The 207,809-nt window shown below is 38.0% G+C and overlaps 2 protein-coding genes across 2 annotated transcripts; both read right to left on the bottom strand.

The window, feature by feature from the left end:
* Positions 1-30,399: 30,399 nt before the first annotated feature.
* Positions 30,400-143,771, bottom strand: ITGA8 (integrin subunit alpha 8). Its single transcript, XM_054638490.2, has 30 exons — positions 143,407-143,771; positions 143,126-143,250; positions 131,963-132,063; positions 129,303-129,426; positions 127,812-127,873; positions 126,449-126,494; positions 125,364-125,489; positions 124,187-124,231; positions 122,705-122,748; positions 121,679-121,735; positions 121,504-121,556; positions 115,833-116,038; positions 113,536-113,727; positions 101,213-101,258; positions 99,222-99,329; positions 92,081-92,136; positions 91,382-91,536; positions 90,099-90,236; positions 89,577-89,644; positions 88,485-88,632; positions 81,784-81,876; positions 76,080-76,159; positions 73,021-73,101; positions 68,026-68,131; positions 66,095-66,253; positions 60,415-60,540; positions 57,507-57,620; positions 44,576-44,677; positions 35,509-35,631; positions 30,400-34,264 (listed from the first exon to the last, which is right to left on the bottom strand). Exons 1-30 carry the CDS (start codon positions 143,589-143,591, stop codon positions 34,178-34,180), a joined length of 3,156 nt encoding a protein of 1,051 aa, XP_054494465.2. The 5' UTR covers positions 143,592-143,771; the 3' UTR covers positions 30,400-34,177.
* A 5,528-nt stretch (positions 143,772-149,299) lies between these two features.
* Positions 149,300-195,397, bottom strand: MINDY3 (MINDY lysine 48 deubiquitinase 3). The gene is made up of 15 exons (XM_054649726.2): positions 195,207-195,397; positions 188,505-188,584; positions 187,303-187,360; positions 186,685-186,858; positions 183,094-183,145; positions 181,094-181,208; positions 180,606-180,679; positions 180,062-180,141; positions 175,340-175,410; positions 174,709-174,789; positions 160,736-160,808; positions 159,856-159,928; positions 154,804-154,891; positions 151,555-151,626; positions 149,300-150,314 (listed from the first exon to the last, which is right to left on the bottom strand). The coding sequence occupies exons 1-15, from the start codon at positions 195,301-195,303 to the stop codon at positions 150,165-150,167; spliced, it is 1,338 nt and encodes a 445-aa protein (XP_054505701.1). The 5' UTR covers positions 195,304-195,397; the 3' UTR covers positions 149,300-150,164.
* Between the last annotated feature and the right edge of the window lie 12,412 nt (positions 195,398-207,809).

Here is a 207,809-nt window from a genome sequence, read left to right as displayed (position 1 = left end):
ACTTTATTGAAGTCTAATTTAGACAATCTGGGTTTGCCCTTACCACTGCTGGTGAATCCCAACAATTTTGTCAAGCACCAGTTCCAGATTTTCCAGTTACAGTCACCTTGCCTTCATCTCATTCTGCTTGTTTTCAGGGACCCACGTTGAGTTTAAATCTGTAATTCATTGGAAAAGCTCTTCCTGCCTTCAGGAACTCTGTATTAGGACCCAAATGGTTCAACTAATCAGGCAGCTAACACCAACAAGTCTTGAGATAAGGATGAATAGATGGGAACCCAAGGGGACAGGAAAGAGGCAGAGGCCACAGTGGGCTGGAGAAAGAGCTCCTGGTTTAGGCAGTCTGCAGCTTTTCGTGCATGTGAAGAATTGCAGCTGCTGATATTGTCAATATGCCAGAAAAAAGAGCAGCTGCAAGAGAGGAAGGAAGGGAAGGACTGTGTAGGACCTCCTGATTTGACCCCACACTTCTGTAGTGTAAATTTTTCCTCCCTCTTTCCTGCCATTCTCCACCCATAAAAATTCGATTACTATGATTTCATGCAGGTGAAGTGAATTTCACTTTAAGGCTTGAAGGTTGTTTCATTTTTAAACTCTGAGGGTTTACAGTAAGAGAGTGGGAAATGAGCTGTGAGAGATCACAGGTGTGATTTTACATGTGGGGTTTTTGGCCACTCAGTTTCAGAAGCTGCCTTTTTAATACTGCTGAAAGAACTCCACACTGAGGATGGCAAACTATCAGGTGAATGCCATAAAATGAAATACCATCTCTGCAGGATGTGGTTTGTCTGTGTTAAATTTCACATCTGCCAGTCATAATAGCATCCTATAAACCTAAAATATTCAATGTTAATGTTATTCTGTATTTAAATAAAAACATTAATTAAAAACCTATTTTAAAGTCTGTCATTTCTTGATTCATGTCTTACAGAATAAGCTATGACTTTTCAGCATATAGAGTGACTATAAAAGAGAAACTGTAATTTCCTATGTAGTTAAATTTTTTCCTGAGCCCTTATTGCTTATCTAATATATTTCGGTCATATAATTATTACATGTCCAAGGGAATGTGTTGTTCCCATAACTGAGCTCTTTATTAGATATTTCTCTTGCAAAAAAAAAAAAAAAAAAAAAAAAATCACAACTTTCCATTCTATTTTTTCCCTACAATGAAAAACTGCAGAGATTGCACATTTACCATACATATTCATGTTGCAGATTTCAGTTTTTTCTTCAAAAATCAATGATTCTTTTTATTACTTAAAATATTTTAATATTTTGTAGACAACTTTTCAGCTGATTTAGACAGGTCTGTAAAAAGAACCATAGCCCTTCATGACAGCATTATGACCTGTGAGAAGCTGGGGAACAAGACCATGGGCTACTGGGAGCACAAGACTCCTCAGACAGACCTTGCTCTGACCTGGACTAAAGCATTGCCAAGTTTGTGAAAGGTTCTTTGACATAGGAAGCCTATGGGCTGTATGAGAGGAGCTTGGGTTTGGTACCTACAGTAGGATCCAAAGATAGACCAAGAGAGATGGATGTGTGTAGGATAAGTTCAAGAGTGAACTTGGCTGGTTGCTCTAATACAGACTTCAATTTTCCTCCCTGTAAAATACATTCTGTTGTGTGATAAGAAGAAGAGGACTGGTAGGACACACATCCACATCTCACACTGGTAAAAGACTTACCAGTCTGGGCACAGGAACGTTTTCAAATCTGACTGTTCATATGTTACCTATGGACTATAGAACCCTGCTCTTTCTTCCAAAAGAAAGATTTATTTTCTCTTCTATCAACTAATTCTAGTCCTTGAAAATATATGGTGGAGTCTTCCACCCCATGCCCTCCTTCCTGCAGCTCACAAGGGATGGCCACTGCTCTCTGGCTTACCAATTCCTTATCTAAAGGGAAGCTGTCCTGCAAGTGCTGCTAGATAAAAACACACTGTCTATCACACTTCATAAAAGAAGAAACACAAGGACATCAGACAGCAAACATAAACACTCCCACAGACCTCCTGCGGCCGTAAAGTAATTCGTGGGGTTGGAGCTAGAGTGGCATTCTGTCCCTGATAATGTTCCCAGCTGCCTTACCAGCGCCTATAGTTTCCCTGGCTGTTTGCAGAACAGTCCCAACTCCAGTTTCAGTTCAGTAACTTCATTTGTAACCTGCTGTTAAGGAAGTTGCAGATGTGATCAGGTCTCACTCACCAAGCAGAAAATTGTGTCAGGTATATCAGAACAGCCATCATTGAGCTCATTCTGAGCATTGTGGCTTTTCATATAATAGTCCCAAAAGAAAAAGTCTAACTGCCATAAACTCATTTTTCCTTTCTGAAATGTCTCTCACAAATCACTGCAAAAGGTCTATGAACAAAAATCTTAGACAAATAAGCCAAACAGAGCAAGTAAAAAAAAAAAGCATAAAAAATAGACTATGGACAACATTTATCATAATCCAATACTCTTCTGCCTTCAAAGCTGTAATTCTGTGAGATCATGTAGGAAACTACCAACATTTCCACTTTTTCTCCTACAGGTGCCACGTAATAGCACAGTGGGGGCCACATTTTTCTCACCTTATGAGATTTTCATAGCCTTCTTATCACTCTCCCATTCACAAGAATCTTTTTTTAAGAATGCTAATAATTGGTCTCTTAGAAAGTCAAGTCTGTAGGAGAAAACCTGAATGGAAAGTGCAAAAAGAGGGTTTTCATTACTGTGAAAGCCTTTTCTGAGAAATAGCTCTAAGTCCAAATGGGAGAGGCTCAGGCAATAAGTAGAGGAGTGAGCTTGCATGTACTAAGTCCTTTAAAAGATACAGCTAGATGTGGTGCCAAAGAAACACCTATTATTTTCTGCTAGGCATGGAAAAATTGATGACAAAGAATGAAAAAGAGAATGATATAGAAAGAACGTGCCAGTGGCAACCCGGGGCCCCTGCAGAATACTGCTACTGCAGTCAGGGATTCAGAGGCACACAGCAGCATAACAGCATTAACTCAGATGTTTCTGTCAAATCTCTTCTGTTTTTTGACATGATCATTGCAATAGTCTTTTTACTCCCATATCAAAATGTGAGAGCAACAGGTGAACTGAAAACATTTCTACGCTTGATTGATATGTGGCTTATGGTGAGACCCAACTGAAAAGGTAGTTCTCATATACAGCATAACATTGGGCTTTTATGATCATAAATCTATGGATACTCAATGAAAAATTCATTGCAAAGTTGGCATGAATTGAACGAGCTGCTTTTAATTGAATGCTATTTCCTTTTTCCCGTTATTTCTCTATTAAAGCTCATGGCTGCTCTGAGAATCTGTACTGCTAAAATGAGCTGCATGGTACATGACACTCACTGCTGTATCATCGCACATTTTTCCAGCACAAACAAAAGAACTAGAATAAGAGTCTGTAAAGAATTTTGTTCCATTATAAACTCAGAAACTTAGAAGCTTGATTATTTCTTCACTCATTGAAATCCATTGCAAAACTAGGGTTGGATTCAGTGTAGTTTGAATAGAGGGGAAATGCATTGCCTGCACATCATCAAATAGAGTGTTTGCTGCTCCAGAACAGCCTGAGCTGAGAGCTGAAAGCTACAGTAGGAAAAGGATTTAGGGAAAGGGAAGTATTTTATAGAAGTCAGGGAAGTTATGATCAGCAATCTGGATCCAAATCATAAAGGAACTATCTTCTCTGTAAAGCCTCCTGTAATTAAAATTGCCTAAGTTCAAAAGGGAAAAACAATGTCTTACTACATTCTTAGTGAAAGCCAGGATTTTGTCATTACCTGAAAAAAAGTAGGCTGAAATTTTGAAAGTCTCTGATGATAAATATAAAAGTCGGCTTGAAGGGAGCCAAGACCAGACTTTCTTGCTGATAATAAAGTTAAACCAAGTAATACTTATTTCATTAAGTGTGGCCTGGAATGTTTTCTGTTTTAATCTCTTGAGTCATATAAAAATACACTGTAGATTAAAAATCAGAATAATTAAAGTAATCGCTATATTTATAAATGCTGCTACTTCTTTTGCCAGGTCATTTGGAGTGTTCTGCAGCAAAATAAACAGATGTTGAAAATATTAACACACTAATATGAAAACAGCCTCTTAACATTTAAACAAGGACCATTTGAGAAAAACACCTGTAGTATATGGTAGAGATAATTCATGCTATTAATATATAAAATATTGTAAAATCCAAGCTATGTCTTTTGACCACCCCAGCCGGGAGTAGAGTCTTATTTTCATTTAATTAGTTCCCGGACAACATTAAGATGATATCAAGTTTGTTAACGTAAGAACGGAACCTTCCTGGGCCATGATCACTGACTTCCCTGGAATGTCTGGGACACTCAAGAGTGATCTGCACCTGAAGACTGCATCTACTACTGGTGCCACCCTTTACATGTGAATGCCGACTTCTCTGAGTGCTCTGACAACATCCAGACACCTGGAACTGGACTTTTGTCTAACCCTGCACATGTATGGCCCCAGTTCTGCATGTGAAGGGACACAAAGGAACATTCGGTCATTTCTGCCTCAGGCAGAATAAACTGTATATAAGCTCGCTGCAGTCGGGGGTGAACCAAAGGGGAGACTCTGACATTTTGGCGGTCAGATCCAGGTTCACCCAGCACCGATCCCGGGGTTGACGCTGCCTTGGCTGTGGTGTTTTTTTTCCTCAAAATTCTGTTTTGCTGACAATCTAATAAATCATTGCTAAATTTTCTTATAAATTTGGCTTCCGATTTGATAATTTATAACAACAGATGCACACACACACAAAAAAAAAGAATTAGGAGGAGGGGAAAAAAAGTGGATAGAGGTAAAAAATATAAACCATGGATGAAATGTGATATAACTGAACCCCTTCTGGTGCAGAATGCAGGGACAGCCAGAAATGCCCCTTAAGATGCTGTCTTCTGATAATGTGTAGGAGAGGGGTAAAGCCCTGGCACTAGTACAGACATCCTCCAACACTAAAACTCATAAGAAGCACCATGGACATGTCCTAGGAGTGTTCCCACTCTGCCACTGCAAAAAAAGAAGGAAATGAGAAAAGATGAATATTTTCTCCCTTACAAAGTAATCATTGGCACACTGCTCTGCAGGAGTGTGTTGTTCCAAAGCTCATGGGGAAGCAAACTTCACAGGACAAACCAGTCCCATCCATGCCCTATCTCCAAAGGGAAGAGACACTTCAAGAGGGGTGTCACTGTCTGCAGGGGACTGTCTGTGCCTTAGCCATCTCTGCCCCTTTCCCTGCCTTAACCAGGAAGCTGCAAAGCTGGAACAGGGCTAGTCTGATCCAGAAAATGTCTGCTAAGAATTCAGGACTACAAGGGATTTGGAGCAGGAGGCAACAGATCATAGTACCCTTGGCAGACAGGAAATCTCCACAACTCCTAAGGCTGCTGAGGCCCCTAAGAGGAGGTGAGCTGTTTAGCATTGTAAACAACTACAGAAAACCTCCTCTGATGGAGAGAGCTCCCAGCATCATGGGTCTGTCACCAGCCATGACAGTGCACAGGAGCAACCTCAAAACCACTCCACAAACCACTTGACATTTCCAGCTTCAGATTTTGGACTTAAGAACAGAAAAAAACCCCTCAAATCCAAATGAAACATGTACTTTTTCCACTTACAAAAGTCTTTGTTTTTTCCTCCTTAACTTTAAGGCTTCAAAATTAACCACAGAAATTTCCTGTCCAAGAATAAATAAGCCCTAAGAAATTTCATGACACTAAACACCCTCAGCATCATTCATTCACTTTTCTTTAAAAGAGAAACAACCCTTATATGTCTCTTCTGTAGTTCTGTGAGGCCTGAGGCTCCCACCTCACAAAATATTTAAGCAATTTAAGCCTAACTTTAGGCACTTAAACTCACGCAGGACCCAGAATAGTAACACAAAAATGAGAGTGCAGAGTGTAACTTAATACTTTGTGCAACAGATAAAAACAATGTATTGTTCGGGTAAAAATTCTGGCAAAGAATAAATTTTCCTTTTTAAAGGAAAGACCAATATTTTGAAATTAAATTAAATCCAAATCTGCACTTGGTTCTGTGTTCTGGTACATACACAAATCTCTTATGAAGTGAATAAATGTCATTAATGTGAGTGTAACACTGAAATTAAAGACTGTGTGGAGATATTTAACTGCCTCAGAAGAGAAATTGAGGAAATGCCTTCTGGTTTTGCTGCTCAGTGTGAGCATTGACTAACTATAAAGTTATCCTCATCACTGGTAACACCTAAGCACAATAGTGTTGAAAATCATGTCTGAGTTATGGATAGAAAACTTGATCAGTGGTATTTTTATAGAAGCCATTCAAACTTTCATGAGGAGGAATGGGTACCGAGTGTACTGAGGCCTGTATGGAGCCAGACTTTCTGGCTTCAGAAATTTAACTCTTCATAAAGAGTTAGCAACACTTTGCATTGGCAAGTACCTGAAGGAAACCTTGGGTAGCCTGGGGACACTCAGACCAGCATGCACTGTCAGAGACATCACCATACTTGTAAAAGGTCTTGCTAGTCTGGGCACACAAATTAGGTTTCCTTCCATTTATACAATGCCTAAAAGATACACTATTGAAATTTAACACAGTAAATGATCAATAAGGAGAGTTCTGGGAACATTTGGTGCTCCATATTCTTGACTGCCTTCATAACAGTTCTGCTTTCTAAGTCTTAATCCATCTTCCTGTCTTATGAAGACCTATTTGATCTCCCTACCCCTAGAACAACTGTGGTGCCACATCTGAAGTGGCTGAAGGGAATTGTCACACAATCTGCCTGTACTTTAGCCATGCTTTAGTCCTGGGGGAATACAGTATGGGGTTGCACATCCTCCTGTCAGCTACACGCCTCCTTCTTCTGTCCCTGGCTCATGCTGCCAGAAAAAACATTCTCAGCTGTAGAGCTCCAGGTCTGGAGAGGTACCTGACCTTGAGTTGTTTAATTTTAAATGGTCTTTGCTGAAGAATAGTTAGGGAAGGTGATTCCAAGATACTGGCCTTTTTATGGTTTGGCACAGGGATGTGGACTGGAGTCCCTGCACACAGAAATTTTAAAATCATGGGGCCAAATTTACTCTCAGTGTGGCTGTATTGGCACTAAGGAAGTTACATCTGGGATGAATTTGGCCCGTAGCTTGAGAAAATTGAAACCTTATGAAAATCTATTGCTGATTTAATGACAATGTTGAGCAGTAAGCAATTTTACAGTAGGTTCCAATACACAAGATAATGAATTGTTTTCCTTCTTTATTGGCAGCCAGCCTTGTTTAATCAAGTTTCTAGAAGGTGGGAAGTGTCCAGAAATCCTATTTGCTAATCCTATTATTGTTTGCTCCTTGAACACACTATCTTTTAGGGCTGACTGTATGTGCACCTGTGATGCACCAGCACAGCAGCTCCTCCTGACAGGTCTGCTTTGCCCCACAGCATCCAGACACATCCTCCACTGTTTCCAATGGGCTGGGGCTGGTGGAGAAAGCAAAACTGATGTCCTGCCAGAATGGTGGAGTGGGACAGCTCCCTAATGCACTAATTATTAACTTGAATGAGATACAGCTGGAGATCAACTCTCAGGAGAGATGGGGGGAAGTCTGTAAGAATAGAGTCCCACTGAAACACGGCCTCTGCCTGAGATTGTAAAGCTTGGATGAAAACCTCACCTAAGCAAGCAGAATAGGTGAAGAAATACCTGTTCCCAGTGCAGCTGTTTTACCCTGCACTCTTGAGAGCAATACCAAATGTACAACTGGCTCTCCAGAAGGCCTGCATGGGGCACAGGAATGTTCACTGTGAATTTATCTCCCTGTCCCAAATTCTCAGTTCTGGTTGGAAGGGGACATGTTGCCAACTCAGCAGATTTTGCCACTGAAAGAAGTTTTCCTCTGTCAGCAAGATACTAGGATTCATTTATTGTTGTAAAAAATACTGGAGAAGAATTAAACACTTATTTTAAAAATAATTTAATATAATGCTCCCAAATGTTCACAAAAATGGAATTTTGAAAAGAGAATTAAAAAAAAAAAATCCATAGAAGAAAGGTTTTCTAACAGCCTTTGGTTTTCAACCTCTTTCCTACCACTGAAAACAGTGGCCTCTGTCTAGCATTTAAATTTTCCTGCAGCTTCACAGAAACGTCAGCTGGAACATCAAAACCCCATAGGATGTGCTGTTGCTTCACACTAACCATGATCTCATTATTATGATACAAATGAATGTATCTTTCACAGCAGTCATTATACCTATAAAGAACTCAATGGCTGTAGTAGCTCTAAAGACCTCAAACAGCTAAATGAATTATAAACCATTCTTTAATCAGAGTGAACCTTTCCAGGTGTTTTTAAGCCAAATGACTTAAGCAGTGTCCAGTGTCTTATATACAAACAATGTTCCATTTGCTAGTTTATAGCTTCCTGTCCTTTACCCTCTTTAAAACGTGAGATTCAAATCTACTACTTCCTAATCTCCAGGAATCTCTTCTTGACTCTTGTGATCTTCTAGAAAATGTCAGTGAAAGGATTGCAGATGTGCCTTTCCTAAAAGCTTACATTATCTGGACTTCAGGCTCTGTTTGATTTTAGTGCATCTAGAGTTTTTACAGCTGATACTGCTGTTAACTCTAACACATGGGAGAATCTCACCCTCCCTTTCCTTTCTGCAGACAGCTACAAATGAGCTGCTCAACAAATGTTCTGTTTGCTATCATCCAATATCTATTCCTCACTATCATTTTTCATTGACCCCGTGATTATCCTTTGTCTGATGTGTGTGTATATATATAAGATCATATAACATTTATCACTCTAACCACATACAAATTCCAGAACTGGACAGTTGTAAGACATTATTTTATGTGGAACCAAAGTCACTTATCTGAATGATTTGCAGATGTAATCTCAGAGCTGCCTCCAAGTGCAGGGGGAGGAATGTTTACTGTGACCAAGAGCCTCCCACTCATGCTGGAGTGGGACCACTGTTTGCAGTGTCCGAGTCAGCCTCAGCCCCAGCTCCTAAGCAGTGAGATAATCAAATTATGCAAAGTGGGCAAAAACCCCTTTTGATGGCATAAACAGGAACACATTTTCAATTCCTTCAGGAAAAGCAAATGAACTAATGCTTGTGCTTGGATGACTATACTCAGAAGTACATGGGGGATTTGAAATGGTTCCACTGATGATGACTCTGTCCTGTCACTTTTCATTGGGGTTCTCCATATGATTTCTAGGGCATGTTGGAAGACCTGACAGTGCCCAATTGTCAGTAGCAATAGAGTTATTCTTTATTTGCTTTTGAAATTGTAATTTTTTATTTTCCTCAGTAGTTTCCCAGAATTCTTCAGTCTGTGTTTCTACACGAAATGTAGTGTTTTGTATTTACTAGCATCTTTTCTTGTTTATTTTCTACCTTTTGCCTGTTCCATCACTGTAATAACCTGTGATGTACAATGAGGATTAAGAATGTAAAAAGTGATTAGTAAGCCTATTGCCACTTAAAGTATTATTTATGTTGCTTAACAATTCACTCCCTAAAATTGTGTCTATTTTTTAAAGCTATCTTGAGGTATAGCAGATATATTTAGTATGCATTATAGGAACTAATTTAAAAACCATGACCAACAAGAAAAAAAATTCTACTCACTGTGACATCCTTTGTAGTAGCCAGCCTGAAGACATCCCCTGTAGCAGAAAAAAAAATCATTTTAGTTTCCAGGTAGGAATAAACACCACAAGCCAACTTAATTTATTTAAATAAATGCAATGAATGTATTTATTACTGTACCTTCAGCAATGGATGTTTATTTGTGCAGTAATAAAGTAGTGATTGGCAGTAAGAAATGGACCAATTGATGTGCATGTGCAGCACCCAGCAGACACTAAATAAATCACAGGGGAAATGTGATTCTCCTGAAAAGACTGACATTTACTAGGAGGATTTAGCCTTTAAATGTTGAGTAGGTGTATGGTGGGATGTCATCACATCTTTTCATTTTCCCCATTTTGTTCTGCATAGTTCCCTTTGAGCTCCCCTATACTGAGTTTGGATAACAATAAGAGTTACCATCTGATAAGCAATGTGCTTTATAGATTAAGGGAAAGTTTATTTCATAGAGATTAAAACATAGTAAAGTCAAGAGATTTTAAAAGAAGTTATCCTGCAGTCTCATTATTTGATTTTCTGCAATACATCAAATTTTATATCTCCATAGAAAACCGTGGCTTTTTCATAGAAAAAGAGAGGCAAAACTGGTCATAGCCTATCAGATAAATGTATTTTCCACCAGCAACACACACCAGCAACTTTGCTTAAAGCTGTCTGTTTCTCCCTGACAAGAGTCACGTTAACTTTTCAACTTCTCAGTAACCCTCAGTTTATCTATAACCACAAATACAAACTGTGCCTTACAGCTAACATTCAAGTACGAATATTTGACGTGGACTCGCTAGTCCGCGCTAGTTGCGGTGCAGGGACCGCACAGTTTTATTTTCATTATTTAAAGCTCCCGGGGGCCCTCGCCGCCGTAGAGGGACCGGGGCCGACACCGGGCCCAGGGCGCGGCCGCTCCCCTCAGGCGGGGCGGGGCGGCCGCCGGGAGGCGCTGCGGCACAGGCCACGGCCCGGCCCCGAGCGCTGAGGGCGGGCAGCGGCCGCGAGCGGGGCTGGGCTGAGCTGGGGCTGGGGCTGGGGCCGGGCCGGGGCCGGGGCCGGGCCGGGGCTGGGGCCGGGCCGGGGCCGGGCCGGGGCTGGGGCCGGGCCTGGGGCCGGGGCAGGTGCCCGAGGGCAGCGCGGCGCCCTCCTGTCCCCTTGCGCTCGTTGGACGCAGCTGTATGCCCGCGGGGCTCCCCGGTGCGGTGCAGGCTCTCGCCTCCCCGAGAGGGCACCTCTGCCCCGCCACTCCCGGCTGGGCACAGCCCGAGCCCGGTGACAAAATTCTGCAGGCAGAACCCCGCAGAGAGCCAAGGACAGCTCTTGGCCTCAGGCAGGCACCTGTTTTGTTGGTTCTGGTTTAAAGATAAAATCAAATTCTTTGGTGTCAATTTAAATATTATTTTTAAACTTATGTTCATTTTTTAACAATGTTCATAGAATCATAAAATTGGCAAGGTTGGGAGAGACGTTTAAGATCATCAAGTCCAAGTGTGAACTTGGCACTACCACTGGAAACCCCAAGCAACTAAACAACAGTACCCAATGCCAGCTCCAGCCACCCCTTAAACCCTTCCAGGCATGGTGATTCCACTCCCTTACTGGAAGGGGGGGTCAACTCTTAAGGCATTCAAATGAGCCTTAAAGATCTTCTAGTCCCAATCTCCCTGCTATGGGCAGGGACACCTCACACCAAACCAGGTTGCTCAAGGCCTTATCCAGCCTGGTTTTTAGCACCTGCGAGGGACGAGACACTCACAACCTCCCCAGGAAACATTCCAGTATCTCACCACCCTCACAGGAAAGAATACCTAAAAGCATATCCTAATATCTCACCTAAATTTTCCCTCTTTCAGTTTTTTACCCGTTGCTCCTTGTCCTGTCACTACAGTTCCTGATGGAAAGTCCCTCTCCAGCTTCCCTGTAGGGCCCCTTCATATACTGAAAAGTTGTTATGAGGTCTCCGCTCAACCTCTTCTCCAGACAGAACAGCTCCAACTTTCTCAGCCTGTCTTCTTTTCAACTTCATGGTCTTCATCTGGACTTGTTCCAGCTTGTTTCATGTCCTCCTTATGTTGAGGACACACTTCTCTGGCTTTTTTTTCTGTCTTCATTTTTATATCTCACTCCAACCTTTTTGCCTTTTTGCATTTTTTATTTCTAGTCTCAAAACAAACAGAAAAAGTGCTTTCTTCTGGTTTGTTTGCAGCCTCAGGATACCATTCCAAATATTTTAATTTACTTTTTTTAATCTGCATATTTATCTGTGTCTTATTCAGAGTGAAAACAAATACTTGAATGTTATGTCAGTTCCTCTCAATTCTTCTGCTTGACTGTGATTACACAGCACTATCCGAAACACCCTTGAGACAGTGAAGTGGTTCAGAAGTGCTGTTTACAGCCCCTGACAGAGGCCCTGTTCCTCTTCCAGCTCTGTCTCCGGAGCTGATTAAAGCAAGCACAGTATAAAATGAAAGTTGGGGTCATTTGTGCTGCCATCCTGGTCAAACTCTACTTGGTCCAGAATTAGAGAATTCTGACTTTCTGGAGGTTATATTCACCTCTGAGAGTCAGTTGAGAGACCCAGCAGTCCTGGGCAGCTGGCTACAGCTGCCAGCCTGATTTGTGGCCAAAGATGATGTATTCTATTTTAAACATAGTATTTAAATTAAAGAATTAAATTTTTTCCCCTTGAGACTTCATAAAATATCATAAACAGGTAAATTAGGCCACATATTCCTTGATATTTCTAATCTTTAGGGAGTTCTACAGTCTTTACTTTTAGTTGTGCCAAGAAAGCACTGACTGGCACATTCTGCCTAAAGCTGTCCCAGTGGAAGACAGTGTCACAGGGGAAGAAGGGGAGAACCGCAAACTTTCTGTATCTGAGATTAATTTTGTGGGGAAAAAAGAAAATAAAAGTAGTTAATACTATCTACTTGCCACGAATTACATGGTCAGGTGATGACATACTAAATCAGAGAAAACATTTAGAAATATCAAGATCTATTGGTTCAATTCTGATTTTTTCTCTCTTTCACAACAGTCATAGTATCAAATGGAATCATAAGTGCTCTTCCTTGAAAGAAATCTGAATTTCTTACAGCCATGGAAAATTTTCTTTCCTGCTTAAATCTTACATTGTAACACCAAGTTATATTTGCTTTCTTTTTTTGGGAACACTGTACAGGTGGCTGGAGAGCAAATAGGACTAAACCTTGAGAGGCAAGTTGAGAGCAGATGAGTCAAAAGAATTGCCTAGACGAGACAAAATTTTTATTTTAAAATATTATGTCCTTTGTTTTTCTAGGCTAATATGGGGCATATGATTAACCCAGCAATGTGTGATGCTCATTTATTGGATGACTTTACGAAGAAGTTGTATCCATTTCCCATGTATGAATGGAACAGGGGATGTTACAGTGACCAGTGAGGGACTGTGACACAGAGCAATGCTGAGAGGCAGTGTACATTAGGTTTGTCACAGTGCCACACCGCTGCGATGACACAGCTTCCACACAGGAGCTGGCTCCTCTCCTGCCAGCTCAGAGCTCAGGCACAATGAACATGTGTGTCTGCCTGCACCCATCTGCTCAAAGTCTCTCAGATTTCCCCAGGTAAGAAAATGCATTATGATGCAGAACATACAGATTGCTCTATGAGTCCTGGTTCACATTTGTGCAAACGTTACTGATTCCCATAAATTCCTGATTCATCTTTAAAACAACAAATCTTCAGTTAAGTAGCTGAAGCTCTGCTCCTAAAATACTGTTCTCCTACTGATTTTCTGGAATTCATGTGCAGTTTCCTTCTCCTGTAGAGTGTGGAGAACTTATACTTCTTGATTTGAAGAGGCTATTTAGGAATTGAGTAACAATTCTAGGATGATATGAAGCCATTTATGTCTTTCCTGCTGGGTGCTTGGCAGTGAGCATATGGGTTAGGCCATCTTGTGCAATGCACAACTGTGTATTAATATACACAGAAACAATCTGAGCTGGAATTCCAGTTCCCCACACTCCCCATCTAAGAAACATAAACGAATCCTAACAGAACACGATTTTGCCCTCCTGATTATACCAATAACCATCCCACATCCTCCACACTATTCTTTCAATGGGATAAATTTTCCCACTAAAAATCTGCAGGAACATTCTCTGTTCATCAAAATATGAAACCAAGTGGCTGCTGCTGCTGCTTGAAAAGCATGAAGGCTTTGTTGTGAACATTGCTTTAGTATTTACAGGGGAAAGGAAAAAATAGGAGCCTTTTAGAGAGGTTTAACTCAAATTCCCCTCTGCAACAGTGTTGCCTCCAGCCTAAAACCAATGTAGTTTTTGATCCTAAGCCTTGCAATCTGAAGTTATCCTGTGGTTCTGCAGTTGTGTTTATTTTGGAAGATACACAACAAATAACAAGAGGAAGGATATATGAGATAACACGGAGAGCTATAGGGAAAGGGGTTGCAGCTCCAAGGAGGGGGGAACTATTTGCATGTGGCCTCTGAAAACCAAAAAAATGTCTGTAGATAATATTTGCTTTTTCTGTGCTCCCTTGGGCAAACAAAAATAAAGGGCAGAGGGAAATGATGTTTTTTCTAAATTATAGCCCTGGGTTACTAAGGATCAGATAATGTTTTAATCAGTTGATCTACTGAGGAGGGGAGCAGAAAGTTTTAGCCTCAAACTCTGGAGAAGGTTGTAGAGCAGACAGGAAATCCACACACTGTAAATGAGAATCTGCTGTGAGCTGGGTGAAATGCTCAAGTTCTCTTCTGGGGGGAAAAAAATACCCACCATCTGAATTTGCTTTCATCTCAGTTGGAATGAAAAGTTAGAATTCATACTCCCCCATATACTAAGTATTCCCCAAAGTTGAGTTTTGGGAATACAAAAGTGGCCTTATCAGAACATTTAATTTGGGTGAAGTCATAGCATTTTGTCTTGATAAAGTCAACAGTCTTTTTTTCAGCTTTTGATCTGGAAGCTCTTTGACAGAGAAAATGATGGAAGCCTGTTCTCTGAAGGATGTATTCCTCCCTCAAAAATCTCATGGATTGTTTTTTCAAGCAAGCTGGGGCAGAAGTTAATTGGAATATAGCTCTGCAATGATGGCCAGCTTCACAGAAATCCAAAAGCCAGTAAAGCATTTTAGTAAAAGGCAGTGAGTGACAGAGTGAGAGCAGCTTGAAAATCCTTAGTGCCAGCAAGGATGCGACATTTTATACACATATATATATTTGTGCTACAGTAGAATGAAATTGATTGGAAAACTGCCATATTTTTGAATAACATTTTAAATGAGTGCAATTAAGCATATAAGGTAAAAGAAAAGGCTTGTTAGTACCTGAGCAGTTAATTGTGACTGGTGATTTGCTTTTAGTGGTAACTAGCATTTGTTCTCCGGAGGTCAGCTCCTCTAGAAGATGCCAGGATAGCCTTGCTTAGAAGCCAACACCCAGGAGTGAAAAAAAAAAGGATGGAAGCATTACAAGTAGATTAAATGTTCATCAGTGCGAACTGGGAAAGAAAGAGCAAGAGAAAATGTTATTCTCCTCAAGGGAATTATAAAGGCAGCAAGCTAAGGAACCTGTAAGCAAGGAAGAGCAGGGTTCTGACTAAGAACAACTGAAAACACATTATCTCAGCCCAAAAGGTCCACCACTGCTGATTTTCTTGAAAATGAAATCAGATGCAGATCCAAATATTCACTAATAATTAAAGAGATTATTAAAAAAAGTTGTGTGACTAAATGCAAGAAAAATTTCACAGGTGAGCGGGTAAAGAAGAGGGGACTATTGGCCACAGCTGATAGAAGTAAAGTGCGCAGAAAAAAGAAGAAAGAAGAGTGATGAAAACATTGATTAACTGTAATTGAGCTCTTAATGGAAACAGATTAATTTCAGGTTCTACAGGAGAAAGACATGAAATATCTACTCTATTATCTGGTCTGATACTGAGGAGGAAGGCAGTTATTTTAAAGGAGATTCATATGGCTGATAGGGAGGAAGGAAGTAAGGACAAGTTTAAATTAAGACATGGGAAACCAGGGAAGAACAAAACAACAAACACTGTCAAGGAGATGGACTAGGCGACCTAGCAGGTCTTCTCTATCGCATGCTTCCTCTTTATGAAGAGAGCAGGGTCTTGGTAGCAGATATGTAAGATGGCATGTTAATGGCAAACTTCAGCAGACTTGTCCTGCTGGAAAGAAATAGTCTTCTTCTCTGCAATCTCTTTAGAATAATGAAAAAACTAAAATGCAGCTCAGAGTTCAAGCAAATCAACTCTTTAAAATACTGGCAATGAGCAGAGGTGCAGCTTTTCTCCTCTTACTGTTTAAGTGTAGTGGTATCTGAGTTGAGAATTATTTTGGTGTTTTTCCAGCTGCTTTGTACTCTGCTGAGAATAACCAGAATAATTGTTTGGGCTGATCTGCAGTCACTTTGCACACAAGCCACACTGTCCATCATGGGGCTTGCATCCAGTTTGTCTTTGTGGGTCACACTCCAGTAGTTTGCTACAGAGCCTTACACTGGGAGGTACCTCAGTCCACCACTTTATGGAATCCTAGAACAGTTTGGTTGGAAGGAACCTTAAAGATCATTTAGTTCTAACATCTCTGGCATGGACAGGGACACCTTCTGCTAGATCAGGTTGCTTAAAGCCCTATCTAACATAGCCTTGAACACCTCCAGGGATGGGGCATCCACAACTTCTCTGGGCAACCAGTTCCAGTATCTCATCACCCCCACAGTAAAGAATTTCCTCCTAATATAAAAACAAAACCTACCCTCTTTCAGTTTAAAACCATTACTGCCTTGACCTATCACTGAACTCCTTGATTCAGAGTCAATCCCATCTTTCCTACGAGTCCCCTTTAAGTACTGGAAGGCCGCTATAAGGCCACTGGAGCTTGGCTAAAAACTCCAACTGTCTCAGTCTGTCTTCATAATAGAGGTGCTCCAGGACCCTGGCCATCTTTGTGGCCCTTCTCTGGACCCATTCCAGCAAATCCATGTCTTTCCTATGCTGGGGGACCCAGAGCAGAGTACAAGGGAAGAATCAGCTTTTTCAACCTGCTGGGCATGCTTCTATTGATGCTCAGTGTTTGTAAACTTCTCAGTCAGTTCCCCCAGGGTCTCTGAAAAGTGTGGAGCTGCCACAGCTCCCCGGTGGTGCAGCTGACACCCAGCTCCTCCAGTCTGTCCCTTGCTTGGACAAATCTCAGTAGCAAACTAATCTGAAACACCAGGATCTCCTACCAGAAAATTTGTGAGCAAGGTGGAGGCTCAGGCTAATCAGACTATCTGTTGCAGATAATTTGTCCAGCTTTAGCTTTATAAACAGTATGTAATCTGCCTTCTACCACTGTGTGAGGGTGTGGGACACAGTGAGTACAAACACAACTGGAAAAGCCTCGATACATACTGTCTTGTAATCGACTATGTCCTAGAGAGGGAAAGAATAAACATTAGCAAACAATTCTGACTTTCCCCTAACCTTTGCAATGAAATCATCCTATAATTTATGGTTTGATTTTTTTAAATGACTTTTTATTGGATGAAAAAGCTCATGTGTGCATAAAAGTTCATCAGTCAAGAACATGTATATACACACAACTCCTAAAGACTAGGCTCCTTTTAAATTTTTTCTCCATAAAAAAATAGAGAATCATGAAGAATGTCTTGTATATGAGTTGGAATCCAGACAAAAGTGGAAAAAAATGTGCCCTTTTTGCATTTTATGGCATTCTACTATCTTTTTAAAGTTATGGTTTTTTGTGTCAGCACTCAGCAGATTTTAGGTGAGATAAAGTGTCCATTCTTTTCTTTTTGCCTCCTTTTTTCCACCATAGCATCTGGGATCTTAAAACCTAAAAAACCCCTTATGATTTATCAACCCTGATTGTCTTGCAGTGGGGTTTCAGAGAGATCATTAGCACACTCAGACATAAAGCAGATGTTCCAGTGATGACAGGTCAGCAGAAGGGAGTGTGTTTCTTTTTACCTCCTCCTTCTTTCTTATTCCTTATCGAATCTCATTCCCCTCAACACATTTGTCATTTACAAGGGTGAGATGTTTGTTGGTGGCAGTGGAGGGGCAGGAGCAGCTCTTGCAGCATGTGCACTGTGAAGCCACCTGTGTTCTCTGCTGTGTCTGGCCGTGGCACAGGAACTGTGGGTCAGGATGGTTGGGAGCACACAAGGATTAGCAGCCCTGCCATGGATACACAGGTGAGTGGCTGTGTTTATGTGTCACACCTGAGAAAACCATCCCACCACAGTACCTGAGAAAAACATCTCAGCTTCTGTCCTGGCTTCATGTCCCAGCAATGAGGCCCTTTCCATGAGGCTGTTCATTCGCCAGCTGCCTGGGTGGAAAAGGCTCGTAACAATTCAGCTTCTGAAGCTTACTTTGCTTATTTAAGCAAAGTATTATTTATGAAGACTTTCCTATAAAAAATAGATGTCCTCTGGCCTGAGGTAAGCAATAAATGCTCTAAGTTATGTTCTCAATCAAGAATTAATCTGGATGACTGGACAAGGGAGTAAAGAAAGGAAGAAACAAAAGCTTCAATTTATAAAGAAACATTTTCTCCCCAGCTGCCTGGCAGTCTGTGTTGGGAAGCACAGAACATAGGGCACATCTGAGTCTGAAAAGGCAAAGAAAAGAATTGTGATTATATCTAGAATTTTAAAACATTTTCTCTAAGAAAAAACTCCAAGGAAAAGAAAAGATGAGAAATATCCCAGATAGCCATCTTGATAAGAAACATTTCCCAAAGAAAAACCAATGGAAATCCTGCCAAATCAGGATCCTTGGTGCCTGGTTATATATCAAATCCTTCTTCTTTTCCCCTTAAAACTGTGCTGTGTGCAAGGTTTATTTTATTCTTGTCATGGTAAATAAATCCATGGCTGTTTTCTATATTAGGAGTGAACACCAAACCTTAAGTACAGTTGCACCCATTTTAAGTTTCAGTATATCTGCACACATAATTTTAACAAGACATTTACAACAGAAATGTCACACAGAGGCATCATATCTCCCGCTACATTTTGTTTCTAATGTGAGGAAGCCAGAAATGAGCTAAGGTAGAATGCTTATCAGCTTCCAGCTTCCAATTTCCCTTTTCAGCTAAGAAAGATGTGGAAGACTTTGAGAAGAGCTGAAGAGCCCACAGCTGCTGTTCTCCCATGCCAGAGCCAAGATATCCACAGACACAATCACCCTCCCATCACTCTTTGTATGGAAGGAAGGGAGGTTTTGGTAGCAGCTCTCGCTTTGTGATGGCAATGGGATGGTCTTCCGTGCTCCCAAGTCTTTTATAGATGAGCATTGCCATTAAAATCAGAAACCCTTCAATCTGGAGTAAGTCCTGTGGTTTTGTGAGTAACCCTGTGTTCTTTATGGCTAATGATGTTGTCTACCTTTATCTTAAAAATGAAATTATAAATGTATTTGATGAAAGCTGCAGCACTGATAGAAGGCTAGGTTCTTGAAAACATTCAATTTTGTGAGGTTCTTTGACTACAAAGTAATTTCAGTGTGAATCAGAATTAATGTGGGTCACATTGAGTGAATTAACAACTAAACAGACAAGAAGTGATGACAAATTTTTCCTTGGAAACAGGAGAACATTGGCAATGGAGTCTCATTACTGAGCAGGTGTTTCTCAAGGTATGCAGTTCTACTCCCATATTATCTCATTTTTTAAATCAATAATTCCATAAACCCCACAAACATTCCTGTAATATTGAGATACAATAAATACTGATATAATAATGATAGAAAACTTCCTGTTCACAGACCAAGTGTAAGAAGATGAAGCAACAGCTGCAATTGAGACACAAATTTTGGAGAGTGATGATGGCTAAATAGCTAGCAAATCAAAATATCTCTCATATGAATTTAACATAGTGTGTAATTAATTCCTGCATAATTGGGTGCTCAGGAGAGGCAAATAAGCACTGAAGCATGAAGAATGGCAAAATCCAAGGACAGTATAATCTTTGGGTTCATCATGATGGACTGTCAGCCCAGTGCTTCCATAACTGTCTTGTTGGGACCACTGGATTTGTTTCAAGAGTGAGCAAGGAGAGGTCTCTGTCCAAGTTTTTCCAAAGTGTTTTTCACCATTTTCCAACATAACTTCTCCTCCACATCCATTCTGGTGACACATACAGCTACCAGGAATAGTTGCTGCAGATGGTGCAGGAACAAGTCAATCACACATGGGAATGTTTGAAAAGCCAGTTGCTAGATGGACTGCAGATGTTGTTTGTTTGGAACACTGGTAGCTCTTCTCCTCACAATTATTTCAAAAAATACACCAAACACTGATGTGAACAGCATAATTTTTTAAATCAATACTTTTGCTTTGCCATAGTTTTGTTCTATATTAGACATTTTAGAAAGGAACGAAAAAGTGACTGCAAAGAGAAGCTAGAGTATGTCAGGAAAAAAAGAGGAAGATCCACAATGGGGAAGGCTAGCTTTTGTTTTCCACATTTTTAAAAACAAGTAGAATTTATATTTCTCACAGAACCTTTCCTTTGTCTGGCATGCTTATGAGAAAAGAAAAACAAGAACAGTATGCACGAAATTGTACACTGCAAATACTCTATGCCTCACAAATGGAAAAAAACCAAACCTATCACTGTAGATGTTATTGTCTCATAGTTTGGTTTTTTTCTCTTCCCTGAATGTCATTGTTCCAAAATTAGTTTTTTTATGAACAAACAAACTTATAAAACGTGTAAATTTAGGAGATAATAGGTTTTTTTAGGAGATAATAATTTTACAGATAACACATTAATTTAAAATAAACTTGTAAATTTTGCTTTAATAAATATTAAACATTTGAAACATTGAGCTTTCTTTTCAGAAATAGGGTTGGTTTTAAGCAGTTAAGTTGAGTATCTTATCAAGAATCTGATCCAGATATAACTTGAATTTTAGAATCTGAAATCAACTTCTTGTTTAAAAATTTTTAATGACAAACTTATGCATTTGCTTGAACAGAGAGTGGTTTTGAACTGCATACCACTCACCTGCATGGGACAAATAAAAGTCAACCCCAACCCTTGAGAACTGTAGTCTGAGGGAAATTCTACACATGCAAGAGAAGTTGATTGGATTCTCTGTATGTGTATTTCCCCATCACTAATTTACACCAAAGAAGAGTATTTTCCTTTCCTCTCTCGCCATTCCTTAAAACTCACAGTTGAGCCTGAAGGTGGAAGATGTCACCCTCCAACATAATATCTGTCACAGGTGAATGAAGCTGTGAGGCTGTTGTGGTGCTGGTATCTCAGAGTCACCACCTACACAAAGAGTCTTTTCCTCTCCAAGCATCCCCAATGCCAGTGACTTCAGCAGTGACTACAAGCACTTGGCTTGCTGGAAGTCCATACCAAAAAGTATCAGAATTGGCCAGTTATAAAATTGGTTGCTACTATTATGGCTGTGGCTTTTGTAATTAGTTTCAGGACAGGCAGAGTTTCTGATGCCGAGTTGCTCCTGACAGTGTGCATGAGGCTGAGTGGGTAGCACCAATGTAAATCATCAACCCTGCTCTCAGCAGGGATGCTGTTGGTGTTCCTCACTGGAATGTGCACTGGGGCTGTGCTCTGTGAGCAGCAGCCTGTATCTGTTCTTCTCAAGTAGAGGAAAGAAATGGCTTTGTGGAAGAAGCTTCCGCATTACAGACATTCCAGTTGTTCCTTTGAGCCACAGCCATAACTCTCTCCAGATGTAACCCTTCACTTCTCCCTCTTTACAAGTTTATTTTCCTTGTAAGGAAGAAAAACATGGAAAAGATTTTTGGTGGGTGTAAACCAAACTGAGAAGTACTGAATGTAAAGAATGAAGAGGGCTTTATACAACATTTGGCAACAGCCAGACAGTTGAGCTGAGTCACAGACACAAAGCCATGGAAGGGCTAAACCCCATGAGATGCATCTGTCTAGGTGAAACTCATCTTCTTGCCTATTGCATGGGAGAGGAGTATGTGTGTGCTGGTGCAAACACAGAAAGGGAAATCTTTGCCTAAATTTATGGCTTGACCAAGGAACTCTGGCCTCTGTAGCTCCTGCTACAAATTTTGGGCCAGACTGAAATCTGGAGGTTTTGTACACATCCTGCCTGGGAGGGTTCAATCATAGCAAACATGTATGCACAAGGCTATGGCAGACCTATAGCTCTTATGCTTCTCTGTAGATGTTCTCTAGAGCAGGAAGGAGGTATGCAGTGAAAGCACTCAATTTTCATGTTTTTCAAGTGTTCTCCTGGTAAGGGTATGGTGATAATTCTGGATTTCAGTTTAAGTTTTGAGCATAGGCATGTACCTTTCCAGTTTTTGTATGAAGAATACTTCCTAGTTTTCAAGGCTGGAGAGTTCCTGCAGCTAAACCTATGTCCAGGCATGATAAGAAAGTAAAACACCTTTAGTTCCCCCACCTGGGAACTCTATCTCACACTATGACTTAAGAGCAGGGGTAAAGGGAACACAATCATGTGTGCTATTTTGACCTTTTGGTGAGTAACAGCATTGTGGTAAAAGCTGAAGTGCTGATTGAGCTGGGATACCTTTTACCAGAAACCCCCAAACTCTGCTCTGCTCCCAGAGGAGCTGTGGGTGCCCAAGCATGTTCACAGCTGTGCTGTTCTCCAGAGAACCAGCTGAGCAGAGAAAAGAGTTGCAAGAACAAAGTGTAGACCCCAGGAGAAATTTGGGGTTGTTTTGGACTTCGGTCTACTGGATGGAGAAATCATAATAGCAGTCTCAAAATAGTAATTGTATTGACTCTGCTGCTGTACTGTTGTTCTGTCTGGCCACATTAATGAATGGAAAAATGTGGGTTTATTTTCCCTGAAAAAATATAAAGCACAGCTTGTCAAGGGACCTCGAAGCAGATATTTAGCTTTTCCTGAGGTTGCAGGTAGGATGGTCATATTTGTACCTTTAATAACAAGCCCAATGACAAATTGTAAATTCAAAACAGATCAAGTAATTTCTGATGCCAGCAACCTTGGGCATCTCCTAGATACTGTCAAATGTGGCCTCATACCATTAACTTTTTCTTCCCCCAGAAATCCTCCTGAGGCTGTCAGTTTGCAGTGTGGGCCTGGTGCCCAGAGCTGCAGCCTTAGGGCAGAGGTCAGCTATGACAATAGCATAAGAGCAGAAAACACAGAAAACTTTACTCATCAGTGACACCAAAATTCATTTTTGAGAAGTCCCAGGAAGTTACCAGGGAGCAAATGAAGACCTGCTGCTGAGGTGTGGTGGGCACCTGAATGCCACTTCAAAACATCTCAGTGTAGAGCCTGCTGTCTTGGTATGTGTGAGATACAGTAGCTCTCTTCCAAGGACAGGCTGAACTACTGATTCAATGATTCACATTTGAAAGAAAACTCTGCACACACAGATGCAGTAGGCCAGGATTATTCCATATTTTATGTCAACACATAGATATCCTACAGAGCCTTGTTTTTCTTTCCTTCCCCCCACTTCTATATTTTTTGGTCTGGTTTATGTTTAGATTCTTATTGAAAACATGTGAGAGTATCACAAACATTAATTTGGCTGCCAAGACTTAGGTCCCTAAAGCCATATGTAGGTATCTAGGGTGGCTGATTTTCGGAGATCAGAGTTCTAAGCATGGCAGAGCAAAGCATTGATTTAGGTGCCTACATAAAAATGCAGTTGCTTGTTTTGAATGGTCAAGTTAGAAAAATTTTTCCCAGGATATTCAGGACATTGAACATGAAAATGGTGAAACTTTGAGCATTTGGCAAGTTAAATATTTAAATGATTAGCAGAACATGGCAAGGCTGTAAACTTTCCAAGACATTCATTGGGGATCTCAAACAACATAGCTGGAATTCCAGGCTTCTTCAAGTTAATTTATTGGCAAGGGATTACTTTTGGACTGATTGTTAGGAAACCTAGGGCTGATTTAAGAGAAATTTAGGATCTTAGTTCAACAGAGTAATTTGGACCACATACTATTTGGGGCAGCCAGCTCACAGAGGTATCCAGCCTTAACACTGCTGCTTCTACTGCTGCTGGCTGTAGATGCTCACGGGCTATTGCACAACCTCAGAAGTGTATCAGCAGGAGCACTTCATTGCCAGAGTTTTTACAACTGGTGCAGAATAACTCAAAGTCTGTGGGAGGCACAAGCCACTCAGCCTGTTTAGATGGTGCCACACACTGACAGGCTCAAGAAAGAATCAGAGGAGAATGGGACACTACATGTGTAACAGCCTCTTGGGCACTGTACTGCCAAAAAAAGCAAAGCCACTGTACCGCCAAAAAAAGCAAAGCAAGTGAATGCTGGGATTAATTCAACCTGTCAGGATGTGAACAACAATTTACTCCTCAGGAGAGGACAATAACTGGTGATGGGCATGTCTGGGGAGAGACATATGCATCATCTTTCCCACAGCACTATTGCCACAGGTGTAGAAAAGGACACTGGACACCTGGGAACTACAGGACAGCAAGCGCTGGCACTCAGAGAGAAGATATCTTCTTGAAGTTCTAAATACCCACGCTCTGAGCACTTTGTAATACAGAAGATGCAACCCACTCACTTCTATGAACTTTCTAGAACTTTACAGACCACAACTTTCCAGTCCCAGGAGATTGCTTTACTCAGTTGACTGCAGCCAGACCCTTCTATTCTCTCTGTAGTCTCTCTGCATTGTACCATGCTGTGAACCACAACACAGCACAGCCAGAGCAGAGCATGTAACATGCCTGACATGAGCTCCTGAGCACCACCTCTGCCTGCTTGTCTCCCCTCCCTTGCACACCAGTGCTCTTCTGAAAAGTGGCCTTGGGACAGGATATCCCAGTGGCACCCAGTTCCTCAGCCCCCAGCAAGGCAGGGAAAATAGCCCAAGCTGATGCCTACTGTTTCCTCCTTGGCACCAGGATTGAATGTTACCAGATGGGCTCAAGGGAGTTGCTGGAGAGTAAACCCACAGTGGTCATTTCCACTGGCTGTAACTAGGAGAGATGCCCTGGGTTGCCTTGATGGGCCAGATGACTTCTATTTAGGTATTACGATGCCCAATTTAGGAATCCAGAATAGGAAGTCTGCTTGTGGCCCTGGCATGCTATGTCCATTGCTCATTATGCTGCTCATAATCGTGTCATTGTTTCTGTATGGTTCTCTTTTATTACATCCATCTGCTGCTCCATATTTTATATTAAAAGTGCAAGCCTTCTGTGCCACAGATTTACTCTGTGTCTAGCACATAGTAAAGGCATGCCAACACCCAAATCCTGCACTTCCCCCACAGGTTGTGGTGGAAGCACTGAACAGTTGAACAAAATAGTTAAGACAGTAGATCATGTGGAAAAAGGCTTCATTCCTCCTTAGAGCACCAGCATTTGAGGGGTTGGTCAGCTATGTAGAGTGGCAAAAATACAGGACTTGGAGAGAGATTGGAGTAAGAGATTGTCTCTATTCAGCTTTTAAGCTGTAGACATCATTGGAGTACATGGAGAAGAAGAGACAGTTTTTACAAAAGCTTTACATGCCATCTTTACATCTGTGGCACAAGCTGGCCAAAACAAAGAATTGCATTGTTAACACACAGGCTCCACTGCCAGCCTCTTCCACTTTATGGCAGCTTTGGATGCTGATATGAAGTGATCTTGTTCTGTTTGACAAAATGCCATGCCTAGGCCAAGACTGTCAAGTGTTCTAATGTTTCTGACTGCTCACCTTCAGGCAGATCCTGATTTTTTGGAGGGCACCCAGGGTTTCAATGCCCCAGTCACTTCATCTGTAGCCACTCCTTATTTGAGTCAACACACCAGCTTGGCTGTTGCTCAGAGACACACATTTTCAATTCCTTTAAATCCTCTTCAGTGATCTGATTCATGGTTACTTGTGCATCTGTACTCCCATTCAGGGCTGTGCATCTCTTCTGTTACAGAAAGAAAAAATGCAATAACCTGGTGTGCAGTAGAGCAAAGACAAGACACTACATTTCTATCTCATTGACGAAAATCTCCAGAGTAATTCTAGAGAAGCCCTATATTTGACATGTAATTCCTATATAATTCTATGTTCAAAAGAAATACAAGGGGTTTTTTAGGGTTCATGGATCCAAAGCTGAAAAGATTTAATATTACTAGTTCTTCCCACCTAAATGGTTCTACACAGCAGCTTGGAAAACTATTATTTGTATTAGTTCAATAGCTTCATATATATTGGATTGATGAGAATGGAATAAGCAGGCTTTTTTCCCTGCAAGCCTAAGATGAATAGATAGCTCAAATCACAGTATCCATTACTACTTTTTTCATCAGCTTGGTTTTACTTTATTTTATCACTTATAAATGATGGGCCAAATAATGCAAGCATAAGCAGCTAAAAAATAATCCTATATGGTTTTATGGGTGTGTGGGGAAAGAAAGGGAGCAGTCACATGCTTCTCCAATAGAGGTACTGGAACTTGCAGCAGCTGGTCCCTGGAGGCTGATGTTACTCAGCACTGATATGGCCTTTTAAGCTTGCTTCAGCCGTAGAGAAATAGGAGAGTCCTGGCTTCCACCTGAGGAGTTTATTTGCAACACACATCCAGCACTGTTATTTGGTGGCCCTGCTGCAGATGAGGAAGCAAGGGATGAAGTGCTTTCCCAAAATTACATGAAGTTTGTGGGCAATCCCACTGCCCAAACTCAGCCCAGCAGCCAAGCACAAGGCCATCCCTTCCCTCCCATATCTCCAATGCATTATGGGAACAAACTGAAGGGCCTGGGGTGGTGATGAAGGAGATGTTATAAAGATCCAGGGTACATATTACATGGACAGCTCTGGGGATTGGGCCTGCCTTAGCAGCCAAGGGGAACAGGCAGAGCTCAACTAGTAAAAGGTTGTTTTGAGAGGTGGTCTGCAAAGAATGGGCAAGGACACTGTTCTGGGACATGGGGGATCAGTCCAGAAACAAAACTGGGGAAGAGATGGAGCAATAAGAGCAGACCAGAGAGATGCTTTATCTTTGGGGAGGCATATGTGCCTCCCTTTGTGTGAATCAGCAGGGTATGAATGATTTGGGGGTGCCATCCCATTCAGCAGCTGTGTGAGAAGTGCATGGTTCCTGTATCCACTCTGGCTGCACTGAGCTCTGCTCAAGCCCCCCTCAGAAGGGGGTAGGGGGTAGCCATGGACCTGCCTTCAGGTCTAGGGCCTCATCACATCACATCACAGGGCTGGGAAGCAGCTGGTGACATCCCAAGAGAGGAGATAGAGCTGGGAGCTGCTGCCACCATGTGTGGGGAGGCTGAGGGTAATTAAGGCTGGAAGCACAAGGAGGAGCTGTGAGGGGGCTGGGGGTAGGCAAGGGAGTGAGGGGAGGGAGCAAAGGGGCACAGACAAAGGAAGAGAGTGCTTCAGGAAAAAGGGACACCAAGCACAGAGCCTCTCAGTCCTTTGACAGCTGCAGAAGCACCTCTCCACGCCAGGTCTGGACAATGCTGTATGCTGGAGACAATCCACATCTTTCCAGGCACTGCTCCTCCTTGGTGGTGCTCACTCCCCATGCTGCCACTTCCCCTTCTCCTGCAGACCTGCTCAGGAGGGGCTGGTAGTTAAAAGTTCACCAGTTCTGAGTGTACTTGCAAAAGACAATCCGCATTTTTTCTTGCAGTTCATTCCCACTCTCCAGAGAAAGCATTTTTAGATAATAAAATCCCCTAACCATGATCTACATAAGATCAGTATACACTTGACACAACATAACAACTGTAGTGATGACAGTGAGGAGTCCACAATATGTTTTATGAGATTTCCTCTTAAAGACATTGCAGTGAGTCAATGGTTTCACACAGATGTTTGCTTAAAATGGCTGGGGGGCCAAGTTCAGGGTTTCTTTGTTCTGCTAAATTACAGAACAAAGACTTGGCTGGTTGCTTAGTGAAATAATCTGTAATAGATACTGCAGGACTGACTTTTTGTGTATATATGGGCATTAGAAAAGTGGGGTGGAGACTAAATACCCCTTTTCCCCCAAATCAAGTAGAATATATTCTCATCAATCACATGGGAATTACTGAAAAGCTGCAGATGTGTTCATGAGACAGGAGATATCCTCAGCATTTTAAACAAGAAGCAGATGCAGAGGAGATGGCATTGATTCTCCACCATCCAAACCAGTTGATGGAGGGGCCAATGAAGCAAATAATATTAATGAAGCAGCACTCAATAGAGCAGAGCAACATGCTTCAGAAATCTTTGAGGCAAAGCAAATATGTCAAAAGGACTGAAAACTGTTATGGTATTAGCATTTTCTTCTCTTGGGAGAGTAACTGCTTTGTTTGTCTGATCTGTTAGTGAGTATCTTACACTAAACACAAATGTCACTCTTAATATTGTCTAAGTGCTTCATTAGAACAATAATATATTAAATGTAGACTTAAAGAACTAGTATACCTTGAAAATATCAAGTATTCATCACAGCCAAAATTAAATAGGTGTCATCTTCACTACATCAATTAATTTTTCAATTCTGTTGCTGACTTAGTTGTGCCTCCTTCATCTGTTTGCAAAGAATTGCTTCAGTTTAACTACTTGAAACTGGATTTAAAGATCAAAGCTTTTTACATGTGTAGAGAAGCTTCTTAGTGCATGTAGCAACACTTGATAAATAAAACCATCCCACTTAAACACCACTTCACTCCTTGGGTTTCCTGGGTAAGCCAGGCACAGACAGAAAATTTCCACAAAAGATTTAGTTTTTACTGGTTTGAAAGAAAAGCCTTTCTATTACCTTTGGATAGCACAGTCTGTACCACTACAGTGAAATGTGTCACAGTGCCTCAGCAAATACTGAAGTCACTCTGAAACCGCAGTGAAGCCAAAAGCTGGAAAGACTTCAAGTGTCATGTCTTTATCACCTCCTTCCTTCTCTCCAAGTCAATGAATACAGCCCTTCATTCAGGAATGGGAGAGATTCACAGTTACTGCAAGAAGCCTTTCACAGCTGCAGATATTTTTCCTTTCCTTATCTAATTACAAGGGAAATAGTCTTCCTCAAACTTTGCATGAGCAATGAATCAGTTTGCCATAGTGGAAAAAAAAGTCAAATCACTGTAGTTGATTATTATTCTCATTATATTCTGGGGTTACAACTTCTCATCTCCTGTAGCTGAACCTTATTTCCAATCCATCCATTTTACTAATCATCCTTTGTGTTGCTTCTGATCTGTGATAACATCTATGTGTTAAAGGTTTGATTTCTCCTCTAGAGCCTCCTCCTCCTCTCTAAGTTGTTTAATGTAGTATCCTGCAGCCTCCTTAACTGCTTGATAGAAAGTCCCTTGTGTGCAGCTACCTTGTGTTTATTCTTGTACCCATAGTGCTCGAAGGGCAGGGCTTCCATGGGGTCCTGTTCTACTCAAGAAAAACAAATCTTTCCTAATTTTAGGCCATGAGAAAATTTAGTCTTGGTCCTTCTCCACAAGAAAGTTTCTTCTTGGTGTACTGAGTCAAATTGTGAATGTCTCCTACCCCTAATTTAACAGTGTCAGTTACCCATGCTGGGCCTGTTCTCATATACAGGGCACAGAGGAGAGCATGATAGACCTGGTTCTTTAAAACAAAATGTTGTGGTTTGCACATCAGTTGGCATGGGAGAATTTGTTACAACAAAGCCAGAATGCTCTCTACCCAAACTATCTCCTGATGCCTCTTCCAAGCCTAAAATGGAAAAAAATTAACCCAGATATAAGCCTGGGTGTCCTGTGAGACTTCACTGTTAGTTTAAATCTATTTTCTTTATCAGGTCATAATATGGTGACCTATCTTTTCTCAAATGCTATTAAAATATTAAAGACCCACAAAAAAAATCAGTAAGTCTATCTGAAGAGCCAAGAACTATCATATAAATTCAAAATGTAAAATTTCTACAAAGAATATGAAATCTATGGAAACTTTTTGAAACTTTTTGCAGCTTCAGAGATTATTTTCTGGTGCTGCAGGTCTGTGATAAATGGGCAGAGTGCTTTAGCAGGGAAAATGTTAACCTTCATGACCAGGAGAATATCACAAGAGAGATGGTTTTTGTGCTCTTGCCATACACTTGGTTTGGTTCTATACATTTGTCTGGTGCAAGTTTAAAACATGCCCTTCTCTCCCCAGCTTTGCTGTGAGAATTGCTTGGTATTTGGCTTTTGCAGCAATGACAAACAGGGCACACCCTGGCCCTCCTTGACAGGAGAAATGGAGAATCTAAGATTGATGTTTTGTTAATACAGTTCTAAACATTAACTTGGGTGAACTCCTGAAAAGCAAGCTAGCCCCTGTAATGCACTGACCATTTCACACAGCATCCTGAATTCTGCTCTGCTGCTGTTATCCTGAGTGGCTTCTGGAAAAGTAATACTGTCTGATACAGTCCACTTTTGGAAAGAGTTCCTGAAGTCTCCTTTACAAACCCTCACTGAAACAAAGAACAATATACAACCAAATGAAATGTAGTGCATTGGTGAAGTAGAATAACATGTTGAAAACAAATGAAACCATGTGAAAAGCAACTTGAACAATTACTTCCATTCTTTTCTAAAAGTCACTGTGTACAGTAGGATAGCATCTTGAATAGCTAAGTGCCTCTCCAATACAACACACAGGCAAAACAAGAACAGTCCTTCAATATTAAAAGCATTCCTGCTGTGTCACATCATGGTGCCTGCACGAGTTGAATTCAAGACTTTTTATTGTTAAGAGGCACTGCCATTACGCTACATTTTAATATGGATCTTTGCCAACAATCATAAATAAAACACTCACTCATAAACAGTTCCTAAAGGCAGTGTGTCAGATGGTATTTCATTAAAAAAAGGCTTGCTGCAGTGGAGTACCATAGGCCATGGCTGGCTGGGGCTTTCTTTCCCCTGTACATTTCTAGGTGTTTTGTTGGTTCCCAAAAGGCTTTTTAGTTAATGAAAACTATGCCTACCAGAAGATCCTTCATGCTAATGGAGGGAAAGTTCACAGCTAAAACATAGAGAAAATCAGTGTTGTTTTCAAGAGCTGTCTAATGTGGGAAACCTGTAAAAGCTGTGAGAAACAGAAAAACTCAAAATGAGTTACAGAATGGTGGCAAGAAAAAAATTAACCTGCGGTAAAATTAAAATTGTATTTGCTAAATATCTTTAAAGATTAAATCAGTAAGGGAAAATATATTCAAATATACTGATCCCTGGTATGCAAATTCTGAAAATTTCATGAAACAGAAAATATGATACAGTCTGCTGTATGGATAAAATAACTGCACAGCCTTTCTCAAATTCAGCAAGAAGCATGTGAAATAAAAGATGAATGTCTCTCTGTTTACTAGACTGCTGTGGTGGTCATAGCAATAAGGAGTTTTAATAGACTAATTTTTTAAGTAATCTTCTGTTTTTTCCTGCTCTCTGGACTCGTCCCATGTTCTCTGCAATTAGCAGCTCACCACACCACAAACATTGGGAAGAATAAGGCTGAATTACATTTACAGAAAGCTGGATTTAGTAACTCATTACAAAGCTGACATCACTGCAACAAAAGGTCAGTTGTGTAGGGATGTGGCAGAGGTTATCATGTAGCACAGTACTAATATACTGGGGGGAAAGATTATGTCAACTGCCTGCTAAGTGTCCACATCCAGGATGCAATCTCCCCAGGGAATAAACACTCTTGGCAAGCATTGAAACCCAGAAATCTTCACAAAGCTGTTTGCAATTTGCAGCCAAAACTATCCACAAATGCTGGGAATAGACTACAGTCCTTGACAACACACAACTCCAGACATTTCCAGGGGGGAAGTTTAATCTACAAGGATGTAGAAATATAAAACAAAGTATTGCTCAAAGTAACTGTTTGTCAGATCATGTGCCTCTAATTTGGTTTCCAGTGACATTACACAGCTGCAGCCAATGGATTCCAGCCAGGCCCAACAGTTACTGAAGTTCTTTTTTTGTTTAAATTTAGTATCTGAACATGTTTTGCCCATCATTAAAATGGAGAGTAATTTCTCAAAAGTGAATTGTAGAAGTTACAACTGCAAAGAACGTATTAGGTCACCTAGCCCCATCCTCAGAGCAATGTAGGATTGAAAACACATTGCAAGAAATACTGAACAGCACAGTGTTTGTTTTCCTTTTTTCCCCCCCATTCCTTTTTCCTTTATTGTAATCTTTATCAGTATATTCAAAAGTTTAAAAAACAACCAAAAATGCCAGTGTAAACATGCTTCAGGTATATAAGTAATATAAAGTATTGCACATACAGAAGTCCTATGTTCAGTATCTCCTTATGGTGCTATTTCGTCAGAGTTGTGCAGATGACATGATTACAATGAGCTGCTGATATTTCTGAAGCTGCTACACACAACAATTAAATATTTACAAAAGCTGGAAGCTCACTTTTTTTTCATGGAAGGATGATTTTGCCTGGAATGTATGGGATACAGAGGTGTGCAAATACAGGACAGGCTTGCTTTGTGATGGAATTTATCAGCTGATGTCTCTAATCTACAAGGGATCAGTTCAAAACCATCTGGGGGAAGGAGTCTGTTCATGGTTTTCTGGGGGACTGGGAAGTTGTCATGCCTCCCCATCCCTAGGAAACAGAGGTGCTTGATTGTGTGAAGCACACAGGTGCTTCACCTCCATGTTCAGAGGCACGTGTCTCCTTTTCCCTGTAAGTCTTGTGGGCACACTGCATCTGATAAGCTAAAGACTCCATAAAGGTCTTCTTGCAAATTTGCCTTTGATATGAAGATGTAACACAGCTCCTGCTTGGATTTCCCAGGTTAGTCTGCATACAAGAAATTATAAAACTGTAAAATCTCGTGTCAGACTGGCAGAAGTGACAATGTCTCATAACTACTTCTATCTTGAAGTATTAGGAAGCAGAAGGCTAGTTGTTTAAAAGGAGCCAAAATGTGGAGGAATGGATGAGGCCATTTACCAGTTGAGAAGCTGAGATGGATTGGAAAGAAAAGGAGAAGGCAAGTGGTGTGTATGTTTCACAAAATGAACAATCTCTCGTGAAGTTTATACAATATTGCTAATTTCACACTCCCAGGCAGCACTGAAAGACTCAAGCTTTCACATAAAAATTTGCACAGATCGGGGCTTAGAGCCCCTGCTGAGAGAAAGACATTGGCTGATAGAAGGGAAAGGATAGAAACATCCCTTCTTTGGAATCCTAAACCCAGAAAAAAAAACCCAAACCAAACTAAGTGTGTATTTTTACTCTTTACCTCAAAATCTCCTTTCTTTTTGTTCATGCTTGGCTGGCTGGCATCCTATTTTTCTGCATAAATACAAATCCCGTCACCCTTTCCTGCGAGACTTTAAAAATAATTTTATCAAGCCCTAAAATTTGCTAAAAGCATTGCTTTAAGATGCTGCCAGCTTGTAGATTGAAAAATGAAAAAGGAAAAGATTTCTTTAAGTGAAAAATTATGGCAGTAACTGTTCTATTTTAAGAGGGGATTTCAACAAAGTAACAGGGCAAAGACCAAGAAATTTTGCCCCAGCCCCAAACCCCCCCAAGCCTTTTCAATATCACCAGTGTGGCTGTGATAATTTAAAGCAGTGTTTCAGAAATGTCTGTATCCTGTGTCAGTGTACAGCTGCCAGCCATCAGCAAAGCAAGGACAGGGTAACTCATCCCTGCTCTATACTGTGCATGGATTTCGTTATCTGGGTGTGATACTGCCAGCTCTGGGCTGAAAGAGATACAACATGTACTTGCTTATCCTATGTCTCATCTTGCAAAGTGTTCCATAAATCTTCTGCTTTGCAAAACACCTCGTAGCCAAGGAGGTTGTGTTCTGGGTGTACAATGCATTTACTCCTCTATTTACATGCAAGGTAAGTACATGATTTCTATTATTTTTTCCTTCTCTCAAAATCTATGTTGATGATTATATCTGATACTTATTACAAAAAGGTGGAAAAATAAATAATTGTGCCCCATCTATAAAGGTATTTATAGATTACCTTTGTGTTTCAGAAGTACTTTCACAGTACTGATATATTGCCTGTCTCCCTGAGCCATAATTTCATAGAAGTTCTTAGGGAGGTTTCAAAGATACTCTGCATGATACAGTAGCATTCAGAAGGTTTGTCCTGCTTCATCTTCTAGCAATGAAGGCATTCTCTCCTTGAGAGATCTGGGCTTGTTCTGGAAGCATCTCAGCATACCACACGTGCTCAGAAGCATCTGCTGAAACGTAGACTGACTGGAATATGGGATAAACATTCTGTTCAGTGGAAAATATGTTTATAAGGCAGTGATAAGTTACTTTCTTTGGCAAGGATGGCCATCATGTGGCATGTTCTCAGAACACTGCATAGATCAGATTGACACCATGTCACTTGTAGGTACAAAGGAAGACTGGTTGGAAGGAATCTTTCATTTAATCCTCGTCATGTTTCTAGTCTCTCAGGCAGGATTCTGACCTGAACTGTCACTCTCTTCCTTTATGCATCAGTAGTCTTGTTATTTGTCAGCTGTTGCCTGTCAGCCATATCATCTTGAGGAGGTCTAGCTCTGTCAAAGAAGCCGCACTGCAGAATAAATCAACAGAAACAAAGATGTCATGGTAAGACAACCACAGGAAGACTCAGTTGCAGTTTGATTGTTCAACCTGAAATGCTGGGCACAATGTATGGCAGGCTGAGATACTGTGAAGACATTTTATTTCTATCCAAATCATTCCCTGTGAAAGTTTTAGATGCAAGGCATTGAGTTCCAAAGCACAGCTTTAAAAATCCAAATTATATGAAAGATGTCTTTGCAGGAGATGTAAAGTTGGCCTGATGCTGCTATGGACTGATGCTAATGAGAAATCTGCTCCTCTCAGTTCAGCAATGCACTCATTCAGAAAAGAGGTTTAGACTGACAAGCAGTAATCAAAAGAGAAGTGCAATATATGTTGGGAAATGTCCACAGGACAGTGTTGTGACCTAGTCTAAAAATCACTAAAGATGAGATGCTTCCCACCTTACTTAAACTGCCTAACATTCACTCTTTTAGTTGAAAGGTTGAAAGTTCAAAAGTGGTTAAAGTGCCACCAAAAGGTAATTTTTTTTCCTCCTTGCATGTTTAGACATAACTTTTTGCTGCTGCTACCTGACTAGGTGGAGTTGGGAAGTTAGCATAGACTGTACATCTAACCATAACCTTTAGGCAGCTGAAGACAGATGAACCATACCCTAATGTAAGGAATTATTTCAATCTCATTTTTAATGTGAACTTAGAGGATGGCAAAAGCTACACTGGCTCCTTGTAATATAGCAGTTTCCAGTAATTTGTCTTAAAACTTGTGAAAGGAATGTAACAACCAATATAAAATTAGAAAATTAAAAAAAAAAAAAAACAAAATACATGATATATTAATATAAAAGGAAATCTAAAAATTAATTCTCAGAAGTGTGAGTGTTGTTCCATGCTGACAAAAACTGGAAATTCCTGAATTATTCAGAGAAAACAAAGTTAGAGTAACATCTTTTTGAACCTAAACATCCTGAAATAGAGGATCAGAGGTCTTGGGAAATGGAGCCAAACTCTCTATGCCCATTTGTAACCAGGTTTCAATGATAAAGGAGGACTTTGAAAACAAGTTTCCTGCATCAAGGTCAATGACACTAGCATGTCAGAAATGCCAAAACAAAAAAGACACGTGTACTGTTGCTTTTGCTCCAAACTGTTAAAGATCACAAAATTCTAGTCTCTCTTTTTATCTGTTAGAATTTTTCAGTATTTTTGGTGTTTTTTTAGAGGTAGCAGTAACAGGAATAATGGAACATACCTTCCATAAAGCTAGGGTCAGCAGAGCTAGTACAAGTAGTCCAAGAAGTATGGCTAGTATTATAACCCATAAAGGGATCTCAAAGGACACATTTGGGGTGGACCAAATGACAGATGTTCTGATCTGCAATGAAAGGAGTACATTTAATGAACAAAAATGAAGCAAGTAAAGCAAGTTCAACAGTAGAATACAGAGGTTAGAAGCATTGATTTCAAGAGCATTTTGCAGATTAGAAATACACATTGACTGAAATTTTCCCATGTTGACTTGATTTATTGTAATTTCCTTTCCACTTGTTCATGATAATTACTAGAAATGGAATTCACACATATATAAAAGTCTTGTCATATCAGACATAGAAAGAGTTTTCCCATAATACAGATTGGCAAAAAAATTCCCTTCTGTGCAGATGCTTCACAAATATTCAAGGAGCAAAGTTCTGTGCACATGCTGGTACAGTTTAGGCCAGTACACTGAAATGCACTGAATTACTCATAAACAATGGTTGACTTTAGCCCAGACTCTTAATTCAAACCACAGTAGATACCAGCAACAATTTTCTTATTTTAATTTTTGCTGACATGGCAGTATACATTTTTTCCGATGATTTGCACTTCAGCTAAGCAGTCCAAAAATGAAACTCAAGCAGAGTGTATTGTCCTTGTGATAAAGCCTAACACACACTCTGATGCTATCTTCTTCAAAAGAAGCCAAGCATACAGACCATTACCTAAATGGGAAGCAAGCGTGAAACACGCTCTCTCATTGTCTGAGGCTCTACAAAGCACCAGAGGTTAACATCAGCTATCAAAGGTTTTAACTGACTTGGCAAACTTCTCTCTTTAGACTTTCATGTGGACAAAGAGTAATAACCCTTTTGTATTTCTCCTTCTGAGGACATCCACACTCTCCTCCATACTCCCCTTTCCATACCTTGTACAAAATGCACTATATGTTCTCAGGCTCTGCTTGGAAGGCTCCTCAGTCTCACTAAATATTTGCTCAGTCCCTGCTACTCCCAAGTGGGAAGGAAGGAGTTTGGGCTTTCCTAAGCTCTTTCAACATAATTATATCCCTTCAGTCTTAGTTTATTTTCTCAAACTTTTCTCTTTGTTGTCAGCCTAGGAAGTGATTTCTCTCTGGGGTTTTCTCTTAGACCTCTCTCATCTACTCCTAGTCTCCCTTAGGACAAGCATGTGACAGATGGAAGTTATTTGCTTTATGACATGATGAAATCAGTTTGCAAAGAAACTGAAGACACAAACTCTTAAATGAAATTCCTCTTCTGTACTCAAGATACATCTAGGAAATCTACTCTTTTTAATAAATTTCTTGGCTATGGTCCAGTCCCTAAGCTGCACTCATTGTAAATTTTCTTTCTATGTTTTTTCTTCCTCTATTACCTTAGTGATTGATGCACTAGGAATTTAACAAAATACTAATTTCTTATTTGTTCATTGAAGGAACAGCAGCCTAACTTTTAAGAATGGGCACAACTCTGTAGTTCAGCTCAAAACTGTTTCCATTCCCGTGCCTCTCATTTCTCTCCTTGAAGATGGCAAATTTAATCATTTAATCCTTTCTGCAACATCCAGTCCTTTCTTCTCTCACTTTTTCTTGTGATTAGCCTTCTTTCATAGATTTTCCTTCTGAAAGCACCAGTAGATCTGTCTTCCAGCTACTGTTTGGCTTAACTGGAAGACACTTCTGAACAGTCATTTTCACTTTATCTGTGCAGCCAACTGCTCCCTACTCTGACACAGCACTTACAGAGATGGCAGTCTGGTGAGCTCTACTGATGCAAGTATTTTTTATAGTATGACTCACCAGGAAACAAAATGTAGGGATAAACTTTCTATGTAGTTTGCTTTCTACCAAAGCTTACACTGAGAGCTACACAGAAAATTCCAAGATACTGCCCAGTCCTGGCGTTTGCACTTTAACATTGGCTCTGAAGATGAAGTACCTGCAGTGCTGGCCATACCATCATTATCTAACAAACACAGATAATATGCATCTTTAGAGCAGCTCTAAATAGTCATAAGTCTACAATATTTCTAAAAGATAACATCTAAAAGGAATAAATATGAGAGCAAATTAAAGCAGGAAAGAATTACTTTAAGGAAAACAGTATTAATAAAACAACCAATGAAATGTCCCCCTTATGTCCCAACAGATATCCTGATGGTCTCATCCAGTGATCAACCATGCCTTTGCAGGAATACCATTCCTTTGCCAGCCTCCTCTTTGGGTTGCTTTTTAACCACTGCAAAATTTCATAGGCTCTCTGCATCATAAGATTCAGCTAGAGCAGAGCTCATTTAGTAAGGATAAAATGTTCTTGAATGGCTCTGCTTGTGTCTCAGAGTGGCATTAAAATGTGAGGGCAGAGAAAATTAGAGAAGGGTCATTCTGAACTGTCTGCAGAGATTCTTCCCAAGAAGAGCCAAATAAGGAAAAAGATGAATTCAAGTGAAAGGTTAACTGACCAGGGAAAACAGAAAGGATGCAGTTACAAGGGGCTGCTTGAAGCCTGTAGAAAACAATGGGCTCAGCTGTCCAAGGAAGAAGCATCTTCATTCTGCAGCTAGAAAATCATGAACGCTGCCCTGAAGCAAGCCTGATCACATACAGCACAAGAGTTGGGAAGTGCTGATGAAAATTTATGGGCCCCAAGACAGCAAAAATGGACTGATTCAAATAACCCCAACTCATTCACAATGTGCACTTCCTCTGTTGGCAAACTCTGAGGTACTACACACATGATGCTTCAAATTTTAATTATTGTTTGGAAAGGACCTGACACTGTCAACATTGCACCATCAACAGATTACATATCTTTATCACCTAAGATTTGAGCTTCACTACAGTTTCTATTTGTCACACTATCACTTGCCTGAGTATGTTACTGTGGATCTGGAGCACTAATGTCAAAGACTACTTACTAAAACCATCTTAAAAGATATTTGTAAACAGCAGAAAAAGTAAAAGCCAAGCAGTGCTTTCTGTTGTGTCAAGTTTAATGAAATTACTGACTCCATTTTACAGCAAGACCAAACCACAGGGAAGACCCATTTACATGCCAAGACTTTATTTTGCCACTTCTGCTACATTTCTGCCATTTCTGATAGCTTCAGGCAAATTCTTAGGTTGGCATAATGTGACTGAGATAAATACAAGAGGAAATGGGAGCCAACATCGCTGGTTTAGAGTGGATTGTAGAACATCAGTAAAACAGCACAAGAAGATTCTGAGAAGCTGCTGGCTAGGTATGGACAGCTTGATAGATGGACAGTCATCCAGGGTCTGACCAGGAAAGGGTTAATTTTTGGAGTAGCCTGGAAGGGGCATGACCAGGACCTGGAGGTTACTCTATAACAGCTCACATTATTACCTGAGGCAGGGGAAGGGAGTCTCTTGTGAAGTTCCTCCCAGTTGAGTAAGACTGGCAGAGGGAGCTGTTGTGAGGGAGCTCCCTTGTCAATCTTTCCTTTCTTGTACCCTCTGTCTTTAGTACTGTCACTGTTACTGTTAATTTTCTTATCTCATTGCTGTTTCCTGTAAATTGCTCTTATCTCAACTTGGGATCTTTACATTTTGTACCTTCAATTCTTATTTCCATCCTGTTGCAGGTTGAGAGGGATGGGAAAGCAGGGAAGCAAGCAAGCAGTGCATGGTTTAGAGAGTCACTGTGGGAGAACTAAACTGGGGAGTACCACTCCTAAAGCATGACAACAGTCTACTGAAATTTTACAATCCTGAACATGGAAATTATCTGAGTGGGCAAATTCTTCTTGGAGTAGGAAGGAATTTTGGTTTACAGATTTCTTCAGATAGTATTTGACTGAACCACATCTAGTTCCTTGGGCACCAAGTCCAGTTTAACCCAATCTAAGGTAACTACTAAAGCACCACAGGTGCTGAGATGGGGGTGAAGTAAGCTGCTGTGTGGTGTTTAGGTCTGAATAGCTCATGGGGCAGCATATGATTGCACAGGAGCAGAGCAACAACTAGATTCTTAATGTGTGCCAATTCACTGTTCAAAATTAGGTAGGGTCAATCCAGACTTCAAAGCATGTTTGAGATCCTCCTGAAATCAGTGGAAACAGATTATTTTATTAAGGATGGTAGATTTCATTAGGTTTTGGATAAAGCTGACAGTAGTGTATGCAACTACAAGTACACATGTTGCCTTTCCATACCTTCTTTTATGTGCCACTTCTACACAGTTCCTGTGTTTGTGTGCTTTCTTTCCTCTTAGGCTATGAAAACAGTAACACAAGCTAGCTCTTATTCTGATATCTACAGAGCACCTATCAGCATGGATCCAGACAAGGACATGTGGATCTTCCTGAGGATGCTAAACAATTAGGAGTGGTGTAGCAGCACTCAGCCTTGCTTGTGCTGCCTGTGTTCAGAATCATTTCTCCCTTCCTCCTGTCATTCTGCCTTTACAGACCATCAAGTGCAACTTGTGGTTTAATTTCAGTAGCTCAGCTGGAGCTTGACAAATGTTGAAACATAAACAAGGAACTGTAATCTTATAAAAGAGCAGGGCATCATGTTCATAATCCTTAGACTATCAGCAATGAGCAAAACAGACAGCAGAAATTAGGTCTAACCTGTATCAAGCAGACACTGCTGCAAAGCTGGCACATTTCTCTTCTATTTTACCCTGAGTGCAGCCAATGCTAATGAAATATTTGACTGCTAAAATCTTTAAACCATCCTGTCGAACCCACACCCTTTTCCCATGATTTTTCTTTGTCTTAGCTTTTAAAAGCAAGGGGATGGTTGTGCTAAGTAATTGAGATTTATTTCCTGAGCAGGGAAATAAACCTCAATATGTAGGCATCAGTCTCACTCCTGCCTGTGTGCATTACCAGCAGGATACAATGCCCTGGGCTGCCCCCTTTATACTCTACAAAAAGCCTTGCAAGGCTACAAATGCAATTCTTGTGAACAGTTTGACACTGCACGTCCTGAACACCCACAGAGTTGAGGCAGAAGCTGGAGGGGAAGACACAAACAAAACATTCCTTCAGTTTTGTCTGCCTTGTTTCACCATTTTTATAGAGGACTGTCGCTTCTTCACCCCATGCTGTCCACCAACAGTTTTACATGTGATTTTGATTTAAAACAAGTTTGTGTTTTCAGCTTGGATTTCTGTTCTTCTCCATGTGGTAGGTTTAGTTCTGCAGGATCAGAGCCAGGGAATGTTTCCATCTGAGGTGGCCAATATGAAGTGGATTTTTTACAGAAGTGTTGCACGTTGACACTGCACTTTAGATGTGTGTTAGCTTTCCTCTCTGTTCAGGACAAGACTTTATGCTGAACACTGAAAACAATGCTTCTCTGTCAAGTGGGTGAAGAGCACATCTCACAGACTTGAGAGGAGCCATCTGACTTCTGACACTGCTGACCATCTCACACCTTTGTTATCCAAAGGGTGCCAGAGAATGCCATCTGCCTCAGGCACTGAGATGAGGGTGAAGTCAACCCAAGAGTTATGGACAGAGCCTTTGTTTGCTATTGGAAATAAAATCCACACTGGTCTTAGCACAGATGCTGTCAGACAGTCTTAAGTTCATAATCCCTTTTGCAGTTCCATGAAAGTCATTTGTTGCTTATGAAAGTGTTCTTCTGGGGAGGCTTTTAAAAATGTGCCTTTTAAAAAATATGCCATAGTTAAGCTCACTGTAAGTATATAAAATAATTATTAGGGCTTTTGCCACTGTATTTCATCCAGTTTGGATTTTGCTTCTGATTTTGGTGTTAGTGTGTCTTCAAAATAGTCTTTGATTCCTCTGGAAGGGAGCACAAAGCAGAGAGAAGCACATGAAATAATCTGCTGCTTCACTGGCACTCCCTTATGTAAAGATGGGAGTTAGGTTTGACTGGTGCAAACTTCCAGCATCTGTGGTCAAAATTTAGTGCATGCCAGTGGGATTCTCACAAAGTTATTTTTTTCTCCCTGGTTCTTTAAAGGACACATTAAAAAAAACAAAAACAAAAACAAAAAAAACCTTCTCCATAATTTATTCTGCTACTTTAAGAAAGAGCAACTGAATTAATTAGTGTTCTAGTACTACTGCTTTTGCTGCTCATGATGACCTTCCTTTAGTCTTCAGAAATTTTCTTTATAGAGGCTGAGAAACAGGAATTCTTTTGTACTCCTACATGTCCCCATCCAACCATTACAGCAGGATGTTCTTATATGTTCTCAAAAAATGCTCAAAATAGAATGTAAAAGCTCCCTCAAGCTTGAAGTCACATTTATAATTACACATTACAAATGTTTATGCAAATATATTTCATGAGGAATATAAGCTTGTTTAAAGTGTTATCAACATGTAATAACTAAAAAAAGTTATAGGCCTTAGTCTGAAACCAATGTTACTCACTGGAGGACACTGGTCAGACAGTTTAGACTAAAGGCATCCACAGTGAAAATCCTATCAAACGTTTAAGAAAAGCAACCATATTTTATTAAACTCTCAAACTGGCTTAAGAATCATACATTAAAATAAAGCAAATTTCTGCTTATTCTAACTTTGTACTTTTTGCAATGAAAAGTACTTTCATGTTGCACATGAAGTTCACCAAGTAAGACAGTATTATTTACCATAATAATAATACTTGTAGCAAAAAAAATAAAATTTTCTCTTGAATGAAATAGCTGTTAGCAAGGAAATTCAACAAGTTGTATAATATATGGTTGCAATTCTAAGACTATCAAAATAAATGGAAATACTATTATAGATGTCAGTGGATTCTGGTTTAAACTCCATGCTAATTTTCTGTTTGATGCATTTTCATTCTAATGTTTTACTATAAAAGATCCAGATTTTCTTACATTTACCTAATGTTTCACATACCTTTGTATTATGACCCTGTCTTAAAGATCTATGTGTCCAAGACCTATATTCCATGATGATAAAGTTCTTAGAGCTACAAATAGGACTATGTGGCTCTGAAGGTTATTGATGTGTATGGGATTACTCATGCCATTAAAACTTAAAGTAAATATCAGCCTGCCTAATTGGAATCCAGCCCTATATGAATTAAATGAAGGACATATGATCTATTCTTTAAAATATATTATCTTCATATAAACTTTGAAGTGCTAGCTGATTATTACATATATACTTTTGAAAATTGATTTTTAAAATATTTAAATATTTCTTCCACTTCCACCCTTTCATTGTCTGAAGGAAAATCATAAACCTTTAAATAAATCTTTGGAAGCTTTTAAAACACAACTAGTGATCATTTTCAGAAGGAGCAAAAATATTAAGCTTTGCCCAACTTCAAGGAAATATTTCTTCTTGCAAGTGGAACATCAAAGAACTGGTGCATATAACACATCAAGCTGTAGAGCTGGCAAGCATCCACTGCCATGTCCAGATATGAAAGGACATAAAAGTGTTATCATTTTTCAACATTTTACAGTTGCCATTACAGGCATTTTGCTGTAAATCATCTGCTGCAAATAACAAGCTCTATACTGGCTGGAGTAAGAGAATGAAATGCTTATCTGATCATTTGGTAGATCATCTGACACTTGTTGAGAACAGCAGGCTATCACCTGGGGTAAAGCACTCCAGCCCAGATGAAGGCCCCACTATCAACAGAACTCTGCACATGTGTTTCTGGTATGGAACACATGCTGCAAGAAAATAAAAAGAGCCCGAGTATATCTGTCAGCTTGGTGCCTTTGAACCTTTCTGGATGAATAGTGCATTAAGCACCAATCCTCTCTAGTGAAATCAGGGTTCTACTGATGATGGAGATGAGAGTCACTATGCACACAGAACCAAGATTTTACCTTGTGTCTTCCCAGAGCAAGTATCAGTCAACCATTCAATCGTGCATGTACAAAACAAAACTTTAAAGCCTGTATCCTCTAAAATATAATCAAAGTAAGCTCTAAAGTGTATTATTCTGTTTTCTAAGTAAGACAGTATTCTGTCCCTACTACTGCATCTCAACTGACTGATATGATGTATTTCCACCACAATTCAACTTGGCAAAGTTTGAACTGAGCTCACCTTTTAAAAGAAGGACTGTAACTGATGAATATTTATAAAGATGAGAACATTAAGCCTTAAAATTTCAGATTACTCTTATACTAGAATCAATTTTTGCCCTCATATTTTACTTATCTTTATCAGTGACAAAATAGACAAAATATCTTTATCTATGACAAAATAGAGTGAACTTTAACCATGTTAAACCATGTGAATTTTAACCATAAGAAACAAATAACTTTAAGGTGCTCCCCAAACCCAGTCCTTTGGCACAAGAAAACAATTAAATCAAATTTATGTCTCCAAAATTAATTTTTCATATAGTACTACAGAGCCATACAAATCTTGGTCTGCAAATAAGACAAGTGCTTTAGCATCTATCATCCAGCTATCATCTATCTATCTATCTATCTATCTATCTATCTATCTATCTATCTATCTATCTATCTATCTATCTATCTAATCTATCACTTCTGTAAGGATTACCAAGTAAATTTGTATGTTTGCACTTGTTGTGCTGTGAGGTGGCAATCCTAGAAAGGCATACACGCCTTCCTGAAAATCAGGTTATCAAAGAAGCTTAAAACAGATAGAGAGAAGTTGCTGCAGACAATACACAAGCTTGTGTGAGAGAACTGATGACTGGGAGAAGAGTGAGCTCTCTAAACCTGACAGGAACATGATTCTGGATTCTGCATAAAAATTTCCTCCAGATTTTTTTTACCCCAAACAAAGTAACTAGATACTTGCTTTCACAGTTCTGTTTTCTTTTGGGTGAAAAATCCATCCGGATTGCAATAAAGCACTCTGCATATTAGTTCAGCAAGAAATTATTTTAAAATATAATAAGAATCATGTATCATCAACTTCCACAGAAAGCAATGAAGTTATTTCCTTTAGGTATTACTTCAGGAATTTACACTAGAAACACAGGAAAGAACAATCTCAATATTTTCATCTATAAGAACTTTCACAGCTGTGATCAGAGTGACCAAATACATGTGCTTCACACAAAGATGTAATTTTCAGTTACTTACTGCTATGCTTCCCTCAGGGAGCTTTGCTGGTTGCACTTTATATGGCATGCTCTTAACTTCAAAGGAAACATTGGAAGAAAGACTGTAGAGATAATTTTTTCTCTGAAATGATAGAAAAAAAAGAAATTATTAAACCCCATGTTTATATTTAAAAGCATTATGAAAGATAAGCAGACAAAAAAACTCCAGAGCACTGATTTCATAAGTCAAAGATGGTTTCTTTTGGTGAAGAATGCAGGAATTGAAACCTGTATGTGTCCATGAGACAAATACAGCATAAAGCTGCAATACAAAGGCCACATGTTCAAAATGGGGAAGAAGGGTTAGATATGCAGAAAGATACATACAGTTGTTTCTCATATTTCTCTCTGAAATTGGTGAGTTAAAAGCATGGGTGAAGTTTATGGGGTGTCTATGTTTTAAACCCTCACTCTGCTGAATAAGCTCAACAACCAGCATTGGTGTATTGAGAACATTTAGAGGCCTATGTTGAGACCAGGCTGGTAGAGCTTCCTGATAGCATCAAAGAAATGGCTGTGCCTTCCCACCAAACAATAGAAGGAACAACCATCTTTGAACTTCATTTACACAGAATCACAGAATAGTTTGGGTTGGAAGGGCCCTCTGGAGATCAGCTATTCCAACCCCTCTGCCAAGACAGTCACCAAGACCAAGCTACACTTAGAACTGGATTGACTTCCTATTGCAGTGGAGCTCAAGAATCCTACCCACCTTGCTTGTTTACTAAGTTGTATCAATATGAGAGGAATGTACAGCAGCCATTGTTTAACTGGCCACCTAGTAAAATATTTATATAGCTGTTACTAAGCATTTCAACAAACTCAAATATTGTGTGCAGACAAAATATGCAATTGATTTGCTGGGTGACACTACATGGCAACTCATCTTGTATATCCCTTCCCATGTAAATCTGGGGTAGTGATACAGATCTTCTTTGAAAGTGCTTCAATATTCTCTGAGAAGCATTAGATTGTTAAGTGCTAATATGGTCAATGGAATTCAGAGGGCTAGGAGTTATGACTGTTATATCCTTTTTCTATATTATTATTATTATTATTATTATTATTATTATTATTATTATTACTATCATCATCATCATCATCATCATCATCCTATTTTTGCTACCTGTCTTAATCCTTTATGAAATATGATGACCAGATTTCATCACAATATTTGGCTGATGATTTACAGAAAGACAGAGCCTTGTAAGTAAAGCAGTCATTCCTTTTGTCACCAGCTTTTTCAGTCCAGCATATTTGGAACACCGTTGTCACTTTCTGAATCTCCTTCTGCAAAACCTTCTCATTCCTTCTATTCCTCACACATTTAGGAGTTCTTCTCCATTGACAAGATTTGGTTCCTGTGCGATTGTTCAACATCTTTTCCTTAGTTTTTCCCTGTAGTTTCCTGTTGCATCAAAAACATAAACCCTCTCAAAGAACTGCTTTTCCTCTTTCAGCTGTTTTGTTGAGCCAAGACTGAGGAAAAAGACCCCTCGATAATTCTGGCTATGATTTCTTTCCTTTGCTGATGGAGAAAGGTTTATTTGTGAAAATGACCTGAAATAAGTATAATATAAGCCTGGGAGCCAGCGTGGATGCATTTGAATGACCATGGCCCAAATCAAAGTTTTCACAGAACTGCTGTGGTTGGAGAGCATATTTGGAATTTGTTTCCTCCAAGCACAGGCACAGTAGAATCAACTAGAGCAGCATGCTCATGACCATGTCAAGTTAGGGTTTGAATATCTCCAAGAAAGAAAACTCCACAATCTCAAGAGGCAACCTATTCCAGTTTTTTACTACCTTCCAAGTAAAAAAGGGGCTTTTTAATGTTTAAATGGAATTTCCTGTATTTCAATTTGTGCTTTCTCCCTGTTCCTTGATATTAAGAAGTGCGTTCTTTACTCCCACCAATCAGGTGTTTACAACTGCTGATGAGATCCCTCCTGAGCTTTCTCTTCTCCAGAAGAGAGAACTGAACATTCTCATATCTCTCAGCCTCTCCTGGTATATCGAATGCTCCAAGCCCTTAATCATCATTGTGGCTTTTAGCTGGGCTTGTTCCAGTGTATCCACAATCGTCTCAGGGAGCCCAGGACTGAACTCCAGGTCTGTTTTATCAGTGCTGAGTACAGAGGAAGAATCAATTCCCTTGGCCTGCTGGGCCTGCTCTTCCTAATGCAGCCCAGGAGGTTGTTGACTTTCTTTCCTGCAAGGGCACACACAGTGGCTCATGTTCAACTTTGCATCCCACAGGACTCCAAAATCCTTTCCTAGAACACTGCCTTCCAGCTGACTGGTTGCACCATTACATAGGATTATTCCTCTTATGGTACAGCACTTTGCATTTCCCTTTGTCACCCTTTATGAAATTCCTGACAACTCACTTCTCCAGGCTGCTGAGGTTCCTCTGAAGGGCAGGACAAACAACTGGTCTATCAACCACTCCTTCCACTTCACTACCATCTGCAAATTATCAGGCTATCAGGTTGGTAAGCATGATATCCCTTTTGTAAATCCATCCTGACAGCTTCCAATCATCTTCCTGTCCTTGAGATGTTTGCAAAGGGCTTCCATATTTTTTTCTCCATCACCTTCTCTTCTCAAGGATTGAAATAATGCTGACTGACCTGTAGTTCTTTGAATCCTCCTTGAAGACAGGTGTTACCATATGCTTTCTTGCAGTTTTCAGGAACTCTCCCAAGTCACCATGAACTTTCAAAGATAATTGAGAAAGGTCTCACATTCTCATTGCCCCTCCCTCAGGACTTCTATGTGTATTCCATCAGGTTCTTTAGACTTTTGTACGTCCAATTTGTTTAAATGTTCCCCTATCCTTATATCCTTCCACTGAAGATAAATGTTGATAGCTGCAAGTTTCCTCTCTGGTTGCAGAGACCTTGGTTTACTGTATGCAGATTTTCTCCATGAAGGCAAAAGTGATGGAGGGAGGCCTTGGGTAACTCAGTCTTTTCTATGTCCCATTCAGCAGAAGTCCCATATTTTCCTTAGTCTTCTTTTGGCTGCTGATATACTTATAGAAGCCTCTTTAATGCCCTTTAAATCCCTTGCTAGGCTTAGGTGCTGGTGGGCTTCTGCTTTCCCATCTCTGTCCCTGCATTCTCAGACACTCTCTACATTCCTTATCCAACCCCTGCACAGGGTCAACTGACTCTGCTTCCACCTCTTTTATGTTTCACAGAATCATAAAGATTGGAAAAGACCTCCAAGATGATTGAGTCCAACTTTAACCTATCACCATCTTTGTACGTCTGAGCTGCATCAAGATGGCAAAACCACTTGTCAAGATGGACAGTTCTTGAGCTTAAAGGATGATGATCCTGGAGAATCAGTAGTTCTTCTGGACTGCTCTTTTTTTTCAGGACAATCTCCCATGGACTTCTTCCAAACAGATCCCTGTAAAGGGTGTTCTCCTGAGCTCCAGGGTTGTAGTTCTGGTATTTGCCTTGTCCATTCAGTCTCCTTTTAAAAAACTAATTTTCTCTGCAAATATAGGAGGGTGATAAAAAGCCAGCACATTTATTGCCTTCTGGAACTAATTTTGCTATGCCATAATTTTGTTCTTTTAAAATATTGAGAGCAGCTGAATGGTTAGTATCAGAAAATTCAACCTCTCCTTGGGGCCTATACTAGGAAAGAGCAATATTAAAAAATCTGTCTCAAACAACTACACAGGCATAGTCAAATCAGCTGCTTAACACAGATAGCATCAAATGAAAGGGAACTATCAGTATCTATCTATTTCTATCAATGGTGTTTGAAATGAAAAATTAGACTTGCTAAATAAGTAGTTTTATACACATTCACGGTGCTGATCATCTATGAAGTGATATTCAGAAAAATAACTTCTCCTTATCACATTAATTATTTTCCATTTCCAGACTCAAGACACTCTTCAGCACTAGATTCCTCCTCACACAAAATCTCAGCTTGTTTCTGTGACTCTGCATTCAGAAAAAACACCTGAAAAAAACCTTATATTTTCAATCCTAAGCAATTCATATCAAGCAGGATTCTGGATATGATTATATGATTTATAAACATAATCTGTAATGGATAGAGCAGAATATGTTATATTATTGAAGAAGTAGACATTAGACATTCAGCTGGATTGGCTAAGGTACAGTAAAGGCATTAACTCTGTTGAAACCTCCTATAAAGGAAACAGCAGTAATGGAAAAATAAAGCCTTTCATACATGGCTTATTTCATTTTCAGCTTATATCAGCAACAAGAACATCAGAGGAGGGTACTTCCTGTGGATTAATGCTTGGCTTGGGTTAATAAGCTCGGGTTGTGACCACAGCTATCAACTCGTGTCAACCCTTGATTAGCTCCTGGAAATGCTGGAAAACAGAAATGGAGAACTATAAAAGACTAGAGAGTATTTTCCTGCATTTACAGAATTATGTGTTTGTGGCAAAGGACTTAAAAACAATGACTGTGGTCAACATTGGCTGCAAACAGGATTCTTACTTGTACTAACACCTTTGAGATAGAAGCAGCTGTCTTTCCTACAGCCTTTTTAATAATTCTCAAGCCAATTGCAAGAAACAGCATTTCTTTACCATATCATTTTTTAAATAGCGTATGTTTAAATATTCAGTATTTACTGGAAGCTGCAGGACTTGTGGTTTGAAATTCAAGCTGAGGACTTAGTCATGGCTCAGAGGAGGGAGAAGAAATGATCTGGTATTTGTGTCAGTGCTTAATGATCAACAGTAGAGAGCCCAGCCTTAACTACACTGGTCTTTTGTGGTTCCCCTTGTGTTAGAACAAGCAGAACCTGATCCTGTGCTCGTTGCTGAGACAGTCGTTTGCAATATTCTGGGAAGCAGGCAAAACATGGCCATCCCCTGTGTGGCCTGGGTAGAAGATCCTGATGATTTACTTATTAAAGCTTCTCTCTCTACATGCTTTTGTTTCACAAATAGATTTTTGAATTGAAGCCTTTGTCTCCTTTAACACTTGCAAGACAAAAAAGCCTCCAGAAATGAAGGAAAGTGTTCCCAATAAATATTGAGTGCAGTGTTTTCCCTCATAAAATTGAGACCAAAATAATGTGAGAAGTGATGGAAAATCTTTGACAATTTGAAAGACTGTTCACCAGGCTCCAGTGGGATGCTGGTGCATTCTGCAGGAAGCTCAAGCACAGACCTACTGACCTTCACAAAGCATCTCTAAGGCATGCAGGCATCCTGGTCAGAGAGCACACTGAAATGCAGGGACAATTCTGGATCCCAGGGAGCTACACTGAGGCTAGGAGGAACAAAATCTTTAGCAGCTTAAAGACTGGCAGATCATTGCTGTTCTGCAGGTTTGAATAGTTCAGCTACTGGAGAGAGTCCCCAGAATGACTCTGCTCCATTGCCTCTATGGAGAATTGTTCAGGCTCTTGGAAATCTTTTTTTTTTTCTGCTTAGATGTAGCCCAGTGAAGTCTCCCTAGCTGAAATGCCCATACTTCCCCGATGGCAAGCTGCATGCTGTGGTGATATTTTCATCCCAAGAACGTACAACTTTTGCACATGGAGTTCAGTGCTGTTACAACAATTTTGGCACTGCTTGATTAACATTTGTTTCCCCTTGTATCTGCTGGAGTCTGGCACACTTTAAAGACAGGAGGGTAAGCAATACCTTTTAAATACATGCTTTGGGAATTCATTAGCTTGCTTTCTCTGACCAATACCTCCCAAAACCTGAAGTGCTGCCAAGAGAGTGTAGAGCTCATACAACTACTTCTTCTTAATAATTTGTTTAAAAATGTACATGTGACTCTGTACACATGGTAAATTGTATTTGTGCCATTTGTGGCAAGAGGATATCTCCACCCAAACATAGCTGTGACCAAAGAAAATACTCTGAAAAATCAACACATCCTTCTCTTTATCATTATATTCTTTCACTTCACATATTATATTTTTTACATTCATTTTGACAGCCTATTTTACGTTATAATGGAGGCAGCTATTTTGTTGTGATTCCAAAAGATTTCAATATAAAGATAATAATGGTTATCAATCTAAGATGTTTATTTCTTCATATACCTAACATTACCTATACTGTAACACATCTAGGAAGAGTCTCATGTTCTGCTCTTGCTAACACTGAAAATATTTTAAATAAAAATGAATTAAAACAAAACTAGCCCATACCCAAAAGACCTCCAGGCAGTTCAGCCCCATGCAGAGGTCTCTTTTTTTTCTAGCCTTCATTCCACATAAACAATCAAATCGAGTATAATATAATATTTTTGGCCACAACCAAAGTTTTTGGTTTTACTTATTTTGTTTTTTCAAATAGCAATAGTGTTTTGATGCAACTGAAAATTTTGTTGATGACTTCCTCCTTTTGTTATTATATGTGCCTTCAAGGGCAGCACATAAAATTTTTGGCTTTTAATTCTCAGTCTGGATTAAAATAATCTACTTAAACTTCCATATATAGCCTATAAATGGAAATGAATGAGGGCACAAGATGTCTCTCTCACTAATTTTTCTGTTTGACCACTTCCATCCACACATAGGGAATTTAGGTTGGCTGCAGAATTATTCTTTGAAAATACTAGGCAATCTTCCCTGGACTGAGATGTTTTCCACTGGGCATAGAAAGAGGTTCTGGGCTGGAGGATGCTGAGGATAGAAATTATTGTTCCTTGGGGTCATATTCCACTTACAGATCGAATAATTGCTCCCATAGTAAAGATGAGAGGAAGAAAAGTGAACAAATAAAGGACCTTGTACAAGAGGATCTCTCACCTGTCTCACACCACCTCCACCAGTTCACCTTTGTTTTGAGCTCCAAGCCTCTGCCAGCACACATGTGCTGCAGTCTGTGTGGCCCCACAGACCGTCTGCATTTTTCCTCTAATGGCCTTTGTGTAGCTGAACTGAATCCTTACCACAAAAGCATTACCTGGCCTAGAGAACTTCTACCACACTAAAGAGGCTCTGAGTTCATCAGTAATAAAATATGGAGATTCTTAACAAAATTTCTCATTAGAACGTGCACTCCAACAGTGGTGACAGCTCCAGGTTCCAGGCAATGAAGGCAAAGGTGGATGCCAGGACTAGGAGAACTTGTAGTTGATGGTACAAACCAAGGTGTTACATCATGGTCTTCCTCATTTTCTATACCCTTCCAGACCTCTCAATTTCTTTTTATATCCTTGGTGCAGCTTCAGCAGAAGGGAACACCATCATATTATAAAGCAGGGATGTGGGGCCTCTCAGGCTGAGTTTGAATTGAATTTGTGCCTTCCAGTCCTGAATTCTCTAATCATTGGACTGCCAGCTCTTGCTTCTGGGAATAAATATGGAATAAACCAAGTCCTCTTCAAGTCTTTCATCTAATTCTATAGGTGCCTTCTAAATAATTTTTGGATTTTGTGTTAATAAAGGGTGAACATATTCTTAAATCCTGATTTGGGTGCCTATCCTCCTGATAAGGAGTAGCCCTCATGCACCAACCTGATGGTTAATGCAAGTCACTTTGTCTGAGGTATCTCATTTTCTCCATGTGTTGAACATAGACCTTAGGTATTTAGTTTCAGGTTTCGGATACAAAAACAGGTATCCAAAACCTGTCAGGCAGTTAAGAGTGTTGCAGCACACATCACCATTAATATGCCAAGCATATATTTCCATTTTTAGGCATCTAAAAAGAAACAGGATCAGTGCACATTCAGAAACATTGAAATAATGAATATTTAACAGAGAAGCCAAAATATGACTTTGAGTACCAAGAGAGCACCAAAATGCAGTGGTGCTTCTCTTGCTTTTCAACTTTTTCTGATTAAAACTAGATTTTCCTCCCTTCTAACTATTAAAGTTCATGTGATCAGGAGTGCCAAATTCACATATCTGGAACTGCCAAAAAGTCAAGAGAGAAACAATACAATTATATTCAGTAATATTAAAAGAAAATACAATAAACTTCAAACTTCTTGGGAACCTTACACATCCTCTGTGGTTTTGTAGATTACTGCCTCCCCTACCTCTCCCAGAAGGAGATTTGTATCATTATGAGAGATTTTCAGTACAGGATGAAACAGTAGCTAAGAATGCACTGAGTTCCATATCCCACAATGCTATAACTTCCAAAGAGCTTGGAGCCTGAAGGTTGTTACAAATCAGACAGATTATACAGCTTCATCACTTAGAAATGCATTTTCAAAACAGATGTTTCACTAGCCAGCTCTGAGTCTTAGACTAAAAAGTACTCATCCATGCAAAGAATACTGGACCAGATCCCCTTGGGTCTCCCTCAGATGACTCAGAAATATGATCAGACAAATGGGGACATAATGGAGTCCCATCAGAACACAATATAACATAACCATGTAAGGTTGTTTCTGTTTTGAACAAATCAGGCTATTATGTGCCTGATCAGCAAGTCTGAATCCAAAAGTCAGCTTTACTAGAGAGTGCATATTTACAGACACACTTTGAAGTTACTCCAAAAACGTATGTGATTCTTCTTGGCCTTTGCACAATGTCTGTCTCTATCTTTGTTGGTTGGTTAGGAAATTTGGGCTGCTTTATTTATTCAAATGTGTCTAATCACTGCACGTCATTTAGCTGTTATTTGTTATGGGAGTTTGGGTTTTAAGGTTACAGGTTACAACTGTCAGGAGACAAAAGGGTCAGCTGTTGTCAGTTAAACTAAGTGGAAGAGGAAGGAGTCACTCAATACATGACAGGTCTTCTGTGGCAACAAAATACACATGTTTGCCCATATAACTTTGATTAAAAACATTAGTTATTTCACCCTAGCATAAATTAATCACTTCCAATAAAATCCTTCTCAGGTTTGCATTAGCATATCTATAAGAAGAAAAAACATAACATCCTGACACTGTCTTCTCGGCTTTAATGAGCACAAAAAATATCTTCTGCAAATCATCATGTCTTCATTTAAATTATAACACAGTTGAGGAATGTTGCATGTCACCATTATTCTGATTTCTTTGGCATATGAAAACTTTTACATTAACTTTTACATGAACTGCAATGCTTCTCTAGAGACTTTTACCCTAAGTTTCTTTACAAAAGCATGACAGTGGGGTTCAGTCTGGCCCTTGAACAGTCCTTCCTGAGTCACAATAATCTCATCCTGATTATTTTAACTGCATTTTAATCCTCAATTTGAATCTGCTGATTTCAGCCTAGTTAACAACAGTTGCAGACTTACTAAGAGCAGATTGTGCCCTTTTTAGGAAACTGTGTTCTACAGTCTTTCATGGTGATGGTTGTGTAACTGTTAATTTTAAAAGGGGCTGTGAAAAGGGAACTGTTTTGAGATGAGTGGAAGGAAGACAACCAGACCCTAGGACACTATTTACTGTCTCCAAGTTTGCATGTGAAATAAAGATCACGTTATTCTGGCATATAATTAGACATAAATGGGGCGATGCAACAGTTCTCTGGGAACCACCTTTTTCTACTTAGGAAAAATACTCTATTGCTTTGAGTGGAATTTTTCTGATTCTTAACAAGAATTGCAAATTACTACTGAAAGGACACAGAAATGTTTACAGGGAAAAGGTAAAATCACAGCCCATAAAAAGTCTTGTTTGATAGCAAGGGTATGTAAGGCCAGTGGAGTAATCTGGTAGGAGTGTTTCCCACGAGGTCTTTCCTCCCTGTGAATCTACAGGATGGCTCACCCTTGTCCCTGCCCACAGGCTGGTGTAACATTCCAGGAGCTCACTGAGTGAAGGGAGGTGCAGGCAGAGCAAGCAGGATTTATTGAGGAGCAAGGAGGAGCTAAAGGGACTGCAGCACCGGAATTGCCTGGGGTGTTTGCACACAGCCATGTCCCAAGGCCCAAGGTTTTGACCCTTCTCCCCATCCAGATCAGACAGAGAGATGTTTCAAATCAGCTGGATAATGGATCCTCTGAAGACACCTTTCTGTCTTGTCACTGTCTACAGAGTTAGCAACCAGCTTTGGCATCTAACTTTCAGATTACTAAAATTTCATAAAATGAGTTCCACTGCTCCTGCAATAAACATGCCACTGAATTTCATGCAGTTATACTTGTTCTGAACCTAAGTCAGTCCAACTAAGGTTAAACCCCAGAAAAAGATTATGTTTTCACTAAGAGTTATCCAAAAAAAGGAGATTTCATGTCTTCTGTAGCTAGTTTATTTCAATTGTTACACATCTTCTGTCACAGCCAAAAACTCAGAGAAATTACTTCTCATTAATTTTGTTTAACTTTAATCTCTTACAGATATTTATTGACATATACTAAACTAGGCTTAGTAAAATCCTAATGAGGCTAATTTCCACTGAAATAGCTGTAAATAGCCCAGAAACTTTATCTAAAGATCTGTGCACAGGATTTTTTCACCAGACCTACTTTTTGGCCCTTACAGAGTTAATTATATTTCACCAGCAGAATGATGAGGAGAAGGACTTGACTGGATCTGGAATACATCAGGCTCAGTTCCCAGTAAGGAAGGTAACTAAGGGAGCTTTATCTTTTGCTTGGTGAGGAAAATGATGAAGATTCTCTGTTATTGTTTGCCTACTGCAGTGCTCAAAATTGCCACACATTGTTCCAGTCAAGGATAATATCTCTGCTTCTCTCTGTGTGTTAGGAACAGAGAACAGAGAACCAGTGCAGTGAAGTTCTTACCTGAACTTAACAGGGACTAGCCTATGTGAGCTTGTCCAGCAGTCTCTTAATGGAATTTGGAAAAAATGGAATCAAATGTCCATTCTATTTCCCAATAGATATGTTTCTTCTAAAGCTGCAGGGATGGTTACATACTGGTACTTTCTGCCCTTTGCAAAAACTTGCACCAAATGATGTCCATCCCAATTCCCAGATTTGAAAGGACAAAGAGACATCCAAGCTGTCATACTTTTGGGCTTAAATTTGAACCAGACCTTGCCTTTTTTTGCACTAGCAGATGACTCACTCAGAAAACCTAAATGAGGCACAACCAGTCTAGAGTATCTAGACATAGCTAACATTTTTAAAATACGATTCCTCTTAAAAACATTTTATTTGTGTTAATCAAACTGAAGAAAGGACATGAAATTTTCTTGGGATGGATTGTTCATAGAAAGAAAATGCACTAACAAATCAGGAATTATTTCACTTAGTCTCTGAAAGGATGTCCTCTGTTACTGAGTGAGACAGAAATCTTTTTTCTTCAAGCAAGGCCAGATAGTGAGGACAGAACTTAAGTGCTCTTCAGTCACAGTGGTCCTACAACAGCTTTTGGAGAAGAAACACAGCATGTGACCTGGCCTCCTGATAGCTAGGTAGAAAAACCTTTCAAGTCACCCTTTCAAGTAACCACTGCCATAGTCCTGTACACCAAGAGAAACCAATGACCTCCCAAAAGTTTGCACCCATTATGGATTTGGTTAGCTACTGAGCTGGCATTCAACTTTCTGGAAATCTTATCCTATCTGCTCTCATTTCTCTAGGAAAGCAAGTGAGGATGAATTTCTTTGGTCTACTTTCATATTTGAGGGAAGGGAGAAATTAACTTCAAAGGCATGAGGAGCTTAATTTAAAGCTGTAAACTGAAGATCCTCAATTCTTCTCTTGCTAGGGTAAGAGGTACCCTGCATATAAAGAATTCTTCTCCCACAGCTGTAGGGAACACAGGAAAGGTTCTTACATTCCAGATAGAAAGACTGGGAAATCCTGAATTCCTTGAAAAACAAGCCAATAATAAATCAGCTTGATCAAGACAGGAGATGCAGGTATTTCTTAATAACAGCAAATGGAATTATAAATTTCTCACTGTATTTTCCATTGTTAAAAGTATGACAACTACACAGTAAATACAGACACAAGGCCAGCTATGAGGCAAAGCTAACAGTAAAATCCCTCTGCCTTACAAAATCATAGAATAATTTGGGTTGGAAGGGAACTTTAATTGAAGATGTCCAGGCTGCCATAAGCGTGGACATCTTCAATTAGTACAAACTGCTCAGAGTCCAATCTGACCTTGAATGTTTCCAGGCATGGGACATCTGCCACCTCTCTGGGCAACCTGTTCCAGCATTTCAGCACCCTCATTTTGAAACACTTCTTTCTTGCATCTAATCTAAATAGATTTTCAACTTGTAGTTGAAAACCATTACCCCTTGTTTTATTGCAACATGCCCTGCTAAAAGATTTGTTCCCATCTTTCTCAGAAGACCCTTTAGGTACTGGAAGGTGCTATAAGCTCTTCCTGCAGCCTTCCCTTCTCCAGGCTCAACAACCCCAGCTCTCTCAGCCTTTCCTCACAGGAGAAGTGTTTCATTCTTCCAGTCATCTTTGTGGCCCTCCTCTGCCCTCACTCCAACAGGTCCCTTTATGCAGTTCCTGAGAGCAGAAGTTGGAAATGCAAGAATTTGCAAAGAGAAGCTGTATTTTTTTCCATCATCTACACTGCCCCTTTCAGCAGTAAGACAGATGTCACTACATGAGTGTCGTGTATCATATGAGTTTGATGCATATTACTCTTCCCTGGATTAATAGAGAATGAATAACAATGAATGTTTGAGCTGGACATAGTGTACATGATACACTCTTTGGCTCCAAGAAAAACCTTCCACTGGAAAAGAGGTTATAAATGCAGGACATCTGGGTCAGTCCAGGAAAGCAGAAGCAAAACCAGGAGAGGTATTTAAAAATAATCTTGGCATCTTCAAGTAGGATTCAGGACATAAATTTGAGAAGGAGTGATAGCAAGAAAAAAAAAGTAAGCAGCATCCAAAAAACCTGGACAGGAACCAGTGAGATGTTATCTTCAAAGAAAATGGTAACAAGTATTTACATTTGCCCCACTTAATTTATTAATTTTTATTTTAAAATATCTGCTCAAATAAATTATTTTTATATGTGTATAGAAAGAGATGTTTGTTTGCATTACCTCCAGGAATGTTTGTGCCCAGAGCCGGGACCTGATTTTTAGTGCAGCACTCTTTCCTCTTTCCAGCTGTCCCACAGTGCACGAAATTAAGACACACTTCACATTTGTACAGTTCTGAGCAAAAAATAAAGGGAAGACATACTTATGTTTTGAAAACAAAATCATTTTCAAATGCTGTAAATAAGCAAAAACAAATAAACTTTTCCTTAAAGAGCTAAATAGTTTGAAATCAGTAATTTTATCTAATATATTGTGAGATACCCCATGAGTCATTGTGATAACTCTAAACCAAGGAGCAGATTCTTTTTGAATCACCAGTGAATACAAACACCTATAGTAAAGAAAATAAAAGTAATAATTTTCAAAAGTGTTTGCTCTGAAAAAGTCTTAAAATGTCCAGGCACTTACCAATCCTTTGAAGCATGTGCTTTTTCCTCAGCTATCAATCATTTTATGATTTCAACACTTTTTCTGTTCTCTATGCATTAAGTGTTTATTTATATTGCTAAATCTTTCCCCTTTTCTAACTCTCCTGGTTTTCCCACTGATATTTACATCATAGCAGCCAGAACATTTGCTGAGATTCATTAGTTGCTTTCCTTGAAGCTTACTGTCCATGAAGCATTCTTGATGAGCAGTGATTCTGGCCCATAGACAAGGCTGAAAGCAAAAGCCAAGCATTGCAACTCAAAACTATATACTCCTGAAGTCTGCCAAAAGAATGTCACACTAAAGGTTAAAAGCTGACTGGAAGCAACTGAAGGGAATGAGCAGAGTCTCATGGGGTAACCACAGGAATTATGTGGTTGTTTAGGGCATAAAAAGGAAAAACGATCCCATAAAAAATGATTAAATGTTTGTGGAAAAAATAAAAAATTTTGTATATACAAATGGGTTTTATCTGAAAAGTTTTGTTTGGCTCAGGGGAAGGCTGAAGTTTTAATTGATTCCTATTTTTATAACAAAGCAGAGAATCCCTCCCATGACAGAAGGCCTTGTGACCTCAAAAGCAAAGCTCAGTTTTGAAAAGTAAGTTTATTCCCTAGTGAGAATGCACTACCAATACCCAATCTGCAGGAAATGAGATGATGATGCATGGAACAGATCTGAAAACACTCATAAGGAATCCTGTATCTTTATAGACAGCTTTCCTCACAAATCTCTGTCTTATTGGAGGATAAGCAGAAGCTGTATGGCTAATTGCTGCTTTCTCTATCTGACTGAAAATTAAACTGTAAACCCTGGAACTTGCAACTATAAACTTTTTTTTTTAAATGAATATTTTAGAGTATCTGTTTATTTGGCTTTAAACATCCTCCAAACAGATTTATTTATTTTGCAGGAAGGAGAAGACTTGTTTTCATTAATCAAAGTGGTCAAAAACACACATTAGCAAAACAAATCATTAGTATGCAAAAAAGTCTACTTTTGGCTGACATTTTAGGACCTGAACACATATTTCTGTTTTTCTTAGTAATGCATTTAGCCTGTAGTGATTTCCAGAACAATATAACATTGGAACTAATGGAAAAGAAACCAAATATTTAATCAACAGCATAAGTAGAATAAGAGGTTCTCAGAACATTTTGTCTCTCTGTGAAAATGCTTTGATGAAAATGAAAATAACTTAAAATTTCTTTAAAAAAATTACAATTTTAAACACAGAATTATCTTTGGCCAATTAGTCTTTTCCAGAGCAACATTCATTTTACCATGTACACTTCTAATATGTCAAATAAAAAAAAAATTATGCATCAGCAGTAACTAATGCTGAAAGCATTAGTACTTGGACACCTTCTAACTGAACCAATGACATTGCTTTTCTACGCTCACTCTGGAATAGTCTTTCTATATATCCAGTGGTAAGCACTGCACCCAATCCTATTATTTTGTGCTGACCAAAAGCATATTTTACTAGAAGAATGCTCATCAAAGTGCCAATTTCTTATTACTGAGTACCCCACTAAATAAGTTTGCTCCATCTAGATCAAGCAGCAGAAAATTCCCTGCTTCATATTTTAAGTTACAAACAGAGTGCATGCTTCAGAACTTTGTTTACCACTTCTAGTTGCTGCAGTCATTTTTATGTTGGCAGCCCACAAGCCTAGTCACTCAGAAAGATGCCTGAAATTTAAGATATCACTGAAGAATGGATCTGAACACAGAACTGTTCTATGATATGGACTGGCATGTCTTTGAAAGTCCTGGCATTTTTCCTTCAGATCCAGTGGAATCAGATTCTTCCTAGGGTACTGGGTTGATGAAAGAATGGCACAGGAATCAACAGTGATTATTGCTTAAAATGGGTTAAACTGTGATTTTGTTCTTAATAACATTACAGTTTTCATTACTTTCAGATTCTATCTTCTTCCTGTTATAAAAATTGCCAAATTAACTTTCAGAAGCAATAATTATTCTCTTAGTCCAGAACACTTAAATTTGTGAGGTTCTTTGCTTCCAAATTTTAGTGAGGTCAAGGAATTCAAGCACGAGTTTGCAGTAAACAGCTTAATAAGAGACTGGGCAGCATGAAAGAAACTCTGCCCAAGGTTCATAAAAATAGAGGGAAAGCACTGACTGTGAATCCCTTGCCTGATCTCAAGGTCACTGTGTTCACACATTGCCTTTAGGCAAAGGCAGCTGACACCTACAGGGCTGAAGTATGCTAAGGATGGCACTTTGAATGCAGGAGTGGAAAAAAACTTCTGAAAATACAGCCAAGAACAAATACTCAGGTACCAGACTGTCCAATCAGAACTATTTCCCTAGGAGAGACAGCATTGCTATTGCTGCAGCATTGTCTGGACTGTTAAGAATACAGTGATGTGTCCCATTTGCCTGGCCTGTGGTACTGTAGAGTCTCACCTTTCCCTGCACACTCCCAGTACAAAACTTTTAGATAGCTCACCAATATTCTTGCAGAGTTTTTCCTGTGAGGTTCTGCTACTGCAACATCCCTTCTCCTGATGTAATGAGAAATTGTGGAATTATATAAAAAAGCAGCAAGTTCAGGAGTGTCTTCTGGAACAGCAAACTGCAAAGAGAGAAATGCGAATGGTAATGACATACACATACAACGACTCTAACAGATTTGTTCCTGTCTCAGAGGTCTTGAATTTTGGATTAACACTGTTTTTTCAATTGAACAGCACAACCATGAGAATACTTTGTCTTCAACTAGAAGCATGATGAGTAATAGCACAGCAAGATATTACCCAGTTATAGGAATCACAGCAGACAACATTTTTCTCTACTTTGTACCGGAGTCAATTTCATTGCTTTACTTAATTTTGTTAGATTCTCAGGGGCAAATTCTGATATATATAACAGGTCAAATTCAGAGTTGTTGCACAGTAGTTTATTCATTACTTCTGATCAGAATCTGCCTATTAAAATGTAAAGATTTTACCAGTTTTAGAAAAAAATGGAAGTCTGACTTCAAATAACACAATTTTTGATCATATAACAAATATGTTACAGATTTGTTTTGGTAACAGCTCAAATTTGTAAAATGCAACAGCTTCTTCATTTTTAATCTTGCATTAAGATGCATTCTCTTCAGCTTTATATTTACAGATTTTTGTTCTCCAATTAAAAACTACTTTTTGTAGGCAGTTTGTCTTTAATTTCTATACAGGGCATTTTATGGCTTCTTTCATGAAGCCTCATATAACTCCTGGAGCCAACTGCTAGAGAAGTAAAGATAAATTTTAATTCATGACAATCCAATCATGCAAAATCACAATAAAATATACATAGAAGTTTACAGTAAGATCTCAACAGGAACTCAACTAAATATAGCCAAAGCTATTGCTTAAGGACATCAGATTATAAAGTGCTGCATCAGATCCTTCTTATCAGTTCCTTTAACCTCTGAACACAAAATATCTTAAACAAATTCCTAAAGAAAATGTTTGTAATTGTAATAAATGTTGTAGCATTAAAGGAAAGAATAGCTATAAACACACAAAACCTCTCACACACTAGTGCTGTGTAGTACTGGATTTGGAAAATTGGTGTAATTTATCTGATTAAAATTAGAATGCTATAAATAGAACATAAACATTTAACATTGTCTGAGATCTTCAGTCAAAAGCATCCTACAAAGTATATAATTCATTAACAGATGAAAACACATGAAAAAAAGAATCCCCCTTTTTTCTTTCTTTCTGTTGCTTCATGAGATTAACATTGTCTATTTGCAATAAGGGAACCCATAAGTAGCTAGTAAATCTCTCCCTCTCAATGTGGTAACATACAAACTCTCAGAATTCTTTCACCAGCATATAGACTACTTTAATGATGACAAATTAAAAAAAAACCCCACAATATAGTAATGTGCCTGCAAAGAAACCCTCAATATATGATCACAATGGATATATTTGTAGATCCATTTGAATACCAAAGGATTTTCATATTTACATTTTTCTTTTTTCATTGATCCTAGAGTGTTAGTATCCTAGTGAATTGTTACAGCAAAGGTTCAAAAAGTGCCCTCTGTGGTTAAGAGAAACACATGTGTCTCCTTCAACCATTTAAAAGCAGAATTTGTCCAGTGGCCTAGATCTTCTTGATCTGGTCACATGGAATTGCTCAACTGTATAATCTCTCTCTGGTGCTATTTTATATGCCATGTATCTGGCACACTATCTTAGAGGATCAGTCCCTCCCTTTAACTACAGCAGACTGCCTCAGTTTCCCCACCATGGAAAACTGTACTGCTTTCTTCTCCTGAGCATTATTACTTTGAGCAGGTTTCCAGACCTCTCCAGTTCCCCACTTCTCATTCCAATACCCTGTTCCACTTTTCTGGTTTTCTAGCCAGGCTACAGCCTTTGCTGCATTGTGTAACTCCATCAGAAATGTTCTGGAAGAGGACTTTTTTACACAAAGATTATACATATTATTTTATGTTAGATACATTATATTATATTATACTACATTATACATTTAATATTATATATATATACACAATATATATTATATGTATCTATAATATAAATATATTATATTACTAGATTATGCACAAAATTACACAAGAGCAGTTGGTGACCATTCAAGAGCAATGCATTGGATGGTATTGCTTTGTCCTAAGATCAAGTCCTAAAGACAATACTAACAGTTTTACAGCATGAGCAGCCTGCCTCTGGAAGGGGTTAGCTCCTGCCACTCATGTTGGTGGATGTACCTCATACATGTGGTGGATTTTTGCTGTTATTTCACTGCTTCCCTGACAGATGCTTCGCTGGTGGTACTGCAGTGCTCAGCTACTGAGAATGCACCATGTGTCTGTGTATTCTACCACAGTGGTATTTATAGGTACAGGTTTCATAAAAATGCTTTTTGCCGTCAGTCTGGGAGAAAAAAACAACTCATCAGGAATATGGTCTCAAGCCAGGAGGGAATCTAACTGAGCCCTCTTCTCATCACAGCTGCCTTTAGGAAGAGTAAGAAGGAACTAAGAATGGGGGCATGCATACACAACACTCTCCTAATAACTTTCAGCTTCCAAATGCTTTCAGATCAGGGGCTTCCTTATCTATATGAAGTTTGTGTTCATTTACTAATCTTCACTGGACTTCTCTTTTGGGAATTTGTTTACTTTCCTCTTAGAATCACATAAACTTTTAACCTTGCCTACTTCCCTTTGGCCACAAATTCCAGACACCTGAGACCTGCCACCATGAACCATCACTTCCTTTTGCTTGTTTTGAATCTGGCTCCCCAGACTTCATTAGATGTTCCAGTTCCTGTGCAGGAAGAGGCAGAGAACAGTCAATCCACACCCACACTCTTCCTGCCACTACACATTTTGAGGATCATATTTGTGCACAGTCACCTCTTTTCTAGACTGAAGTGTCCTAGTGTACTGAGTTCTGAGTTCTTCTGCATTGGAATTCATTCCATATCTTTGATAAGTACTTTTGCTCCTTTTTTCACCTTTTTTGGATTCATAATTTTATTATCCTTTCACATCCCTCTCTGTCTTCATAGAAAGATAAGCTAAAGAAAAGTTCCCAAACAAAAGTCTTCCCGTGTGTGCATAGGTGCAACTTATTTTTGTGGACTAGACAGCAAAGCTCAACTAAAACATTTTTACAAGACAAGAAATTTAGCAGTGGGGAGGAATGTACTGCTTTGATTGAAACAGAAAAATCAGAGTCATTTCAAAGGGGAAACCCCTCAGTGCCCTAAGAGAGATAAGTTCAGATATCCAAGAGAAGTCAGGCATTTAATGTCCTTAGCCTTATTTGGAAATTTGAGCTAAGCATCCCATTGTTTATATGAAACTTGAAGAAGCTTGTCTCTGTGTCTTCTTGCCATCTGAAGCAATAGATAAGCATATTTGAAACCTGACTTGTGTATTCATACTGTTCAACGATTTGAAAAACTGAAATAAGGAAAGGCTATTTAATTTCTTGCCATAACAAATGTGCATCTAAAGCCATATTCTGCCACAACAGAGGGACCGTTATTACAGGAAAATTTCTCACAAGCTTCACAAGAATTCAGTCTTTTTTATGTAACAGATGCAATCATTATCAAGTAGGAGAAGGAAGAGCAAACGTCTTAAAAAATAAATATAATAAAAAATAAAATAAATTAAATAAAAAATATACATTGCCTGAAAATGTCAGTAAGAACTGTGGCAGTATTCTACACAGCTTCTTAATTCAATTTAAACAGAACACATGATGGCTAGGGTGGGAGGATGCTGAACTGCTTTTCACATACTTGCAATCTGATCTGATCAGTGAGTTTGAGAAGCTAGGCTTGCAAGTACAAATGCAGCACTGTAGCTTCTTCCTCCTCACCACTTCTGAAAAAGAGATGAAAAATTAGGTAGAAAAGATATACAGAAAAAATTCCCTGTCTCCAATCTTGATGTGCTTTGGGTATAAAATGGACAGAGATTTTCTATCACTCATTTGCTTTTTCTTTCTCTAAAGAAACTAAATAAAAGTGTGGAATTCCAACATCTCTTTGGTTTCCCGGGTGAAACACAAAACTCTAGCAATACTGTATTTTGTAGACATCAATTTTTCTTTACTCTTTTAAAGTATATTGTAGTTCTGTCTGTTCAGGCTAAAGACTTGACTTGTAACTCCTTAGGTTGTGACCACTCCTCATCACTAGAAAGTTGTCTCCCCTTTTATCCAATATACTGAACTCACACCCATTCTGGTATGCAAAAGATGTAGAGCATTTTCAGCACTTGGAATGCAGCTCTCCCTGAAAGATGTTTAACAGGCTACTGCTTAAACTTGAGAAGTGTTGTTGTTTACTCCAGAAATGTCTGGAATCAGTCATGCTAATAAATTGGATACCTTGTTTTTGATGGGATAATATGTAGAGCTGTGTTTTGCCTAATCTTCTGACTTTGAGCCAGACCAAGCTCTTTTGAGGGAGTCTGCCATCACAAACATAGATCTTAAAACAGGAAATTGTCCAAGCAGCCAGGGATCGTGTTAGGAAAGCTAAAGCCCTAAGAGAATTAAATGCAGCCAGGGATGTTAAAAACAATACAAAAAGCTTCTATGAATACTCAAAGGTAGGTGAGGGAAAATATAAGTTCTCTCCAGAAGGAAATAGGAGACCTGGTTACCCAGGGTGTTGGGAAGGCTGAGGTACTCAATGACTTTCTTGCCTCAGTCTTCACTGGCGAACGCCCCAGGCACATTGCCCAAATCACAGAAGGGAGAATGAAGAACTGCCTGCTCTGAATCTGAAGGTGCACTTGTCCATGAGACTTGATGAGATGCATCCATGGGACCTGAGAGAACTGGCAGATGAACTGGCAAAGCCACTATGTATATCTGAAAAGCTGTGTCAGTCTGGTGAAGTTCTCACTGACTGGAAAAGGGGAAACAGAACCCCCATTTCTAAAAAGGGTGAAAAAGGAAAATCTGCAGAACTACAGACCAGTCAGTCTCACTTCTGTGCCCAGCCCAATCATGGGGCAGATCTTCCTGGAAACCATGCTAAGGCACATGGAAGATGAGGAGGTGACTGGTGACAGCCAATATGGCTTCACTAAAGGCAAATTGTGCCTGACAGATTTGGTGGCCTTCTATGGTGGGGTCACAGTGTTGGTGGACAAGGGAAGAACAACTGACATCATCTACCTGCACCTAGACAAAACATCTGCCACTGTCCCAGATGACATCCTGGTCTCTGTGCTGGAAAGACATGGATCTGACAGAGCACTCAGGGAATAATGAATGGGCTGTGTGATCACACTCAAGGAATTGTGGTCAATATTTAATGTCCAGTTGGAGACCAGTGACGTGTGGTGTTCCTCAGTGGTGGTACTGGGACAGGGCCCTCTGTAACATCTCTGTTGGTAGCACTGACAGCGGGACTGAGCACACCCTTCTCCTCATATTGAGTACAGAAACCAAATATGTACCAAGCACTTACTTTAGAAATGTTATAGGCTATCTATATCTTGCTTCTTACCCAGGAAAATGATTTTGGACTGTTAAAAATTCCCCAGAAAGTTCAATTCATGAGAAACCTCCATTCCATGTGACATGTAGGCAAAAAAACCCAATCAAAATGCGAAGTGTTGGAAATAAAGTTCTTACCTTTATTTGCATTGTATTTATAGGAGAGCTTGTTTGACAGTGCAATGGTCCATGTGTCTGAATGTGAAGAATATAAAGAAGAAATTCCTCTCTACTGGACACAGGCCAACCAACATGAAGAACTGTATGGTTGATGGCACTTGGTCCTATATTGTGCAGCTGTTGAAGAAATATGATCAGCACTTTCCAAGGCGGTAAAAACAACAAAAAACATTTCAACCACCACTTGGATATTTTCAAATTCTTAGTGGACACAGACTTAGAGTATTTAGGGAAGATTATTACAGATTATTAATATCACTTTATTGATGGAGAATCTGTGGCAGGTATGAGAGAAGAACCTCTTCATGTTAGTCACAAAACCAATGGCAAATCTGAGAGAAGAGTCTTTTCTGTGTGTATTTAAGAAATCCATCACCTTTCCCATTTTTTCCTACATATGAAGAGTGGAATTCTAAAAAAGTATCAAAAAAATTCCAACCCAAAGCACACTAGCAAATGAACCCCATAGAAATATGAACAATGAGCTATAACAGATCACGCTTGAAAATAGTAGTAAAAAGTTCAGAATACAAAAGAATCACATTTCAGGGCACAAGAATAGAAGATAGAGCAGAACTTAAACTAACTTCTTTGGTTAAGAACTACATTTTCAACATTCTCAATCTAGATTTTCTCAAAAGAAGTAAAGGAACTAGTTTTCCTAAATTAATATCCCAGGACATTATTTTTTCTAGGGAAAATGAGCAGAGATAGAAATAATAAAAGTTTACAAATCTAGGCTATTAAAATAGTTTCCTTATATCAGTTTACAGTTTGAAAATAACTGATGACATCAGGAGTCCGGACATGTGTTGTCACTGGGCTTGAAGAGTTAAAGAAGCTGAACACCATGGACCTTTATGCAAAGTTCCTAGAGATGTGAGAACCTCCTTTTTTTAAATTTGCAGAATTTTTGTGACTGATGACCTTTACAACTAAATAAAAAGCCCTTTCAATCTTACATCTTCTGGGAGATTGCTTAGTCTTTTGGATGCTTTGCTGATATAAACCATGTAAGTGGTTTCCTTAGTAACTGTAATCACTGTAATAATTTTAATATATTTGCAGTCACAAATATAGTTTCACAAACAACTCAAATGCTTGAGACAGGATGATTTGAAGTATTTTTCAGTTTAGAGAAATGTGTTAAGAGGGGGGATTCACAAATGATAATTTGTATTTTACAGTTGTATTCACTATACTTTAGTATGTCCTGAAAATTGTTATCTTACACTGCTGATTAAGCTCAGTTGCTTATATTTCCTTGAGTGCTAGTTTGTGAATTATAACCATATGTGAAGCCCCCTGTTTTACCCTCTAGAGTAAAGGACATCCATCAGATTCTAGGGATGGCTTCTATTCCATGCAGTTCACTCAATGCCCTTTTTCTAAGCTGAACTCTTTTAATTGACAAATCATCCATAGGAAAAAACCAATGAACTACAAGGTAAAAATATCTGTACTTCAAACATTAAGAGTTGTTTTCAACAGAGTATTTTACATGTATGTCTACATTATATTTTTCAGTTAGCTAAATGTCAAAGAAAACATTTTTTCAAGTGCACAGCATGTACAGTTTCTAATGAGAAGATACTTGACATTGATTATAAGGAACTTTTAAGCACTGTTTTTAATTCTTGTCAAACACCCAAAATGTTTATAAATCCCTTAAATATCTAAGACAGACTCCTAGCATAAACTAATATCCCCTCCACTCATATGAACAGATAACGGGGTTGTGAATTCCCAGATTAAATTTGGGTCATGTGCTAAGTCAGAGTATTTACATCTGCGGCTTTATGTAGCTACAGATAAAGACAATAAACCAAATTCATCAGGAATTCAGTGGGGGCAGCGTGAGGTCCTGTGGAAACATACATAATTTTTACCTCATAGATGTGTTCTACTAAAGGACCAACTTCTTCTTCTTTTGTAGGTTCATCTTTGGGTTCCCAGTTGTGAAGTGGCAAAATAATTGTTGGGGGGTGAGACACTCTGTAACATACAAAACAGTAAAAAACAGTAACTGTATAAAACAGGTTAAAACAGTAACTGTTACCAGTGACTGATTGCATTAGTTTTAGAACAAAATGATGACCACTATAAAAACCTGAGCCCTCAAAGGCTGGTTATTTGGGCACATTAATTAGAATTAGGTGAGGTGAATGCTACAATGTCTCCATAACATCTTACATGGGAAACAGAGATATTGTGACTTCCATAAAGTCATAATGGAAATTGGTGTACTGAAAAACAGAATTCAGGACTGGATTCTAAAACAGTGCTCCAGGCTTTCCAACTGCTTTGCAAACAAAGTGGCAGTTAAAACATTCCCTGGAATATTGTTGCAAGTTGCAACACATAAATAAAACATAAACAAAGAAAACAGTGACTTATGCTTTGACAACTTTCCAGCTGCTTTTTAATTTTTCCTTTTCTTCTCTATCTGACCTTAAGAAAGTAGTCTTCTCTTAACATTTTTATTTGAATCACAGACATTTTATTTCTCATAAAAATTGGAATTTCATTTTACCAGTTCCATTCAGATGCCAACTAAATCTCACTCAGGTGTTCAGAAATTGGGAAATCAGATCCCAAGAATTTCTTTTAGCATGATAGGTCAGTTCTGGCACAGACATCTGTCACCTACAAGTACTGCATGTAGCCCTTGGTGGTACAAGGAAATGGTGTTACCCTTTCTTTGCCAGGGTCAACTCTCACTCAGTTTTGCTGATTTATGGAGTCTTTAGCTGAAAGAAAATCCGTAAAATTTCAGTGTTGGTTCTGCCAAAGCTGGAGTTTTGCTAACAGAAAACTGTTAGAAAACAATAATTAATTTTTTTAGAGTGTAAAATTTGAATACCATAATAGACTTCTAGGCACTGATGTTAATCACTTTGCAGTAGCCCTGGTGCAGATTGCCCCTTGAAGAAAAGATTGGATAGTTTTGTTGCAAATGCTGAAAAAATACTATTGGAAGGAACAAACTGTTCTTGATTACAGCTCTTATGTCATATACAATGAATGAAAATTTTCTACAGTATACAGCCTCTCAAAGCAGTAGGAAATCCCAGAGAAGAACAGCTTAATGCCATCCAGCTGAAGTATAACTCTTGGTGAAATTTGGTGCATTCCAGAGTATCTTAACTCTTAATACTTCCTCGGACTTCAAATTCCCAGCAGTTTGGACTAACAACTATGCCAGAATATAAATTCACAAGCCAAACCTAATAATAAAAGAAACTCAACATATTAATTAAAAAGTAATTTCTGATGAGGTACTTAGCCTCGGTTTCACAAATCATCTTGTTTCCAATATGAATTTTAATTATTGATTGCTGTTGGAGAATAGGAACATCAGAGTGTTGTTACAAAAGCCAAGACACATACACGGACCCTTTATCTACCACAAAAAACTGCAAATCAGAAACTGTGCAGAGACAAAAAGAAGAAGCCATGAGGCTTGAAAACTCAGTGTTTTCTCTTGCACTGCCAGGGAAGTATTCTTATCCATGGAATTACAAAATGTAAAGTATCAATTTAGACATTAAATTAAAATTATTGTAGTGTATATAAGAACATTTATATTAACAGGATTTACAGTTATTTTGAGGACTTCCACTATTGACACAAAAGTAGCAAAATTGGGTCAAAGAAAAACAAATTCACACTTTTTGCTATTTTATTTTGCATTTAATTGAGAATGTTTTTAACATTTGAATGAATTATTAGACAAGGATTTTTCCTAGACTTTTAGGTGACAATTATCATGAAACAAAAGTACTGAAAAATATGACAAACAAAGTATGGTGCACAGAAAAGGCTTATACGGGGATATACAATAAAAATTCTGCCAGATAAAAATCCTCTTAATCCAAATTACTTCCTTCTTGAATCCCTCATTCCTCTAGTGCTTTTTCAGCAGTGGAGATAACAATGCCAATACTAAAACTCCTACATTTTTATAGACAAAGAAAGGTAAGCAGAATAATCAAATCTTAGTTGTCAAAGCAACTGCTTACTGAGCTATCTAAGGAGTTACGTTAATTTTCTCTTAAAAAGGCTATTGAAGAAGATTTCTTCCTTTCTCACAGAAGAAGTATTAGCATGGTTCCACTGTGCAAGTATATCTGCATGTATGCATATGCACAGTTTCATAAATACTTGTTTTTCCTCAGTAAAATGCATTCAGTTCCACTCTGTCCAATTCTCGGAAGAAAAGTAAAGAAACTAATGCAAGATATTTTCCAGTCCAAATGTGGACATAGTCTCTCTTTTACTTTTATCTAGGAAATGGTGAGCAATTCCCTTGGAACTGCATGTTTTAGCATCTCTGAGTAATTAGCAAAATCTCTCAACACAGCATTTGGGAATGCTATAGCTAATAAGGAAACTAAAATACTTAAGAGGAAAGAAACTGGAAGTCATTCAATTAAGGAATTCCTCTGTATTTAATAACCTGTTTCCTAGAACTGCAGGCAGCAATTCAAGCAACTTTTTCCACTTATCACCAAGCTCATAAGAACTGAGCATTTTGTGGTCATTTTTTGGTCTATCAATTTACGTTTTGGTTTATCAATTTACAGTTATAGAAGGTTTCATTAAAAGGAACACTCTATGGCACTGAAACACTGAAAAAGCATGGAAGCAAAGTTTCCAAAGAGTCTGCAAAGAAGAAAAAGTTTGTAAGACTTTAAAGTGAGGAGAGACTTCACAAAAAAAAAAAAAAAAAGAATCCACAGCACTGGAAGCAACCCTTACTGGGAAGTCCTGTGTATGTAATCACAACTGCTCCAGTCTGAAACTCCAGCCTGTCCTCAGCCTGGGTGCTCACCCACGGCAACATCCTGCAGCTGCTGGCTCCCAACACTTTCTCACACATCTGTAGCCCATTAACTTACACCTTTGATTCTTTTCTCCTCAGCCTCTACTTCTGTATTACAGCTTTTGTATTCTTGACCTCTCTTTCCATCCAGCTCATCTCAGCGTCTTACCACTAGCTACAGAGAATGAAATAATATTCTCACTTCTGTTCTTATTAAACATGTTGTATTTCAAGTGCTCCTTTTCAGAAATAAAATTATTGACATATATCCACACAGTCTTTGACTGCCAGCTTTTTTTTTCCACCTGACTAGTTTTAGGGTCATCTTAATCTGGAATACACTTACAAAATATGATGAAAAAATCCTTTTAAAATCTCTTAGATTTAGACTGAATATTAGACCAGATTAGAGCCTATAGATTGAATATTAAAACAGAAAACATGTTCTCTGTGATCTACAAAATTATTTTACTTATTGCTAGCACTAGGTAGTCATGTTGTCTCAGAAGTGACAAGAATAAATACATTTTTATAAATTAAAAAATCCATAAATAAATACATTTATATTTGTCTACATCTAAGGCAGTCCCTTGAGGTGCATCACATAAGAGACATCTACCCTTCTTGCATCAGCCAAGCCTCATGGCCTGACTGTGGAAGTGAATCTGGGCCTTGTAGCTCCTGTTCAACCCTTGTAGATCTGATAATGGTTCAAGTTTTTTTTTGAGCTGTAGTTTCATAAGAGGAGATGTAGGAAATCTAATATCCCAGACATCCTCCTGACTTCCTCCAGGATGCCAGAATAGGAGACAAGTTCCAAGATTTTAAAGGCCACTCTAATATTCTTATAAAAATCTTAGAAGCATTTAGGTTGGGAAAAACCTTAAGGATTGTGGAGTACAACCATAAAACTAGTGCTGTCAAGTTCACCATTAAATCGTGTCCCTCAGTGCCAGACCTACTCGTCTTTTCAGTGTCTCCCAGGATGGTGATTGTACCACTTCCCTGAGGAACCTCTTCCAGTGCTTGACAACTCCTTCTGTGAAGAAGATTTTCCTAATATCTAAACTGAACCTCCCCTGCTGCCACTAGAGGCCATTCATCTTGTCCTGTCACTTGTTATCTGGGAGAGGAGACTGATTCCCACCACACTACAACCTCCTTTCAGTTATTTGTAGAGAGCAGTAAGGTCTTCCTGAGCCTCCTTTTCTCCAGGCTGAACACCTCCAGCTCCCTCAGCCGCTCCAGGCTCTTCATCAGCTTTGTTCCTCTTTGCTCCAGTACCTCAATGCCCTTCTGGTAGAGAGGGGTGCAAAAATGATGCCAGTATTTGAGGTTTGGCCTCACCAGTGCCAAGTACAGAGGGTTGATCAATGCCTGCTGGCCACACCATGTCTGGTACAAGCCAGGATGCCATTGGCCTCCTTGGCCACAAAGGCACAGTTCTGGCTCGTGTTCAGCTGGCAATTATCACCTAATTGCATTTTATAATTTCCAAAACTAAGCTGTATATGAAAACAGAGATAGAAATTATCATCTTTGATCATATCCTGTGCTTGTTTAATTTTGGTATATTTTGTGTTAGTGAACAGTTTATCATTACTCATTTCTTACTCATCCTTTCTCCAAAGGCCTCACTCTGCTCTCTATTACTACATGTCTTGCCATAATGTGTTTCACATTTCCAGCCATAAAAGCAGTAGATTCTGTTTGGTATTCAGCATTAGGCATCCAAGTGGTTGCCCAAGAAGACCTACATGTATGAGCAGGCATTTTATATTAGTAACATCCATGCACAATTTGAATGCCCAAATAAAATGTTGGCTCTGACTGGTGTTACTACAATGTGAGATTCTTTAGGTTGCTGTCTTTGCACAGTCAATAAGTTTGTAGTAGCTCCATCCTGCAAGGCTTGCAGGGGTGAGACCCAGGTGTCCTAGATGAATAAGGCATTTGGGTTTATAATATGCCAAAAGATTCACTGCATGGGATTATCATATGCAGAAAGGTTCTGTAAAAAAGTATTTCTCACAATGAGTTGAAATAGTTGCATACTTACCCTCTGATCTGTACTTGAGCCACAGCACTGATGTTGATATGGAGGTTCACTAAGTTGCTGGTGGGATTTATCTTGTTAGAACTGGAAAAAATATGTACAAGTATTAACAAAGGTTTTATATCAGAACTCTAGATTATCCTATCACTCAACACAGAAGGTCCACTGGGCATATTAAAAAATGGGATTCCTACTGGCACTCTTCAGTCTTGTAGGACACTGGTATTTAAGTTGGATATTATTTGAGCTCATCACATATTTAATAATATCTTCAACTCAAGCTTCCTTTAAAGAATCCTGTGATGATGAATAAGATGTTACAAATCTATCTGGCTCAGAATATCTTGTACAACTTGGCTATCTGTATAGATAAAAGTATCTTAATAGAATAGAACTTTGTTTCATACACTGTAGGAAGGCAGTGTTAATGAACAAGACAAACTTTGTTAGAATAAAATTATTTTTCTGATTCTCCAAACCTGTGACTTTAGCATGACTGAGTCCTTGGGGAAAAAGAAGCAAGATCGACTGTTTCTTTCATTTTCTTGTTTGCTTCACTCCCCTATCCAGAGTGTTTACATTTTTAAAACCACTTAGTAGTGAAAACAGATCTCCATGTTTAAAATCTATAGCTCTCACTCATCTTATTGTCTTTTCTGATTGTAAATCCTTAGTAATAAACATGGTTTCTCTTACTTCAAAAGGCTACTCCTGTGATTATAGCCCATTCCTATAAAGAAAGGTTTGCAGGTTCAAATTCATGAAGATAGTGAAGTAATTACACTTAGAATTTATTTAATTATGAGATTAACAACACTAAATTTGGATTTTTTTTTTTTAATCAAGTGTGGTCTTCCTTGCTCCATGAACATCAAGTTTCTATTGCTGTCCCAGTTTGCTGGTATCACATCTGGGTACCATCAGTCAATTGGAAACATTCAGAGGAGGTCAGCATTTCCAGTGACTGACTCCTGAGGAATAAAGAGCTTTGATCCACGCTTTCTGGTTACAGATTGCTGAAATTAAGAGCAGCTCTAATTTGTTTGTAAACTAATGCAGATTTCCATCAAACATTATTTGAAGTTTTAGGTAATCCTCTATAGCCATTGTTTTGAATATAAATGTACAAAAATTGTTTAAAGTGTAAAAATTATTATACCACTATTTTGTTAGAATAAGCTGCTCTCCAATTTGCTTATTTGTCCTACTTTCCATAGAGTTAAAATACAGATTTTGATCATACATAACAAGGTATTCAAACCTTGTTCATGCTTTATGGCATTTTTTAGAGAAGAAAATAGTTTAAACAGTAGTGCCAAGACATCTCTCTCTCTAAGAGGTACATAATTGCATAGCAACATCCACATCAGAAAAGGAGTCAGATTTCAAGACACTACTCAGCCTCTGGCTCGTTTCTTATAAGTAATGAACTTCAGTTTTGCAAACCAAAATACTTTTATTTCACTTGATGTTTTGAAGCGAATGGAAGTCCCCTCCTTTCAATAAATGAAAGTAGGACTCAAATTCAGATGTGTTCTTGCCTCCATTAGGCAATTTCCTCTGTTTGCTTCATGGAGTTCTGCTCCCTTTTTCTTTTAGGATTGTTTTATCTGTTCACCAAGAACATAGAAATACACAAACTGTCCTGCTGCTTGTGAATGAACGTACAAAGCAGTGAATTTTAACTGTAGGGTACATTCCCTAAGCAAGGAATTTTACTCTTTACTCTTTCCTTTTTTGTTGTTTTTTTAAATAGCTGTGTGCTCTTCAACATTTTCATACAAGTTTGTAGCCCAACACATTTCCTTCCTTTACATTTTAGTGAGTTACACTCATGGGGGAAGCATGAGATGTTGTAGTCTCCAGAAGTTCAAACTTATTACTAACGAAATTCTTGTCACTTTTTAAAAACTGTTACATTCAACTCTTATTACCTAGACAGATTTAACTACCCAAAAGGCTTTGGACCTCCCCAGATTCACAGCATGAAAACAGTGGTGACATGAGCCTTTATAATCATTTAAAACTATTGCTTGCATTTGGAAATAAATAGTGGCATGGACAGGGGGCCTACAAGGTAAATGCTGTGTCTCTCTCCAGAGGAGCTCATGTCCAGGTTTGCATGGTCCCCACCCAGATTCCAGGGGAGGGCTGATGCCTGACCAAGTGCCTAATGGACTTCTGTGCCATTGCCGTGCCCTTCCTGAGTTTCTGCACGTCCTTTCCCTTCAAGGGTTACATTATGGAGACGTGACTTAAACATTTCAAATGTCTCAGTTATTTACCATAATGAACATGATCAAGGCCCTCATTAAAGGCCAGACATTAGCAATTAAGTCTCTGTGTGTGGGGCAGAGAGGGCCCCATACAGAACTCCAGTGAGTATTTGATGAGGACAGATGGAGCAGAAGCCCTTCCACCTACTGAAAAAGTCCCAGGTTTGTTTTTGCTGTTATCCTAACCCAGCCCACTCTGTGCTTTTTTGTCTTTGTGGAAGAAGTACTGCTCAGCATAATACACAAGATTCTACAGTATATAGAGTATATGTGAGGCCCACAAATGAGGAGGAATCAAATGGAAAAATTACAAAGGTTCACCTGCATCAAACTGAAACAGTGCTCTCCATGCCAGTAAATCTGCTGAGCAGATTTTAACTGCTTTCCTTTTATTTTCTAAATTTTTGTGAAGAAGAAGCATGTCTGGTTTAATTCAGAGCTTGATATGTTTGTGCATATTCACCTCTGTTACAAAGTGATTACCCTTTATTAATTCTGAAGTATAAAATAAAGTTCAAATTTGGCAAATCTGCAGAAGATGCTTTAAAAAATCAGTTAACCTGAATTTTAAAGAAATACCTGAATAACTTGAATTTTAAAGAAATAGGACTGATTCTCCTAATAGTTAATGAGGTTCTAACCTCAAAAATCCTCCTGACATAAACTACCATTGGAAAGCCCCTGTAATAATTACTGATACTCAAAAGGAACCCTATTATATAATAAACTTCATATGCCAAAAGAATTAATAATTTAAATAACCATGCTCTTGATAAAATATCTAACCTTTTTATTTGCAGCTCAAAATTGATGTTGAAATCTGCATTTTCAAAATGCTGAACAGAAAATCGAATGCCTGCGGAGAACTGAGAAAGAAACAAAACAACAGGTTACTAGAAACAGTTGATCTCCAGATCAATAAAGCAGTACTGTTCAACATTGCATTTCACAGACTTATACTGGATACTGCTGCTTTTCAAAATTAGTATGGAATAACATCATCTAGTTGTTCTCAGGAAAAAATACCCTCCTGCCTCTGTATGTCACCAGATGGAAAACTTGGCTGGAGAGAGGAAAGATCAGAGGAATAGAGAAGCACTCTCCCAAGAACACAGCAGTAGGCCCCTCTTCATCCAGACAGTCTTTGCTTTGCCAAGCCAAGCCAAAAGCAAATAGCAGTTGTCTGGCAGCTCTGATCCCTGCCTCCACCCATGCATGCCCCTGTCCAGGTCTGCAGGGCTCCCTGCACTGTCTCTGCACCTGGCAGCTCTGCACTGCCTGCTTCAGGTGTTGTGGGGCTGACTCAGCACCCGAGGCTAAATTAGCAGCAGTTTAATTTACTTCTAGTTGATTTTTTTTTCCATTGTGGTTCTGTTAAGAGGAATACAGCTTCAAGGTTATATTTTCAGTTCAATTTGCTACAACTTGGAGTGAGTGACCAGAGGAGGGTGTAAAACACAGGTCCCAAAACCGAAGGAGGTAAGTGCTTCCACTGGTGCTGCTTTGTGTTTAAGCAGACCTGGCTTCCACCTTTTGACAATTTCCATTTGCTTTGCAAGCAGAGCATGGATAAGCAGACCAAGTTTATTCAGAAGAGAGAAGGGCTCACTAGAGAAGGAATATACAATAGCCTGTGGTGGGGTGTCTGTAAGCCTCTCGTTGGACACATTCACAGCCCCAGAGTGTAAGTGGCAGGTGAGAAGCAGGAGATGCCATCTGTCCTCAGTGTTCAATTAATTAAATTCTACTGAAATGTTTAAATTATTGTTTTTAATTATTTCAACTGCATGTTTTAAATCTGGTAATTTTCAAAATGTTTATTTTTCAATTCCTACAACTCCTCACTCCCCCTCTACCTTCCATCTGGCCTAATGGCAGAATTTTTTGCAGGATAACATGCACATTGTAGTTGCATTTCTTAAAAAAGGATGGTAACACATATTCTCCATGTGGACAAACAATCTTTGTGAGAAATTCATCAAAAGGCATCAGGAAATTAGGACATGATTCCCTCATTTCTGCCAATGTCTGACTAGACTGGGGGGCGGGAAGGAAGAAAAAATGGTTGTCTGCTTGGCATAATTTCCTCAGAATATTTCAGGAAACCTTGTTAACAACAGGACAGGACAACCCAATGTAGGGACTTAAATTCAACATCATTAGAAGATGAGGAATTTTCCTCTGTGAATGTCATTTCATATGTTTAAGCAATCCCTTTTTCCCACCATTTGTTTTCATTCAATTCTCCTATTTCTTAATTTGCAGTGGTGCAACACAATCCATCACCAGAACAAAACTTACCTAACATGTTTCAACTACTTTCAGTTGACTCAAGCTGAACAATACTGTCATCATAAATTGAATGGTGAGTTCAAATCTTTGAATTCTGATGATCTTAATTTCATAGTTACAGTAGATCTCTCTTTTTTGAAGCAAAATCTTTCAGATGAAAAGATAGTGCTCATTAAATTGCTCAAAAGTTGAATAGCTGACTTGGAATAAAGATGTAAGCTCTTTTTAATTTTAAGCTCACTTTTTGTAGATGATATTAGCAACTGTATTGATATTCCATTCACCTTTAAAAATATAATGACTTTTGTCTTTTAGACAAAAATTTCCAGATATTAAACTCACCATTTCTCTTCCTGTGTTTACTAACCAGTATAAATAAATTTGTTTCCACTTATAGCAGAAAAAACATTTGATGAACCAAAGATAAAGTTTTCATCAGACAGAGCAGCCATGAGCTGCAGTTCTGATGATGTATTACACTCCTGAGGCTTCATCCCCCATTTAATAGTGAAACACACTCCTACTGTACAACTCTAATAAGTTGCAGATGTTGTCTTTGTATAATCATATGACTTTGTTTATGGCTTACACGACATAAATTGATATTGCTACTAATAATGGGGCAAGGATGCTCACATGCCCTTGCTGAAAACCCTTGCTGAGGCCAAAGGAGTTTAACTTGTTTGAACATATAACTTAGCAATTATTCAACATCCTTATTTAGTAGCACAGAAATTTTATCAGAATAGTTTATTTTTACTTAAAATTTTCAAAGTGAAGTAAGTTTAATTGAGATTGCATTATTTCCATGTTTGTAACATCATGTATCTTTGAAATACATGACATTTCTGCTATTACTAATAAGTTTTAAGCTATTATGTTTGACAGAATTTAGGAGTATGCTGGGAGACAGAGGTGTAGCTTTTTATGAAGTGTCTTACAGTTCTAAAGAAAGATAAAACATGGTGCTCTTGAAGAATCAATTTGGTACAAACCAAGAAATAGCCAAGATCTTCCAAGCTTCCAGTCTTCTAACCTTATTTCTATTAATTTCTATAAACTTCCAGATTTTTCTACTAGAATTTTCTCACTTGCTAATGCCACTGAACAGGTATTAGGAAACTTGTCAGTCTGATCCAGTTCAGTGTCATAAATAAGTATATTGAGCAATCTTTGCCAGTGAGATGTTGTCAGACATTTAGCTTGCATTCTGGCATTGAGATTTTCCTTAACAATCTTTTTATCTTCATTTTTACTCTTTTACCTTTTTTTTTTTTTAACTTCAAAGATATTACTGAAAAGATGAAATATTTTTTGTGGCCAGTAAACAATTTTAAGGACACAGATGACATAATTCATTTTGAAGATGTGAAGTGTCAGACAACCCTGTAGTCTGCTGCAGTAATATCCCATAGATTATATCACAAAATCCCAACATAACCCTCATACTCAGAAGTTGATCTTCAAGAGCTCAAGAATTCTAGGATTTCAGGGTGCTGGCAAGTCATTAAGGTGACTCAATAGTAAAGGAGTTTTAGGAATGTTCAATTTTGACCTAACCCTTCCTTCCCACTCACAATTTCCACAAAGAGTCCCTTTCTGACTGAGTATTTTGAGAATAACTGATCTCCTGCCAGAGCAGAATTGTTTTGCAAAACTGGAAATGGATCAGAGCAACCTTTTGAGATTTATGCAATTTGTACAAAGGGCTGGTATTTTGCTTTTGGAAGTACATTTGCCATCACAAATATGTTTGGACTGAAAAAACACAAATCCTTTCACCTTTACTGAGCTTCCAGGAGAGCTGGCTTCAAAGATAAATTTAGGATTTAAGATTTCACTTACTCTAATCAAACAATGTTGCCATCTGGCTTTGCAATGCTCCACTTTTGTACGCCTCAATTTTAAAGGAATGGATTATTTTGTTCTAAAGTAGAAAACCCTTGAATATGTTATGAACCCTGCTATTTTATTCTGCTACTTCTCTCTTTATGAAGTAGTTTGCTTAGTAATATCTGGTAATGGAACTTAGAGCAATCCTAGAGTTGATTCTGAAGAGAAGAAGCATTAGTTATGCTGTGAAAATTCATAAAGAGACAAGTGAGATTAGTAATGTTTTAGTGGCCACCAAATGGCATTCCTGCAGGCTTCACACTGCTAGTGCTAGCATTTTGGGTGAAGGATGATGTGGAAATAGGGCTTTGGATTCAAAGTGGGGAGTATTAGGGTCTGTAGTCTAACACCTCTACACTCAGACCTTTCCATTGCTTATGCTTATGACAATATGCAAACTGCAAAGATTTCCTTTCCTTCTTGGCATAAAAGTTGGTGTCTCTTGTGTTTGGTCTTCCTTTTCTCTTCCAGCCCAAGGGGTTTTATGCTATCCTGCCCCATTCCACTGCATCCCAATCACCCACAATATTCTTGTCCACCTCTGTCTGTATCTTGAGAATTTGCTTCTGCCTTGACACTAACTAGGAAATTACTAAGCAGATAAATAAAATTGCTGTCTTCTCAGTACAAGAAATTATTTGCCTTGAATTGGAAATTGTCTCATGCTTTGGCCCATCATTGCATCCCATCATCCCAGTATGAAAATTCCACCCCTCAGAAATGTTTTCAATTACTTTTACTTTTAGGATTTTCATTAAGTAGAACAAAACAAAACCTACAAAATCTTTTGGCCTTCTTCTCTATGTACTTCCCAGAAAATGTTTATAGTAATCTCTTCAGACTTTTAGTTCAAAGTAGTTCAATGTAGAAGGATCCTCACCAGGAAGATTCCTCTTCCCAGGAGGTCAATCACCTGGAGCTTAATTAATTTTCAATGGTTTCCACCTCCCTGTAGTCCCAAAGAATCTCTGTGACTGCCTGTGGCCATGCAAGCAGGTGACTCTATGAAACTCCTGCCCTCACTCTTTCTAAAGTTGTATGGCTGATCTCAGGCTACCCCAAAGATCCGAAGAAACTTATTCTAGCCCCAATCTCCAATGATATGACCCATTTGATTCTTCTATCAAGGGTCAGGCATGAACTGCTTCAAGATTGAAAGAGGCCAGGAAAGCCCCCCTCTACAGAGAGGCTGAAGCTTGAAATATTGATCTTCCATAAGATAAACCTTAATTTTGTAGGTATTTTGAAAATACTAAAGAAATTTGCTTTTGTTTCTTTGCAAAGCCATAGGTCCAATATGAAATTCAAACAGTAGTAATTTTCAATTAAAAGCTGTTATTTATTCCTGATAAATGTTTATGCTGTCTATTGCTTTGTTTTTATTAGGACGGTTTTTATTTAAGTATCAATATTTGGATTATTTTCTTTTAGTTAGATATTTGTAGAACTTTTGAATTTATGAGAAACACTAAATTCCTCTGCAAGAGCATCCATAGCTGAAAATTCCTGTATTTAACACTTCTGGGATTTCCTGGGTTGTTTTGTCATGATATAGGGACAAAGAGTGACAATTGTGGAATTTTTTATCTCCAAACCTATTTTTTATCCTTCTCTAGTATTTGTCATCACTTATTATACAGTTTTGCTTTTGTCCAAAAACAAGGCTACCATCATTCCATCTAATATGTAGTATGATTTATGAGAGGCTGTCATTGCATCCCATAATCCCATTTTGAAAATTCCATTCCTCAGAAATGTTTTCAATTACTTTTACTTTTTAGGATGATACTTTTACTTTTTCAGGAAATCTTTAGAATTAAAATAATAACTTTAAAGCAAAAGTTTATTCCAAAGATACTTACCTTGATATAAATTGTGATATAAACTGGCATTACAACCTGTATGCACTCAAGATGAGAATCAGGCTGACAAAGTTGTCATTTACTATACATATATCTTTATGCTTTAAGTAGAGAGGATACTAAAAGGGAGAAATAAACTGATCACATTATAGATTGGAATTCTTACTATACTAGTGCAACTTCTAATGGAATGATAGTGATAAATTGAGTTGCTCTCACTTTCTTTGAGTTCTAGCATAATTAATCTTTTAGAAAAACAAATTGTTACTTTTTCAAAACCACAGTTCTGCCTCTTATTACACCAACAATTTCTTGTCCAGGTAAATAATTTGGTTTATGGGGTGCTTATTGGGACACATTCTGGTAATTGTATAAATTTCCATTTGTTCCCCTTTAAAATTCAATCAGATAAAGATCAGTAAATGCATCTGGTTTTCCCTTACGTTTGCGCCAGCCACCATGGGGTTCCCAAGATCACAAACCACCATTCTAGTTTCGTTTTCCATCTTGTAATCACAGCTCAACACACGCAGGGCCTGCAACAAAAGGACACCAATATAGAGGTCAGAGATCACAGTGAAATGGATCCAGTTGGGAAAGTGATGCCTTTTTGACTGTGACCTTTCTTTTGATTTCAGACACCTGCTCAGAGCACTATCAAAACATTTAGTTGGTTATTGTCAGACAACGGGGGAAAACTGATGCCAGGGAAAAACAAACAGGATAGTTTCCCAGTACCTTAAGAACCAGGATGAGATCACTCTATGTCTAGTTTTACCATACTGCTTTGTTGCTGTGAATCATTCCTATAGCCATAATGACTCAACAGAGAGACAAAGAGTAGACAAAACTAAGTGAGAGGAATAGGTCTCACAGTAATTACAGTGTTATCCATCACAAGAAATCTCTATAATGAATTTCTGACATTGGCAAAACTGGAGTATGGATCAATTCTAGATCTTTGTTTTCCAATCTGTGGTAAAATACTAAGAATGTTAAATACTTCAGCAAAAACATAACCTGTTATGTGTGTTTCTAAATTAGCAACAAAGGAGATAGACTTTCACATCATCAGATATAAAAGTCTTTGTTGTTTATAGCAATCCTTATCACTAGTAATATCATCTGTAAACAAAACAAACTCTACAAAAGAGATACAGCTATAAAACAGTGCAAGCTAGGAGATACAGAATAAAGCAAAGCAATAAAATGGGGGGGGGTTGCAATAAAATGTGTTGGGGTTTTTTTCTGTTTTCCTCTCTGACATCTTCAGTAAATGAAGGCATTTCCATGTATGTGCAGAAGTGAACCAGCTTTGTGAAAGCAGGATGCAGCAAGCTGCATTACCTTTCTGCTCATTTGTGATTCTCAGAGATGAAGCAGTGTGAATGAGCTCATGCTCTCTATATAAAAAGACCTGGGAAATCTCTGTACCAATTTGCCCTATCTGTAAAAGCCAGCATGGACATGCTGTCCTTGTAACTTCCTGAGATTAAAAGAAAAGACAGGGCATGTCCTTAACAGAGCCCATGTGAAGCATGCCCTCAGCACACACCTCATTGTACGCTGACATTTTTACAGTTTGCTAGGAGGAAACAAAAGTTTGTTACACAGCATGTCCAGTGCACTAACAGCCTTCCCAAGCCTCTCTAGGGTTGGGAGGGAAGCATTTTTACATTCTCTCCAGCTGGTTAATTAGAGGTGGGAAGCAAGGCATGGGAGAAAAGAGGGTGTTAACACAGTCGGAATCAAACGTGTCTGGAAAATTGTCCATTTGATCTTGATGTGTGGGTTTATAGTTTTGTTTTTGTTGGGGAGAGGAGTTGAAATTGAAGTCTAAAAGATAGATGTATATACTCATTTGTATTAGATACTTGGCAGTTTCTTTAAAGATGCTGTATTATAGACTGACACAAAGTAAATCCACCCTCATCACATATTTTTTTTGTCCCTCAAAGGCTGAGAAAACATAGGAGTTTTTCAAGGAGTTCTTCTTCACTCTGGAGGCTATGTTTCTTGACTAAAAATGATTAATGCTGCAGAATTTATCTGACCAGCATCACAAAAGCTAATTTGTGCAGTCTAAAGATGTGACAAAGGGTCAACCGTGGTAGAATTCCTTCCATAATGAGATTTAGTGTCTTTGTTTTTGCACTGATCATATTTTTGAGGTGGTTAAGTACTAAATAGGAAAATTAAAACCAGGCAGGAAGCTAGCAAGAGCTGAGACTTGTACACCCACTGTTGTCAGTGTAATTACATTCACGTGTAACTCAGCCAGATGAAGAGTTTGCCACAAAGCCCTTCTACCTGACATTTTAGCAACACACAGGTTTTTTGGCAGTCTTGAGGAGAAGGAAAAGCCCAACAATTATCACATATGCTCCCAGGGTGCATTTTAACTAGAAAGTGATTGGATGCTTTAAGTAATCCAGGCAGCCTACAAACTTGAACTCTTTTGTGGTTGTAGTGATGAATTACTAATTGATGCCACAACAGTTAAAACACAACAAGCTGGCAAGTAAAAAACTTCCTCTTTCCTTTACTATCACCTTCCAATTTTATTTTCTGAGGAAAAGGGGATGGATTAGTTGATTTAATTAGTTGATTAGGGGATCTTCTAGTTGATGTATATTTATGTATCTAGTTGATGCATGAAGAGTAGTTTTTGCCTTCACCAAGCTGAAATCATGTCTCATCTAGCCAGCCACAATGTACCTAGTCTAAGAATTTTCATATAAGACAAGAATGTTCCAGGTCTTTTTCTCATTTTAAGACTGCCATGCTTTAGTTCAGAAGGGCATGGGGGAAATGGCTCAGAGCTTATCCACTGCAATACCTGTCTGGATGTGATCTTCAGCACTCTGCAGTTTCCAGCCTGAGCAGAGGCAGTTCTGCCAAAATACGTAATGTTCTTGGTGTGTAAAAATATCTGTTAATACTTTGTATTTGCCTGATTTACTAATTATTGCATAAGAATTTGGGTCCCAGCTTTTGCTAGGAAGGCAGGATTGAGCTGTTCAATGTGGGCAGCTCTATCACAGAGCAAAGGATTAGTGCACAGTATTCAGGCAATGGCTGGGGGCTCAAACACACAGTCATGTTAGGGACTGTTGTGGTGTAAGAATGTACCATACAGCAGTATATATTGTCTCTGGACCTACTGCTGGAAATATATGTATCTAATACTACAAAGTGGTTATACTTTCCTCATTGCAGCTAATTTCAGTAAATTCACACCTACTGCATATGAACAGTTACTGCAAGCCAATGGGTTTCCAGGAACTACTGAAGCTCTGGTAATTTTCTCATTTACCTGGTTTCTTGACCTTCTAAGTTTTTCCACAATACAACTGGTGAAAAACACACTTGATTTCATTTAAAGTAATTCTATTTCAATCCTCAGCTTTTGACTGAAGGAAGTGGCAGCATCTGCAGAAATCAATGAAGCTCCAAAATCATGTCCCTGATCTCAGACTTTAAAATCACTTGTATTCACTTGCCTCTCCACTTGCATATGATCAAATTTCTGCAAAATGTTGTTCATCTTTTATTCAGTTGCAGTCTGCAATATTCAGTTGCAGTGTGCAATATTCTACAGGATCAGGTCTGAGATAAGAAGATAATGCCAACTGAGGCAGGTCAAACACTATACTGCATAAAGCTGAAGGGAGGAGGTAGAAGACAAGTGATTTTTAAGTGAAGTTTTTGACTTCATCAGCTTCTAAGTGTAATTCAAATGATATAGAATAACACAATACATTGTTAACATGAAATAAAGAAAAAAAAGCAGGACTGGACAAGAGACACTTAAGGTGTTTCTCTATTAAGCATTTAATGCGTATTTCTTTATTAGCTAGACTGAATCCAGAATAGCCCCACAATAGACAAATATCCTCTAAGAATACTGTCAGTTTGAAATTATGATGGCATAATTGAATTATTTGATTCTACAGATATTTCAGTTCCATCAGAAATGTATCAAATTCCATTTTTTATTTATTCTTGTCTTATTCTGCCTGATTTGTTGGCTCTGAGGAGAATCTTATCTCTGCCTTAATACCAGGAATTCTGCAGTTTGGAGAAACACAGCTACACAGAGGACTGTAAACATGAATGCAGCCAAGAGGAAATACAACCTAGAGGCAGAGCTTTAAGAACATGATTGCAATAGGCTCTACCATAAATCTACCTGTCTGCTGAAATAGGTTTGCATTAAATTAGGTATATTTCAGGAGCAGTCACAGATGCTCCATTGTCAGGATACAACACAAACATAAAAATAAGAACTGGAATCCTGACTCCACTGCAACTGACATGAAAACTGTCATTTTCACCTCTACTCCACGCCTCAAAAAGTGCCTGCAGACCCTTTTTCCATATGCTTCAATGTTTACTGCATCCAGTGTGATAATTTCTTCTGTTATCTTGTCCATTCAAAGTGCCCAAAGCCCTGTAAGTTGAATGAATTGAATCCCTCTCATTTGTACTCACTTATACTCATTGACAATATGACCCCTAAAAGTTTGGTCATCCTGGTAACAGAAGAAATTACATTTAGAAAATTTTAGAAGAAATTTACGATATAAATTTTTTTCCAAATGAACATAGAATTTAACATTTTAGTTTACTTAATGGAACCATAATATTGCAAAAAACATAGTTTAAAGAAATACCCATTTACCATTTAAAAACAATAGGAAGAATAAACTTACTTTCAGTGCCATTTGTAATCCTTGTGAAAATAGTCCTTGAAATGCAGAAAGAAAGACACTAAAAATGATGTAGCAAGTAGGACTAATGATTTGATCCTTCTCCAAAAGAACATGATGATATCTTTTTGAATGAAGTATAAAAAGCAAAAAATATGAAATAAATTATATGTGTGAGTGAGCTTATGTGTGTAAGTAAATGTAGTGAAAAGGAAGGCAGTTTTCTATCTACTAGGATTCAGAATTGAATTTGTCAGAAAGGCATTTTTATCTTCCCCAAAATCTGAAAACAATGAAGTAGTTGTATTGTGTTTCCTGGGTTTTTAAAATTTTGTCTTCAAAAGAAAAAGTATTCTAACTTTAAAACTCCTTCTCAACCCACTCTAGCTTCTCTTTATTCTTCCAAAGCACCAGGATCTTTCCTTTCTTCCTCCATGAGTCTATTGTGTTGGCACTAAAAAATGAAATTGTTCCTAAAATGGTAAAAAGCTCTGAATGATTTCTCTCTGGTCCAGACCAGAGAATGGTTTGGATTGGAAGGGACCTTAACAATCCTCTAGTTCCACCACCTGTTGTGAACAGGTCACTTTTCACTAGACCAGGCTGCCCCATCCAACCAGGCCTTAAACATTTCAAGGGATGGGGCATCTGTAGCTTGCCTGGACAACCTGTTCCAGTGCCTCACCACCCTCACAGCCAAGAAATTTTCTTAGTATCTGGTTTTAATTTTCCTATTTTGTACTTAACCACCACAAAAAGATGATCAGTGCAAAAACAAAGACACTAAATTTCATTATGGAAGGAATTCTACCACGGTTGACCCTTTGTCACATCTTTAGACTGCACAAATTAGCTTTTGTAATGCTGGTCAGATAAATTCTGCAGCATTAATCATTTTTAGTCAAGAAACATAGCCTCCAGAGTGAAGAAGAACTCTGCAGTGTAAGAAGTCTCTCTGTGTCTTTCTTTTAGTCTCCCTTCAGATACTGGAAGGCTGATGCAGCCCAGGACACATTTGACTTTCTGGGCTGGGAGTGCACCTTGACAACTCATGTCCAGCCTCTTGTCTACTCCCACCCCCAGGTCCTTGAAATAATAGATATTGCTAATACATGCTTGAGGTTTGGAATTAGTGCCTCCTCTGACACCTTGGTAACATCCAAAAGAACAGCAAAAGATTTCTAAAGAGGAACAAAGAAAAAAGGTAACTATTTGTAGCATGTTAAAGAGAACTTTAGTTTTGTAGATAACAGTCAAAAAAAAGCAGTGGCTTTGCTATGAGAACAAAAGGAACAGGCAGTAGGAAAAGGCTGGTGTCTTTAAGATATATTTCTGAGATGTGAGGTTGCAGAGAATTTCTATCATCTTTGATGATAGCATTACTTCTTGGAATTTTTTTCAAACTAGGTTAGAAGCCCACTAATAAAGTCACTGACAGAAGGAGAATAAGGAAATACCTTGTAAGTTAATTTAACTTCCTTAAAAACATTTGCCTTCAGAAAGGAAATTAACTTGCTTTCTCCCACTCTCACCCTTGAGGCCCTTTTGCACATTCCAGGCACTAACAGAAAAAAGCAGGCTCATGTTGCAACAGCCTGGGAGATACATGTGCAGATGAGGCAATTCAGACTTGCTGTCCAACAGAGAATACATGAACACTCTGCTTGTTTGCAGGATAGGGTTTCATCTTTGCTCTTAAAAAAACAAACAGACCCAAAAAGGAAAAACACTGAATGTTCAGTACAGCTCAGCAGGACTTCAGTCAACATTAATCCTTCTGTGAACACTGGCACATTTTACATTTTAATTGCATTTTTGGTCCATTCATAACATGAAAGAATTGACAACAAGGGAAAGTAACTTTGTCAAGTTTATACTGCAGTAATGTCCAACTATTCAGGATACTGGAGACTGGGACACCCTTAATAGTGGTAAAACACTGGTGTGGTGTGAGAAGAGACAGCAGTGTCCAAGTGTCTGGGGGTCAGCAGGGCTCATTAACTCTGGCTTGGAGTTGGTACCATGGGATCCCAGCTTCGAAGCACTAAGGGAATTTGGCACTACTACTTTCTGCTACTGTATTTTTTACTGGTTCAAAATCTGAATTATGTGAATACCTCTATACCTAGAAGAAATGTGACAGCATTTGTGTAGTATTATAAAGAAGTCAGTGGGAAGGAGCTGGGTTAATGGGAATGAACCTGAGCTGGCTCTGAACAGAATGGTCCTGTCCTTCCCATCTTTTGGAGGCCTGGCTTATCTTTACCCGGGGCTGTGCAAGCAAGGATAACTGAGAGTTGATGGAATCTCCCTTCCTCTTTATGTGAAAAAGAACCTCTTTATGTGCTGGTTTCAGCTGGTACAGCCTATGTAGGTTATCCTTGCTCTCAGTTGTCTCCTTTGGTATCACTAACATCTTGCTTTTACTTTACCTTGTTGTTGCGTTCGACCCCAGTGTAATCTGCTTCGGGTGGAATCTTTATATGTAGCTCAGCTTCATAGGCTCCTTCCCCATCATTCCTTGGATTTATTATGAGCATGACACAGTTTTCTTCTCCAATTATTAGCTGATCTGTATCCCTGTATAGAACATATTACTTGTCAGGAGTTAAAACATGAACAATTAGGATTTATATATGAATAAAGCAGAAGGACATTTTGCTCTCAGAGCATCTGTTCTGGAAAACACTCTGTGAACACAAAATAAAACATTTTCTATAAAAATGACCACATGAAAAAGTATACCAGGTCCTGGGTAGAAAAGAGGTTAAGAGAAAACAAGACTGTGGCCAAGATGGACTATCACAAAACTTGAAAGCAACTGGTAAAAAATGTCAGAGCCTGACTACTTTCTAAACATCAAGAAGTATTTAGTGGAGGAACCACTTGCCACAGGGGTCTCATGAGCATTGTATTCTGGAGGACACAAAGGTGGTAGTTTCTCCTCATGTCCATTGTAATACAAACAATGACAGAAATTCTCCTGAGACCTGCCATGGCACTGTGCCCTTGTTTCACAGCTACAGACTGATTCTGATGAGAGTCAGGTAACTCTCAGACATTCCCCACTCGTCCTGCTTGGCATATTTCTCCCTCCACAGGAGAAACTGTTGCCATGTTTTGAAAATTTTATTTTGAGATTAATTTACTTCACTGTATACTGAGTTCAGGAGAATTGTGTCCAAGTTCAAAGTCACTGGCATACTGAAATAATAAACTTGAACCTTCCTATGAACAACAATTTGTATCATCTCTTGGTTTTCACAGAACTACAGCCACTCTAACAAACACTTGCAAACAATATTTTCTAAGATAACCATTAAACATCATGAATGTGGTTTGCAAGTATATTTCTCCATTTCTTGGTTTTATAGCTAAAATGGATGCACAAATTAAAATCTGGAAATCAAGTAAGAGTGATTAGCTACAGTAAACAACAGAACTGTGTTCTACATCATTCTGTTGCAACAGTTAGCAGTGTCTGGACTTTGTATATCCAGCATAATGTATCTTATTTAACTTACGGCATTGCAGAAAGTTGCAAGTCAGGAATACATAAATTGTCCTCCCCACAGTCAACCAGAATGTAAGCCTGTATCATTGCAAAATAAAAAAATATAATGCAGTTAGTACATGCCTTAAAGTCTAAATCACTTCATTAAATATTTCTAACCTGTCTTAAATACCACTAGCACTGCTTTACTGAATTAAATCTTTTTATTCTTTTTGTAAGTTCCTTTTCATGTGGTAGTCAGAGGTTGGAGACTATTTAGATGGTCAAATATGTCCTTAGCAGAACAATATAATCTTCAGTCCCTTTCCCACACTAACTTGGCTTACATATTCTAGAAGGCAATCAAAACAAGAAAATTTTGGAGATACTTGAAAGGCCTGTTGGTTCTAGTTTTATATTTAATCTACATTTTGTATTCATTAAATCCTTCTCATGCAATTTCTGGCTTTCTCTTTTAAGGAAGATGACACACATAATATTTGTAAATGCTTTCATGTTTATATACAGAAAATGTGACATGCAAAACTCATACCTGCTCTGCTAGTGAGTTTCTCTGGTAATAGTTCAGTATTGGCTTCACAGTCAAACTATCTTCGAAACTGGACTCATCCAAACTATAATTGAAGTTTATATTGATGGGAGATAATTTATCTCTAAATTCTGTTTCATCCTGTGAGTAACAATCACATAATAAAAACCAATAGTTTACTATGATTATTTCAGTTGGTACAGTAAGACAACAGATTCAGACTTCTGAAGGTAAAGATGGAGTCTTTATTGAAGGTAAGACGTGGTTCTTTGACAGATGCTGGCCAAATTCTGGCTGCATGTGGTGTCTTTAGGAAAGCAAAGTGACTCACCAGTAATTGGAATGCCCAGAACACATTGCCTCCACAGCCCCACATCTGGAAGAAGCTGGCTGAGCTGAGTAGACTCAGAAATTTTCAAAGCATTAGCCTAAAATGAAGCTGTTTAAGAGAGACACACAGAACCAACTCCTGTCAGCTACTGCCCCCCTTCCTTTTGAAATGGAGGTAGGGCATGTGTGGATTTGTGGAGGTAATATTGCTGGTTTGTACCATAACCAAGAATATATAAGACTTAGCAATGGTAAAATTCAACCACCTTTACTGTCTACAGATGTCCCTACATAGTGCTTGAAACTTCCCCATTTCACCTCCCACTGCATTTCTTGGATCAGAGTTGGAATAATCTACTTCAATTGCATGAGGGAACCTGCAAGTGAGGAACTGTTGATCCTTTCTCCTTTACAACTTCAATTCCATAGTTTTAATTTTTCTAAAAACATTTCAAAATATCTTTAAAATACTTTTAAAACTGTATGAATTTTAGGCCAATATTTCTGGTAAGACTCCTTTAAAATCTTTTGAACCTAAATTGATATTTAATATGATTTGTTCATTACTGCACTGTGAATACTAAAAAAAAAAAAATACCAAAAATGGAAAGCAATCTTGCATTTCTGTATCAGAAGATGCAGTATTTGATCAGAATTTCCAGAACAGTGTGAAATTAATGTATTTTTACACAGAGAAATTCTACAGTCTTCAAAATCAATGTTTCTTTTCCACTTATATTGACAAAAGATGAGCCAAAGATTTACATAGGGAATTTTTTCAAGGTAGCAGAATGCTCTGCACATACTGAACATACAGATGAAGTCTATCTTGTAACCCATTTCTGTAATTTTGGAAATTACTCTTCCTTTTCCAGTGGCTCCTTTTTATTATTATCTTTAAATCCCTGGTACCACTCAAACAACGATGAAAGTCCAAAATATTTTAAACAACTTACTCTGAGATAAACAAGGAAGTCCTGGCAATGGAGCTGTTTCTGTCTTTCTATCACAATAGAGAAGTAGTGATGTGACTGATGGTAATCAAAGAAGAGGGTCCTCTTAACAGCTCCTTTCTGTTTCAATGAATCTAACTGCAATTCACCTTTCAGCACTGAAGGATACAAATCAATAAATTAGTTATTGATTTAACAGGAAAAAAATCCAGTAAGGAATTCATTCTGTATTATAATTAATTAACCTAAGCAAGTCTTCCAAGAAAAAGTAATCCATGCTTTAAGTGCCTGTCTGTTTAAAAGCCCACTAGGTTTTGATCCAAATTATGCAGGATGTATAATTTAAGCTTTCTAATTTCATTGACAGATTATATGTGTACAGGACTTCTGTCCCTTTAATTTATTATTTTACCAAAACAGAACATTCTCCAACAAGGTACATTCTTGGTTTTTTTTAGAAAATGACTTAAACTGAAACAAAAATCCTTTAAGTGAGTAATAAAAGGTTTGCATTTACACACACACACACATACAGACACACATCTATCTATCTATCTATCTATCTATTGAAATACTTTTTTTAAAATACATTTTCTTGTCTTAGGAGGATCTCACTCCTACTGTCTTTCCAAGTGTAGGAAAAAATACATTTGAAATGGAGCACGGTTAGAGTAAATTACAGGAATAGAAAGTATTTCTTACCTATCTGATCTGAAATACTTTGACCTTCAAAATCTGCGCAGACTCTTACAGTAAAGCTACATATAAAAAAGGAGAAGTAATTCATTATTAGCAGAAAATGGAGTGACCTGGGAATCAGCAGTTCCCAAATCATATCTTTAAAGTATTTTCATTTGCTTAAAATGATGTTAACTGAAATTGTATCTAGCTACCTATGATATTCCCTAATTATGCCAGGAAGTCTCCTAGGTTTCACTAATAATCACAGAAGACAGTCTCTGAATACTTCCTGGCAAAGGTATAGAGAAGATTCTCTCATCCCAGCAGTTCTTGAGAGTCTATGGAGATGGACCCTTCTGACACTATTGCCAAAGTTGGATTTTTTATGCTGAAGTTCAGAAAACCACCTTTGTCAGAGGCTGTCTGCAGAAATACTTTCTGGTTCATTGTGGTCAAATCAGAAAAATCTTAGAGCATATTGGCAATGCTCAAGCTGTTTTCCAGCAAATGAAAGCACTTGGGATACCAATGTGTTCCACTGGCATTACTGTAAGATTTTCATTATTTCAACAGGCTACAATTAATTCCAAACATAAAACCTAAATTGTTCGATCTTTCTGACATCAGACTAACCAAACTGTATTGCATTTAATTTGTTAAGTTTTGCAGAAAGGTGCACTTACGTGACCTAAATCAAAGCATAGAGAAATTGGTGATTCATGTTCTTTATCTAATATGCTAAAGCAATGCATTCTACAAAAAGCAACACAACATAAGTTGTTTTTAATTTGCCTGTTCTGAATGTATAGCAAGCTCTTTTGAGCCTAGAAATACTCATATCACAACTGTAACCATTATACAAATGTCACCTCAACCATAGCAGAGTCCTTTCCCATAAGAATTATTTCTGTGTAAGACTGGCAACAGATTTGCAGTTATACTCAACAACTGATAGGAGAAGCTTTTTATAGTTGTATTGGCTGATACCTTCTAATCTGAACTTTTAACTTATATAAAAATTATTTTAAAAAACCCTAAAAAAGTAATGATTATACACAAGTTTCACTTTGTAAGGAATCTTTGCAATTTTTATAAATATTTAACGTAATTGCATTTTGAAAAAGTTTTCACAAATTACTCTGGATGGTATGAGAAACAGTATTAATTATGCCTGTTAATGCAATTAGCAGAGTGTAATTCCCTGACAAGTGGCAAAACAAGAAATCTGTCACTGGAAAGATGTTCTTGATTTTTGATTTCTGCTGTCATCTGCCACATAGACTTAGTTCTGCATACCATAATTCCTGATGAAATCCTGTATAATGTAACAAAATTGCTCAGGTGATAGATTCTTGCAAGTGCTTCTGGTTACCAATCATTCTTAATGAAAATTTTCATGGCTTCATAAAATGTTTTGGTTTGTATATGGAAAATAATCTGTAGGTCAGCATTAACATCAGCTTGAGTTAAATAAAAAAAAATTGCATATTCACGATCTTGATCTCCTCACTACTGTTATACTGTATAATAATGTTTCAGTGCAGTGGAATAAAAACCACTAACATAACCTTTAAACCAACCCGTAATCCCATTCTAATTGCATGTTTGTTTCCTCTGGCAGATGTAATGAAACTGCCACATCTGGCATATGTGTCACTCTCATGACTTTAATGGAAAATTCTTTCTTTATTTCTTGAGAAACAAGAATGGCATAATGCTATTAATCTCTGCTAAACTGTAGCCTTCAAATAGTCATTCCAGTCCATGCAGAAAATGCAAATTTTTCATATTCCTACTTCTTTACAATTATGAGTCAATACAGGAAGAACCAATTATTTCCAAATACACAAGGACAAAATAACAAAAATGAGGAAATCTTGCGTAATTGCATGAATGCAATTTAGACATCAGACTTCACAGGCCTCACATGTCAGAGTGTAAGAGGGTATTTCCTCAGATGTAAACTCAAGAGCTGCCATTGTATTAAACTCAGTTGTCTTGCTTTGGAGGAGTCACAGAAATTTTGCCCTATCATGTTTGGAAAAAGGTTGCGTTCAAAAATGCAGCTTGGAACGCTTTACTTGTCAAACAGAACAATTTCAGTGTATGCTTTATTTACTGCAATGAACAGAATAATTCATAATACATATTTGATAACTGAAGTAATGTTCTCAAATACTATGTAAGAGGCAAGATTTACTCCTTCCACTCCAAGCAGAGCTTATCAAAAAGGGAATAGCAGAGCAAAAAAGCAAAATCCTGGAGTGGATAACCTCCCACACTCTGGCCACACAAGAGAAAGACTATGGTTTTAGCAGAATTCTGCCACACATTTGTGATTTTGTTATTTAGTTCAGAAATAGTGCTAAAGACATCAGATTTCAATTGCAAACCTAGATGAATTTAGATTCACTCATCACTTCAACAAGAAAATCCTGGGGAGATGTTGAGGGATGTTTTAGCATCAAGATAAAGAAAAGCAGAGGGAACGACACACTACAAAAGAGGACAGGACTCTAAAGAATTTATAGAGATTTGAGATCTGACTCCTAGGCACAGTAAGAAACAGAATAGCTGAGCTTTGGAGCTTGCTTGTAGGGGCAATTAACCAAACAACACAATTAACAAAGGAAGAAAACTTCAGCAAGTAAGGAAAAAATGGGAAGTAGTCCATCATCCTAAAGCATACAAACTTTTTATGTGCTATGAATCTCTCTGAAGAGATCCCCACATCACATTTATTCTGCTGGGTCTGTCATCACTATGAGATTATGCTTTGAATAGTATTTGAATGTAGTTACAATATAGAGGGAAAGCCTTAAAACTGAACACACAGGCTTTTCCTGACAATCTTGGGGCAACAAAGCAGTTTGTTTAAAATAATTTTAAGTTTTTCAGGTAGACAGAAATTATTTTTACAAGAACAAGAAACTTGAAAATATTCCTTTCTTCAAAACTACTCTTGGCACAGATGGGAGCAGTCTCTTCAAAAGTTAACCCTAATAAAATGACCTAATATCACCAGAAGTGGTGAAAAGTTAGTTACCCATGTATAATATTTTCTAGACTGCACTTAGTACCAGAAAGAAATGATTTTGGTATGGCTACTCTGGCAGCTGAAAAAAAATAGAAAACTTACTTCAGGAAGTGAAAAGCAAGGCATTAGCAGATCCTACCAGGTGTCATTTGTCATTGCTAACAATTTCTTTAGCACCCAGGTTTGCAGATGGAGAGAAAGAATGGAAAATGCCTTAGCAGAAAGGCAGTGTAAGCTTTAATGTTCTGGGCTTCCATTCTGTGTGAGGCTGATACCCAACCTGCAAGGTCACAAACCTCCACAGAAGAGAAGAAGCTGTTATTGTTTACTGCTGAATGACATTTAAACAGTTTCCTTTTTGAAGTACAATATTTAAAAGCAAGTCAATACACTTCTATTACTCTAACACACTCTAACACTTGCCCTGCTTTGAGATTTTGTTAATGCCAAATGTAATCCAGTGACCAACACAGAGATTTAGTGCTGAAGGCACCTCATGGCTAAGCTACATTGTATGGCCAGGCTGCAGGAGCACTAGGGCTGCTAGAGAAAACAGGTGACTGCCCTTTGGGTGTCTCCAGGGCTACTGAAGCTAAAACCTGGCACAGAGGTCTCCTGTACAGCACCTCAGCTGTGTTGGTGGCAAGTGACACCACCTGCCTACCCCCTCTGAGGAGTGAGCTATCCATCTTCTGACTCTGGGCCATATGGCTTTGCTGTCCCACGCATGGAGTCAGGCTGGCCAACAGGCTTTGGAAAATCTCACACAAATTCATCTCAACAATGGCCCCTAGGTCCATATCCATGGGGCATCAATCACATCCTCTTTCAAATTAGGTCAATGAAAAAAGAAAATACCAGCAGCAGAAAGGAGCAAATCTAACCTATGCAGCTATGAACTGCTGAAATATTATTTTGGGAGTTTATATCTTTGATAGAAATTTTGTATTCAACTTTTTTTTAAGTGTAGATAGAAATGGCTCACTTACTGAATCTAGCTGATACAAGATTATAAATATTTTATTACTACTTAAATAGTAAGAAATTTGGAGATAAAGGAACTATATTTTTTCCAAGTATTTTCTGATAGTAGGAACTTGAAGATCAGAAATTTTAAGCTCTCTGCTTCTGGTTTTACTGGGTTTACAGAAGGTGGACAGCCTACAAGGCACATATCAAATTACACATCCAAACATGAAAAGCATGAAATAAAAAATGAAATTAAAAAAAATGAAATAAAAACATGAAATAAAAAATATAGTCTACAAATGTAAAAAAAGATATATATATATACATAATGTATTCTACAATACATGCTACAAATCGACTTTTTCTCATGATTGGACACTTTTTTGCAACTTTTGGTAAGTCAGGTAACTTCTCTCACTTATTGCTCCTCTACAAAATGGAATTAACAATATTCACCTTACATCAGTGAGAGGTGAGTAAAAAACTTTTGTAGATGCAATTTAAGAACAAATGAGGTAGCTAATGGATAATAGGACCTCAAATGGTAATAAAAATACCAATGCATAGATAAATTAGACCTCCTGACAGCTAGAGCCCAATCTTGAACATAATAAATCACATGATGTGGAAAGAGGTTTTGAAAAATTAAAACTTTTAATTTATTTATCTCTTTTTACAGATATTAACTTGCATCTTTCACACTTAGGGGAAAAAATAAACTCTTTTCCCATATTCTTTAATACCTTCAAAGTTGCAGAATTTGTTACAGATTTGCTAGTATAGAGAACTCAGAAACAGCCACATTTTACACAAAGCAGAGAATGAATTATATGCTTCTAGAAGTTCAGGACGATTCTCCTTGAGCTGTGCATAAAAATGACTTTTTGTGCATGTTTCCTCTGCTGCTTCAGCTTTGCAATTTATATCATGGCAGAAATAATATTTTCCTAATACTTGGAAATGTACAATAATCCACATTATTCATGCACACACACTTCCTGAAGCTTTTCTGGTAGGAGGTTTCCTTTCATTCTAATTTTTCAGTGTCAGTCAGTAGAGTTTTATACAAGTTGCACAGTTGGCTAAGAGATACAGAAATCTGTCCCATGGGACTGAGGAATTCTTTGCCTGTTGGAGTTTCCCTACTAATTGTTTTCATATGTTCAATACAAGCTTATATCAACTAAGGAAAAAAAATTACAGTGTGGAAGATAGCAGCTGCTCTTCAGTCATTTCATAACATGAACTCAATCTTTAGGGAACAATATTTTAGACTAAAGCAGACAGAAATTAAATTATGCTCCTATTAAAGCTCTTGTAGATATGAACCAAACCTCTGGCTTATTGTAGCAGAGAAATAAAAAAACCCAAGACAAATGTGTTAAAGGAGTATGCATTTCTTCCTTCCTTTTCTAAACAATATCTCAGAGCAAATATGTTTTTTAAGAGAGCTTTTCTTCCTCTTGTGCAAAAAAACCACCTTTTTTCTTTCAATACCTGTTGTTAACTGTTACAGCTCCAAAGTATTTTCTATTATGACATTGAGCATTTTTTAAAAGTTTTAAAATTTGGCGTTGTGAAACAACATAATTTGGATCAATGAACATGCTTCAGCCAAATGCCTGTATTTCATTTTTTTTATATCAACTATTAAAACAAAAGATAATTGAATAAAAAAAAATCCAGAAAGGCCAAAGCTTTGTAAAGTTCTGGGTTTGCATAGTTCCACCAAGTGCCTTCTACATTGCTCTGTAGATGGGCAATTTTCTACACTGGATGTAGAAATGAGGAACATGGTAAAAAATATGAGAAGTCCATAAAGTGTAAAAGAACAGCTCAAGAATGAAAATCTCTTGACAACCCCATCCCATATGCTTTCAAAGCCCACATATTTATTGGTTTAAGTGTATCAGAGTTTAGTTCCTTTAAGAGCCTCCATGGCTCTTAAATGAAATGCTTCTCATGATTATGTTTTACAGTTCATATTTATCAATTAATTTTTAAGATTCTTTAAGATTCTCTTGCTGAATTTTACATTTGAGATGATTTTTAGGACTCATGTTCTGTAAAGAATGTCTCCAATGTGAGGAAATCCTCTGATCATCTTTGGTTTAAAAGCAGTGCAAAACTTCTGCATTCATGTTATCTTCTGGAGTCCTCCTTTACACCTTAATATTGTTTTTGTTCAGCCCACTTCCTGGCAGGCTTCCTGCTTCTAATGTTTTTACATCTCAGAAATCTGTTCCTCACAGACTCTCTGGCAAGATTTACTCCTATTTTATATTCAACTTGCACGTGTTTATGCTCTGTTTTGATTTTAGTTTCCTCATTTGTTATGATTTCCACTTTTAAACAGTATCTTATGTATTTGTAATAGCCTCTTTTGTCAACTGTTCCTGGGGTCCTTTCAAAGTGACTTTTTTTTAGTGCAGTAAAGTGCCTTCATGTGGTGTTGTGTGCTATTAGTTGGCCTCCAAATGTCCTGCAAGCATTCTGTACTTATAACTGATCTTAAATTGTTTTAATTAGCTTTCATGTTGGGTTGTTTTAGTTTTTTTTTCTTTTCAAAGTTAAATGCTTCTGTGGTTAAGAGTTTCTCTTTTAAGGATGGTTGAAACATTGTCCTGTGTGATGTGCTAAAAAAAACTTTCCTCTGACCAAAGACAGCCAGAAACAACATCCTGTGAACTTCTCTCAGGATGGCCAGTCAAATACCTTCTCTTTTCCACAAAGGACTAAGATCTGTCTTTCTCCAAGAGAAAATGGAGGGCCCACCAGCTCTGCATCACTTTCACTGTTACATTTTGTCAACAAACAGATGACTGTTTCTGTGTTTTGTCCATTTTAGCTGTTTCATGTTTCATTCATCTCAACATTGCATATGACTTTGCAGCTTGCCCAGGAGCTGAGCATCCTCCTATGCAGAAGGAGACTCAGTGTATCAAAGGACTCAACTTCTACCTACCACAATTAGTTAGACAATCTGCTAAGTACTGAAAAATACCAAAAAGATTTCTGTGTTTGGGGGGTTGCTGTGCTCAGAGCATGTTTCAACATTTTGAACTTTGAAGATGTTCAGAGTTGCAATAAAATTAAGGAACAGGAAGTTATCTGAGAAAGAGGATAAGGATATCTTTTGAGTAATCATGGACTTACCAGGCCACCAAAAGCTGAGAGTCGGGGAGCTGACAGGTTCTATTGTCTGGATTCACAATCATGGGGTTCAGAATAAGATGAGCATTCACTGTCACAACAGGTCTGGCTCTGGGAGACAGAAATAAGGTTCACCACATTCAGAAGGAGCACATTAGTACCTGAGTTACAGCAGAGAAAACAGTGAACTGAGTTGGCTGCAAAGAAGCCAGAGATGTAGGGTTACTTGGGAGAACACAGTTTTATAATGCTGCTCATAGCCAAAAGAACCTTTTTTTCCCCCCCATCAGAATCCTACTGAGATTCACAAAAAAAAAATCTCATGTTAACACATCATGGAATCAGTACCCTATGGTTAAGCAATAGATGTGTCCCAGGACTGAGGCACATCAGACACATTTCATCACCCTGAGTTTTCTCAAAGGGACAGAGGCTGCCTTTTTGGGTTTTACAGCAGTCCTTTGGCCATCTTGCAGATTTATTCTGTACTGTCTCCATTAATAATGATATATTCCAACTTACAATGTCTGTTTCAAGACTCTTAAAAAAAATAGACATGATTTGGTTAAAGTAGAAGTTGGTGTAGACTATCTTGGGCCAATAATGAAGTAAGCTCTATCTGACATTTCTTGGAGACAACTGACTTTATAAATCAGAATAATCACCAGTAAATTGTGCTGAGTACATGAATATACAGTTCTGGTGACAGAAACCATCCCTCTGAAGCTGTTATTAAGTGATAAGATAATCTATAACTGCAAGCAGTTTAGAAGACAAATAATTACAAGTATGTGTCCAGATTCTGATTTTTTAAGACAGCAATACTATTTACAGTAACTTACACAATCACCGTTTTCTAACTTTCCTGATATTTTAATCCACATCTGAGCTTTTATGATTACTTCTTTATATTACTTCAGCAAGACATTAAAAAATAAAATTACTCTCTTCACTTTTGTGCAACAGGGAAAATCTTTTTTTGCCTAGAAAATTTCAGTAATAAAATTCTATTTCAACAGTATGACAAGTTGCATATTTGATACATTCTGGCCAGGAAATGGCCTCCTGCTATTCACTTTATTAAATTACATAGAACACATTTTATTGTTATTGAAAATACACAGTGGATCTAATTCTTCAATGTTTTATCCTGTGCAGTTACTCATGGCATTGCAAAGTATTTGCATGATTCTTTCATAGCACAGAAGGAAAATCAGGACTTCTCACTGCACCCACAGCATTAGCTGAGATAAGCCAACATTCCTGTTTAACAAAATTTGTATGCTGTCACAAACATTCAGGGGGGAAGCAGAACATGCCTTTTCTCAGTCAGGTGCTGTTGGGAATACAGACAAAAAGAAGCCAGACAGGAATCAGAAATATGACAACATGTTGTAGCAATGGATGGTGAATGCTTAAATGAAATGAGCTGTCAGCATGGCTGGACTAAGAGAGCATTAGCAGATTTTATGTAAATGCTTATGTATTTGGTAGCCTCAAATTTTACATCTAATCAAAAAGTGCATTTAGTGAAACTCTATAGTCAGCAACAACTTTTTGTTTTGCAATGTGGGATCTTGTGCATTTTTTTAAACTGAGGCTAAAAGTAGCAGTCTTTATTTTCAATAAATGGTTCATGTCTTAACATACACAATCTCTGAAGATTGGTCGCTTTAATATTTCTTAGTAGCACCAATTCCCCAGGAAAGAAATAAATTTTCAACCTCATGCCTTTAAAATTTCTTATTTAAAATTAACTGAAGAGTCAAACATTCTAGAAGCTGCTTGAGCTAAGCCTAAGCATGGAAATTTTCATTGAAAATTACAGGGTTTGAGCATGGGAAAAAACGTTTGTTTCTCAAAAGATGTTTAATTTATGGTCTAATGACCACCTTTTACACACTGCAACAGGGAAATAGGAATATGGTATTTTTAAATTTTAATATCTCCCACCAAAACTGTGAAATACCAAATGCATTGTATTTACCACATACCTGTAAACAACTGCTTTTCCAGCTCCAAATGCACCCACAATTAAATCTGGAAAAACCAAAATACCAAAATGGTTTCAGAATAACTATAAAGTAATCTCTTACACTTTTTTTTCCATCATAAATTAGATTATTTACATTAACATTGCAGTAACATCAAACAAATATGATAATTCCTTTTTAAGTAAGTTTTCCTCACGAGTGTCAAGAACACAAGTGTGTTTTACCTGAAGGAAAACATTTCACATGTCTGAGATGATGTCATAAATGTCACAGTTGTAACCAGTAACTACCAAAGTATTTAACACAACGTCACCCACGTCACAATCTCACTTCTCTCCGACTTTTATTATAGGGGAAAAAATTCCATTAAACTCTATGTATTTTATTCTGACTCCTTAACTGTCCATTAAATGAAAAGTTGCAAAACAATTTCTTGCCACTTTCATATAAGTTATGTTGAAACTTTACAGTGTTCTTTCTTGACAATCCTTCCATTCTGCTTTGTGTTTTAAGTGATTTGTTCATTAATTTAGGCATTACATCTCTGTGCAAATAAACACAGTGCAAGGTCAAAGGATGGTTGATTTCATAGCCTCTAATGTTTCCAGCACTGTAGCAATATGAGAAAAGGCTCACAACAGTTATCCATCTAAAGCTGTCATTTTCCCTGACAGATGGAGTCAGCAACACAGGTGCTACACTGGGATTTGGGCATGTCTTTGTCAGTGGTCATTGGCCTGGGTTTGGGAATCTACAGGCCAGAATATTTCCTCTTTCTGCCTGGACTCCCCATCTAGTGATCTCTGGAAAGATCCAGACTGGCTTGCTGATCCATTCAGGCCTCCTGGAGAAAAACTGGAGCCAAGCCATGAGGAAAAAGGATCAACTTTCCTGCTGCCTCTGCCTTTGGAAAGAGCTTTGGTTCATTTTCAAAGCCCCCAGAGTTCATCTGGGCACAGCTTTCATTCCACTGCTGCTATCATTCAACATGACTGACATGTATCCAATTCAGAAGACTGAGCCTTACAACAGCAGTGGTACAGACTGGCAGCCTAAACTGATCTAAGTAAGTTAATTAAATGAGTACTTGGGCTTGTAAACAAACCCTTACTTGCTGCTTCTATAGTTGGGGCACTGGTTTGCTTAAGAAGCCCTGAAGTCATCAAGCATGATGGAAATACCAAGCTTTGATGTTAATTATCTGGATGGATTTGGTCCAGGTCTGGCAGTGCATTTTCTAGTGCTCCTCCATCTTTCAGATGGTCAGGATTTCAAAAAGAGAATAAACAAATACTTCACATGGGCAACAGCCAGTCCTTCACTGAATTCCATTAATTAATGTCCTAATAGGACCAGACATGGACAGTTTATGAGTCTGATCCTCTTTCTGTACAACATTTACATTTTTCTAATTTCATTGGCCTTAGAGAAATATGTTTCAGGGTCAGGAACACTTTAAATAGCAGAAGAAAATAAGTGATTTTATCTCCTTTTTGGGACATTTGTATGCCATATTCTTTGGTAGCTTTTACAGACAACTTGTCCACAGTACCAAAAGCAAAAGATGTTTTCCTCTTAAATAAACAACTAATTGAGACAAAGCCATCACCATGAAGGCTGCACCACACACAAATAGAACTTTTCCTGGCAGCTCACTTCTAGTGGCACCCGTAGCAACCTCCCAAAAAATTTAATATTTTGTTGATTTTTATTTTGCTCGTGTCCAAAGGAATTTTTATGAGTTTTGTGTTTGGTGGGGTTTTCTTCTGCTTGTTATTTCTTAAGGAAAAAGAAACGTTATGTTATGAACAGAAAGTGAAAGACAAGATGGAAAGGGATTCTGTTCTGCTCTTCCCAGCTGGGGATTTTTTGTGAATTCTATAACAGACTTGACTTAGGATATGTACTGGTTCATACTAGACCTGATAACTCAAAAGGTTTCAGGGTTATGTTGTAAGAGACAAAACAGGTACGTATTCAAGACTTGTTAAGATCTTGGCCTAGTGATGACTTCATAATAGGCTCTTTCATTAAAAAATAAAGGTTAAACACACAACTTGGGTAAGCTTAATAAAATGCAACCAAGTAGAACCTGAAGGTGAGAAGAATGAGTCTGTCAGACACAGCTGGCCTCACTGGTGTGAGTGAGTGCAATTTCAGTATGTGCTGCTGTGCAAAGGTATCCTCTATCTTGGCATCCCCACTTTAATATTCAAGAGGATTTTGTACATCTGCTTAATGGTTAAATCCTGGTTTGTTTGGGACAGAGCCCAGCTTATCTGAAGACAGAGGGTGATGGGTCTGGAGGAGCAAATATAGGCCTCAGCCACCAAAAGACTGGTTTTCCATGAGCAATCTTTCTTCTATGCCACTTCATCCAGGTTTGGAGACACAGCAAATAGGATGAGGATTCTCAATCATGGCACCACCACAAAAGCCCAATTTGAGATTACTTTAAGGGCAGCCAGGACTGTGCTCATCCTGCTCTTGTTTGGAGGCTCTTATTTTTACCCTGACATGTCATTTGTTTTCTGGTCTAAGTCGTGCTTATTCTTGATCTAAAGAGCTTGAATGAGTGAAACCACAGAGTAGAGAAAGTGGAATTAAGAATGAATATGCAAAAAAATTCCCCATAATTATAGCCAGTAGTAACTTCTAAAATCTAGTGTAAGGACAAAATGATTATATATTCAAACAGAGCATCCACTGGAAGATTAATTAGGAATTTTTCTTTGCTTTGTCTTGTTCTGTTACAGAGCAGTAATTTCACTCTTCCTTCTTTCATTGCTTTGTGGGGTGCAACTCCTATACCCATAATTGGAAAAAATCACTTTTGATGTTGATACAAATGCATGAGATTTCAATACACATCCAATCAGCACTTTTACAAGCAGAAGTTTTGAATTTGTTGAATGTTCTGTAGAAGAAAAGTTACTAATCATTTCTGTGAAAAAAATGCATGAGATGTCTAAATTATCTGAATTTTGGCAACTTTCCCCTTCTAAAAATAGAAGTTTTCTTTATTAATTCTTGTTAATGCTGCACATGCAATGTCACTGATGCAAAGATCACTAGCTGAAAAACAAGGTTTTAACAAGCAATTACAGAGCAAAAGAAGCCAGATTAAAAAAAAAACAGCTTAACTCCTTACATCCCTTCCAAAGAGAGCCTGGAGAAAAGCCTATGCCTACTCCTTTGCATCAGTGAGGGTTTGTTTTCAAGCTCAGATTAAAATGTGCGATTAAAACATAAAAACAAGGACAAAAAAAGTGTAAGAATCACAAAATCTCCTTCAGTTCTTATTTTCTCATATCTGGGATGATGAGGGACCTCATTGGTTTAGTTAAATTATCACTTTGCCTACATTGTTTGAGAAGATTTTCCATCAGCTGCTCACCTGCAGAGAGCCAAGATCTGTAAGGAAGGGTTGGCATCAGCACCTATGTGCTTCTGCCTCATTGCTTTTGAGGAGTAAATGAGCTGTGGGGTCACAACCACACTGCAAAAATTAAGAAAACAAGCATGGAGCAACTCCACAGGAATTTTTAACTTCCATTTTTAACACAGCTGGTGGCTTGTATGCAATAAAGTCCCAGCTGGTGGGGTTTGCAGAGCTTAATGCTGAAACAAGTGTCTTTGGGACATATTTAACTGAAGTCAAGGGGCACTGCACAAAATTAAACAATCCTAATGCTTTTTTCAAATACTTCAAATTTACTTTGCTCTGAAGAGAAAGGTTGCAAGATGCTGTCTGATGCAAGAAGTCTATTTTCTGAGATAAAATTATAAAAGTTTAAGGTGATGGCACTGAAAGGGACACTGGATTTTGTAAGATTGTGAGTTCACTTGCACCTTCTGCCATGTGACTGTGCCAAACCTGAAAAACTGTACGATAAAGGGCAGAAACTTGCCATGATGCTCACTAAACCTTCAACCAAATGAAAGAAGTAAGAAAATCAACAAGGTCCTACTTCCAGTCTCAACAAGACATATTCCTTTATTAACTCAAGAAAATTTTTTTGATTCCCTCATATTTTTAAAGATCAACCCCATTCTCTCTGAGAGATGCAGCCTCAGGAAATCTGAGCAGGGAGAACATGCATCATGTTCAGCACCCTACACTTGATTGGAGCCTGTCCAGCAATCCCAAGAGAAATTGCCAAGACATGGTGTCTCATATCGGTACATGGGGGACAGTGGCCAAGAAAAACAGCCAGGGAACAACTACATAACTGGCAAACACCTCAGTTGTCAGAAACCTAAAAATGAAACAACAGCTGAGTCACCTCCCTGCTGCAGCTCTACCAGGACACAGGCAGGAAAGTGATACACTTGGGGACTCAGAATGATTTCCTGACAGATTTAAACATAACTTCATGCAGTCTGTCAGCTTTGTCATAACTTCATGCAGTCTGTCAGCTTCATTGTACAGTATAAAAAGGGACTGGAAAACAGTTACATTTTACCTGAGTACAGGTGCTAATGGAAATTTTGTACAAGGGAGAAAACCACCGAACTATAAACTCAATTAAAAATTCTGTGTGAGCCTTTTTACTTTTTTATTTTCCTTGTCAGATCAGGAGCCAAAAAGGCCCATGATCATATCTCTATTTGTTTTCTAGGACTTCAGTGTGCATTACAACCCCAAATCTCAGTAGGAAAGCTCTAGAATAAAAATGCCTTTAAATGGCCATCACTTCAGGCTTGACTACAGTAGAAGACACAGGCCTGTCCAGCACAGCCACCTTTACTCAAGAATTTTAGTTAAACAAAACAGCCATCATTTAAAGCAGAGTCACTTTCTTGCAATCCCTATCATTGTCATTAAGGATTACCTTAATCCTCTGTTTTCAAACCATTCTGGTAGCAGGTCTTTAACAGGTAACTTTGACAACACAACAATATTATTCATTATATTACAAAAAAAATCCCAAAGTTAATGATTTGTCACTTAAGTAAAACACTACTCACTGGGATCAATTCCTTTACTCTTATATTCTATTGGGCACAATACTGTGATTTCATAAAATATTGTAAGGAATTTTAGAAAAGCATATCTAAAATTACAGAGATAATAATTTTCCCATAAAATCAACATATTTGTACACAATTCTTGGCTTGTCACTACATTTTTGACTGATTATTCATGTGAAAAAATAATTAGCTGGTAGAAGCACATCAGCTTTTCTGCATTTGCTGGCAGAACCCAAGCCATTGCTCTGGCTCCCACACATAGCAGTCCTCTCTTACCAGAGCAGATGCAGCTTCTCATTGATTTAATTTGTTTGTCTTCCACAAATCTCCTGGACCAACTTCATAATTTAATCATCACTAGATTCCAATTTGTAATATTGTTGGCACAATGCCTACTGTTCTCAAAAAAATTTATTAATCTGAAGAACCCTTGCCTCTCAGAAAGAAATTTGAGGATTTTCTTCCTGCTGTTTGAGTTAATGTACTCAGCAGATGGAGCTGTTAAATATTCCTGTTTTATTAAGATTAGACTGGATTACTGTAGTTCTGTGGAAATTTTGTCTTCTTATTACACTTCTTTCCTTCTTAAAATGTTTATAGAGTAGTTTGATATTAAGTACTATGATATTCTAACTAGTATGATATTCTTAAGATAATAACTGAGTCCAAGATAAGAAGGCATGAAGGTGCCTTTATGCATTTTCCTGTGCTGATAAAAGCTTGACTATAAAGAACAACCAAAAGAACAAGCAAACAGCTGGGTTTGTGATGAAGTAGGATACCTTAGATGAAGCTTCAGTGGCACTGATTCCAGAATGACTCTCTTAAGTTATTGAGGAAGACTTACACAAGCATCTAAACAGCAAGGAGCAGAGACAATAGTGTATAATTTATTTGAGCAATTAACTAGTCAACAGTCTTCGAATGGTGAAGTCATCCAAAGCACTGTTCTGAATCTACCCACACTGTCAATAGGAACTGGTTAAATCATCCTGATTCAGAGACACATTCAAAGAAACCCCAGTCTTTGGGAGGATATGCCACAAGAAGAAAGCAAGTTTAATGAGTTGAGTAAGTTATTCATTATAAACTATTTGCTCAGCTATAATCAGCCAGAAAGTGACTGAACATATGCTGAAATGTGAGGGTGGAAACCTTACAGCCTAGAAATGTCTGAGCCCTGTACAGATAGATGAACCAGCTGGAAGTGCAGCATCATCACCTAGATAATCACAGACTACAGGCACTCAGTGGGGCCAGCTTTGAACAGATGCCCAGAAGCCAAAAGAAACATTTTTTTTTCCCATTAAACAGATTAATGGATTTCTTTTGTTCCTATGAAAATTGAACTGTGCTAATAGAAAAAGAAAAATAAATGTATAAATAAAATAAACTATAATTCAAAATGCATGCCTTTGCCTCATTCCCTGCTCCAGGCCTTGATAACACATAAAGCTCAGCATGGAGCAAAGGGGCCCTAAAAGCCCCAGATTTACAGGACAGTGGAAGCTGCCTTGAAAGATGTCATTATGCATCCCAGATGTTCCAGCACAGAAAACAAGCAGGAAGATCGTGCTGAGGCAGGTATTTCAGAATATCTTTATGCAAAATTTGTCGAGCTGCTGTTACAGAGAATCCCATAGTTATATAAATTGTGTTACAGTCTTCACTAGGATCACCTCAGACACAGTACAATGCTGCTTTGCCATGTCCTCAGCTTGGCACAGAATTCCAGCCACCACTGTATTTGCACTTAAATTGATGGGAAAAGCCCATATTTTATGGTTTGTCAATCTCATCAGCTCCCTTATTTCTTTAATCCCATTTAGTTTTTTTTCATGACTGTCAATCCAGAATAATGGCATTAAACCAGTTTTTACTATTGCAGCAGAAGTGAGATCAGCTCTTCTCTTTTGAATATGACCTTAGAACATGAGTTGTCAGAAAACAGTGAAATGGATCACCTGCTGAAAGATGTTACAGTTATGTCAGTGCTAGTAAAACAGTGCTAGAGAATGTCCCTGTATGCTGTATCTTTACTATATGCAGTGGTGTCATTAAAACAGCCCTAACACAGTTCACCCATGCCAATTATTAGACTACAAAAGTGAGCATGCAGTAACCCTGTTTTGGCAAAAAAGTGAGTTTGACAGTGTGCACAAGGAGTGTTCAGAACCAAAGACAGCATATTTCATTTACTAATGTAGATGTACCTCAAGAGGATTAACTGGTCTTTTACTTCAGATACTGGGTCCATGTTGTGTATTGGAAAGATACTGAGTATTTCAGGTAAATTGGTATTAAGCTTATCAGTGTCATGCTTAGGAGACTGGGAAAGCTGCACATCATGGCTTGGCACAGTCTATCTGACAGATATGCTTAATCTGCTTCCTTTCACTAGTCTTACCTGACTATAAAGTTTCATTAGATTCTGTCTCTTACATGACTATAGAGAAAGGAGCATCCATCCATTAGTTACCACCATCACCACTGCTTGGCATTGCACTCCAGCTAGGTGAGGAGGAGCCCTCTGTTTGGGGCAGAAGGTGATGAACACAAGCACAGAGAGGGCAGCAGCATGAGCAACACAGCTGTTAGGATGATCAGCACAGTTTTCTGCCTCTGCTGCTTCCCAGGGTTGAAAGTTTCCTCCTACTGCCCCCAAGCCTGCAAAGCAGAGACTTCCATATTATCACTCCTGTCTGTGCTGATAAAGGAACAGTTCTGGGTACATAACATCTGGAGTGTCTGTAAGGATGACACAATTTACAGAACTCCCTCCTGGAAAGCTGCAGAGATGTAAACCAAAGGTTGTACTTAGTAACAAGACTCAGTCTTCCCTGTTGAAAAAATCTCTGTATTTTCACAATGCTGAGAGGTCTGTTACTGTTACAGTGACAGCACCTGGGCCAGGACAGCTGAAGACAGATGGTGACACTGAGAGAACTGCTAACAAGGAGGAAAAGCAGCTCTGTCTGCATGCTCTCTCTACCAGAGAAAGTTCCATTTTTAGGTAAGATGTTGACTAGTTAGTTATTCAGCTGTCTGTACCCTGTGTTTGTGCAATAAAGGCAGGGCATGTGCTTGAGCACTGTGTACTGTCCATATTTTTGTGTTGTTAGCACAGATTAGCTGTGATTTTAGTGCATGCAAGTTAGTACTCTCCCAGACAGCAGCTGGGAAAGGTCTGGGCCAAAGACCTTCCACAAAAGGGAATATGGGTACTGCCATCCTGTTCCAGTGGTTTCATCTGATCAGAGTGAGCTGTGCTGTGCCATGTAGCCTCAAGCCCAGACCACAGTTCCTGGCCCAATTTATTTTCTTGTACAAACATAATTACTAAAAGCATTGAAAAATATTTGGGATTATTATTTTTTCAAGTACTAATTCTGATTTCCTTCTCAGTAGAGAAGATACAGCTCTTTTTTTATGTTTGTTAAATATGAAACCCAGGTGAGTGGTAAAATCTTTATCAGAAACTTTACCCATACACGAAGTCATAAACTACTAACTGCTCTTTGCATAAAAATATATGAAGAAGAGAAGAGGCAGCAGTGGTGGCAAGACTGAACAATAATTTGGTACAGCAGAACTGGTGTGCCATTCTCCACTGCACAAGAAACAATTAAATATATTAGAATTCCTTCCACAGGATTGCTAAAACACGTGGCTGATAGAGGAAATATGTTGGAAGTCTGTAAAATAACTGGGCTGCAGAACTGCTCACTGTCTATTCAGTGTAAGAACTAGAAAATGTCCAGTGGAACACTGAAGATTTGAATGGGACACAGTGAGAATTACTTCTTCACAGGCAATTCAGCTGGGCTGTGGGGTCCCTTGACAAATGCTGCATGTGCCAAAAGTCTGCATGAGTTTTACAGTTGATTATTCAAATTCATGGAAGAAAAGTCTGTCAAACTATACTAATTTTGGAGGTGCCATCTCTTACTCTGGGCCACCTTGATATTCTGGTTGTTTAATGCTGGGTGAATATTCTGGGAAGTATCACAACAACTGTACAATTCCCAGGATATCTGTTGTTGGCCACTGTTGGAAACATGCTATGGTGCTAGACAGAGCTTTTATTTCTATCAGTATGGCTGGATTATGTTCTTCCTTGTCTGCTCTGCTACTCCACCATTAAACCTGCCTGTGATTAGTTTTCTCCCAAATTTATTATACAGCTGGGTCATGGGGAACAAGAGACTCTCTCTACCTTTCCTAAAGACCAGAAAGTGGGGGGTGGGGGAGGCTCTCTCCCTTTGGTTGCAGGAAGAGGAGAAAAGAGAAACCACTCCTTCCACAGGAAAGCTGAGGGATTTGAGGAGCTCTGTGTACTAGGGAGGCTTCATCTGCTCCCTGTTTCCTTCTCTGTTCCTGAGCTTATACTGGCATTTGGATGAAGACAGGAAGATATTACTCCCTATACCAAATGGTCTCTCTTCTCCAAAAGGCTAATACATAGATCTCAGTTTGAATTGAACTCCCAGCCAAGAGAGGATTTAACCTTTTCCCAATGGGAGAAAAATTTGACTGTGATTCACCCTCACTTTTTAGTAACTGTATTACCCAACTTGTAACCAAAGAGCACTGGGGTTGCTGGGGTCAGAACAGCAATCCCAGATAAAGCTCAGTGGTCTGTGATAAGAAGCCATATGAACAGGTGGTATCTTCTGCCCTCTAGGTCAGTGACCTGCTCCCAAAAACATTACCTTATGATCTGATTTAAAGAAGGCCTGAACCTCTAAAAGCTCTGAAAATGCTATACAGTACATTAGAAATGAAATGGCAGAGTAACTCTCAAGTCTCAGACTCCCATTTCCTAGCATGAATATGCTGCCTCATGAACAATGTCAGGCACAAGTGCTTGAGTAAATTATACAAGCTCAGCTGTAGTTATACAGGCCAGTCTTGAACAATTGAACTCTAGCCATGGAAGAGCTACATGCTTGGAGAATCTCACCTTACACAGCGGCAATATACACTTATACCTGCAGCCATTACAGCTGTCTCTCATCTCCCAGTCCAGAAATTCTGAGAACAGAACTTCTGAGAGTGTTAAGTCAGAATAATCTGATTTTATTACATTTTTTCTTTTTAGAAAAGGGCCACTTTTAGAATATGCACACTAGAAAGCTTAAATGAAAATTTTTGTGGTTTTTTTTCCCCCCTAATCTTTCACAACCTTCTTTGAATCACAGGCACAAACAGTAGTTTGGGAAGCATGGAATTAAAGGCTAATTTTCTAGACTTTCTATAGTCAGCCAGACCCCATTTCTCTAAAATAAAACTTCCTTCCTAATCCTTCCAACTTCAGTACCTTGTTTCCTCCTTTTACAAGGGTTGCCCTCAGGCGTTTCCGTCAGGAGGTGAAGAAGGAAAGCTCTTTGACACGAGAAGGATTACTTGATTCATTGCCTAGAGTGTTTATCCTAGGCTTGCATTTCCCTGTATTATTTCCTTCTTTTTTTTTTTTCCCTTTTCCCATAGGAAGGCACTCTATTTTTGTGCTAGCATTGTGCCATGTTTGCACTATTTTTACAGCTCTGTTTTGGTGTTCCAAATCTTCATGAATTAGGGAAGAGGTGGTTGACTCATAGTAAGGGATTTTTCATCTCATTTTCTGAGAGATTTTCAGCAGTGCTGTGGACTGCTCATCCAGGGGAAAAGCTAGTTACAGTAAATGCAGGGTGGTGTTTCTTTTGTTTTCATTTTTTTAATTAGGTAATTCCTGTAATAAAACCAAATGCTCTAACCCATAGTGAGCTGATAACACAATGTGAAATTCTGCAAGTAGGATGCATGTTGGAGGCCACAATGACAGAGAGAGAACACACAATTATACTACAATTCCTCAGTACACATTTAGAAAGATCAAGACTGATCACCCAAACTTTGCACAAATTAGCTTAAAAGATGCTCCACATAAAGTATTCTAATACAGCAGCAAGACTTCTACTCTTCTCTATGTGAGTCAAAGAATCTCTCCCTTCCCTCTATCTTTTCAATCTTAGAAATGCCAGGAATGCAATATCCTGTTTCCTTTGGTTTTGCTGGGGGCCTTGTGGGTGCTTTAGGAAATGTTTAAATGCTGAAACTTTAATAAAGAGCTCTGTTGTCCAAGAGAACCTCATTAGTCATGGACAATGAAAGACTATTAATAGCAACATCAACAATATGCAAACAAAAAGTCAGAACAGTGTTTAAAAGCACTTTCTTCTCTCTAATGCTAAAGATCTTCTTACTTTAGTCTCATGATAGCCTCACTTTATTACCCTGCAGTCAGCTTTTCTGTTTGCAAAACTGTAATTTCTATTGTAAACACTCCTTCCCAGAAATTGCCTTCTGCTTTTGGAAAGATACCTCTTTCAAGGCTTTTACAATCCATCTCAGAAAGGTAAAAGATCCTGTTTTTGTCCCTTTGAAAAATTACAATTTTCACTTTTGAAATAGCACAACTTTTAAGAACTCTAGCCTTGAAATAACCCAGGGTAACAAGAGTGACTAACACAGTAAGTCAGGGAAACGTGGACTGTTAGGATTTTACTGTGGATGAACCTTTCACAGTAAGAAAATACCAAGGCTTCTGAATTGCCATGAAAAGAAACAGAACAGATTTGTTTCCAGATGAGAGAGAGAGTAAATACAAGCACACTTACATTCAGACTACTTAGATGGTAGGAAAAATTTTCTTTTAAAAACAAATGCTCCCCTGAAAAACTTAATTAATGTTACAAACTCTATAAATGTGAATGCATGTAAGGTAAACTCGTTAGGAAGAATCAAAGCTAACCTAAAAAGGAAGAGTCCATATCTCAAAATGAAAACATAAAAGGGATGGAAAGGCCCAAATAAAATTGCTGCTTTAAGCAATTTGCATTCTCTCTGCCTTTTTGTAATGCAAAGCCATTAACTATATATAGCTCAGTGTCTCTTTGGTCAGCAAAAAACAACTCAGAAACACAACCAAACCAATCCCTTCTTCTACAATGCAACATGTTTTTAATTAAGAAAGAATGCCAGGATGAAGGAGACCTTACAAGTTCAATAAGCTGAGACCATTCAGTTTTTGGAAGTGGGGGAATAGGGTTAAGGTTTTCATTGTAAACTTCACATGTTTTATGTTAATACAACTATTTCAGCCCTTTCTTGACTTTCTGATCATGTCTTTTGACAGGAAAGGGAGTATTTGTTTTGTCTGTTTTTAACTCTCAGGAAAGCAAACTAGAACTGTCCAGAAATGTCTATCCTTTATTCTGACCTCTGCCTTCCAGAAGGAGCAGTTTAGGCATGATGAATTTACCAGAGAATGGAAGTATGAAATTCCCTTTCTAATGCAAAAATCTTACCTGGGTAATCATTCTTGTCTACATCTGAGTCTCCTCTCAGAGTGAAGCCAAATCCCGAAGGCATGGACTGAGAGGCCCAGGCTCCATTGAGAACCTGGGAAGGGTTAGGATTTAACCCATTACTGTGTCCATTGTAAATGAGCACTTTCCCTCTTCTGTCTTCTCCTGCAAATGGTGCACCAATAGCAATGTCTTCAGAGGAAAAAAAAAAAAGGATAAAAAGAATGGGCACAATTAAAAATTAACTCCCTGCAGGAAAACAGACTCAAATTGCTTCTGCTACAAACATGCAAGAACTTCATCATTCTCTATTTCTGAATGTATTCTAGTTTAAAGGAAAATATACAAAATGCTAGCAGTGTTTTTTCTGTGTCAAACTTTCATGACAACAGCTTATAAAATAATCCTATCAAGAGGTTATTTAATTATACTAAATAGCCAGTCCACATTGGATTCCTCTACATTTTTCCAGGGCAGTTAATTAGCTTTAATAAACCAAGATCTAATGAATGCCTGCTTCTACTTTCACATTTTTAAACAGGTACAAATTTTCTTTGATTTCTTCGATCACCTGTTAATAAGGAGCAGCTGTTAGATAAAACTAATTTTCTTTTTCCAGATAACATATCCTACATAGACAAAAAACTTCATCCCCTCAAACACCCAATGCTTTAGAATGCAAAAGAGAACAGTGGAATATAATGTTTTCATCTATATCAATTCATCATTTTATTGATGGAATAGTACTGAGTCAGGAATTTCACAAGAGCTCTTAGGCACTATGGAATGAAACAGTTCAATCCTTAAAAATGAGGTGCCATATCCAAGAAGCAGAATTTACAGTGCTCTTTTTAGTTTCTGTGCATGCACAGGATGTGGAGACAATATTGTCCAGACTGAGAACCAACAGCTGCTGTAGCTGAGCTAAATAATAGGAAACAATAGGGGATATGTATCTGTAGCTCTCATTTTTGGGTTCTGATCTAGTAAATGATGCTGGATTTCTTTATTAAACTTGAATTGAGCACCTGGCCTCTGTAGCTTCACTCTAATGGCAGAAGCACACCAAAGCTCTATGACTGGCATATCCAGTTATGAAGAAGACTCTGGCTCTAGAATCTTCTTAGTCTTTCTTCAGTGAGAGAGAAAAGCAGAAATGTCTTCTGCCTACCTCATCTGAATTCTGGACAGACAGGAGACCAACACTGCCTGCCCAGAGTAGCTGAGGGTATCTGCTATTGCTCACAAGTGCTGAACTCCATGGTGGGATTCCAGGATAAGTCAGTGAGGGTGCTCTCAGGAGTCACAATCCAATGGCACCTACCCACAGGACGGTATTCATACTTTGTTCACTCTGAACCCCAGTGCACTTCTATGACTCCTGACATGAATGATCCCTCCCACAGCAGCCACACAATGAGGACATTGCCCCAGAATCTAGTGGCTAGAGCATTGTGAAAAACACCCCAGGAGGTACTTAATTACTCCTTAGTTCATTAATTTTTCCTTAGTGGGACAGCTATTCTAAAGGCTATTGTGCAAAACAGCTCTTCCAGGAAAAAAACTTCTTGGTGTTTTAGATGCAAAGATACCTGCTTTGAAGATCCCTAACATCCTGGAAATAAGAAGTAAGGTAATGCATGCAGGGAAAACCAAGATGCCACTGATCATGTCTAGGAGGCTAACTCTAGGTGCTCAAGGTATCCCAGCTTTCTCAGGTAATCAAGCAGTAAGTTTAGTTTTTCTAGTTGCTTGAATGTGGACTGCCAGTTAACTTACATGAACATTTTGTTGTGTGCATGTGCTATAAGCATTTAAAAGAACCCATTATGCATTGGTTTTTCAGTACTTAAGTACCAGTGGAAGGCTGACTCCAAAATAGTACTTTTGTACTTGCCCAATTCTTTCATTGTTGACAAAATGCTCCATGTACTGAGCCTCATTGAATTATCAAACTCTTCCAAGCATTTGAGGAGATAAGAACTCTGCTTTCAATAATATGAAACATCTTAATCAAGTAATTAAATGTTATTATAGTTATAAAACAAAAGGTATTTTTATTTAAAAAACCCCTAACATTTAGTAAAAAATCACAATGTAGTCAATATGACTGCCCTCTTATTGGTCACTTTTCATATTTGGGTCTCAATATCAGTTTCATTAGCATTAGTATTACTAATTCTCATGAATTTCAAATATGTTACAAAGCCTTTTCCAGCACAGCACAGACACAATATTTGCTGCTTGGGCATTTGTAATTTCAGTGTTAGAAATACACTACATTACATTCACATTACCATTATATCCATCCTGATTGAGATCTCCAAGGTGTGTGATGGCACTGCCAAATCTACCAAACACTTCAGTGCCTGTAAGAATTTGTGCATCATGGAAGAGGAATGCACTTTCCTGCAGGTACAGATAAACTTGCCCAACTTCTTTAGGCTTGCTCTCAAATTCTCGTTCCATAAAAAGAGGGGCACCGACTAGGATATCATCTAAACTGGAAAAAACAAAAAAACTGCGTCACTGAGAGACTGAGTGTAAACACAGTTTATACATTTGCTAAACAAGAAGCTGATAATTATCATACATTCAGACTAACTGAGGTAAGAAGGCACTTCTGGAGTCCCAGTTCAAACACTTGGTCAAAGCATGGTCAATTAGGGAAGGCTGTCCACAGCTATACTCAGTTCAGTTTTGAATATCTCCATGGATGGAGTGTCCACAACCTCTCTGGGCCACTACTTCCAGTGTCTGATCATCATCACAGCCAAAATGTTTTTTTCTAGGTTTAAATGGAATTGCTTGTACTTCAGTTCATGCCCACAAGAGACACTGAAAACTTAGACTTTGCAATTGATGATGCAGAAGTCAGGAATCTAAGAGTGAATCTGTGTCACTGGAACAAATTCTGTAGATCTGTTTTACTAACAGTGCCAGCAAGAGACAAATTTTAGTATTAAATCTAGTTTTTGCAAATTATACATCAGTAAGTGACCAAAAGAAAAAAACCCTGCCACTTTACAACAGATTTGTGAGTAACATACATGAAACACAAGTAGAGCATCAATTAACAGAGAATGCCTCATCACTTCATATAGAAACTGGGAGACAAAGCCAAAGCCCTATTTCTGAAAACACTTCTGTTCAATATTAGGTACACAAGTAGTTGCAGTGCTCATATAATTTTCTGTACAGAGTATTAAAGAGAAAGGACATAATCAAATCATAAAAATAAGATGCTTAGAGGAAAAAGTCTGTCCATTATGCTACTCCAAGAAGAATCAGTAAAAAACACAGACCAATCAAAGCATATTTTGCATGTTGTTGTTCTAAATAGTCATTTTTCAAAACTATTACCAACATTTATCTAGAGGGAATAAAAAGATCCTTTCATGAACTGTGAAGAATAAAAACAAGTGGGATTGACAGACTTATAAAAAGCAGAAGTATTCTTAATGGATTATTCTGAGATATGAAATGATAGTATCAGATTAATTGCTCAAGCCCCAATAATAAAATAATTTGCATTACATTCAGTGGTCATTGATCATCTGTATTAAGGAAGTCTGTTACTTCAAATAACTAGAAATACTTGATCACAGAATATTTAATTTGGAAAACATATTCTCTTGCTCTAATGTGAAAATTTTTCAAACTTTGTAAAACTCAGAGAAAACTTTCTATTCACAATTCGTCATATTTCCAATATGAGGTTTTATCCATTAGCAAACCAAACAGTAAAATTGCATTACATTGTTTTTCCTAATCCTGATAGAAAAAAAAAATCTGTATGATTCAGCAATATCTCAGCCACTATTTTCCCACAGATGTATACTATGATTCTAAGAGAGACACTGTAGAATTTAGCACAGAATATTTCATCTAAAAAAAAAAAATCATTGTAGAACTTACACATTATATAAGTTGTGACAAAATACTGCTAGGAATGTTATTTTTCTACTAAGTTTTATAGCATGTTTCCATAAAGGAAAGTGCAGTTCCAAATGTCAGGTCATTTGGTACAGCTGTCTATTTTTTATGTTAGATTTTGCCCTATGGCATAAATAACTAAAAAGGAAGGAAGCAGATGCTGATTTGACATCAAAGGTGGGATTTTTCTTTCACACTAAACATTAGAAGTCTTCCTCTACTAATGGAAGATGTTTGTGGTTGGGACAGAATATCAGCTGAAATGGTTGCCATGAAACAATAGCAACAACAGAAAGAAATAATGAATGCTCTTTTAAAAATAAGTAATTTTACATATGCCATGTACTAAAAGCATTACACAGTAGGACTATCATCAATTACTATTTCAGTACCTCACAGTCCAGATATTCCCAGTACTTTGGGACCCCACAGAGTTCAGTGCTGTAGAAACCATGAAATAAAAGATGTGCTTGGCTCCCTTGAATATTTTACAAATGAGCAATTTTAAGACTAAAGGAAGATTTTTTTAGAGATGAGAAGGAATCAAATGACTGAGAGTCAGAAAGCTCCCAGCACACTGATGTAAAATAAATATATACCCAGATACCTTTAAAACCATAGTCCTAGAGCAATATCTAGAGTGCCTAAAATGGTGAAAAGAGAAACTACTTATTGTGTACTAAAACTCTCTAAGCAGAAGCCTAACCCAGAACACAAGATTCACCAGGTGATACAGAAAGCAAGCAGACAGGAGCTGGAGCCTGTTGAACAGGGAGCACAGCATCCCAGCTAGAAGTGCACAGTACTGGGTTACTTTTCTGGCAAAACTTCAACTTTGCTAAGATAAACGACTGTATAAAATGCATGAACAGTCCATGGAGAAGGGACCAGAATCTGGTAGCTAAGATGGCTCATCTTCCGATGCACTGAGGGACAGGTGGAAGGAGGGCAGTCATTTAATACACTGACCTATTTTTCAGCTGGTTATGGGCAGCAGAGCCACCTGAAGCACCCACAAAACTTGGTTTGTCTTCTCTACAGGTACTCAGATGTATTGCCCCACCAAGGCCTTCCTTTTCTCACCCTCTTAAATTTTCCCCCTTCTCCTTCAGAGCTGAGCCCTGTAGGTCAAAGCACGCTGCTTCAGCAAGTCCTCTGCAAGAGGGAACTCCCCCTTAGGCAATTCTAGAGGTTTGGGATTAGAGTTTGGGTTTTTTGTGCTGTCACAGCAGTGTACTATAGCTGGAAAGGAAGGGTTTGTCAGCTACCCAACCTCTCTCTGATCCTCATTTACTTCCTTCTGGTTCCTCTTCAAGTGGGTAAAATAAGCAAACAATTGCTGCTTACCCTACTTTATACTCAGTTCTACCTCCCAGCTTCTACAACTTAATTATTTAGATAGCAAGCAGTCAAGGGGTATGGGGGGGTGTGTGTACTTGTTGGCTTCTAAGTGCCTATGTGGTTAGTATGATGCATTTTGTTGGTGAAAGAGGATATTTCAATTGGCTTTTTAAATTGTAGGGGTTTGTATTTACAAAATTGAGAGTTCTGAGTCAAATTCAGTTTGATGTGATTACTTTTAAAAAGCCATATGAGTAAATAAAAGCAAAAGCCCCTGGACGGTAATACTAAACCATGAAATGCAGTTCAGCATGCAGTGCTATTTTAAACTGGTTCATTAGGTTTCATTATTGCCCTAAGATGCTAGAGTTAACATAAATTATATATTAATTTTTGCTCCAACACAGAAAAGTAACCCGCCAGTATTACTTCCCTTATGATTAAAAAAAAAAAAAATCTTTAAAAAGCACAAAGCTGACCACCTGCTGAGACTGTGTGCCATTCCTTTGTATCCTGCAGAGTAATAAAAAGCAGGAATATGGGAAATGTCAAGAGGTCAAAGTATAACTATGGAAAGCTTTGATATAGGCCAAATAAAAAAAAACAGTAAACAGTTTATTTCACTATTTTTATTGGATTGATTCAGCCTAAATTGAAAGTGCTCTCTTTTTCTCTCTTTACTAGGAATGTAGCTTGTAAGTTGATGGCAAACTTGATTTATTAAGTTTCATTGTGGATTTCTCAGTATTAGCAACAGGCAACTAAAGGGTAGTTCAAACAGTATCCTCAATTTCCCTGTTCTGCCTACAGTCCTGATGTGGTGCAGATAAAACTGCATGATTCACTTTGCTGTACCCACAGAACTACTGGGCCAGATCTACAGAACTGTTTTTTTCCTAAGATGAGCCTAATCTTTGAGCCATATTATGAGTCTTATTACAGCAAAGCACTATTCCTAATAATCTTGTGTTCTTTTTTTCTGCAAATAACTTAATTGGGTTTCTCATACTGATGAGGCCACCACTACCTCCTCATCTTTAGCTGAACAAAATGCCTAAGTGAATTTGAAGTGTTAATTTCCTTTTGCTTTTTTCTCCTCCTTTACTCTTCCTTTCAGATAAATATTTCTATTGATTATATGTGCAAACCAGCAAAGGCAGGCTACATATCTAATCAGACATGTTTATCCAGTAAAGCTTTTTGTGTTTTGTTTTCTGTGGGATGTTTGGATCTCAGGAAGAGACTTTAGATTTCATTTAAGATATAGACTGGGAGACCACACAGGCCTCAACAGCAGTTTGATTATATTATTGACATAAACTGTGGTTTTAGAGGTACACAGAAAGTATGAGACCTGCCAAGTAACCCTAGGGTTAACAGGAAATAACCTGCACAGGAAACAGTTTGGTTCAATGAGAAGTTAAATAAGTACCCTGAAAGTCTAATGAGTGTCTATTGCACCTCAGATGAATGTTCCTTCACCCTTTCACATTTGTAATACTAAATAATTACAAATTATTTAGTCCTACTAATTATTTAGTAGGACTAAATAATTTCTGATTCTGTATATCAGAAAAACCAAAATTTTCAAAAGCTGTGATACTATGACAAAATTTAATCTCAGAAACTTGGTAAGATTTGAATTCTGTGAAGCCACCATGGAAACTGCTGAAGCTTCTGTTCTGTTGTTGTTGGTTTTTTTTGTAACTGCAATAACATTTACCACCTTGTTATTTTTCTCTTCTCTTGCAAAACTCAATCTTTAAAGGGTCACTAGTCACTGATGAGAAGCAATGACTTAACCCAGAAAAATTATTTCATGCACTATGTTTAAGCACTTAATAAGAAATGATCACAAGAAAAACATATGATGTAGACACATCTGAGGCATTTTGCAATAAGCAATAGTACACTACATCTCTAAATATTATCCAGGCTCATCTTTGTGCAGACTTCCAAGCCTCTGAGTTTCAGGGATCTTTATCTCCTTGCTAGATAGCTACTATAAATATTCTCTTACTAAAGTCCTCTTCTAAAATATTTAATCAGACTTTACATGACTTGAAAGTTAACAAGGGTTTTGTTCAACAGAGCCTGAAACCCCCAAGTATCTTAGGGATAATGATCCCCAGGTGTCATGATCCTGAGATTGGAGCATCTTAATCCCTCTGACACACACAATGCCTGCTGTAACAACTATGGGGCACAGACAATTGCTGGTCCTCAGGATGATAAACATGGATGGCCAACCAGCAGATGAGGAAATGAGGAAAGAATAGCTGATGACATTAGAAGGCTTTTAAAATTGAGAAGTAAAGCTATGGATGAGAAAATTTTCCTGTATGTGAGAAAGGTGAGAGTCAGAAATTCATTCTCCCAATCTCTTCCCTGTGGTGCAATTTATTCACTGTTCTTTTACCTGGATCTGTTTCCCAGGACTCTGGACACTCCCCTGACACACTGCTTTGAATAAACATTCAGGAAGATAAACTCACCCAGACTAGGCCTGCAAATACTCATGCCACTGTGGCTGCAAAAAGATAAGTCTATGTGGAAATTAAAATTTGAGAAGCAGAGAAGGCAAGAGAAGCATTTTGAGGCATAAAGCACCTGAGAACCTACATTTATTAATAAATATCAGTCATTGCTTCTATTAATGTTCAGTGGAGCTGAATATATTTTGTAACCTACCCATCATTGTTAACATCAGATACTGCAACTGTGTACCCAAAATAGGACGCCATCTGAAAATAAAAAACAACAGATAGGCTTTCATATTTCATATAAAATGTAAAGTTTTTTTACTGATAATCCTCTTTGATGCACTAGAGATACAATATTTCATCACACAGTTGCTTGACATTACCTGCTCACCAGTGAAGTTCTGGATAAAGGTCAAGTCAGAGGAATTAATTATTGAGACCTGAAAACAAAAGAATAAGGAAAGTTTCAGGCACACATGGAGATGCTACAGCATGACATCACTGCAAAAGAATTTAACACACTGAAAGATGGTCCAAGAAAAAACAGTGCTTTTTCTGTCTCACCACAGCTATCCTGTATGATCTTGAACAAATTGCTAAGATTTCATGACCCTCAGGCTCCCCATGAAAAAAATAGGGAAAAGTATTTCTCTTCCTTGCTGGACACTGAACAACAGCAAATCACAGACTATCAACTAATCAGTGACTAGGCATGAGAACATGAACTTAAAACATAAAGAAGTATACACAGATACATAAATATATATACATACATCTATACACCCTTTTCCTAAAAATTCTACAAAATGTCCCAGAGATACCAGGAATTTGGGGTCTACAAAACTAGAGAACGTGTCTGTGGTTGTGATCTACTTTTCCAGTCAGGTTACTTGTGGAACTTTTTGCCTACAAGTTGACAGCTGTATTCACAAATGTATATTGTTCTCTCCCTTCACTTCTAACTGCATATGATGACTCTTTGCATCTGGACTTCAGTGTATACACTTACAGCACTGACAGTAAACAATGGGTATGAATAATCTGAACTTGGACTCCTCTGCACTGTGGACCCAGCACTGCACAAAAATATGCTAACCTGTGTGTGAGCTTAGGTCTGATAACACTCAGTGGGTAGGGATACTAGTCAGACTCAGAGCATGTCATTGTAATTGTGGCTGCCTAGTGAAAACAGACTTCAGAAGGGACTAAGTGCTTACCATCCAAAACCCAAACCAGTAAAGGCATTCCAACCCAGGCAGATAAACCTGAGGGTGAAAGTCAGTGGAAGTTTTTCCTGATTTGAAAGTTTTTTATGAAGGAGACAGAAAATATAATGTAGCACTTAACCTTACAAATAGCTTAATTGCCTTCTTACTATGAAAAACATAAAATGAAGGTCCAGTACATACATAGCCAAAGTTCTGTGCTCCCCTTGGGACTCCAGCAACCAGCTCTGAAAGGATAAATGATCAACAGTGAACTGGTTTTGCAATCTGAGTTGTACATGCAAGATGCATCCCACACCACTTAAAATTTCCTTGATACATATTTCAAATCCCTTAGGATTTTGATTTGTGGTCTGTATCTGAAAGACCTGTAAATCACTTCAAGCCATTATTTCATAGGACTATAGCATTCATTCGGTTCATTTACTTGCACAAAACATTACATTTTGACTTTTGATCCATCCATGGATCTCTTTCTGTTTAGCATTGCTTAGCATAGCACAGTATAATAAAGTTCTTGGTAGAATTCAGCTTGCTAACTGGCAGTTGTGTACTGATGGAACAAGAATTAGTTATGGCATCTCATACTAGAGCACAGAAGCTAAACAGAACTGTCCTTACAAACATTTCTTTTCTTTTTGCCTACCAACAGTTTGTTTCATCCATTATTTCACTGGATGCCATGTAAGTGCTTGACAAATTCTGCACAGTCTATCTAAAAGCATTACGAGGACATTTTTGTGAGTGGCATTGGAAGGATCCATCGAATAAGAACATTAAACATTAGACCTAGCTGCCTTCTAGGAGTAATTTTGCTCAATGGCAAAATCTTAAACAACTAGTAGAAAAAGTGAGTAAAAAAAAGAAGGAAGAAGGAAAGTCTCAGCCTGCAGTCATGCGGTGTAAACCTTGCCTCATTAGGATATCTGTATCAGAAGACAGCAGCAGGAAGTTCAGATAACAGAGCACCTCAGCCACCTGCTTGTCCTGACCAAGCCTTCCTCTGTTCCTCACTGGCATCGTACGCTCCCCTCTGACTGAATGTGTTTGCTCAAGGGGAAGGGGAAGTACTAATGAAAGCCTGAACATGACACAGGATGAATCTCGAGTCAGCCAACTATGCAGTATTTCTGTGCCAGTCATTCACATGAAATACTGATTCAAAAAATCATCCATTATAGAACTCTGAGTATGCATTAAAAACCAGCCAAAGATGTTGCCTTCCATTACTGGGGGTACCTCTTTTTACACATCATAATGCTTGGCTCAAAACTGTGTGGTTTTGTATTTAATTATTGAATCCTTCATAATGCAGGACAGGCGACTTTTACTCCAGATGGGTTAAGTAGCAGCAGCTCTGGAGCACTGGGTTTACTTGTGGAAATGTACTATGTCCCTACTGGCCTTGTGAGTCTGGACTACAGAGCTGTTCAGCCACTCAAGAGAGCCACCCCTTATGGAATTCAAATTTTTGTGTTACTTGAATTCTGTTATGTTTTACTGTCTCAGGAAAAATTGTCTCTGAGAATACTGAGTTCAGACAGCTTAAGTCTCACTAGGATTTCAAATGTATAATAGGTATGCTCCTGTGCAGAGACCCAAAACAAGGAATTTAATCTAAAGTGCATGGCCATATGGTTTTCATTCAAGTACACAGGTGCTTACCTTGTTCAGAATCCCCAGTAAATTCCCCAGCAGCCACTGAGTATCCTGTTTAAAGATAAATTAAAAAAAAATCCAACTTGATAAACAATTTCTTTCAAAAAATATGCAAGGACCATCAGATTTGTCTGTTCAATGGATCTGCTGAATGCAAGTTTTCTAACATTAGTATACTAAAACTGTGCAGAGAAAAGGAAAATTGTTTATCACACTACTATGACTAAAATAATGTTAGGTTTGAATGTACAAGAAATTGATCCCTCTTCTCCAAAATGAGCTCCTAAATCAATAATACTTAGTAATGAATCTGAAAAAACCACCATGTACTATGGTGTTTTGCCCTAATAGCTATTGACACAATTCAGGTCCTCATTATTGTACTGTAATGTGTGAGTATCCTGGCTGAGCTTTATACAGAAAACAGATTTCCAAAGATGCAGTAAAGCACCTCTTGGAGCTTTAGTAAACCTATGAGATAGTAACTACTGTCACAGTAAAGAATTCTTCTGGATTGTATCAGGGACTTTAACTTCAAATCCATGGGAAGCAGTGCAAGGACACACCTTCAAATTCCACTGAATCTCTTCTATAACTGTGTGAAGAAAAACCTGCCTTACATGCAGAAACATGTCAGTATCAAGAAATTCTTAGAGATCAGTACTAATAAGTAGATAAGGAGCCTTTTTTCTATTAATTACATAAAATCTTCAAATTGACTTTTGTTATTGCTTACTTTAATTGTATCTTTTAAATATTACTAAGAATAAATTGGGTATTTGTGTAGTGCTGTACAAAATACCACAGAACTTAATTTGAATTTACCTAATAAAAACTGAAATTGCCTTTAATTACATTAAGTTCAATCCATCATCTTGCAATGAAAAAATACATACATGGGAAGATTTTGTATTTCTGCCTAATTATTTAAGATCAACTAATAAGAATCCTAACAAGCCATTCAAGAACTCAACCTTCAAACCCTGTTACTGTGCATCATTTTAAGAATGTTAGTAATCTTGCTGAAGTAACCAGCAAACTACTGATTTGCTGTTGGGCTTAAGGCAAAACATGTTCAAACCCTCTCACAACTGGGACAATAGTAATGTAGGGCTTGTTTTCATACTTATGTAAGACTCACCCTTTTAGAACATATTGCTAACTCATACAGAACTCAGCTTACCCATGTAGTTGTCATCATATGAGGGTGGTGCCACTCCTGTTTGCTTCTCTCGTGCCAGTTTCCTCAGAATATCCTTGAAGGAATAATTTGCAATGATGTCCGCAACACTTGCAGTGATTACCTGACCTGGATTTAAACAGCTTCATAAATGAAAGGGACCTAAAAGAGGGCCAGATTCTATAAAACAGGGCTAGCAGAACACCAGAACAGAGCAGAAAGGACGCTAGTACTGCACAAAGAACAGATAACTCCTCTCAAGCTTTCTCCATTATTACCCTGGAAGTCTCAAGAGTACACATAGATCATTAAAACAAGGCACTGAATCTCTATTGAACCATTACAAAAACAACTTCAGGCCCATTTCAATTTACTAATTCAAACTGAAGTCACTGCACTGTACAAATGTAGTAGACCAACGAAAGCAATTTCTCAATGGAGAATTAAAGCTATGAATTCCCTACAATCACAATCAATTAGATCTTCTTTTAAAAAAATGCAAAAACACACATCAAAGAGGCTGACAGTGGGCAAGCTGGTAGGCAGAGGCTGGGAATCAGCTACATCATACATATAAGAACAGCTTAAAACAAAAATAACCTCTTAATCCTTTACTGAAACAACCTCAGGGTTTTACTACACAAGCAATTGCATCTTGGAAGCTACAGTGATGCCACAAATGAATTTAAAATCCATATCAATAGCTACAAAAGGTTGTGTTCAAAAATGAAGTAACAAACATTTTTAAAATAGTATATTTGTTCTACAAATATTAGCAATTTTTAAACCTGCAGTATTTCTAGGGAAAAATTCAACTTATTAATTAAATTACAAATATACCAAAATACCAACATAAAAATAGTTATTTGCATTTGTTTAACTTCCTATACAAACCACATCCTGGATTTTCATGGCTTATTTTTATGCTCAGTTTCTTGTTAAGCAATTCTTTTGATTTATATTTGTTGAAAATAAGATCAGAGACTGGTTATCTTAAACAAAAAAAAACCCAAAAACAACCAGTGATAATACCAATAATACTTTCTCCTTCACTTCTTAGATCCAGTTAACCAGCCAGATGAACATACCTTGCCAATAAAAACTACCGGGCCCGCCTACTATCAGGTCTCCATTCTACAAAAAGCAGAATTAAAAAAAAAAAATTACACAACAAAAGAACAAAATTACACAACAAAAGAACAAAATTACACAAGAAAATTAAGCATACATGGGAAAAAAAGCAATTTAAATGATCAAAACAATATCAGAATCATGATAAAGGAGAATAGCCATGCTCAAGGAAAGGATGTAGGTGCACAGATGTGCAGGAAAATCCACAGTTAAAAAAAGGTCAAAATCACCCTATGCATTTGCACTTGAATGAAAGCCATTTATTTTCCACTAATATAACATCTCAAAAATTGCTGCTTAATTGTAACAAAACAAAGTTAACAGAAAAGAGGTTGCTCCAATTCAATGAAACTACAGTAATGTTTTAGAGAGAATTATACAATGCAGCTGCAGAACACTCAAAAGAGTGGCAGTGGTCAGGTCAAAGTTACCTGAAGCCCTGGAGCTGCAAATAATGGCCCAGATAACAACAATCACACAAAGCTTATCCTTTCTCCCACAACATTGTTACTGAACCCCCTTGGCATTTAAGAAAATCTAGTCCTTTCCCTTAGGTACTTTCATCCCCACATGAGAATGGTTTTACTCAATGACTAGTCTGCCACCAAAAGCATCCTTTGGTTATTTTTGTGGATGTTACAGCCAGAAAACTAGATAAGTTTACCCAAAATCAGCCTGGGAGACTTTAGGGATCTGGAGATAAACAATGATAGCTTATTATTAAAAACCACCTGCAGGTATTGTTTTCCTACTGTCTGTTTCCTTGTTATTCTCAAAGATTGTTTATGAGAGGGCATCTTGTTAATTAGCCAGTCAGGTGAAATGTATTAACTAAATGACCAATCAAGTCCACCTGAATTGGAACAGTGTCTAAAAAGGAGCAGTCTGAAATAAATGGGTGCTATATGTCACTCAGCCTTCTGATGGCTTTGTGTCATTTCTTACTAAACAGTGACATATTTTAACTTTTTAAAATTAGTTGGTGCCTGCCCCACTCCTTCCTGAAAGTCAAGGAAAGCATTTTGAGTGAGATAGACTGAGATAGAAGCATATAGAAGTTTTTGCCTAATTATCTGTTAAGATAGACTGAGACAAAGTGGAATGGTGCAGGGAAAAGCATGTGCTGATTGAGTATTTCTTTTTATTAATGAAACAAGAAAGTTTGAAGCTTGAAAGAGAGGAAAGAACTTGCAACAACTTCACAAAAGTTTCTATATCCAACAGCATGGAGATAACCTCATGATCACTGAGACAGCACTTGAACCCTGCAGATATATCATAATGACATTTGGTCAAAATAATTCAGAAGTAGAATCTCACCTTGTAAAAATCTAAGCTGAAACCTGCTTGACAAAAGCCTTGTCCTTCAGGATCTGCATTGCCTGCAATCATGAAGGTAGAAGCATTTTATTGATTTTAGTGCATGTGGAAGATAACACAGTTACTCCTGGAGCTGTGACACTATGAAATGTAACACTACCAAAATATGCGAAAATACGTATTATTTTTTACAAGAGGCAGAGCAAATCAAGACCTTTTGCAAGACCCTGATCATGCAGTCCCTTGTGAAAAATAGGACCTGCTACTTGGGACTTTCTCCTCCCACTGCCAAGAAAGGACCCTTGAAACAACCATAAAGGATTCAGTTTTAATTTAGCTGGAGATAAAAAAGTAAAAAACTCAACAAGATTGTAGAATGCTCATCACAGTCTGATCTGTCATAAATACAAAAATAAGTGTTTACTACGGTGTTCTCAAAAATCCTTGACACAGTGTAAGGGTCAGGATGTGTACAGGGAAAAACAACTTTCCTGCTTCTGACTACTTCTATTTCTATTCTCCAAATCCTTATATAATTGTGCAAAATGTGTTGCCCTGCATCTTATGGCAATTCTATGCGTGCCAGAAGACTGCAGGATTGCGAAACTGAGAGCAGGAAGGGCCACTTGAACTCTCTCTTCAAACGACATAAGCCTTCCCCAAAGGCCCAGTGAGACATCAGTAAGACATAAACCAGATCTTAAGGACACCATTTCTTACAGATTCAGCTTCTTTCTGTGCCTGTCCATGCAGAGACAAGGATTAGGCTTTAAAAGGAAGATACAACAAAACTCTGCTCAAAGCTCTACTACAATAGGCATAGAATGCTGAACAAGATGAATGACTGATAATAACCCAACATGTGGTATTTTCTGCAGACTTCTAGGTGGCTGAATCTGGTTCAAAATATGCATGTGGTTTATCCCTATTCCCCAAGAAGCAAGGCCCAGAGACAGCTACCACATGCTCAGAACAGCCTAGAAAAGAGTGTAGAACAGCAGTGTTAATGTGCACGGCTTTCTTCCATGCTGAAAGCTCTTCACAAATGAGCTCTTGGGGATGATATTGGCATGAGCATGATACAGGCTTGTGTGTTTCTATGCAGAGTCTGATCTTCAAATCATGACCTTGTGATGAGACATTTATACTCAGCATAAGTATGAATAATTGATTTAATATGCTGTCTGGTTCTTATCTAGATCTGTTTGCTATGTTTTAAAGCCACAAAAATTGAACCAATTATAGCTCATTACTATAACTGCACACACTTAATTTACTTAGTTTCTCCTTTTTCAATTAATTATACAATAAAGCATCCAATTATAGGCATATAGTTTTATGTTAACTTTTCCTTACACCCTGATTCAATGCAATGACATCACACAGTAACCTTCATTCAATCAAGACTCAATGGTGTGAAGACTGAAAGAATCAACACACTCTGTGCAAAATCAATTCCTTCAACACAGGACTGCTCATATTAATACTTACTGTTGCGACAAGGTGAATATTCAGCATAGGCACTGAAGTTCTGAATTGCTACATAGCAGGTACCAACAGGGTCCTTCTCTGGGCTGTCTTTAAGGGTTCTCCAATGATACAAAGGAGCACAAGCCTATAAAAACAGAAACACAAAACAGAAGATACATGTACTTTTGCACACTTATGCATCTGGCAAATGTAGTTTTTAATAGGCTGTGTACAGGGATTCTCTCTTGTGTTGTATCGCTCACATAACAATGATGACAGAAGAAAATGCAGGATCACTGCTTCATATAATTTCATTATAAATTGAAAAGCACACTGATGTTTCACTTATAGCCCTTGGCAGGTGAAATCTGTCAGGGACTACAAGTCACATTTAAGCCAAGTTACAAATACTCTCTAGGTCTGCTTCACAAGTAGTATCTTTGCTCTATTACTGCTCATTGCACAGGAGCTGATCCCATAATTTAAGATGCATATCATATATATGTGGCTAAAGGCAATCCCAGTTCTGTCCTGGTATGTTCTAAGATAATTGGTGTAGCAGCAGAACTGATTCCACTTAGCAGGAGATTTGTCAGGTTGTTGTCATATGGTCGATCACAATCATCTGAGTGTCTGCCTGGTAATAATCCCTTATAACCCCTGGTTCAAATCTTCACAGACAGGATACAGTTACAAGGCATTCAACAGGCTGAGTGAATAGATTTTTGTTAAGGAAGCTTTGGCTAGATATTTAATCTTCCATGTTACAGCAGTGGTGTTACAAAAATGACAAAGATAAAAGATATACAACTTGTGTAGAGAGAAGCATTATCTTTTCTGAAGGTAATCCAGATAATTACCAAAATAAGAAAAATAAGCTCTCAGGTCTGCAAGTCATTCCTGACAGTTTCCTGTGCCCTGAAACTTTTCATTGCCTGGGAGCATGAAGACACTACCTCTCCCTGCAACCTTGCCTCTCTAGGATGCAAATAAATCCTTCATTCATGTCCTTTCTTGTCCTGATCTTTCAATTACAAAGCTGTCTACCTCTGGCAAGATATTGCTACTATTAGCCTTCATTCAGCAATCAGTACTAGCTGTATGAACCACAGTGCTACTCAGAGCTTACCACTAGCCAGAGCTTGTGGAGCAATGGCTTAAGGAGCAGGGACACCTCACACACCCCTGCCTAGGAAATCTTGCATATTGAAACAGAGAGCAAAACCAGAGTGCAGCAAAGAGGAGTCTGTGTCCTGTGGGGGTGATTTTAGCTACAGCTGACATCAAGCCAAATGGATTGAAACAAGAACAATATAATCATAAATGCTGACTTAATGCAGTCTACTATTAAATCTGTAGCTTAAAAAACAAATTCCTGACAGTTTGATGACATTTTCTCTTAGCCTACAAAGCTTAACAGACAAAGCTTTCCAGCTTTGCTGTCCAATTTTTTTGCCTGAAAAGGGTTGACTATCCGTCAGTTTCAGATTCTGAGAAGAGCTACACCAAATAAATGAAGTTTGGTCAGTACAGACACAGAACATCTGTTAGAAATGAGTTCTTCTAATCACTTGATTAAGATTTCACAAATGGTGGCAAAGAAGTATTTTATTTCAATTTGTGAATTATTTAGTAGAATACAGAAAATGAAAAATGTTCACTTATTTTTAGAATTTTTTTAGAATTTTTATGTTTACTTAGCTCTATAACAGAATAGGTTGATGTTTTACTCGCTACCGGTTTCATTTCAAAATCCTTTTGTAGGTTAACTACATGGCATTCAATATAAGGGAAAGCATTTCCTTTCAATACTTCCTCCCTTATGACTACTTTTTAAGTAGTAATCAGAAGTTTTAATCAAATCCCAAGGTAAATTTTTGTTTGGCAATTGCAAAAACTAGTAAAACTAATGACCAAACCAATTATTCTTATCACAATTACTTCAGTGCTGTTTTTTAATGTAAACCTTAATGCAATTGGAAATATAAAATGTCTATGTATAAGCAGCATCACCAGCACTTTACTAGGCAATAAAAATACTTGCCCACTGCTGGGCCCCTATCAATACAGGTAAAACATTCAGTGAAATTGGAAAGCAGATACTGCATTTTGATAGCCATCGTGATTTGGAGCTTTTTTATCAGCTGTTTTTATCAGCTTTTTTGCAGCTGTGTCACCATCACTATGAGATAGCTCTTCAAAACAATGTAAATGTGACAAAAGAAATAAGTGTTTTCCTAACTGAACATTAACAGAGGTTCTTGGCTTTCAAAACATTTCATGACATTCAAATACGCGCAATTTTACTACATTCTGTATTTAACATTCCAGATATATCTTCATAATACCAAACATTTTATAGCAGACAGCTATCAGTTCCTGTGCATCTCTGAAATATGTCCCTTATCGGTTAAAAAAATATGATTCACTTCCACAACAATATGACATTCTGCTGTTTTTACATGGCAGCAGGATCACCTTCACTTGATCAGTTCAACCTGATTTTATAGGTTGCTTTTGTTTTTTGAATGATATACATCCTCTCTTTTATAATTCATGCATAATCAGAAAGTTTTTTTCTGTTTTTTTTTTCTTAATGTACACATAGAAAGCTATTAAACATATACATTTGAGAAAAAGAAACATTTTTTCTAAATTAATATCAAATGCATAAGACTTACCACAACTTTCTCTTTATGAGCTTTGACTGTTGCCCCAAACCACTGATTTGTCTTAAATTCAATGGGTTCCCTGGTGCCATTGACTTTAATTTTCCTGTTGTCTGACAAAGAAAGAAGCACTATGTTGACTCCTTATTTTTAACATAAGTGAACAGATCAACAGATATATTACATTGCATCCACTTGTCATCATCCAACCCATTCAATAGGAAATTGACTTTTTATTATCACTTAACCTTTTCACTGGACAGCCAAAACCAGCTTAAATTCACACATGAAAATTCAAAATAATAACAATTAAACTTTAGAAAAGAATACACAGGACTGGAGTAAGAAATACTGTGTTTCCCCCTGAAAAAAAAAAGAAAAAAAAAACTTTACTTGGAATTTGTGATGAAGAATGAACAAGAATCTACAAAAATAGGTGAAAAGCCCTAATAAGTTTTCTCAGATGTAGTAGAAACTTTCCATGTAAAAAGCATGTTCCATAATTAGATTTTGTCAAACAAATGACATTTCTCAGCATGCTTATTCAAAGACCAACACTACAGATAGCAAAGGACTTAGTTTTTAACAGAATTACATGTGTACACACTGTCACAAGAGACAGCTTCCTAATGTTGCTTTATATACACTCTTGCAGATGTCAGCATAAGAGAAGCCATCTGGGCAAAGATTCAGGCCAATTATAATGCATTTCAGGTTTTAATAAAAAGCAGACATCCCTTCCCTTCACCCTCAGTTCTCTGAAGTAAACTGATTTCCCATATGTTCATGAGCTAGGCTCTTCCCTCACCAGTCATTCCTAATGAACTTTTCAATTTATACATAAGAAGGGCATTACTCCTACCCCCTTGTATCTGCATTCCCTTATGTTTGTTTCTGGTTCATGTCAGGAGGGATTTCAGAAGAATCAATCCTTTTTAGTCATTCAAAGTCTAACTGAAAATAAAACCACATACTGTATACCTTGGAATGTTAAAAAAAGGTAGTGTCAGATCATATTCTAAGGATTTACATACTTTTTAAATAACTGAGAAAAAATACAGCCAACATTTTAAAAAGTCAACACTCCTTGGGATTTGCCCAGCAGGAATACAGGAGATACCTGAATGTTTTCTAGGATGTTAGCTCAACACTGACTTCAGCTTATGGTAACCTCATAAATGTTATAAACTGAATTAGAAAGAAAAATGCATCATAATTGGAGAACAAGGGTATTCTATCTCTGTATTTTTTTCTAATAAACATGAAGGAAAGTTGAATGAGAATGAATCTTCTAAAGTTTGAAAGTCTCTAAGGAAACATCTTCCTTCATGCAAGTATTTGCTTCCATGCTGCACCAATTACAGCAGCTACTGTTGAAGTTCATGCTTAGAGGAGCTAAATTTCAGAAATATTTAGCTCTTAAAAATTCAAGAAGTATAATTTAAAATTACTCTAAAAATATTTATTTAAAAAATACATTTTGTTGAAGTTAGGCCTAAACTTGTGTGGATGTGAGAGACAGCGTATTTGACACAGCGCATGGCAGGCGCTGCCAGCTCCTACCTAGTTGTTGGCAACACTACTTTCAATTATTTTTTCCAGTGAAGTCAGACCTTTTCAGACTTTAAAGGTTTCTTTTTTCTTTTTCTAATGCTCCAGCAGATCTGAATATGATCAATGTCCACAGATGGGGTCTTGATACAAACAAAACTTTTGAAGCTTGAAAATCAGCCATGACCAGCTTACAGCTGCCAATGCAAGCCTGGCTCTGAGGATACTCATGGCCTGTATTCTAACTTAAAAGGAGCTTACATTTTCAATCAAAACAATATATTTGTCTATTGGCAAAGTATACCAACATTTGAAAAGAAATTAAATTTTAAAACTTGGACAACCATTTGCAGGATTTATCAAACCACAGCTGAATTTACCAATAAATCTGCAAGAACTGTACATACACACACATGTACAATCCCAACTCATTTAGTGGCATATGGTGTAGTAGGAATCCTTCATCATGTGGCATGGGATTTTCATTATAAAATAATTTGAAAAATATCACAGAAACACGAATTAACAAATAGGGTTTTCCCCCTAGATAAATCTCTTTTGATAGAAATTTTCTAATCAGTTTTGTTCAGCATCCTTGCTAGAGCTATGGAGTCATATTCCCAGTTTCTGAGGTTGTGCCTTAAAATACAGTTTAGTCTTTTGTATGTAACAACTAATCAGCATTTCAGAATGCTATAAAACATCTACTGCTTTCCATGTAACTTTAGCAAAATGAAGCAGCATACACAACTAACTTGTCTGAGTACACACAAGCTGTCATTACTGTGCCTCGCTGCAATTGTCCACTCCTGAGCCAGTCACCCACTTATATGTGAGGAAATGCTCTAAGCCACTTCTTTTCCTCCTAAACCAAAACTCAGAGAAGGTCAGAAGAATCATGGCCTAAAAGTACCTAAAGTGCCTTTTTTTTTTAAACCAACTGTAAATAGCCATGGATGATCATCTTAGATTAGACTCAGATAAAGGCTATTCATTTACCCACATAAATCCCAATCCCGCTTAAAAAAACATGTATATTGCTCAAAGCAGCATTATCTAAGCATTCCAAAAAGTAGCATGTCTGTATCCTGACAAACCATTATATGACAGGGAAATATCTCTCCTTGTGCTATTTATGGGCATCTGAGGCCCACAGGCCAAGCCTATACTGTACCTTACCCACAGCTGTATTTCTGTGAGGAGCAAAAACTTGGTGGGAATTGAGGTTGCATTCACATATCATCTTCTCTTCTGGAGGAGAGTGCCTGGCCCCTTTTAGGAAGGAGTCCAGGCTATCTTGTATCATGATATCTGACACCAGTGCAACAGTACAAGGCAGCAGCTGGGCTGGGCACACAACGCCTGGGCCTGTCCACAGAGAGGTCCAAGGAGTGCCTGAGTACAGCTGGATTGCCTCAGAGCCAGCCCAGGAGCTGCTCCAGACGGGCTCAGTCTGCAGGACTCGCAAATTTGGCTTGAGATGCAGCTCTGGAGTCACTCATAGTGATACTGCCTAAGACTGCACTGCAGACTAAGGCCCAGACAACCAAGAGTATGCAAAGAGAAGAGAGATGTATAAATATAAATTTAGGTATGAGAACATCCTTAAATTGCATTTCAGCAAACCCAAAGCACTGCAGGACCCATGACTCCTGTACATGGTACTGCCCTACAATCCAGCTTCAGAAGCAGCTCTGGAGATACAGAAATGTGATTATGAAAACCAGCATTCCTCCACCCAGTTTTTTAGCTGAGGTACCTAGGGGCTGCCAAATGGAAAAATAAAAAATCCCTCACTTTGCCAAAACAGTAATTGGACAAATAGAAAAAATTTGAGTTTGGACAGCAAAAAGCAAACCCATGTTAAGAGCAGTAGCACAGATTCACTTGTAGGAATTAAAGCCTGAACCTAGAGCAGGTGTTAGTGAAAATTCATAATTTATACACATTAAATTTCATGCTTGCTGTGGGAATTGGTCTCCTCTCAGTCACTAAGCACATCATAAACAGCTTAATAGGCATGAATCAAACATTTCCCTTACCAATATAATTTTTTATACTAATTAATACCTGCATAAGAGATGTATGGGCAAACACTGGTAATTACTTAGTGTGATTCATTCAGCTCTTAAAACCTTTAAATAAAAAATGCAGCATCTTTCATAATTTAAAAATACTCAAATTAACAAAAGCAAATCAAGGTGGTGATCATTCAAAGGTTGGACTCCATGATCTCAGAGGTTTTTCCCAACCTAAATGATTCTGTGAAAATATTTTAATCAAACTTAACACAGGAATACAATGCCTCTAGTCAAACCAAAACACCTGTATGTGTAATACACCTGCAGCTCTTTCACATAAGTTTTCACCATTCTGGAATTTTGAAAAGTTTTATATCTAAATGCTCTGGGTCTATTTGCCTGTATGTCCTGGATAAACACAGATGTTCATTAATCAGGCATCTGCAACAGGTACAGCTACACTCTGCCCTCGGATCTGTGCATACGTCCATGATGGAAAATCCCTTTCAAATACCTGTTTTGATATATCTGTGTATGTATCTATGCACATCCATAATATAAAAATATAGTTAAAATACAATACATGGATTTCATATATTTGTACATAATTATATATACACAGAGTAGAGGTGAACAATTACCTAAATCTATCCATATTTGTATAAAATGTGAATACAAATGTATAAAACAAACAAATATCTCTAGAAATTCATACAGGTAAAGGAAAGTGAATATCCCTGACATGGAGATAACACTTGGAATGTTATGTACAGTTTTCAGACATCACTACTTGCAGGTGTTTGGCCAAAAGAAGAGAAAGCAAAGGATGATCTACTTGTGCTCCATCCAGTGTTCAATAGGTAGAGGGAAGAGAGTGCCAAACTCCCATGGGAGGTATGCAGCAAAAGGAAAAGGGGCAACAAGAGACAAGTTGCAGCAGGGGAATTTCTGAATAAGTCTTAAGCACTAGTAGAGATTCCCCAGAGAGGCTGTGGCTCTCCCCCTCTGGGGTGGTTTCAGAAGCTGGCTACAAAAGGCTCTGAGCAACCTCAGTTAACTCTGAAAGCATTTTTAGTGTTCTTCCGTCTAACAGAAGGGAAGAGGGAGAAAGAAGGGCCCTGGCACCCATCTTGATGGCTTGCTCCCATCTTCTAGAAGTGAGGGAAACAAGGGAATCTTGACAATCCCACCATAAAAGTCTGATGGTACCACCTGTTACAAAGCAAAGGTAACTCAGTAACTTTCATAGCATCATTGATATTACACCCTCCCCAGAGAGACCGAATTCAAATCACAGCTAAACACTTGGTATGATCTAGGCCACTAAGCCAAACAATTGCTTTGAATTAATGCCAGGGGAAAAAGGGACTCCAAAGTGTTGAGGAAGAGTGAGGATATACAAAACAGTGTCATAATGAGAAGAGTTGCTTCTATATTTAGATTTATCTAGTTCTGCAACTATCTATTTTATATCTGGTTTTTACTGCAGCTTAGCTGCTATTCTTATGAGTCATTTTAATTTAATAGATCATATCTAGAGAGCTTTACTTGGACATTCCATGAATCAAAAAAAAAAAAGAAATCATCAAACCCAGTAGGATTTTTTCCCTAAATACAATCTGATCAAAAACAAATTAAGACCTCAGGGCTTGAACCAACATAGCTAAGAGTATTTTTTCCTTTCTTTAGATAGGGTTGAGACTTACAAAAGAAACTCATGAGAGTCTATTATAAATCAGAATGCTACAAGTGAATCATGACGTTCCAGATAAGGTCTTACTGGCATAGTGGACTAAAATGTGTCAACATTTAAAAGTACAACAAAGTTCTCTCTCAGCAATTTCTCTTGAGATGCAAATTCTGTTTTATAACAGGATTCTTAAGTTTTCCCCAGAATCTTACTATCTCCACAGCTAATGATTTTTTCATGCAACTAAAGCTCTCCAGTCCCACAATACATCTTCTCCTTATATAGTACCTGGGTTCTGTTACAATCAGCTCAACTGCTGGCCAGATTAGCTCATGTTTTTTATCAACTGCATCCTTGGTCAGAACTGATTTACATCCCCCTTCCCTGCTCCTCTTCAGAGGCTGTTCAGATTTTTTTCTGGCTAGTTTAGAAAAATACAACCTTTTATAGTAAAACTGGTAGAGTTAACTGATAGCAAAGAAAACACCCCAGTGTGTTCCAGAAACTTAAGGGAAGGGGTATCTGAAATTCTGCCTTCAGGACCTAATTTAAAATATAAGAACTTGATGCAGCCTGTTAAGAATTATAACTAAAAGTGACCTTAATAATGAGTTTCCAAAATCTGAACTATTGGCTTTTTACCAGATTTCAAATGCAATAGTGCACTTTAGGGGGTATTTCAGTCTGCTTCTGGCTGCAAGATGCTTTGAATGATTCACAAGTTGCCTACTTAATCAAGAGAGGAGAAAGTTTTCTTGTTATTGCTCTCCTGCTACCTCTCCTGGCAGCTGAATGGAAGAGCACACAGCTGAAACAAGGACTTGGTAATTCTACCTCAGTGTTAAGGCAAAAATAGTCATTGTAAGCCCATTTCATACAGAAGAAACTGAAAAGAAGTTAGCTTTGTGTAGGCAGGAAAGACAGAACACAAGCCTTTAATATGATGCCAACGCTTGTTTCCCTGTCCTCTCATTGAGTTTCAGAGTATCACAGCCTTACACTGCAATGCAACCAGACAACTTCACAAAGTAGGGAAACAAGGGAGAAGAGTCACTGCCCTTCAATCTATATTTCCTGGGGTAAGGGGATACTAAAAGCCCTTCCATTATACTTTATCTCAGCTCCCTGCTGCAATGGAGCAGGTTAAAGCACCCATTGTGCTTTCAGGGGTGCTTTGAGCTTCTTCCCAGAGCCTTGACCCTGGCACACAGATCTAGGGAGCTTTAAAGAAGTGCAAACACAGGACTGCAGAGTCAGTTCTGTATCAACAGCAGGAAACACAGAGAGTTCCTGCTAAAACCCCTTCTTGGCTGCAGGCCATATCACTGGCCAACCCATATGGGAATGTCTGGTTACATGATTTGCTTATGGATGGGTCAGCTCAAATCCTACATGACAAAATTTCACCCTCCTTCCCTCTTTTCCCCTCTCTTGCTTGTCAGGAATGCTATTTCATCAATAGGATTAATTATTGCAAGCAAATAACCTCATTGCTTTGGAAATCTCTGGGTTAGCTACCATGAGAAGCAGAGATAGGTGGCCTGAGAAATTAGTAACCATCTGGGACAAGTTCCTCTAGAGCAATTTCAGTTGGCTGATGTGGCTTTTTGGAATGGGCTGCAGAGACTCCTGCACCTCAATAGACTCCAACTGAGCCATCTTCTCAGTAGGGTAGTTTAGCCTACATACATTTCCACATTTACACAAGTTATGCAGCTGCCCATAGCACTCAGACCATCCTGGCCAGTCTAACACATGCACAGTGCCACAGAGATGATTTCAGAAGTAGTCTTGGTTTTGAGCATCATTGCTAGTAGTAAGGAGCCCAGTCTGTGTTTGACAGGTTAAACATGGCACTCAACAGTAGTCATGCATTTTTAAAGTTTTTTTGTATCTTTCACTAGGAATACAGTGCCTACTCTCTCATCTGATCTTAGCCTCTGAGGAATAATAAAAAAGAGTAAGGGGGCTTCATAAACCATAAAGACTTTTCTTTTGTCATTTAAAGCTTGCATGATCCAAAAAATAAAGCTTAATACTGAGTGCCACAGTCTGTGTGGTAAGAGGGAAGTTACCTGCACCTTGCCAATGACTGGGTGCATCCTTTGCAGTGTCATATCCCTGATCCACAGGGAAATACTGCAGTTGCCTCCCACCAGTGTCAGGATGTCAGATTTAGGCCTGACACTCATGTTCTCCCTTTGGGGCTCTATGGCTCAGGATATAGAATGACATTTTTTAAAATAACACTTCAGTTATTTTAAAAATAAAAATATATTACTCACATAAGTAAATAAACAAACAAACAAATCCCTTCAACCAAACAGCCTTTACAGAACCAAAAATCATCCTATCTCAACACTGAACATCAAAAAATTAACCTAAGCAAGACTAAGTTTTTAACTAAGGTGTCTGTCAGTTACTTGGCTCCCTCATATCACCTCTTGAACAAATGCCCCCTCTGTCTAAAGCAATAAACAGTTTAGAAATTCATCAGATTACTTTTTTCTTCTTTCCTTTTCCTGACTTGTTAGCCTCTCATTGCCTCTTAACAAGCTTAAATATTGGTGGAGAGAGATTTTGTTTCTTTTTAGTTACAAGCCAATTATCAAACACCTCAGTAACTGTAAAATACATGATAACTATAAATTAGTACAAAGTAACTCCACACCATGATATCTGAAAATGTCCAGAATCTTGACTTAAAGCCATCACAGAATACTACTCAGTGTCCTCACTGTTTTCATTTAGCAGGATCGAGATAGTAACAATGTAAATACAAATAACATGAAAGCATTTGCAAACAAAGGAATCTCACTTGAAATGAGCTGTACTATTTTTGTGGAAACAGAAATAATCTGTGCAGTTACATGAGTCTTACCAATTACATGTCCACTTAAGATACTTGTTTGTGGCAGTAAAAGTCCAAACATCATCCAAGTGCACACACTGCATGTTCCCTCCTCAAGGGCAAAACATAACTTGCACTGAATGCAACACAGCTGAGCTCCAGTCCTCAGAAGTAGGAGACATGAGTCCTCATGCTCATATGGAATTTAAGCCACTGTCTTTCAACCTCTTGGATTTGTTAATCTCTTTAATTTTTACTAAACAGTGAAAATTTTAGTTTCTGTGACCTGAAGCAATTTCACATATTGAACTTTGGATATAGTATATGTGAGTCTGCCTGACTCTGACAATTTTTTTAGAATTTAGAAGTCCTCCCCATTGAATTTTTGAAGCTGAAAAATGGGGATTTATCAAATTCTTTATCCACATGTTGGTTCAACACTGCCTTTCTTTCCAGTTCCTTCCAGTTCCACTCAGTTTATACTTCTGAACCTTATTAAGAATGCTCCAAATTATTCAGTAGTTTTGGCTTTTTTACTGTTCTTTGCTTAGCTAATCTAACTGAAAGAGATATTATTAGTTAGAGCCAAGAAGAAAGTATTGAAAAATTGAAGCATTGCATAAAAATGCATCAAAATGAAATTTTTCAGCTCTGAAGCAGCCCCTGTAGTTCTTCTGTTTTGTTTCAGAAAACATTCTCAAAGCTTTACAAGACTTTTAAAGATCTCCTACAAGGCAAGAAACATTAATCTTCAATATTAAAGCTGCTACAACTGAACTTCTAGTCTTCTGACAACTTTTGAGTGTTTCTGTTTTGGAAGAAAGAATAATCTTGTGGTAAAGGCACTGGAAGAAGAAGAAAAAGCTCCCAAGTCAGTTACCAGTATCATCATCAACTTTTTGTATGATCTTTGACAACCCAGACTGACTTCTCTTGGTTTATTAGGATAAATATTAAAAATGGGAATAGCAAAATTTCTGAGTGATGTTGTAGAAGGCATAATGAGTACAAGATGTCTGTACAGGAGCCATGAACTGAAAACACCCCACCTATTTACCAAGGACTATCTAAGTTCCAGTAGGTATAACACAGTTAAAGGCTTCAAAAGAAACTTTGTGTGACAGACTATTTGAAATAGTTTCACCTAGGACAGAGCTCCTGTGGAATTACTCTGCTGGGGGCAATAAATTTGATTCTGTAAAGAATGGGTTTGGGAGAGAAAAAAGTGATGTGTAATATACATCCAGAAATCAGCAGAAGGAGTCATGTAAGGCATATTGGAGATGGACTTTCAGTTGCTGGCAGTGAAGAACAGGGTGTGGTCCAAGCCATGCCAACCTTCTTCCCGGGGTCCTTGTGTAGAGGACATTGCTGAATTGTGCAAAATGACACCTTTACTGCCCTTGGGAGTGGAATTCAAGAGCCAGGGACAGCACTGCTAAACCTGCCTGTGCTGCCATCCCTGCCACAAGGACAGTGCATCTCTGCCCACACCACAGCTGCTTCTGGCTTAACTTCAGCTGTCTGCAAGTCAAGATTCTATCTAGAGGACAAAATCAGCTCGCGAAGACGGAATGAAGCACGCTGTGGAGATTTCAAATGGAATAGTTGTGTGATACAGTCCAAAGCCTTACTGATATACTTACTCCCAGTTTGTGCCTTTATTCAAAACACAGTATCTGCAAAAGGACATCCCTGAGAAGAGTATGGAGCTGTCCCAAGTTTCCCACAGGAAAGTCAGATGTCCTTCTATGTTTCATCACTAGATTTTCATAAGTTTTTCAAAACTCCCCTTCAGAAATGCGATGGATTTTTCATTTGGTCTGTAAGTTTTCTTTTCAAACTTGAAATTATTTTGTATAGAAAATACATTTCACTTTTGTTACATGAACTGTCTAACTGTAAGATGGGAAATACATGAATATTTCCTCTGTTTCCTGGTTTTATTTTAAATATGTATACTCAGAACATATCACAATAAAAATAATGTATGCACACTGTCTATATGTATTTCCATTTACATATATAACCAGATGCTGTACATAGTTTTACCTGCCCCAGTAGCAATATAGGGACACACGAACTACCACTTACTCTGTTTTGAAGAATGCTCAGCATGATGGGAAAGTCATCCTGATCAGTATTCCTAGACACTAACACAGTAATAAGATGTGGGTGGCTGGAGATGGGAGGAGTAAAGAACTGCACTGCTTATTTGCTACAGTTAAGTGAGCTCTTCTAATTTAACTTCTATCCGAAAACAAACAAACAAAGAAAAAGAATTGTATTGCTTTCACATTTCAATAAACCACAAATATTGAGATTAAATATAACCTAAAGAATAATTAACTTTCGCTTAATGGTCAAACTGTCAAAGTCTGCCTAAATAAAGGAAGCAGTTTTAAAGTCTCTGCAAACACTAGGTTTAAATTATTTTCAAAACCTATAAAGAGACAACAGAAAACATAAACAGCTTGAATTGTTTAAAACTTGTGTTCCCTCTAATTAAATAAGAAACATCTGTCTTGGGATTTTGGAAGTGGATATAATCTATCCACATTGTGCCTAAATCGGTTTGCATCTAGCTTCAGTATTCTGAAACAAAATTCTTGCTTTCTGAATAGAATTAAATAAGCATGCCACATGAGGCACTTCATCCATTTGAACAGCCAGAAATCCCCTCGTTGAAAATAACAGCAAACACTAGAAATCCTGTTATATCTGTGGTTCAGAGAAGTGTGAGACAAGGCTTTTGGGGCTTTGCCTTCTGAGCATGCTAAAGTATTTTCAAAAGCAGGAATCTGCCACAAATACCTTTCAGCTGAGAAGGAGAAGAAGAAAAAAAAAGGAGTTATTAAGATGAACTACTGATCCTGGAGGTCACAATCCTGTTATTTCTCTGGGGACCATTAAACCCTTCCCTGCAAGAGCACATGCACTCAGACTCCCAGGAGCGGGATTTCTATCCGAGGGCAGATACTCGGATCAAAGCCCAAGTACAGGGATGGCGGAGGAGCCGAGGGGGTCCCGGGCAGAGCACCGCGGGACAGCCGCGCACTCACTGGTGTTGTCGAAGGGGATCTGCCGGCACCGGGCGGCGGGCCAGGCGCAGTAATACACCGCTCCTCCTTCCACGATGTCCGGCTGCGTGGTGTTGGCTTTGGGAGCTCCCACCAGGACACTGACCCTGCGAAACACACCGGGAGGTCACCGGGGCCATCGGGACAGGCGGGCGATGGGCGCTGTCACCCCCGGGCGCGACGCCGCCGTTCGCCCGCCGCCTTCCCACAGCGTTCCCCGGGCGGGGGGCGGCCCGGCCCCGCCGCCCCGGCGCGGCACTCACGTGCTGGGGTCGGGGATGTAGAAGTCCACCGAGTACCCGAAGTAGCTGCCCGGGGGCCCGCTGTACACCGTCAGCTTCTCCTCGTCCAGGTTGAAAGCCATCAGCGCCGGAGCCCAGAGCAGCGCTGACAGGAGGAGCAGCGGGTGCTGCCAGCGGCGGGGCCGCCCGCGGCTGAGGGGCAGCATCCTCGCCGCCTCCGCGGCCGGCTCCCGCTGGCACAGCGGAGCGCAGTTGTGCGGCGGCCGTGCGGAGCGGAGCGGGGCGGAGAGGTGCGTCGGCCGTGCGGTGCTGTGGGGTGCGGAGAGGTGCGGAGAGGTGCGGAGCGGAGGAGCGGCGAGGTGCGGTCCGGCTGCCGCCGTGCGCGGGCGGGGGGCGGCGCGGGAGGCTCGGCCCCGCTCGCCCCCCGGGGGACGCGCGCTCGGGCGCCCCCTGGCGGCGCGCGGCCGGCGGCGGGGCAGCGCTGCCCGCAGCGCGGTGCCCGCGGGGCTGCGGAAAGAGAGCGCCGGGAATTCCGCCGGGAATCTGCGACAAACGCCGGCTTAGCTGGACACCCCGCGACTGCCCAGCGGCTACCGATGGCTGCCCTGGGGCGGTCGTGTTCACAGGGGGAGATGCCGGAGTGTGGGCTGGTGGTTTCGAGTTGAATTTTTCTCGACTTCCATAATTTTCAAGGGTTTGAACTGAAGATACTCGAAAATCTCTTTTAGGAAACTGAAGTGCATTGAAAAAATGTAAACCTCCCTCAGATTGTTGTTTGGTTGCTCGGCATGGCCGTTATTAAATAGAAACCAAAGCACGCCAGCAACGAAAAAAACTCCTTCTAACCACGGGAAAGATGTAGAGCCGGGCACAGAGTTCAGAAGGCGTTCGAAGATGCGATTCCGCTGTTGCTCTCCAGGTTTCCCCGTCACTGCCTGGCTACGCGGAGCTCTCATGAGCTGAAGGGGGCACCTCGCACTGGCTCCGAGCAGAGCCTTTAGCACAGCTCCATGCAGGCGCAGGTGTCGCGCCGCGTTGCCCACAGGAATAACCCATTGAACGTGGCACAGAATGGAACGGTGCTTTTAAAAAGCTCCTCTTGTAATTTCTCCGCAAAAGTAATTAAAAAGGATGGGGCTGTATAACTCCTGTCTTGAACTATTCTGCCCCTGCAAGCTCCACAGCAGAGTTTTAACTGGTTTTATTAAGAATGTATAGAAGGACCTGGCTGCCTGAAATGCTCCCTTCCCCGATGAAGCTGTGTGGCATCACATTCACATCTTGAGGGAACAGCATTGGTTTGTTTTTTTTTTTCTGGCCAACGCAAGGTAGGAAGAAAAGGAGAAACATTTTATTTTCCATGTAATCAGCTCAGTAACAAGAAGGAAAGATAATTGTTTTTCAGCATTTACAACGCAGATGCATCCAAACAAAATCAGAGAAAGATCAAAATAATAGAGAACTCATTTATAAACACGATCTACCTATGAAAGCAGTTGAGAGCAGTTTGTTTTGTTGTGAGGTTCTGGTTACGTTCCTTTTGTGTTTGTTTTATTTTAAGTGCTTTATGGCAAGATTATTCAGATAAGACTGAATTCCTTTTCACAGAAATAGAACTGTGTGTTTATTTCCAGCATTAACTGTGTGACCCTTAGCTGTCCCCACAGGCTTGTAATATCCCTTAATTGTGCCTGCCTTGTATTTATGCCAAATTTATTTGCTAAATAGTGAAACATCACCATTGACACTATTGTATTATTTTACATTGTACAAGTATCTCTTACAGATCTGGGCACCAGTAATAAATTCAGAAGCGAGGTACTTCTAAATGACTTTAGGATTAACACCTACTCTTAAAAGTCATGCAGTTTTAAGGCAATTGAATGTGTTTAGAACTTGCCTTATGCTAAACAATGATGATGATGCTAATGCTCCTTTTTAGCATAGCAATCAGTTCCAAGGTTGAGTGTCACAAATGTCGTTTCTGGGGCTGAGCTGAACTGCTCAGCCTGCAGTCCAGAGCACTGGCACTCAGAAGTGAGAAGGCAGCACATTCGGGTGCTGTAGTCACTTTCACTGATCCATTCAAAACAGTTAAAATTCAGTAATTAGCACAGTTGGAGATAGGTGAGTGTTCACACAAATAAAGCTGAAGAGGCATAAGGCACAGGCAGTACTCATGTACCTGCCTTTCAGTTAGAAACACATGCCACCTAACCTGATTGTTTTGAGCTAAATTTTAAAAAATGAAAAAGTGCTTCAAATGGCTATCAGTGCTAAAACCTGTAGAAAGGCAGGGCAGCATGAAAAGAAGGAACTCTCTTTCAAGATCCTTTTACCCCCAAAGTGTTAACCTACAGCAGTCCCCCCCTCCCTTTACCTTTTTCCTTTTTTTTCTCTCTATAAAGTAGAGACATATGCATGCAGGATATTCCAAATCAATTCAAAGAGATAAACAATTTATATTTCTAAGAATTTTCAGTGTTTCCCTAAACAAGCTGGACCTGTTCTGATCACTCAAAGCTTATTTCACATCTTGCTTTCCTTGGACTTCAGTAATGTTTGGAGTGCACACTGATCTGCACTGCATAAGTGGTAAGCAGCTCCCCCAGTTGTTGGTAGACTGAAGCTTGCACTTTAGCATACCTGTGGTCTGATACATTAACTCCTTTGAATATCTAACTAGAAAGTCTGAATAGGCTCTAGAACCACACCTGGAGCCAGGACAGAGAGCTTTCATAAGAACATTTAGCCAAGAGTCTAAAAATCATTATCTACCTTACAGAATAAGTGGGATTAAGTAATTTATGAAAAAAATATAAGATTCATGGTGTGAATTTCTACAGCTAATACTATGTGCAGTTGGTGGTGTTAGTATGTCATTATCGTGTTTCCAATCTTAAAAACAGATTAATCTTCTATGGAAAGATTTGCTGAGGCAAAACTTAAATATTAATATTTTGTAGGAGGCTCCATTATCACAGTTTTAATGTTATTTATGCTATTATTTAGTAATGAACTTGCTAGCAGAGGAACAAGTACTTCAAAGAATTGTATGGGCTTTTTAGCATAAATCTTATCAAAATAAGTGATAATTTTACTGTGAAATCTTTTCAAAATATGGCACTACAGAAGTGAAATGTCCAATTCCCATGGAAAACCTACCTTTCAGTTGTTTCCTAGTTTTGTTTCTGTAGGCCAGAAGCCTTCTCCTGAACCGTAGTTGGAGCAACTACATAGACAGTATTTTTGTGTTGCAAGAGGATAAAATGAGGATGTGACCATGCATTACAAAGAAAGTGAGTTTGAATCCAGGATGACATGCTGACAAAAGATGATCAGCATTCCTCTTTGAACCTTACCTTTGTGAACATTGTTCGAGTTAAAAATCTTAGCAGAAGTAATTCGTACATGAAAAGTGTTGAAGCTAATTTTAGATTGAGCAGATTAAATCAATCTGAATCAAAACAGATTAAATCAATCTATCAATCAAAGCATATAGTCTACATAAAAATCAGTTTATTTTCAAGAGATCCCATGGAAGTACTGATTTTTCATTAGTTATAGGTATTAACCTCACAAAATCAATGCAAAAAGGAGTCTAATGAGCCAATCTACCACGCTGGTGAAAGCAAAAGACCCCAAAGGACAGGATGCTGCAGAGGAAGCTGGGGATGCAGTGTTCCTTCCCATTGCACCTCTGGCTGTCACCAGCAGCAGAGCTGCAGCACAGGGAAGTTGCAGGTGCTCTCCAGAACATGCTGGATGTTTTGTGCTGAGCAGCCTTGCTTGCAAGCAGGAGAATCCAGAGTAGCTGTCCACAGCCTGACTGCACACACTCATCTGGGTGGACAGCAAATTAGTGTGTTGCACTAAGGGAGGTTCTTGTTTCTGCTTGCCTGCTCCATCAAGACCCATCTTGGGCTTCTTTAACCTAAACTCATCCACACAAGAACTGAAGAGAGAAGAGAAAGCATATACATGAACCAGATAAGCATAAATTTTAACTGTCTGAAGGAACAGAACTTCAACAAAAGCACCCAAAAAACCAAAATGCCCAGCATGCACTTAAGTGATTCACTGTTTCAAAGGGCCCTTTCGTGGATTCTAATAAGGATATTTACATTTGGGTTTGTACTGGCTGCTTACCTTTAAACAGTTCAGACTTCAACAAAGCAAATATGGATTTGGTAGCTGTCAGCCTTCAAATATAACTCATCTGGGCCAATATGAAGCACTGGAAATAGTCTTTCCATTATTTACTTAGATAACTTATTTGGAGCTGCCTGCCTGTGAACCTCGGTTTACACTGAAGTGGGAATAATTTCTTTTACCATTTACCCAGCAGTAGAGACCCCTTTCTCTCCCCCACCTCTTTTTTAATGAAAGTTAATTTAGAGCAAAACCACACCAACATGTATCTTCTGCCTCAAAGGGTTTTGAGACATGGGAAGGAAAGGCCAGTTTTCCAGACCAACCATCCAACATCCTACTAACTGCACCAAGTTTTCAGCTAGGATAGCAGGTGTTTCCCAGAAGATACTGACCTTTCCTTGGCAATTAAAATTGAATGACTCTGCAATACATAAAACCCCCTAGAGTATTAATCAAAATGTCATTTACTTGCATATTTAGCTCACACACTTTCTTACAGTTAGCATTATCAATTTGCTCTAGTTACTTACAGCATGCATTTAATCCCATAGAGTGCTCTGATTTCACTGAGGTCACTAGGTCTCAATTTGCAAACTGCAATATATACACACACATAGGCAGCACTTACAGCAGAACAACCTTTATATAAGTTTCTAGATATTTTTCTGTGAAAGCAAACCAAATGTAGCAAACATTAATGTCCTGCATGTTTTAAGTCTACCATCTAAATAACCATATTCTTTTAGGGGACAAAAAGTGAATTTCCATGAAGGCAGAATCTCTCCCATTGTGCTCATCACAAAAGAAAGGCCAGAGAGGTTCACTTGGCTGAGGCTTTCAGATGAGCTGCCTGAATGCCATAAAGCACTGCTAGCTAGCCTCTGTATCCAAAAATAAGTGAAGTAAACCAGAATCCAGGCCTCTAACAACTAGGCAGTATGAAGGAAAAAGGATACAGGAATGAGGGTTCTTTTATCACACCATCGTCAGCTAAACGTCTCTAGAGTACAGCAGAAGTTTTAATCCAGACTAATGCTTAAAGACAGATCTCACATCAGCTGGGCTTCTAACTTTTTTCAGTGAGATAGAACATCAATTTTATGAGAGTGGGCTAGAAAAAAAGATGCATATTCTAACAGATTGAAGCTATGATTCAGCGCAAAATCTGGTGTGAGATACTCTAGTACAAGCCAAGGACAGACAGCAGAATTGAAGAGAAAAAGCAAGATAATTGAATTTTCCCCTTCCAAGGTGTCAGTGAAAGTCTAATGACATTTATCTTAAATGTGTAAAACCAGCTGAAACAAGTACCTATCAAGCTTGAGCATTTTTTGAAAAATAAAATTCCATACTTGACAAGTAGATTCTCCTTACTTATCTATATTTTTCAGCAATAATACCACTGTTGCACAAGTTTTTAATGTCAAGCCCACACTGCAAGACAGACTACTTGTGTTCTAAATAAAGCGAGTCCAATTAAGGAATCTTTTCAAATCATTGTTATCTGCAAAGCAATTTTTTTTTTTCAGAAAAAGAAATCTAACAAAAAGACTCTCTTAATACTAAGATACTCTTCTGTCAGTCTGCAATAAGGAATGATCATGGTAATTCCAGAAGTTAGGAAATTACCTTTTGGTGTGGGCTTCTTCTCCCCCAAGATGCATTCAACTTGAAAGCTGACATTTCTAAACCTGTGGTTCCTTTTCATCATCTCAGAGAAGTAGCAAACAAGTCCAAGTAAACCAAACTTTAAATAATATATGATTCAAGGAAAAGATTTTATTTTAGGGCTAAGAAGTTGATAATAAATAAAGGAATATAATAATGTAATAACAGATGTTCTCATGCACTTAACACATACAGTAATGCTGGCTTACACTGCTGTTTGGACAAATTAAGAAGAGGTATTTGGCAATATTGTAAGTTTTGAATAGTTTAAAGATTATAGAACAAGAAATTCTGCTGTTTTTACATTTCTTTTATACAAATTCAAATAAATATTAATATATCTATTTTTTTCTCAGATTTTCTGTTCACTTTTAACATGCCCAATAACTAAGCCACAGTAATATACAACTGCCAAGAAAGAGTATTTAAGAATTATACTTATTCCTAAAAATGTATCTTATTTATGTCACATTGTGCAAGCTCTTCAGGTAAAATTAGATTTTAGGAAAAACTGCAGAAAATTTAAACTCATTAAAACATATCCAGTGCAAAGGCCAGTCTAGTCCACACATTATGGTACTGTAATGTAAGCTAATATAATTTAAATAATAAAACATGCCTATATGATTCTGAGAAAGCTGAATATGTTTTATGTTTAAAGATCTGACATCTAATATGCAGATTCTGCAATATCAGAATGTTTCAAATCTTCATGAGATGGCAAAATAATGGTAAGACTTTGTAAGTAGGCTTTTTTTTTTTTAGGATAACTCACATTAACAGTACTACAGTGGCCAAAAAAGACAAACTATTATAATAGAAATCAATCTGATTAAAAAATTAAATATTCCAATTAACACTGAAAAAGTGTTTGTAATCATTATTTACAATTCCTCAGTGATACCAGTGTCTAACTCCACACAGTCAGCTCCAGGTGGGTGTTGTTCCTGGCCAGGTCAGTTCAGGGAAGGGGATCGGTCCGTGCTCCAGAGCAGCTCTATGTACGGCCACTTGGTCTGCAAGCAGCGCTTCACCGGCGTGTCGTCCGTCTGCAGCATGGGCTCCTCAAAGCCCATCACAACTGCTGTGCCTTCCACATACATGACCTGGCAAAGCAAACCCAACTCTGTCAGCCTGCTCAAGAACTGGGAGATGAGGTGATTATTTTCACCAGGCCAGGAGAGGATTGGTTAGGATACACATCTATCGGTGATATTTTTGCCTGATGTCCGGGAGAAATGATGAGGAGGACTTCATGGACATCAGAAGGCTAACTAATTACTTAATTATACTGTATTATTCTATACTATATTACACTACAGCTAAACTGAATCTGCACAAGCACCCACCTGCAGCTGACAGTCCTGACACACACACGGATTCAATTGGTCAGTGAATCAAAACACTCCCACCAGAATCCAATGACCAATTCCCTTCAGGTAAGCAATCTTCCACAATGCATTCCACTTGTGAACAAGAGGAGCGAATGAGATAAGAATTGTTTTGATCATTCTTTTCTCTGCTTCTCTCACTGCTTCTCTCAGGTTCAGAGAATGTGAATCCCACACACATCATATCTGTGAAGTTTTACATACTTCTTTTTTTAATGAAACAGAAGTACAAAATCAAAAAATCCTCATCTTTGAGGATTCTGCTTCTGCTTATATTTTGGGGTATGGAACCGCTGGAGATTTCACAGGGCTAATTTTAAGGACTTAATTACAAGCTATTCCAAAGACTGAGTAGGTATATTTTCTGGAAGAAATCTTACTTAAGTCTTTCTTGCTCTTTATGTCTCTTAATACCTTACTATCTTTTACTCTAAATTCTCCTTCAGGAACTTAGAAGCAGTCATATAGTGTCTAGTATACCCCTTTTTTTCAAGAACACTGAAAATGAAACAGGTCATCTTTGTTTCCTCAGTAAAAAGCTAAAAAAAAACCAAACAAACTAATTTTTTGATGAAAGCAAGTACTACTAAAAAAATTCACAAAAAATTCTAAAAAACCTAATTTAGATGTAGAGTTACTTCTAGAAGTTGCACCTTGTGTGTGTTACATCTCCACTGTCCCTTGCAGTTCAGACCCTCCCTTATGACAAGCAGATGAGAAGTGCTCTTTTCAAAATGCAGAGTTTCAGAGATGTGGTCTGGCCAAGCAATCCAGTATAGTAGCTCAAATATGATTAGGAGCACAAAGAAGTTTCCAATTCCAAATATACAATTTTGGAAGAAAATTATCAAAATAATAGCTTTGTAAAAAGTCTGAAAAGTCTGCTTCAAGGTAGAGTATTTTGCCTTTAACTATATTCAGTTTTGCTTTATTAGAGCTTAATTGTAAATCTTACCTTTTCATTATAATTAGATTGCTTCAGTCCATTGTAATGGTAAACAGTGAATGACTCTGAAACCCTGGAGTCCTAATAGAAAGAAGACAGTTAATTTCATGTGGCATCCATTGTGCCTTGATTCTCTTCTCTTTACAACTAGACAGATGCATTCTACCAGTAACACCTGAGAAAACTGCTAAAAAGTGACATTTCTTTTAGGTGACAAAATCTTCATTTTACCTTTCTTATCAGAAATAAAAACACAGTTCTCAGTAAATTAATGAGTAATGCCCCCAAGAGCAAGCCATGATTTTCTGTGTTCACCTGGACAATCTGAAGTACAACTTCAGCATTGACTGTGGAGAAGCCATCCTAATTTTTAATGTCAGACACCTTATGCAGTAGTCACATGCATGTTTATTTATGATGGTTTGGACGCCACAAAGTTTTTTATTAAGGACTAGATCCAATACCTGTCCCTCCATCTGAGAGCCAAAAAGCTCATATACTCCCATGCCTGTCTAACTACACTAATCTTGAAGACACTGGTTCTGCCAAGGTCCAACAGCAAAGCTACTGGCTCTGGTGATCTTTACCATTCCAGGTGTTTAAATGCTGTAGTCCTAAGAGGACTGAAAGCTTTGGATTCACTGAACCAGGAAACATAAATCAGGTGTAATGTCAGCTCTTTCATGCCTACTCGACCAGGCTCCAAACAAAAGCTTATCCCTTTTTTGAGCACATGGAAGTAAAGGCTGGAATGAGAATAAATCATCTCAGTACATCCATCAGATGACAAAAACCATCATTCATTTTTCTACTCTTGAATGGTTCACAAACTCTATCTTTCTATGGGTCCCTCACAGCCATCCAGGCTATTCAGTGGAGGGAGGGTGGTGAAAAGGAAGGTAAAAGGTAACTCTGCTTACAGAAATTGCTTCACAGAGATAAATAAAATTAGGCCTTCCTGGGATGGAAAGAGGACACATTCATCTCCCTGAGGAAGTTATGCTCACTCAGAGGGGAAAAAAAATGCTGTTTCACAGTTCCTGTCCCATGGAAGTTAAGAATTTTGTGCAGTTATTGTTTCAAAAAAAAAAAAGGCTAGCACGGAATTCAGGAATCCCCCTCTCCAGTGACTGCCCTAAATACCTAAATAGTAAGGAGTCAGGCTGAATAGCTTTGAATAGCTTTTTTCTAAGCCAACAGCTTTCAGAAGGAAAGCTGAGATACCTTTCTGCTTTTGAGATGGAGTTAAGTACTTTTTAGGAGAGTAAGAATAGGGGTTTGAATATTCTCAGCAAAGGAACATCACCTGAGCCCTAGCTAGATGTTCAAATATTAACATCGAACCATCACTGGTATCTGCTATTCTGCTATTTCCTCACAGTATTTGAAAGAAAGACTTTCAAAGATATTCATCATCATTTCAGCAGAATTTCACTTTCAGAAAGAATTCTGAGCAAGGTGTCAGTATGGGTAAGGGCTACTGCTACCTGATGCACAGAGTACAGACAGATTGATAAAATGGATACTGGCAGGTTCCAGTCCAAAACATGCTGATTGTTCAAACAGCACCCATAAGGCAGTAACAATTCCCATGTTTTTCACTGGAGCCAGTGAAGGTTTAACAGGACAGGAAAAAAAGAGTGGTGGGGAATCACATGCAGCACGGAATTAGCACTTGACAGGCATTGACTCAGGGGCTCTAGCTTTAACAGAAGGCAGAGCTCCTCCACCAAGGTAGGGCTCTGCCCATGATTGCATTGTGCTTTGTTCTCCAGCTTCCCCTCTCCAGTCAATGATGCCCTTATGACAGGCACGAGAGGCAGCAGCCCCATACAATGGCTCTTTTCTCCTCCACCTCCCTATGGCCCATGGTACTGGACAGTTTAGGCACAGCCAATTATGGAGGATGTTCTTTGGCATTCTGAACTTCATTCTAAGCATCTGGGGCCTAAAATGAAGCAGTGGAGTCTTCTAGATTTGCACATGTAATATAATTGTAAGAAATAAATTATATTAAATTATACATATATTTCCACTTCTGTATAAACAAATGAAAGGAAGAAGAAACAGTTGGCAAAAATACAATGTGGATGTAATTCTAAAAGGCCAGAGAAAATGAGCACCAACTCCTCCTTCTCTTTCCTCCAGATGATGAAAGCCTGTGGATGATATGATATATTCAGTCCCTACCATCTTTGGCAGTGCATTTCCAGTGTCTTCTGACTGACCAGAATGATTCATAGTACAGAATGTTATACCCAGTGCTGCACAATCCTAACAAAAAGAATCTTGCTGAAGGGACTTAAACCCATCAGTTTCACTTTTCCTTGATAGTAAAAACTAAGCCACATAGTTTCAGTGACACATTAAGCTAAAAAGCTTTTAAAAAGTACTCCTCTTAGTCCTTCTTCTTCCACCAGCCTATTCTTCTACCCCAGGTAAACCTGCTCTTTTTTGCCAATACAAGCATGTGCATGGCCATGGAACAAGCCGAACACACCTGCAAATAAAGCTCTTACCCAGACCAGCTTCCTGTTCTGGCTTACCACAAATCTGTTTAAAGAGACTCCTGGTGGCAGGGAGGCAGTGTGAGAGCAGGAAAATGTGATCCAAGGCAAAGGGGAAAGAGGACAGCAGTGCTAAGTTAACACCTGCCTCTCAGTAGTGGTGCAGTCTTAAAGAATATATGCAACAGACTGAGAGTTTGAAAATAATTTTCCAATACCCTAATTTCCACATATGCTAAATCTAAGTCTATAATGAATTTTTTGTTAAACTGTCAAAAATTTTACATTATCAAGAAATGTACATAAAAATAGTTTTAAATTATTAAACTATTTTAAACTATTAAAAATAGTTTTAATAATGTTTGCAAGCATTTTCGCATTTGCAAGCAACTTTTTTAATATTGATAAAACCAGTATGGTCATTTATTCTCAGAAAAACCAAACTCAGATGAACTTTCTGAGTATGGAAACAATTCAATGTCACACTCAAAATGATTATATATTTCCTGAAGTTAAATTTAGAACAATGGAGTTTCCTTCCAGTGTAAAGGTGAAAAAATCACGGACGTGTTATAGAAAACAGAAGTCTACCTTTTGTGGTGGAATACAGAAGTTATCTGCTGATCAGCTGAGTTGAATGAATGCAACACTTATTAAAACTTACTCTTGTGATATTCATGGAAGTTTTCAATGAATCTCAAAGCCAAACAGAATAGACAATGCTCTGCAGCAATGAAGTTATATTGATTACCTGCTCAGGGAAAAATTCTTGCAGAAAGGGACCCAGTAGTATGATGCCCAGTCCTTCTGGGTCTAATTTGGTCTTCATGAGGTTTACACTAAGATAAAAACATTGAATATAAAAGTATGAGTAAGACACTTTTATTCTTGCATGACTAAGTTATGCTGTACTACCACAGTACTGACTGCCAAGTATAGCAATACTGTTCTATTTTTAATCCTAAGTGACAACTGCACCAGAATGGCATGCAAGTTGCCAAAACATGGTTATTTTTAAGTAAAAGTAATCTGTTATCTTAAATTAAATAAGTGATAATTCTGAAGGACCACCATATTTGGTAAAATAATTTGAAACCCATATAATCTAAAACCAGGTTTACAGCCCAAAAGGCATTTTGCTGTCTTGTAAGCATTCTTTAAAGATACAAAAACCAGCCATCTTTGAAATATAGCTCTGTCACTGCCAAACAACCTGTTTTTAAACAGAGATTTGAAAACCTTCCAAGATTTTCTAAGTACGCTGAAATAAAATTAAATTTACAGATACATTTCTTATTTACATCACGTACTCAGTATCAAAGAAGCCAGAACCAACAAATAATGGAAATACTAACAATACTAATCTGGAAGCCTTACTGCATGACTACAGTCTAATTTCAGGTCACTGCAAACGAAGGTCAATTGTAAGACTATATATCTATTTAAGCAATATATTTCTACAGGCAGCAGATCGTATCTATTTGCATCTACCTAGCCCTGTGCTTGAGTTCCAAGCTGTACCGTCCACAGGAATGTCCTCATTGGGTCAAACCAACAGAGTGCCTGGCCCAGTATCCTGCTCCTGACACTGCTCAGTAGTGGGTGCTTACGACAGAGAACAACAGGGCACACACACATCCTTAGTTTACCCTCCCCATTGCCAGCAGTCTGCTGCTCAAAGACATCTTCAGTGACAGGCAGTATCTAAAACACAAAGATATATATTTTTCTTTCCATGCATGTGCCTAATTGGCTTTGAATCCATCTATATTTCTGGCTCTTAATAAACTCCACTCAAAAAAAATACAAATTAGACTATGGGTTCTGGGAATAAGTGTCTTCTCTGTTTTGAACCTGTCACCTGATTCAGTTTGATGACACCTCATTTTTGTATTGTGTGAAGCAATTAATAGTCATTCCCTATTTACTGTGTCAGTGGTTGTCTATCTTTTTCAGGTCAAACAGTTCTAACCTGGCTTTTCCTTGCACTAATGGCATTCTGTATCTTTAATTAGCCTTGTTGCCAGCTTTGTAAAATATTCTTTTTCCAAGAAGGAGTGAAACATCAGGCATTTATATAATGACACCACTCCTGTGAATCCCACTCCATATGTCTGGCTATCACTATGTGTTTAAATTTCAAGATCTGTTTCCTGACCAGTAATATCTAGTTCACAGACCCACAATGTGAAATCAGCATTGCTTTATCCCCTGAGCAACCAATCTACATTTACTTTATCGACACTTCTCTGTTCCCATATCCTCTAGTAACTTCAGCTGCTCTTACACACTTTTTTAACATCTCAAACACATTTGTATCAGCAACAGTCATACAAATCCCTACTGTCAAATCCTGCTGATAAAATAACAAAATTCACATAGTTAATACAAATTCCTGTAAAATCCCTCTAATTATCTCCCTCTATTAAGAAAAAGTGACATTTTTATTCCTTGATCAATTCTTTACCTGTGAAAAATGTTCCTTCCTATTCCATGTTTACACATTAAACATTTACATGTGAATTTTCCCTAGACTGGCCTTCAAATCCTTTTCTAAGTCCTACTGTTCATTTGTCACCTTTCTCATTCCTGCACTCTTTGGTACCAGCACAGTTCACAGTGGTAGGTAACCTAAAAGAGTTCAGCAATGTCAGTCAGATGTTTCTTCAGGACTTTGCATTGTTTTACTTATTTTGACACTTCAGAATGTTAGTTACTCTGACCACTCATCCAAAGGCTTAAGTGTGGAACCACTCTTTGATCTTCTCCAGTGATGAGGAGAACTGCTCCCTACCATCTTCTCTGGTGAATATGAAGAACTCACTGCACTTATCTAATTGACTTTGAATACTTTTAAAACATTTGGAATCATCTATCAGAACAACAAACTTTCTTGCAGGCCCCTTGGCACTGATGGGCTCAGAAGAATACCACTAGTTTTTGTTTTATAACTTTACTTATTAGTCTACAGATTTTAACTCTGCTTTAGGTTGTATTTACATTTAACATTCCATAAATCCAGATTCTTCCCTTTTTTTTAGTGTACACGCTACATTTTCCTTTCAGAAGATGCACTCTCAGTTTCTCATAGATGTCTCTTTTACTGCTTAGGCCTTTAACCACCCCTCAGGTCTCTTTTGTTGGGAGCTGTGAGCAGAAGGTGTGGTTTCCAAGGTCTTTTTGGTTGTTGCACAAAAGCATTTTGTCCTTTTGGCTACCACTTATGTTTGTTCATCTTTATTCCTTTCTTGGTCCTAATATAGAACTAGAAGAAAGTTATTTGAATTCTTTTTGCCTCTCCCTCAACACACAGAGGCTGTATTACGCAAATCTGAAGAGAGTGGCTCCGTTAAGGTCCTTGGGAGAAGAATTTTAAAATTCCTAACACTGAATGTGGTACCCTATAAACAATGCTAATTTATTATTTAAAAAAAAAAATCACTACTCAAGTGAAACCACGACTGAGAACTTGCAAGCTATTGGACTTCAACCCTTCTATTCCTCATTCTCACTGCTCTCAAAGTACAAAATTTTGGCTATGTCTGTGGCTGCTTGAAACCTGCCCAAATTCTTGAAATGCTGCAGCAGAGATGCAAAAACATTGTGTTTGCAAACAGAACCGTAACAGATTATTTTAAAAATGAACTTAAAATTATGTAATAAAATTAAAGTAAGGTATATACTCAATAAAGAAATGCAAGAACTGTTTAAAAATACAGCACCATGTAAGTTTTTAAATATGGCCACTGTACAAAATTCAATCAGTTAAGCAGGAGGGTAGATTTAATAAACTTGGATTGCACTGTGTTTCAAGTGAGGTTTTTTCCTTCAGCAGATCATTAACACCTTTCACTGTTACTGGTACCACAGCAGTGCTACTGAACACATTTATGCTTCAGTCTCCTCAGTACAAAGCTTGGCATCTGAACTCAAGAGGTTACAAGTCTTGGGGCCTTTGTACTGTTATTGCTGAGAAGTGTGTGGGAACAGAAACCTCCACTACTGGTCAAATAGAGAGCATAAAATGTTTTCAGCAAGCTAAACCTACATTGACAGATGTGCTCAAATCAGTGCCCTAAAGGGAATCAAATGGTTTTTAGAAACAGGCAAAACAAATGAGACAGGTGTGTTCTCAGATACATTTACTAAAACAATAAAAAATTTTACTAAAAACACATGCAATGGCATTCAGTACTGGCTAAGTCACCTTGCTAATTCATGTCTGCTCTACATGTCTGCTCTCTAGTTTTCCATTCTACAGTTCTAAAATTCTTATCAGGTCTGATCTTTATACATTCTGAGATTCTGAGAAACTTAAAGCCTTGGATGAGATAATCAAAAATTTAAATAATACATTTGGAGGCAAGGCCTTTAATTTTACTTAAGAACAAACAAACAAAAAACAAGCAAAAAAGCCTGTATGGAGTTTGAAATACATTATTTATACTTGTGTTCCACACTAAAAAGACAGAACCTTTAGAGCCCAAACAGAGTAGGTTCTCAAGATAATAGTAATGGGCATATATTTATTTAAGAGGAGATGATTTAAGACTGCATAGTCCATGTTTTGATCATGGCTTTTCAATACAGCAGGTCTTTTGACTGGCTCTTTGTACATCAATTTATATATTATATGCTATGCAAATAAAATATGACAGGGCTATGCCACAAATGCCCTGAAAGACAAACAACCAAATGGAAAAAACAGTGAACAAAGAGAGAATTTTTCTGCAGAGACAGTAAAACAAAAAATTGAGAAAGTAGAACAAAAAGGTGAAAGTCATCTTCTCAGACCTATTAAATAATAGCTTTGTTTCTTTCCCCTCCTTTTAAAAAAATGTCTTTTGCAAATTTCACCACTTATTGTTATAATATGAATGTGAGCCTTTTGTCTTGTACTTTCTTTTGGTTTGGGTATCTCTTTATTTCAATTTTTACTCCTCTCCTCCAGAGAACAACTCAGTAAACTTCATTATCAACTACACTATAAACATTTGAAAGGACAGAAAATAGGCTCAACCACATTTCAGATGGCTCTGGTAAGTAAACTCAGTCTCCACAGTCATTCCAGTTTTGACCCAACTAAACTAGACCAAATGTTTACAAGAGAGCAGAAGCAACTTTGGGAGCATTAAAAAAGTGCAAGTGCTTGGCTCTCCTTTTTGGGTTAAGCATTTAGTCACAAAACATGGTAAGTTTTGACATTGAGGGTTAACTGCTGTCACTTAATATTAGTCTTATCTGTCCATATTAGCTCTAAAACATTTGCATTTTAACTCCAACCCTGGGAATCAATGTGTTATTTCTGAAAATAAATGGCAATTATAAACACTACTAGGTCCTGAGTCCTAGTGGAAACAAAACTTTAACTGAAGCAGTTTCAGCTTCCAACTCAGCAGAAAGATCCAGTGGTAATCCAGACTTCCCTCTGAATACTTTGACTGTTTAGCTCTTCTGACACACCATTTCATTATATACATTAATATATAAAAATATAATCCTATCTCCTGAATATATAGTAATGCAGTAGGTTTGAGGGTATTTTTTTCCTTCTAGTTATTACTACCAAAGTTAGAGACATTTTAATTTTAATTCCTTCCCTTAAATTTAAAGCTTAACATTTGAAAATAACACTCTGTGCCCAGAATGAAAAAAATCCAAACTAGGAAAAAAAATCCAAAACCAAAACCAACCCAAAATTATTATAGATATGTGGTAAACGGAATCAAGAAAAAAAAGTCTTAAATGATAATTAATGTCATTAATTGATACTTCTGCAGTATTTAAATTTTATTATACTTACTATTCAGGATCTGAAACAAGGTCCAGAGCCTTCATTACATCTTCTAGCAGGGTGTCAGGTATAAACCCATTATCTGAAGAAGTAGCAAAGTTTCTTGTGAGAAAAAGAAACAAAACACTTTCCAGCACAAATCTCACTTAAAAATACAAACATATCTTTACATGTAAAATTTGCAAGCAAATTTTGGGGTTCTAGAAGGAAAGGAGTTTTCAAATGCTTTTCTGGCACTTTAAAAAAAAAAAGAAAAATAGAAGTGCAATACAGAAACTGGATTTATTACTCATAAACTTAGATGCTTAATACTTGCTAAGAATTCAATCTTTGTATAGAGTTCTCCATGATGTACCTTGGGATAACAGCTGCACTGTTTTTCCCTTTTGATCAGTTAAAATAGTACCTGAATTCTAACCATCCTCTGTTTTCCAACACATAAGAAAATTTTCCATGTATGCTGCATACATTCAAGAACTAAATCTCATTAAGAACGAATCATATCAGATCAGTTGTTTAATGAAAATTTAATATAGGAGAAATAAATTTTATTTAAGCTTTATGTTAACTACAAAGAACATAACAAGGTTAAAAAATGTCTCTTTTAAAAACTCTACTTCCTATTGCACAAATTCCTTTACTGCAGAATTCTCCAATAATTTCTTCATAGAATTATGGAATGTTTTGGGTTTGAAGGGACCTTAAAGATCACCCAGTTCCAACCTGCCTGTCGTGGGCAGGGTGACCTTCCAGTAGACCAGGGTGCTCAATGTCACTTGTAGATTGACTCCTGTACTGAACATTTCTTAAGGACTAGGCTTTCATTTCTCTCTTAATAAGTACATTTCTATTAAAAAAATCTTATTTCAGCACGAAGTACAGCCCTTACCCTCAGGGTCATATGTCTGGAAAACTCTTCTTGCTTGTTCTGAAGGTGCCTCAGGAGCAACAAGGGCCATGTCCTATGGAGGTGAAAAAAAAAACCCACAAAGAAAACTTACAAAACATTCTTACTTCAGATACAGATTACTGAGAAAATGTTTAGCCATACTACACCCAGTTGGAACTTAAATTAATGAAAATTTCAATACAACGGAAGAAAAGTTGAAGTAATTCAGCAATTTTGCTGATAGTGACGTAAAACAATCAAGAAGTATGCTAAAGATTATTCCACAAACTTCTACACAAATTTTATGCAAGTCTTATCATGCAGATGTTGTGGCACAAAAGCTAATTGGAAACTACAATTCCAATCATTTGTACTCAAGAGCTCCAAGTGGGAAAGTGCACAGGAGAAAATAATTTGGAAGGAGTCCCTTTGTCCTGCTCATCTCTCCTGATGACAACTTGAAAATTGCTTACTTTATGTACTAGAAATATAAATGCTAGATTTTTATATTAATTCAGTATCACAATAATGCAATTTTAAAAATCCATAAATATGACTTAATAGAAATAAATCCACTGTGTTTAATGAAAAAATTTCCACTGATTTTATAAATGAATGATAACTAGAACATTTAAAGAAAACCAATATTTTAACAATGTATCTTCATGTTTACATATGTTCTAAAATCCTTTAAAGTACTTTCAGATAAAAAGACTACATTAGCTCAATACAGTTGGTTTCAGGATGCCAAACAAAGTATGAAGTTGTGCAGTTGTTGAGCACATACCCTGTCATAATGGGTAACACTTATGTTTTTATATAAGGCACATACATACATTATGAAATTTTGTAATATTTGACCAATTCTTAAATAATCTGGAATACAAAACATACTAAGTAGGAATAGATTTCATTATCACAGTGTATTACAATAAATTGATGTAAATATTTCTCAGTTTAAAACCAATGATGCCATAGCACATAAAGCTTATTAACAACAAGATGATTAGTGATTTCAATATTCAGGATTTAACTCTGAAGAAGGGATATTTTAGCTGTAGTTTCTTATTTAAAAAATCAGCAGCTCACAAAGCCTATTTAACAAGAGAGAACACTTAGAATTTCCAATGGTATGGAAGGATATAACCCAAAGTAACTTCCAGTGGCATAGACACAGAATTTCAAATGTAAACTACATAGCTCTACTTTGGTTTACAAGTATGCAGTTCCTTCCATACAACCTTAATGTAATCCAAGAATAAAGACAAGCATTTGCACTGTCCTCCCTACCCACAAATTATCCTGTTCATGCAGTACTTTCCACAACTTCATGTTACACAAAACAGATTCTTTAAAGCAAGTCTTCCACAACTGCCAACAAGTTTTTTCATAGTCCAATTTGCAAATAATGTGTACTTCTGTTAGCATTTTAATTTTCCAGGTCCTTAGTTTTTCAGTTCATGCATGTATACATGGGAAGAACTAAGAGATGAAGTCACTAAATGCATTAGTCATACTAAAAATTCTCTTTCTTTTACAGGAACTTTCAAATATGGTAAAGCTTCCATATTGTTACATATTAATATTTTTATTCACTAAACGTCATGTACTGATGCTCTAAGCAAGTAACTTCAGATGGAAACAGAAAAGTCTGTCTCAGAGTCAGATGACCAAAAACCCAACCTCTCTTACCTGTAAAAGAATTCTAACTTTTCACTGAGATTGCTGTAGTATAAAAAGTTAAAATGCAAGCTCCTTCACATACAAATCTCACACAACCTCTTAACTTACCATGTCATTCATTTCCACTATGCAGATAACTTTAAAAACTCCAATAAGTCCATATATTTGTACTGGGGGAAAAAATACCATAGGTCCCTCATGCAATAAAGCTGAAAATGTGATAAACATCTAACAAAAACATATTTCAGCTGCCCAAGCTGATATTTCACCATATGTGCCAAAATAGATTCCCCACCCCAGCCTTATGAATTGTATTTTGATGTAACCCATGCAGTGAAAGTTCCATATAAGGGAATCTCATAAACAGTTAATTATAATAATTATTTTCAATACTAAGAACAACATGTCCCAAAAATCATGTTTCACTCATTGGCTCTTGTAATACACAAACAAGTCATTTTATATTACTTTGAAAAGTTATTCTCATCAGTAGTACCAGTTATTTTAAGATCCCATGCTTAGCCTCAGAGGCAAAAAATATTCCTCATAAGTTATAATGAAAACATTCCCAAACTTTTCATTCTGAAAATCCAAAGCAGAACATAATGGCTAAGCCACACCAAAATCCAGGCTATGAATTTTTACAAAAATCACACCCTGAAAGACCCATTGCCCTGAAAAATGAAATCTGCTTGCATATGAAGTGCTTTATGGTTCTACACTATCACTACTGAGTGACTACTCAGTAGAAGACTTCTACTACTGAGTAGAAGAATTATATATTGTAATACTAACCTTCTTAAAAATTTACCTAAAAACAATATAGAAACATTGTTTATCAGCTTTTTAACTTGCTGTAACTTGTAACCACATCTGGAGAACTGGTTTATTCAATTCAGTCTTGTATTACAGAGAGAAGTGTGTATTTTTCAATGCTATAATCAGTGGCTTTCAAGGCATCAACTTTTCCAAAATGGCTTCCCAAGAAAACAAGGTTGATGGGATCTCTGAAATTTATTCCCATCTCTCTAGCTGACTTCTGAATTCATTGCCCAATTTCAATTTTACAGGAGTCTCACAACTGATTGTTGAAACTGGATGCCAGGCAGAGCATCTCAGTGAGGAGTTGGTTCAAAAAGAAATTTGATTTTATGTGTCAGCAAGGTTCCTTTGGAGATTGTATTTTGAAAGAGAAAAGACACTTCACACAATCCTACTGATGTACTATGTAACTGTATCATTATAATCTGGACACACAGGTCTTTCACACATGACTGGAATGCATTTCAAATTGGACAGTGCTCTGAAATTACAATGTCCAACTTCAGATCCTCCTGTGGCTGTAATCATTTGCCATCAATCTCCACATCCACTCTATGTACCCTGGAGCAGACAGAGAATGTTCTTCTTCAAAAGGTGAAGGGATCCTGCTACCAAAGCCAGAACTGAAATGCTCTTTATAGCCTGAGATATAACAACTCACTTAACTAAGAGAGAACAGAATTAATTGAATGCAGCTTTATTTGGGGGCACAGAGCAGAAGTGCCTTATGTATCACCATGCAGACAAATGAGTTTGTGTCCTAAAGGTATCAGATAGTTTTACTTGTAGGGACTGGCTAGGAAGTGAACCAAAAATTAGAATTTAACACAGACTGGTATCAGTTGAAAAGCAGGAAATGCATCATCACTGCAGTAGCAAAAAAAAAGGTTCAAAGACTTAGAATGATATAAAAACCCAGCTGCTGACTCTCATTAAGGTGAAGGCTCAATAGAATTTGGGCATTGCTTGAAATTAAACAGCAGCTTTCTTTTGTAGGTTTTCCTAGGAGCTATTTATCAAACCAAGGAAAAGAGAGTCCTTAAGATCTAAAATGGGAGACCATTATTACCATCATACAAAGAACTAAACAGTTATGGAAAGGTCATAGATCTTTTCTCCTCTTAGGCATCACAGAGGAAGTATTAAGATCACTGAGGTTTGAAGTTACTGGTTCTAAAAATACCAACATATCATCTACTGTCAATCTAGGCAGACTATTGTGAAGGGTCTGTCTGGAAAGGGACAGTTAAGAGAATTATGCCATGGTAACAAAGCAAGTCAAATCCTAGAACATTTACCTGTGAAGTCAGTCCTAAACCATTTGATGTCATTTGGCATAAATTTAATTTAAAAGACTATGAGTCTTTTACAGAGAGATGGCCAGTGAAGACTGGTTCAAGACTCCCATTTGTGTTCAGGGACATCACCCACACCAGTGGCTTGCAGGGGGCAGTGCCCTCGGTTGTTGCAGCCATGGCAGTGCCTTGCACAGCCTGCTTACTGTGATTTTCTTGTGCTGGCCAAAAGAACGTGCCATTGCTCTGCAGCACGCTATCTTCCACGAGAGAAGGCATCAAAAAAAGCCAAACTACTGGAACGTACCCAAACAATACTTGAAGGAGTACAAGGTTTTTTCCACTTTGGAGATGTATATGGAAAACCTGAAGGAAAGGTCCTAGACTTTTCTGTCACTATACAAGAGCTCTATGGCCACAACTATTTCCACTTCTGAGAGGCAGGTGTCAAAGACCATATACTGTATCCTCCTAAGCCTTGAAGAAGGGCTATGAGTCTATCTGGGATTCAGAAAATGCCAGAAGAAAATACTTTCCTTGAATAAGAAAAGAGGAAATAAAGAAAAGAGGAAATAAAAAAGGAAGAATGCCACCCCCAAAGTAATGGAATTCTTACTGGGGTCAGAAAATAAAATACAGGCCTTGTAGTTTAGACCAGGAAAACACCACAGTTAATCTGAAAGTGTTCATCAAGGGATAGTGGTGGTGCTGGAGGAGGAACATTCATGACAAGCAATTTGCTATGACAAGGTGGTTAAAAGGAAGCAAACTGGCTCTGGCTGTACACTGCCTTGCAAAAGTGAAACGACTGGATTTACTCTACAGTACCTGCAGTACCTTGCTGAGGACAGAAATGAGTTCTCAACAGGGAAGAAAGAAAAGCTACATATGGACTACTTCAAACTCTTTTTCACCTTCACCCATAGCACCAGACAGAAAAGAGAGCCTACTTGATCCAAGGGTGGGGTGAGGCTTTGGAAGAAAAGCGAACACAAACCAAAGAAAAAGAATTAGTAACAGAAATCTGAGGAGCCTGTCAGCCTATTGGTCTGGAAAGTGGGGCTTCTAACATACACTCAAATAAGCTATAGAAACCACAATATATCCTCCATTCCTTTGAGAGAGGGTGGTTTAACAAGACAGCCAACAAAAAAGCCACAGCGTTGCAGTTTTTAAAAATAAGAGAAACTCAAAAGTACAGTGAATACCTATTTGCAGTTACATTGCCACAGATGTTGGTGGTTTAGTTTAAAACATCACAAGAAGGCAACAATTCACATGGTTACTTGTTAAAAAATAAGAGCTTCTTCAACATGTTCCTTGCCTTCACAGACAGATTATAAGAGATTACTGTAAACCAATAAGGATTAGGTATATAGTATTATTCTTATTCAGTTACTAGCTTGTTTTGCTCATCAACACAAAATGTCTTTGTTTTGAAAGTAAAAATACATTACTGGAATTATAGATCAAGAGTCAGCAAATTTGAGTTTACTGGAATTCTTCTCTAATAACTAAATTACATACTACTCTCCAGTCAAAAGCTTAATCTGCAAGGGCAGCTTTTCAAATTCTATTCACATAGCTTTTTTTTTTTTGTTGGAAGACAGAATACAATGCTATATAAACACAAAACTTTGTTCTTAAGAGGAATCAAGCTGGAAGTGGACAAATTCCATGTTCTGTGACTTCCAAAACCTCTGTAATATAATTCATTCAAGATGAACTTTAGCTTCTATTATTATGCTACCATTTTCTACATAAAAAAAATTAATATCTAGTATCAAATACTATTTCTACATCTAGTATTATTTCAGCCTATAGACATGAGCTGATTGCTACACAACACAGTGGTGAGTATTAACATATTACTAATTCTATTTGGGAAGTACAATAAGGAGGTGGGAAATGAACATGTATGACAGGAACACTTGATAGCAAAGTTTAAAACAGTGAAGATGGACTGCAGAAATTTAAATCTTTCTAACTACAGTTCTAACAATAATGAAAGCTGCACTTAATGTTGGAAACCAGCCTACAGTATTCAGTTTCCCACTTAAACCATATAATTCTCTCTTGGGATGATGAAAACTCTTGGGATGATGAAGCTCTGACTTGCTTCAATCCAGAATGATGAAATGCTTTTTGAAAACAGACAGGATTAATTATTTTATTACTCAAATATGCCGAGTGTTTCTAAAGGACAATTCTTTGCCCGGTTCATTATTCTAACAGAAACATTTTATATCTTTTCAAGTGAAATGTACAAGCTTTGTGAAGCAATGAAGAAAAAAAGTACATTAATAATGGCATGTGATCCACTGTTATTCAAAAACATCAGTTTCATATATTATAAAAGCAGTTTTGCCATTTATGTTCATATTTGAAGTATATTATGTCAGGTAGCTGACTAACAGTAGCAGAATATATTAGCTTCTATAAAACCAATTATTTTATTCTTTTATTAATACAAAACACATGAAATTTTTTTCATTACAGCTGTATTATACAGTAAAGCCCATCTCACTTCACTACAACTGCATGAGCTTTCTTAACTCCACATGGGCAGTGACTGAATTTCTTCCCTAAATACACCTGAAATGCTTCAATATTTTCATACCACAGTTTCTGACAACTTTGGCACCCCTCTGTAACAGTTATTTCTAAAGTACACATATAAGATACCATAAACTGTCAACTGGTAGAAGAAAATGGCATTGGACTCCCTGTAACATACTAAGAAATCCGATTTCATAAACTTCTTACCTAAAACAAACCAACACTGGGAAAACGTACTTAAATATCTAAATGAGGTTGCTACATGAGGTAGCTATGAGGTTGAGTTTTAGAAACAAGAGAATATGTTATTCACATACCTAATCACATGTAACTTCCTATGTAAGAGGGGAACAACAGAAAATGAAGGCAATAGCCAAAGTATCACTAAATGTGCTTCACCTTTGCTAGGAGTTGAAAGGTCCCTCCCTCCACAGACAATCCCTGTCTCTGCCTTTTCTCTGTCAAAATCCTTCCACATTTTGACTTTCAATTCATTCATTTACATATCCTAACCTGAAAGTAAAGCTGCCTTATCAAAAGAGGTCAAAGATGTTATTTTGATTTTGCATGCAACAAAGCTGCTATTGCTATGAAACGAGAAAATAAAGGGATAGAAAACTTATTTTTCAATGCTTTTAAAAAAAGTGGTTAGAAATTGGTTGCTAAAGATCTTTGTGATTGTACTTGGATTAAATCTGATGCTGTACATGGATTCACCCTATGGTCCTGGGGATTCCACAGCTGTCACATCTATTAAGGTTTTGTGGATCAAACAACAGCTACAACACAGATTTCAACCAGGTTCCTGCCATTTATAAAATGACCCAAAGTCTCCTGATAGAAATTCTCTACACAAGTTCAGCCTGTCATGTCACAGTTTATTAGACAGTGTGCAAGTTTTGCAAAAAGCAGAACTTGGCACAAAGTTTCAGAACAGGACTACAACAGTTACTATTTTAAAGCCTATTCTCATTACTGAAGCATATGTTGGCATGCTGGGAGTCTCATTTTCTGTTTCTAGTTCCTGCATCTATCCCATTAGGGTCTGGGAACATGGGAATAAGGCAGGCTAAACAGAGAATAAAAGAACATGTACGCCTCCACTTCCAAGGATACATGGTGCCCTGCTCAGAAAGAACATCTGGTCTTCAGACATTTTGGAGAAAAAACATGCAAAGAGACAAATGGCCACAAAATAATTTCCCTGTTGTTTTGCCCAAGAACACTTCACTTAAAAATATCATTAATAGGCATTCACTAACTATATTTAAAACTCTGTTTCCTAAGTTCTGTAATACATTAACGACTCCAGGACATTTTCTCAGGAAGAAAAACTGTAAGGGGAAGAATGATTCCTCGGATTCCATCCAGAACATGTATTTATAACAAGGGAGCAAGGATGAACAGCCATTCATAGAGATCCATTTCCTCAAACAGGACACACAACAGGCAGATAATCAGTTCATAAGCTGAGCAACCACTCTGTCACATGGTGAATACTACATTCCCAATTCTTAGTATTCCCAGTATCATTATCTGCTATAAAAAATATGCAGTTACTAGGCTACAATTAAAAGATAAAGTAAAAGGGAAGGTGCTTTGTAAAGCAAAGAATGGATGGTGTGCGCCTGCCACTATCAAGATTTATCATTTCTACCTCTTAACTCATCTAAAGGTACATGGGGCATGTGGAGAAGTTGTTCATTTTATTTGGCTTCTCTTCACTGTATTACTATAAGTGTATTAAATTCCATATTTTGGAAGACAGTGGTTTAACTTTTAGGGCTCTTAAAAAATTCTGTGTGGAAATGACTCCAAATTTCTCATTCAAAATTCAATTTCTGGAATGATTCCACGAAGATAATCCCCAATAAGGAATATACTATTAGCTGTGACCTAACTGGGGCCTTCCAGTACCTGAAGGGAGCCTATAAGAAAGGTGGAGAGGGATTTTTAACAAGAGCATGTAGTGACAGGACAAGTAGAGATGGATTCAAACTGAAAGAGAGTAGGTTTAGATTAGATATTAGGAAGAAATTCTTTACTGTGAGGGTGGTGAGACACCAGAACAGGTTGCCCAGACAAGTTGTGGATGCCCCATCTCTGTGGATGCTAGATCGGGCTCTAGGCTAGATGGGACTCTGAGCAACCTGGTCTAGTAGAAAGTGTCCCTGGCCATGGGATCTTTAAGGTCCCTTCCAGCCCAAACAATACTATGATGTGAAATATGTATCAGAAAAAAGGTGGTTCAAGATGGAAAAAATTTAAACCTAGAAGTGAATGAACTGTTAGGATATACTTCCCAATAAACTTAACATATAAAGTCAAAAATTAAGCACTTGGGTGAACTAGAGAAGGTACATAAAAGCACAGATAATCAAATGTACAGAACAATTTCTGCACAAGAAAATACTAAATAGAGAGGGAACCATCAGGCTGGCTGTTCTACTATAAAACTCATTTAGGATTGGGATACTTATGAACTTATGAAATGCTGTCTTATTCAGAAAAAATTAAGTTCATTCAGCAATAGCATTTACACTACAAATCTTAAACCAACCATTGGAGTAACTTCAATTCTTTTTAGGAGGCCATAGTTCCCACAAGAAACACCCTCCACCAACATTAATTTTAAAAATGGCTCTCCTCCTGCAGAAAGGAGCTCTTAAATTAACATTAGAAATATTTGAAGAGTCAATGCTGATTTAGTCAGGTGAAGACTACTGTCAAAAACAGAACAACATTTGCCTCCCTGCTCTTAAACAGCACACAGAAAATGGGAACCCTACTTTAGCCTAGAAATGATTTCTGCTGTTGTCTCACACATCTATATATTTTCCTTTTAGTATCCAGACTGTTCCAACAGAATCAATTCCTCTTACTCCTGGAAAATTACAGACTCTATAGCCATGTGCTCTGTAACCATTTTCTGAAGTGAAATCTTCAAAATGTGATTTTAATTTCTTTGATGAAAACATGTTTTTCAAAATCTGGTTACCTGCATTTACTGGTCATGGAAGTGAAAAACAAAAGGAAGTGCACAGCAATTTTTCACTCCCTTCCCTAAGTAGGAGAGTTCTTAAGTTAAAGGATTCACATAGGTTATTTTTGTAGAAACCAAAGTTGTTAACACATAGTAATAATGACTGATTTTTTACACATGCATTTCAATTTCTTTCACACCACCAACAATCTCTGTTGGTGTTCTGAGCTTAATGCTGCACCAGCTCACACTCCCCCTCGGCCCTGCTCTGGTGAACACCACTGCCCCACATTTAGGCTCTCCTACAGCAGTGTCAGTGTTTGGTGAGGTGCCCCTCAGCTGAACTCTGATGAAAGAGATTGTTTAGGAAGAGAAGTCAATGTTCTTTCTTCTGAGAGACAATGCTATCAAGGATGCAGAAGAAAGGCCCTGAGAATGTGTAGAACAGGTTACAGTGATCAAAGTCAGAGAAATAAGAAAATGTAATCTGAAACCAATGTGGTTCCAGGAGTCCAGGACAGGACATTTGCCTTCAAAAGCAGTAATTTGTAACTTATTCAGATTTCTCAGACAGGCATTTTCTCTGCTTATCTGACTCTTCAAGTCTAGAAATGCCACAATGCTGTAACTGAAAATGGATAGCCAATTCTGTTGTGGCCTCTGTGCTCAAAGACATAGAAACAAAGGAAATTTCTTAAAGACCTACACAGCTGAAGTGTCCCCACAGTTTCAATCACCTGATGTCAGCAGACATACATTTATTCCACACTGTCTTTTCACTTTCAATGAGTCTGAATTCAAACTTCAACACAATGTGGATTTGCATGTCACGGCAGAATTAGAAAGCACCTATTAACCTCCTGCTGTTCTTCCTATTGTTTGCACTGGAACATTTCCTTGTTATATTTTGCATAACATTTCAACTTGTTGGTACTCTTTTATACAGTGTCTGACCACATTTTGGCATTCCTAGAAGTTCTGAATTGTCTCAAGTTGTCATAACTTTCTATGAGTATCATAAAAATAATTATGAAATGCCTGCACAACACTCCATCCAGAACATCACAGCCTTATTTAGAGCTGCCCCACTTCCTATTCTCTCTTATCCCTACAACGAAAGAGAAAAAACAACACAAAAAGACTGTAGTAATAAAGCAGATTTTTAGAGAACACTTACAATATCACATATTTGCCTTCACACAGTCTGACAGACCATGCAGGGAAGTTCATTGTGTCAGATGAAAGATTTCTTGCTTGCTTTTGGACTGAAGCCATTTGAAAGTTCTATTCACTGAAAGGAATAGTGGGCAGGGAGAGGCAGAAATTATGGCTGCTTGGATTTAGTAGCCTACAGATAATCTACCTTGTTGCAAATGCAGTCCATGACCACTAGGAGTAATAGCCACATTTATTTTTTTAGAAAACGTTAAATTTGGACTGCTGAGCATTAAAGAGCTATCTGACTTTAAACACACAAAAGCTGTGAAGAAAAATAATATGGTGGTACTAGTTATGGTTTTTTACTAGGGACCCCCCCCAATGATTCACAAAATTTTTCCAACTCTATTATGACACACATAACTATCAGAGCTTTGAAGAACTATTTAGATAATATAGATGTTTGCATGTGCTTCCTGACTTCAACATTTACCCATCTGCAGAACAAGCTGTAGTATTTTTCAAGACAGTCTACTCAAGAAATGAAGATGTGAGGTTCCATTTCACATATTTCCAGATTCTATTTTCTTTCCAAAAGATCTAAGTACAAATAATTATTTGGCTGATGATAGGTTGGTTAAGTCCCAGACAACAAAACTACTGATATTATCTTTAACAAAATGTGCTTCAATCAAAACAATAAAGAAATTATTTGTTATTTCTCTCTATCTCCAAATCTCTGAACTAAAAAAAAAGTTGATTACTCACTGGGTATGTACAGAAATGCTATGACAGTCAAGATGTGGAGATGAAGACCATGCAGGTAAAACAAAACTTACTATTTTAGAAACAGGAGAAACTGCTGACCCACTGCAGACTTGTCTTAAAACTAGGCATTGACTCAACTGTCTCTGTTTACAGCTATTTCATGCAGCAGCAGTTACAAGAGAGCTTAAGCCAAATTCCACAATTTAGGTAATTAATTTTCACTTTAAGCTGCAAGTGTGACCTTCAGCCAAAGATACTGTGCTGCATTTTGCACATTAAAATCCATTGAAAAAATCCGAAGTTTTAGAATGGCATCTATGAACAGAATCATTTATTTTACAAAATAAAACGTTTCTACAGTCACAACTAAAAGAATGGTCCACATTTAGAGTAGTGCAAATGTATTCTGGCAGACAATAGAAGTCTACAATATTTAAATCAAAATGTTCTGAGATAGAGTGTGGTGGTTTATCATTCATTCCACTGATAGGAGAAAAATGTTAATCATTCATCTAATGTATAAAATCTGAGTCAAACATCTAAATACTAAAGAACAGCAGCCAGCTTTCTTTCTTTAAGTAGAGCAATATGCAGAATTTGAGTAAAATCTTTTGCTTGTTAAACCTCCATGCTAAAGGAAATGAAGATTCTGTTCTGTTCCCTAATTTTCCCATGCTAGTTGTCTATAGCAACAGTAGCCTAGGAAGATTGCTGTTTCTAGATTTCTAGACCGAATTACTTAGCTAATGACAAAACTGACTACTGTTCTGCTTTAAAGAATAATTAATAATTGCCTAAGATTATTCTATTTAAAAATAAGGCCTTAAGCTCCTGTAAAATATATGCAGCTTGAAAGAATTAAAACTTGGGGTTTTTTTTAATTTAATCTGAGTTGGTTTTGGCTCCACAGTTAATTTTTCTCTTTCCATTCTGAACATTTCTTTTTCATGTAATCAAACTCACCATCAAACTAGAAGCTACATCCTCAGTATCAAACACCATCTACACAACTACACACACTACAACTTGCTGATTTACCGTTGGCAATGACTTCAAGTTTCTTCCTGCAGTTTTTGACATGTAGCTTCAATTGATACAATAACTGATTGTCAACACAATTTGTATTTCCACTGTAGCTGACATTTCTGCTCCACCTGAAAAGCTCAACAACTGCTACTTTAGAAATGGTGAGGTTAGACACTCAAATTCAAAAACAATGAGCTTTTACACACCTTCAGCTCCTGCTTTGCCTAATAATAATAACAAAAAAAATTTAAGAAATTCTTTGCCAAGACCATGTCAATTCTTCATTCTGTTTTTAATCATCACAAGCTAAAGTTCTACACAGCCTAAGTGGAGTTCAGTGAAGAAAGAAGAACCAATTGGAGACACCAGATATTGATACCCAGTTACTCTAAACCCAGGAAACAGCCTTCAGTATCCTAAAAGAAAGAGCATTAGAAGTGGACTTCTGTCAGGAAATGGCCTCTGTAGACACTGAGCATTAGCTGTGATAATTGTGACAGGAACACTAGACTGGCATTAACAGAGTAATTATACCTATTTGTATCACATTGCTGTCTATATGGTACTGACTTTGATGATATCATTCAGAAAAACTGGGGATAAAATTGAAATAAAAAAGCTTTACTAGGAAAGACTGGGGAGAGAGTAAAGCAGAAAACAAATATCCAAAGGTGAAGAAGGACTTTTCTATTCCATGAAGGAAGAAAGAATATTTATCTGACATCAGGGATTAAAACTTTGCAAGAAAAAGTTTCAATGTGTAAAACTGGCTAATTAATTTCAAGGATTTTTTAAATTTTAACTTTAAAGATTAAAAAATACTAGTACACTAACTTTCAATATCTTGTGGAGGTTTCTTTCTTAGTAAGGAAAATCTAGGCATTTGTATTGTCTTTCTAAAGATTAGGCAAAAGTTTTACTTAAGGAAATTCAACTGTTCGAGAATTTACAGTTTTATCTTTGTTGTATGTTCCGGTATTTATTTTCAAGATTTATAGTTAAAGTTTTAATTAACTTTTTAAGATATTCCGTATAGGGAAGTTAACTTCTAGTAAGTACCAATAAATATCCTAGTAGGTACCATTCAAAGTTTCAATAAAATTTTTAATCAGAAACAAATGTTCTTAAATATAAAATTTAAGGTAAGAAACTTACAGTCTTCAACTAAAGAAACAGAAATTGTCTCCTTGGAAAATCTGATTTAAGATTTTAAACTGAGAGTCCTCCCAAAAGCATTTTATGTTTTACAGGCTACAGTAGATATCTGACAGAATATATATAAAGAATTATTGTAACAGTCCTGACATCTATTTTAAATCTAGAACAACCAACTACAGATTAAAAATTGTGAAATACTGTCAGGGAGATGAAACTACTATATAAATCCCTCTTACACTATAGAAATTTAAGACCGTACTTATCCCAAGCATGGTGTTCCAAAGCATAAACTACCCCCAGCCCAATAAACTAAGCTAAAACTGGAAGACTTCACACTGCAAGTTATGAAATATTGCTTAAGTATGGGAACAACTCTGCCACCAAGGAAAGGCTTAATTAACAGTTTTAGTGACTATGTTTTTAGATTAAAGCCACATAAAAGTCACCTTGTAGCAAGATCTGTACTTTGAATTTATGTGGTGTTTATCTGCCTGAGGTTACCAAAACCACATCTAACATACCTTGGCAAAGAAGACTGTGAGGTGTGTTTCACTGCCAAGTATCCAAATTGGAAATTTTGGAGATTTCAAATAGGAGCCAACCTAAAAAGGTACAGCAAAATCAGAAATACAAAGCAAACCCAGAAATGTCATCTAGTTAGTGACCAAATTAATGAAAATTTAGTTAGTTTTCAGAACAGTTAGGACTCCACTGATATAAAATGTTGAATAAAATGATGTAAGTGTTTAGCTTGCAGACAAGTACTATGCTTAACAATACTATAATCAGATGCTAATGAAAGGTAGAAGTCCACTTGATTTATTAACTGGCTTTGGATTAATTAATTTAGAATTGACATTTATTTTATAAATTAAAGGACAGCCAGTTGCAGTCAAGATACTGACATTCTGCCAACTACATTATTTTCTTTAACTCTGCGTTAAGCTAAAGGAATTTAATACAGACTATAAAGAAAGCATTTTATCATATATTTGTCTTAATATATGTCTCATATATGTCTCAATAGATGAATTTCAACGTTATTTGAAAGTTCTTTAAGATCTCCAATAGTACACAGTAAAGCTTTCAGTAATATGTTAAAAAAGCCCACAACACCTTAACGAAAGAAAAATTATGTAGAAAACAGCTTACCTTACAATATCTCAGCGATTCCATCAACGTCAAGAAGCCTACTGTTGCCTGTTTGTGTATGCCAAGAAGTTCTGTTCAAAAGAAAACACAAAATTTATTCAAGAAAAATCTGCAAATTCTGTTTTAAGCCATTTTTTTCTTACTTTCAAATTTGGTCAAATAATAACAATTTAGAAACATTAGCAAATCATCAAAATATAGTCAAAAATGGTAATTTCTCTCTCTACAAAACAAGATCTCTATAAATAAGATCTCTCTATAAAATAAGATCCAGACTCAAGGTTTTAAGAGGTTCCTGTTGATAGTCTCTTTTAAAAACCTGTTGGATTGTATAGGAGGGGAATATTTACAATTTACATCACAATTAGTCTTAGAAAAATCTAAGAAGAATAGCTATCCTCAAGAAAAGAAAATCCCATATACATGCATAAATGAATGCTTTTTCCTCTCTCCCTCTTTTTTCTTAAAGTTCCTTGGTCATATTTATCTTACGCATTTCACATTTTGAATAATAAAACACAATTTTTGAAAGAATAATTTTTTAAGTAGAAAAACGAATTTGATTTTCAATACTGACTTCCATTTAAAGCTCTCAAACACACACAGCTGCCAGAAATAGCTGAAATATTTATGTACTACTGATTGGAAGAGCACTTACAGAGCCTTACTTGAGGTCCTCTAATATAAATAAAGAGAAAGTACTGCAAAATTCAAGCTTCAAACCTAATTATACAGATTTGGAAGAAGCTCTGGGCTTTCATATACATCATCTAAGGAGCTCCAAGTACTGTCTGCTTAGAGCAGCTCTGCTGGATCCCCAAACACTGTCTAACAAGAGCAGCACATACTGGAAGCATACACTATGATCAATTTAAGAATATCTGGATTTCCTTTATTTTGTTGAACACTGACTTCCATATTTGAAAGTTCCCTCTAAAACACTAAGCCTCAACCATAATTTTTAACACCAGTCATCTGTGGACAGCAGCATAAAACTGACATCTATACCGATAGGATAAAGCCTCAGGACCATAGCAAGTGAAAGAAGCCATTCTGAATTTAAAAGATTCCTGGATTTGCAAAGTGAACTCTGCAGTACCAGGCTTTGCTATACTCCCTTCACTAACTTCAAGTTTACCTCTGTATTTTGCATCAGTGCAGAACAGTTGTTATAGTAATGGTTTAATTTTCCCCTCTACTGTTAAGCAAAAGTCCCCATATATACAATTCTGAAAATCAAAACCCAAAAAACTTACAAACACAATCTTACTCACTACCTTTGTGTCTGGAAGTACAACTCGTTCCTTAGAGTGTGAGCTATAGATATTAAAATGATCTTTGCAGTGTATAATTCTTTGATCTGAAAGCTGTGCTTTTACAGATTACCTTCAAACTTGCTTGGAATTAAAATATTCAGGGTGCATAGATTATCCTTTGCAAAACCCCATTATCTCCCTGGCTAATAGCTGAATGGCTATAAATTGCCATATGCTGAGACAATTCATCCTTTCTTCGAGCTGAGGGAAAGAGAGCTATAGCCCAATTAAAAAAACTAGTGAAGAATCCTGCAAACTAGGGAACAGCTAACATACAGAAATAGCACATTTATACGTGCAATGAAGGAAATGAGTGGCAGAAGTAAGCAACAGTACATTAGAGAAGTAATTTTATGCATCACATATATTTCTTAAAAACCAATAACAAAAATCGATGCAAAGTTCAGTCTGCTAAACAAGGGCTTCAGATGTAGGAGCCAATACCTGGGCACAGAACAACTAAGTCACATGTAAATAATATTTACTATTCAGAAAATTATTCAAAATAATTCTATGCTTAAGTAGTTTGTTCCCCTGAAAGATAACTAGATGAGAACTTTCACTGATAACTAGAGAGTGCTGTGATGCTGGCTACAACAGTAGCCACACACTGTGAATATTCTGAATAGTTAGAAGTCAAGCTCCACAGACTGTGTATCTGTGTAGGAAGCTCCTAGGTTAACTTCAGCTTGTATTCACTGACCTACCTATGCCTCCTTCAGAAGGAGCCAACAGAGAGGAGAGACACAAAAGCAAAAACTGCTCTCAGATGATTTACAAAGAAACAAAAGGAGACTAGCTGCACTAAATCAAAGTTTATTCTGTGAATATCCTCACCCCTCAAAGAGAGAAGATGACTGGAAGATATCTGATAGCACCAAAGATCAACTAAGAAAATGAATATTTATGCCTCTTGTCACAAAGTTAGTTTCTCTTGCTTGGAAAAGCACTTTTGCAAAGGACTCAAATTTTGGAACCCGTTTGTTTCCATCCGCATCAGCACAGCGCCACCCAGCGGCCACACCAACCCCACAAATCCCTGGCACCGCCCGGGAAAAGCAGTTCCAGCCCTGGCTGCATTCGTAGGGAACTGCTACAGCGCATGGAGGAACAGCAGCCCTAAAAAAGCAGTAAAAATTACCAACTACCTCCCCGTATCTTCCCACCGTGGATAGCTGTGGCAAGAGAAGAGATCAGAATAAGAAGAAAGAAGAACATATAGATAGTCAAAGAAGAGATACCATTTCACTGGCATTTTTAACACCACTGGCCAAGAACAATTCCACTTAGTAACTCCTACCCTGTTTGGAAAATATGCCATACTGTGGGAGCCAGTGCTGTGAGTATAATCTGCAAAGACATGGTAATTCCTCAAGTTTGAAACTCAGTCTGTTCCTTCGTCATTGCTAAAATTACTGGCAGTACCTTTACAATGGCTTATAAATAATTGTAATTATTTATTAATTAAAAACTGCTTAGCTAAATAGTTGAAAAAGAGGTAAAGTGACTTCAGATAACTTCTGAATAAAACAGTATTCAGTTGTTATTTTGATACCTTTAACCCTTCTACGTGAAAAGCTCATAAGCATTGACATGAAATAAGCTCAAGGTTTTACACACAAAGAGAAACAAAATCCAAGAGAAATGCTCAAACAAGAAAAGATGACAAAAAGGATTTCTATATAAAGGAAATGTGACAATGTATCCAAAATTCAGCCTAGCCTAAGCAGTTGTGAACAGTACCAGCTGCTCTTTATATTTTTGATAGACTATAACAAATCACTTGGTAACAAATACGTTTATAGACTTAAGACTGCGTATAAGCAGGTTCTGGCTGTAATTATCCAACAGCTTCAAGAAAATGGAGGGCTCCCAATATAAAGTCCAATTACTTGACTGGTCAGAAAAACTAACAGGACACATAATACCAGATCCTTAAGAAGTACTAAAGATCATTTTCTGTTCCTCCACTTTCCACAAAAAGACAGACTCTATGGGAGCCATCATTCCAGGTTTTTAGGGCAGAACTGACCGAGAACCTAAATGCTGACTATTACTGCATGCAAAGCAAGTTCAGCATTCTCAGAAAAGAAAAAAATTCCAATCTGGATAACTAAGAAAAAGCCTACCAGAAAGATAATCTGAAAGGCAAATGAGGGAATGAATTCACAGTTTTCAAAACCAATATATTGAATTGCAGAACAGCAACTTTGCCTAATGTAAAGGAAAGCTCCTAGAAAACTCAGATTGATCAATCATAATCGAAAAATTCAGAAAGATATCATAATCAAAAAGGGAAAATTAAAATACTGAAGAAAACATACAGATAAAACCCAGAAGGCTAATTGAAACAAATTTCTATTAGAAATAGGGAGGATAAATGTCAACAATGTCAAATAGAGGAAAGTTAGATAGAATATCCAAATGACATTCTGTAAGTCTGAAAGCATAGGCTGCATGAAATCATAATCAAGTGCAAGTCTAAAATGCCTCAAGGGAGATTATATTACTTGTTCATCATCAAACCAGAGCATTTTGATTCAGGTCTTGCATGGATCTGTCCTGAACCTCATTTCAAGTAAGTATTTTCTGTGCTGACTTAGATGATGGAAAAATCATTGTAAGAAACATGCTTATGAACCAGAGATGGACTTTGCAGCAGTTAAAAAGGAGATGTGAACAACTCAAACTGTTCCTGTTTTCATATAATCTCTATTTGTAAAATGAAACCCAAAACCCACAAAAGCTCTCTAATCATGAGCCTCCACTGAATCACTCCCTTATGTCAATGTCTTTCCTGCACTGGGGAGCCCAAAACTGGACACCCCACCCCAGAGTTGGTCCCACAAGTGCCAGAGAGAGGGAAAGAACCACCACTTCTCTTCAGCTGCTGGCTGCCCTCCTGCACAGCCTTCCTTGGCCAGAAGGACACACCAGTGAGTGAGTGCAGCTCACTGCCCACAGGGGCCACGGGCCCTTTCCTACCAGGCTGCTTCCCAGCCAGCCAGTGCTGCCCTGAGCTGTTCCATGGCTTTATTCCATCCTGGATGTAGGACTTGGCTGCACCTCAGGACATTACTGTCAGTCCATTTCTCTAGTTTGATGTGGCTGTTTTGAACAGTGACCTTGTCTTCAAACTTTCCAAATTGCAGAGACTGCACTCCCTTCCATCATCCACATAACATCTACATTCAACTTGTAGCTGGCAATCCTGTATTCACTGATATTCACTGTATTCACACCAGCAATTTTGTGCAAATGTGTTTTACTTCCATTTGAAGTCTCCTTAATTCAAAGGGCAGTAAACAAGGAGACTATCAAATCAGAAATGGAATATATTCCAAATCTATAGGTCAGCATCTCAGAGTATGTAAAAAATAATAAGCATAAACTAGAACCAACTTACTCATTCCTGAACATTCTCTGTCTCCATCCCACACGTTAGAAACAGCATGTCCAGTCAACAGCAGATTAATCAAACTTTGGCTACACAACAGAAAGAAATTATGTAAGACACAGGAAATTAAAAGGGACATGAAATTTATTTCAAAAAATATGGTTATTTGTAACAAATTTAAAAATTATTGGATTACCCAAGCAGACCTTTTGTAACTATTTTCCATTAACTAGTATGTATTTTAATTCAGGAACCCTAATTATCATTTCCACTCTCTCAAATATGAACTTGGTATAGAATGTAGCCCTGAATTTGAAAATTATCCATCTGAAAATTCAACAAGAACAGAAGCATTTCCTCAGAACTGATGTACTAAAAGGAGTTAGCAGGGAAATAGACACACTTTTTAGTGTTGCTTTTAGTTATTTTTAAGTTACAATTGAGTCTCTCTTTTAATGTCAGTAACTTCCTAAAAGAATGATCAGTTACATAAGACAAAAAATTAGCTCAAAAATCTATTTTAAGTGGTAGCAAACTTTTTCTTGCAGCTTACCTTCCATGACCATAAACAGGATCTATTAATGGCTCAGTTGCATCTTCAATTTCATTTTTTATGTTTTCTATACCCTGCAGAAAAATTACAAACATTTTTGCTGTCTTAAGGAATGAGCTGCAACATTTATACAACAGAATGCAACAGTGAAACAGTGGGAAGCTGATGTTTTTACATGAACTGATAAAGGCTGCTTTCTCTTCAAAGGAAGATGTTTTCAAACATCTTGCAATGAAGGATGTTTTCAAAATGTGTAAGTCTAAGTCTCCCAGATCAAAAGAGAAAAAGACAAACCAAAACCCAAAAAAACCAAAGGACTGAGCCTTTCAAATTTTTAGGCTGGAACTGTACTGTAACAATTTATCTGGACTTGACTTAGTTCATCAGTTTATCTGTTCACCTTTTACAGAAAAAGGGTTACATGATCAAACCTTCTCTTAACAAAGAAATAAAACCCACCCAAAAAATACATCAAGCAACCCACAAACCTTTGTCAGTATTACAGAATACAGAAAGAGCAATACTCCAAATCTGTTTGTCCATGCTGAATATTGATCCCAAACTGCAGCCTTCAGTTCAGGGAAGCTTTTAAATGCTCGTTTGCTAAAGACAAAAAACAATAACAAACAAACAACAGAAAAGAAGTATGTATTGAGATGAAGCATTAGAATAGTGTCACAAAGCACTACCAAGAATTACTAACACCTAACATGAAAATGTAAAAGTAAAAGTAGAACAGATCTGGTGTTATATACAGAATGACACAGCAGCTCCCCTGGAGTTACAGAAACTGCCATCTGCAGATGATAAATAATTCTGGAGCAAAATGCAAAAATGAGCGATTTTTATATGCAAACATTAACCATAAAGTTACATATATGTGTGAAAGAGCTGAGTGGCTTGCACCACTACTGTAATTCTATAAAACAATGTTACTGAAATTGCAAAGAGACTGTATGTCACCAAAATAACATTGGCACTATATAGTGTTCTGAACAACATTCAGCCCAGAAACAGTGGAGAAATAAACCTTCTACTTAACCAGGTAAGACTATCTTCCAGGCTTTTGAAGCAATTATTTTATTTCCCATAAGAATTTGACCTTGTTAGGCACTAGCTCTGGAAAAAGTAAATTGTTCAAAACATTGAACAGTGGTACACTGACATTTGGGATATTATCTTATTGCATAATATGGTAACTGCCTGGATGATAAGGTAACACCATGTGATCCTATGTTTAAAAAGGAAAAAAACTGAAATAAAAACTGAGGAAAGAAAGAAATTCACCAATATCCCAGTGAAGCAACACACTTGCAATTCCTTGGGTAGTTAGAGCTAAATATTACATTTCAGAACACAAACATTATTTTGAGTAATTCAAACTAGATCATAGTCTTTGCTTAGCTTACACAAACAGTACATTATTTTTTTTTTCTGGTTTCTTGCACACTTTTAGTGAGCTTTGTTTAAAAAAGAAACAAGATCTACAAAAATATATCCACAGATGGGTTTACTCTGGCTACTACTTGATTTCTAAACATCCTTTCTTCATCAGCAGAGTACACATGGCATACAAGGTATGCAAGGCAAAGCCAGTTCTGAAATCCACCTGATGTCTAAAGGCAAATGCCAGAGCACTGATTCCAAGCAGAATGACAGAAAAAAAATAATTTGGAACCACAAGTACAAAGACTGAAGGGGTGAGCAGGAGGGGAGGAGGAAGGGCAGGAAATTAGTGTTTTGAATAGCTAAGGTTATAAAAATTTTATATTCTCCTCTTTCTTATTTCCTTATATGACAATGGATTTAAAAAATAAACTATAATTAGTACTGATAAAATGAGCTGTGGTTATTTCAGTTCTAATTAGCAACATTTTCCATCTCAATTGTTTTTTGGAATTCTGATGCTCTTTATTTACTCTTTGGGGATTGATTTGTGTAATATTTACCCAACTGTTCACTATGAAAATAAAAGGCTGTTACCTTTAAATATAAACTCACTAGAACTGTGAGCTCTGGGTTTGGACCCCCAAGAAAGAACTAAGTTTAAAGTATGAAACATTTTAAAAAAATGTTTCTTATGATATCTCAAATCAGGAAAAAGTACTGATGACATTATATAATTATTGAGGATTAACATCTTTAACTTAAATAGTAATCTTAATTAGATTCCCAGAACCCTGTGTTCATAAACTTGAAATGCATAAACTATCTAGCCAATTTATTACATTGCTCCAGTTTTATTTTAAAGCCTAACACTTATGCTCGAAATGATATTCCATTTAAAATGTTCCATTTAAATGTCCATTTAAAATATTCCACATAAAATGCAAAGGAAAAACACAAAACCCCCCAAACCAAAACTTGAAATCCAAGTTTAACCTGATGAGTAACACACAAAAAGTTCCTCAGCATACCCCTTTCAGGCCTGTGAATATCAGTGTAACTTCAAAATATTGCATTTTAAATGTTCCAACATATTACTTACTGAATTAATGCATGAAATCGCTCAAAGCCAAGCTCTTCGACAGCCAAGGCAGCTATACACAAGAGACACTTTTCAGCACTACACATGGCAAAAAAATGACACAAGATACACACAGCAAGCTAGAATACTTTCAAGCTCTAATTATATTTTTAATCCTCTCCTGACATTTAAATTTAACTGATTAGTATAAACTAATTTACTGCAACATTAAGATTCCGCCATACAAATTAGTGAGAACATTTCTATTTGGACTAATCAATTTATTAAAAGCACAAAGCCACTGGCATGCTGGAAATATTTGTCATATACTGAGCTGTTGATTTTGTACAAAATGTGGCTGTCACAAAGTCACCAAGCATATGCATACTATAGATATAATTTTGCAGGTCAACAAGAAGTACTATTTCCTAGAAAAGCAAGCATGATTATTTTTGGATCATTTTACCAGTGTAGGTAAGCTGTATTTTTTTCTTTGAATATACACTTCTGTTACTGAAATTTAGCTCTTTTTTTCCCTTTAATGCTTATTTTTTACAAACAAAAAAGTAGAATTATTCTAAACAGTGTTACACATTCTGTTTTTAACTAAGTTCTTGTTGTTTTCTTTCAATAATGGATAAACAGCCTTTCAAATTAGTGCGCATCCAGGACATAAAAAAATACAGCATTAGTGTCTTCCCAAGTTCAACACAGGCTTTATACCTTTCCTTTTTCTTTATCTTTGTGCTAGTAGAGCAATACACACCACAGACAGATCTGCTTTCTGATAGATACCATTTGATGCTGAGTATTTAAACAATGTCTGATCACCGAGCTACAGAATGTGGCTGCATACAATTCAGTTAAGATCTGAAGCCATTAGGGTTAGTACCACTGATCAATTTTCCCAACCAGAATTCCCCAAAAGGCATTTTATGCCTATTCTGATTGCATTTTGAAAGATGTATTTAATTTGCCCTACATGCAAATACAACTGATTCTCAAGCAACAGAATACTTTCATTTTCTACTTAAGAAATAGAGCAGCAGCAGTCTTAAGAATTTTAATTTTTGTCATTTGCGTAACTACAAGGAATTGCTTAGATCACCAAGAGTAAAACTGGACTTAAAAGAATGTATTTTTAAGACATTTTAATAAAATATGAAACAATGAATCTAAATTGCAGAAAATGCTGCAAAAACTAACCTTGCTTGAAGAACACATCTTTTCGTAAGCAAAAGGTTAGAGGGACTAACTCATATAAAGCAATCTTTGAACCTGGGAACTTGCACTACTAAAGCCAACACATGGCCAACAAGTTACTGCTATACACCACAAAAGCAGATGAAAAACACTATTGCATTCAGTTAGTGTGCTCGAATCCACCTTTTGTTCACAGAGCAGGATGACAGGCAGTTTCATTCTGTTACTAAAGAACAGAGTAAAATGCTAAGATAATTACTATTTGAAATAAAGGGAAATAAGTAGAAATTCTAAAGAGAAGTAGAGCTATACATAACCCAAACAATGCTAAATAAAGACAGTGCTTAGTGGAACGAAAAAGAACAAACAGCAAGAGAACATGAGATGTATGAGAAATACAATTGTTTAGAAATTCTTTAAAATGATTCTCTATCATGCTGTGTCTAAGCATATTTCGTGGCTTTATTATAAACACATCCCCATATCCAATTCTCAAACAGCCTGCCATATGGAACTGTATCTGTAATAGTCCCTGCTCACCCAACTCATCTCTTAACTCCAATCAACTATGACAATGCCAGTTTCTATTTTTATTGAGTACACCAGCCAAGAAAGAAATAAATGTATTTCTTTGCACTAGCAGTTACACAACTTTGCATTACTCATAATATCTTCTCCTCAACATCTTTGTCGCACCCTGAACCAGGTTAAGAAGATGGTTTACAGGTAAATAGCAGGACAGAGGAAGGGAAAAAAGCCCAAACCTAACATATCTTAAATTGGTAGGAATACAGCATTGCACATAGAGGGCAAAATGCTGAAAAGAGGAGAGGTGCATTCAGTGTCTAGCAGGAAATGTAGAACAGAAACAATGAAAGAGACCAACATGGCCCATGACATAAGCAGGCTGTACATGGGAAATGTATCCTCGTCTTCCTTGAGCACATTCCATGTAATTAAGGACAAGTCAGGCAGAACTTGATGACTTGCACAGAAACATGAAAAATGTAGTTATGTAATAGAATGGATTAGTTCATAAGTGTCAGTGTTGAGAGTAATTATTAACTTGAGTGTGTGTTTAAAACACTGTTGAACATTTTCTACAGTTAAAAGTTCTTTGGAATCAAGCAATACATTAAAAAACAGGACACTAAGATCCTGTAGATGATTAGTCTCTGCTTCACTTTATGTAGAAAACAAACTTCCTATCACTGGCAAGAGCTTCAGAGACAACTAACAAAAAAGAAAAAAAAAAACGGAATTTCAGACTTGCAACTGCCTTATCTTGCAAAGGATAAAATAGAAAAGTTGCAGATAAAACCTTCTGTATAATACTTTTTCTTATTTTAAAAAATGCTCACCTTGGAGTTTTTATGCACTGACCATCAGTTTTTTAAATTAAATACCATTTTAATTATTATTGCTTGAGCCTTCTAAAGCACAGGAAGCACTTGCTAGAAGCAGATGAAGATGACTCGTCACAAAGAGCTCCAGCACTACAAATTGCTATAACTAGCTGTCCACATATAAATCTATTTGTACAATTCTTACTTTGTAGTTATGCCACAAACTGCTGAGTAACATATTTCTTCCATCAGAAGATAGTACCTCTATAAGCAATTTGTTCTCATGTGAAGGGATTTTCATACTTCTTAAGGCACAAATTGTGAACAAAAACAAAGAAAAAGCAGCTTATCTTTTAACACATTAGATCTTTCCTGTTTAAAGATTAATAAATACAACTCTCTGATCATATGTGCACAGACAAACTTTCCATGTCACTGACTCTGCAGTAGTTAGATATGACTGGATGCCTCATCTTAGTGCAACAGATGATGTCTCCTGGACCCTTGATGTCAGTAACTCATGAAGGAGTGAAGACAAGTGCAAAAAGCAGGTAACTGAAAAATTCCAAACTACAAAAAAATTAAGGTAATTTACCAGAAGGTGATTTAAATTGTTTGGTACTGTACAGACAAATGGAAAAAGGCTACTTCTCCATAACAGAGGATCCAGAATAATTTAGAATAAATAGAGCATTGGAAAATTTTCTACAAAATTCTTCTAAAGCAACAAGTGACAAGTATTCTTCCAGTGTAAGAAGCATGTAGATGTTTCAAAATTAAAGATGTATCAGGTCCCAGAAAATTACAAAATAAAACTGAAGATTATGGAAATTGCTGAAATTCTAAAGAAACATGTATGTTAGAACTGCAGTGATCAGACACCACATTGCTTTCAACAAAAAGGACGAATGCCTCTAATTACAACAGACAAAAATCTTGTCTTTTGCTTATGGAACCACAAAGGCAAACCCACCATCTGTGAATTAATAAAATAGCAGTGGTCCTTAAAACCACGTAATGCTTCACTAAAAGATGGGTAATTTAGCATAGAAATACATCTTACAAGGTTGCTCCTCTTGATGACTAGATTCTGCAGGACTTTCAGAAATACTGGCAGTTTCTTCAGTTGTTTTTCCTCTTATCCATGTTGCCAGACAGTATGACTCAGAATTATCAGAGCAAGCCATTTCCAAAATATCACATAATGTATGGCAGAGAAGGTTCTTCTGCTCCTCTTCTGAAAGATCAGAAACCTACATGAGTCTGATTGCTGAGAACCATTGTCATATATAAACTACTAGTATCTTTTTTAAACATTAATGCTATCTAAATAAATACTACTTTTATCTCATTAATTACTAATGTTAATTGCTCTTTGACTATACTGGACCAAAGATTATAAGGCTGTCTTTTGAAAAATGTGGTTTTGTAGGATTTGTAACCCATTCCCTTTCTTAATATCAGAATTCAATTAAATATTTCTAAAACACAGAAGTATTAAGCACCAGCATAGACCTCCCAAATAGGAGTTCTGAAGCGTGTAGTATACATACAATATGGAAGAACACAAACAAACAACAAAGTGTGAAATATTTTCAGGGTTTTTTTAACTAATACATGCTTTACAAATACATAAAATGGAAAAATAATAAGGGGGGGATGGGGGAAAGGGTCTCAGTACCTGGACAGTCTCTCCAAGTGGACTTTTCACTGGCAAAAAGCCTCTTCAAAAGGAATGCCTTTGTTAGCAAAGAATAAAATATTATTAAAGACAACAAAGGATAAAATATTATTTAGACAACATTACCTTCTGCATTATGTCACAAGCACCAAAGCATTTTTGCACATTTTGAAAAGAGTTTCAAGCTCTTTTAAAAGAGAACAGAGAACATTCCCACATTCAGAACAAGACTCTGGGCCTGCCCTGTTTACTGACTTTTCCCCATCAAACCAGCTACAAAGGTGGCCTCATAACTACATTCAGCACCAATGAGTTTGAACCTCAAGTACACTTCAAATAGACATAGTGCATATTGGCACAGCCACCTCCAGACTCACAGGACTGCAGGAATGGAGGCACAAATATTTTTCAGTATAACTGATCAGTAGTGCAAGACATCTCTAGTCACTAACACAAACCCCTCTAGTAGTTAACAAGCCAACCTCCTTTAAATTTAAATAATAACCTCCAGATCAGGTTAAAAAAATCCTATGCATCTCCATATCCCTGCTTTGTTTTATCATCAATGCTAATGTAATACTACGATTAAAAAAACCCCAAATTCTAAGTTACAGAAAAGGAACAATGAAAGAAGAAACTTCATGAAGCAGAGTCTTGCCATTTTAGGCATTTTTAGCCCCTCAGAAACAGCTGGTTCAACTTTCACTGCTTTCCTGACATGCTCACCCTGTTCTCCCATTACAGATTTTTTTTTAACAGATTTTTTTTTTAAAAACCTTGTTCAATGTGAAAATCAACTACTTCAAATACTTCTAATACAGAATTACAAAAAAAGAAGCAGACACTGTGACACAGACATTACCCTTAAAGGCAGGGAATTCAAGAGATGTGAAAGGGTTAGGGTTAAATTTGTATCTGATCTTTTCCTCCTCCCCTTTACAATGCATTCCTGATTTTGAAGTTACTTCTGCTTGGATCAGCCTGCTACACTTCCTCAAACAAATGTCCTTCTGCAAAATTATAGTTCAAAATCAGCCCATGCTCATCCCTACCTTTTTACAGAGATTTTGCCTCCTCCATACTTTAATTATGAAATCAAAATACAACTGATCTGGAATTTCTTTTTCATATTTATTTGAGTTCTAAATATATAAAGACCAAATTTTGGGCTCACTGATTTTAAACCAATAAAGGCATCTTACCTGTACAGGTGCTATCACTGCACAAGGGCCACCTTCAAATTGTTCTAATGCAGTTGATTCAGAGTCACTAAAAACAAATCCTGTCAAATGAAAAAGGATTTTATTTCATGAAATATGTAAACAAGTATGTATACTCCTTCCCTAACAGAAATGACACCTGATTTATTCACCTTTAAAAATTAGGTTTTTGTTTCCTTGATAATGTAACTGCAGATGGTTAAACTATCTGAGGCAAAACAGTGACGAGTACATATGAAAGGACAGACATTATTTATTATCTGCAATTAAATCATGACCACAAAGGTCCAACAGCTGGGGTTTTAAACAAAAGAATTTCTAACTTAAACCATGGGTTTTATTTTATGATAGTTTATTTCATATCAATAAATTAAAATTTGTGTATTGTTTTGTCTATATATGTAATGAAAACATCTTGGAACCTTCCCTGAACATATATAATACACTTCTATTCCTGATGAATGGCACAGTATGCCTCCCACTGATCTCATTTTTGACCTATCAGCACATCCTGTTAAGACTGAAATATGCTGAGCAGTTTAAATATTCAACCCCTGAATCAGACCTCTTAATGGTGTTCTTTTACAGAAGATACACTACATTTACTGAGATGCAACATCAACAATTTTCCCCCTCCAGCTTTAATGCTTTGTGTTAATAATTTGTATTTCAGAATTATCTTACAGTCACATAATAAAGCAAATACTGGAGCAAACAGAGCAAAATTGTTTCACTACCACCTTGCCCTTAAACTTATCTTTAAGATAGGTGATTCATATCTTTCATTACTCATTGATAAATGCACATGCAATTACCTTGATGAAGCTGACACATGGTAACTTAGAGTGAGAGGTGTTTTGCATTATCCTTTTAAGGAATGATAAGATTGTGCCAAAGTCATTCTAGTTCACTGTAATCTAGAAACCATGCAATTGCAGTCAGCAAGTCACCAACAAACACCAGCAAGTGAGGGCAGGCAGAAAGGGATACACATGCATCTTGTCATGGACTGACAGTGTCAGTCTCACAGAAAGGAAGTTCAATGCTACTTCCCACAGTTTCTCCTCTTCCCAATTCTGTAGGATTACATGCTGCCATTACAAAAGCACTCTAAGCCCTGGATGTGAATTTGAACTGAGGAAATGCATCCCCTCCACACTACAGCATGGCAAGTACATCATCTCAAGCAGCAGGAGATAGAACAACTGCATATTTTGTATGCCATACTTCATCACAGAATAGTACATGTTCCACAACAATGTGAAATTTTTGTTTTAAAAAGGATCAGGGTAGCCATGGGGTTTCTGCTACATTTGACCAAAGGCTCCAGGTTATTTTTAACCACATGTGCAAACATGTGCATTACAAAGATGTATTTTATATCCAAAACCTATGGGGCCTATGTCAAGCCTACATACTTAGATCTGGCATCACCTGATGTAGCAATGAAGCTCCATTAATTCTTACTTGAAGCAAAGCTTGCAGTGATGCCATTTCACTGCCCTGTTAATATGCCCTACCAAGAAATATCATCAGTCCTTTCAACTTTCTGAATTGGTTTGTGCAGGCTTAGAACATGAAAAGGTAAGTCCTCCTCTGCTTTGAAGCGTTACTGCATGCTATCTAAGCACACTTCAACAAGAGAGCTTTTTTAGTTGTTTTAATGATTTGTTTCTGCAGAAAAACAACATACTTGGGTGTGGTACCACTAAACCACACTTAAGAGATCTTGAATTTGCTTCACATTCTTCAGGCTTCTTATAGAAGGCATGAACTGTCTCAGATTAACCCTGCCCTGTTTTTCAAAATTGCCTCCTAAAAACAAAGAACATCAAGTGATCCACCAGAATTAATAAAAATTTGAGACAGACAATGTAAAGTCAGTATCACACAGAAGTTCACAGAATACAACCACAGGCAAAACACATATAAAATACCCAAGGAAACACTTCTTATTATTTAAATGCTGTTTAATGCTTAATAAATACCAAGATTCTAAAAGCTGTTAAGCAAAAAAATGGGCTTCAGGCAGTATGGTCTTGCTCTTTTAAGAAAGTTCTACAGAACTGGAAGTCAGCTCAGGCAAAATTTCAGAAATCAGCATTCCAAACTCCAGCTGGGTTCAACCTCAGCCTGAAACCACACCCACTTACCTTTTTAACACTCTACAACAGTCACATTTTGGGCAATCTGCAAGCACTCATCAACCCTACACCCTTCCTTATGATTTGTAAGAATGGCCTGGCCACCCTTTAAGCTATCAAGATGAGCATCTCCGATCCAGAGTAACTTCTGCTTTCTCTCAACTTTTCATATCTATCATACAGCTCTTTTCACTCAAGATAAAATTTCAAAAAGAAAAAGGATGTAATGCAGCCAAAATATTGTTTTAAAATTATCAGTCTGCTTTTATCCATTAGTATAATTAGCATCATTTCCCTGAAAGAAATATAAAATAATGTCATTACCATATGTCTTCCATGTCATTTATAACCCTGTTAAAGGCTGTATTGACCCAATTTTTTCAACATTACTACTGCTCTGCTGCTTTAACCTTTTGAGGCAGGGTGGCAGGGAGATGAAGTGGATCTAGACTCCTGTTGGTAGTCAGTGCATTGCCCAATATTTTGAGTAATGACACTGAGAAATCTGTCTTTATATCCTTTGTCCACTATAATCACACAACACAAAGTTTTACTCTCCTTATTTCCCCATTTGGCATTTATGAAGGTCCACATTTCTTTCTTGTATCTAATTCTTTTCTATGTACAGTTTACCAAAATTGGTCTATGACTTACTTAACCCCTGCTGTCCTTCATCTAATATGTCACATCATGGTCCAAAATACTACAAAACTCATCCATTCCTCTACCATGACTACTCCACCACTTTCCTGCATCTTTTTATTACCAGCCTATTTCTAAAAAAATCTTTTTTTCCACCCAAGACACCATAGATATAACTATCATTTCATAAAGGATGCTGTGTCTCTTCAGTATTTTCACTCTGTACAAAACCCAGTTCTACCTCAATGAAAGAGACAAGGGAATTAGCAAAGAGCATGCAACACTAACCAGGTCAGAAAAACCCTTGCTGATCCAATCTACCTATAAAGACACTGCACTATCCACTTTTTGTCCTAGAACCACAGAATATGTTGAGTTGGAAAGGAACCACAAGGATCATCAAGTCCAACTCCTGTTCCTGCACATGTCACCTCAAGAGTCACACCATGTGCCTGGCAGTGTTGTCAAAGGCTCCTTAACTCTGTCCAGCTTAAAGCTGTGACCACTTAGCTGGGGAGTCCATTCCAGTGCTCAACCATCCTCTGTTTTTCCAAACCTTTTCCTGATACCCAACCTAAACCTCCTCTGACTCAGCTTCATGCTGTTTTCTCAAGTCCTGTCACTGGTCACAAGAGTGAAGAGATCAGTACCAGCCCCTTCACTTCCCCTTGTGTGCATGTTGAAGGCCACAATGAAGTTTCCCCTCAGTCTCCTCTCCTCCAAGCTGAACAAACCAAGTGACTTCAGCCACCTCTCACCATGGAAGTGCATTTCTTTTTCTCTTTAGGGATACAAGAACTGCCTGACAGAAACACTGGAATAACACATTATCACCCAAACATGAGGTTTACAACACATCTTAATGTCGCACTCTTTCTTTAGCACTGGGAATAGAATGATTCATATTTTGCTTGTGGCTTTGGGTTTTGCAAGTGTATCTTTGCAGTAAAATGAAACTTCTGAAATTTTATGTGGGGAGAAAAACCCCCAACAAACAAAAAACATTTTCTTGCCCACATAAACAAGGGAGAATTTCCTACAGCAATACCACAAAAAACTCCACTGAATGGGTTATGGATGTTGTGGATAAAGAGATAAGAAGTCCTGTGAAGGATTGAGCAATGTATACAAACTACCTGGTAGGCTACCACTAAACTGGGCAACTGGAAGCTAGAAGAGAATCCAGACAAAATCAACCTTTTTACACTGTATGTTATCCATATACACAAACTGTACTTCCCACTACGCTTTTGCAGTTAAATGCTTGTTGGAGAGGACCATTCCATATATTTCTTTCTGAAGACCAGTGAGAACACAGCTTATGTAATTCGGAAAGGATGCTGTGTGCAAGCCTGCCAGACACATATATTGGAGAGACATGATGTCTCATGCCTTGGGGATGATCTGAAGAACAGTTCTATGCATGAAATTTGTCCCTTGGGTCAATGGAGGAATTTACTTTTAACATAGGTATGCTCCTTTAGGGTTCAGTCTTCTTCTCAGCTCCTTCCCAAGTCCTCACATCTATGCCAGGAAACACCAAAGAGCAGACTGAACCTTTGCACTACATTCCTGTGTCTGCTTTGAGGATTCTGATAAATGGAATCTACAAGGTTCAAACTGCAAATTCTGCTGCAATCATAAAGACAAAAATTCTGTAAAGAACTCCACAAGAAAACCCTCACACCAACTTTACAGCCATGCCTTTAAGTCCAGAATAAAACCAATATACTTCATGTTACCAATGCAGAAGCCTGAGGGAATTACTTCCACTAACTTCCAACAGCACATCCACATCAGCTGGGTCAGTTCTCTACCTGCTGGCAAACCAGCCCATCTTCAAACGAGTATGATGGTCAAGGAGTCTGGTGCACAACAGGATTCCTGGAATGTGCTGTCTTCACTCAGAAACTGACAGCTATCAGTCTTAGGTTCCTCAACACCCTCCCAACTGCCTACTTTTCTTTCCAAATGAAAATCATAGCTCTCAGCTTCCATAGGGTTTGAGAAAGGATCAGACGATGCTCAGCAAGTATCCAAAATAAATAGCACTGCTGGCACTACAATCAAAAGAAATAAAAACAAACAAAAAAAACCCAACACCAAACTAGTTGTTTGATGCTTTCAGCCCTTCTAATGTGGAACAGGGTCTATCTTTTAAACTTTCAAGTGTTTGTAAATAATAAAGCTTGATATATTTGTTGTTTTTTCTTTTAAATCTTGATGAGTCAGTGCTGATGGGCCTCCTTTGCAGCAAGTAAATGCTGCAGAACTTTATCAACAAGATAGAAACTGAAAGCTGGGTGAAAGTATTATGCAGCTACACAAGGTAAGTGACTGGAATTGACTGTTTTGATTCTCAGCACAAGACCTCCAAACAGTCTACCTTAATGTCATGGGGTTTTGCTACACAAAATTGATTATACTGAGAGGGATACAGAGAAGGGAACAGATGCACTACACATTCTAGTCACAGGACTTTCCCTAAAGACAGATTGGAAATGCCTCCATTGCAGAAGCCACCAAGAACTTCAGAGACCTTTTCCATTAAACACTCATTCAATCACAAGTACAGTGCATTATAACACACATTTCAATAAATTTTGAAACTGCTGAAATTTCTCATACCAACTATCTTTAAAACTTCAATTGTGGCAATCCAACATTACCAGTTAAAGAAATAATTAAACTTTCTAACACCAATTCTTCTTTTCTGACTTTGCACACACCTTGTACTGAAACCGCAACATTACCAAAACTTAGAGATATTTCAGAAAGTGATTACATTTCAATAAGCAATTTTGTTAGGAAAAGCAATGCTTTGCTGTACCTGCTTAAATTCTAGATCTTAGAAGGAATTTGGCCTTTTTTCCTAAATATTTATCACTGAATTATCTGAAGACAGACAAACATAGGGAAAAAAATATGAGTCTGGTAATACACTGTGTCCAGTAGTGGGGAGCAGCTACGCAGCTCCCAAATCTACTGAAACTATGTAGATGACAACACCCTTGTTAAAAAAATAAAAAGGAACAGAGAACACTAAGAAACTAAGTTTCAAGCAACTTTAACCTGAGACCTGGACACATTTTTTAATCTATAAATTCCACTATCACTTACAAATTTTCTCCAGGAATCAAGAGTTTTATCATGAACACGAATCATGAATTCCTCAAAGCCCCCAGTAAGTTATAGAAAAAGCTACTATTCCCTTCTTTCAGCCAGGACAGGTGCACTGATTCCTTGCATATAATTCTTACAGGTAAGCATTGCAATTGCACTTTTAAGGATCACCAACAAGCTTCCATCAAGAACAAACCCTGCACTGGCTGTACAACTTAAACACAGAAAAAACACCTTACAAATACCACACGTTCCAGCGTTACTGGTGCTTTATCTCTTGGCATGTCCTAGGTACTGGCATGCACCTGCTTCCACGGCCAAATAACCAGTTCAAAAAACAAACCTGTGGGTCTCTGTCCCAAGTTTAGCCCCGGTTTTGCTATTTGTGACTCATATATTCCTCACAAAAAAACCAAAACCACAGCACAACTTATGTTCGTTTCCACAAGCTATGTAAAATCACGACATAAGTCCCTGTTGTTATATTTAATAAATTCAGATAATTTTCTACACAATTCTAAGTTCCTGCGGAGATGTGTGGCATAATGTGTGACGATTATGCTGCAAAAAACCAAAATAATTATTGAGCAAGGGAAGCTGCTGCATCATTTTCCCGCGTGGGCCAGCGCGGACACAGGCACAGGAGCAGCGCCCAGGGCACGGCGCCCCTCAGGCACCCGGGCCCCAGCGCGGGGGGCGGCGCGGGCGCTGCGGCGTGCCCGGCGGGCGGGCAGCGGGGCGGGAAGGGCCGGCGGGGCACGGCGCACGCAGGTACCTTGCGCCCAGCGGCAGAAGATGGTGTCGGCCAGCCCGCGGGGCCCGGCCTTCTTGCCCCACACCAGGTGGACGAGCTCCTGGCCCGCCTCGGACATGGCGGGGCGGCGGCGGCCCCGGCGCCGGGCGGGCGCGGCGGCTCCGGCGACTCCGGCTGCCCCTGCGCAGGAGAGGCGGGGGCGGGGCCGCGCGAGCGGGGCGGGGCCGGGCCGGGCCGGGCCGGGCCGGGCGGGGCGGGGCCGGGCCGGGCGGGGCGGCCCTTCCGCTTCCCCAGCAGGCCCTGGTGCTTCCGCGGGCCCGGGGGCGTGTGGGGCTGGGCGTCGCTGTGACAAATCCGGGATGGAGCGGGTCCCTTAGGGAGCAGCCTTTCGATTTAAACGTTCCCGAGATGAAATTGTTGTGTGTTCGCACTTGGAATCCTTCCTGCGGTGTGCGGCCGAAATGGAGCTGCGGTGTGGTGCCCACTTTCTTAAATAATTACTCTATCGCTAGGGTTGGAAGGGAGCTTTGGAAATAGAATTAGAGAATCACGGAATCATCGGAGTTGGAAGATACCCTTACGAGCATCCAGTCCAACCATCACCCAGCAGTGCCACTGTCACCCCTAGACCACATCGCTAAGCGCCAGACCCAGACTCCTGTTAAACACCTGGGGCACCCTGACTCCACCACTGCCCTGGGCAACCTATTCCAATGCCTGAGCACCGTAACGGTGAAAAAGATTTTTCTAATAATCTAATCTGAATTTCCCCTTTGACAGTCTCCACATCAACTTGCCCGAGCCCCTTCTAAGGCAGAGTCACCTGGAGCCTGTGACAGGAAAGTTTCCAGGTGGGTTTTGAATGTCTTCAGAGAAAGACTTCATGACCTTCCTGGGCAGCCTGTGCCCGTGCTCTGCCACCCCCAATGTAAAATTATATTACTTCATGTTGAGTGGAACTTTTTGTGTTTCAGTTTAGGGCTATTGCTCCTCATCTTGTCACTGGGCACCACTGAAAAAAGCCTGGCACCACCCTCTTGGCACCCACCTTTGAGGTATTTATACCTCATTTATATGCATTGATTAAATTCCCTTTCAGTCTTCTCTAGACTGAATAGGCCCAATTCCAGCAGCCCTTCCTTGTATGAGAGATGCTCCAATCCATTAATCATTTGTGTGGCCCACCACTGGACTCTCTCCAGTAGTTCCTTGTCTTTCATCATACACTTGGTGCTTTTATAAAGATTGAGCACATATTGAGGCTGTTACATGTGCAATCATTCTGAATTGAATATGAAAATCACCAATATCAAACGTGTTTCTGAGTTTTCTGACATGTCATACCACAAATTGATCAGAAGATGGGGTGGTTGTACTTCTGATTTTCAAACGTTTTCAACTATATGCACAGTTAAGCATTTTCTGAATAATTACTGACAACTCATCAATTTCCTTCAATATTGATTATCAGAATGGATTCTGTGAATAAACAATGCAATTATAATTGACACTTTTTGATTTTTAGCATAAAGAAAGAACTTCAAACAATGAGAAAGAATCTAATTAGAATTAAAGGCATGATGACAACAAAATTGAGTTCTGTACATACTCTAACAAAGGCCATTACGTTGCTAGGTTTTGTGTCTTTCAAATCAATAGTGCAGTAAAAAGCAAATTTTGTTGTAGTACTTTGAGTTTAATACGAGGTAAACCAGACTTGAAATTGTAAACATCCCATGCGCAGGAGGAAAATACCAAAGCACATTTATTTTAAAGTGTGTTGTTGTATATACATGTGAAGTTTTTCAGAAAACAAATCATCAAAATGGTGCCATGGTGCAAGTCTAAGTCTGAGACTGTATCCATTAATAGGAAGGCTTTACAAGGCAGAGGAAAGAAGTGCAAGTTTTAGGCCAGCTTTTCAAGTTCCTGGGCTTGTCATAGGGAAAAAAAATTATATTGTTATGGATGCTCAGGGTGCAATCTGAAAAACAATTCAGTAGGAGAGGGAAGAAGGCACTGCAAAACAAGGATGTTGAACCTGCCACGGGGCAGTGGCCACTGCTGTACAGCAGAGAAGTTGTATGGCACCACCCAGAAGCACCAAAAGGCTGGAGAAGCTCCTCCTCCTCTTCATCTCTGGTGTCATGGATCATCACTTCAAGAAAAACATTGTCTCCACAGAAGGGCAGTGAGCCCAGGGAAGGGTTTAGAAGGTGAGTCATGAAGAGTGGCTGAGGGAGCTGAGGTTGTTTAGCCTGGAGAAGAGGAGCTTCAGGGTGGGCCTTATCACTCCCTACAGCGACCTGAAAGGAGGCTGTGGCCAGGTGAGGAGTGGGCTCTTCTCCCAGACAGCCAGCGACAGGATGAGAGGACATAGTCTGAAGCTGCACCAGGATAGGCTCAGATTCAACATAAGAAAGAATTTTTATGGAGAAGGTCATGAATCATTGGAGTGCACTGCTCAGAGAGGTGGTGGAGTCACCATCACTAGAGGTGTTCAAGAAATGGCTGGATGTGTCACTCAGGGCCATGGTCTGGTTCACAAGGTGGTGATCAAAGGTTGGACTTGATCTTGTAGGTCTTTTCCAGCCTAAATGATTCTACAACTCTGTGGTGTTAATGTGAAGTTAATGAGCATGCCCTTTGATTTCATAGGTACGAACAGGTATTCACAGTGAAACTTTTCCACATGTAAGGAAAAGCTGAGTCACAACCTAGAGAGTTGTGAGCCAGAAGAGATTCCACAGTTTAATGTGTTCTAAATTAAAGTGCAACAAATTTACTTTGTTACCATGGAGTACCAAGAATGCTTATCAGCTTCAAATCTGGGATTACAGACCTGCAGGTGACCTAGCAGCTCGTATCACCTGTAGCATCAATATAAATTTAAATCTGTATTTCCAACCTGAGTTAGAATGACAAATTGCCACATTTTGGTGCAGTAGCAGTATTTTTGTGTAGCAGTGACTGGTTTGCAGCTAATGCCTTGTGTTGTGTAAAAATGCTCTCACCAGCAACTGATATGAACTCTGATACTGCTAATTTCATCCGTATAATTTGGTATGAGAAAACACATTTTCAGAGTTACTCACAATACTGGCAAAAGCAAAGATGGTAATGAGAGACACAAGATGTTAAATGATTTCACCCATCTTGATTTGGTTGGCATACAGAACATGCAATTCAATAAAGACAAATAAAAATTAATTCATCTAGGAACAAGGGAGCAGTTCTGGGGATATGTGCCAACTGGAACAATCTGTCATGCTGGTTAGGAAAAGCATTGGGAAATTATTTTGGAAATACCATGAAATATCACTGAAATCATTAGCCTCACTAATAAAAATTGTAAAAACCAAACTATATATCAACTTTAGCAAATACTGAATCCAAGCAAATGAGACTCTGGGTGTCATCAGTTTCTTATAGGTGTTGGGCATTCATAAGATAATGATGTGTTGCATATGCCTATCAAAGATTTGGACAGGAAGCTTTGTGTGTGAATTTGTGTAGATAGCTGAGTTTCAGTTAGTGAGGAGGAAACGAAAAAGCATGATTAGAAGAAACTACAAGCTCAGTTGTACAATAGCACATTGACAGCTATGCTGGATTTCAGAAATAAATGTAAGTTAATTAAGTCAGAACTCTTAACAAAGACAGTGCAAATCTGCATACTACTACTTCAAAATAGTATTTTCTAAAATTATGAAACTGGTATTTAAATCCTTTTTCTGTGGACTCTGGGTTGTAAAACTCATCTATTACATCACACTGCAACACTCATCTATGAAGGGTTTCACAGAAGATAAACAGCATATTTATCTCCATTTTGGGTCTTTAAGTCCTTCAGGTATTTAGAGATATGCAAACAGAGAAAGACTGAAAATTACTGCTCTGCAACACTGTTTGGTTATATTATAAACAATATGTATCAATTTTATATTACTTTTTCAAATAGTTTCTCTTAATGCAGGGGATTTTTTCCTTTTTTTTAATGTTGGACTGCCATCATGTGGTTGGTTTGGAGACTTAAGATACAGCTTTTTTTTCTTTGTGCAGCTGATTCTCTCTGCAAACTAGTGTGGTGGGTTTGGGGGTTTAGGAAAGCATAGGAGAGATACTGTTCTCTCCCTTCTAATCTCTAATCCAAACTCAGATTAGCTTGATTCTGTTGGTTGCAGTATGTTACATCTTAGAACAGTTCTTTGCTAGACAGAAGGAGTAGATAAAGAACATAAGCATATAGTCTCTAAGTGTGCAGTCCTATTTGGTTTACTTCATATATTTTTAAAGAATTACATCTCTTAGTGAAACTTTTAATTGAGATTTTATGGATTTGCTGCTATGAATTGTTGACAGTCAGCAGTACAAGTTACAGACATTGTAGATTTTTGCCAGACATATCTCAGTAAAGTTCATCTACACTGAGATAGTTTTGCCTTACTTGTCTTTAATAAAGCTGGCTTGGGTGGTAGTAAAAACAAATATATTAACTAATGGCAGGCTACTTAGTTCATATAGATCCATAGGGAATTGCAATGGTGTTGTATTACTAAATTGTTCTGAGGAGGTAAAAATGTGTATGAAGGTTGTCTACAGTTCCCTTTTTTGTTTACTCCCCTCTTTTAATTACCTCACCCCGTCCTTCTGCCCTCTCAACCCAGCAAAACAAAAATCAGTCTATCAATCAGATCTGTAGAAAAAATTTTTACTAAGAAGTTGAAACTTGTGGTAGGCTAGAAAATGTTCTTGAACCAAATCACGAAAATGTTTAGCTGTCTGCCTGTTGGTGTTGGATGCCTATTTCCTAGCTGTGAACTTTGTTTATAGTGCAACATGAAGTACTAGATGACTATTTGCTTTCAGGGTGATCACTGAGGAGAAATTTTAATATCAGAAGTCATGCTCAAAATTCCATTGTGTACACATCTGTGTTTGAGGAATGATGAATGTCACCAGCTTACAGAATGCTGATGACTCCATCCCTTGTAGCAGAGGCAAGATTTGGACTGCAGCTGACTTCATTCTTCCAACTGTTTCTCACTGAAGAGGTTAAGGTAATTGTAGTAGCAGTGATGGCAAAGTGGTGGTGGGAAGAGATGCTGATCCCTGTTTTGTGCTGAGGTCAGACAGTGGGACACTATATGGAAGAGACAAGAACATGGTCATGCTTATCTGCTCAATGTACCCATCCTGAACTGGGGTGGTCTAATAGGGTGTTTTGTCTGGCAAAGGAAAAGGTCCTTCAATCTAGAGCAGACTAAGGTGCTTTCTGCCAGGATAAAGACTGGGAGGAAAATTGGGACCCAAAATTTAAATTCTTCAAGTGTCAAGAGACATCCTATGGCCCTGACACTTTCATGGTCCCTCTTGTCTCTCCTTAGTCCTCCTTGTTTTGAGAAGAGGGTAAAACTTTTACTTTGAACTATGTATCAGGACCAAATTCTCAGAAGATGAGTCCAAGTCTAAGAAACAAAAAGCTCTCATATTTCTTATTTCCTCTTTTGAAATGATGAATTAGTGTTAGGTGGAAAAATTTCTTATTTCCTCTTTTGAAATGATGAATTTCTTATTTTCTCTTTTGAAATGATGAATTAGTGTTAGGTGGGAAAATTTCATAGTATACTGGCTCCTACTGAAATTACAGAAGAGAGCAAAAGGGCAATTTCATAGTAGGTATGAAATAGTAGATTTCATACCTACTATGAATAGTAGATTCTGCCCTCAGAATCTGTTGATGAGACTAAAGAAGCCAGTGATTGTCCTGTGCACGTGAATGCTTGGGACTGACATCTTTGTGGAATGAGAAGGAGTTTCAGGAGAGTCACAATTTTCTCTGATAGCAAGGTAAAAAAAAGATTTTTCTTGTGTATATACGATATATTATATATATAAATAGTGTCTTAATGCTATAGACAATAGATTAGTTTTAGGTAAGCTGTTTAAAACTGCTGGAGCTAAAACTCCATCATTTGCAGAAATACCAGTGGGTGAATATCCCTGTACTCCTAGTACAATCTACATCAGAACTTAACCATTCTACTCACTGTTGCATTTCATTTACAATTCATAAGTGTATGGAAGAGGACAATGGACTATTTCAGAAACAGTCATTTATTCATTTTTTGCAAGTTACCATGGAATTTTCATGTTGTTTAAAGATAAAAGTCATCTTTTCCCTCCCAAAGCATCCTGAGGTTCTCTATTATTTCCAGATAAAAAGATCTTACAAAAGACAGGTAAATTTAAACATCCATTATCCTTATGTGGTCATTCAGTGTGTAGCTCTCAGCACACGCTTTGGATTATGGGCTTCAATTTTTTTTATGAGAAAAAGAAAAAAAAAAGACATTGTAATTGGCAAGGAAAAAAGTCTGTAATTACTAAGACTATTAGTAGTATAATTAAATTAAGGATGACAACTTCCAACACAGTAATACTAGTACTATACCTCTGGCATTATTAGTTAGAAGTGGCTCAGGCAAGCTTAAAGCTAAATTATCCAGTGGGCTAATAACTTGCTGTGCAGTCAGTATCCTCTGGTTAATTACAGAGTTTACCTGGCAGTGACAATGCACAAAAGGAAAGATAAAAGGCATTTAGATTCATCAAATTTAGTAATGTGAAGTGCATTTCAAACCAAAAAGTTATTTCATACAAGGAACTGAATTTTTGATTTAAAAAAAAGCTGAATTGAAATATATTAATTGCACTGAAATCTTAAAATAATTAAATATGCATTATTTAGTCAAAATTAAACAGGAAAGTTCCAGTCTTCTAAAAGAACTGGTTTCCAGCAGAAGATGCCATCAATGTGTTTAGAATAACTTTCCTTTTTATCTTGGAAAGGTGGTTTGACTGCGGCGGTTTTGTTTCCAAGCAGGTGATGTGTTGGGAGACTGCAGAAGGAAGAGGTGGTTCAGAGGGCTGATAGGAGAAAACAGATGCTCAGAAAGTGGTCTCTACTAAAGGGATAGGCACCTCCTTCTCTAAATGGGGCAATCAAAACCATTTGCCCATTTAAGTGTCTTGCTCTCTAAATTATTTCTCTTACTTTTACAGGTTTCTGTTTCAAACTCCTCTTTTTTAAAACCCTGACACACTGGTTCTCACCTTCCCTTCATATACAATACTTCTGTTTAATAATGCTTGCCTTTTTCATAAATTTTCCATCCCAAACCATTGTTTTCTCTCTTGAGTACTAATCTAAATGTTACTGATTTTTTATTTTTGCAACAATCTATTTCTTCCTGCTGTATCCTTCTGATTTGTGATGAAAATTCTTTATTTCATCTCTTTTCACAGAGGCAGCTGAAAATCCCATCGGCTTTCATACTGATACACTCTCTGCAAGAATCTGTAAGTTCTTTGGGCCTGTGACAGTGCAACCTTAAAAAGTATCACATACTTAAGACATTTTAAGAACACATAAGGAAGAATGCAAGGATCAAATTTAAAAGGAGCACCCATATTGGGAAAACTGATTTGTCCAGAGGAGATGTTGGGCAGTACTGAAAAAAGCACCCATCAAATGAGAAAATTCGGGGAAAGGGGGTTCAAGAGTAACCTCATTATTGAGTTGAGATGGTCTTTTCTTTCATCAGAAGATTAATTCCTACTTTCTCTTTATAAAATGTTATCATTCCACCAAAATAAATCATAGGATTTTATACATCACTATATTTAGATATAGTTTATTTGTATAGACAGTGTATGTGCATTGTGCACTCAAGTTTGACATTTGGAAGAATGCAACCAGTGGTTGCTTTGGATCATTGAAATTAACTGGTTTTCCATACTTGAGTGAAAATTCTTTGCCCAATAGAGGGTGTTGTAGTTCTTAGAATAGCTAGAGTACTGCTACTTACCTTAACTAAATTCAGTGGAAAAAAAATCCTCAGCACATTCATGTGGTTAAGAAATTAAGGGTCAGGGAGTTTTGCTGATTTATAGCAGCTGAACATCTGCTTTGGAATACACAAAGTGAAGGATTCAAATTTACAGTTTCCCACAACAACCATGACTTGTCTCCATTTCACATACTGCTGGCATTTTTACTGACAACTTTTATTCTTGAACATATTAACTGCATTAGACTTTGGGTTGTTGGTTTTCTTCCTTTTAAATTTCTCCCCAAACAAAATTATGCTAATATTTTTATTTTCTTTCCATTCTTTTATTTAAAAAAAACCCCAACAGAATAAATAATAAATACTAGTAAAATCTAATAACCTCTCTCCTGTCATTGTAAGCAGCAATTGATAGACATCGAAGCTTCAAGAGGAGATTGTGATCTAGAACTGTCTAGATTAATTAGGAACATATCCTCAATACCACATTCCTCTTTCAGTTAAAAACCTTGTAGATGAATAGGAGCATTTCCTCAACACTACATTTGATTGTTACTTAAAACCATCTATTCCTCAAATAAAACACTTGGAATGATTCCTTGGAATGATTCATAGTCCCTACAGACCATAACTGCAAGTATTAGAAATGTTCTGTTTTATTTTAATTTTGCTGTTACATGGAAATAAACAAGTTTCCTTGTTTTGTACAAATTCAATTTTCTTTGTGTTTTGTGAAACTAACAATTCCAGAAAGTCTTGAGCCTATTAAGAGGTGTTTTCTTCTTTTCTTTTTGCTTCCCTGCTGCCTCTTTGAAATATACTAAGTAGCTTTGGGTATTACATGTTCTTAGAAACCTAAAAAGTATTGCTAAAAAGAAAACTGCTTATTCAGCACAACATTGGGACTGCTGCTGCTAACACTGCTTTTATAAAAATAATCAGCTCTTAAAGTATTATGGCAACCCTCATCTTAAGATGGCTGGCTGTGGAAAACAGAGGAGACGGTCTGATATTCAAGCATCTTGTCACAGTCACTAGAAATGGTTGAAGTTTAAATACTTGTTATTAAATGTTTGAAACTGGTAGTGTCAGAGCCTGTTCTGCAATTTGGCATATGGTACATCCTTGCATAGTGTTTTACAAAACTTAGCATTACATGAAGTGCACATGGATGGGTTTCAAAAGCCATTTGCCTCTCCTATTGCCTCACTAATTTATTTTTGCTTTAAAAATCTTCATAAGCAGTCAGCATTAGTATATTTTTGGCAGTATCACCTATGTACAGTGAAATCCTAGTGCAGCTTTCCTCTCCTCTTCTTATGAATACTTCATTCTGTAGCAGTGCAACTGAAAGCAAAACTGAGGAGCTCATCAGGAGATATGAATGTAAGTCAGTGCTATGATGACTCACATGATGACAGAGAAACGTTTTTGGCTTGGAACATTTTTCATATGACATTGTAGAGAAAAATCCATGTGTGGCTTAGCATGGCAAAATTTTTAACAAGCTTTATGTATTTTAGTGAAGAAATCTGTTAATTTCAGGCAATGAGTGAGAAGGACATATACTCTAAATCTTGCACTTCTGAGCTTCCAGTGTTGATGCATTTGCATGAGAACTTGCTACAACTGATAGACAAAACAAAAATCCCAACTCCCTCTTTTGAATTTTAGAGGGCATCATCTTTACAATGAGCAGAAACCTTGGGGAAAGAGAAGTCACCCAACAAAATTTCAGAAGAAAATGCAAGGCCAGCAGGCAACTAGCTTGTTCTGGCTTCCCAGATTTCTGGATTTTTGAGTTTGCGCCAGTCGGAAACAGTTGCCATGGAACTGCTTCTTATGTACTCTGGCCACCTCTCAACTCTGATAAGCTTTCTTTGCCTATATTTTTTCTATGCCACGTGGTCTGGGAGGATCATCTACCTTCTAGTCTGTGATGAGATTACCAGCTAAGCCATTAAGAGTAATGGATGTTGTATTACAAGGCTTTTAAGAATGTAAATAGTGCTCCTATAGCCAAACCGGTGAGCTGAATAAACAGACAGTATGATGGGTAGAAAATTAGCTCAACCACTGAACTCTAAGGTAGTGATTGCTGGTAGAAAGCTCACCTGGCAGCAAGGTATGAGTTGCTTGACTCAGGGATTGATTCCAACCATGCTTGTTGTCAGTAACAGCTTGGATGACTGGATTGAGTGCAGCCTTTGCTGGTCTGCAGATACATGAATTGGGAAGCGTGTTCACTACATTGGGGTGCAGGGCTGCTGTTTAAAGGACCTTTGTCAGGCTCCAGAAATGGGCTGTCAGGGACCTCAGGAAAATTACCAAAGCAGAATACCAAGTGCCAGGATGGAATAAACCCATGGAACAGCACAGGGCAGCAGTGGCTGGCTAGGAAGCAGCCTGGTAGAAAAGGACCCAAGGCCTCTGTGAGCAGTGAGTTGCACTCAATCACCAGTGATCTGCACTTCTGGCAAAGAAGGACAGGTGCATCATGGGCTGTGCTAGGAGGAAAGTAGCCAGCAGCAGAAGAGAAATGATGGTTTTTTCTCTCTATCTAGCACCTGTGGGACCACATTTCTAGCTGGGTCCAGTTTTGGGCTCCCCAACACAGAAGAGATATTGACCTAGTGGAGCAAGTGCATCAGAGAGCCATTTTGATGTTTAGGGGGCTATAGGACATGATGTACAAGGAGAGATGTGTTTTTTCTGTCCTAAGTAGAGAAGGCTAATGCTCCATATGCCTCCCTCAACAGGAGAGTGTTGAGAAGACAGAGCTAGGTTCTCCTCAGAGCAGCACAGTGGGAGGATAAGAGCCTGTGACCAGAAGTTAGAGCACTGGAATGTTGGAAGCCCATCCCAGTGCAAGGGGAAAACCTTTGCCCTGAGTGGTCAAATGCTGCAACAGATTGCCTGTACAAGTTGTGGAATCTTCACCCAAGGAGACTGGCCACTGCCTTCAGCATTTGGGTCTGAATAGACTTACACTGAGTAGGGTGTTGGTGTGTTTTCCAGTGGTGCTTTCCAACTGCATCTGTCTATGGTAGTTATTGAATGCACATGGACTGATGCCAGTAGGAGAGATTTCTCTCTCTTCATTCATAGTTTTGAAGTGACAGTTACAGGTCAATGGAGTTTTGTTTTGCAGGGAAATATATAAAAATGAAGCAACTAAAAGGAAAGAAGAGAAAATCAGTTGTGAATTTTCATTTGTATAGTCTGTTGCTTGAGTCTTAGAAGTGCATGAGCAGTATTATATGTATTTCACTTTCTCTGTCATCTTGATATTTCATTTGATAACTTCTCTCATAAGAACATCATAGTAATTGTATTCATCTATTGTTTGCCTACACCAATAGTGATCCAGCTGAAACCTATACCTTTTGCTTTTCCTGTGGTTCTGTTTTCTTTTTTCCTGTAATTTCTGATTCCCAGGCTAATCATGATGATGATGATGTGTATTCCTTCTGCTGAGAGAAGTTTATTAGTAAGTCTCATCTTATTTTGAAGTCTCATCTTCAATGGAGAGGTAAAGTCATTTTATTGAAGCAACAACATAGTTACTATAAATTGTATACTGAGTGCTTTGATTAACAGCTTAGCAGTTTCCTACTTGAATTGAAGTATCTTGGTGCTTTCTCACTATGTTACTAACCAGAAAATTTACCAGAAAATTGAGATTTCCCCCACTGACAGTCCAGTATTTGAAAGCTTAGAAGAGAAATGTTTGCATGCAAGCTAGTAACTAGTTACAGGATCATCTTTGTTCTCGCAGGCTTTGTTCTCTGGAGAGGAAAAGCACCAAGACAAAATCACTGTGCAATGTATGCTCAGATCTAAAGTCAGACTTCAGATAGCTTGGCTATTGTACACTGATAATTAATCTGTTTCTAGCCTTTCTTGGTTTTCTCTCTTGTAATGCTTTCCCCCCCCCCCCACTTCCCCACCAAGTTATGTATTTTGAGTATTAAATACTATTATTCAGAAATAAATGGTAGCTATATAGACATTATAGTCTCACTATGGGATTAAATACACAGGCAGTTCTGGGTGAGGTTGTATAAATCATAACAGTGTGCTCCATCAACTTCCATTTTTATACCCATAAGATGAGGCATTAAGAACAGTTTTTACCTTGTAAAATGAAGAAAGAGAAACAATAAGAATTTATTGCAGCCCATAAACAAAAGGAAAGAAAGGGAATAGAATTTAAGGAATAATGTGCTAACTCAAAACAATCCAGAGATTAATATTATGTATATATGGTATATATATATATATATAAACTGATTCAGTGTAATAAATAACATGGAAAGAACATTGTAAATCATAGGATCTAGTTTAATTTCCATACAGTTTGTTTTATGTAACATCAACCAGGCCTTATAGGAAACTATAGAGCATAATTTTACAGTGCACTCCTTTAAACTGGGTGTGTGTATGTAAAGATTGTGAAATAATAACGTACCAAATGTTTCCCATGTTACCAAGTGTTATAGCAACCTTTTTTTTTGCCTAGAGATCCTGTTAGAGCTGGGTCTTTTGCTGTTTTTGAACTTCTTAATAGGCATGGTCTGCAGTATTTGATTTCTCTTCTTGACTCTTAAGTTTTAGTGTGTCAACATTAATATTTTAGATTACTGAATGGAATTAGGATTCAGTGCAAAAATTTGTTATTGACTTGTTGTAAATTAGGTCAGGTGTCTCCTGCAGTATGCTTTTGAAGCATTTTTAAAGTAAAACTGAATATAAATTTTAAAAGTATTTT

This window comes from Agelaius phoeniceus, chromosome 1 (assembly GCF_051311805.1).
Source record: "Agelaius phoeniceus isolate bAgePho1 chromosome 1, bAgePho1.hap1, whole genome shotgun sequence".
Taxonomy (NCBI): Eukaryota; Metazoa; Chordata; class Aves; order Passeriformes; family Icteridae; genus Agelaius; species Agelaius phoeniceus.
The sequence above is the reverse complement of the archived record's forward strand: the minus strand, read 5'-3'. Positions and strand labels throughout refer to the sequence as shown.

Bases quoted from the DNA above. Each gene is read 5' to 3' on its own strand.
- MINDY3 (XM_054649726.2), bottom strand. From the start codon at position 195,303: ATGTCCGAGGCGGGCCAGGAGCTCGTCCACCTGGTGTGGGGCAAGAAG. The intron at 188,585-195,206 runs GTACCTGCGTGC...TTCATTTGACAG, and splicing joins CTTCTGCCGCTGGGCGCAAG to GATTTGTTTTTAGTGACTCT. The intron at 187,361-188,504 runs GTAAGATGCCTT...TTGCTAACAAAG, and splicing joins CAGTGATAGCACCTGTACAG to GCATTCCTTTTGAAGAGGCT.
- ITGA8 (XM_054638490.2), bottom strand. From the start codon at position 143,591: ATGCTGCCCCTCAGCCGCGGGCGGCCCCGCCGCTGGCAGCACCCGCTG. The intron at 132,064-143,125 runs GTGAGTGCGCGG...TTTCTTTGTCAG, and splicing joins GATCCCCTTCGACAACACCA to ACAACAGGAAAATTAAAGTC. The intron at 90,237-91,381 runs GTAAGTTGTTTA...TGTTACTCACAG, and splicing joins ACTTCCTTGTTTATCTCAGA to GATGAAACAGAATTTAGAGA.